At 40.5% G+C, this 288358-nt stretch overlaps 14 protein-coding genes across 24 annotated transcripts in view; 10 read left to right on the top strand and 4 right to left on the bottom strand.

Annotated features, from left to right (window-relative positions):
* The window catches only part of vipr2 (vasoactive intestinal peptide receptor 2), a 28116-nt gene extending 26672 nt beyond the window's left edge, over positions 1 to 1444 (top strand). The window contains exon 13 of the mRNA XM_026374928.1: positions 1 to 1444. This exon is cut by the window's left edge and continues 535 nt beyond it. The gene's annotated coding sequence lies outside the window, so the exon portion shown is untranslated.
* Positions 1445 to 9707: 8263 nt separating this feature from the next.
* On the top strand, positions 9708 to 14553 carry LOC113172029 (tripartite motif-containing protein 16-like). Of its 2 annotated transcripts, none has more exons than XM_026374831.2 (2): positions 9708 to 11421; positions 13706 to 14553. In XM_026374831.2, the coding sequence occupies exons 1-2, from the start codon at positions 9749 to 9751 to the stop codon at positions 13854 to 13856; spliced, it is 1824 nt and encodes a 607-aa protein (XP_026230616.1). In that variant the 5' UTR covers positions 9708 to 9748; the 3' UTR covers positions 13857 to 14553. The 2 variants fall into 2 exon arrangements, with proteins under 2 accessions (XP_026230616.1, XP_026230617.1); XM_026374832.2 differs by lacking the exon at positions 13706 to 14553 and having other exon boundaries at positions 9709 to 11162; positions 11236 to 11308.
* A 5130-nt stretch (positions 14554 to 19683) lies between these two features.
* Positions 19684 to 29361, top strand: LOC113171894. Its single transcript, XM_026374632.2, has 2 exons — positions 19684 to 21435; positions 27685 to 29361. The coding sequence occupies exons 1-2, from the start codon at positions 19762 to 19764 to the stop codon at positions 29359 to 29361; spliced, it is 3351 nt and encodes a 1116-aa protein (XP_026230417.1). The 5' UTR covers positions 19684 to 19761.
* A 10803-nt stretch (positions 29362 to 40164) lies between these two features.
* On the top strand, positions 40165 to 42968 carry LOC113171895 (tripartite motif-containing protein 16-like). Of its 2 annotated transcripts, XM_033326482.1 has the most exons (2): positions 40165 to 41937; positions 42696 to 42968. In XM_033326482.1, the coding sequence occupies exons 1-2, from the start codon at positions 40425 to 40427 to the stop codon at positions 42821 to 42823; spliced, it is 1641 nt and encodes a 546-aa protein (XP_033182373.1). In that variant the 5' UTR covers positions 40165 to 40424; the 3' UTR covers positions 42824 to 42968. The 2 variants fall into 2 exon arrangements, with proteins under 2 accessions (XP_033182373.1, XP_033182372.1); XM_033326481.1 differs by having other exon boundaries at positions 40165 to 42771.
* A 5822-nt stretch (positions 42969 to 48790) lies between these two features.
* Positions 48791 to 50502, top strand: LOC117152985 (tripartite motif-containing protein 16-like). The gene has a single exon (XM_033326485.1). It carries the CDS (start codon positions 48806 to 48808, stop codon positions 50480 to 50482), a length of 1677 nt encoding a protein of 558 aa, XP_033182376.1. The 5' UTR covers positions 48791 to 48805; the 3' UTR covers positions 50483 to 50502.
* Positions 50503 to 56904: 6402 nt separating this feature from the next.
* Positions 56905 to 59245, top strand: LOC113172045 (tripartite motif-containing protein 16-like). The gene has a single exon (XM_026374849.1). The coding sequence runs from the start codon at positions 57474 to 57476 to the stop codon at positions 59142 to 59144; it is 1671 nt and encodes a 556-aa protein (XP_026230634.1). The 5' UTR covers positions 56905 to 57473; the 3' UTR covers positions 59145 to 59245.
* A 6192-nt stretch (positions 59246 to 65437) lies between these two features.
* Positions 65438 to 67545, top strand: LOC113172064 (tripartite motif-containing protein 16-like). The gene has a single exon (XM_026374875.1). It carries the CDS (start codon positions 65453 to 65455, stop codon positions 67121 to 67123), a length of 1671 nt encoding a protein of 556 aa, XP_026230660.1. The 5' UTR covers positions 65438 to 65452; the 3' UTR covers positions 67124 to 67545.
* Positions 67546 to 68107: 562 nt separating this feature from the next.
* zmynd11 (zinc finger, MYND-type containing 11) lies at positions 68108 to 89588 on the top strand. Its single transcript, XM_026374833.2, is given in 18 exon segments — positions 68108 to 68291; positions 69192 to 69391; positions 72504 to 72639; positions 75341 to 75500; positions 76622 to 76645; positions 80617 to 80778; positions 81188 to 81265; positions 81714 to 81806; positions 82790 to 82877; positions 83313 to 83368; positions 83508 to 83585; positions 83821 to 83939; positions 84226 to 84435; positions 84437 to 84518; positions 85454 to 85528; positions 85624 to 85902; positions 86003 to 86188; positions 86515 to 89588. Coding segments are annotated over 17 exon segments (1962 nt in total). The 5' UTR covers positions 68108 to 68291; positions 69192 to 69378; the 3' UTR covers positions 86638 to 89588.
* A 1808-nt stretch (positions 89589 to 91396) lies between these two features.
* LOC113171999 (disco-interacting protein 2 homolog C) lies at positions 91397 to 219460 on the bottom strand. 5 transcript variants are annotated; one of them, XM_026374761.1, is made up of 37 exons: positions 219254 to 219460; positions 146509 to 146580; positions 139088 to 139198; positions 136933 to 137058; positions 133508 to 133831; positions 126204 to 126365; positions 124513 to 124632; positions 123655 to 123852; positions 120224 to 120315; positions 117370 to 117480; positions 116584 to 116707; positions 114592 to 114701; positions 113120 to 113222; positions 112948 to 113012; positions 112623 to 112716; positions 112410 to 112529; positions 112174 to 112288; positions 111499 to 111638; positions 110884 to 111020; positions 110586 to 110794; positions 110218 to 110332; positions 108917 to 109118; positions 108602 to 108711; positions 105045 to 105125; positions 104335 to 104458; positions 103485 to 103606; positions 102596 to 102707; positions 102315 to 102424; positions 101296 to 101426; positions 100819 to 100987; positions 100540 to 100710; positions 97124 to 97185; positions 94880 to 94937; positions 94715 to 94789; positions 94371 to 94545; positions 94018 to 94141; positions 91397 to 93541 (listed from the first exon to the last, which is right to left on the bottom strand). In XM_026374761.1, exons 1-37 carry the CDS (start codon positions 219330 to 219332, stop codon positions 93289 to 93291), a joined length of 4806 nt encoding a protein of 1601 aa, XP_026230546.1. In that variant the 5' UTR covers positions 219333 to 219460; the 3' UTR covers positions 91397 to 93288. The 5 variants fall into 5 exon arrangements, with proteins under 5 accessions (XP_026230546.1, XP_026230545.1, XP_026230543.1 ...); XM_026374760.1 differs by lacking the exon at positions 219254 to 219460 and adding an exon at positions 152961 to 153162; XM_026374758.1 differs by lacking the exon at positions 219254 to 219460 and adding an exon at positions 152331 to 152364.
* On the bottom strand, positions 141864 to 144850 carry LOC113172050 (tripartite motif-containing protein 16-like). Its single transcript, XM_026374855.1, has one exon. The coding sequence runs from the start codon at positions 144091 to 144093 to the stop codon at positions 142483 to 142485; it is 1611 nt and encodes a 536-aa protein (XP_026230640.1). The 5' UTR covers positions 144094 to 144850; the 3' UTR covers positions 141864 to 142482.
* A 2992-nt stretch (positions 219461 to 222452) lies between the features above and the next one.
* Positions 222453 to 256005, bottom strand: larp4b (La ribonucleoprotein 4B). Of its 4 annotated transcripts, none has more exons than XM_026374819.1 (18): positions 255440 to 256005; positions 251708 to 251840; positions 242248 to 242401; positions 241246 to 241290; positions 239312 to 239494; positions 238251 to 238329; positions 236405 to 236541; positions 235820 to 235923; positions 234290 to 234400; positions 234001 to 234054; positions 233148 to 233351; positions 232717 to 232823; positions 232295 to 232558; positions 231867 to 231912; positions 231561 to 231731; positions 230704 to 230888; positions 230157 to 230268; positions 222453 to 229342 (listed from the first exon to the last, which is right to left on the bottom strand). In XM_026374819.1, the coding sequence occupies exons 2-18, from the start codon at positions 251786 to 251788 to the stop codon at positions 229013 to 229015; spliced, it is 2367 nt and encodes a 788-aa protein (XP_026230604.1). In that variant the 5' UTR covers positions 251789 to 251840; positions 255440 to 256005; the 3' UTR covers positions 222453 to 229012. The 4 variants fall into 4 exon arrangements, with proteins under 4 accessions (XP_026230604.1, XP_026230605.1, XP_026230606.1 ...); XM_026374820.1 differs by having other exon boundaries at positions 231867 to 231891; XM_026374821.1 differs by lacking the exon at positions 241246 to 241290.
* A 1846-nt stretch (positions 256006 to 257851) lies between these two features.
* Positions 257852 to 265574, top strand: gtpbp4 (GTP binding protein 4). Its single transcript, XM_026374834.1, has 17 exons — positions 257852 to 257899; positions 258987 to 259157; positions 259253 to 259356; positions 259557 to 259693; positions 260088 to 260188; positions 260329 to 260421; positions 260928 to 261119; positions 261852 to 261917; positions 262173 to 262262; positions 262351 to 262461; positions 262584 to 262661; positions 263062 to 263113; positions 263208 to 263308; positions 263517 to 263714; positions 264119 to 264184; positions 264650 to 264793; positions 264947 to 265574. Exons 1-17 carry the CDS (start codon positions 257852 to 257854, stop codon positions 265097 to 265099), a joined length of 1905 nt encoding a protein of 634 aa, XP_026230619.1. The 3' UTR covers positions 265100 to 265574.
* A 520-nt stretch (positions 265575 to 266094) lies between these two features.
* LOC113172053 (WD repeat-containing protein 37) lies at positions 266095 to 280809 on the top strand. 2 transcript variants are annotated; one of them, XM_026374860.2, is made up of 14 exons: positions 266095 to 266261; positions 267836 to 268003; positions 271174 to 271270; positions 271656 to 271751; positions 272105 to 272169; positions 274738 to 274873; positions 274993 to 275064; positions 275316 to 275360; positions 275572 to 275648; positions 275723 to 275960; positions 276240 to 276381; positions 276960 to 277094; positions 277305 to 277419; positions 277660 to 280809. In XM_026374860.2, the coding sequence occupies exons 2-14, from the start codon at positions 267866 to 267868 to the stop codon at positions 277789 to 277791; spliced, it is 1488 nt and encodes a 495-aa protein (XP_026230645.1). In that variant the 5' UTR covers positions 266095 to 266261; positions 267836 to 267865; the 3' UTR covers positions 277792 to 280809. The 2 variants fall into 2 exon arrangements, with proteins under 2 accessions (XP_026230645.1, XP_026230644.1); XM_026374859.2 differs by having other exon boundaries at positions 275720 to 275960.
* A 2273-nt stretch (positions 280810 to 283082) lies between these two features.
* The window catches only part of LOC113172028 (adenosine deaminase RNA specific B2 (inactive)), a 10864-nt gene continuing 5588 nt past the window's right edge, over positions 283083 to 288358 (bottom strand). Inside the window, exons 4-9 of the mRNA XM_026374830.1 lie at positions 287437 to 287605; positions 286910 to 287061; positions 286416 to 286569; positions 285642 to 285823; positions 284987 to 285168; positions 283083 to 283259 (exon numbers count right to left, since the gene is read on the bottom strand). Coding sequence (XP_026230615.1) covers positions 283083 to 283259; positions 284987 to 285168; positions 285642 to 285823; positions 286416 to 286569; positions 286910 to 287061; positions 287437 to 287605 — 1016 coding nt within the window. The remainder of the gene's footprint in view (positions 283260 to 284986; positions 285169 to 285641; positions 285824 to 286415; positions 286570 to 286909; positions 287062 to 287436; positions 287606 to 288358) is intronic.

Raw genomic sequence — 288358 nt, 5'->3', positions numbered from 1 at the left:
CTTCTCTTCAGGATTAGTTAGAGAGTTTAGATTGGACACATGTTGCAATAAACAGGACTTTTTGTCTCTGACACTTCTCATTGTTAAATGAAACCCACATTGCAAACATTACTGTATCTAATATACCAATGCATACACCTATCAGTGTCACTTATGACTCTCCTACAGGTGTGAGACTCAGTGTTTTTTGGCAGCTATGGCCTCTACACCCACAACGTAGCTGTGACTCTGTATTTGGGAATCATAATATTGTGAGAATGTGGTTGGTGAAAAATCTGAGAGGAAATCACTGTTTTATGAAGCCTGTGCATTAGTTCCAGCAGGAAATCTTCTCTAAATGACAACTTTACATTCCAGAGACAACTCGCTACAGTGAACATAGGAATTAATGATCATCAGGCAGAAATAAGGAAGTAGGGTGTTCCTTACTTTCTCCATGGTAAAATCAGAAAAATTCCAAGTATGCAGAAAAAAAAAGATGTTTTTGTTGTTTGTTTTATTAAGAAATATTTTGTGTCACCTTGTATAATTTGCCCTATAGTGGCCACCCTCACCCATCTGATACTAAAATCACTGCTTTGAATAAGTCACAGTTGCATTTTGACCCAGATGAGCACATGAGCTCTGGCTGTCTGGGTTTCAGATAAACCACTGGCATCTACAGGATTGTTCCCTCAAACTGTTCTGAAAAACTTCACCATATAATGTACATTTATTGAGCTGTCATCTTTAAGAAGTGCTGTGCATGCTCCAGACCTCTTACCTGTGCAGTGAGCTCACTATTCCATCATCATGAAACAATGCAGCTGCTCAGACAGAAGATGTAATTTAACTAAAAGGGAAACTTTAGTCCATTACCAACTTCTGTTGAGATCGATGGCAGAGATTAGTGGCATAACCATCTGTCACTTGGCTGAACCACACAAAACAGTTTCAGTTTCACAAAGCCTGAAAATCCCTGTCTCAAGAGGAAAGAAAACATGTTACAAACTTCTAATGAGGTTCAGTGGGAAATGAGTGAGAGAACACATCCTGTCTTTGCACTTTGTTCATTTGAACCCACACCCATCCACTGTTGCAAGATTACCATCAACTCCCACTTGCTAATGCAGATTTTTTATTGTACTGATCCACATCTGATGATCTGATCTGTGCTGAAAAATCCTTTCTGCACCACCACACAGGGAAAATAAAACCCTCGAGGATTTGTTTAATCTGAAGAAATGCAAATACTCAACTGTTCAGTAAGCCCTTTGTTAAACTGAAAAACAAGCACTAGTAAAAGTCCTGAAGCAAATAGAATATTATAGATGACAAACAGTTGTTTTAGTAATTAAACGTATCACCTTGCAGATGTGATGCAGAAGTGTCAGTCCACTGCTACATCACTGTTTGCTAAGACATTGAAGACATTGCTATGGGTACATAGCAATGTCTTCAATGTCTTAGAGAGAAATCTGCTGACAGTCACCAATTAAAACAGAAGTACCAAATGGACGCAGGAAACTAAAAGAAAAGAATAATTATTTGCTAATTAATTGAAATAATGTTAGCAGTTGCATGATATTCTCAGCCCTTTTTCTTTGCTGTTGGTTTTATGGCCGTCAATGTGTCATTCGTAGAACATAGTGTAAATTGTGTGAAGAGATGAAAAGGAAAAAATGAACTGTTATTTGTTTGCAAAGTACTAAATTTGTCTTTTACATGTTCTATTTAATTTTTGGCACCAGATTAAAACGTCTGGTGACACTTTATTTAAGGCATACAGAAGAACCTTTTCTCTGTTGGAATGTGGAAACCAGTACTATGGAACAAAGGACAATTTGAACCAAAACAGTATTCCAGTGGACAGTAACTGGAGCCAGACTATATTGTGCCTTACTAGGTATTACCCAGATCTTTTAAAACTGAAGCAATTAAACTCTATGAATAAAAATGTTGTAGGTTACTTGTCCAGAATCTCGAAAATATTGCTTATTATGATTCCTATTGTGCTCACATATAATGACACTGTGTCAAGTCAGTTCAGTCATATAGAACTTTTCATGAATTAAAGCAAATTGATTAATATTATAAAACCAAATTAACTGACTAACTTTGCACCATTGGACTTTACAAACCATAGACCTCTCTGTGTAATAGAGGTCCTTGGATTGAACCTTGTGGAACACCACATTTTAGATAGGCAGTGATAGACCCCAGTGTTGTACGATGTACATCAACAAAGGTTCACAAAATGAACTTCCACAAATCTTGGTTTCAGTGCCTGGAATGTGGATTTACAGCTGTCCATCATTTGTGTCAGTTACTGATGCCAGAAAATCAAAATATTGGCAGCAGAGATGGAAAAAAGATGTGTGACAAGAAAACAAGAGAAATATTTTAGCTTGCCTCAGCAGTTTTAGTTGCAGATACTGGCATATGGTAAACATCTGCTGAACATTTATTCTTTATGCTGTATTTGGTCTATACAATTGTGACAAAAGGTATTTTTCCACAAATGTATTAATACAAGAAATAAAAACATATACAAAGTATATGACAAAATAAAAAATAAAACCAGTTAACAGAAAGGTTCAATAAACAGTTCTGATCATTCAAATAGTCGTATGCCTTAAGAGAAGTGTCACCAAATATGTTACAAACAGGATTTCACCATGTTACTCAGTGTATTAGAAGATGTCTGCATTATTGTGAATCCATGGGATGAAGCAAAAAATTGAAGACCATATACAACACTTAGTGTTGGCTTGTGATTTCATATTTAATGTTGACTGACATGATGCTGATCATCATGTCTTTATTGAACACATGTATTTGTATTGAGACAACATGAATGTCATACAGATGATTGATAAAGGTTATATTTGTTAACATTGTAATGAGTGAATGTAACTTTCATTTTATTGTTGTTTGTCCTTTAATAGGCCAAAACTGCTCAATGAGAGTAACAGGAGGTCAAAATATCCAACTCCCACACAAAGTTAAAACCTGTTGACTCTCATTTCAGTTGGCTTCTAGGAATATTTGTCCTTCAGCAGGTGAATTTCAACTGTTGCTTAGAGTTGCTGACATTTCTTATTTATTTCAATCAGTGATTCTCACGAACTGAACTCAGTGCACCTCGTAACAGCAAGTTAAGTTCTTATCGCATCAATGATGAGTAATGATCCAACAGACTGGGTGGCGGGTGGAGGGGGGGGGGGGGGGGGAGGATGGTTCAGGTAAAGTCAGAAGAACCGCTGGTGTTTCAAGAGGTGTTCCATTTACAGTTTTTCAGGATCCCAAGCACACATACCACAGTCAGTCCAACTGTTCGGCTGAACCCAACAGATATGGAACCGCATTAATAAAAACGAAATTATATCAAGGCATCTGGATTTTTCAGTTTTCTTCTGCCTCCATGCCTGAAGGTGGCGAGCTGCATGTTCGGTCATCTCCGAGAAGACGGGCTGACTTGATTGGAGCTGACAGAATGACTTGAAGCCACTATGCTAATTGGTAGAGAAGACAGTGGGCTGGGTGGGGGGTCGGTGTTAGGGCGATCACCAAGCTCTTGGCTTCACATTGCTGGTTGTAGTGAATGGAAACCACAGCCCTCCGGAGGTGGAAACAGATTCTTTACCACAGTTTCTTTAACAGCCAGCAGTAAATAGACTGGGAAAGTAAATAATGTTGAGTAAAACCGCAGCTACTCTAGTATATATGACACTAAATTAATGAGTTAGATTAAAGATTTGAAAGAGCTGCCAGTGCATCAGTAGCATATTTTTATTAAAGAAAGAAATACATTTTTGTATTTAAATTTTTTTTTTCAGTTCTGGTGAAAGCCATACCAGTCAACCACCACTGGGCCTTCCTCCAATGGCACTGAACTGATTTCCTTTACTGTTACACGGGACTTGGTTACGTCCTTACAGACAAACACAATCCCTTTTTTCATCCATAGTTTGCTTCAAGGCTCCACTAGCTGCTACTAAACACTTCAGCACTTGATTCTGTCTTCAGGGGTATTGCCCTTGAGCCAGACTTGCTAAACACCCTGACAGGATGTGTCAAAGTGAAGCTACACTACAAAGAATATTTCCAGGTCCTCATCTGTCCATCTACTCAGACTTTGGAGAGACAGAAGCCATTAAACTTAAACATTAAACATTAAACTTCTACCTGCCTCAATGTCCAACATTTTCCTATAAGAAGTGTCTCCAAAATATGATTTCTGTTTATTATTATGGACATTTTCTGTACTAGAATACAGATTTTATTTTATTATTTTTTATTTTTTTATTGTTTTCATCACTGCCGCAGCACTCAGTTAGTTTCCTTTATCTATCTTCTTTATATGTCCTCTACCTGTCACTTGAATGTGGTGAGATTATGTCTGGGAGCTCTGAGAGGACGTGTGATGCCATGTGTTTATATGTCTGTGTATTCATGGAGGGTAAATGGTTGATAAGACCGCCAGCCAGGCGTGGGCAGTTGGTGGCTGATGGAGGTTTGACGTCTGTGGGGTTCAGGGGTCACCGACAGAACACGTCATTGCGGTAACAACCGGAGGGGTCGGCAGGGTGAGCTGTCACTCCGCTTCAGCCAAGACGTGTGTTGGAGACTGCGGCCAAACCTGCAACTATCAAGCCGCTATCAATCATCCGAGCCAACGCGTCACCTCAACACCTTGGAGGAAGTTCAAACAAATCGATTCAAATGAAAGTCAAATTTCTTTCCTGCACTTTTAAGGTTTATCTGACCTTCGCCCTTTTCTTTCTGTCAGAAAATGGTCATATCCCACCGTATCCTTTCTTCTAACTACAGGGGAGTGAACATTGAAAAGGTGTGAAAGAATTATAAAGTATAAAGACAGTACAACTGTTTAAGTTAATTTGCTGCAAACTTTAGGACACGGGTAGAAGTAATGATGGCATGTTTGGAAATTTACTGACAACTCAGTCGACTGATATTGACTGTGACATTGGACCAGTTGAAGATGACTTTGTGTGTCTTCTACTTCAGATTAATTATAACATAAAAACACAGAACATATGGTAAAACAGTCCAAACACTATACAGTACTATTGTTAGTCAGGTTTCCATCCATCCATCAGTCAAAGCAAATATTAGAATTCAAATTTCTCTGCACTGGTGCATCCAGATATAAATAAGCAGCGGAGCCAATTCTCCAGTCAGGTAACATTATCATCAGCCCAAACCCAGAGGATTAGAATGGGATTAACCCAGAATGAAGCCATGTTTAAATACACTTAGGTGGGTGAAGGCAGCCTTATTTGTTCAATGTCATCTCAGTGGGGACATAAGAGGAATGTGCAGAGAAGTCATCTATTCATTGTTTGGCTGGATGCATTGAATCATGCAGGATACAGGAGCAGCGAGCGCTGCAGCTGCAACTCTAAGCACAGTTTGTCAAAGGTCCTTCATTTAACACACAATCAAGCAAAAACAAAGAAGAATAATCAAGTGTGACTCTCAGAAAGATTCATTTTCTCTGAGGTGTCATACAATTTTAATATGGGATTAAAGAAACTGCTTCAGACACTCTAAACCAATCTGCTATTATGCTTTCAGTGCTACATGTGAAATCTGTGCTGTAACAGCAGTGATGGCTGCTGGATTCTCTTGTCAGTCAGTGTTAAAGTCAAGATGTCTTCAGATTACACACACACACACACACACACACACACACACAGGCCTGGCTGACATCCTCAGGATAACGTCGCCGCTCGCTGTCGCTGTCATACATGAAAGGATCTTTTTTGTCTGATTATGAACGCTGCTCAGAGCGGCCTGATGGCACGGTCTCAGACATGAAGGAAACTCTGTTCTCTGTGGAGGGATGTGCCCGATTAAGTTCATGAGAGTGTCTGTGTTTCATAATTCGCAGACACTTTTTATTGAGCTGATGCTCAATTTATGCTCAAGCAAAAATGTTTTTTTCTTGGATGCACAGTTATTTTCTATTTATGGAATAAGAAAGCAGATTATTCATAATTTCAAGGTACACAGATACAATTTCTGTATTTTTACATGTGCTGTAAATGACTTATAAGGCAATAAATGTCAGTAGATGACATGAACACACATCGTAATCGTCATTGAAAATCTAAATTAGTCATTAGTAATAAATGTGTTCTGTCACCCATTAAAATTCAACTTGCCTATTTAGAGAAAACTCCATTAAACAGTTTCTTCTAACAGGAACATGCTGTGAGAAACTTTGATGTGCAGCTTACTGTCAGCAGATAAACAAAATCTGGAATAAAATCATGATAAATTACTGGAAATGTGTTCATTTCTGGTCATTTTAGAGAGAACACTTTATCCCTTATATTGAATTTTAATGACCTAGATGACGTTTTGAAAGTTTTCCTACCACTTATCTTACAGTTTAGAGCTCCTGTTTCAGGTTTTCTTGTTCCTGCGCAGATAAATGTAATAAATGTCATTGCAACAAGTCAAAGCAGGCAGCATCCACCCTGAGCCTGGTTCTGTTGGAGGTTTCATCCATTGAGGCAGTTTCTTCCTCACCACTGTCACCTTCTGTTGCTCTTAAGGGATGTTTGGTTTTCTCGATAATTCTCCAAGGTCTTAAAATGCATTGAGATGATTTTTGTAGCATTACACAAATAAATACAGTTGAACTGATAAGAACGATCACCCAGAGGTTCTGACATGTTTACTGCAGAAAGGAACAAGAGAGGACACCTGTCAAAAAGCCAAGAATTACAGCTGTCACAGACTATGAACTCAAAAAGACTGAAAATGTTAACTGTCAGAGAAAATGAGTCCAGTGACTTTAACGACCTGACAGGACTGAGTGTGACAGACACAGATCAACAAACACGTTTTCAGTGTTAGAGAATTTTCTGTGGTAATGTCACATTTCCCGATGTATATTTTTAAAGGATTAAGGATCAGGCACTTTCTTATTGTCAGCAAATCCCCTGGTTCTCATTCCAGTAGGACTGGATCTGGAGCTTCTTCCCGTCTCTCTTGTTGCTCGCCGTCTTGCCTTCAGGATCATATTCTTCATGTATGTTTATCATCTGTGTTGTCATTCTCATAACTGCACATCTTCTCTGTCGCTTTGTTCTGTTCACACATCATCTCTTGAATGTCTGTCCTTGCTGGAAGAGGGATTACTCCTTTGTTGCTCTTCTGGATCCCACCAGAGGAGCTGGAAAACGTTGCTGGGGAGGGAGACACAGTTGGATAAGTGCAAAATAATGAGCAGATGGATGGATGATGCTCAGACCTCTGTGACTGATACCTTAATTACTAAAACAGAATGGTCCCCACTTGTTACCTCACTCAGTTCTGTGTGCACCACATTTTAAAGTGTTGCCGTCCTGTACTTATTTAGGGCTTCACAGCTGAATAATTGATCACAGCAGAGGGAATGAGACACGCACCACATGGTTTCACTTTCACAGGAATAAGAGAGTCCGTGGTCTCCTAATGGGGGAAAACTGTAGTTGTCAAGATAATTACAACACAGACTTTTCTTTCATGTGTCAGTTCTGTGTAAAGGAACTCTACGTCTTTCTCTCCCTGGGGTTTCTTACGTCCTGTGAATATTGAATTGAAAAACCCTCCTTCTGTGGAAATAAGAGTGCTTTCTTCATGCACAATTAAAGAGTTTGTGTGATATAATGTGAGCTGACAGCACACTGAAACACTCATACAGTAAGTGTATATGTAGAGGACTAGAAAGGTCCACTTCTTTACTTCACTACATGTCCGCAGGACCTGCAGTCAGACTCAATCCAAATGATTTCTCTTCTTTCTGTATATTTTAGTCTAGTACCCCAATGCATCTGTGCAGAGTCAGTGTCATGAAGCAAAATATTTGAAGAATTCCCCAGTTCTGCGCCCAGTGAATAACATGGCCGTACCACACTTCAGTGTGTTAAAGCCTCCATAGCTCCACCGTGGTCATCTCTCACCACAGTCACTGCATCCATACTGAGTGATGTAAACACGCTCAGAGCATTCCAGTGCCTCATGAAGCTCACAGGTCACTGACCTTGACAACGCTATTCTGGGAGAAAGACACTATATAATTACCGGGTCCCACGCAGATCCTATACAATCATTCAGTGCTTTGTGTGTTCAGCCGATGAGCTGATTAAAGGGCCGTGCTGCGGAGCCACGGAGCCAAGTGTTGAACCTCTTGTGGGAATATTTTGTGCACTCGTGTGGGTGTCACGTTTGTTCACTCACAGATCGATGTAGAACAATAGCAAGTGAAGAATTCCCACTGTTTCACTCTCATTCCACGGTTCTGACAACACGAGGTCAAACCAGTGGGCGGCAGGAAACCTCCAACCAGGATATAGTGAATATGTTCTACTGATTTTATGCTGCTGACAACAAAACTGCTTTTCTGAGTGAACATCTGTAAAAATGAAGTGTAAAGAAAAGAGATGAGATGTTTTGAGCAGCATTACTTTGTTAGATAATTGTATAGTAGAAAACAACCAGTGTAAAGTGATTTTAGCAGGTTGACGAAACCCTGTCAACACTAACCCGAAGGTTTAATAATTAATGACAGGACTTTGTGAGGTGTTAATTACCACTGACAGATGGTGTGCAGGTCTTTATTTAGTTTTATTTCTTCTAACTTCCATTTTTATTTTGTAAATAACATTGTTATAGAATTCATTAGTTATTATAAAGAGGTTAGTTTTGATATTTCAATCTGTGAATCAGCTCATTCTCATTCTCACAGCAGCAGATAATGCTGCTTTGTCTGGTTCTTTAGTTTTCATGCAGGACTTTCCCACAGGAGACTGATGTTTGACTCAGATATATTTTTTTCACTTAACCTCGTAGTAGATTCCAACATTTGACCCACTGCACCTTTGAATTGGCTTCAAAACGAATTAAAATCAGTTTGTTTTGTTGTTGAACTCAGACCTTGTTCTTTCTAAGACTAATTAATATTTAAGTAAACTTTTCAACAGTTTAGGACTTTGTTGAGGAAAAAGAGACGTCACCTTTAGATGCCTCTCAACAACCAACAGTTTTGATTGTGAACAGTATGTCTACAATGTTAAATATAGAATATTAAAGAGCTGCAGTGCTAAATGAAAGTTGCTGAGAAATGTCTTTACCACCATAATTTCAACACACACGTCCCCACAGTGATAATATTTCAGTGGAGCTCTGTCTCCTCCTAGTGACAGAGACGTTTATTTCCTGCTTTTACAGCAGCCTCAACATTTATCAACATTTAATAAATGGGAAACAGAATTTATCACTGTTGAGTTTATTCCAGCTAGATATTATTAACTCCATGTTTTATTACGTGTTCTTGGCTGAGTGGCAAAAGAAAAAGACATGTGAGACATACGTGGACCCTGAAACACGCCTGCTGAGAAACTCCTCCTCCTCACAGTGAGCTGGACTCTGAAGAGAGATTTTCTTGTTTCCTCCTCTTTTTAATCTTCAAGTACAAAGATGGGTGGAACCAACATGTGACAGAGGAAGAGATGAGAAGAACCCTGAACTCTTGGATCCTAAAATGCTCTTGAGCTCCACTCTGTTAATTTATTCCCTTGTTCCCTCCTCTTCAGATCTACAGTTTGAGGATGGGTGGAACCAACATGTGGTGAAGTGTAAGAGCTGACAGACTCCATTCACTGCACAAACACATGTTGTTGAGATTAGAGTTCAAGTTTCACTTCTAACAGTGAAGAAACTCTGACACTTGTTGTTGACACTGAGAGGTGAAATGGCGCAGAAAGGAGTTCAGCTGGACCGAGAAACCTTCTCTTGTTCCATCTGTCTGGATCTACTGAAGGATCCTGTGACTATTCCCTGTGGACACAGTTACTGTATGAACTGTATTAACAGTTTCTGGGATGAAGAGGATGGTAAGAAACTCTACAGCTGCCCTCAGTGTAGACAGACCTTCACACCGAGACCTGTGCTGGTTAAAAACACCATGTTAGCAGTTTTAGTGGAGGAGCTGAAGAAGACTGGACTCCAAGCTGCTCCTGCTGATCACTGCTATGCTGGACCTGAAGATGTGGCCTGTGATGTCTGCACTGGGAGAAAACTGAAAGCTCTCAAGTCCTGTCTTCAATGTCTGGTTTCTTACTGTGAGAAACACCTTCAGCCTCATTATGAATCACCTTCATTTGACAAACACAAACTGGTGGAGCCCTCCAAGAAGCTCCAGGAAAACATCTGCTCTCGTCACGATGAGGTGATGAAGATGTTCTGTCGTACTGATCAGCAGTGTATCTGTTATCTCTGCTCTGTGGATCAACATCAAGGTCACGACACAGTCTCAGCTGCAGCAGAAAGGACTGAGAGGCAGAGAGAGCTGGAGGGGAGTCGACAAAAACTCCAGCAGAGAATCCAGGACAGAGAGAAAGAGGTGAAGCTGCTTCAACAGGAGGTGGAGGCTATCAATCACTCTGCTGGTAAAACAGTGGAGCACAGTGAGAAGATCTTCACTCAGCTGATTGGTCTCATTGACAAAAGAAGGTCTGATGTGAAGCAGCAGATCAGATCCCAGCAGGAAACTGAAGTGAGTCGAGTCAAAGAGCTTCAGGAGAAGCTGGAGCAGGAGATCATTGAGCTGAAGAGGAAAGACGCTGAGCTGGAGCAGCTCTCACACACAGAGGATCACACCCAGTTTCTACACAACTACCCCTCAGTGTCAGCACTCAGTCAATCTACACACTCATCCAGCATCAATATCCGTCCTCTGAGATACTTTGAGGATGTGACAGCAGCTGTGTCAGAGCTCAGAGACAAACTACAGGACATTCTGAGGGAGACATGGACAAATATCTCACAGACAGAGACTGAAGTGGATGTTTTACTGTCAAATCCAGAACCAAAGACCAGAGCTGGATTCTTAAAATACTCACAAGAAATCACACTGGATCCAAACACAGCAAACAGATATCTGTTATTATCTGAGGGAAACAGAAAAGTTACAGTAATGAGTGAACATCAGTCTTATTCTAGTCACACAGACAGATTCACTAAATGTTGTCAGGTCCTGAGTAGAGAGAGTCTGACTGGACGTTGTTACTGGGAGGTGGAGTGGAGCGGGAGAGAAGGAGTTGATGTAGCAGTCGCATACAAGAATATCAGGAGAACAGGGAACTGGAAGGAATGTTGTTTTGGATTCAATGATAAATCTTGGTCATTCAGATATTACAACAGAAAATATAGATTTCTATACAACAATATCAGAACTCCAGTCTCAGGTCCTCCGTCCTCCAGAATAGGAGTTTACCTGGATCACAGAGCAGGTGTTCTGTCCTTCTACAGCGTCTCTCAAACCATGACTCTCCTCCACAGAGTCCAGACCACATTCACTCAGCCTCTCTATGCTGGACTTTGGCTTCCTTATACTGAAGACACTGCAGAGTTCAGTAAACTGAAATAGACAGAAGTAATGTATTTAATGTTTAATCTTATTTCTTCCTCATGTTTTTGTGACATTACTTCTCAGAAATCAGTCAAATCAAACAAGAATTGTCAGAACGTCTTTATTATCTCATCATTTCTTGATTCTTGTTGAATTCATTGAGTTGGAGCTGTTTCCTGTGTTTAGTCATGAAGGATATCACTGCTCATGACAACTTTTCTTTCCTCAAACTGACATTACTCCACATGACAATAACTTCTCTCTGCTCATAACGTTTGTTGAATATTTCTTTGAATGGATTTGTCTGCTGATGTTTTTCTTCCACTGCATATGTACAGAAATCACAACAGATTTCTTAGAAATCCAACCTAGAAATTGATGGTTCTTTATCAAAGGGATGTTGTTCTGAACATTGTGTAAATTGAAATGGAGTAAATTTGACAGATCTAATAAAACAGTAAATACTGTGATGACAAGAAGTAAAGATGCTGTTTATCTTTTGTTCCCATAACTGAGAGTCTTCATTAAACCAACTCTATGAATGAATTAAACCTATTTCTACATTGTTATCAGCATATTACACTCTGTTTGTCATGATTCCAGCCTTGTTGCTGCTGGTGCTTCCCCAGTGCTCTTATTTTGGCAGCCTTCTGTTTTCTCTTCCCAGTCTGATCACATGCCCTCACCTGATTGGTTACACCTGGTTGTCCCCCACAGTATAAATACCGGCCTGCTCACCTGTTTCCGCTGCCAGATAGTTTGTTCTCCACTCCCGGACACTATCCAGCGTTACCTTGGACTGTTTTGTTTGGATGTTTCGGGCTCTGCCTGTTCTGGACCCCATCTCTTGCCTGACCCCTTGGTACTGTGAGTTCTTTTTCTCCCCTGTCTTTTCCCCTGCTCACGGTACCAGACCTTTCCCTGTATCTACCGGACTCCCCTTCTCTGACCTGCACCCCTCTTACCCTGGATTCCCCCTCTCTGGACCAGCCTGACCTGACCCTGCTTCCTGGCTATCCCTCTGGTTCAGGGAGTTTCCCCTCTGATCTGTGTTCTCCCTCGTGGTTCCCCCTCTACTCTACCTTCTGTCTGTTGTGGATTTTGCCTGTCGGATTTATCTTTAAACTGCCTTCTTGTGTATGACCTGGATTCCCCTAGACCTCCGAGTTCAGCCCTGTTGCTGATAATTGCTTGGACTACGTTCTCGTGGTGCTTGTGTGACTCCTGTGTTTCTGTCCATGTGCTCTCCGTTGGTCGGCCATCTTGGTTGTAACGTCACTTCCGGTTTTCACCCAGGTCACCATACTCACCCTGCCTCATCTCCTCCCATCTCGATTGTTTGATCCAATTCATTGATTGACTGTTGTTCTGCCATTTTAAATAAAAGATTGATTACTCAGTTCTGTCTTGTCATATATCTGGCCATGGAGTCCTTCATCCAGCTCGTGACACTGTTAGGTTTTCATAATACACATCAAGTATTCACTTCTCTATCAGGAGGCTTGGAACTTATTCAATGCAGGTACATGTTCCTAAACGTATCCTAACAGGTCAGCGGGGTACTGTACACAGAGAAGTTTCTAGTCTCCCACCCACGATTCTAGGAGACCACCAACTCAGACAGGTGTGTGAGCAGGAAAAACCTGGTTGACAGTTATAAAAGTGAAGTGGGACATTGTTGACTGGACATTTGCTGCACTAGAGTCAACAGAGCTGGAGCTGCCAGAGAGGAGTTACTGAATGAAAGTGATTTGATAGAGACAAGAGGAAAAACTCTTAATGAAGTGGATTATCCAGGTGAGTTAGCTTCCAAACTAGCTGGTTAGCACAGGTAACTCTATTCTGGGAGAGCTGAAGTGTGTGTGTTTTGTTCCTTTGAGTACATTTCAGAGTTAAACCAGTCTGGATATGAAGATTTTATGTTGGACAAAGTGTTTGTATTGTTTAAATAAACTCATTAGCTGCTAGGTTCTGCCGGCTAATTGAGGCCTACAGCTAAGTGACTGCTACATGTAGAGCAGCTACTGGAACTCTGCTAAGACATGTAACACAGCTTTTAGAATTATTAGTTGTATGTAATGGAAAAATGTTTAGACTAGTAAAGAAAAGGAAACATGACAGCTGTGTTTTATGTGTATATATATTTTATTGTAGTGTAAATGTTATTGGAGGCTGAAGTGAGGTTTTGGACTCTAGGTTACTGAACCTAGTGATTGATGAACCCAGAGAACCTGGAATCTGAGTAACTGACTAGAACTGAATCACATTGGGCCTAAGACTTAGTAGAAAACACAGGACAGATACTTCAGATACTCAGCCCAGGTTCAGCAGTATAGATTCTACTGTACAGTTTAGTTTTAATGCCCCTGGTCCCCTCCCTCCCAGGTCTTATCCTCAGAGAAGTCACGTTTGTGGAGTCAGTGTCCATCACGGGTTTCAATGCTGGTAACATACCACAATATAGGAAATACCACCACCAATGCTGTTATAATAAATATTATCAGAGCTCCTCTTTGTCCAATAGGCCCAAAATAATCTTCCCATTTCACCTGTTTCTTGAAATAATGCCACTTCTTTCCTGATTAGAGGATGGTAGGAGCAGTGATTTTTAAACTCAATGTCTAGATTTGTCATGATTAAGATCATGAGATTATTGACAAAATGTGTTCTACTGTTGCTGTAAATTCTTTCTGGGACTCTGTGCCTGGGCACAATGTCTTTTACAATAGCCTTTCTAATGTTAACACATCCAGGTGTGCGCATGGGAACACTATCCATTTAGTAAGCATATATATTAATACTAGAAAGTATATTTTTTTCTTTTCTTTTTTTTTGTTTATTTTAATGATTATACAACAGTTTTTTTGGTCTTTCATAGACTGAATTATCTCAGTCCTGCTTTCAGTTGCAGCACACACCACATCCTGCTACACCGGTATAACCACTCTGTTGTATTTCCTTGTTCACTCAGTTGTTTGAACATGGGTGTAACACAACGTTACCTAAGAAAACCAGTTCTCTGCTGGAAAACAGTGTTTAGATCAGTTAAAACTTGTTTCTGTGAGAAAGTCACACTTATACAGTCACTGGCAGAAAATGGCGCTGAAAGGAGTTCAGCTAGACCAGGAAACAACGTCTTGTTGTACCTGTCTGGATCTGAATCCAGTGACTCTGCAGAGTTCAGTAAACTGAAATAGACAAAAGTGAAGTATTTAATGTTTAATCATATTTAATCCTCATGTTCCTCCCCACTGCGTAAGGGAACTTGACAATATCTATATCTATCATATATCTGTTGTCATTCCACCCTGAACTAGAATTATTGACCTATTTTCATCCATCTTATTCTATGTACATACCGAGTTCTTTGTATTGATGTTATTCTGTGTTTGTGTTGATGTGGATCTTTGTAGTTTCTTTTCTTTCTTTCTGTGTTGAGAACAACTGTAACAAGACAAAACAATTTCCTTCTGGGATTAATAAAATTTTTTAAACTTGAATCTTGAATTCATTCTAGTTTTTATCTGGGTTTGTTTCCTGTTTGTGTCTTTGGTCCCACTGCTGTATTTCTGATGGATTTAGTTTTAATCAAAGCTTCAACATGTGTCAGCTGTTTTTCCTGGCTTCCACTAACATGAGAATGTAACCACAGTAGTTTTTTACAGTGCTGGATCGTCTTCTTCAACACTGCATCATAGGACTGTTTAGTATTTGAACTCTGTGGACACTTTCTGTTCTAGTTCTTATATTTACTTTCTTAACATTTCTTCTTCAGAATGAGTCACTATGTTGGTTCAGACAGTACTGGGTTATAAAGTTTGAAAACAGACTTGATTCAAACCTTGTGACTAATTTTGTCAAAGTAAAATGAATTCATATTTTTTCTATTTATTTTCATGTCACGGTTCCAGCTCCTCCGTCCTGTCTGTCCCTCACTCCATTTGATTTCCTTCCTGCCTAATTATCTGCTGGCTCTGATTGGCAGCACCTGTGTTTCTCCCTCCCTTTTAAGAAGGTTGGGGGCCCCTTGTATTTCAAACAGTCTCACATTGACCTGAGAAGACCACTATCTAGCGTTATCTTTTGGGCTGCCTTTGTTCCCTGATCTGACCCTGCCCCCACCTGTTCCTCCAGAACTGAGACTTTGTTTGCCCTCCTGTTCTGTGGATCCTGTGGCCTTCCTCGTACTCTGCTCCCCCCTCACAGTACTGGACCTGTTTGAGAGCCTGATATTAGCCAAACATATTTTTTGGTTTGTTTTCTCCCTGAACTACTTACAGTAGTACTACTACTGTATAATCTGGATTACGGATTCTTGTCTCAAGACTTTATTGTATTCAGACTCATATTTGTGGTGCTTCTGCATACTCTGTTTTAAAAAGCCTCACCTGAATTCCTCAGCTCCATGTGCTCGCTGCCATGTCTGCCATATTGGTAGTGATGTCACACTCACCTTCTCGCCCACGACATCCGCTTCTGGAGCATCGGCCATCCCGTCTTCACTGTTCCTCAGGTTCACTGCTTCATCCTGCCCTAATCTCCGACCGTCTTTGTGGAGTTTGCTTGTCCAGCTGTTATTCCAACATTCTCTGTGATTACTCCTCCTTGCTTAAACATTACTTCAGCGAACCCAGAACTCTCTCTAACCCTGTTTCCTCTCTGGACTGTTACTATTACTGGATCCAATCACACTGCGACTAGCACTTGTACATTTTGTAAATAAAGATTATTTTTATCCTATTCTGTCTCAGCATAATCTCTGGCTATGTCAATACCCAGCCCTGTGACAAGTCACAGAAATTTGAACCTGTAAATAAAAAGTGTTTTAGTTATCTTGTCTCAGGTCCTCCGTCCTCCAGAATAGGAGTTTACCTGGATCACAGAGCAGGTGTTCTGTCCTTCTACAGCGTCTCTGAAACCATGACTCTCCTCCACAGAGTCCAGACCACATTCACTCAGCCTCTCTATGCTGGACTTTGGCTTTTTTACTCAGATGGAGTTACTGCAGAGTTCTGTAAACTGAAATAAACAGAAGTAATGTATTTAATTAATTAACTAATTAGTTTGAAGCAACTAGTGAAGCAGTTAGATCTGCCAGGATGGAGGGAAACTCAACAGAATAATGGAGACATGAGCTCAGGTGATATTCTGAGTATTTCTTTGTGTTTGTTCCTGTAAAACAGGAGAATAAGAGTCACTGGACTGATCAGATAAGGGACAGGAGGACGGTACACAACAACAAACAGGACTCATTTTTCCAGTTTGGATCACAGAGGCTAAGAGTGAGGCTCTCAAATGAATTCAAACTATGTTTAGGTCTGGAATTGATTAAAAATCTTGAGTGGAAGATTGCTGCTGCTCCTCCACCCCGACCTGTGCTTCTAGGAACATGATAATTAACATGACTAGGGGGGGTCGACTCATTCAGAGAGACTTATTCATCCTGCTGCAGCCAGGTTTCAGTAAGACAGAATAAGTCTATTTGATGGTCAGTTATCAAATCATTTACTAACAGAGAATTAGAGGAGAGAGATCTGATGTTTTTCTTCCACTTTAAATCACTGTTCATTTTACAGTAAAATAATGGAGACTGTGCTGCCAGTTCTTCACTGTTTTTAACAGGAAACAGTTTAAGAGTGAACAAAGCAGGAACTAACAGCTGCTACAAGCTGACTGAACTAACTAATGATCTGACTGGAAAGACAAAAGAACTGACTATTATCAATAACAACACTCATTAACCATGGAGCAAACGAGAGCTAGAGGTCGGGGAAAAGGTCAGTGGAGGGAACAAGACATCGAACGAGACTGACAGGTGACACACTAGACAAAGACAAACTGAAAGAGGACTAACTAAAATACAGAGACAGTAAAGACAGAAGACGAAACACCTGCTAACAACAACACACCTTTACTACTTGGACCAGCTGAGACACGCCCCTGGAAAGGAGAACCACAAAACCAGGAAACAAGAAACAAGACACTGCCCCTGCTGGTCGGAGGTCTGAACTGTAACAGTGTTATTTAGCTAGGTACAATATTGTCTAAAAATGGACTCTGACTGAACGACCATTGTTACAAGGAACACCGTCTGGGTCGAGGGCACAGAATGAATGAAATACTCCTGGAGAATATGTTTGTAAAATCCTTACTAGGTGTTGAACGTAACTGTCTAACTGAATTTCTCATGATGAACTTACTGATCACATTTTTGTGAATCTTACTTGACTATGTCATCTAGTTGATATTAAAAGATCAAAGGGTGAAACAGATGTGATCATCTGTGCTCTTTGTATTTAATTCATGTTTGGTTACGTACAAGGGTTTACCTTTAATTTGACTACATAGATTGACAGATCAAGTTCAGCTAATAATAATAATAATAATAAATGTATTTAAAGAGCACTTTTCTAAACATATGTTACAAAGTGCTTCACAAGAGAGACAAAAACACATGTAGCCCAACAAGATCAACTTGAGCAAGCACTAGGCAAACAGTGGAGAGGAAAATCTCCCCAAGAGGAAGAAAACTCCAGCAGAACCAGGCTCAAGTTAAACGACCATCTGCCTCGACCGGTTGGGGAGCAGGAAACAGTTATACAAACAAAACAATAATACAAACACAACTCACAACAAATACCGCATCAGTTCTTGGGAAGACCAGTTCCAGCGTAAAGACATTGTAATCTAAAGGAGAGTCTTCCCAAGGACAGATATTTTAATTTACAGACGATCGCAAAAGGCTCGCCAGTAGAGGTATTTTTTAGGGAGGGATTTAAAAGATGTTACTGAGTCAGCTGATCTTATTTCCTCGGGTAAGTTGTTCCAGAGTTTGGGGGTCTAACTGAAAAGGGTCTGTCACCTGTAGTTGTCATTCTGACATCAGGGACATACAGAAGATTTCTACCCGAGGATCTCAGGCTTCGTGCATGCTCATAAGTATGTATCAAAAGCAGCACCAAGATCAAGGAAGACAAGAATAGAGCACATACCAGCGTCAGAGGCCAATAGAATGTCATTAGTTACCTTCAGTAGGACGGTCTCTGTACTGTGGTGTTTGCGAAAACCAGATTGCAATTCGTCAAAGATGTTATAGTTGTCTGCAGCTAGAAATAAGTGTTTAGACACGTACTTTTCTAAAATCTTTGAAATGAAGGGTAGTTTGGAGATTGGTCTGTAGTTTTCAGGGGATGAGGGATCTAGACCAGGTTTTTTTATCGCTTCATAATGAACTTGAAGTCCAGTTTCCTTCCATCTCCGCTCAGCTTTCCTACACTCAGTTTTACAGCTACAAATGTTGACATCTATCCAAGGCTGTTTGTTGGTGTATTCACGGGACACATTTGCAGTCTTTAAGGGAGCAGCAGCCTCTAGCGCAGAGGCACAAATATTATCGAAAATGCGGACGATATAATCAACATGTGCTGTGCAAGAAATACCCTGCTGCAACATTGAAAAGGTGCTAGTGAATTTTGCTGCTGACTGGCTGTTAAACAGACGGCGGTTAACTGTGGATTTCTGAGGTACAGTGATTGGATGAAGACAAGTATCAAATACGACACATTTATTATCAGAGATGGAGTCCTTTAAGTCAATGGAATTTAGAGTCAAACTTAAAGTGAATATCAAGTCAAGGGTGTGGCCCTGGTTATGAGTGGGACCTTTGACGTGTTGAAAGATTCAGTAAGACTGATAAAATCATTATCAAAATCTTATCAACATAAGGTCATTTAGGAGAGATGCTTTGTTAGAGAGGGAACTTCTCAGGACCACAGATGAGATTCAATGAGGCAGTGGTTTATGTTTTCTTGTGCAAAGGAGCATGTACTCCTCAGCACAGCAGCTGACAGAGGCACACTCGAAGCATCTAACACATAAAACTCCTTTTTATTATGGGCAGGAAAGGATTTTTCTGTGGAAGTAACGAATGTCAGTGTGACACTACAGTTGGTTCTCGTCTCAAAGTGAATTCCATGCTGTAACATCCTATTCAACTTGCTGACATATAAATCTGGTGCACTATCTCTGAAGGGCAAAGGGATGTGTATATATAATATTTTTCTAACACTGATCATGTCAGAAATGTCTTGACATGGTGGTACATGGTGAGTCGGACACACTGATGACACATGTTATGACTGAATTATATCAGTCCTGCTTTCAAATGCAGCATGCACCACATCCTGCTATACCAGTATAACCACTGTTATATTTGCTTGTTCCCTCCCTTGTTTGGAGATGGGTGTAACTAGCGTTATCTAAGAGAACCAATTCTCTGCAAGTAAACGCTGTTTATACCAGAGTTAAAACTAGTTTCTGTGAGAAAGTCACACGTATACAGTCATTAGCAGACAATGGCGCAAAAAGGACTTCAGCTAGACCAGGAAACAATTTCTTGTTCCATCTGTCTGGATCTGCTGAAGGATCCTGTGGCTATTCCCTGTGGACACAGTTACTGTATGAACTGTATTAACAGTTTCTGGGATGAAGAGGATGGTAAGAAACTCTACAGCTGCCCTCAGTGTAGACAGACCTTCACACCGAGACCTGTGCTGGTTAAAAACACCATGTTAGCAGTTTTAGTGGAGGAGCTGAAGAAGACTGGACTCCAAGCTGCTCCTGCTGATCACTGCTATGCTGGACCTGAAGATGTGGCCTGTGATGTCTGCACTGGGAGAAAACTGAAAGCTCTCAAGTCCTGTCAGGTTTGTCTGGCCTCATTTTGTAAGAGACATCTCCAACCTCATTATGATGCAGCTCCATTAAAGAAACACAAACTGGTGGAGCCCTCCAAGAAGCTCCAGGAGAACATCTGCTCTCGTCACGATGAGGTGATGAAGATGTTCTGTCGTACTGATCAGCAGTGCATCTGTTATCTCTGCTCTGTGGATCAACATCAAGGTCACGACACAGTCTCAGCTGCAGCAGAAAGGACTGAGAGGCAGAGAGAGCTGGAGGGGAGTCGACAACAACTCCAGCAGAGAATCCAGGACAGAGAGAAAGAGGTGAAGCTGCTTCAACAGGAGGTGGAGGCTATCAATCACTCTGCTGGTCAAACAGTGGAGCACAGTGAGAAGATCTTCACTCAGCTGATTGGTCTCATTGACAAAAGAAGGTCTGATGTGAAGCAGCAGATCAGATCCCAGCAGGAAACTGAAGTGAGTCGAGTCAAAGAGCTTCAGGAGAAGCTGCAGCAGGAGATCACTGAGCTGAAGAGGAAAGACGCTGAGCTGGAGCAGCTCTCACACACAGAGGATCACACCCAGTTTCTACACAACTACCCCTCAGTGTCAGCACTCAGTCAATCTACACACTCATCCAGCATCAATATCCGTCCTCTGAGATACTTTGAGGATGTGACAGCAGCTGTGTCAGAGCTCAGAGACAAACTACAGGACATTCTGAGGGAGACATGGACAAATATCTCACAGACAGTGACTGAAGTGGATGTTTTACTGTCAAATCCAGGACCAAAGACCAGAGCTGGATTCTTAAAATACTCACAAGAAATCACACTGGATCCAAACACAGCACACACAAAACAGTTTTTATCTGAGGGAAACAGAAAAATTACATTAATGACTGAACAACAGTCTTATTCTAGTCACACAGACAGATTCACTGGAATTTGTTGGCAGGTCCTGAGTAGAGAGAGTCTGACTGGACGTTGTTACTGGGAGGTGAAGTGGAGCGGGAGAGGAGTTTATGTTGCAGTCGCATACAAGAATATCAGGAGAACAGGGAGCTTGGAGGAATGTGGATTTGGATACAATGATAAATCTTGGTCATTAATATGTAAAAGCAGTTACCTATTTAGGTACAACAATATCATAACTCCAGTCTCAGGTCCTCTGTCCTCCAGAATAGGAGTTTACCTGGATCACAGAGCAGGTGTTCTGTCCTTCTACAGCGTCTCTGAAACCATGACTCTCCTCCACAGAGTCCAGACCACATTCACTCAGCCTCTCTATGCTGGACTTTGCCTTGATGTCTCTTATGGAGACACTGCAGAGTTCAGTAAACTGAAATAGACAGAAGTAATGTATTTAATGTTTAATCTTATTCCTTCCTCTTGTTTTTGTGACATTACTTCACAGAAATCAGTCAAATCAAAGAAGAATTGTCAGAACGTCTTTATTATCTCATCATTTCTTGATTCTTGTTGAATTCATTGAGTTGGAGCTGTTTCCTGTGTTTAGTCATGAAGGATATCACTGCTCATGACAACTTTTCTTTCCTCAAACTGACATTACTCCACATGACAATAACTTCTCTCTGCTCATAACGTTTGTTGAATATTTCTTTGAATGGATTTGTCTGCTGATGTTTTTCTTCCACTGCATATGAACAGAAATCACAACAGATTTCTTAGAAATCCAACCTAGAAATTGATGGTTCTTTATCAAAGGGATGTTGTTCTGAACATTGTGTAATTGAAATTGAGTAAATTTGACAGATCTAATAAAACAGTAAATACTGTGATGACAAGAAGTAAAGATGCTGTTTATCTTTTGTTCCCATAACTGAGAGTCTTCATTAAACCAACTCTATGAATGAAGTCAATCTACTTCTACATTGTTGTCAGCATATTACACTCTGTTAGGTTTTCATAATACACATCATCAAGTATTCACTTCAATGCAGGTTTCAGTGTAGTCGTCATCTTTAAGGCTTCATCCTCATCAGCGACCTGCTGGTACATAGTCTCAGTTAGATCAGTATCTATCCATCTCTGCATTAGTCCCTTTTTTTTTTCTTTTTTTTTTATTTTAATGATTATACAATAGTTTTTTTAGTCTTTCTTCTTCATAGACTGAATTATCTCAGTCCTGCTTTCAGTTGCAGCACACACCACATCCTGCTACACCGGTATAACCACTCTGTTGTATTTCCTTGTTCACTCAGTTGTTTGAACATGGGTGTAACACAACGTTACCTAAGAAAACCAGTTCTCTGCTGGAAAACAGTGTTTAGATCAGTTAAAACTTGTTTCTGTGAGAAAGTCACACTTATACAGTCACTGGCAGAAAATGGCGCTGAAAGGAGTTCAGCTAGACCAGGAAACAACGTCTTGTTGTACCTGTCTGGATCTGAATCCAGTGACTCTGCAGAGTTCAGTAAACTGAAATAGACAAAAGTGAAGTATTTAATGTTTAATCATATTTAATCCTCATGTTCCTCCCCACTGCGTAAGGGAACCTGACAATATCTATATCTATCATATATCTGTTGTCATTCCACCCTGAACTAGAATTATTGACCTATTTTCATCCATCTTATTCTATGTACATACTGAGTTCTTTGTATTGATGTTATTCTGTGTTTGTGTTGATGTGGATCTTTGTAGTTTCTTTTCTTTCTTTCTGTGTTGAGAACAACTGTAACAAGACAAAACAATTTCCTTCTGGGATTAAGTTTTTTAAACTTGAATCTTGAATTCATTCTAGTTTTTATCTGGGTTTGTTTCCTGTTTGTAACTCTGGTCCCACTGCTGTATTTCTGATGGATTTAGTTTTAATCAAAGCTTCAACATGTGTCAGCTGTTTTTCCTGGCTTCCACTAACATGAGAATGTAACCACAGTAGTTTTTTACAGTGCTGGATCGTCTTCTTCAACACTGCATCATAGGACTGTTTAGTATTTGAACTCTGTGGACACTTTCTGTTCTGGTTCTTATATTTACTTTCTTAACATTTCTTCTTCAGAATGAGTCACTATGTTGGTTCAGACAGTACTGGGTTATAAAGTTTGAAAACAGACTTGATTCAAACCTTGTGACTAATTTTGTCAAAGTAAAATGAATTCATATTTTTTCTATTTATTTTCATGTCACGGTTCCAGCTCCTCCGTCCTGTCTGTCCCTCACTCCATTTGCTTTCCTTCCTGCCTAATTATCTGCTGGCTCTGATTGGCAGCACCTGTGTTTCTCCCTCCCTTTTAAGAAGGTTGGGGGCCCCTTGTATTTCAAACAGTCTCACATTGACCTGAGAAGACCACTATCTAGCGTTATCTTTTGGACTGCCTTTGTTCCCTGATCAGACCCTGCCCCCACCTGTTCCTCCAGAACTGAGATTTTGTTTGCCCTCCTGTTCTGTGGATCCTGTGGCCTTCCTCGTACTCTGCTCCCCCCTCACAGTACTGGACCTGTTTGAGAGCCTGATATTAGCCAAACATATTTTTTGGTTTGTTTTCTCCCTGAACTACTTACAGTAGTACTACTACTGTATAATCTGGATTACGGATTCTTGTCTCAAGACTTTATTGTATTCAGACTCATATTTGTGGTGCTTCTGCATACTCTGTTTTAAAAAGCCTCACCTGAATTCCTCAGCTCCATGTGCTCGCTGCCATGTCTGCCATATTGGTAGTGATGTCACACTCACCTTCTCGCCCACGACATCCGCTTCTGGAGCATCGGCCATCCCGTCTTCACTGTTCCTCAGGTTCACTGCTTCATCCTGCCCTAATCTCCGACCGTCTTTGTGGAGTTTGCTTGTCCAGCTGTTATTCCAACATTCTCTGTGATTACTCCTCCTTGCTTAAACATTACTTCAGCGAACCCAGAACTCTCTCTAACCCTGTTTCCTCTCTGGACTGTTACTATTACTGGATCCAATCACACTGCGACTAGCACTTGTACATTTTGTAAATAAAGATTATTTTTATCCTATTCTGTCTCAGCATAATCTCTGGCTATGTCAATACCCAGCCCTGTGACAAGTCACAGAAATTTGAACCTGTAAATAAAAAGTGTTTTAGTTATCTTGTCTCAGGTCCTCCGTCCTCCAGAATAGGAGTTTACCTGGATCACAGAGCAGGTGTTCTGTCCTTCTACAGCGTCTCTGAAACCATGACTCTCCTCCACAGAGTCCAGACCACATTCACTCAGCCTCTCTATGCTGGACTTTGGCTTTTTTACTCAGATGGAGTTACTGCAGAGTTCTGTAAACTGAAATAAACAGAAGTAATGTATTTAATTAATTAACTAATTAGTTTGAAGCATCTAGTGAAGCAGTTAGATCTGCCAGGATGGAGGGAAACTCAACAGAATAATGGAGACATGAGCTCAGGTGATATTCTGAGTATTTCTTTGTGTTTGTTCCTGTAAAACAGGAGAATAAGAGTCACTGGACTGATCAGATAAGGGACAGGAGGACGGTACACAACAACAAACAGGACTCATTTTTGATTTTTCCAGTTTGGATCACAGAGGCTAAGAGTGAGGCTCTCAAATGAATTCAAACTATGTTTAGGTCTGGAATTGATTAAAAATCTTGAGTGGAAGATTGCTGCTACTCCTCCACCCCGACCTGTGCTTCTAGGAACATGATAATTAATATGACTTGGGGGGGTCGACTCATTCAGAGAGACATATTCATCCTGCTGCAGCCAGGTTTCAGTAAGACAGAATAAGTCTATTTGATGGTCAGTTATCAAATCATTTACTAACAGAGAATTAGAGGAGAGAGATCTGATGTTTTTCTTCCACTTTAAATCACTGTTCATTTTACAGTAAAATAATGGAGACTGTGCTGCCAGTTCTTCACTGTTTTTAACAGGAAACAGTTTAAGAGTGAACAAAGCAGGAACTAACAGCTGCTACAAGCTGACTGAACTAACTAATGATCTGACTGGAAAGACAAAAGAACTGACTATTATCAATAACAACACTCATTAACCATGGAGCAAACGAGAGCTAGAGGTCGGGGAAAAGGTCAGTGGAGGGAACAAGACATCGAACGAGACTGACAGGTGACACACTAGACAAAGACAAACTGAAAGAGGACTAACTAAAATACAGAGACAGTAAAGACAGAAGACGAAACACCTGCTAACAACAACACACCTTTACTACTTGGACCAGCTGAGACACGCCCCTGGAAAGGAGAACCACAAAACCAGGAAACAAGAAACAAGACACTGCCCCTGCTGGTCGGAGGTCTGAACTGTAACAGTGTTATTTAGCTAGGTACAATATTGTCTAAAAATGGACTCTGACTGAACGACCATTGTTACAAGGAACACCGTCTGGGTCGAGGGCACAGAATGAATGAAATACTCCTGGAGAATATGTTTGTAAAATCCTTACTAGGTGTTGAACGTAACTGTCTAACTGAATTTCTCATGATGAACTTACTGATCACATTTTTGTGAATCTTACTTGACTATGTCATCTAGTTGATATTAAAAGATCAAAGGGTGAAACAGATGTGATCATCTGTGCTCTTTGTATTTAATTCATGTTTGGTTACGTACAAGGGTTTACCTTTAATTTGACTACATAGATTGACAGATCAAGTTCAGCTAATAATAATAATAATAATAAATGTATTTAAAGAGCACTTTTCTAAACATATGTTACAAAGTGCTTCACAAGAGAGACAAAAACACATGTAGCCCAACAAGATCAACTTGAGCAAGCACTAGGCAAACAGTGGAGAGGAAAATCTCCCCAAGAGGAAGAAACCTCCAGCAGAACCAGGCTCAAGTTAAACGACCATCTGCCTCGACCGGTTGGGGAGCAGGAAACAGTTATACAAACAAAACAATAATACAAACACAACTCACAACAAATACCGCATCAGTTCTTGGGAAGACCAGTTCCAGCGTAAAGACATTGTAATCTAAAGGAGAGTCTTCCCAAGGACAGATATTTTAATTTACAGACGATCGCAAAAGGCTCGCCAGTAGAGGTATTTTTTAGGGAGGGATTTAAAAGATGTTACTGAGTCAGCTGATCTTATTTCCTCGGGTAAGTTGTTCCAGAGTTTGGGGGTCTAACTGAAAAGGGTCTGTCACCTGTAGTTGTCATTCTGACATCAGGGACATACAGAAGATTTCTACCCGAGGATCTCAGGCTTCGTGCATGCTCATAAGTATGTATCAAAAGCAGCACCAAGATCAAGGAAGACAAGAATAGAGCACATACCAGCGTCAGAGGCCAATAGAATGTCATTAGTTACCTTCAGTAGGACGGTCTCTGTACTGTGGTGTTTGCGAAAACCAGATTGCAATGTTATAGTTGTCTGCAGCTAGAAATAAGTGTTTAGACACGTACTTTTCTAAAATCTTTGAAATGAAGGGTAGTTTGGAGATTGGTCTGTAGTTTTCAGGGGATGAGGGATCTAGACCAGGTTTTTTTATCGCTTCATAATGAACTTGAAGTCCAGTTTCCTTCCATCTCCGCTCAGCTTTCCTACACTCAGTTTTACAGCTACAAATGCTGACATCTATCCAAGGCTGTTTGTTGGTGTATTCACGGGACACATTTGCAGTCTTTAAGGGAGCAGCAGCCTCTAGCGCAGAGGCACAAATATTATCGAAAAGGCGGACGATATAATCAACATGTGCTGTGCAAGAAATACCCTGCTGCAACATTGAAAAGGTGCTAGTGAATTTTGCTGCTGACTGGCTGTTAAACAGACGGCGGTTAACTGTGGATTTCTGAGGTACAGTGATTGGATGAAGACAAGTATCAAATACGACACATTTATTATCAGAGATGGAGTCCTTTAAGTCAATGGAATTTAGAGTCAAACTTAAAGTGAATATCAAGTCAAGGGTGTGGCCCTGGTTATGAGTGGGACCTTTGACGTGTTGAAAGATTCAGTAAGACTGATAAAATCATTATCAAAATCTTATCAACATAAGGTCATTTAGGAGAGATGCTTTGTTAGAGAGGGAACTTCTCAGGACCACAGATGAGATTCAATGAGGCAGTGGTTTATGTTTTCTTGTGCAAAGGAGCATGTACTCCTCAGCACAGCAGCTGACAGAGGCACACTCGAAGCATCTAACACATAAAACTCCTTTTTATTATGGGAAGGAAAGGATTTTTCTGTGGAAGTAACGAATGTCAGTGTGACACTACAGTTGGTTCTCGTCTCAAAGTGAATTCCATGCTGTAACATCCTATTCAACTTGCTGACATATAAATCTGGTGCACTATCTCTGAAGGGCAAAGGGATGTGTATATATAATATTTTTCTAACACTGATCATGTCAGAAATGTCTTGACATGGTGGTACATGGTGAGTCGGACACACTGATGACACATGTTATGACTGAATTATATCAGTCCTGCTTTCAAATGCAGCATGCACCACATCCTGCTATACCAGTATAACCACTGTTATATTTGCTTGTTCCCTCCCTTGTTTGGAGATGGGTGTAACTAGCGTTATCTAAGAGAACCAATTCTCTGGAAGTAAACGCTGTTTATACCAGAGTTAAAACTAGTTTCTGTGAGAAAGTCACACGTATACAGTCATTAGCAGACAATGGCGCAAAAAGGACTTCAGCTAGACCAGGAAACAATTTCTTGTTCCATCTGTCTGGATCTACTGAAGGATCCTGTGACTATTCCCTGTGGACACAGTTACTGTATGAACTGTATTAAAACCCACTGGGATGAAGAGGATGGTAAGAAACTCTACAGCTGCCCTCAGTGTAGACAGACCTTCACACCGAGACCTGTGCTGGTTAAAAACACCATGTTAGCAGTTTTAGTGGAGGAGCTGAAGAAGACTGGACTCCAAGCTGCTCCTGCTGATCACTGCTATGCTGGACCTGAAGATGTGGCCTGTGATGTCTGCACTGGGAGAAAACTGAAAGCTCTCAAGTCCTGTCGTCAATGTCGGGTTTCATACTGTGAGAAACACCTTCAGCCTCATTATGAATCACCTTCATTTGACAAACACAAACTGGTGGAGCCCTCCAAGAAGCTCCAGGAGAACATCTGCTCTCGTCACGATGAGGTGATGAAGATGTTCTGTCGTACTGATCAGCAGTGTATCTGTTATCTCTGCTCTGTGGATCAACATCAAGGTCACGACACAGTCTCAGCTGCAGCAGAAAGGACTGAGAGGCAGAGAGAGCTGGAGGGGAGTCGACAAAAACTCCAGCAGAGAATCCAGGACAGAGAGAAAGAGGTGAAGCTGCTTCAACAGGAGGTGGAGGCTATCAATCACTCTGCTGGTCAAACAGTGGAGCACAGTGAGAAGATCTTCACTCAGCTGATTGGTCTCATTGACAAAAGAAGGTCTGATGTGAAGCAGCAGATCAGATCCAAGCAGGAAACTGAAGTGAGTCGAGTCAAAGAGCTTCAGGAGAAGCTGGAGCAGGAGATCACTGAGCTGAAGAGGAAAGACGCTGAGCTGGAGCAGCTCTCACACACAGAGGATCACAACCAGTTTCTACACAACTACCCCTCAGTGTCAGCACTCAGTCAATCTACACACTCATCCAGCATCAATATCCGTCCTCTGAGATACTTTGAGGATGTGACAGCAGCTGTGTCAGAGCTCAGAGACAAACTACAGGACGTTCTGAGGGAGACATGGACAAATATCTCACAGACAGAGACTGAAGTGGATGTTTTACTGTCAAATCCAGAACCAAAGACCAGAGCTGGATTCTTAAAATACTCACAAGAAATCACACTGGATCCAAACACAGCAAACAGAAACCTATTATTATCTGAGGGAAACAGAAAAGTTACATTAATGAGTGAACAACAGTCTTATTCTAGTCACACAGACAGATTCACTGAATGTTGTCAGGTCCTGAGTAGAGAGAGTCTGACTGGACGTTGTTACTGGGAGGTGGAGTGGAGCGGGAGAGGAGTTGCTGTAGCAGTCGCATACAAGAATATCAGGAGAACAGGGAACTGGACTGAAAGTTGTTTTGGATTCAATGATAAATCTTGGTCATTAATATGTAACAACAGCAGTTACCTATTTAAGTACAACAATATCCAAACTCCAGTCTCAGGTCCTCCGTCCTCCAGAATAGGAGTTTTCCTGGATCACAGAGCAGGTGTTCTGTCCTTCTACAGCGTCTCTGAAACCATGACTCTCCTCCACAGAGTCCAGACCACATTCACTCAGCCTCTCTATGCTGGAGTTCGGCTTCTTTCTTTTGGAGACACTGCAGAGTTCAGTAAACTGAAATAGACAGAAGTAATGTATTTAATGTTTAATTTTATTTCTTCTTCATGTTTTTGTGACATTACTTCACAGAAATCAGTCAAATCAAACAAGAATTGTCAGAACGTCTTTATTATCTCATCATTTCTTGATTCTTGTTGAATTCATTGAGTTGGAGCTGTTTCCTGTGTTTAGTCATGAAGGATATCACTGCTCATGACAACTTTTCTTTCCTCAAACTGACATTACTCCACATGACAATAACTTCTCTCTGCTCATAACCTTTGTTGAATATTTCTTTGAATGGATTTGTCTGCTGGTGTTTTTCTTCCACTGCATATGAACAGAAATCACAACAGATTTCTTAGAAATCCAACCTAGAAATTGATGGTTCTTTATCAAAGGGATGTTGTTCTGAACATTGTGTAAATTGAAATGGAGTAAATTTGACAGATCTAATAAAACAGTAAATACTGTGATGACAAGAAGTAAAGATGCTGTTTATCTTTTGTTCCCATAACTGAGAGTCTTCATTAAACCAACTCTATGAATGACGTCAATCTTTACATGAAACCTGAAATACATGTTAACATTAAATGTAGACAATGAATCAAACTACCAGCTTTAATGAACAGCGTCAGTAAAATACATTGTGTAGATGAATTAGTGACGTTGTACTTCAGAAACAGTTTAGTAACAAGAGTATTAATTGAGTTTATTAGTTTTTCTACATTCCTGCAGCATTTGAAGGCAGCAGGACATGTGTTGATAAATCTACAGCCAGATGTTCCACAGAGCAGTGTCATTACGTTCAACCATATCCTCATATTTAGTTGTGTCAGACGTGGGATAGGCAGCGATTCTAGGATCAGACCTTTATGGAGGCTCAGTCCCTAATGAGAACAACACATGCAGACAGTGCTCTGCTAAAGTGCTCAACACACCTGCTGAAATCATTTTACTGGGAACAATTACTACATTCACATTTTTCTGTCCAGGATATTTTCATTTACAACAATCAGCAGTTTAATTAATAGAAGTTAATTGAATTCATTAACTTGAATTTTAAATATATTAAACCTTTTTTATTGAGAGTTGTCAGTTTGTTCAGCTTCTCTCTTCTGAACACATCAGACATGATATCGTCCACGTCAACTATTTAACTACAGGACCAGGACAACACCAAGAACTTGGAGAAAACTTATTCTAATGTTGATCCACACAGTCATCACTTAGTTTCCAAAGGTCGTGGGATTATGCTCACTGAGCTGCCAGTGATCCAGACACCCTCTGACCTCTGGACCTGTCTGACTCGTCCTGGTGTCCCTCTTCTGGTTGGAGATCTCGTCTCTTGGATGAAATTGTGAGAGGTGTCATAGATAATGAAGCTAAAAACAATAAAATAAAAACAATATAGTTAAAATCGGAATAAGTTTGGATGAAGAGAATAGTGGAGAGTTTACAGAATTCATTGAAGTGGATCATCCTCTGAAATCCTAGTTAGTATGAATGGAAATCAGAGTGTGCAGAGATGTGAGCGCCCAGGTTATAGTCAGTGTCAACGTGCATGATTAGCTCTACACGTGGTTTGAATGGGGACATTCAAAATGTCATGTGTGTGTTTATTGAAACATGTTACTGTTACCTACTGTATGTTTACTGACAGTGGGAAAGAAACATGTTGGTTTCTAATTAGTTTGAAGCAACTAGTGAAGCAGTTAGATCTGTCAGGATGGAGGGAAACTCAACAGGATAATGGAGACATGAGCTCAGGTGATATTCGGAGTATTTCTTTGTGTTTGTTCCTGTAAAACAGGAGAATAAGAGTCACTGGACTGATCAGATCACATGTTGTGTCTAAGGAACATGTAAAGGAATTTTAGGAACTGACACAGATGGACTGGGACTGAAGTAGAACGTAATGTCAACAGACACATATTGTGGAACACGGCTGCTTCTATGTTGGTGATGTTTAGTGAAACCATTCTTCATAAAGATGCCACAGAGTGAAGTCCGTGTCCACATCTTTATTGATTTTCTCCTTTTCGGGGTGGAACATGGTCTTTGGATGCGTGTGCTGACTGGGGTTGGTTCCACTCTACATGAAGACGGTCCTGGCCTCGGCTGATGTTCACAGCTGTTTCTCTGAGGTCTCGACTTAACGTCAGTCGCTCCATAGTCCAGGACTGGAATTTCCTACAAGTCTACCTGAGCCTCCAACAATGAACTGGACTCCATATTAACTTAAAGACATCAGCTGTTATACTGAACTGCCTGCTGCCTAACACACAGTATGAACGTTTAATTCCTGCTTTCTGTTCTCACCCAGATGAGGATGGGTTCTCTGTTGAGTCCGGTTCCTCTCAAGGTTTCTTCCTGTCGCCTTCTCAGGGAGTTTTTTCTTGCCACTGTCGCCATCAACTTGTTCATCTGGGACAATCTGATTCATACACATTCACTGTTCATATAAACTTCCATAGTTTCTTTGGTTGTGTGAAGCTGCTTTGTGACAATGACAATTGTTAAAAACTCTGTACAAATAAAATTGAATTGAATTGAATTGAATTGAATTGAATTGAATTGAATTGAATTGAATTGAATTGAATTGAATTGAATTGAATTGAATTGAATTGAATTGAATTGAATTGAATTATTCTCACTGCTCAATAAATGAACATTAGGAGAAAGTCACTTTCTTCATGTCAAATTCTAATTTAATGACATGTAAGCTGCCTTGTTCTTCTCACTGTGATTGACTGAAACCATTTGACCACTTTTCCACCTGGTTCTTCTCTCTCTTTGTGCTGACTCTTCTCTTTCCCTTCTAATGTTCTTACCACCCAACTACATCACTGTGCATAAGACTCTAACCCGACTATTATATGTTGTCAATAAGGAAGCGAACAGGACTTTAATGGACTTGTTGCTCTGTTTTACAGCAGCTGAGTTGTTCACTCTCTGGAAGTCCCACAGATACTCACATGAAGGAAGAGGCTGTAGGTTCAAACCTTTGAGCTGCAAAACACAAATACTGAGATTAAAGGAGCAAATATATCTCTTGAAGTAATGAATTCAACAATAGAAGAAGGAGGCCCATCATCCAGTACAGGAAGATTGGATGTTATTGGTTCGTCCACATTCAGAATTCATTCTAGTTTTTATCTGGGTTTGTTTCCTGTTTGTGTCTTTGGTCCCACTGCTGTATTTCTGATGGATTTAGTTTTAATCAAAGCTTCAACATGCGTCAGCTGATTTTCCTGGTTTCCACTAACATGAGAATGTAACCACAGTAGTTTTTTTACAGTGCTGGATCGTCTTCTTCAACACTGCATCATAGGACTGTTTAGTATTTGAACTCTGTGGACACTTTCTGTTCTGGTTCTTATATTTACTCTCTTGTAATGAACTCCTGTAGCGTTACCTGTGCTCCTATCAGGCCTCACCTGGTGACGTCATATCCTCCTTATTATCCTTCTTATGTCTCTGCACATCGTCTCCCCCTGTGGAGGCAGCAGGAGGTGGAGGTTAAGCTCAGTACTGTGTCCGGTGCAGAAGGTTGGCAGTCTGCTGTTAGAAATGTGCCGGGCCTGGTTCTGGATCTGCTGTCATTGACCCAGTTTGTTTATTTCTCAGGAGACGTCTGCTGCTGGTTGTTTTTCATTAGGTTCTTATTGATTCTCTCTGATTCTGTTCCGTCCTGTTCTTACTGCTGATTTCAGTCCTGGTTCTACTTTGTGCTGCTGTATCTGGGAGTAATGATCCGGGGGGGGTTGACTTCATGCTGGTGAACTTCTTGTTCACAGTGTGTCTATGACGTGGGAGTAGTACAGAGGAAACCAGCAGTTTGATGGTTAATTATTTTTGTGTTTTTCATTTTCTACGTTGTTATATTCAGTGTATTTGAACTATTTGTTACTGGGTTTTATTTCTATTGACTTTGCTCCAGTGATGCTGTTCTTCTTTAGTTGTTAGTGTTTTTTCTGGGTGTGTTAACAAAGTGCTGCTAAAATCATTTTTCTCCGTCGTTGACCTTTAGTAGGAGGGGGGTCAGTGGGTTTCTAACACGGTGTGTTGGTCCAGTTTGTTCCAGGTGAACGTGTGGAGGTTGCTGTGATGATCTGTCCCCTCTCCCATGAACGCTCTCATTTATTGTTTTCTTAAACTTTGGTGTTAAACTCTTCTGGAGGAGAAGCTCGTCCAGTAGTAGCAGCTTTGAATTATATGGTGTAAAGATCATTTTTAGGACAATTGTTGTATTGTTATGAGAGTCCTTGTTTGGAGAACAAGATGGCGCCGGTGTTTGTGGCTGCTCGTCCCCTGTTTCCGACATTTTGGAACTCTACAGACTGAGTCTCAGCTGGTTTATAATCGCCAGTTCCTTCTGGATCTTCAACAAAATGTTAAGGATCTCCGTATATTTGATCCTTGTGGACAAAAACTCTGCCACCACTCCTGTTGGGAATTCCGACTCACCTGTTTCGGGCCTTGGCTCTTCTCTCTCTGCGAAAATGTCGTCGCAGTAAACGCAGTGGTCAGTTGGTGAAGCTGAAGACCTGCCTGGCTCGCTCCCCTTGTTTCTCCCGAGCAGGACACTGATTGCACCGTCCCTTCGTTGTACCCTTGTGTTTCCTGGACCCCATCGGAGCCTCCCTGACACCTGTTGCAGGTAGTGATGAGATCTTCCAGCCTCCTCGTCCCTGCTCTCCTCGGCCCGCCAGCGCGGAGTAAACCCCCGTAACCTGAGGGCACTTCCTCGGCTCTCCTGCTCTAAACCACAAACCCCAGTCAGAATCGGCCTGGTGAACACCAGATCGATGACCAACAAAACTTTCCAGCTTTGAGGAGACTCTATTTGAGGTGGGTCGCTCTGATCCAGTTCTGTTTGCTGTCATCTACCGACCTCCCAGATACAACAAGGATTTTTTAAATGATTTCTCTGAATTCTTGGCTGAAATGATGCCAAACTATGATCGTCTCTTTATTGTTGGTGATTTTAATACATGTGTTGCCTTGAAAAAACGCTGGTGAGAGACTTTTTAGCCATTATTGACTCTTTTAATCTGGTACAATCTTTGGCTGGTCCCACACACAATCAGAGACATACATTAGATCTGGTTCTCTCTCATGATTTGTCTCTATCAAACTTAAAGACCTGCATTAATGTGTTCTCTGATCACCTGTCCATTTTATTTGATGCTGACTTTTCCTGTGCAGCAGTTAAATCGTCTGCTCCTACTCGCCTGTGCCGGATTTTTAATTCTTCCACCACTGGTCAGTTTTCTGCTGACTTTAACCAGCTATGACCTCCTTCTGGCTCGACTGTTGATGTTACAACAGAGGAACTCAGCTCCTGGTTTCACTCCTCCTGTTGCGCCCTACTAGACACTGTGGCCCCATTAAAAACTGTGCTGCCTAAAGTTAAATCTGAGCCTTGGCTCAGCAGCAGGACTCGAGAAGTTCGGCAAAAGTGTCGACAAGCTGAGCGCAGGTGGAAGAAGGATGGTCTGCAGGTCTCCTTTCAAATTCTAAAGGGTTGTTGGCGTCAGCATCAAAATACTGTTTAAGATGCTAAAAAAGAATCCCCTTCAAACATTATTGCATCAAATAGCCAAAATCCATGTGTGTTATTTAAGACAATTGACTTTGTTTTAAATCCTTCAACAAGATTGTGCTGCCTGGAATTTTCTGCTGATATGTGCAATAATTTCCTGCACTTTTTTACTGAGAAGGTTGTTGCCACAAGGGCCTCCATCTCAGCTCCTGCTGTTGACCCATCTGATTGTGCTCCTTGTTTGGCTGTGTTCGATACGCTTGAGCCGGTAACACTCTCACTTTTGGAGGAAGTGATGAGCCACATCAAACCATCGGGCTCCCCTCGAGATGCTCTCCCTCCTCATTTTCTTAAAGAGGTTTTCCACAGTATAGGGCAGTTGGTTTTGTCCATTATAAACGGCAGCCTGACTTCAGGTGGTGTCCCGGCAAATTTCAAACATGCAGTGATACAACCCCTGCTTAAGAAACCAGGTCTGGACCACACGGAGTTGGCTAATTTTAGGCCCATCTCCAAGTTGCCTTTTATCTCTAAAATCCTAGAGAAAATTGTTTATGCGCATGTAACCCAGGTTATTATTTAGTGCTCTGATTTACACAGTCACTTTCTACACTCCCATCATGACTCTAGTAGAACACACAACTAGGACAGGTGTGTGAACAGAGGAGGAAAGAACAGTTGAAAGTCATAAAAGTTAAGTAGAACATTTTGACTAGATGTTTGCTGGATTAGAGTCCATAGAGCTGGAGCTGCCAGTGAGAAGAGTTACTGAAGGTAACTGAATTGAAAGAGACGAGAGGACAAATCCTGGTTGGTTTTTGTTTTTGAGGAACAATTCTTCTGCTGTCGAGGAGCTGAAGTCTTCTCATCAGGACTCCAAGGTCATCACTCCAAGGCGGTGGTAGGAACCAGATTAAAGGAGACACTCTTCGAGGGAAATTCACCTTTTCATTCTCGGATACAATTTTGACTGAATATTGAAACAAATGAAACTGAGACCGTTAAAGGAATCATTCAACAAGGAACATAAGAAAAGAACAATAAGAACTGATAACTGAATATTTGGTTGACTTGACAAGAATTCTATTTATTTATGTTGTGTTGATTATTTTCTTATCATTTTGTCTGAACATCTGATTTTTAGTTATTGATCTAAAATAAGTTTTATTTGTTTTGTCACTTTATAATTGTTACATTTTATAAATACATTCCTTTTGCTATTTTTATAAGTTTGTATGTGTTTCTAGTAGGATGGAGGTGTTTTCACTCTCTTTGTAGAGTTGCTACTGCCAATCTCCTTAACGAACCCAGTGATAAATGAACACAGAGAACCTTAAATCTGAGTTACTGACAGAACTGAATCACACTGTGCCTAAAACTCAGTAGGAACCATAGAACAGATCATCTTAGATACTCAGCCAGGTTCAGAAGTGTAGATTATAGATACTGTAGCCATGGTAGGGCACAAGCCTACTAGGGGCTACACACAGTTGAAATCTTTTTTAAAGGGCGTTATAAATAAAGTTGAGTTGAGTTGAATTATTATTGTAATTAAAACTGAATTTGTATCTTTTAGTGGGAATTTATTTGTTTTATCTGGACTTTTCCTATTTTGTAATCAAATTGAGTTTCTTTGGTTGAAGCCACGCCTCTGACCTTTTTATATATCTGTGTGTGAGTAGATCATGAAGGGAAGTTGAGAATTCACATCAGCCTCGTCTGGTCACATGTAGCATCAAATTTCACTTCCTCTACTTTTATTTACACCCTAAATCTACTGTGAATAATCAGTCCCACTCTTTCCATGAGACCTGAATGCAGCATCCGTGTTACAGACTGACACCTGTAAACAAACGGACACAGTGTGAAATCTGAAAACTGATGCACAACACAAGAAGGTGTCTTCATCCTAGTAACCAGGGATGCAGTGGAGGACTTAGAGTCCATAGTTTTCTGTTGTCTTTACATCTGTGATGGTCAATGGTGTCCAACTGGTTTAGGTCAAAGGTCAGTAAAATATCCTAAATCTAGTTGTTTCACGGTGGTAGTTTGACGTGTGGCCGTTTTAAATGGGATTTTATTGTAGTTGCAGCATTGTCTATAGAATTATAGAATTCAAATATCACCATGGTTTATGTTTTGACCTACTAACATTCAGGCTGCTAACGGCATCTGTCACAGCTCTTTGTTTGATTCTGTTTGGTTTTTTCTCTCACTCCCCTTGTTCACACTCCTCCTCAGCTTTCACCGCTCACACCCTAACCATGTCCAGCTGGAGACACTTTACCAATCAAGGTCCACAGTGGAAGTTCTCCTCTCCCACGTCGTCCTGTTCCTCTGTTGCTTCAGCGTGTTTGGACTTCACTCTTCCTGCCTGTTACCACCTCTGCTGTAGTTGGACTGTGTTCTCGCCTCGCCCCTGTTGTAAGTTGGTTCATGGACTGAGTTTTGATCTTATGGTTGCTTCATGTTTGTTAGTGCTTCAGTTTCATGAGTCTGTCCTGTTTCTGCCACTTCTTAGTTCCTGTGTTTCTCCATGTCAGGTTGCCTCTGCTCTTGTTCGGTCCCTCTTTCATGCTCCGTTCTGTTTGGTTCCTGTTCTAGTTTCACTTAGTTTGGTCTCATCAGACCTCTTCTCCTGCTCTTTGTCTCTGGTGCCTTGATTTAGTCTTTTCCCTCATTGTGGACTGATTTTCTTTGATTCCCTTTGTTCTTTCTGTCTTGTTTCAATCTATCTTCTGAAAGTCGTGACAGTGTCATGATGTTTTATACAGAATCGTCTTGACTCTGACCAAAACTTAAATCCTTCAGATATAATGAGAACTGTTCTCAGATTTTATGGGGAATTATGGGGATCATTTTTTACATAACTATGATTCTACATTAAACTATAAAGTAAATATGGACATGAACTCACTGAATGGGACTAATTTAATAAAGTAGAATCATTGAATTAGTTGCCAAACTGCAGGTTAATGTAATAAAGTACATTTGTTTAGAAAGATGGAGAAAGTCTTATCACCTGTCTTCATGTCAGGATCTGGTTCAAAGCTGTTGGAGACATTTTGAGCCTAATATGAGAATAAAACTGAGACAGTTTTTCTCCTGAAACTCCACACAGCACACGAAGTTCACGTTAAGAGCACAGGAACATTTGTCAGTGTCTATCTTCAACTTTCTTCTCTATTATATGTTGTCACAGAGAAATTAGCTGAGTTCTCTGTCATTTGTTTTGTGACTCCACTAAATTTGTGACTTCAGTCACTGACACTGAGACCAGAGTCCTACAAATGGACACGAGATCAAGAACTGAACAGATTCTGTCATAAAACAACAGACTTTGTGTCAGACTCCATATTTTAATCAAGATTAAACCTCACACTGAGGTTTTTACAGAGGTTCAGTGTTTAGCTCTGTTACCTCACAGACAAACACCCCTGGGTTATAATGTTTTAATCCAGATGTTATTAAAACTTTGACTCAGTTTTTCAAAGGTTAAATTAAATCTGTCTTTACTGTTTCTACATTAACAATGTTTCAGAGAACTTAATTATAATTCATCATGTGAATAAGAAAATAAACTTAAAATATATATTAAATCATCAAGAATAACCCAGAATGACATTATATTGATTTTGTTTAATATATTTTATTATATATTTAGTTCTTTTGTAACCTCTTTGTTTACAGTCTGGTTTCTCTGTCCCTGTTTTTATTTTCATATAACAGATTTATCGTAACTGTTTACAGACCCCTCCACAGAAAGTTAAATCTAATGATGCTGAACCCTGTTTCTAATTTCCCATTTTTAATGTAGGTTAACAAACCTTAATTATCTATTTTCAAGATTGTTTCTGTCTTATACCAACGACATTTTGGCAAAATTAAGACAAATACATTGAAATTAGTTGATTTTAAATATTTTGAGATGCTGAATATGTCAAATTATTTTTCATATTATAACAGAGATTAAACATCAAAACACAATTGCACCATTATTCTGTACTTAGTGATCAACAGGTTTGTGGTCTTGTGGTTTAAATATCAGCAGGTGAAGTTCACACACCAAGGAGAAAAAACAGTATGAGAGACCAGGATATTTCCACGATCAGCCTGGTTCTTCATTCTTCAAAGTTCCTCATTTTATCATCTTGTTGGTTAAATTTTAAAAGCTGCTAACAGTTTATTTATCTTGCAGCTCCAGAAATGCTGATCTCAGTCTTATGAATATAGGTCCACTGAGGAGCTTGAAGTTTGCAGTAAAACACCATCAGTGTTGTTTATGATGGTTTCACTCAAAAACTTGTAAGAACTTAAAAATTCAGCTTTATTACAGTTAATTCTTTACTTTAATTCCTGTCTGTGGATTTTATGGGAAGTACTTTTTGTCATTTTTAGAGAACCTCTAAACTTAGAAATGAAGAATTTACAACTTAAAATCTGAGCTGATCATCTGGAATGAATCAAAGCCTGATTAACCCCTTTTCTTCCTGCTCTCTCTCATGTCGTCCATATGAAAATCAAACAGGTTATGATTTTCTGATTAAGTAAAGACTGTTAAACCAAATATACATGATATATAAATTCAAGCTTTATTGGAAAAACACATTTTAGGATTTTGTTGCAATCATAGACAACTCATGTTTGATTCAAACGATGACACATAAAGTCTGAGTTCATTCAATTTACAGTATTTAGCATCATTTAACCTGTAAAGTGATGGAAATTAAAAAGATTATACTTAAAGGAACAATATGTAGCACTGACACCAAGTGTTTCAAAGTGGTACTGCAGAACAAATTCAACATATTTGACAGAGCTGAAGCTGAAAATTTGGTGTAAATATCTTCTGACAAGTTTTTTTCTTTGAGCTACAGTAATGTTAATGTGAAACTTATTAATTATGACGCACTAAAAACATTAAAGGAGAAAAACAGCTGTCAGTTTAGTTTGATGGTTTACGGTTGGTTCTGTCAGTACAGTTTGTCAGTGAATCCACACTGGTCTATATTTGTATAGAAATAATAAAGTGCTGCTGGTTTCTGTGCTATTTTATCTTGACCTCCTGGAATGAAATGAGCAGCTGACTTGTTGTTTTAGGTTCAGAGATCATGTTGTTTCCTAATGTGTAGTTCATGGTACCTTTATTTAAAGTGGAATGAATTTACTGAGTCATTAGACTTTAATGAAATAAACTAATTAAAGTTAATAAAATGCTAAGAAACATGTAAGTACACAACAAAGGGTTAAACACAGTTTCTCTCTAAAACTGCTCCTGTTCCTGGAATGAACCAAAGCCTGATGACCCTCCCTTTACTTCCTGCTCTCAAACACAGTGAGCTCCACTCTGTCCATTTATTTCCTTGTTCCCTCCTCTTCAGATCTACAGTTTGAGGATGGGTGGAACCAACATGTGCTGAAGTGTAAGAGCTGACAGACTCCATTCACTGCACAAACACATGTTGTTGAGATCAGAGCTCAAACTAGTTTCACTTCTAACAAAGTGAAACTCAGACAGTTGTTGACACTGAGAGGTGAAATGGCGCAGAAAGGAGTTCAGCTGGACCGAGAAACCTTCTCTTGTTCGATCTGTCTGGATCTACTGAAGGATCCTGTGACTATTCACTGTGGACACAGTTACTGTATGAACTGTATTAACAGTTTCTGGGATGAAGAGGATGGTAAGAAACTCTACAGCTGCCCTCAGTGTAGACAGACCTTCACACCGAGACCTGTGCTGGTTAAAAACACCATGTTAGCAGTTTTAGTGGAGGAGCTGAAGAAGACTGGACTCCAAGCTGCTCCTGCTGATCACTGCTATGCTGGACCTGAAGATGTGGCCTGTGATGTCTGCACTGGGAGAAAACTGAAAGCTCTCAAGTCCTGTCTTCAATGTCTGGTTTCATACTGTGAGAAACACCTGCACTCTCATAATTCTGCTGCTCCATTCAGAAAACACAAACTGGTGGAGCCCTCCAAGAAGCTCCAGGAGAACATCTGCTCTCGTCACGATGTGGTGATGAAGATGTTCTGTCGTACTGATCAGCAGTGTATCTGTTATCTCTGCTCTGTGGATCAACATAAAGGTCACGACACAGTCTCAGCTGCAGCAGAAAGGACTGAGAGGCAGAGAGAGCTGGAGGGGAGTCGACAAAAACTCCAGCAGAGAATCCAGGACAGAGAGAAAGAGGTGAAGCTGCTTCAACAGGAGGTGGAGGCTATCAATCACTCTGCTGGTAAAACAGTGGAGCACAGTGAGAAGATCTTCACTCAGCTGATTGGTCTCATTGACAAAAGAAGGTCTGATGTGAAGCAGCAGATCAGATCCCAGCAGGAAACTGAAGTGAGTCGAGTCAAAGAGCTTCAGGAGAAGCTGGAGCAGGAGATCACTGAGCTGAAGAGGAAAGACGCTGAGCTGGAGCAGCTCTCACACACAGAGGATCACACCCAGTTTCTACACAACTACCCCTCAGTGTCAGCACTCAGTCAATCTACACACTCATCCAGCATCAATATCCGTCCTCTGAGATACTTTGAGGATGTGACAGCAGCTGTGTCAGAGCTCAGAGACAAACTACAGGACATTCTGAGGGAGACATGGACAAATATCTCACAGACAGAGACTGAAGTGGATGTTTTACTGTCAAATCCAGAACCAAAGACCAGAGCTGGATTCTTAAAATACTCACAAGAAATCACACTGGATCCAAACACAGCAAACACAAACCTGTTATTATCTCAGGGAAAAAGAAGAGCAACATTATTAAGTCAAGAACTCCCCTATTCTTGTCATCCAGACAGATTTGTTTCTTGGAAAGAGGTCCTGAGTAGAGAGAGTCTGACTGGACGTTGTTACTGGGAGGTGGAGTGGAGCGGGAGAGGAGTTAATATAGCTGTCACATACAAAAATATCAGCAGAGCAGGACAAAGGAGTGAATGTGGGTTTGGACTTAATAACAAATCATGGGCATTAGATTGTAATGAAAACAGCTATGAATTCTGGCACAACGATATCGAAACTCCAGTCTCAGGTCCTCCGTCCTCCAGAATAGGAGTTTACCTGGATCACAGAGCAGGTGTTCTGTCCTTCTACAGCGTCTCTGAAACCATGACTCTCCTCCACAGAGTCCAGACCACATTCACTCAGCCTCTCTATGCTGGACTTTGGCTACGTTACCTTCCTACTTCTTATGTTCCTGAAGTCACTGCTGAGTTCTGTAAACTTAAATGAATACAGGTTTTCTATTTTCCTCTTTACTTTGCTTTGAATGTTTGATGAATAATTGTATTTGACGTTAACAGAGAAATTCGTTGGAGTGCTCCTTATTCGTTATTATAGATGTTTTACTCTCAACACTTCTCTAATTATTGTGATCAGTACAATGCTTTATTTCCACTCTGGATTCCTCCTGACAACATTTCAAAGTGTCTCTGGACAAGACACTGAACCCCAAACCTTTGGAGACTTAAATAGATCTGTCTGTTCATAAGGATTTTACCATACAGATTAAAAATGTTTATTTTAAATAATAATCTTCATTGTGTTGTACACATCTGAATGAAATTAATCTGTGCATGAAAATATATACCAGGACTAATTTGTCATATTTGACTTTCACATGTTGTGTTTGTGAACAAACTGAAGGATTAAATGATTAATAAACGTTTTACAATGAACAAAGTATTTTCTTGTTTTTCTATCACAGGATCTCATTTCAAGCTGAGGAGAATATAACTGAAGCTACTTACATCCAAAAATGGTATATCTGAATAACAACATCCAAACTCCGTCCTCCGTCCTCCAGAATAGGAGTTTACCTGGATCACAGAGCAGGTGTTCTGTCCTTCTACAGCGTCTCTGAAACCATGACTCTCCTCCACAGAGTCCAGACCACATTCACTCAGCCTCTCTATGCTGGACTGGCTTTTTTACTCTGATAAACACACTGCTCAAGTTCTATAAAGTAAAATAGACAGAAGTAATGTATTTAATGTTTAATCTTATTTATTCCTTGTGTTTTTGTGACATTACTTCACAGAAATCAGTTAAATCAAACAAGAATTGTCAGAACGTCTTTATTATCTCATCATTTCTTGATTATTTTATCAAAGGGATGTTGTTCTGAACATTGTGTACATTGAAATGGAGTTGGAGGAATTTGACAGATCTAATAAAACAGTAAATACTGTGATGACAAGAAGTAAAGATGCTGTTTATCTTTTGTTCCTATAACTGAGAGTCTTCATTGAACCAACTTAGTAAGTAAAAACATCTCAACCAAAAATACATGATATATAAAATTACATACATTCCACCTAGCGCTAATGCTAAGGAAGAGCCCTGTGTACTTTGTCGGACCATCAACAAACTGCAGAACACAAACGTGATGAACTGTTTAGTGTTGACGGAGATTTCAATGCAAATGTCAGAACTGTGCTCCCTAAATTTCATCAAATTGTGGACTTTGCAACCAAAGGGGAAACCACACTGGATGTTGTTTATACAAACATCCTCAGAGAATGTGCAGACCATCTGGCAGATGTTTTCACTGACATCTTCAACATATCTCTGAGCACCACTGTTGTCCCCAAGTGCTTCAAGACCATCGTCCCTGTGCCGAAGAAACCATCTGTGTCCTGCCTCAATGATTACCGTCCCATTGCACTCACTCCCATCATCATGAAGTTTTTCAAGAGGCTCGTCATGATTGCACATGCACATAAAGACCCTGCTGCCTGTAACACTGGATCCACTGCAGTTTGTAGACCGTTCGAACCGTTCCACCGGCGACGCCATCTCCACCACACTCCACTTAGCCCTCACTCACTGTTGTGGAAATTTTCATCTGCTGGTGAAGAATGAAATAGAGACTTCTGCCGGCCGACAAAGTTTTATTCTTTGCAAAGAAGGTCAGTCAACACGCGAGCGGTCAGAGTGAAGAAAGACCCTGAACAAAGGGAAATCAGGGTTTTTATACCTGGGGAACACCCCCCAGATATGTGTCACAACCTTTTGTCTGCTGTAGGTGTTGCCACTGATTTCCTGGGATGTGGGTTTTCAGAGTTTCCCGCAGGATTTCACACCCAGGTGACAGTTCCTGAGAGGCTTAGACAGCATGATCAAAAGACAAAATTTGTTTCATACTTTGGTGAGAAAACAGAAGGTTGGGTGTCTGAGGAAGTTAGATACCAGGAGATACAAAGGGGTTAAATTCCCATTACACTCACCTAGAAAACAAGAACTCCTATGTACAAACTTATTGGACTTTAGTTCAGCATTTAACACTATCATTCACCAACACATGATAGAGCACCTCCCTTTGTAACTGGATCCTGGACTTCTTGACTGGAAGACCAAAAAACTTGCTAAAAATGACATATGTTCTTAGTCAGGCAGAAACAAACAAAGCCCCAGCTGACATTTTAGGTTATCCTTTGGAATAGGGAAGATTATTAGCGAGTTACCGTCTATGCCAGTTCGTGGTGCAAATTACTTAGACTCACCAATTTTCTGTTCCACTCGTATACATGCAGCTCCTGGTTTTAGGCATGGTGATCCACCATCAGACATTTCGGCCACAACTGATCAGTCACTCAATGACTTAATAACACATATTGCTCAGCAAGTGGGACAGACTATAAGAGAAGAGTTAAAGGGGGATTGTGGGGTGGGAAATATCGGCAGCACACAAGCTCAGAGTAGTGAAAGCCAGTTGCCCAGTGAACCCACCTACCTTAACTTGACTGGTACAAAGTTAGTCCTACAGTCTGATATGAGAGAGCCTCCTGTCTTCAGAGGAGATGGATCAGATAAGAACACAGTGTCCGAATGGAAAGAGTTGGTGGAAGTGTATCTGAGGAAACGAGCGACACCTGTTAAAGAACAGTACTTAGAAATTATGTCTAAGTTAATGGGCAAAGCTAAGGATGTTGTGAGGATAACCTTGAGGAGCAGCCCATCCTTGAAGCCTCAAGAGAACCCAAAAGTCATCTTTGACATCCTTATGCAGCACTTTGGTGAAGTGACTTATTCATGTATGCCTATGGCCGATTTCTATAGCACAGTTCCAGTGGCAGGAGAGACCCCTGTGGAGTATTGGGTTAGACTCAATAAGGCAGTTGACGCAGCAGGGGAGGACTTAAAGAGGCTAAGACGCCACCTAGAGGACCCATATCAAGAGGCTGCAATGATGTTTGTCAAGTAATGTCCAGATCCCACACTTGCTGCCATTTTTAAGTTTAAGGCACCGGATAAATGGGCAGCCAGTGAAATTCAGGAGCATGTTGATCGCTATCAAATTGAAATGAAAGAGCAGGTGACTTAGATCAAAAAGCATCAGACCAGCTACAGTTCAAGCCCAGAGTCCTGCACCTGATGATTCTGATATGACACACCACACAGTTGAGGCACCCACACAGACGGAGACAAATGCAACAGTCAAACCCCCTTGTAACGATGACTGCATGAAGATGCTTAGTAACCTCTTTGACCGTGGAGTGTCGCACAACAATCAGGCTGTAGGCAACCTGATCCCCCCTGCTCAATTCCGCATTAGACCGTGTAGAGTGTGCCAGTCTTCAGAGCATTCCACCCATGCACACTGCAGGCAGAAACACCTATGCCTGGAGTGCTTTAAGCCAAACCTCATCAAAAGAAACTGTCCCAACCGCCAGCTTTCTCAAAGTCAGCATGTTTCCCATCCTTTAAACTAGCTGGCCCGCATTGGCTGAGGGGATGTGTGGGCACAGATGGAAAAACCCTCAGCAGAGATGATATGAAGAAGCACTATGTGAAGGCGTGTGCAGCAGCACCAGGAGATTGTGTTGGTAGGCTGTGGTGGCACACAGAGTAAAGCCAAGTGTATTTATGAGGTGGAGATGAAAATATATGGTGAAACCTGTGTTGTTCCCATCCTTGTAGTGCCTGGGCAGCGTGATGATTTGATTGTAGGCACAAATGTTATCAGATTTCTCATGCACCAGCTGATGATAACCAGTGAATGCTGGTGTCTCATCTCCAGTGGCAGTCTTCCTTCAGAGTGTGAGCAGTTTCTCAACCTCATGGCAAACTCATGCCAGTGGGGAGATGTGGAACCCCCAGACAAGATTGGCACAGTGAAGCTCCACCAGTCTGTTACCCTGCTGGCAAAACAAGAGCATCTGGTCTGGGGTAAGCTACCAAATAATGTTCCCATGTCACCAGGCAGCACAGTAATTGTTGAGCCCACCTCATCAAAGTCCATGCCACGCAACATTATGGTCGGACGGGTCATAACTCCATTGTGGGGTGATAGATGGGTTCCCATGAAAATCGCTAACCTGTCAGATAAGCCCATTATCCTAGGGAAAAACTGTAAATTGGCAGCTGTGTCTCCTTGTCTGGCTGTGGAGGAATTTGAGGTTTTTCAAGGCATCAACCAACCTGAGGGCCTCAAACAGGAGATGCAGCATGAACATGTCAAACCTGTAGACCTCAAACAGCGGCTGCAACAGGTTGGACTCCAAGATGTGGACATTGATCTTTGTTGTGCTAACATGGCAGGGAAGGAAAAGTTGGTTGGTTTGCTTGAGAAGTACATCGATATATTTTCCAAAAGTGCCCTGGACTGCGGCGAGGCAAAAGGTTTCATGCACCGCATTCACCTTACTGATGAGAAGCCATTTCGCCTCCCTTACCGCAGAGTACCACCAGCACATTACCAGAAACTGCGACAGGTGTTGTCTGAAATGGAAGAGCAGGAAATAATAAGGAAGTCTGTGAGTGACTATGCATCTCCACTCGTACTAGTGTGGAAAAAGAATTGCAGTTTGAGGATCTGCACTGACTTCAGGTGGCTTAATGCGAGGACTGTCAAGGATGCACACCCACTGCCTCCTCAGTCAGACTGTTTGGCCGCCCTGGGTGGAAACACCTACTTCCGCACCATGGACTGGACATCAGGATTCTATAATATCCCAATGGCAGAGGAAGACAAGAGATACAATGCATTCACGACTCCCATGGGATTGTATGAGTACAATGGGATGCCACAAGGTCTATGCAACAGTCCTGCCGCATTCATGCGAATGATGCTCAGCATATTTGGGGATTTGAATTTCAGCAGCTTCTTGTGCTACCTTGATGACCTGCTTGTATTTGCCTCCTCTGAAGAGGAAGCTTTGGAGAGGCTGGAGATCATGTTCCACCGACTGCGGTTACATAATCTCAACCTCAGCCCCAAAAAGTGTCATCTGATGCGATCCTCAGTCAAGTTTCTAGGTCATGTTATCGATAGCAATGGAGTGGCTGTGGACCCAGCGAAAATTGAAGTGATATCGAAGATGTCAAAGACTGATTTGATGGAGGATGATGGTTGTACACCATCAGTAAGGAGGATAAAATCTTTCTTGGGGATGGTATTTAACTACCAACACTCTTAATCCCACATTGTTCCTCCATAGCCAAGCCACGGTTCGCTCTCACTGCTGGACAAAAGAGGAGGGGGAGGATCAAGATAAATTCCAATACTGGCTCATACAGGAAACTCAAGCCTTCTGATTGGAGAGACGAATGTGATACTGCCCTATCTAACCTGAAAGACAGGCTCTTGAACTGTGTTGTCCTCAAACAACCAGATTTCTCTCAGCCTCTGATACTGTCCGTTGATGGGCTTGGCGCTGTACTATCTCAGATACCAGCTGGAGAACAAAAAGCATGACCCATTGCTCTCGCTAGTAAGACCTTGAGCAAACTCTCAAAAAAGATACCCAGCCTACCTACTTGAGTTTCTAGCCCTGAAATGGAGCGTGTGTGAGAAATTTAGCCATAGGTTAAAAGGCCATCCTTTCACAGTATGGACACTCAACAACCCTCTCACATATATTATGACAAAACCCAAGCTTGATGCATGCGAGCAGCGCTGGGAAAAGGCACTGGGTCCACCGACTCATCATAGAGCAGTATAGTCACCTTCTTGCTGAAGCCGAGGGTGTTAGTCATGGTGGGATCCAAGACTCATTCCGCTTAAAGGTCCAGTATCATCGAGTGAAGAAATCAAACTCTCAACCTGCTAAGTCTCAGTCTGATCATGTCAGGTATTGCTGTGATCCTGTGGATATTAAGGCAGTCCTTCATGCTCATGACCTGTGGGATGTAGCTGCTGAAAAGAGAGCTGTGGACTTAATCCAGTCTGTCCAGGACCTGTTGCAACCAGGGCAAGACTCCCTCCCTATATTCACTATAGAAGAACTCCAGCGAAGCCAAGAACTTGACCCAGTCATTTCTAGAATCTTGCCTCATGTGATCCGAAGGAGGCGGCCTTCCAGTCGTGAGAAAACGGGATTTGATGGAAAGGTCATGGTGCTAGTTAAACAATGGGAGAGGCTCAAGATCCAGAATAGAGTTCTCTATCAGATCATCAAAGAGCCTTTTAGTAGACAAAAGAGGCACCAGTTTGTTCTGCCAGAGAGTCTAAGGGAAAAGGAACTGCACAGCATCCATGACATTGCTGGACATCAGGGGCAGGCGAGCACCTTGCATCTAGCGAGGCAATTTTTTTGGCCTAAGAAAAAACACAACGCAGATTATCTTTTTGGCCCAGAGACTAAGAGTCAGGACAGGCCGGCTACATAAGTACACAACAAAGGGTTAAACACAGTTTCTCTCTAAAACCGCTGCTGTTCCTGGAATCAATCAAAGCCTGATGACCCTCCCTTTACTTCCTGCTCTCAAACACAGTGAGCTCCACTCTGTTCATTTACTTCCTTGTTCCCTCCTCTTCAGATCTACAGTTTGAGGATGGGTGGAACCAACATGTGGTGAAGTGTAAGAGCTGACAGACTCCATTCACTGCACAAACACATGTTGTTGAGATCAGAGCTCAAACTAGTTTCACTTCTAACAAAGTGAAACTCAGACATTTGTTGACACTGAGAGGTGAAATGGCGCAGAAAGGAGTTCAGCTGGACCGAGAAACCTTCTCTTGTTCCATCTGTCTGGATCTACTGAAGGATCCTGTGGCTATTCCCTGTGGACACAGTTACTGTATGAACTGTATTAACAGTTTCTGGGATGAAGAGGATGCTAAGAAACTCTACAGCTGCCCTCAGTGTAGACAGACCTTCACACCGAGACCTGTGCTGGTTAAAAGCACCATGTTAGCAGTTTTAGTGGAGGAGCTGAAGAAGACTGGACTCCAAGCTGCTCCTGCTGATCACTGCTATGCTGGACCTGAAGATGTGGCCTGTGATGTCTGCACTGGGAGAAAACTGAAAGCTCTCAAGTCCTGTCTTCAATGTCTGGTTTCTTACTGTGAGAAACACCTTCAGCCTCATTATGATGTAGCTCCTTTAAAGAAACACAAACTGGTGGAGGCCTCCAAGAAGCTCCAGGAGAACATCTGCTCTCGTCACGATGAGGTGATGAAGATGTTCTGTCGTACTGATCAGCAGTGTATCTGTTACCTCTGCTCTGTGGATCAACATAAAGGTCACGACACAGTCTCAGCTGCAGCAGAAAGGACTGAGAGGCAGAGAGAGCTGGAGGGGAGTCGACAAAAACTCCAGCAGAGAATCCAGGACAGAGAGAAAGAGGTGAAGCTGCTTCAACAGGAGGTGGAGGCTATCAATCACTCTGCTGGTAAAACAGTGGAGCACAGTGAGAAGATCTTCACTCAGCTGATTGGTCTCATTGACAAAAGAAGGTCTGATGTGAAGCAGCAGATCAGATCCCAGCAGGAAACTGAAGTGAGTCGAGTCAAAGAGCTTCAGGAGAAGCTGGAGCAGGAGATCACTGAGCTGAAGAGGAAAGACGCTGAGCTGGAGCAGCTCTCACACACAGAGGATCACAACCAGTTTCTACACAACTACCCCTCAGTGTCAGCACTCAGTCAATCTACACACTCATCCAGCATCAATATCCGTCCTCTGAGATACTTTGAGTATGTGACAGCAGCTGTGTCAGAGCTCAGAGACAAACTACAGGACATTCTGAGGGAGACATGGACAAATATCTCACAGACAGTGACTGAAGTGGATGTTTTACTGTCAAATCCAGAACCAAAGACCAGAGCTGGATTCTTAAAATACTCACAAGAAATCACACTGGATCCAAACACAGCAAACACAAACCTGTTATTATCTGAGGGAAACAGAAAAGTTACAGTAATGAGTGAACAACAGTCTTATTCTAGTCACACAGACAGATTCACTGTATATTATCAGGTCCTGAGTAGAGAGAGTCTGACTGGACGTTGTTACTGGGAGGTGGAGTGGAGCAGGACAGAAGGAGTTGATGTAGCAGTCGCATACAAGAATATCAACAGAACAGGGAACTGGAAGGAATGTAGATTTGGATTCAATGATAAATCTTGGTCATTAATATGTAACATCAGTTACCTATTTATATACAACAATATCCAAACTCCAGTCTCAGGTCCTCCGTCCTCCAGAATAGGAGTTTACCTGGATCACAGAGCAGGTGTTCTGTCCTTCTACAGCGTCTCTGAAACCATGACTCTCCTCCACAGAGTCCAGACCACATTCACTCAGCCTCTCTATGCTGGACTTTGCCTTGATTTCTCTTATAGAGACACTGTGGAGTTCTGTAAACTGAAATAGACAGAAGTAATGTATTTAATGTTTATTTCTTCCTCATGTTTTTGTGACATTACTTCACAGAAATCAGTCAAATCAAACAAGAATTGTCAGAACGTCTTTATTATCTCATTATTTCTTGATTCTTGTTGAATTAATTGAGTTGGAGCTGTTTCCTGTGTTTAGTCATGAAGGATATCACTGCTCATGACAACTTTTCTTTCCTCAAACTGACATTACTCCACATGACAATAACTTCTCTCTGCTCATAACGTTTGTTGAATATTTCTTTGAATGGATTTGTCTTCCACTGCATATGAACAGAAATCACAACAGATTTCTTAGAAATCAAAGCTAGAAATTGATGGTTCTTTATCAAAGGGATGTTGTTCTGAACATTGTGTAAATTGAAATGGAGTAAATTTGACAGATCTAATAAAACAGTAAATACTGTGATGACAAGAAGTAAAGATGCTGTTTATCTTTTGTTCCCATAACTGAGAGTCTTCATTAAACCGACTCTATGAATGAAGTCAATCTTTACATGAAACCTGAAATACATGTTAACATTAAATGTAGACAATGAATCAAACTACCAGCTTTAATGAACAGTGTCAGTAAAATACATTGTGTAGATGAATTAGTGACGTTGTACTTCAGAAACAGTTTAGTAACAAGAGTATTAATTGAGTTAATTAGTTTTCTACATTCCTGCAGCATTTGAAGGCAGCAGGACATGTGTTGATAAATCTACAGCCAGATGTTCCACAGAGCAGTGTCATTACGTTCAACCATATCCTCATATTTAGTTGTGTCAGACGTGGGATAGGCAGCGATTCTAGGATCAGACCTTTATGGAGGCTCAGCCCCTAATGAGAACAACACATGCAGACAGTGCTCTGCTAAAGTGCTCAACACACCTGCTGAAATCACTCATTTTACTGGGAACAATTACTACATTCACATTTTTCTGTCCAGGATATTTTCATTTACAACAATCAGCAGTTTAATTAATAGAAGTGAATTGAATTCATTAACTTGAATTTTAAATATGTTAAACCTTTTTTATTGAGAGTTGTCAGTTTGTTCAGCTTCTCTCTTCTGACCACATCAGACATGATATCGTCCACATCAACTATTTAACTACAGGACCAGAACAACACCACGAACTTGGAGAAAACTTATTCTAATGTTGATCCACACAGTCGTCACTTAGTTTCCAAAGGTCGTGGGATTATGCTCACTCAGTCCTGGTGTCCCACTTCTCGTTGGAGGTCTCGTCTCTTGGATGCCCCGTGTGGTTGTGGTAGATGGAAATTCTGACAGGTGTCATAGATAATGAAGCTAAAAACAATATAGTTAAAATCAGAATAAGTTTGGATGAAGAGAAAAGTGGAGAGTTTACAGAATTCATTGGTGAAGTGGATCATCCTTTGAAATCCTAGAAATGTGCCGGGCCTGGTTCTGGATCTGCTGTCATTGACCCAGTTTGTTTATTTCTCAGGAGACGTCTGCTGCTGGTTGTTTTTCATTAGGTTCTTATCGATTCTCTCTGATTCTGTTCCGTCCTGTTCTTACTGCTGATTTCAGTCCTGGTTCTACTTTGTGCTGCTGTATCTGGGAGTAATGATCCGGGGGGGGTTGACTTCATGCTGGTGAACTTCTTGTTCACAGTGTGTCTATGACGTGGGAGTAGTACAGAGGAAACCAGCAGTTTGATGGTTAATTATTTTTGTGTGTTTCATTTTCTACGTTGTTATTTTCAGTGTATTTGAACTATTTGTTGCTGGGTTTTATTTCTATTGACTTTGCTCCAGTGATGCTGTTCTTCTTTAGTTGTTACTGTTTTTTCTGGGTGTGTTAACAAAGTGCTGCTAAAATCCTTTTTCTCCATCGTTGACCTTTAGTAGGACGAGGGGTCAGTGGGTTTCTAACACGGTGTGTTGGTTCAGTTTGTTCCAGGTGAACGTGTGGAGGTTGCTGTGATGATCTGTCCCCTCTCCCATGAACGCTCTCATTTATTGTTTTCTTAAACTTTGGTGTTAAACCCTCCTGGAGGAGAAGCTCGTCCAGTAGTAGAACCTTTGAATTATACGGTGTAAAGATCATTTTTAGGACAATTGTTGTATTATTATTGTAATTAAAACTGAATCTGTAGCTTTTAGTGGGAATTTATTTGTTTTATCTGGACTTTTCCTATTTTGTAATCAAATTGAGTTTCTTTGGTTGAAGCCACGCCTCTGACCTTTTTATATATCTGTGTGTGAGTAGATCACGGTGGGAAGTTGAGAATTCACATCAGCCTCGTCTGGTCACATGTAGCATCAAATTTTACTTCCTCTACTTTTATGTACACCCTAAATCTACTGTGAATAATCAGTCCCATCCTTTCCATGAGACCTGAATGCAGCATCCGTGTTACAGACTGACACCTGTAAACAAACGGACACAGTGTGAAATCTGAAAACTGATGCACAACACAAGAAGGTGTCTTCATCCTAGTAACCAGGGATGCAGTGGAGGACTTAGTGTCCATAGTTTTCTGTTGTCTTTACATCTGTGATGGTCAACGGTGTCCAACTGGTTTAGGTCAAAGGTCAGTAAAACATCCTAAATCTAGTTGTTTCATGGTGGTAGTTTGACGTGTGGCCGTTTTAAATGGGATTTTATTGTAGTTGCAGCATTGTCTATAGAATTATAGAATTCAAATATCATCATGGTTTATGTTTTGAGCTACTAACATTCAGGCTGCTAACGGCATCTGTCACAGCTCTTTGTTTGATTCTGTTTTGGTTTTTTCTCTCACTCCCCTTGTTCACACTCCTCCTCAGCTTTCACCGCTCACACCCTAACCATGTCCAGCTGGAGACACTTTACCAGTCAAGGTCAGAATCGTCTTGACTCTGAACAAAACTTAAATCCTTCAGATATAATGAGAACTGTTCTCAGAGTTTATGGGGAAACATTTGGTAAACTTGGATTATATTAGATTTCATTTGATCCACATTTTAAAATTGTCATTTGATGATTAGTTTTATTTTTTCAGGGTATCTTCACTGAGAGTTTCGCTTTCATTTACATTTATTTCTAATAATATTTCTACATACTCCTACATGGGGGTGTCGCTAATCACAGCTCAACTAGAAGATTGAGCTGTGCTGTAAATATAGGATAAGGTAAAAGTCCCTTTCAGAGAAATGTCCTATCCAAGGTATATTGTTCTCAACACTTTGTAAAGTTGAAGTTAATGAATTTGACACATCTAATAAAAGTGTTGATTAAAATTATAATAGATCATTTTTCCATAACTATGATTCTACATTAAATTATAAAGTAAATATGGACAAGAACTCACTGAATGGGACTAATTTAATGAACTAGAATCATTGAATTAGTTGCCAAACTGCAGGTTAATGTAATAAAGTACATTTGTTTAGAAAGATGGAGAAAGTCTTATCACCTGTCTTCATGTCAGGATCTGGTTCAAAGCTGATGGAGACATTTTGAGCCTAATATGAGAATAAAACTGAGACAGTTTTTCTCCTGAAACTCCACACATCACACGAAGTTCACGTTAAGAGCACAGGAACATTTGTCAGTGTCTCTTTTCAACTTTCTTCTCTATTATATGTTGTCACAGAGAAATTAGCTGAGTTCTCTGTCATTTGTTTTGTGACTCCACTAAATTTGTGACTTCAGTCACTGACACTGAGACCAGAGTCCTACAAATGGACACGAGATCAAGAACTGAACAGATTCTGTCATAAAACAACAGACTTTGTGTCAGACTCCATATTTTCATGAAGATTAAACCTCACACTGAGGTTTTTACAGAGTTTCAGTGTTTAGCTCTGTTACCTCACAGACAAACACCCCTGGGTTGTAATGTTTTAATCCAGATGTTATTAAAACTTTGACTCAGTTTCTCAAAGGTTAAATTAAATCTGTCTTTACTTTTTCTACATTAACAATGTTTCAGAGAACTTAATTATAATTCATCATGTGAATAAGAAAATAAACTTAAAATATATATTAAATCATCAAGAATAACCCAGAATGACATTATATTGATTTTGTTCAATATATTTTATTATATAATTAGTACTTTTGTAACTTCTTAGTTTACAGTCTGGTTTCTCTGTCCCTGTTTTTATTTTCATATAACAGATTTATCGTAACTGTTTACAGACCCCTCCACAGAAAGTTAAATCTAATGATGCTGAACCCTGGTTCTAATTTCCCATTTTTAATGTAGGTTAACAAACCTTAATTATCTGTTTTCAAGACTGTTTCTGTCTAATTTCTGACCAATAAAATTTTGGGGCAAAATTAAGAAAAAAATACAATTAAATAAATGAGTTGATTTAAATTTTTTGAGATGCTGCTCATGTCAAATTATTATTATTTTCTATATTATAACAGAGATTAAACATCAAAACACAATTGCACCATTATTCTGTACTTAGTGATCAACAGGTTTGTGGTCTTGTGGTTTAAATAGCAGCAGGTGAAGTTCACACACCAAGGAGAAAAAACTGTATGAGAGACCAGGATATTTCCACGATCAGCCTGGTTCTTCATTCTTCAAAGTTCCTCATTTTATCATCTTGTTGGTTAAATTTGAAAAGCTGCTAACAGTTTATTTATCTTGCAGCTCCAGAAATGCTGATCTCAGTCTTATGAATATAGGTCCACTGAGGAGCTTGAAGTTTGCAGTAAAACACCATCAGTGTTGTTTATGATGGTTTCACTCAAAAACTTGTAAGAACTTAAAAATTCAGCTTTGTTCCAGTTAATTCTTTACTTTAATTCCTGTCTGTGGATTTTATGGGAAGTACTTTTTGTCATTTTAAGAGAACCTCTAAACTTAGAAATGAAGAATTTACAACTTAAAATCTGAGCTGCTCATCTGGAATGAATCAAAGCCTGATTAACTCCTTTTCTTCCTGCTCTCTCTCATGTCGTCCATATGAATATTAAACAGGTTATGATTTTCTAATTAAGTAAAAACTCTTAAATCAAATATACATTAATTGAGCTTTATTACAAAACGCATTTTATGATTTTGTTGTAATCATAGACAACTCATTTTTGATTCAAACGATGACAAAAAGTCTGAGTTTCTTCAATTTACAGTATTTAGTATCATTTAACATGTAAAGTGATGGAAATTACAAAGATTATACTTAAAGGAACAATATGTAGCACTGACACCAAGTGTTTCAAAGCGGTACTGCAGAACAAATTCAAACTATTTGGCAGAGCTGAAGCTCAAAATTTGGTGTAAATATCTTCTGACGAGTTTTTTTCTTTCAGCTACAGTAATGTTAATGTGAAACTTATCAATTATGACGCACTAAAAACATTCAAGGAGAAAAACAGCTGTCAGTTTAGTTTGATGGTTTACAGTTGGTTCTGTCAGTACAGTTTGTCAGTGAATCCACACTGGTCTATATTTGTATAGAAATAATAAAGTGCTGCTGGTTTCTGTGCTATTTTATCTTGACCTCCTGGAATGAAATGAGCAGCTGACTTGTTGTTTTAGGTTCAGAGATCATGTCGTTTCCTAGTGTGTAGTTCATGGTACCTTTATTTAAAGTGGAATGAATTTACTGAGTCATTAGACTTTAATGAATTAAAACAAAGTCAAATAATTTTGGAAAAATTCTAGTTTTTAATAAAATGCTCAGAAACATGTAAGTGTAACAGATTAGAAAAGGCACTTTATTTTAGAATTATTATTTTTAAGTATGTTGTGAATTTTATTTATTGTTATGAAGATTTTATTTAGTATTTGTGAATTTCTCTTTTTATTTGCACTTTGTTTGTCCCTCCTGGGGATCTGTAATGCTGCACTTCGCCTTTTCTGTTCCTCCTGAGGTTCCGTACCTCTGGAGTCTCCGCCCCCTCCCCTCACTCTGTCTCTAGTCCTCTCTGAGGTCGGTGCTGTGGAGGAACACGGGCGGCGCTATTATGCTAATTTCTTTATAGCATGACTTGTTTATTATGTTGTTTTGACTGTATAACTTTTGCTTTTAAAGTTACTGTCACATTGAGCCATTTTTGTTGAGTTTTGACCGCTAGTATACGTTTTATATCCGTTTTTGTTTTACTCTTTAGCAGCAGCCGCCATGTGGTTTGTTAAAGTAGCTGTGTAGAGTTTTCATTGTATTTCTCATTGAAACTTTATTTTTGTACATACAGGGATCAGATGTGCAGGACAGGACAGAAAACAATATGTATTATTGTCTTCTGCAGGTACGTTTCTTTCCATTTTGTTTTCATGTCTGTTGTTTATATCCCGTCATCCAGCCACATGCAATAGTTTAGTTTATCTGAGTGTATTTTCATGGTTTATATTCAATTGTGAAGAAAATTGTTAATATTTGTTATTGTGGTTTGCAACATGTAAAGAAAAAAAAAAGTTTTTTTTTGTAATTAGCTGCTCTTGATTATAAAAATACTATGTAAAGTATAGATTGCAGCATTGTATACAGGTCTAAATATTGTATAGAGCCTCTGTAATAATTGTTGTAAGTCTATGTTATGAGAGAAGACCCCCTTTTCCCTCACACTGCCGCTAGTCATCGCTGAGGGGGTCAGATGTGCAGGACAGGCCATAAAACAATATGTATTATTGTCTTCTGCAGGCATTGTGAAGAGCGAATAGAGCAAAGGAAAACAGTATTCAGCGTGACTATCATGTGTGTCGTTCTACACCCGTTACATAAGAACACAACAAAGGGTTAAACACACAGTTTCTCTCTAAAACCGCTCCTGTTTCTGGAATCAATCAAAGCCTGATGACCCTCCCTTTACTTCCTGCTCTCAAACACAGTGAGCTCCACTCTGTCCATTTATTTCCTTGTTCCCTCCTCTTCAGATCTACAGTTTGAGGATGGGTGGAACCAACATCTGGTGAAGTGTAAGAGCTGACAGACTCCATTCACTGCACAAACACATGTTGTTGATCAGAGCTCAAACTAGTTCAGTTCTAAGAAAGTAAAACTTTGAAATGGCGCAGAAAGGAGTTCAGCTGGACCAAGAAACCTTCTCTTGTTCGATCTGTCTGGATCTACTGAAGGATCCTGTGACTATTCCCTGTGGACACAGTTACTGTATGAACTGTATTAACAGTTTCTGGGATAAAGAGGATGGTAAGAAACTCTACAGCTGCCCTCAGTGTAGACGGACCTTCACACCGAGACCTGTGCTGGTTAAAAACACCATGTTAGCAGTTTTAGTGGAGGAGCTGAAGAAGACTGGACTCCAAGCTGCTCCTGCTGATCACTGCTATGCTGGACCTGAAGATGTGGCCTGTGATGTCTGCACTGGGAGAAAACTGAAAGCTCTCAAGTCATGTCTTCAATGTTTGGCCTCTTACTGTGAGAAACACCTTGAGCCTCACTATGAATCACCCACTTTTGAAAAACACAAACTGGTGGAGCCCTCAAAGAAGCTCCAGGAGAACATCTGCTCTCGTCACGATGAGGTGATGAAGATGTTCCGTCCTACTGATCAGCAGTGTATCTGTTATATCTGCTCTGTGGATCAACATAAAGGTCACGACACAGTCTCAGCTGCAGCAGAAAGGACTGCGAGGCAGAGAAAGCTGGAGTGGAGTCGACAAAAACTCCAGCAGAGAATCCAGGACAGAGAGAAAGAGGTGAAGCGGCTTCAACAGGAGGTGGAGGCTATCAATCACTCTGCTGGTAAAACAGTGGAGCACAGTGAGAAGATCTTCACTCAGCTGATTGGTCTCATTGACAAAAGAAGGTCTGATGTGAAGCAGCAGATCAGATCCCAGCAGGAAACTGAAGTGAGTCGAGTCAAAGAGCTTCAGGAGAAGCTGGAGCAGGAGATCACTGAGCTGAAGAGGAAAGACGCTGAGCTGGAGCAGCTCTCACACACAGAGGATCACAACCAGTTTCTACACAACTACCCCTCAGTGTCAGCACTCAGTCAATCTACACACTCATCCAGCATCAATATCCGTCCTCTGAGATACTTTGAGTATGTGACAGCAGCTGTGTCAGAGCTCAGAGACAAACTACAGGACATTCTGAGGGAGACATGGACAAATATCTCACAGACAGAGACTGAAGTGGATGTTTTACTGTCAAATCCAAGACCAAAGACCAGAGCTGAATTCTTAAAATACTCACAAGAAATCACACTGGATCCAAACACAGCAAACAAATATCTGTTATTATCTGATGGAAACAGAACAGTTACAGTAATGAAGAACCCACTGTCTTATTCTAGTCACACAGACAGATTTACGTCACATAAGCAGGTCCTAAGTAGAGAGAGTCTGACTGGACGTTGTTACTGGGAGGTGGAGTGGAGAGGGAGAGAAGGAGTTAAAGTAGCAGTCGCATACAAGAATATCAAGAGAACAGGAAATGAAACTTGGTTTGGATACAATGATAAATCTTGGTCATTAGGTTGTTGTCAACAGGGCTATACATTTATGCACGACAGTGTCGAAACTCCAGTCTCAGGTCCTCTGTCCTCCAGAATAGGAGTTTACCTGGATCACAGAGCAGGTGTTCTGTCCTTCTACAGCGTCTCTCAAAACATGACTCGCCTCCACAGAGTCCAGACCACATTCACTCAGCCTCTCCATGCTGGACTTTGGCTTTCTTATTATGAAGACACTGCAGAGTTCTGTAAACCGAAATAGACAGAAGTAATGTATTTAATGTTTAATCTTATTTCTTTCTCATGTTTTTGTGACATTACTTCACAGAAATCAGTCAAATCAAACAAGAATTGTCAGAACGTCTTTATTATCTCATCATTTCTTGATTCTTGTTGAATTCATTGAGTTGGAGCTGTTTCCTGTGTTTAGTCATGAAGGATATCACTGCTCATGACAACTTTTCTTTCCTCAGACTGACATTACTCCACATGACAATAACTTCTCTCTGCTCATATCGTTTGTTGAATATTTCTTTGAATGGATTTGTCTGCTGATGTTTTTCTTCCACTGCATATGAACAGAAATCACAACAGATTTCTTAGAAGTCAAACCTAGAAATTGATGGTTCTTTATCAAAGGGATGTTGTTCTGAACATTGTGTAAATTGAAATGGAGTAAATTTGACAGATCTAATAAAACAGTAAAAACTGTGATGACAAGAAGTAAAGATGCTGTTTATCTTTTGTTCCCATAACTGAGAGTCTTCATTAAACCAACTCTATGAATGAAGTCGATCTTTACATGAAACCTGAAATACATGTTAAGATTAAATGTAGACAATGAATCAAACTACCAGCTTTAATGAACAGTGTCAGTAAAATACATTGTGTAGATGAATTAGTGACGTTGTACTTCAGAAACAATTTAGTAACAAGATTATTAATTGAGTTAGTTTTTCTACATTCCTGCAGCATTTGAAGGCAGCAGGACATGTGTTGATAAATCTACAGCCAGATGTTCCACAGAGCAGTGTCATTACGTTCAACCATATCCTCATATTTAGTTGTGTCAGACGTGGGATAGGCAGCGATTCTAGGATCAGACCTTTATGGAGGCTCAGCCCCTAATGAGAACAACACATGCAGACAGTGCTCTGCTAAAGTGCTCAACACACCTGCTGAAATCATTTTACTGGGAACAATTACTACATTCACATTTTTCTGTCCATAGTATTTTTGTAGTCCCTAGACTAATACCTTAGGAAACTGAATAACAATACTTGTTAAGTTTAGGAAACTATTCATAACCAGTTCTTTATTTTTGTAAAATTATTACAGATGTGTTCAGTTTCTTTATTAATTAATTTGATGTTTAGGTCAATAGTAATAATAATAATGTAGTTTGGTTGCAGTGTACTATGGTCAACGTGCTTTGAACAACCAATGAGGTTTAATCCTGTTATGGTGATTGACGTGTCGTGACGGTGGTTCAGTGGTGTGATTGGCTAATGGGCGGGAGTTAGAGAGGTCAGGAGGTCAACTTGGATAAGAAAAATGTAAACAGAGACATTAAGAAGTAAAATTACAGTTTTTAGTGTGAATATTGTTCTTGTTCCTCCAGTTGTTGAACCAGCTACAGCACAGTGGACTACAGTACGTTAAGTAGCCGTTTAACGTCCTGTGTTGTTTGATTAGCATGTCGGGCTAACAACCAGCTAGCTGAGAAGAGACGTCTCCAGAGCAGATATCGCTCCAGGTGAACAGGAGAAAGTCCGACAGCTCCTCTGGAAACAGGAGAGACGTTTTAGTTCACCACGTTCACAAGAGTCGACCAGGAACAGGGGGTTTGTTCTATTTTTATTTTACTCATTTATTTTTCTATTTGGTGGCCGGATGGTGTGTGTGTGTGTGTGTGTGTGTGTGTGTTAAAGTGAGAAGGTCACATACAAATATTCAAAGGTTGAACACAGTAGTAAACTGTATCAGTGAATTATGTGACAACTATCAGGTGATATTTTATTTGACTCAACAAAAGTACTTTTATTTATTTTCCCTTTGAATTAATACATTTGATGATAATTTGTGGACATAGTTGTTTTTGTGATCTGGTTTATAGGTTGAGACAGAACAGTAAACAACTTATAAGGAGAAGTGGGAGTATTTTACTGACTGATTTCATTCTGTCTTAAACTTAAAGCGGTGTTTATAACTTAACTTGTGGAAGTAAAGTTTATGAGTTCGTAAGTATGATTTTGTTGTAAACACAGAAAACTCGCGTTTGATTCAAATATTGCCACATAAAATCTGAGTTTCTTCAAATTACAGTATTCATTTATATTTATTTAACACCGAACAAGTAGGTAAAGTGACTTGACTGGAGTAAATCTTTCTTATGCTACAGACTGAAGACTTCAAATTAACTCTTGTACTCTTGTAGTGAAGATTAAAGTTTTATCAGTTTGTTTTATCATAGAAATACATGTTATGTAGGAGTCATATTTTAACGTGAAACATGTTTTAATTAAAAAATATAAAACATAGTTTCAAAGAAAGTTAATCACTGAGTATAGGAATATTATTTACCTCATCATAAGTAGTCAGGTGGGTCGTAACGCGTTACTTTTACTCTGTTACATGTACTTGAGTAACTTTTTTAAACTGTACTTCTATGAGTAGTTTTACTGCAGCATACTTTTTACTTTTACTTGAGTATTTTTGTGTAGAACAAACTTTATTCTTACTCAGCTACTTTCGTCAAAGCGGGAATAAGTCGTCAGTCCTGGTCGGAACAAAGATGGCGGAGCTACAGACGTAACAATGAAGAGGATGAACAACATGTTAAAAACATGTTTAGTTTACACACAGTGAAAATGAACAGCTTCGTCATGTGGTGTCTTCTCTGTCTGCAAAAACAAACACAGACATTTAGAGTATAAAAACTAATCTGAGGAAACATGTCGTGGTAAGTTTAGCTGTTTCATTTAATGTTACAATGTTAGCATGTTTAATTAGCAAGTAAGCTAGAGGCTAAAAATATAAGTTTTTTAAATTTGTTCTACTGGATAAGTAAATGCAGACATGTGGTAGAGTTACTGTGTCCTGTGTAAAACGATTTGTTTATTATATCGTTAATAACCTTTAAATTCCTCTTCAGTTTCGGTTCTGTAGCGTTTGTGTCTGTGTGGTGGATTTTGTTATTTCAATTTCAAACCACAGGGTGACAAGAGTCAAACATCAGCAGTGTGGCAGCCTGTACATTAGAAAAGTAAGAATAAAGCACTGACCTACATTCTTATGAAAACCACTCCAAGAACATTGAAAGCCAAATATTATTGAAGTAGTTCAATAATCTGAAAATACTAAACATGCAGACACAGTTTATTGTAAAGTGAATCCTCTGTTGTTTGCTGCCATTTGGAGGACAACTTAATATACACGGGAAAAGTTTAGTTGTTCAGAAATTTATGTTATGATACGTTTTATTCATCTTATTTTATTATTTGAAATGTCTGCGTTATCATTTTAACTGGCTGCAGTGTTTACATAGTTTCTAAGAAAATAACTACATAAATCGGACATTACGATGAAACAGTTACTCAGTACTTGAGTAGTCTTTTCACCGAATACTTTTTTACTCTTACTTGAGTAATATTTTGGATGACTACTTTTTACCTCTACTTGAGTAATGTTATTTTGAAGTACAACTATTCTTACTTGAGTACAATTTTTGGCTACTCTACCCACCTCTGCGGACACCTACACTTATTAATGTATAGTTACTTGCTCCCTGTGAACATTTCCACTGTCGTTTTGTATTTGGTTGTGTTTTCTCTTCATGCAGTTGTTTTTCTAAATCTTGCTCCTATTTCATCAGGTTGATGAAGCTGTTTTCTTACGTTGGTTGTGTTTTGTTCTTTTGTTAACTTTAACTATTCTGTAAGTGAATTTTAAAAGAAATGTTGACACCCATGAATAAAAGCTACACGAGTATTTGTACATTTGGGTTACTGTCAGTCTGAGTTCATAAATGGTTCAAGATTTCCTTTTCATGCTTCTTTTGTTATGTTACAATGGTAAATTAAAGGGAGAAATAAGACTTTCATACAATCAATACCGTTTTCAGGTGAAACACCAAACAGCTGTGTTCACATCATTTGTGAGGGGATCCAGCTTTGATTTACCTGCGCCTGCTGTTGTCTTGTCTTTACACTACATCTTCAATCTTTAGGACCAAGATAAATCTGCATGTACATTGGAATTCATTCAAAACTAAGTGACCTACATTCATCTAAATATTTTGTCTGCTTCTTTGTGCTCACAGCTCAAAGCACAGTCACAGCTTGTGATTACAGAAATCCATGTCCATTGACTGAATATGGCTGTTAGTGGTACATTTATTTCTTGGCTCTATCATTACATCATGTTCATGTAGACATTTAAGCAGCATAAGTATTTACAGTATCAGTAATAAAGCAGCCTATTGGGCTGTATGCCATTTGTGATTGTTTAGTTTTTCATGCCGTCTTTTTATGTTGTGCAAAGAGGTTTGAAGGTGAAAATTAAGCTTTTAAATATTATGTAATGCTATTACAATGGCACAAACTATTAATAATATGCTAATATGAAGGTTTAGTCTGTTTTTTATTTTAAAGCTTTAAAACGTCTGTGTTTTTAATAACATTAATAACTTTGAGTTGTAAATCTCAGTTTTAGCTGCACAAAAAAAGTGATTTAAACTTGCAACGAGTAACATGATATATTTGTTTTAATGTCTACAGCAAAGGTTCATTTCTCTAATAAATTGTTAAATCTGTGTGTATTTAGATATATGAGGCATTGATGAATACTATATATATACTGTACATATATAGTTTGAGGTGACAGTTGGTGTTAGTGACTGTTTCTCTCACTAATCACTGACTGGAGGTTTTTAGAGTTTGTTCTTCTCCTATTGAAACTCAGAATCCTCCATGTTTCACGTGTGTTCTGGTTTGTTTTGCACTAATTTTAGTTTGTGTCACCATCTACTGGAGTTAATGTGCAGCACAGGATGTTTGAAGTTTATATTTTATAGCATATGTGTCAAACCGGCGTGTAATTATATCCAGCCTGCGAGATAATTTTATATATTATTGTTATTAAACTACAGATCCCATAATGCAGCGCTTCAGCTGCCTTGCCGAACACTTCCCGCGTTAATCAAGTCTAGTTTATGATGCTCCACCAATTTTAGGGATCAAAAGTGGAAATGCGAGTTGGCATTTCTGGCTGACATACAGTAAAAGCTCATCTCAACACCTTAAACCTCCAGCTCCAGGGACGTGACCGCATGATCACTGACATGTACGACGCAGTGAAGGCATTTTAAGTGAAGCTGCTTTTATGGGAGACACAAATGCACCAGTGCAACTTGCCCCACTTTCCCTGGTGCCAAGTAATGTTGAACCAAGTCGGCACAACGGTGTTCCCAAATACACACTTTGCTGATAAACTGAGTTCTCACAGCGCTTTGGGCACTTTGAAGAACAAAACATGAATTTTGAGTTGCTTCACAACCCATTTGCCGTCGATGTGGAAACTGCACCTGTGCAGATTCAGATGGAGCTGATTGAGCTGCAGTGTAATGGCTGAAGGTAAAGTAGGACACTGCAGGGCCTGCACAGTTCATTCACTCCTTTCCGCAGAAATGCCCCAGCTCCGGCAAAATGGTGTAGGAAGGACTTCAGCCAGACCAGAAAACAACGTCTTGTTGTCTCTGTCTGGATCTAAATCCAGTGACTATTCCCTGTAGATACAACTACTGCATGAACGGCATTAAAACCACTGGTAGAACATGAAAACTCTACATCGTGTTGGTGGATTCAATCCTAAGCCCTTCTGGCTGAGAGGCAACTGTGCTAAACAATACATCACTCTGATGACCTCATTCTGTGAAATGTGTAATGAATAAAATGGAATGACTAAATCATTCTGTACAACAATCTGAAGTATTTAAATTTAGGTCAGATAAATTTTAGCCTATAATTTTAAATTTGATTTACAACCTTCAACCTGATGTGAATCATATTAAACTGGAAACTTTTCCCTTTCATGTTACACTAATGCTGAAGTTTGGATACTTAAATATTCCTTCACTGGAATATTGTTTTAAGCTGCCAAAGGCCCAGCGGAGACTGAAAACTACAACAACAAGAGGACGACTTCAACCTACTAATCAGATAACAAGAGGTTAAAGTGCAGATAGATCTCTGCAGGAAATAGATTGATCTGAGTCAAAGTCAACAACAAAGACTGTAAAATGGGTTAAACAGTAACTCAACTGAACCAAAACCTAATGACTCCTCCTGTTTCTCCTCCCAAACACAGTGAGCTCCACTGTGTCCATTTATTTCCTTGTTCCCTCCTCTTCAGATCTACAGTTTCAGGATGGGTGGAACCAACATGTGGTGAAGTGTAAGAGCTGACAGACTCCATTCACTGCACAAACACATGTTGTTGAGATCAGAGCTCAAACTAGTTTCACTTCTACAGAAAGTGAAACTCAGACAGTTGTTGACACTGAGAGGTGAAATGGCGCAGAAAGGAGTTCAGCTGGACCGAGAAACCTTCTCTTGTTCCATCTGTCTGGATCTACTGAAGGATCCTGTGACTATTCCCTGTGGACACAGTTACTGTATGAACTGTATTAACAGTTTCTGGGATGAAGAGGATGGTAAGAAACTCTACAGCTGCCCTCAGTGTAGACAGACCTTCACACCGAGACCTGTGCTGGTTAAAAACACCATGTTAGCAGTTTTAGTGGAGGAGCTGAAGAAGACTGGACTCCAAGCTGCTCCTGCTGATCACTGCTATGCTGGACCTGAAGATGTGGCCTGTGATTTCTGCACTGGGAGAAAACTGAAAGCTCTCAAGTCCTGTCTTCAATGTCTGGCCTCTTACTGTGAGAAACACCTTCAGCCTCATTATGATGTAGCTCCATTAAAGAAACACAAACTGGTGGAGCCCTCCAAGAAGCTCCAGGAGAACATCTGCTCTCGTCACGATGAGGTGATGAAGATGTTCTGTCGTACTGATCAGCAGTGTATCTGTTACCTCTGCTCTGTGGATCAACATAAAGGTCACGACACAGTCTCAGCTGCAGCAGAAAGGACTGAGAGGCAGAGAGAGCTGGAGGGGAGTCGACAAAAACTCCAGCAGAGAATCCAGGACAGAGAGAAAGAGGTGAAGCTGGTTCAACAGGAGGTGGAGGCTATCAATCACTCTGCTGGTAAAACTGTGGAGCACAGTGAGAAGATCTTCACTCAGCTGATTGGTCTCATTGACAAAAGAAGGTCTGATGTGAAGCAGCAGATCAGATCCCAGCAGGAAACTGAAGTGAGTCGAGTCAAAGAGCTTCAGGAGAAGCTGGAGCAGGAGATCACTGAGCTGAAGAGGAAAGACGCTGAGCTGGAGCAGCTCTCACACACAGAGGATCACAACCAGTTTCTACACAACTACACCTCAGTGTCAGCACTCAGTCAATCTACACACTCATCCAGCATCAATATCCGTCCTCTGAGATACTTTGAGGATGTGACAGCAGCTGTGTCAGAGCTCAGAGACAAACTACAGGACATTCTGAGGGAGACATGGACAAATATCTCACAGACAGTGACTGAAGTGGATGTTTTACTGTCAAATCCAGAACCAAAGACCAGAGCTGAATTCTTAAAATACTCACAAGAAATCACACTGGATCCAAACACAGCACATTCAAATCTGTTATTATCTGATGGAAACAGAAGAGCAACGGTAACTAAGCAACATTATTCTAGTCACACAGACAGATTCACTTCATATTATCAGGTCCTGAGTAGAGAGAGTCTGACTGGACGTTGTTACTGGGAGGTGAAGTGGAGCGGGACAGGAGGAGTTTATATAGCAGTCGCATACAAGAATATCAGCAGAACAGGGAGCTTGAATGAATGCGGATTTGGATTCAATGATAAATCTTGGGCTTTAAATTGTCACCAAAACAATTTTTATTTTCAGGGCAATGGCCTTAGTTTTCACATCTCAGGTCCTCCGTCCTCCAGAATAGGAGTTTACCTGGATCACAGAGCAGGTGTTCTGTCCTTCTACAGCATCTCTAAAATCATGACTCTCCTCCACAGAGTCCAGACCACATTCACTCAGCCTCTCTATGCTGGACTTTGCTTTTACCAGTCTACAGACACAGCTGTGTTTTGTAAACTCCAATAAGCAGCTGTCACTGCTTTGTATCTTACTTATAAGTTTCCTGGCTGAAAGTTTCTGCCAAATGACTAAATGTCATTTAAGGTACACTTAAGAAACAATTCTATGACCAGAACAGATTTCAGGGCTGTATTGCGACATTTCCATATCTGTTGATATTCGAGTTTCTTAAGTTGAACATATCCTTGTCTTGTTATTGCCAGTGTATTGACATTTCTCAATGTGAACGTTTCAATTTCTGTAAATATTTGTGTTGCCCACTGGACCTTAACAGAGAAATCATCAGACCTTCTTTCACAGTATCAACGATTCTTATTCTCACAACTTTTTGAATTTGTTTTGTTTTTATTTTAGTTTTTTGTGTGAACTTGAGGCCATTACTTGTTGTTTTTCATAAAGATTTAGAATAAAGCTGTCGTGATGGTTTATTATGTTTGTCAGAGACATTTTCTACTTATATTTTGAAAACTTATGTGATAAATATTTCTGGAAAAAAAACTAAAAAAAAAAAAAAGTTCAACCACATTTCTAGTGCGACCTGAATGAATATACTGTATAATGTGTATTTCTGTATAGAAATATTTAAAATCATATAGTAAAAAACAAACTAGCATATATAAAGAAAACTAAAAAGTATATGATCATCAAAAGCAGCTGGTTAATTAATTAATTTCTTTATGTAAATAAAGCCTATCATAGTTTATTAGCTGATCATATTATGAACTGAGCTCTTTAAATGAATTAAAAACTAAAGTGAAGTCAAATAACTTTAGTGGAGTGAAATAGTTAATTAACTGTTAACATGGGACCCTGTGGAATAACAAAACTACCATGTACAGGTCATGTTAATGAGGTCCAGCAGCCTGCAGGTGGTTTGTTTAACATCGTGATTGAGGATTTGATTTGTCAAATCAGCGGAGTGTCCCTTTAACATCCCGCTCGATGAGTCCGGTGCTGGGTGCAGTTCGTCGGATTCCACCACTAGAGTTCTCCGCTCGTCTGTGTTGGCGCTGTCTGTGTTTACCTCGTCCCAGCGCTGCTGTACTGTGGCCAGCTGGACACAAACCACCATCCACAGCCTCAGCTACCCCGAAACATACTAATGTAAGCTGCCTCGCCTTCAATCCTATGCGGATTTTCTGCAGCGCTGTGTGTTAGTGACCCTGTAGAAGAGGTGAGTTTGATTTATATCTTGAAATATTTAAAAAATACACAGGCTAAATGACACTGCGGCTAGCTAGCCAGCGGTAAGAGGCGCTAGCAGCGTTAGCTTAGCACAGGCTGTCTTGCCTGTCCGTGATGGAGGATTGTGAACATGGCGCCCTCCAAAACAAACTACTAGCGATTAAGCTGACACTGTTTCGCTATTTTATGGCGGCTGTGCCAGTTTCAAGAGCACTAGAAATAGTACTAGCTCGTCGTTGAGAAGTTAAATCTTGTCTAGCCTCGCTGACAAGTTGGCTAGGTCTAACAGACAGCTAGCTAGGGTTAACGTTAGCTACGTAACAGTTCACTAGCACCGCTAACTGAAATCAACTCCCCACGATAGCCTGTTTGCCAGTCCACCGTTATGTTAGATGCTTGTTCTGGTCTTTATGTTGTATTTTCATGTCTGTGTGATGTATCTTTCCTAATGTAGGTTGTTTAGAGAAGCTTAAATCGCCTCCTTTGTCTTGACAAGCCTTAGTTTGAACGTTAGCTAACATAGCCAGTTAACTTAGTAGCTAAATTGAGCTCCTTGAATGGCCGTGGCCTTGCACGACTGTCTCTTTGTTGCCAGAGGTACAGTTTCTGTCTAGTGTGTTATATTATATTTAATTAGCGTTTGTTGTCAAGTTTTGTATCGCAGTGTGATAATGTAGGCATCTTGTCTCACAACACCCCGTTTGGTCCCATGATATCGGTGTCAACCATGGCGCTATTAGCTGGCTAATGGTGAATGACAGTGCCACGCTGAACCCTCCGGGCAGCGCTGCACTCTGCCAACCTGTGTGTCAGATGAAATGGAAAGAGTTTCTAAAAGAGCTGGTGGACACACACGTGGATTAGAAGTAATGTTCAGTCCGACTGTCAGTTGTTTTAAAGATAGATCCACGGCGGCGTGCAGGTTCTTTGTTTACCCTGGGAGCTGCTAAACCTCTCAGCCTGTGTTGGCTGTTTCCTAATTGGCCTCCGGTGTGATCCACCTTGCCTAATTGATTGTGGAGCAGAACCGGTCGTCCTGTCATCATGTAGTGGGAGTCCTCTGGAGACCGAGGTGGATGTTGGCAGCAGGTGAGTGTGTCGTGCACACACCAGCTCAGCAGGTAGAGGAGGGTAAGCTGAGTGGCTTTGCTGCCTTGGCATCATGGCACAAGTGGTGTTTGTTCACCCTTACTTAAATATCACAATAATTAAATCAGGTTGCTGACATTGGTTGATTTAATCCACCATACTGTACCCAAAATGAATACTATATATTTGAAACCCTTTAAATTCAAATCATATTGCATTTAGTGTGGCAGGGATTATTGTTGTTGTAAAAATCTTGCAACTTCTGTGAAATGTGAGCAAAGTATTCCTGTTTGTTATAATACACTTTCTTTTTGCTGTTGTAAACACACTACAAATCTATTAGATTAGTCACACTGAGATGAATCCAGGCGGTGATAAAGATGTTTTTTGTGAGACTGACTTGTAATGTATGTATCATACACATGACTATAGTGCCTACACTGAGAAGTTTCTTCTTTACTAATTTTCAACAACAACATTATATCACACAGCATCTCAAATTCAGAAACCATTGATCAGACCATAACCAATCCATAGGTTTTGCTTGATTGCTGTAGCTGACCACATGCTTGGTGTGGACTTCAGTTCAATTTGCATTTACTCTTTAGACATTTGCTCATTTACTCTCAACACTAGACATTTGACTTTTCTAAGTTTCTTTCTTCTACCATTAACCACAGATCTGTACTTTGTTGAGGTAAGGATTTGTGGTTTATAGTGTGAAGATGAACATCCTCTCTTGACATTTCTCACATCTCCTCTACTACTACAGTGCACTAAAGCCAAGCATCTTCCTTTGTATGAAAATGCTAAGCATTATTATGGTTAGCTTTTGGCAGCGATTTATGAAAGTGACAGCTTATGTTTCATGGATGGTTTAGAGAAGGACTGCATAAAATTGGATTAGAATTTCTAACATATTCAGTGAAGACCAAGCCTGTGCAAAGAGGGAAACAAGTATTATTCCAAACCTTTGAAGGTCTGTAAGAGTTTCCTTGTCAAATCTTATCTGGCATTTTCTTAGCCAGAGCCACCACATTGTTTGTTCTGATGTCCACATGGCACAGTAGGATATAGTCGGAGGTGTTAAAAATTCACTTCTAATGACAACAAAGCAGGCTATAAGCATCTCCACTCCACCACTGATGTTTTTTTTTTTTTTTTATTCTTTTAGGAGGAATAAGGCTTATATTTACCAGTTGAAATAATGTTCTTATTTTATTTGTTGGGGCAGGAGTCTTCTACTATGCTTCTTTTGCTGCTTTGAGTCAACAGGAAAAATAGTTAGAGCTGACGGAAGTTTCACCTTTGATTTTAGGATGATGAGTTGAGGATCTTTAGGCAGATATCTGGTTCTACATTAGAAGACATGACTTAATTAATAATGTAAGGTTCCTTAAAAGGTTAAAAAAATAAATCACATAGGTGTGTTTCAGAAGCCATGAGCTGAAGGGTAGGAGTCTTTCTTTGTAAATATGGACTGACACTCATGTTGTTATGGACCAGTACATAAACAATGGAACTGTGTCAGATGGTCCAAAAGACGGCTGATTTATTTCTCTTACATTTTTAGTCCTTGATTTTCGTAATTGTTATTTAGTGTACTAAATCTTTGATATTACGTCAGTAATAATTACATTTTAACCCTGCTATTAAAATACAGAGACCAGGTCTTAGTTTGGGCGACTGACATCCTTCTTGCTCACCTCTAATTCGATGGTGGTGTATTTAGACTAGCAACAGCGGTGATTAAGAATGAACACCGTCTCCCCTTAATCTTCTTCTCAGATGAAAAAAGGGGAAAACTAAGTATATGCTTTAATGCAATAAAACATGGAAGGAACCTGAGGAAGGACAACAGAGCAGGGATCCAGGTGTGCTATAGACATTGGGTATACAGAACAAAGCACATAGTAGAATTACATTTTGGACATTATTATAAATGACAGTATTTTATAGTATAGTTATAAGTTAGATAATAAGCTAGTGAAATTTTCTGTTAAAATAATTTTTTTAGCATGACCCCCTAAAGACATAGCTGGGACAGACCTGAAAACAAAATGCAACAATCAAGTCTGGATAACACAAAAGCATGACCGCGGTCTAATCTCTGCTTATGATGATCCTGAGCTAAACAGCAGAAGAATGGTGTTCATATTTGCACGCTTGGCCGAAGCGCAAGTGTGTTGTTGGATGATTTCATATTGTGTTGCAGAAAGAGTTGAACAAGCTCCAGTTTATTTTCTCTGCATCAGGCTGCGTCATTTTGGTGGAGTCCCTTGAAGTCTCAGTCCCAACTTCAAAGTAATGGGATGACTAGCAGTCTTTCTTTTTTTTTTTTTTTTTTTTTTGTGCTCGCTGCCTGAACTGGGCCACTTTAGGGTTTAAGGATGGGTCGATAATTAATATTCAGACAATGTGCATCAAGGTGTAGTTTCGTAAATAGAGGTTTAACCATGACAATTGTAAAGTTAGTAAGTATAGTAAAACTATTCAGCATTGTATGTTCCAAGAGTGGCCAGAGGGACATAGTAGTTTTACATTTTGCCTTGATGATTAAACATTCTGTGTAATATCAGCTGAAATTAAATAAAATGGTCTTGACAATGAATGGTTCACTTGATAAACATTGATGGTGTCAGACATTTAAGTGAGAATACCACCTAAACGTGTGTCTTTAGAACACTGTGGTTAAACATGTTAAACCAGGAAATAACAGTGCTGTGCCTTGAAGACCTTGTTTTTGTTCCATTAAAATACTTATGACCATTATTTTTTTTGTGGATTAAACGGCTTTTGGCAGAATTTCAAATATTGAGCACAGTTGATTTCTTCTTGCTGATGACAACACAATAGAGTAACTTATAACAAGCCTAATAGAGAAATTAGTTTAATTGACATCTTTGTTATACTGATTAAGTTCTCAGACTGATTACTACATTTTATTTTATTATAAGTTAGATTGTATTTTATTTTTCTACAGGATATTTTGGAAGGACAGCAAACTTAATATTAGGATTATTTCCTATAAATGTGTTGAGCTGTTTGTTGTCTTTGTTTAGAAGAAAAGCAAAGACATCTGCTGATTTGTTTTTTCACTGTTTCTCCACAGTTGTGATGAATAAGGAAATCATGTCACGTGTGGTGAAGAAGAGGCAGGCGGACCCCAAGGTGGTCCAGTATGTGTGGGAGGCCATTGAGGTCATTCGCAACCAGAAACAAATTGCAAACATGGACAGGATCTCTAAGTAAGTTCACTGCAGATTGGACAGATATAATAAGATAGGAATAAGCTATCTTTCATGAAAGGTTTGACCCTAAGCACTTGGTACATAACAGTTTCCTACTGTGTTTAAAGGGTTTTAAGTGATTTAAAGCACCATGGCGATGACCAGTTTTGAGAAACTGGTTTCACACAAAAGCTTACTCTAAAAACTGAAAGGTATTTCTTTGTCTTTTCAACAACTTCAGTGATTAATGAATAGTTGCTTTATGGATTCATTACACATTAACTGCAGTATTTCACTTCTGCAGCTCTGCTTTAAGCTCTGCTTGGCATAGCTGTGAGGTTGTTTTGATTGTGGTTTTATATTAATACATTGTCGGTGAAAGCCACAGAGTTATGGGTATCTGTTTGGACTCAAGGTTATAAACGACAGTGATCAATAGGTAGCTATTAGAGTTTTGACACTCTCCAACTGATAGTCGCTCATAGCCATTTTTGGCATGAAGGCAGCCACCCTGTACCGAATCTCGCTTTGTAGAAACCAGGCCTTGATATAGAATCTTCAACAGCTTGGCTTTGTGATGCGTAAACCATGGAGATTTTTATCTGTGGAGTGGATCCCACGTTGTTCAAACCGATGACAGATCATCCATGACAGACCTCGCTGATCAGTCATTCCTTTCACTCAGCAGATGGAGCAGAGACTAAATGAAACACTTAGCACATCTTATACGGCAAGTTGGCGTGCACCTTGGGAGCTGGATCTTTGCCAAATGAAAACTGGCGGCGAGTGGCTGTTGTCATGGCAACAGTAAGCAGCGGCGTGCAACTGATAGATCTCCCATCCACACCCCTCATGCTTTCACCCAATCTAGTCCCACTGTAGCTTAATTTCACCAAGCTGGCTTTGTGGCTGAGAGGGTGATGACTATGGTTCTGTGGAAGTGGAGGAGACTAAAGTCGGCGAATAATTAACCAGCTTCTCTCCCTCAGAGGCAAAAGTGATCTCAGACAGCAGGGTCAAAGCCACAGCAGTCAGGCTGCTTAAATCAATTGGTTAATAATTTACAAAATCAGTTGGTCATTTGCAAAGATCTCTTGTCTTTAGCCAACTCGTACATTCATGCAGTATTTGTCTCTGACATTTACATGATTCTTTTTTCAGTTAATGAAAAACTGCATTAGAATAAAGAAAATGTCTAATCACTCAAGACATACCACAAAATAACTAGTGATAAGTGCAATATCCATTAAAATTCAACCTTAATAGGCAAAACAAATGGCGACATAACAACATGCATAAATGTTTCTCATTTTGCTTATCAGTTCTGTCCTCGAAATGCTTTTTGAATGCAAATAAAATGATGTTGTAAACTGGAATGAGTTGCCAGTTAAAGCTTTAGCTCGTGTCTTTTTCCATATTTGTGAATGTAGTTTCTCAAAGTGAGGTGCTGTCACAGGTTTCTGTTTCAGCAGTACAGAGATGACTGCTATAACTGTTGATGGATTAGTAAATGAACACAATATGAATACATATCTTTATTGTTAATTCTGAAACCAAGACTCGAACTGCAATACAAACGTCTCCATTCTCAAACGGTGATTCCAGAAGACGGAACAGTCTCTACGTTTACATGCACTCAAGTACTCGGGTTACTCAGAGAAACGAGGTTCCTCTGGTAATCGGGGATTGACTTTACATGCACTCAACAAACCTGGTTACTGGAAATCCACATACACATGCAGCAGATGAGTAATTGGGTTTCTACTCTGCCTTGGGTTGATTTTTGGATGCATGGTTTAAAGATTTTAAACAGACCACTTCCTGACCAAGCTGACAGAGCTTTCTTTTTACAGCACAAACCATCTGAATTAAAGAAATACACCGTGAATAGTGACTTATTTAGACATTGATGGGGCTTTTTGTTTGTTTTTAGTTGGATTTTAAGACTTGATGTAAAACCGAGGAAGCATTGTTCCATGATCTCCCCTTTCATCTAGCTCCAGCTGTATATATATATATATATATATATATAGGAAAGAATCAGTTCAGTCCTACTTCATTTATACATTTTATAGAAATTAAGTTAAATCAAGTTGTGGAGATTTAGTTGGTAGTTAAATCCAGATTTTTCACGCTGCAGATAAATAAAGTAAAAAAGATATTGTTAAAAGAAATGTCTCCCACATTAAAAAGGTAATCCTTTGAGAGACATACCTCTTATTTGTAACTTATGAGTAACTACAGACTCTCACCTGTTTCCCTACTGACTTAGTTTGTTTGTTGGATGTTTGCCACAGCAGAGGATACATGACCTTGCTCAGGGAGGTTCACTGCCAGTCAGCAGGCAGCTGCGGGAATCAACAGAGCCTTTATTTATAGTGTAGCAGTATGAGAAGAAATATAAATATGTTTTTTAATTGTAAATGCAAATACCACATTCCCTCATCTGTTTTCATTGCACTATAAATATGGAGATGTGAGGCAGAATTGGTTGAATATTAACAATCTGGGAAGCAAGTGTTTTTAAAAGCTTAATAAAATAATGCAATAATCATGTGTACAGGTATTAAAGTTAATTCAACTATCTCTGGGGTCTTGAATGGTAATTTACCGTTTAAACATTTACATTTTATTACAGTTGCACTAAGGAAAAGTGGTTATCATCAAGACAGCTGCCATTGTGTATTGCTCACTGACCTCTCTGCTCCCATCTGCCCAGGTACCTGAGCCGTGTGTTTGGCATGCACCCTAAGGAGACTGCCAGACAGCTGAGCTTGGCTGTGAAGGATGGCCTGGTTGTGGAGACCCTGACGGTGGGCTGCAAAGGCTCCAAGGCTGGAATCGAACAGGAAGGATACTGGCTGCCGGGGGATGAGATGGTAAGTTCAGTGACTGTTCATCAGGTTCTTGGCGCAGACAAGAGTGAACCCCGACTCCTTTTTCTAGATTCACTGTTATTGATCAATAAAAGCGAGCTAAGTAATCCTTCTCAAAGTACACAAACAAATTTAGTCTAATAAAACATCGGTAATCATAATTAGAAATAAAATTAATCAATTTATTTGTGAAAGTAGTCATGTCTTCATGATTAAATTATTATTAAGAACCCATATGCTTTGTGACTTGAGCTAATGTGACACAGGCAATGACAAAGTTACCACAGGAGCCCTTACAAAGACCCCAGCACAGATTCTCTCTTGTGATATAGCTGCCCATCTGTCAAGTTGCTCCCTGTGTGAACACTGTTAACAGAGTCTCAGCACACAGTCATTATGTAAAGCCAATGTTGAACAGAAATAAAGAATTAAGAGGCAGATAAGATAAATGGAAAAGTTGGACAAATGAAGCTTTTCTGTAATTAGTTCTGTTTTCATTAAAACGTTAAGGTGTTTAATCGTAAAATAATAGCTGATCTTTTTTGGACTTGCTCAGGCAGTCTTCTGCTTTGTAGCGTCTTGCTATCAGTGTTTCACTCTTATCATTTGAAGTCCTTGTTTTTATTTCCCCTGTGTAGCTGTGCTTTTAGTTGTCTTTTCCACAGTAGAGCTGCACTGAGTGCGTCATTTCACAGTATCGGCACTACCTCGGGAGAATCCTCGTGTCTTTTACCATCTGCAAAGAATGTTTTATAGATTACTTTGCAAGTGGCATCAACATGTATATGGTGGCTGTTCCAGTACTAATACCCTGGCAGATTTAGTTTTTAATCTACAGGAGCACAAAGCTTCTTTTCTTAGTTCTAACATGAACTACTACAGTTCTGTGCACATGTGCAAACAGGTACATATTTGTCATAATACCAGAGAGTCACATTGATGCTAGATTTGTGAGTTTAGTTGTAGTGGGGCTTGTCTGAACTGTGTGGAGTCATCACAAAATATTTGTATGAATGGAAAAAGGTGTTAGTCTTTCAGGACATGACACTGTTGTCCAGTGGAGCTCAGAACATTTTAGCAGCAGGACTTTTAAACACTGCTCTCTGAATCACTTGCAATCACAGGACCCGAAAGCCGAGGGAAGCAAGGTAAGGGCTGCATTGTTATTTGCAAACTCAAGGTTTGTTCTTCATTTGATCCCTTCATTTCCCCTCTCGACTAACATCATTCTGTGAGAAATCAGTTCTGCCACATGCAGTGCAGTCAGGGATTTGAGTGAATCTTTTTTAAGCAAACTGCAAAGAAACTTAACAGCATACAGTGTGTTCTGGTTAGTGCAAAAGCTTGGCTGTAGAATTGAAATTGTGCTAGTGTCAAGAAGTAGTCCTCTTGCACTTTTTAATGCTTGAGATTGAGTCTTCTCACTGCAATCTTAAATGCAATTATAAGACAATGTGAAAGCTGAAAATGTTATCAGGTTTCCATTTCTATTTGGAAACCACACTGCATGCCGGCTTACAGTTCAGTAGTAATCGCACTGCCAGAGACAGCTACTCGCACTAATTTAGTTATGCTGTAAAAAGCTTCACAAAAGTCCATTGCAGCGCTGTGTCTACGTGGCCAAATTTCTTGCGGAAGTGATCAGTGATCTTGATGAAAATATGTGCTCGCTACTTATCTACAGATGTGCCGTTGCTTGATTTTAAAAACACAAAGTCTCACCTAGTACTGCTCAAAGATGTATGCAGTCATTGGCATTTAGACACTGCCAACCAATCAAACATCAACTGTAAATAATAGCTTGGCATCACTCAGTAATTAACAGTAATTGGTGTTTGCTGAATGTGAGATGACAAGCAATGCTAGCATAGCCGCAGGTTGGTAGCAAGCATCTGTGCGTTTGTAGTACTTTGGTCTTGGTAGTTGTAGTTCTCCTCAGGAGCAGTGTGTTCTGCTGTGTTCTTAACTCTGTCTGGCATGCTTATTTTCTGTTTTACTTAAATGAAACACCTCGGCTGGGAGGAGGGAGGGAGGTGGGTCGTTGTGGGTTGTGTGGTTGTGCTCTTCAAATTTCTCAGTGACTGCTGCTAGTAACACAGCTGACTTGGTTCTTTCAGGTTAGCAGCCACTCGATGGACAGACTAGAGTCAGAATGTGAGAAGCACTGTAAATCAGTTGCTAGTTGGAGGTCAATTCTCCCTCTGTAGGTGCCTGGATTCAGTCCAACTGGCATGTGCTGTGTCCTTGTGTTGACCTCAGAAATATTTACTCCTCAAACTATGTAACCACAGCATTTGCACACCTATCGTAACTTTTAAAAATAGCCCAGTAAACTTTTTAAAAACATTTTTTTTTTTTTTTTTTTTTTAAATGGACTGCCTCAAATCAGATTGGGTTGAATCCAGGTTTGCCTAAAATGATTGTCTCTGAATTCATATTGTAAATGTTGCATTTTTTAGGTTTTTGTTTTTTATAAAACCGTTGGATGCTTTGCTGATAATTTAAAAGTTTGGTGGTTGAACTAATTTGAATCTGTGCACCTGTGATGCATGATACTGAACATGATGTGTTGATGCTTTTTCTTACTGTAAAAGAGTGAGTGCAATAACTGTATTCATATTTTACACCCTTCTAAGTGGTTTTACCTTTTACATGGTTGTAAATTCATTATGTCCTTAGATTAGTTTGTTTTAACTGTGTGAAAACACAGTGACACGCATGTTTTTCCTTTTGCACAAGCACATAGTCAGTTTATCTGGATATTTAGAATATGTCAGAGACTACAAGTAAAGCAGTTTATTTCTAAAAGAGGTCCAGATAAGGCCTGGACTTTTATGTAGGTCATCAGAAGGCATGCTGGTCCCGCTGTTCAACCTCACTTGGCTCTCTGGCGTCTCCCAGCATGACACTGACAGTGTAGAGCTGTTAACCAAAGTCAGGAAGGCTAAAGGCACTGAGCCGTCTGCCTGTCTCAGCTCCTGCCCTATCACTATCCTAGTCCCTGCCTTTGTTGGCAGCTTGTATTCAGGGCACATTTCTCCATCCAAAAAAAGCAGAGTGTTGTTCACGGTTGTTTAGAGAAGTTTGCTATTTGAACCAAAAACAGATTTCCTCTCTTTGTTCAGTTTTTTTCAGTTAGCTTTTGGTTTTGCTGTTAAATTTGAAAGCTGCAGTCTTTAAGACTTCATCAAGCTCATACACAAACATCACATTGTTGTAATAATATCTGGGCCAAATTGCCCACAGTACTGTTGAAACAACCATGTGTCCTTAGCGCAGAGAGTTCCAGGCTTTTGAAGGCAGCTACTTGTCTTTCATCAGACAGTCCAACAATAGTGAAGTGGCTTTTGATACTCGACAGAACACAAGGACCATCTCTGTGTTGTAAAGTGTTTTGTCAGTGGAGAGTCTCTCACACTTTAAAAAAAAAACAGCTCATTAGAGGAGTCAGTGGATTGACTTTTGTTGAAGAGTTTGTTCCCACTGGTTGTAAGCAGAGAAAAGTCGGGAATATGTGAGTGGATGTTTGTTCCCAGATGATCCATGAGTGAGAATATGAAGGGATGGGCCATGCTTACACATCCTTTAACGGTGTGGTCCATTATTCTGACAAAAGATTGTTGATATTTGAACTCAGCAGCCAAACAAATACAGACAGCTGAGAAATCAGATGTTTGCTGGATTTGATGAAATGTGTAATACTCTGGAATCATGGACTAAACCTTTTAAAAGAAAGAAAATTTGAGAGTGTAGTGTGCTTCCTGGATCAGGATCTGTGGGTGCAACAATGGCCTATTAATGTCAAAGTTGTCTTCACGCTTTTTGTCCTATGGTTGTTGTCCTGTTTTTATCCCTGCATTTCTCACGGAGGTACTCTAGTTAAAAGTAATTTAAATCTGCATGTGGGTCTTCAGCCTTCTGTTCAGTTACCATGTTTAGGAAAATGCATTCCTGGTAAGATGTTGTCAGCCAGACTTCCTCAGAATCTTCTACACCTGATCAAGAAACAGATTAAAGTGCTTTTTTTTCCTCTAGCTTTTATTGAGTCAGTCAGTCGAGACTTTCCTGCTCACCACCACTGAGTCGATCCAGACTGTGAGAGGGAGAAGTTGGACTTTTAACAGGTTGATAAGTAGTTGAGTTTTTAGTGGTTCATACTTCAGTCTTGACGCCTTTTCCTTAAATTCCTTATTGAAAGTTATTATAAGCAAACACTGCTGCAGCAAGATAAAGGTTGTTAGAATGAAAGACAGTAAAGACCTTTCCGCCACAACTATTGAGATTAATTTGTAATTATTACAGAATTAAGGCAGGTTATTTTGGGTTTTGGTACCAAAACTTTATTGGTAGTATTTCAGTTTCTTATTTTGAGAAATATCAACATATTTGTATTTAAAGTGACTTAATAAATAGGTCTGTGTATAGGTGTAAGTACTTCAGGACTATAAGTCTGACCAGGTATTTATTGGACGTTCAGTATTGGGCAGATTTCTATATTTGGTGCTTCAGACACAGTTTGAATTGGTGACCTTTTTAGGCATGATGATCTGAACTCCATGTTATCACCACCTGCTGCTGGTAAGGTGGCACAGGTGAGTCTGAAAAGTCTGTTTTTGCTACTAATATACCACAATTAGATTCACTAGAAAAGAAAGTTGGTAAAACTACACAGTGGAATGAGGGTGTGCCTTTATATAGATGATTAGAATTATTCAGTTATTGTCAACTTAATTGTACATGTGTGTGTGTTTTCTCTGCATCGCTGTGTGTTGGATTAGAGAAGCATAACGATTAAAAAGAAGTGAGATCAATTTCAGAAATCTCAGTGAATATTAAGGCCACTTGCAAACACATGCAGAGTTCAAAATAAAGGTCATCGTCAGGAAGATCAATAGAACAAATCAGCAGGTGTTTTAGTGTTTGTTTCACTCAGTGAGGAGACAGATGCCTGTAATAAAATGGTCTTCTCTATTTAGGAGTACATTGATCATAAATTGGTAAGTCTTGCAGCAGTTCTAAGTGACAGCTGGATGGAGAAGGTTGTTTCCTCCCCTGCTGTGGTTGGCGGGTTGGAGGGGGGGGTCACCCAGACTTGTGCTCTGCTATGTCTTCTCTACAGGACTGGGAGACGGAGAGCCACGACTGGTACTGCTTTGAGTGTCACCTGCCGGGCGACGTCCTCACGTGTGACAACTGCTTTCGGGTCTACCATCTCAAATGTCTGTCGGAGGAGTGCAAGCCCAGAGATGGAGGATCGCACTGGCAGTGTGTTGTCTGCAGGGTAGGTGACTAAACTTTGGAGTGTGCTTACTCCATTATATGTCTGTTTTTAAATGACTAATGGGTACATATTAAAAAAGTAGAGACATTTTGTCCACCTGTCATTACTTCACTGGAGTTACTACTTATTATGTAGCTACTGTGGAATGCTAGTCATTTAGCTGGTTAGTGTGATATTTTAACCCACAGTTGGCGTCTTTTAAATGATATTAAATAAAACATGAAAATAAACATGGTTATATGTGAAGCTGCAACAGAACAATCTTCTCTTATCTATGCTTTCGATTTAGTTATTTTCATATTTAGTAACTTTGCATCTGCATTATTAATGACTTGAATGAATTGGAGCTTTTGAGTTACAGGGTTGTGTTAGAAACGTTCCTTATCTCCTCCACCTGTCATTCCTGCAGGGCAGTAAAAAGAAGAACCTGAGCAAACAGGAGATGAGTAAATACCTGCGCTTCATTGTCCAGCGGATGAAGGAGAGGGTAAGAACAACTATTTATTTGGTATTTTCCACTGTTTTCCACCAAATACCAACTCTACTCTGATTGTTCACCTATTTGTGCTTGTTTTGTAAATGATGATTGGTTCTGCTGCAGCAGTGTTATGTTTTTCTTACTCTTGCCAATAAAAAATATTTAAAATAAAATACTTCTGCTCTCCTCCGTCCTTGAGTTTGTCCTCTCAGTCCCTCCTTTAAGCTCTACTCAGTAAAAGGGGTGTTATATCACCTCTACCTGTCTTGTTCTCCCCTCCCCGTCTCCCTTCATCTAACTTCCCCTATTACAGGGGAATCAAATCTCATCATTTACCCTACATGTTGCCTTCATCTTTTTAGCCCACCTATTCTGCTTTATTACTCCATCTATTCTCTCTTACACCACTTCTCCCCTCTGTAATGTGGCATTAAATCATTATCCCTCTACATTACAGGCAGTGGACCTGAACAAGAAAGGCAAAGACACTAAACATCCCATGTACCGACGGCTGATCCACACTGCACTCGATGTCTCCAATATCCAAGAGGTAACGGTCAAACCCATTGTCATCCTGTGAAACTTCTGTGTTCATTTCATGTTTTATAATTTTTTTTTCTTAGTATTTTTTGTTCTTTACTTATGCCAACATCCTCACAGACCGAGGATACTGTCACATACAGAAATGAATAAATACTATAAACACTAATAACATGGCCTGTTACCAAACTCACTGTATGACAAATACTAACTAGAACTCACTCTAAGAAATGGCCATGGTTTAACACCAGTAAATCCACTAAACTTGTAAGAGTAACATACTGTCTAAACACTCGGTGCTTGTTTTTAGTCATCATGACTTGGCAACATAATACATTACACCAGCTTTCAGCAACTATTAAGATTAAACTGTGCTAATGCAACATTTTTAAAATATAAACACACTGAAAACACTCCAGCCTAGCAACACTAGGTGTACTGTTTCTATTCAAAATGAATATCTGATGTTGTAAGCTGCTAACAGATTATTTGTGCTTGAATATAAGACTACCCCAGTTCTTCAAACCCGTTTTTCTGAAATAAATATTGTCTTATATTTGGGCCCATTAAGTGTGAATCTCTTTAACGTTTCATCAAAGTCAAGTTTGTTCAGCAGAGGAAAGTAAGAAAAGTTTGAGAACCTTCAGTGACAGGGCAAATTAAAGAATTAGAAGTAATGATTTAGTCATAGTTTGTGTTTTCAGTCTTTTCTACCGGCTCTAGTTTTAGTGTGAAAAGATTTCCTCTGGAAGTCTGAGTTTCTGCGTGTGTGCTGGGTCAGTGGTGCATCACATCCAGCCTCTGCCAAGCACACTGGATCTCTGCCCAGGCCGCCACGGTGTATGTATGTTAATAAGTGCACTGTCCTCTCCTTGACCTCTTGCATGTCGGTCACCAAACCCACATACCATCAGTGAGTGAATAGACCCCTTTGTAATTGTTCCCTCGTTCGGAACGACTTTATTTCTTCATATTTTCATTTTTCTCTCTCAGAACCTGTCTGAAGGGAAGTATAAGACCTTTGAGGAGTTTAAGGCAGATGCTCAGCTGATTGTTCACAACACTGCCATCTTGTATGGAGGTGGGTCAGATTTGAATCTGTTACCTTTTTTGTTTCATTTAGTCTAAAGGTTGATATTGTTGATGATAGTTCTACCTGTACCTGTATAGAGTTTGGTACTTACACAAAAGTGTAGTTTCTGTCATATCAGGAATATAAACATTTTATACAAATTTCATTTCATGCATTCAACAGAAATCTAAATTCTCAAGTCAAAGTGTTGTTTAAACACAAGCAGCGCTACGAGAACTATTAGAAAAAACTTTGAATTAAATCAGCATCTCTGATTAAAGTCATTTATTAGTACTTCGTTCATGGTTTTTGATCCTTTGAATCATAGTGACAGACATGTTTATATTACTGAATCTGTTAAGACGTCTTTTTTTTTTTATTATTTAATCCATAACCCTTGATTTTAAGGTGGCTCTTTCATGTTGACCTTTTTGTTGTTTGCAGTTAACAGCGACCAGGCAGAAATCTCAAGATTGCTCTTCAGTGACACGTGCCATGAGGTATTGTGTTTTGTTTTTGTTTTGTCACTTAAATCATGACAGCGGGACGTAGTTTGCAGCGTAGGCGCTTATACAAGTCTGTATCTGTTGATTTTCATCTTGGTGTGCAAACAATGGTCATGGTGTCTTTCTCTTCCAGTTGAATGAATTGTTGTTGTGTAAGAACTGTTTCTACCTGTCGAACGCCCGACCAGACAACTGGTTCTGTTACCCCTGTGTGAGTACAACCAAACTAAACTGTGTTTCTGAACACATGAGCATACAACCAACAGTCTTAATATGATTATCTGGGAAACGTTTTTTATGATAATAATCAAACTAAAATTAATGAATAACTATTTCTATTATATTATTGTAATAACAATGAATTATTACAATTTATGTGACATATATGTTAATAATAGAACACTAGGCTGGATGTTCTAATAGGTTTCCTTTGTGTTACCATGCAGAACCCCAGCCATGACTTGGTTTGGGCCAAGATGAAAGGGTTTGGCTACTGGCCAGCTAAAGTCCTTCAGAGGGAGGACAACCAGGTGGATGTACGCTTCTTTGGACACCAGCACCAGAGGTTAGCTCAGCTGAAGAGGACAGAGCATCACTTTTCTGTTTGATTGGTCTTTGTAGTTTATTTGCCACAAATTGGGTCTGGTGATGTGCACATCATGCTTAATCTCTGTCCCTGCATGTACAGTACAAAGTAACTCTGAAGTTAAAGAAACAAAATGTTGTTTCTTGATTAAAATAAAAATAATACTGTAAGAAAAAAGCTAGTCTCTGAGAACTAATTTGAAATAGACTAAAACAAAACAAAGAAAAGTTGCAGTGCTGTTTTATAAATCTGTTGTCTTCCTCAGAGCGTGGATCCCTTCAGACAACATCCAGGACATCAAGGTCAGTGTCCAGCAGCTGCAGGTGAAGCGCAGCAACGGCTGGAAGAAGGCATGTGAGGAACTGGAGGTGTACCAGCGATTCCTGAGAGAGGGGCGCATGTGGAAAACAAAGATGGAGGAGGGCAGCCCGCCACACCAACAGAGCCAGGGCCAGAGGCCGCAGCAAGAGGAGGGACAGCGGGAGGACAGACAGACTGGAGCGGACAGATGAAGCAGAATCGAGCATCTCCTCCACGAGCAACGAGCAGGTCCGACATGTAAGTGTGGTCATAACAGTTTTGGCTCATTTAAAAAAACATCTCTTCCAATTTGTGTTTTACTCATTTGTCAAACTCTTTCTCAGTGTCGGAAATACAACCCCCAGAGTAGAAAATGTGCTTCTCTTCTAAAATCCGTTGACTTTTTCAGGAACAGAAAGATGAGGGGGAAAAAGTAGAAAAATAAACTAGACCCAAGTTTCAAATTTTACTTAAACTTAATTGTGCCACCTCTGCACCTTCACTCTGCCTGTCAGTAAATATCTGTTTATAAGACAAACAGCTGAACCTTTGAGTGTAGTTGACACCATTTTAGACTTCCTCTGAGGTTTTCTGTTCTGTTGTACGCCTCGTCAGGTCTCCAAATATAAACATTAATCGACCACAAGTTAGTGCAAATTCACACTAAAACACCAGGCAGCTCATTTGTTTGTTACGAAGGTTATTTAGACTAAAGTTAGTGCATTACAAAAAATTAATCAATAAAAGAACTGAAACAGCCACACGTGAATCCACAAGACAGTAAAATTAAACAAAACTCAGTAGACAACCCAGCAGTTTAGAGAAATGGAACATGAATACTACAAATAGCACCATCTGGTGGCAGGACGACTCAAAAGTATTTTTCTAAGGGACGTCTAAACATCTTGATGATTATTCATTTTAAGACACCAAATTGCACAAATACAACCAAACACTACATAAATTAATTAAATAAATCTTAAAAATCGACTAAATATAGCATAAGGAAAAAGAAAAGATGTTCACTTTCTTGATGCTTAGTCGTAAAGTTATGGTGTAATGAGGAGGATCTTAAATTGGATGTGACTGGGGTGAAGATGGATGCTGTTGACAGTGTAATAGGAACGCCACATCCACTTGGGACACCAAAATATGACATATTTTATATTTACTTTTTTTTAAATTATGTTCAGCTCAAATCCAGCCAGGAGCCCAAGGCGAAGAAAAGTCGTCGGACTCAGATGGTCGAACCCAAAGAGGAAGTCAGTGTAAGTTGGGTTGTCTGAAATTCGCCTGTGAAGGTACAGACTTTATTGGTGGTAGTGGTTAAATTTCACACTCTCCATTCTCTTCACTCCCTCAGGACCCAGAGCCAGAGGTGGAGGCGGTCAGCTCCAGCCAGGAGATCCCCATATCCTCAGCACCTCAGCAGCCCGAGAAGCTGTCGGTGTCCACGCAGACCAAGAAGGCCAGTGGAGGGTCACCGCGCACTCTGCACCGCGGCACCCAGACCAACAGCGACGGTGCCTGTCAGAATATGTGCCACGAGAAGTACACCAAGGTCTTCAACGACGTCAAGGAGATGATGAAGGCCGACAACAAGAGGGAGACGGAAAGGGTCGTCCGAGAAGCATTGGAGAAGGTGTGTGTACCTGGACTTGTATAGAAGAATACATTACTCTTCAGTCCTTGGATGTTGAGTATTGAAGCACATGTTGAACTTATTGTCTCTACACCCGCAGCTCCGTGCAGAGATGGAGGAGGAGAAACGTCAAGCGGTGAGTAAGGCGGTGGCTGGAGCTCAGGCGGAGATGGAGAGGAAGTGTAAGCAGGTGAAGGAGAAGTGCAAAGAGGAGCTGGTGGAAGAGGTGAAGAAACTGGTGACCCAACACAAACAGCTCATCTCACAGACCAAGAAGAAGCAGTGGGTGAGTTCTGAATCTCTGGACACGTCATTTGTAAAGAAAAGAGGAAAAACACCAGCATCAAATCTGCCCACTGATTTGTTGCAGTAACCGTTTAGATCTTCATCATGTCAGATGCCAGATTTTTAACTACATACACAAGAGATTCACATTGAATTTGATCTTAGTTCAGTCTTGCTCTATTCATCATTAGTGGTTGTTGTAGTTCAGGTTGTCCTCTGTACTCTGTTCCTTTTTCAAATACTGCTGTATCTTGTGTTAACTTTGTGCTGTTCTCAGTTGTCTATTATGTTTTCAGCTGTATCTGAAGTTATTTGTGTTGTTTCCAGTGTTATAACTGTGAGGAAGAGGCCATGTACCACTGCTGCTGGAACACCTCATACTGCTCCATCAAGTGTCAGCAGGAGCACTGGCACGCCGACCACAAACGAACCTGCCGCAGGAAGAGATGAACAAGCCCTGCCCCCCGCTGACCTTACACAGCATGCCATTGGCTCTTGCTCTCTCCTCCTTCTGTCAGTCAGTGTCTACAACACACACACACACACACACACACACACACACACACACACACACACACACACACACCCCTGCCCATCCTGCTTCTCTACTTGCCTTCCTGAAAACTTTGTGGATCTGATGTTTTCCGCGTGAAAAGAGCAATTTGTTCCCTTTTATTCTGTTATTTAATATTCCCATTGTATTGATTTGTCCTTCTATATATTTTAGTCTTTCTCTGAACAGTGAACAGAATGCTGATGATTTTTTTATTCCGTCTCTTTGGATTTTTGTTTTTATTTTCCTCTTTACTGAAGTGCTAACTTGTCAGAGAATGTGTTATTTATGTGTGTAGTAACAAATGAGCATTAACAGAATACATTTTATTACCTGAATTTTTAAAAGAATCACTTTTCTTACTGTAAATGCAACAAATACACACCGTCATACGTACAAGTACTATTGCAGCGTTGAACTAGCTCTTGCTTTCGTAGAGAAAACCTATTTTAAAAAAAACACAAAAAACTGTATAAGATATTGAATCGTGGATGACGTGGCTCATGGATGTTGATGCTTTTTTTTTTTTCCTTTTCATTAATCTATTATGGTAGAAGGCACCTTTTATCATTTCTACCTAAAATCTTATTGTCCTCAAGTCACTTACTGGAAACAGGGTCATGACGTCGGCCTTAAAAGATGCCGACAAATTAAATCTTCCATGTACTAGTATTATTATTACACTTAATGTTATTATGCACATATTGGGTTCTTTTTGAATGAACTGTAATTTCTATGAATCGGAAATTTAAAAAAAAGGAATAGTACGTTTTAAAATTTGTTTTAAATTGGAGAATTGTAGAGCAATCTTTCTCGAGCCAGATCTTACAGAGGTTCTACTATCCACAGTCTCACTCACTCTTTTGCACATTTTATTTTATCAACAGTACAAATGCTTGTAATATTGCCAAAAAAAAAAATCCTGCATTTTCTTGAACCTTCCTGAGAAGATCTGGTGAGTTCTCCCATCCCGTTTTCCTACAACCTAAAAAAAGAAAAAACATGTATATCTTTCTGAGCGTCGTCAGTGTCATTTTTCTAGTGATGATTTCCTTTTCTTTTTTTAATCCTGAAGTGACTAGCTATGAGACTCTTTCACTGCTTTTGCTGTAGTTGGTGGTCAGTGCCTGTTATTCTTTTTTTTTTTTTTTTTACTCATCGTCTTACTCCCAGTGAGGCGACATGCATGTTGATAGTTTTTTTTTCAGTCATTACGGTAAAATAAAAAGACCAGAAGCCCGCTGGTGTCTAATAAGCAGTAACGACGGATGGACCAATATAAAACATTATGCAAATGTGAATGATCAAATTATTTTTTATCCCCTGCACTGGATGTTGATGGTGCTTTTTTTTTCTTCTCCTTTTTTAAAGGGGCAATGAAATTGCCGGTGTTTGTTTTTTTTGAGAGGTGTGACATTTCTTACATTTTGTTGATTGTTTCCTCAGTTATGAAGATTGACTGAACAGAGGAAAATAATTAGGACACTGTACAGATGCATCCTTTTTTTTTTTTGAATACACAGATTGCTGTAAATCACTTAATGCTTCTGTTAATGTGGAAAATAATGTACCGTAAATTCTCATATAGTGGGCAAGGCCTTTCTGTGATGGAGAATTCAGCACTCAGTTAACCATAGCACATAAAGCTGGAATCAAAGATGAATAAATGGAAGGTGCTAATAATTTTCTTGATAACTAATCAGTAAATTGACAAATCTTGTTAGCACTAGCACTAATTAGCACAAATTCAAGTATTTCTTGCCTTATTTCACATAGATTACTGGTTAATTGATTAATGTGTGTTGTTCACCTGTTTTTTTATGACTGTATTTAATTTCTTTACATTTCCAGTGTGAACACACTACAGACTCAAACCTGCTTGAACCTGAATTACAGATACGATTTCTTCCTTTTACCTGGAGACTTTTCACATAAATCTTTTTTAAAACAAAAAGGCTAATTCATTCAGCACATGTGGGACTGAAAACAGACCACAGTATGTGTTCACGCTAATGTAGGAACATGAGGAAAAAGACCAGTCAGGTTTTGGCTCATGTGACGAGAACCGTCTGCTATCAGAGAATTTACGGTCGTTTTCTACTCGCCCATCGGAGTCTTTCTTTGGCAACTCATTTAAGTGTATCACTTTAAGATGTAACATGTTATTGTACAGTTCAGCTCCTGATTGACTCGATTCGTTTTTCCTGTTCTCATTAATGGTTGATTTCTCTCGTTGCTCTCATGTTGTATTTGATTACAGTTCTCCTCTGCAGGCTTTAAGGTCGAACAAAAAACACAATCATTGCACTACATGTAAATAAAATATCTCATCCTTTCATATTATGTGTACATTGTAAATGAATTCACAGATATTAGAGTTGGGCTGTTTTCTCCTGTGTTCGAGCAGCGATCTGGATGACTGTTAGTTCTAGTTTTGTACAATGTACAGCCATTATCGTACGAGCTCCGACTTCGTCCTCACCGTGAGCTTTGCATAATATTCATCTGGTACTGTATGTGTCACAGTAGTTTTATTTACACACCCCGAACCACACTGCACCTTTAAAGTATTGTGTTGTCTTCGACGCCGTGTTGAAAACCAGCCCATAGATGCATGTTTTCCGCATTAGGGTGAAGATGACGCGTTTTGTTTCATGCACGTGACCTGTGAGGCCGCTGCTTCCCTTTCGTTACCTGTTTTTATATTCGTCCATCCAGCCCTGAAGGTTTCAGTGTGAAAACGTTTTCTTTCCTTTTTTTATTTTTCCTCTGTGGAAGAAAATGTTGATGTCATTCCAGTTTGTATCTCTGGTTTTTAATTGCATGAGTAAAGTGTATCTCAAGCTCCCGTTCTCGTTTTGGATTGTTTTTATTTTCCCTCTATGTAAACGGACATGGTTGCACTCCCTCAGAGTAATGCAATATGACAACGACGTTTCTTTTTTACCTTTTGGAACTTCAGTCAACTTAATCACTGATCTCATTCTGGAGTATTTTAGTATATTTGGTAATACTATGTGAGTACCATTTGAAGTTCTGCTTGTACTTACAGAGTATTTATTTACTTTTAACTATAGTTAAACCACTGCGATATTTTCAGTTCTCACCTCCTGTAGCTCATGTTCTTCTGTTCTGTCCATATGTAAACTATTAATCGTGGCTTAACAGTTTTTATTTTCTGCTCCCAACTTTATTTTGTTTTTTTTATTTTTTTGACGCTTTAGCTAGCAATATGTATATAAATATATTCTGTGTGCTAACATGGAGAAATAAATGTATCAACAAGTTAACCTGTTTCCTTTTATTTTAATTTTTAATGATGTTTGGTGTAAAAATGGAAATAGTTGAACAGGTCTCTGATCTCCTGAGTTTAGTTTTACTTGTCCAGTCTAATTTGTGCCAGTTCTGGACTCAATGGGCTCAAAGCAATGACACATTTAAGAGCATCACGTCTTCCCAGTAACAGTAGTCCACTTACTCTGGATGACGAATAAATGGAACTAGTTTGTCAGAGTAATACAGTAGTTCCTTTAAAAACTGACAGCGGTAACTGGGAGACTGTTTCTGGAAAGACGGGAATCTCAAAACTGCTGCATCTGCATGAGAAGACGTGAATAAAGGTAAGACAGAATTCCTCTCTGAATCTGTGAATCTATTTTTTGAGGGTTCAGCCACACTTTACTGGCAGCAGTAGTTAATGCTGATGAGATGTTGATTTCGTGAATTGGCTTCATGTTCAAATGTCGACCAGGTTAAAACAGTTTCTTATTTAACAGACTCTTTGTAATTGTATTGTGTAACTAATAGTTATTAGCTACTGTAGTAGGATCCGTGTTTTTTTTTTTTTTTATCCTCGTCTCATTCAGGTGAGTTTACGTCATGAAACGATTGAGTCCAGTTGCTTCCACATAATCTCACCTGCACGACTGAGAATCTCGAGACAAAACCACAGTAATTCAATCTGTTATCAACTGAGCAGAAAATCCTCATCAGCTCATCTGATCAGTTCTAGATCTAAATTATTCAAGTTACGATCAAAGCTTAAATATCCCTCGTGAACTATTTTCAGTTCCCTGGTTTTCTGCATAGATCATGAAATATGTTTTGATTTCCATCAAAGATCAACAAACCCCGTATTTCTATGTGATCTTCACTGTTGTGATGATGTTTTCATGTCAGTTCAACGTTTGCTCCTCACCTAGTGCTGCATGTTCTTCTCTGGACATCTGTTCATGAGACATCCAGCAGTGTTGTGGCGTGTCAGGTTCATCTGCAGCGTTTTGCCCCTATTTAGAAATTATAACGCTGTGTGAAATGTTTTTGGAAGTGGGGTTGTAGAAGCCATAGAGTATCTATCTAAATAGTTTCTAACACAGTAATGGAGTATTTACATATACTGAAAATTATCATTATGACATTTGATCTTATCACTACTGTGGTTAGCTATAATGTAATTCTCTTTTTATACACCAACCTCCAAATTCTAAATAAATGTTCAAACTAATTCATAAAAAATTTACATTTTATTTTCAAATATAATATTAGTCAATAATAAATGAAATTTAATTAATACTATGATTCTAACCAACAACTGGACGAACCATTAAACCGCAGGCTGATTTTTACATACAACATATTACAGATCATTTCCCAAACTGTAATGAGACAAAACCTCTTTTTATTGTCAAAACTGTTCCGACTTACGTCAACTCAAAAAAAAAGGACATTTTTTAAACCTTAAAAAAAAAAATACCAGGAGACAAACGTTTAACTGGTAAAAGAAACAAATCAAACAGTGAAGAAAGTGCTTTTTCTTTAAAAGATGTTTGTGTTGAAGTTGAAACTAGAACATTCTCAAGAAGCTCTGCTGACTTCTAATCACCTTTCACAGACTGAAAGTCATTCTTCCGACCTTTGACCTCTCCATAGCTCTGCAATGAGTTAAAGGGTAAAAAAAAAAAACCTCTTCACCTTCTTCTTCCCGTTTCAGTCTTAACTCGTTTCCTGACATCGCTGTAAATGAGCCCTGATTGATCTGTCCATGTAAAAATATGAAGGATTTCAGACTCTGATATTTACAATAGAAGCTGCTGCTCATGAGTGTTGAAGGTGTTAAAACAAGTCCAAGTGCTGCTGCTCTGTTTGAACTGACAGTTTCATTCCAGTAAAACATGATATAAGAAGAGTTCTGAGCCTCACAGGTTTTAGAAAAGTAGCACAAAGTCCAATTTACAACAAACTGATCGAGGCTCGTGTTGTTGGAACTCCCCCCAGTCGCCACTAGAGGTCAACACATGCTCTGAACAGCAAAGGATTGAAGCTTAGTTAGAAATGATCCACTGAGTCGATCCTAAAGTACAATTTATACATTCAAATTACACAAATAGTGCAATTAATGTACTTAGTGTTCCTCTAGTCACCAATTCATGTGGTTAAATGTAGAATCAGATGAACAGTGATTTAGATTTGACTATGAAAAAATTATTTTATGTAAATAATTGTTATGTAGATCTCAGATGACATTTGGTGAAAATAAATGGAGAAAACAACATTAATCCAGTAATAAAAAGGATGTTTATGCCTAAAACTGGACAGTTTTGGTTGAGAACTCTTCAAACTTCACAGGAATGAAACTGTTCAGTTCTTTAACAGACTGAAACGTTTCAGGCCAACACGTCGATATAAAGCACTTGAATCCTTGAACTCACCTTCTAATAGAATCTACAATCATATATTTCTATTTTCCATAATGAGTCGGAGTCTTTCACTCGACGTAATACAATGCTTTTTTGGGTTTTTTTATATTAGCAAATATTCAAGAGCAAAACATTCTTGAACGTCTCGTCATATACTTCTAAAAGAGAAACAAAATAAATTAAATCAGTTTTATTTTTTTGTACATACTTACATGATATGAATTTACGTATTATTGAGCTTTAGCCGTGTTGAAGGCTGCAGCTGCAGGTTGATGATGAGGATGAGGACATGGATTTCCTGCTGAGATGTGATGGAGTTCAGTACCTTAATGTAAATCTGACAGACGGCTGCAACTTGCCCCCCCCCCACACCGATCCTGTATCAAAACATATCTCACGCTTTCTAATGGGTGATATCGTAAAAACTATTTTGTTTATGTGTAAATGTCCCATTTAAAACTTTAAAACTTTTTAGATGACACATGAAAAAAAAAATAAAGCGACTTCAGCAAATACACAACAGAAAAATAACAGAGGGGGCAACACTTAGTTTTAAAAGCCAGAATTTAGGTTCGATTGTCCTTTTCTGCCACTTTTTCGTGTTCAGTCGGCACAAATGAGCGTTATTTTCTTGTCCTGGACGACGGGGGCTGTACGTCCTCTCAGACTGGAGCTCGACCCAAACATAAACGTTGCATGTTGTGGTTATTAGCCTGCGAGGCACAATTCGGGGCAAAATAAAAGTCCTCACCCCTGTGCCTTAAACTCAGACTCTGTTTTTTCTTTTCAGTACAGGCAGCAGTCTTTAAGTCTGCGTAAATAATCCACCTCCACGTCAGCCACCGGGGGGCGCTACATGTTGTAAGCCACGTAGATGGGGTCCAGCTGGTCGGCCAGGAAGCCGTCCCGCAGGTGCATGCGCTGCTTCTCGCCGCGGGAGTTGATGGGGATAACCCCGATGTCAACCACCACCACCACACCCACTATCAGGTAGTGCTCCTCCAGGACCACGTTAGTAACCAGGGGAACCAGGTCCAGGGCCTCCTGCTCCGAGCCATCCAGCTCCACCACCACCACCAGCAGGTTGGTCCATGTGAACACCGCGCTGCGGGCAAAACGAGTGGTGATCATTTTGTATGCTGTGACTCATCAACTCATCTGGGACTTATTAATTTATCACATTGATTAAATGTTACTGTCATTTCTAAACTGTTAACAAGGTGTCGGCAGGTTTCATAGCAAAACAAACTGGACTGTGGACCTCGAGGACCAGGATTGAACCCCCTGCACCACAACAGTCAAACACGGGTCCAAAGACGAGTGTCGGACCAACTGGTTTGATTAGAACAACTGAAACGAGCTACTGGATTTTTAAAAGGCTGCTGATCTTAGTCAACGTACAGAAGTTTATGTCTCCACGGTTTCATGTTGTAGTGAGAAACTAAATATTTTCAAGGTGTCGCTGTCGAACTGCATCATGTGACTCGACTTACATTAAAGTTTTTCTACAGCAGAACAGGTTTTGTGCTGATTGAGTCTAAAACTATCGAACGTGCACGTGATGTGTGTCCCACTTCTCACCACTCTGTGATGCTCTTGTGCGTCCTGATCACGGAGGTCTCGATGTCGATGGGGTGGTAGCGCATCCCTCTCAGCTCCATGGCTTCCTCCAGAGCACCGACCACGTACAGGGCGTCATGTCGCTCTACAAACGTGCACACACACACACACACACACACACAGCAGTAACTTCATTATAAACTTATCTTTGTTTAGTTTGTTTTGGTTCAAACACAAACCCTGGTTTAAAATCAGATCATTAAAATGAACGAGGTCACATCTCATTTAGTTTCATTTCTTTGTGGTTGATGGAACTTTAAAAATCGGCCCTGAAGCTGTTTAGTGTTTATTGAAACTGTGGATCGTGTCTTTACCTCCGCTGGCATCGGTGAGTTCGGTCCTGCGGAGGAAGCCGAGGTATCCGGTTCGAGCCCAGACGGTTTGCGTGTCTCCGAAGCTGAGTCTGGAGTTGAAATGATCCGACTGCAGCGCCTCGTCTCCATAGACAGTGAAGTACCCGCTGGCATTGTGGCCGCTGTGAACCCAGATCTAGAGACATATAGAAGTTTAGTTGTTTAAAGTAGTTTTTAATTATTAGTTTTTAAGTACAGTGAAGAGGAATTACATGTATAATTATTGTTTAATGCAACAAACATATTTCCTTAATTAACCTATTTTAAGATATATGTATGTTCATGTCTTTAAAGCTCAGACTAACCTCTCCCAGATGTGATTCTCCCATTGGTCCTTTGGTCTCTGGGTTTGCAATGATGATTCTGACACCCGGCAGGATCTAAAAAAGCAAAAGTCAAGTGAAACAGAAGCGAAATATTGAGCATCAGTGTGTAAATTTAACATTTCAGCCACATAAACACAAACTTACCTTCCCAGACTCCATCAGTGGCAGACTGTGTGGTGACCCCCTCTCTACTAATCTGACTCTGAAAACACAAAACATTAGACAATGAAAAATACTTATCTGTGCATGTGCTGTCTGTATCAGCAGCAGATTAGAACCAGGTCACAGTGTAAATAGCTGTTACAACCAGCGGCGACCCACAGTATCATACAGAACTACATTCAGACTGCGTCAAAGAGGTGTTGGTTCACCTGTATGATCGTTTTGGATGTCAAACATTACATATGATGATACAGAGCATATTTCAGTGTACTGTAGTAGGGTGCTAAATTAATTTTATGTATGAACTAAACACTGAAGCATAAAATCAGAGTAAATAAAAGTGACTTTTTATCCAACACTGCCATCTAGTGGTTGGGACGACATAATGAACCACTGTTCATCACCAAACATGAAAACTAAATATCACAAGTCTTCAAGTGTACTGAATTCTTCTTAAACAACAAGTAGCTCTTCTGATCGACAGCACTACTACACGAAGCAGACAGTGGACCTCGAGGACCAGGACTGGCCACCACTGCTTTATACCTGCTGTTGTACTGTGCTCAAAGTTTAATGACCTGAAATAAAGGATGCTGGGAAATAATAATTATACTCAAACCGCTAACACTCCAAACAATAATTGATCCCAAAAGAGAAGCAGGAGTGGCTGGTTGGTTAGATTATAAATGGGAAACTGAGTGTGTCTGGTAGGAACGGGCCTGTTTAAATCAACAGTGATTACATGTAATCATGCAGCCTGACCGTTATATTTATCCACAGCAGGACTGAACAGCTTCACTGCTTTGTGTACTTTGACTGCTCTGGATGAAAATGACATCAGAGCAGTTGCAGACACAGACTCGACACCATAATGATGGTCTGGATCAGAAAACTGGAAGTTGGTAGACACACTGGGAACGTTTTGGGTCTGGCAGCTGCTCCTGGCATGTTCAAATTTACATTTTTCACTTTGGGCTGTGAGCTGGTGTCTAGCTGAGCCGAAGTCGTCTCACTATCCCTCGTTTAGTCCCAACAGGGCATCTTGTCAGCAGGTGTTATAATACATTTCAGTTGTGCTTGTTATCCAGGAGCAGTTGTCCGTCTCTGCTCCTCGAAACAACCTGTTCATTACTTGAAGACATGAATATTAACATTAATGTTGAGCCCCTCCAGCTATTTTCAAAAAGTCAGGTTCCTGCGTTGCTATTTATAGCATCACCCAGCAAGAAATGTGACTCAGACTGGGTTTGATGGGACGACTGGGTGAATTTTCAGTGCATTTCTCTCTGACGGGAACCGTTGTAGAGGAAGTGGAGCTGCTCCGAGTGTGACAGCTGGGGCGTCGAGCTGACATGCCTGAAATCATCATATTGTCTTGAAGAAACTTCCAGCATCTCGTTATGTTCCAACTTTTTACTCTCAGCCTAGAATGATGATTCTTATCTGCACACCTATTAGAATAAGATTTATTCTGGTGGTGTTTGCTGAGCTGCCGGCTCTTATTCACAAACAGTCTCCTGCTTCACATTCATAAACTCCACATTCACACAGGAGCTGACGGCTGCACTAGAATCCAGATCCCACAGGACTAAACACGAATCGCCTGGGACAGAACAGATTTAATGTCTGTGTGTAAAAACATTACTTCTTATATTTAGTCTGTTTTGCAACGTTTTTGATCAAATGACTCTTTTTCCTAATTATCTATAAACATATTAGTAAAATAAGGAGCAGCAACGTTAGGCCTCTCCTCCTGAGTTAAATAAGCTACTCGAGCCTCCAGTAAACAAACCGTCTCATGTTTCTAGTCATGAAACACTTGTTAGTGTGACTATTAAGATCAGAGTTAGATGTTTAGTATTTTAGCAGGACACTTATTTGGTCGTTCACGTTAGTGATGCTACAGGAGAAGATTCTGCCATCTAACAATATACTGTAGATTTTAAGGAAAAGTCTTTCTGCACAGTGAGGGTCAGTATTTCTGCACCACATCATTAACCGTGTACAAACTTTCAGGAAACTCTGTGCAATAGTTGTCGAGATATTTCATTCTGGATCAAAGTGTTGCACCAACAGAGCAGCCAACCTCAAACTGCAGGTGATGAATAAAGATGAAGAGTAAAGCTCATGTTCGACTGAGTGTTGAGGATAAGGACGTTTTACACCATCCTGTTGTTGGGGGCCGAATTCTCAAAGAAATCAATAAGTAATATTTGTTTAACTCACCTGTCGTGTCGCAACGCTCTCATATCCACATACACAGTTGTGGGATCGGGTCCTGAGGTGCCCTGAGGAACATCAGAACAACACACGTTAATCCTACAGGAAACACAACGTCCTTTAGTAGAACTACCATATTACAACAATACTACAAAACAAATCCTGCTGCTGCTGCTACTGCTACTACTACTACTACTACTACTACTACTACTACTACGCCTACCAGGATGCTGGAGCTGCTACTGTTCGTGCATTAGTGCTCACAGAAACAAGCTTTTCCCTTCACAGCAGAATGAAAAGCTTTGACAGCAAAGGTCCAACAAAACCTTTCTAACATTGACAAAGTTGTGGGGAGAACAACGTGAGCAGGAGGGGTACGATTTTTGGAGCAAAGAAGCAAAACATAATATTAAAATAAAGATTTTTTCAACCGGATTCTTTTTAATAAACATGCAAACAAACGGCAGAACAAAAGTATTTAAGGTAAAGAAAAGAGGGGAAAGTGAAACCATGCCGAGGAAGAAGAAAGAGAACGGGTGATGAAGTAGTGGAGTAATTAAATGCTGGTGTTACTATTTACACAAAAGTCTGATGTATCCTGCAAACAGTCAGCTAGAAATCTGAGGTCTGTTCACTGATTCTACACAGAAGTAAAGAAAATTAAATTTTAAAGTAAAGTCAAGAGAATAACATGAGACCCCCCGACCTCTGTCTTCCTCCACCGTCCCTGGATACAAGAGAAATTGTCTGCTTTTGTAGAACCTCTAAAATAATCTAACAGAACCGACCTCCAGCTGCAGAACAACATGCCGGGTCCACAAACCCAAGCTACAAATTTTTCAAGGCCAGTGTTTAAGCCTGCAGGTGGTGTTCAGAGCTGAAAATCTGATTTTTAGTGGACTATCGTTAAAAAGCCGATGAGTGATGTGCTGACAAGCAGAGGGGTGGAGGTGGTGTTTATAGGGGGGTTAATGGTGGTACCCTACCTGGTCGGCAAGCTTCCCCAGCCTGTGAGGCTACAGCAGCAGAGGGACGAAGGAGGAGGAGGAGAAAAGTAAAAGGGGAGAGGAGGAAGTAGGAGGGAGGGCAGAGACAAAACCAAGTATGAGATATGTGGGTGGGGTTTAGCTTAAAGCAAATGAAGGAGGAGGAAGGACTCAAAATGAAAAATGGAAAACTCAAAGAAACAAAACAAAACATGCAGTCAGAACGGAAAAGATGTCTCAGCCAAATGTTAGTTTGGTCATTTGCAGCTGTAGAAAAGGTTTTTAGTAAAACTACCACAGCTGAGTGTTGGATTAGTTATTAATCTGATCGAGTTCAGGTTAGGAGTCAAATCGCTGTTCAGTAAGTAGCAGAACTGACAAAGAGCCACGTTCAAAACCTGTAATAATCTTTAAATGTGTCTTTATACAGTGTCATATCTTTTCAATTCTGTCTTTAACATGATGTGATTGTTTGGACCATAACTAGAACTGGTGCAGATGATAAATCTTTTCATTCCTTTTTTTAAGAACAGATGAAGTTCTGAGATTTGAAATAGATTTGATCTCCTGAACAAACATCAGCTGAAATGTGAGAGCAATGATCAGCTTGAAATGGAAGGATGAGAGACATCCACACCGGACTCTGCAAGTCTCAGGAATAAAAAAAGAAGATATGACTGTGTCATCCTCTAACTCGGGGGGGGGGGGGGGGGGGGCTGTCATCTCTATCGTCCCCACAGACGTCTTACCTTTGCTAGAATCTGGACTGAATACATCAGACAGTATCCTGAGATGAAACTGATATCCAGTGTACCACACGTCAAAACTAGATGCACAAGTAGAAGTGCTCTCACACACCTTCACCAGGATAATCTACATTATAATCTATACTGATAATCTACATTATAATCTATACTGATAATCTACATTATAATCTATACTGATAATCTACATTATAATCTATACTGATAATCTTCATTATAATACTGATAATCTAAATTATAATCTATACTGATAATCTACACTATAATCTATACTGATAATCTACATTATAATCTATACTGATAATCTACACAATAATCTATACTGATAATCTACACAATAATCTATACTGATAATCTACATTATAATCTATACTGATAATCTACATTATAATCTATACTGATAATCTACATTATAATCTGTACTGATAATCTACACAATAATCTATACTGATAATCTACACAATAATCTATACTGATAATCTACATTATAATCTATACTGATAATCTACACTATAATCTATACTGATAATCTACACTATAATCTATACTGATAATCTACATTATAATCTATACTGATAATCTACATTATAATCTATACTGATAATCTTCATTATAATACTGATAATCTAAATTATAATCTATACTGATAATCTACACTATAATCTATACTGATAATCTACATTATAATCTATACTGATAATCTACACTATAATCTATACTGATAATCTTCATTATAATACTGATAATCTAAATTATAATCTATACTGATAATCTACACTGATAATCTACATTATAATCTATACTGATAATCTACATTATAATCTATACTGATAATCTAGATTATAATACTGATAATCTACATTATAATACTGATAATCTACATTATAATACTGATAATCTACACAATAATCTATACTGATAATCTTCATTATAATCTATACTGATAATCTACATTATAATCTATACTGATAATCTACACTATAATCTATACTGATAATCTTCATTATAATACTGATAATCTAAATTATAATCTATACTGATAATCTACACTATAATCTATACTGATAATCTAAATTATAATCTATACTGATAATCTACATTATAATACTGATAATCTACATTATAATACTGATAATCTACACAATAATCTATACTGATAATCTACACAATAATCTATACTGATAATCTACATTATAATCTATACTGATAATCTACATTATAATCTATACTGATAATCTACACTATAATCTATACTGATAATCTACATTATAATACTGATAATCTACATTATAATACTGATAATCTACACAATAATCTATACTGATAATCTACACAATAATCTATACTGATAATCTACATTATAATCTATACTGATAATCTACATTATAATCTATACTGATAATCTACATTATAATCTATACTGATAATCTACACTATAATACTGATAATCTACATTATAATACTGATAATCTACCAGAATAAGTAAATAAATATCCATAAATCAAAGAGTTAATTTCTATGTCAAATCAAAAGAGAAGCCACTGAGTTCAACATCAATGTTTTCACCATTATTATTTCCCATAATTAATAATGAGCCACTTCCAGAAGCACCTAGTTTGTCAAAGGTGACTAAGAAAAGCAAAATAAAAGCAGGAGCTAAACTCTGACTGACCTGCAGACAGATCGCCAGGTTCACTCTGCAGCCGAAGGAAGTGCTGACGGCTCGAGGGTGGAGTCCCAGGTCCTTGAAGAGTTTAGAGAAGGACTGTGTCAAGGCTATCCTGGGACGCTCCTCTGCTACGACCACACAGGTCCTCACCCGAGACAGGTCCAACCCCCGAGACTAAAGGAAACCAGACAGATGAAGATTTGTCAAACAGCATATTTCTGATCCTCAAAGGATTTCTTGTTAGTTCAATTGATGAAATGTCACTTTGCGAGATCCCTTCACCTTCAGAGAGTCCGTCTGCAGGCCCAGGCCCTTGGTGCAGAGCTCCATGACGCTGTAGGAGCAGAACGTGTCACGAACTTTGTACTGACTGACGGCCGACAGCCACAGAGCCGGGTTCACCTCCAGCTCGGACGGAGGAATCAGGATGGACTGGTGACCTGAGTACACACTGCAGAGAGAAACCAGATCAGGGTGCTGAGTCTGAACTGACTGATGGTAACAACCCTTCAGAAGTGTACGTGATGTTGAGAACGCAAAGCCGAACATCACGTTATCTCTCACTTTGATTCCGTGGCTTTCATTAGGTTGTGTTAGTACCTACCTAGTGTTAGTCAGGCCTTTATCTACCATATTTAAAACAGAGTTCAACGTTTAATTTGGATTTTTGCTCTGGTGCTTTTAGCGTCCTGCCTCCTCCTGAATCAAACAAATTAACAAGTAAAACTAAGCAGCTTGTGTGAACCACATATGTCTCACCTGCAAAGGCACCAGAGGACGAAGCCCAGGCCGCAGTAGGGGTCCAGGCAGATGGCGACCTCTCTGGACGGGTAAAGCTCACACTGCAGCTTGATGGAGCGACAGAAGGCACTGGTGGCTGTGTGGGACATCTGCAGCAGACGGATGCATTTATAGTTCACACGTAAACAGAGAAACACAACATGCAGATTCTGCTCTGGTGAAGGTAAAATGATTAACTAGAAACACAGAGCAGAGATGACTCTAACTGAACTTCTAGTGAGGAGCCCGCGGAGAAGCAGTGACCGGATGAATCGATCACCTTTTATTGTTTTTCCTCTTTGTGTTTTGGCCCCAGCGCCCGTTGGAGTGTTCATATTCCAGCACTGACTGATTTCCTCATTAAACACAGTGATTGAACATAATGGACAAGAAATTAAGCAGCACATGAGAATATCTGCGGCCATTGTTTCCTCCTGTCCTGTTGATTACTGTGTTTCTCAAAGCGTTCATTAGCGAGGCTTCTGAGCTGCTTTGTTCCCACTGTGATAACAGCTCATGGTTATGGGAAAAAGGTGAGGAGGGGTTTTTCATGGCACAGGTACGACGGCCAGTGATGGTTTTACACCTGTCTGCTTAACAACAATGTATTGGATCAGTCACTTGTTAGTTCTATAGCGCGGTGTGTGAGGTCACTTCATTACCACAGATTTGAAACACCACAAGTCCGATGTTAGGGCAACTGAGATGAATGGTTTCTGTGGCCACGCTGGGCCGTGTGTTGGACGTGTCCGATGATCCATCTTCACACATATTAGACTAACAGGACTTAGGCCATGACTGATGTGTATAATTGAGAAATGAACACAAAGACATATAAAATCTTCACCTCTCCTCCACAGTTACAGTTATAAATTTATAATGTTATAATGAAATGCTGCTTTTTTTGAATGAATTAAAAGATTTAATTTGCATCGTGCAGGGTTTGATGTAACAAACGTTTAATGAGCTGATCAATAGACTCCGCTCAGTGCGTTTACCTTGACTCCAGCGAGCATGCCAGTGGTGGAGACACTGAAGTCCAGGTAGGCCAGAGTGTCGGAGTTGGACGGTTTATACAGCAGAGGAGGTTTCTTCTTTGGCAAATCATCTAAAAAGAAAATCAACATAGTAGCATCACAACAAACTGAATCTTCTATTAAAATCTTTAATGTGCTTTGCTATTTGATTATATATTACATATTACATTTACAGTGTTTAGAGTTGGCAACAGACTGACAGAGAGAATACACATCATACATGTTCCAGTTTGTGTTTGTACCTGTGTCCATGACGGGGGGCCAGGTCCGGAAGTCCACAGCGGTGCAGGCTTCTTTCGACCTCAGCAGTTTAGAGATGAGCTGTGTGGTCATCACACACACCGACCGGCTCACCTGCACCACACAGTGCAGACAATAAATGAATAAATGCTCACGACCTGAGCAGGTCACCCCTTTGCCTCTCCCCACCCACTGACAGGTTTGTTCCTGTTGAACGTATCCAGAATCAGATTTATACAGCTGTGTATATAAATTATAACCAAACCTTCACCTTATTTAAAACTGCTGCCAGCTCCTACTGACAGAATCAGGATCCTCAAAAGCGAGACGATCATCAAAGTTGAAACCTTAATATTCACTATATGTTTAGTAAAACCGTTAAATTCAGCTTCCTGTTAGATTTACAGCAGACTAACAGAAGCTCCGACCTCCTACACGCCGTCTGCCAGCTCTCGAAGAAGATGAATGAGGCTTGTTACCCACAACTCACATTTATTCACTCATTTCTGCAGGATGCTGACTGGTTTCCAGGTTTCTACAAGCTGTCAGCTCCTTTTGCCCTTTCACTCCGTCTTTCTCAGGTTTTTGATTTCACAGCTCTGTGAATGATTTGTAACACGACTGTTTGGCAAAGTGGATTCAACAGGAAGTGTTGAGTCTGCCCACACACGGCAAAACAGTGGCAGGGATGATTCCACATATGCCTGGTTTTGTCAATCTATTCTCAGATGCCAGTTTAACTTGAATATACAGGCGGGAAAATGAAGGAGGAAAGGAAGATGACATCCTCTTAAAACATCAACGTCACAGGGACACCCCAGTTCTAGTTTCTGTGAGGACAACAGAATAAATATGAATAATACGTGAAGGTGCGGCCGGGTTAGTTTTTACCTCTACGATCATCTTGACAGTGGGCAGCGTGGTGGCAATGTTCTGCGGGTGAGGCGGTCGCACCGTGATCGGCACACAGCCAGCGTAAAGGCAGCCGTAAAATGCAACGATGAGGTCGATACCTGCAGGAGGAGAGGAAACAAAGGAGAGTAAGAGGTGTAGATATGGAAAGAGGAGGGAGGAGAAGTGAAACAGAAAGGGGAAAGATGGAGAGAGCGGTGAAGGGGAAACAGAGAGATGTGAGGGAAAGACGTCAAAATTCAGAGAGAGGGAGCATTAAAGTGGAGAGAAATGCACCAACAGGAGAAGAAGGAGGGGAGATAAAACAAGGAGGACGAAAGAGACAGAGGTGAGAAGGTTAAATATTGAGTGGGAGACTCTGGAGGTAATTAATTGAATTCTACTTTAAAACACGCTCCTCATGTCTGGGAATTTGTCCTGCACGGCTGCATCCGTCCTGCTGTGATGGACGCCGGGCTCCGTGTCCGTCTCAGAGGGAAATTACAATTCTTTCCGTTCTCCCTAATTCTCCCTGCGGCACTCTCTCGTCAATCTGAACGCCTGACTGAACTCTCTGAACGCGTTTGTCTCGTCCTTCCTCATTTAAAACCTTCCAGAGTGTGTCCTTGTTTACATGTCAGCACACAAGTTAAAGGATGATTACAAAGTTTGAGCACATCTTCACCTTAATGATGAACACAGTGGCTCAGCGGTGGAGTAGAGCACTAACGTGATGGGCCAGAAAAAAAAAGGTGTACACTTGAAATACTACTATTATTATATGTACCATATGTAGACTAGATCATCTACCACGAGCACACTGAGGTGCTGCTTCTTCACTGTTTGGTACCTGGAGGGTAGACAAGTGCGACGTGGTCTCCATCCTGCAGGTGGCCCCGTTCACCCAGCATGGCGGCAATCTTCTCTGCTCTCTTATGCAGCTGAACACAAGTCAGAGAGCTGGCTATCGTACCCTGGAGGACAGACAGAGACACAGAAAGATGACTGACACATTCAATCAGGACACGTGTGTATCAGCACACGTCATGTCTTATTTTCTACCAGTGGATCATAGTGACAATATTCAAACTAACATATTACATCAGAACCAGTTCACATAAACAAACTCCATCATAACAGTGATTTCTAGTCTTTCTTTTTGTTTACAAAGATAAAAAAATGTCATAAATATGGAATAAATCAGTTTATTGCTTTCGTTCTGTCATTTCACAAACACAACAAAAGAAAATCAAGCACAGTATCATTTAAAGCAAACAAAAGAAGTGGCTTGTATTGTGATAAACATAAGAAGGTTTAATATTAGTGGCACAAAATGGGATTCATGATGTTACACTGATGTTAATTAATGTCTCTTGCTGTACCTCTATTTCAATAAATTCTACTGTACTACAAGTGCAGGGTGTCTGAGTACAAACCATGATGTGTAATAAACCGAACATTGGAATTAATTTCAGGATATCTCTGAACCTAACGACCTGATCAGCAAACTGACATAAAATATGAAACGATGCACATTCTGTTTGTGATGTGAGTTCTTACTCTGGAGTTGAGCAGTGTGTACAGGATGTGGTCTGGAGTGGTCTGGGCTCTCCACTGTAACACCTCGGACAGGAAGAGGAACTGGAAAACACAAACAACAAACAGGAACAGTGAGACAGGGAGACGAGACATAGACGTAAAATCCAACACATCCGTCCAAAACCTGTTGTACAGCTTACTTATGATTGTTGAGTGTTGAATTGATTGTTAATAAAAGTTGATGAGTATATTCACAAAAACATCCTTCAGACATTTATACTTTATGCATTACCATGGACGTTCCATCCAGCACCATCATCTGGTCTAAATTTAAATTCATCGACACACTGATTCATGATTAAACACTGTGTATTTATTTATTACTCGTGTGCAAATAACAAAAACTATCACACTAAAAAATAAGAATATCAGCAAATACCAACAAGTTATCGTGAACATTTAGAGCTGCAGCAGGTGAACGAGCTCTACAGCATATTTAACAGTTTAAGAGCTCATATTGAGAGGGAATACTGACAACGCATGCCCATAAAATGTTGGTAGCTTTAGTTTTAAAGTTTTAAACGGTGTAAATCACGTAGAAGACAGGAAACAGTAAAGAGAAGAGAGAGGTGGTGAGAACAAATCAAAAGAGGGAGAGATGTTTTTGGCTTCATGATTTTTTGGATTGCTCAGGTAATTCATGTTCTGCCAAACTAAAGTCTGTTTTATGTGTGTGTTCATGCTGCCAGTCCGTCAGACAGATTCATCTCTCAGTCTTAACCTGTCGATCGTGAAGCAAACGGACCTCCGCTCTGTGCTGCACCATGTTAGTCACGACTATTACATCTAATACATCGAATGAGCCTAGCTGGTAAAAAAAAAAGGGAATTATTACACCAGAGGAAACTTTAAATGAACCTTTGTTCCTCCAGTTAAGGATTAAAATAAGAGTTTTTTTGACTGATGCAAGTTGCAGAAATAAAAACACTGAGTGACAGCTGTGATTCAGATCAAAACCTCTACTGTACGAGGTTTTTTATGAGCTTAAGGCACTTTGGAAGGAAGCTGGAATCAAATTCCAATTCCCTTATACCACTTGCGTAGTATAAAGTAAATTGTTAATATAAAAGCAGTTTAAGTGCAGCTTGAAGTGGTCGTTTAATATCCGAGTTTGCCCTCCACACACAGAATGAAGCCCATACTACAGCACGTCTGATTTACACGGTGCGTCTGTACGATCATCGCACAGAACTGTATGTTTTATATGAGCTGTCACAAATACAAATGCTTCTGTTGCCATAATTGTTAATTTCATTGATTCTCTTGCACAGGAACTCTTTAATTGTCGTATATATAACCTGCTGAAAATATCACTCTGCTTCTTTCAGCCCTGAAGTTTCTGTTTGAATGTTTAAAGTCGCGCAGTTGATCCGAGTTTAGCTGACGAAACACTCTCTCGTCTGCTCTACACCAGCTTCATGCATCGCAAATCTCGGGGGGTGAAATAATTTAAAGGAAGTTTCTCCCCTCCTGATGAAAATATCACTCAGCTGCTTGTCAGTGCGACTCTGAGGTTTCATTAAACTTTCATAACAGCAAATTAAAGTCTGCTTCTTTTCCACTTCTCTGCCTCATATATTAACATCCACCACTTGGTGAGGGCGTTTATCCAAATCACCTCGCAGCCTCCAACGTGTCTGTGATTTCAAGCCAGTGAGCTACAGGATCCTCTAGAGCTCGACTGAAGCTGGAACCCGCCTAAAGATAAAATGTTATCTTGCTGAGAGAGGACTGGCAGCGGTAAACACCGACACAATGAACCCCTGTTTGCAGGTGGAGTGTGTGTTCTTGTTAGATTCCAGGTTGTAGATAGAAATCTGGTCTTGAATAGTAGAGTAAATGTGTTTGTGAGCTGGTTTTGACTTAGTTGATATAGTAAAGTCTGCAGCGTCACTATCAGATGGAATGATCTCACAGCATCTTCCAACACTTAAAGTCATCTGAGTTTACATTAAAACAATGATTCAAACTCAGAATCATTCTGATCAACTGCTTTAATAAGAGTCTAATGTGAACTCCTGACCGCTGACGCTGACCTGGTGCCAGAGACTGCTCAACAGTGTAAATGTGAATCAGTCCACCTCCTCTGGATAAATAAATGTTATGAGAAGAAAAAATCAGCTTTCACAAGATCACACAGAACAAAAGTACAGCTCCGGTGAAAGAGGAGCTCATTCATACAGAGGGCTTGGTTTTCACATTGATAGACGTGGGGGGGGGGGGGGTGGCATTACTCAGGAATGAGGGGTTTTGCAGGCAGTGATGGATGAATGAACAGACAGATGAAGAATGAGTTAAAGGACATGATAATCACAAGCAGCCGTAGGAGTCAAACTGTATTTCTACAATACAGAGTATGTAAACATGCTGCTGTGCACAAACAGTTCACGTCCATTTCAATTCAAATGTGAAAACAGCAGAGCACGTCTGTCCAGTTCTGTGATGCTGAGGCTGTTGTCCAGAGCGATCAGCGTGTTTCTAGTTACAGCAGCACATACGTTCATTTACTGGAGGAAACAACTTGTCATCAAGGACGTGTGTGTTTCTTTATATCAACACTTCTTGATGCTAAACAAGAAGCTTGTTGCTCCGTCTATTTGAAGTCTCTCTTCAACCAGAGTCTGATTTCTTCCTTCACTTCATCAAAACAGACTTCAGCAGCCATGATTTGATGGATTCCAGTATAATGACGACTTTAATTCAATCACTGTAATAGAAGGTAACAGAAAGTGACTGAGCTTGTTTGTTGTTGAAATTGAAACGTCTGGAGGTCGGGGGAGTTTTCAAAAGCCCGCAGAACACAAGGTTCATCGACATGTGTTTGGTGACATCCCAACAAGCCACCGAGCTGGCAGCGTGTTAATGCAGAGTGTGGCTGATGACACGGGCTGCTGCAGCCTCCCGGCGCGCTGCGGTGGAGGTGGTGGTTGTTATTATTTGGGGCCTGTCTCTTCTCATTAGCGTCTGCAGACTGTGTGCAGCCGCCGGCTGCCTGGAGCTGTAACTCAGAATCACTCCTGTCACTAACACAGCCTGCCTGTTGCTCTCCATCACGTCTGGTCTCGCTTCTCGAATTACTCCGTGTTGTTTTCTCTTTATTTATAATTTTCTCTGACCCAGTTCTTTCTTGCTCTCATCTTGATTTCTTATTTTCAGATCTCACTTTATTTCTTCATTGACTTTTCTTTGTTGTCTTAACTTTGAATTCAGTTCTGAGACTGATCTACTGTAAACACACTCCGTTTCTCCCTCTAACTTCACCTACTGGTATCACATTTGACTTGTTTTGTTCACTTTCCATCTTTGAACAGAATAAATAATCAACCCCCCCCCCCAGACTTCCTGTTTCTTTCTGTATCTCATACTAAACCGTTTCTGACCAGCAAAGGAAATTTAACATAGAATTAAGGCAAAATGAGCAAACACAAAACAAGTTTATCCAGTTTGTAAATGTAAAAAAAACTAAACATGTTTATGATGATGACGATGAAAACCAGCTGACCCCCTCTCACACACACCTTCCTTGCCTGGTCATTGTCTTCGATCTGACCCAGATCCCTGCCGCTGGCCTGAGCGATCCTCTTCCCCGACACCAGATTCCCGACCATCACAGACGCAGGACCGATCTCTGAGGAGGACGAGGAGGAAGATGAATAATAAAAAAGGTATGAGGAAGAGAAATAAGTGAGAAAGAAATATCATCTCTTGTATAAATGCTCTTAAATACATGTTTCCAGTTGTTAGTGACACATATTTAACCTGTGGTTGTTTAATGTGATGATCCCAAACCTCAAAAACTGAGTCCACCCCCACATTCATCAACACATTAGTACCTGGCTGTTTCTGCCTGGGTTTCGGCAGATTGGTGACACAGGTGTGTGGACACATCAGCACGTTGCAGGGGTGCAGCGCCCCCTCCAGGAAGAGCTGCTTGGTCTCCGACAGGTGGATGCCACCCAGGGGAGTTTTGGGCAGAGTGTTGGAGGGCACCAGAGCCAGGCAATACACCCCCACTTGGTGGATGCTGTCTATCGCCTACAAATGTGTTGGAAAAAAAACAAGTCACAATTAAATTGTTTAATGTAAATCAACACACTGATTTGAAAGGACACACAGAACACGGGGGATGCTGGGCAATGTTATGAAGATGAACATATGCAGCACAGTGTGCAGGAGCTTCTTCACGTCAGCTTTTTCTCCAATGCACCTGTCGCACAGGTGTGCAGCAATTTTCTCTGTTATTGTACAGTTCAGTCAAATGATGGTCACTTTTTCTTATAATTTGTCTATATAAATGTTATCATACAGTATTTCATATAGCGAAGCGCCGCACATCCTGTCAGTGCTGTCACCGTGACATCACATCATGAAAACACTGAGTGCTTCTACAACCAGACGAGCTGAATGGAAAAACAGCCCGACAGTATCCATGATGGTAAAAGAATAAAGAGATCTGGTTTTATTGCAGCCATAAAAATGCAGACAGCTTTTAGAGTTCCACCGCAGTCTCCACGCCGGCTTAAACGGATCTGGAGTTTGAGATTTTATCTATGGACAGTATGAATGTACAGCACAGCATCATATACTGTACATGTGTCTGTGTGGGTGTGAGAGCCAGACGTGCGGTGTGAAGGAATGTGAGCGGGTCGTTTCTTCTTTTTATGAAGTGGTCTGTTAAAATGTGCTGTTTTCCTCGGCTGGTGTGTGTTAATGGATATGTCTGGTTTTATTAGATTATTTTCTAATTGTCAACAAATGCAGTGAAAGAACCAACAATGTGTTCGTTCATGTCTCAATACTTTGACTATTTCAAGCACATCACTTCCTACTGAGGATGCAAATCTTTAAAAATAGGTCAAACTGCAAAGAAAGTTAAAAAGCAGAGATTGAATCCACATTCAGGGTCTAGTGAGTATATGTGGGAGCAGGATGATGCTGCTCCTGATATCCAAAGTTAGCTAAGAAGGGTGAACAGCTAAGTTAGTTATTGAGTCACATGAGCTACATATTAGTGTATCCATCAGTTCTAGGAGCTATAAACTGGATTTTATTTTGAAACCTGTTATGCCGGCACTCCCACTGTTTCATTTCTATTATATTATTGTATTTTTAATATATTATTTTAGCAGTTTACCTGCAGAACTCGGCTCATCCACTGGAAGCTGTCCTCTTCTGTGGAGTCTGGCCGCTGCTCGGCCACGACCACGATCCTCTCATCGTGGAGCACCGTGATGGAGAACACTGCTATCCTGCAAAACACACAGAGTCAGAGCTGTTCTCTGCTAAATTAAATGATGAACCACAAATGTGTCAGTCATGGTAAAGCTCCCCAAACTGCAGTTTAATCTCTACGAAACCGTATCACCTTCAAATGATGAGGATTTACTTCAGGACCATCAGGTTAGACTGTGTTAGTTTTAACTGATTTACCAAATAAACAGATGACGTGTAAATACATTAAACTTATGATTATATGTACTATTGTAAATTAAAACCTCTAACCTGCCCCTGTACACAAACTTCATTGGCTCCACAGCGAGCGCTGTGGCTACAATGTCGTCGGCGTTGTGCCGACGTCCCCCAACCACCATCAGACCGTCCATCTTCCCTGCCACAAAGATCAGACCTGCAGGTCCGATGAACCCAAGCAGACCGGTTCTGGTGAAGGGAAACTCACTGACTGGGACTCCACTGTTGGACACTGGGAAGACCTGAGAGGAAGCACGGTGCAGATTTGAATGGAAGGAAAGAAAATGCAAAACACAAGTGCAGGACAAAGTAAAAGCCTCCACAGACTCACCTCGAAGGTGTTCTTAGTCATGCCCGCCAGGCCGTAATAGGAGGATCCGGTGGCAACAGTACAAACACAGAGCTCTCCGATCTCGTCGGTTTTACAGAGCTGAGGGACACCTTCAGGCTTCACCACGCACATCATTCCTACAGACACAGGGAGAGAAAGAAGAACGGCATGAAAAATCAGCAGCTGGTTTCTTCTCACGCTGCAGTTAATGTGATAAAATCTGATGGAGGCAGGAGGAGTTTCGCTTTCCTGCAGAGTTTAGATCGGTGGGAATAATTTTATTCCCATCTAAGCAAAAAGGAAAACAGCTAAACTCCCTTATGTACAGTAAACAAATCCTACTTCCGAGGAGTAAATCTAAAATGATACCAGTGAAGTGAGATGAGTTTGAAGGATTTCAGATGAGTTGACAACAGAAAGGACAGAAAAGAAAGAACGGAGAGGGGAAACAATGAAATGTCCGAGGTGAAATAAAAACAGTAAAAGAAAAGTGGAAAACTGAAAAAAAGCACAGTACAGTAGGAAACGGTGTAAAAAAAGTTTCCAATGTGAAGAAGAGGTTTAAACTTGTGGCGGTGATTTTATCATTTTAGGATCAGATCAGGTCTGTCTCACCTCCGGGCATGACGGAGCCGACATCCTGCAACGTGAGCACCGACAGCTTCTCCTCCGAGTCGACCCGGATCACACCGTGACTCAAACCCTGCATGGACAAAATGCCGCGACCAGGGGGGGTGGTGCCCTCCTCCAGCGGCCTGCAGAAGAATAGGAGACAGAGAGACGCTGTTAATGACAACAGTTGAGGAAGACGTGGACAATTTTACTAAGCAGGAAGATTCATTTTATAAGTTTTAGCAATAATATGACATCAAGTTGAGGACAATTTGAAAAACGAAGACATTCTTGGTAAAGTGAGAAGTAACTTTTTAAATTGCAGTTCAGGTTAGGATTAGAGGCTAGAGGTGTGTGTGTGTCCCGTTATGTGATTTTTATGAGTGTTGAAGCCGCTCTCCTCCAAATAAAGTAAGTTCATTACTGCCACACCCGCTGAGGCCAAGCTCCATTTATTAGCCTGTGTGTGGCACAAACTCAAACCCGCTGAGCTTTTACAGCGTCGTAATTTAGATCATGAAGCAAAAATTACAGCCGACATGTGAATGACAGCTGCCCTAACGTGGAGTTTACATGATGAACTGCAGCACAGATAATGAAAGAGGTGGAAAAGGTTCATGTCGTAAAATCCACAACACCATAAAGTCAGGACTTTAAAAATAGAAACAGGATGTGCACCTTCTTATAGCTACTGTCAGAGCCTCAGGGGAGCTGGCACAGGGACAGATGACCTCCGGCCTCAAACCTTTAGTCTGGAAGACGTTGAGGAAGGCGTCACAGGAGGAGATCGACCCTGAGAGACAGACACTTTGTTTATGTGCAGTTCAACATCACTGGCCTTATTTTTAAGTTTCAGTTAGATACTCGTGGTCCCCTGAGGTTAAACCTTTGTGTAACTTTACACATGTGCTTACAGGGATTTGAACCGTCGGCCACCACCAGCATGCGCAGGGAGCTCAGGTTGATGTCTCGCTGGTCCCGGTGGGCCACAAGAGCCCAGTGCATGTCCCGCGACTTCACACACGCCACTTTGGCTACACACACACACACACACACAAATTACTTTATGAACTTCTTAGAAGTTGATGAAATAAGAGGTGAAATAGATTAAACTGTGGTTAAATTACCTTTGTACTGACAGACTTTTTGGATCCAGGACAGAGGATTGACTTTCATGAGGGCATAGGGAATACTGATGACATGCATCATGTTCATCACACTCTGACCGAGAGAGGGGGGAGGAGAACAGAGAGGGAAACTTTTGAAAAGCACTTCTATTTTAAAGACTGAAAGTTCACAATTGTTGTTTTAATACTTAGTTGTCACCAACACAAGTATTACTGAGTTTTAGATGGAAGTAAAGTTACAGGAAGCTGAAGGAACATACAGTAATAATGGTTAATTTAACACAGTCATAGACATGAGTAAGACTTTTGAAGTGGTTTTTCTTACAGTCAGGACGGCGTGCCATAGTCCTACATCCTTCTTGAAGTCTAATACATTCACTATGGTCTCAGCTGGAGAGAGACAGAGGGGGGGCTCATTACAGGGCGCTGATATAAACGACTTCTGCTTCGACATCACATTTCAAACTACAAAACTTCAAGACCAATGTGCACGTTACCTTCTGTGTATGAGCAGGACTGTGTGATGGCCTGGCAGTGTGTCAGCATAGCTATCCTCATCACGGTCACGCCAAGGACGCTGCCGTCCTTACAGGTCTTATACTGTGCAGACAGACAGAGATGAATGAGACAATATTGAAGGTACAGTAGGTATACAGGAGCAATGTGTGCTCGGATTCTGTCCAATGCTTCAGAACTCATTGGACAGCTACAGAGCTTTCCAGGGGGGGAAATGATGGACACAGTCCTGATCACCTGATCTCAGACCGACTGAGCGAAGTGCTGAAAACTGGACTAATGACAAAAACGCTGTAACAAGCTGAAAATGGTTCTGGGAGCATCACACGGGTAAAAAAAGTATCTGACCATGTCTGTGAGTTAAAGATTTACCGGCCACTTTTCTAAAAAAAATAATATTTAAAGTTTAGCACTGGGCAAAAACATAATCACTGTATTTTTACAAACCAATAATTGTGGATATACTATCAACAGTTTAGTATTATACAGAACCAGTGAACGTGGCACCAACTTTACTTTGTTTGCATCTGTCAATCTACATTTACAGTATAAACTTTGTGCACTATGTTAAAATAGCCGTATCTTACAAAAAGTATGTCATATCCATTAGAACATTTAATTCACACATGTGCTGATGCCTAACAAACTTCCAGATATAAAATATAACCAGCTCCTTCTGTGTTTGCCTATTTTATTTGTGTAGGATATAAAACAATATAACAAAATACAAACTGTATTAGAGCAAACTTTGTCCATGTGACAAATATCTTTGTTGTCAGTTAACTGTGCAAATCTAGAAAAACATGAGACACTTTGACAATATTAATAATTTGGAGGCTTCACTCAGCTGTAGAAACGTTGACTGATTAATTTAAGGTACTTTCTTTATTGAGCTGCCAAAAGCAAAGTTATGTCCGAGAGCTGTGAAGTCGACAGTAATCCTTCAAAAATAAGATCTCTGTCTGAGAAGTTGGGCACCTATGTGACAAAATGACTGCTGGCATGAAATTGAAACACATTATGAGCGACTATTAAAGTTATGAATCACATCAAGGCTGTCTTTCAAAATATATTAGTGTTGCTGAGAAATGGAATAAAAAAAAAAAGCTCATTTCTTTGAGGAGATAAAAAAAGAGCCCGGGTAATTTTATCTGTCTGTGACGTGACTTCTGTTAAAAACAAAAAGGTCAATAGTTTTTCAATCATCCCGCTTGTTTCATAATCTCCCTTCAGTCCCTTCAGTGTCCAGCTGCTTAAAGGGACATTAGGTAAATTCAGATCAATCAGGGAGGATGATAGCATTGACCGGCCGTCGGAAGAGAAACGGTCAAACATCCATTCTGCTCTTGTGTGACTCTAATCCAAAAGACATGAGGCACCATTGATTTCCATTCTTACGGTAATAACTGGAACTGCAGAGGACGACGCTTCAGTGTTTGTGAATGTTTGTTACCTCAATGTAGGCATTGTCCTGGTTGGCGTCCTTGATATGTGGAAACCAGTCTCGGGGAGGTTTGGAGAGGTGTTTGGACTCCGTGACGAACCACAGAACTTTGGGCCAGCCTGGACACAAGAGGACACAAAACATCCATGTTTCCAATGTCTAAAGAAAAAGTCTCTAACATTGTATTAGGTAAGAACTAACGAAGTGTTGTTTTATTGTGAAGTGTCTTACACTCTGTATAATCAAGAACCTGAAGAACTACAGCAGAAATAATAAATGAATGTATGTTCGTCATAAAATGTACACTGAAAACAAAACAGTTTGTAGAAAGAAGGCTAAAATACACAAAGATCTTATACTGTGCAAACTTTCCTGGATGAATTATAAACATGAACATAATAAACTTCTCTTTAACTACTACTGATGCATGTGTTTAGTTGTTGATTCAGATATTTAAAATATATAGTATTTAAAAAGGAGACGGGCCATAAAATAAACACAGTTTCTATGTTTTACAGTAAATGATCAGAATGTGTATTGAGTTGTTCAATGCATGTAATCTAACAGGAATGAGGCATCTCATTTACTGTTCACTAGACAAGTCAACCTGTTTTTTATTAATAATGTTTGAATAGGTGACAAAAAAAACCAAAGAATCTTCTTTGAACAGGTTTAAATGGAAAGCACAGAAAAGATAAAAGTTTTCTGACAAATTAAGTATAAAAAAGAAAGTTGGCACAGAAAGTGATCCAGGTTTTATTAACATTAGGTTGAGTGTCATCAGCATATCGGTGAAACTACATTTCAAATTGGGCATTATTTGGTCAGTTTATACATGTGTTGTTGTATTTCTACTGTTTTAAATGTACATTTTTACACTGACAAGCACAGGTTGGTTAGTGCTGACTGTTTATACAGCAGAAAATTACTGAATGTAAAAAGTAGTGATGACTGTTAATGTCTGAATTAATGCTGATGGTCCTGCCGGGCAGAGAGAGACAGGAGAAACAATCAAGCATGTGAATGAGACGAGTTTAAAGCCTGCTGATCAATAAGGGGAGCACTCCACCTTAATGAGCCACACACACACACACACACACACACACTTCTAAATCCATGCTGAGTGAGGAGCAGTAAATCTGGCGGCATCATGTTGCTATTTATACGTCCATTACTGAAAAGCAAACAGACGTTATTAATCACTAGGAGATTCTCTCTCTCTCTCTGTTCATGGCTAATGTCTCTCTGCTCTTAATCTACCATGTGTCTCCTTCCATCAGTTTCTTCTTCTCCTCCATCCTGTCAGTTGTTTTCTATCGATTTGCATTCCCACTTCACTAACTCTCTCTCTCTCTCTCTCTCCCTCTGAGCTGTATTACTCTGTGTCTCTCTATCATCCTGTCCCTCATTACTCAGCCAGCTGTCTGCTGACATCAGTCTTTCCATTCATCCAACTGAGAGACAGAGGAAAGCTGCACTGAAACCTGAGGAGCGTGGCCACATTATGACCTCTGAACGCTGAGTGTTTGCATCACTTTACAGTATCTAATCACATTCTGTTATAACCAACACTTGTTTGTGTTTGTAAATGCATTTATTTGCTTTACAGTATGTGAAACACTGCATTGACTGTGTTTGCAGGGTGTTCTACCAATAAACCAACCTCGTCTGCTTTATTATAACAGGACTACTTTATTATCATTATTATTATGTATTACTATTAGCTGGGAAGTCTTACGCAGTATAAATAAAGTTGGCTTTAAATACAGGACTGCAGACAACAACATTGAACAGCTTTGACAGCTGCTTGATGGTGATAATCAGTGTTTTTTTAGTTATATCATCATCTTCATGCTACAAAAAGTCAGGTTCTGTCTTCATTAAGATCTTGATTCTTGATATGTGCTTATGTGACTGTATTACTAAGAATACACTGCATGCTGGTCCACGCACAGGTGTGACGATAGATCATTTGGGAGTGTTTGTGTATTTATATGCCACCTTTGAACTGTGGTATCTCTCCGGTTGGACTCTTGGGTAACCCTTTATGGCACGCATCACTGGTCAGAGCCACCGTCACTCCACAGCTCCCCAACAGAAACCCGATCTGCTGACTGCCAGCATCCTGAAGAGAGACAGAAGATGAAATGTGATCAATCAACTCTTCTTCTAATCAATCAGGGCTTTAATTAGACCTTAATTCTTACTGAAACTGACAAACCCTCACTGAGACCTCCACTGTCTCTGAGACACGCCCTCCTGATGCTTCCCAGAGCACATTACTGTGCACGGTGACAATCCAAACTCAGAGAAACCCACAACAACACCGGTAGAGATGTTTCTTCAGAGACATGTGGCTCTGATTACACCTCGGCAGAGCTCAGTGTGCTCTGTGCCGCACCATGACTCACCACAACAGCTTGGGATGACTCATGTTTTTAATACAATCCCCTGGTGAAGACTGGTGTGAATTAGCGCTGCAAGTTCTCTGCTCAACTAACTAATGATGTTTGATGTGAAGAAAAAAAATCAAAGAAACTGAAACTGACTGCTGGAAAGTCACGAGCATTTAACCTCTGAAGTAATTTACACGTTGAGGGTCGCTGAGGTCACATGTGGGTTGTTGTTTTATGTACTGTAACTGTGAAATGGAGACTTTATCATATCAGACACATGTACCTGGTAATTCACATGCTTTTCTTCATCCTCATCATTCAGCATCTCACAGTTCAGTAATTAAACACAGAAGATGAAACGCAACACATCCATTACATCATGAACACCTACCTTCCGGGTCAGCGGTACTTCTATTGGCACAGGGACGACCTCGGCGAGCAGGCAGCCGTAGAAAGCAGTCATGAAGGCAGCAGGGTCATTGTTTGGGAAGACCAGCGCCACCTAAAGGAAGGAAGATGAATAAAGCTTTACACCTTTAAATGTGAAAAGCATCACCCTGGTGTGTTTAGTGGGAAAAAAGTCAGAACAAAGATAAAATATGTATTTGGAGACTTTAGCATGTTTGTAAAAGATAACTTCTGTTTTCTTTTTCTGCTTTCATTATGTCATTCATCATCTTTCATTGTTTTCAGTGTGAACATCACTGTTTCCTCTCACTCCTTTTCTTTCCAGCATCTCTCTCCGTGTCCTTGCATAGTATCTCCGTTATAGTTCAGACAGTTCAACTGGACACTAAGGTCAATGTGAAGCAGGTAAAACTGATGGATAACAGCAGAAAATATGGAAACGTGGATAAAAAAATAGAGACCATAGAAAAAGCCTAAATGAAAAAAAAACAAAATTATTATTGTTGTAAATAAACAAGTATATTTGTTCTCTTTCTCTGTCATCACATGGAGGTTTGGTGTTGAGAGTGAATTTGATAAGAAACTTCCTATCAAAGTGAAACTACTGCAGAAAAAAATGTGTCATCATCATAATGAAAGGTAGTGCTTTCAGCAGCAGGACAATGCAGCATCTTCTATCGAAGCAGATTTCACCGACACAGCTAAACCAAGTTTAAATCCTGATACAGAATATGTTCATTTTCCATTTGAGCCCCATTGGTGAATGATTCTAAGGTCATATCTAGTCTGTGAAATCTACTCTGAAACTGTTTTTTATCTCTCATATTACACACTAACAACGACCATAACTAGATCCAACATGTTTCTGACGTCACGACTGACTCTTTATCTCCTCCACAGCCATGTTGGATCCAGTTGCATGTTGTGATGATAACTGTGAACTGCAGCTTAAGTGCTGCTTAATAGCTTCCATATACAGTACTGTGTGTGTGTGTGTGTGTGTGTGTGTGTGTGTGTGTGTGTGTGTGTGTGTGTGTGTGTGTGTGTAGGGCATGAGGTTGAAACTATATGCTAAGTGCACTTGAATGAATGAGGGCAGTGTAATGATACTAATGTTGATATGTGCAGGTCTCATTTGAAACGTTCAGGTTTCATCTGTAGATGATGCCAGTGAGAGGAGAAGAGAAACTACTGTGTTACTGTGTGTGTGAGGCTGTAGAGTTTAAACAAAGCTATATACAAATTTAAATTAGTTAAGGTTAAGGTTGAACTTTAAGTTTCCTGAACCAGTGTTCACTGGAAAATAGCAGGATTATTTCCAGGGGTTCAGAGTGATTCACCTGAATGAATTGAAGACACACAGTTCCACCTCTAGGTGGAATATGCATTTTATCAAGTTTAAAAGACTTGTGCAACTCACTAAGTAAGACATTAATGCAAAGATCTAATTTTGGAAATACATTCTGAAATATTTATGATTCAATAATTACAAAGTCAAACTTAGAACATTATCATATGCTAAGCTATGGAAACAGGTTGACTAAGACATAGCCAGAGGGGGTGCATGTGAGAACACAAATGTCCTGCTGGACCAGATATTCAATTTTTTTTGAGTCATGAGTCGTCTCCTGCACCCTCCACAGGTCACCTCAAAGTGGAATCACATCTACAAACCACTTTTGATTCCTTACTTGGCTCATTTCCTGAAATTGTCCTGAGCCAGCTCCTGCATGATGTCAATTCAAAGCTTCCTGTATTTTTCCTAACACCTTCATCTGATGAAATAAAAACACAACTCAGTAATTTCTAAGTAAAAATAATGTAATTTGTACTGAGTAAGAAAAAGGAGTTACAAAGAACCATCCACAAAAATACATAAAAACACACACGGGCACTGAGCCAGTCTCCAGGCTACAGGGAAATGGATCTTAAAATAAAGATGAAAGAGGGACGTGAAGAAGGGGACGGGGTGTCACATGGCAGCAGAACTATTACTGAACCTTTTCCACTTCATGTGTGGAGGCTGCGTGAAGAGGCCCTGCGTGCGATGTAATGATTATAATGACAGAAGGAAAGAGAGAAGGACAACACGCGGACATTTTTGAAAGTATTGAATAACGGCCTTGTGTCGGGTCACCAAGAATATTTGGGCCAGAACTCAGGAATCCTGAGAACTGCTCGGCTTTTTCTTTTTTTTTTGACCTAGTTGCTCTGTGAAGTTTTAATAACAAATGAAACCAAAAGAGAAGAAAAGAAAAAGAACTGATGTTCAAGAGTCCGGTCGACTATAAGAGCTGTAGCGACACACTGGTCGCAAAAAATGAGCGTGAAGATGTCGACAAGTGCAGATGCCACAGCTGGAACAGTTCATCCTGTTAAAAAACTACTTTTAAATCAATATATTTCCTTTTGATTATTGGGAAAACGTCTAGTCAATGTAAATGATGTTAGTAGGATAGTATAAACTATAGTTAATAAAAATAATGACGTGAAATAAATGGAAATTCAGGATTATGAGGCAACAGAAACGTGCAGGTGATAAAACTGAGGTATGAGGTGGCACTGTCTTGTCTTTTAAAGGTTTTACTTAATCCTCTTTATCCCCAGTGTGACATAAACCACAATGAGCTCTCACTAATACCCACTGTCTTTTTCAATGTCTTTATTTTGTCCATCACTGTTGCAAAGTTAAGTCTTTGTGCACGTCCCTCAAAATTGCTCTTAACTGCAGTACATGACTAGGTGTTCCATAGCACACCTGCTCAGGAGTCATGTCTTGATTCAAATTCTTTTGTTCATCCCTCCGTCTCCTCACTCTGTGTTTTATTTTTACTCACCCGGTCTCCAGGTCTGACGAGAGGCTCCTGTTTGGTTCCCAGTTTGTGCAGCAGATTGTAGGCCACCTTCACACTTCTGGACCACAGTTTCCCTACAAGCACATTCAGTGCATCGTTACACACAACATGAAATACGTGACCAGGAGGTCAAAGGGTGGATTGTCAGGAACTTTTCTCTATAAACTCTATAAAACATAAAAGAAAAGATGACATCACGAGTCTGCAGATAGAAAACAGTGCAGCTCTGACCGGTATACAAATAATCACGCTGATTTTATAACATACAGCAAATCAAACCCACCTCATTACTGTGGTGTAATTGGATCCATGGACAGTGATACTTCACACACACAGACACGACCACAGCACATCAGAGGAAGTCATAAAGGCCACATCAGTATTTAATTACACAGACAGAGGGTTCTGGTGTCTTTGCTCATGTATTTAGTCAGACGTTCACTGTTCTTTACGTAACATGGAGCAAAGCTTCACCTGCTGTAAAATATAAACCTGCTTTAAACGTGTGTCTTTACCTAAAGTTGACTATTATCATCTAATCTTTCAGTTTCATTTTCCTGCCAAGTGGAGCTGACGCTCTTCATTAATGAGGCAACTCATAACAACAGAATCGATTTCCTCCCTTTTCTTTTCTCCTAATTCAGACTGGCAGATGCAAACATTATGCATGAGCGATCCGCCGTGAATTTCTCATTGTTTTTCACGCTAAATGAGGATTTTCTGATGTTTGTCAGGACTAATGAATTGAAGAAAAGCAGCGTGGTGGGATTTCCATGTGGAAAATAGACAAAAACAAAGGCAGAGGCTGCAGTTTAGAGAAAGTGTGATTAAAATAATTGAATGAATTTAGAATTGAAAAACAGTCATCTGCATTCTCAAAGGTGACAATAGATAAAGTGGCTTATTTATTTTTATTAAGGATGTCAGAAGAGAAATCATACAGGTTACAGGCTTTGATGTGACGTTTGGAGGAATCATCACAACTAAAACAACTAAAACAAACCATAATGATCTTATATAAACTGTACTTACATGACACGGTTATATAATATGTAAATGTTTATTTTGGCCACTCAATTATTAGAATTAATTAATTTACAGCACTTTCACAAAAGTGTGATCATTGTGTGAACCAGAACCAGCTCTTTTTCTCTTTTGTAAAAGTTTAGTGTGAAAATTTACTGAGTAAAGGGTAAATTTTACACAACACACCAAACAAAAGCAGATGTACACAAAGATAATGAGGGAAAGATCTCACAGCACACAGAACCTGAACATCTGTCCTCCACATGCTGAACAGAATCCAAGCATCTCTATCGATAACGTGACTGACGGTAAATAACGTTTCCAGTTCTCTGTACAGAAGATCAAAGAACTCTTGGCCTGCTTGAAACCTAGTTTACTAATAGAAATCTGCCAATTTAGTGGGGTTATCTGCAGTGCAGAGAGCCCAGGGTTGAGTTTAAGGACAGTGGGATTCCTCAGTTATTCTGAATCCTCTGTTCTCCGGGGGAGAAGGACGACTCGACAGGAAGAAACAAAACAAGTTTGTCCTTGGTGGCCGACATCAAAGGGACGACACCACAGGAATGAAAGATAAGGGAAGATAAAGATAAAGAGATGTAAATTCAGCACTGCACACACACACACACACACACACACACACACACACACACACACACACACACACACACACACACACAGTCTCACCAAGTCGCTGTCTCTCTGGTGGAGGACTCCTGAGTGCTGGCTGAAGACATTTCACAGTCTGGTGAGCGCTCATATCACCTCATCACCAGCTGCAAGCTCAGTCCTCTCTCACACACACACACACACACACACACACACACACACACACACACACACACACACACACTGTACGCCTATTTAAAGACAGTCGATGCTCCTGTGATAATGCTGCTGCCTGTTCACATCGCTCCTCTGAGTTGATGATCGTGTGTACTCAGGTGTACAAATGTACATTCATGTAATTAACAGAGGTGGGAGATGGTGAAACACTCTACAAGTAGTCTGCTGTAGAAACGTGGACGAGGACTTCCTACATCTTTAGTATCTGACACTCAGTTTGCAGCAGATTCTTTTATATTAGTAACAAAAAGTCAAAAAACGATTTTAACAATCGAAGTGTTAAAAACAGAACAGATCGACTTTCTCTCTGACCTTCTTTCATTTTCTTTGTTTTCCTTCCTTTTATTTCACCTTTCCTGTCTTTTGACAGCTTTATTTTCCTTTATTTGAGGTTTAACACCTGTTTTAACAACCAATCAACCTTCAGCTGACACACAGATACAACACAGATGTGTGTGTCAGTAAATACTTTGTACTTTTAATTCATACATTTACCTTTAATCAGTCAGTTTCCACTCTTGTTCTGGGACATACTATAGTTTCCAGCAAAATGTGTGACTGCTTCTTTGAACTTTGACCCTCAAATCACCTGATGTTCTGTATTCTTCTCAGTATGACTTCACTCTCCTCGCTGCACAGATGGAACGTCAGACTCTAAATTCATGCAAACCCCAGAGAGGCGGCTCTGTTCACAGCAGCTAAATCTCTTTACACTCTCTGGAGCTGGAGCCATTTTCTCCGCTGCTGTTCAGGAGATGGATAACTCGGATCTGTAGCCTTCAGAACAAAGAAGCTCATTCCAGTTTGGAAATAGACTTAAACTGTGGCCCTGAACCGGAGGGTGAGGACGTGCTGTGATTCAGCTACGGTGAATGTGTTCTTGGAGGCAGTGCTGCAGGCGAGACCGTGTTTTGTGTTCCTTCATATTACTTTCTACAAAATTGTGTGTTTGTCTTTGACAGAGGCAAAATACTGAAAGACTGAAATATTCAAGTAACACGAGTCTGGATGATTCTAAAATTAGCAAGTTAACTGGTAACAGATGAGGGGATCATGACGGGGTGTAAAACGAGCATCCACCAAAGACTCGGAAGGCAAAGAATGATCTTATTTCACTGCTACTACTACTACTACTACTACTACTACTACTACTGCTACTACTACTACTACTACTACTACTACTACTACTACTACTACTACTACTACTACTACTACTACTACTACTACTACTACTACTACTACTACTACTACTACTACTACTAATATGAAATAAAAAGCAACAAATCAAAAACTTTCACTGTCACTGTAGCGGAGCAGCTATTTCGAGAGCATCTCCTTCACACTTTGCTAATAAACTTCGCACTCTGTCTGGCTGCTGCCATTAGTGAAATTAAGCTCACCCAGCAGGTGTTAAATATTGTTTGGTGCCTCTGTTAATCAGCCTGGGAAAGTCACCATACGGGCTGAAGAAACAGGAGGGAAAACTCCTATATCAGCTTTAACTATATCAGTGGCCCCTCGGTCCTACATGAAGACTTTCTTACCATAAGTGAGGACGTAGAGCGGTTTCCCATTGGTGTCCATGGTGGTAAGACAGGGCGCCTTCGGGGAGATTGTGCCCCACCTCTGCAGGGCCGCCTCCAGGGACGGGGGCCAGTTGGTTACCACGCCCAGCTGCTCACCCCGCATGACCACCATCTGTGCCCCCTCGGCCTTGGGCTGATTCGGGTCCGGCTGCTGGACTGGAGAAGGTCGGAAGAAAAGAGGAGGAGGAGGAGAAAGATGAAGATTTTATATAGATTTGTGATTTGAATCATTCTCTTTCTTCTCTGTACCTCAGCAGAGCTACACCGCTGTTAAAACATCACTGTGTGATAAAGAGATGTTCACTGCACAACATTTTTACCTGTATAAACCTGTTGACAAAAATACTCACAAAAGCACCAAATGGTGATTAATCCACTACTGAAAATTGTCCCCAACTATTCCTTCCTTCCTGTTTGAGTAAAGTTTGTTTGATATACAATAGCCTGAGCCTTTTTTAATAAAGATTAAAGCCTCATGGACTTGGTGCTGAGAGCCACTCAGAGAGTACAGAAGCCAGAACTGAGAGGTGGAATAATACACGGTTTAGGATCTGACATGAATTTGACTTGTGTTTTGCAGCTCTTAAAGAAAACAAGAAAATTAAATATAACAAAAGAAATGTGGAATGAATTGTTTAAATGCTTTTAAAAAAGAAACTGAACAGAAAATATGAAGTTTGTGTTGGTCTTTCTTTTCCAGATGCCTTTTCATACATGTTCACTCATATGTGATCCATAATAACATTATGCTGAAGTAAGAAAGGGCTTTTTACTTTGTTGTGAAACCTCAACACATAAGCCCAGTGAACCAGTTACCTTCTAGCAGCTCCTCAAAGTCGTCCACAAAAAACTCTCTTAGCGGCGGCCGTTTGGGTCTCTTCAGGGTGTTGACTAGTTGTTGAATTTTGGCTGAAACTCTGCTGCTGACTGGAACACCTGCAGAGGACAAACACATTTTAATGCAAGTCCTGCATTAAACTTTCCACAGGTGCTCATCTGTAAAGTAGTTGCTGCTTAAACGTTCCACTGAGCAATGAGCTTCATCTCTGATACATAAAAAAAAACCCCAAGTTTTCAAAGTCCCAAGTTTTCCTCAAGTGAGCAATCAACAAAACAGCAACTGAACGAGACACTGAGAAAGAGAAGTGGCTTCAGAGATGAGGTGTGAGTACGAATAGATCTTTCATTAATGCTGATTTTACTGTCAGAGTGCAGCTCTGAGATGGAAAAGAAGTAGGTGCTGAGGTCTGGATGTGAATAAATGTTTTGGCAGACTTAGCAGGGACAGGTGGGAGAGCTAAATGGACATGGGGTCTGCACAGCAAGAAAAATAACACATGCGATCGTCACATTTGCTGCAGGTTTTTGAAAAGGCAGAAGAAAGTTCAAGGAGAGGAAGGGACAAGGTGCTGCGACTAGATCTGAACCATCAGAAAGGAGCAGAGACACCTATTAGTAATAGCTACGACTGTTTTACCAAACTACAATCGCTTAGAGCGATATAAAATCCTTACAACAAAACCTTTGAATGTATAATCTACTCGAGACAAAAAGCAAAGGGAAACGGCTCAAAGTGAAATCTCTGCTCCCACACCGTGAATCAAAGGTTGAATCCTCAAACATCCAGAGACAAACACTTCATGATATCACTGGTTTAACTAAAGCTCATCTCTGGAAACAAAAGGACACACGACCCATTGTAAGCAAGACAATAAAAGATTTTAAATTTCTGACGAGATCCCCCGAGTGCTTTGAAAGAGAGCCTCAGCTTTAGTAGTGTCTCTTTCAGCCAAACACTGTAATAAGCTCCCATCTGTAAACTCTGGCACCTGATCTGTCGGGCTGCTTCACTGTGAGCTGTGTTCAGCATCTCCGTCCACCACGGCATCAATCACACCGTCTGATGAATAACTCCGTCTGCTGCAGCTTCATGTCCCTCCAGAGACGGAATTATGAAACTATAAAACCAGCAATCTGGTGTCTGGCCTCGTTCATCTCTGAGGAGTCTGCACAAATCTCTGGATCCACCTTTTCAGAAGCTAAAACGCGTTTCAAACCTGACCCAGAACTGCTTCTAATTTAGTCAACAAAGGGGGAGGTCAAACGTTTGCTGCTTTGATTTGCTGTTTAGTACAAACCTAATTGATGAAACAGCCACTTGTGCAGTTACATTATGAAAATGAACACGATGGTCACAATAACACAAATCAACAGGTTTCCTACAGTATAATTATTTTTGTTCCATCTGATCTGCAGCAGTTTGAACTAAAATCTATGTGATTTGTTTCTTCCTGGACTTTGACTCTGGTCAAATCCACCTTTCGTCTACGCTGACGTAAACAGGGTCAGGATTCAGGGTCATACAGACAGTTTACCTTGGTGAAAAAATTATTTCCATGGTTTCATTATTAAATTAATACACGTTAACGGCCTGAGAAACTCATCAATAGCCAGGTAACAAATTAATATAGTTCCCAAAATGACCCCAGTTCCCAGCCGTCACTCACCGTCTCCGGTCTCCATCAGCTCAGCGTTGCCGTACTTGGGCGTCTGCCTCTGGGCAGCGGTGCCGGCGCCCGGGGCTCGCTCCACCTGGATCCCATCGGTAGCAGTGGTGTTGGAGGTGTTGTTGGTGTAACCGGTGACATCTGGAGGGGCAGAGTGGTTCTCTAGGATGAGACAAAATTGGGGTGTGGGTGTTCACAAGGAGGCAGGGAAGGCCTGGTTAGTAACACTTTGACACAGCAGTAATTTTTTCATTCTCAAACGAAGCTTTGGTAAAAACAGAACAGAATAAAATAATAATTTTTACTCTCCTCTAACGTCTGTCAGTAATTCCAGATTTCCATTTGCATCTGCTCCATCACCTTTTTCCCTCTGCTGACAAAATCCATCTCACTCCCTTTGAATTGTTGATCTGACACATCACAAACAAAGACCACAAATCCCCTCCTGAAATCTGTCAGTTATTTCCTCACTGATCGCTGCACATTTGGAAACCTCCCATCTCAAACTACCCCCCTCCCCCGCCCACCACCACCCTTTAAACGCCTGCCTTTCGTTTCCATCAACACCTTAACGTGCCTTTTTAGGCCACTTCTCCCACTTATTTGTGCCACATTTAGATTGTGTTTCAGTCTGTCTGCTGCACCTGATGTTTCAAAGCTCCCATCATGCCTCAAATTCTTCACATTTAGCTCTTTCATGAAGCTTGGCTGCTTTTCAGTAACATCAAACGGTGTTTACTGTTCTGCCCGCGGGATACTTTATTTTGAGTGGTCGGAGCATGAAATGATGCAGGGAGAAGGATGTGTGGTGAATCTAAATAGGGACGTGTGTAGGAACAGCCTGCTGTGTCGTTTACTGTCCCTTAACATTCAGTTTAATTTAAAAATGCTCTTTAGGGGCAAAAGTTTCTCCTGTTTACAGTTGTTTGTTCTACGGTTGTTGCATTAGAAAGTATGGATGCCTGCATCTTGAATCTCTGGTTGCAACATTTTCTACAGTTTGGCAGATCTAGTATAAAGTAGTTTCCACTGATACAAAAATAATAATTAAAAAATAAAAGTGAAAGAACAAAGATGTATTTCTGACCCATGTTTCAGTTTCCATCTTACTTAGTATTTCATCATTTATTGTTCTCTCTGGGAGATGCAGTGCTGTAAATACTGTATATGGATTCACTTCATAAGTACCTTTAGGCCACACACACTGAGCCGGGTTCTGCTGGATGTTTCTTATTTTCTTTCCACTGCTGCCTAGTTCCTGCTCATGAGGGAATGGTTGGCTTGTCTGTGTACAATAAATCTATATAGTGGTATTGTTATATTGTGTAAGGTCTGAAACTTTACTTTGTAAAGTGCCTTCAGATGACTTTTGTTGTGAATTGACACTATACACATAAACTGAACTCAATATTCAGTGTGTGCATGTTTGTGCACAGTTCTGTGACTCAGCTTTTATCCTAAATTCAACAATCTAACAGCTTCCTGATCCACTGAGATGCTTTTGGATAAGCTGGTCTCTTTCATTCATTCATGCCAATAAAGATAACAGGAGCTGGACTGCATGAGAAACTCTGTATGTATACTGTATATATAGTGAAAGGAAAAAGGAGACAAGAAGAAACCAGGAGGCAGAGAGGGAGATAATTCCCTGAGAAGGACCAAGGCAAAGCCGACGAGACCAAACAGAATTCTTCATCCAGACACGGACTGCATATCAATACTGCAGCGCACAGCACAGGCATGCTAATTACTTTAGCACGCAGTAGATTCTCTCTGCAACATCTGGGCTGTCTGTTTGAGCTAACTGAACTGGACGTGCACTAGACGTGTGTGTGTCCAGTGACCTAATCAGAATGTATTTATGATTATGATGTGTGACGGGATAAATATCAGTCATGGCTGAGGAGGAGGAGGATGAAGACTCTATGACTGCTGCAGTGCCAATAACACCACCTGAAGGAACAGATACAAGTACAGGACATGTTGCTCTCCCATATAAAAAGTAGCTTGATGGTAGAGATGCTGAAGGTCACACGATCAAGCCCTGATTTCTCCATCAACTTGTCAGGAATCTTGTTGATGCATCACTGTGCATCAAAACTCACAAACGACTTTCACACTTGTGCATTCAATGATTAATATTCAGAACGATTCCTTTTATTTTATATTTGATTCTGTGAGTGTGACACCTTCACCCACCACAGACGGTAGAATGTAGGAGAACTGTTCATCAGACTGGACTCTGTCTGGAGACTCAGGTCCTAAGTTGCCCTTTCACACATGTAACATACAACAGGAGGTTATCCAGGTCAGGTGCATTCTCACCTACATGAAGTATTCTATTTAATTTAGTGGAGGCGTCGGCAGAGAGTGTGCAAGAGGCAGGATATGAAGCAGAGAGGACACTGCAGTAATCAGTGTTTTGTTTAATGACAGGCACATCAACTCATCACCCACTTGCTTGCTGTGAATTCTTCAGTGAATGACCGGCCGTATTCACATGAGCTCAATCGGACATATACAGACTTATACAGACTTATAAAGACTTATATAAAGACATAACATGATATTTTCCAGAAAAACAGAAATGTTGAAACTGAGACATCTGCTTTGTTTACTGTCTTTGCACAGAGAGTCTGTCTACTTCCAAGTAAACACTGGTGCAGGTGCAAAGCAGATCACCCACAGCATTGTGATGTACTGGGTATACATCATTAGTATTTTAAACTTATAAAATATTAACTTTACAGGATCCAACTGCTGATCTCTCTGTCAGAATGTGAGTACAGCATTTTTCCTAACACGTCAAAACACGGTTAAAACACAACTGAGTTCTGTCTGTGAGGATTCTCAGTCATTCAGGTCATAGTTTTGCCAATACAACAGGACTTGCTTTTAAAAGCAACACAAGTTTGTTGTGCTTTTCATTAATAATTTAAAAATGAAGCTGACATGTCAGATATGGAGGCCTGATCTGTTATGTAAGGTAAAATGACCAACTGTAGCAGGTACGATCACCTGTTGCCAATGGATTTATGTTGTAAAGACTGCATATTCTATCCTTAAACCTTCAATTATATGAAAACACTCTCTGCATCATGTTATTTTGGATGTTGTACTTAATGTTCACAAGCACATGCAGCTGTCCTCCTGTCTCTGTGTGCTTTCTGGAAATATTCCAGTGATGCTGCATCAATATTTGAGTTATTTCATTCATATTTTTAAATACAGGACTTCATACTGTGAGTCAGGAAATGTGTTCATATCCTTGTAAAACAACACTAGTTGCAGTCGCAGTATCCCCAGCAGTTATAAATTAAAGTTGTGAATAATAGAACAACTGTTCCAGGATCTGTCCGACACCATCTCTACAGTCTGGTTCTCAGCAGCTGAGCTTCAATACAAGCAGATGGTTTTTTACTGAAAATATTCATCTATAGAACGGCAGGAAGTATCTTTAGAAAACCTTCTGGTCTCAAACACCACCAGTAAATTCTGTTTAAGTAAAATCATTGATTCGGTCACTGCACAGGGCTGTGAATTTCCTCCTGTCTTATGTAAAGTGCTTCATAAGAATGTCAATGCACCTTCAGCTGCTTTTTAATCAGACTTTATTCAGCAATCGTTAAAGAAGCAGTTGTATTGTCACAAATTGTATCACAAAAAGAGAGAATACTGCATTTTTGTGCCAAATACACGTCTCATTTATGACGACCCTGCAGCAAAAGCATCTGAGCAGCACTCCGGCATTACAAGACACTTGATGAATGACATCCAGGAACACTCTGCTAAACTGTTATTCCTCAGAGAGCAGAGTTTGCCCCTGGCAGATACACAGCACTGACTGATGGAGCCCAACATACAGTACAAACCTGCACCTCAGGGCTTCAACCTGATGACTTAATTACACTGAATACGTCAATGTTAATGGAGTTCATGATATATGTTCTCTGACAATGATTAATGGTTGTTTAAAAGTTTTTTATATTTTCTTTAGGTGAAATTAAATGAATGGAGCTACTTCAAAAAATGAGACATCAGCTGGACATGTAGCTGTGCTAATAATAAATTAGTTGGCTTATAGAGTCTATATTACCCAAAGAGTCACATTAAAGCCTCTACTACACAGATAAAAGCAGGGGTTAATGTCTTTGAAACAGTATTTGTGATTTCAGAAAGAAGATATTTTAGAATATGGCATAAAAGTAAAGACCAACACAAAACGAGGAAGCCGGCAGACAGCCTACATTCCTCTACCATCTGCTTTCTGGCTTCGATGAAAAGCTGTTTTGAAAGCAGATTGCCTCTAGCTGAGCAAACAACTAAAACATGCTGCATAATTAGCCAAATCAATAAACAACAGCAAACAGAGTAACCTTGAAAAGAGGGAGGACTCTTTCAAACAAGACGCTCTGTAGCCTCTTTTAAAGCATTGTTGATTTTTCTCATCAACAATTCTCACTGTAAAAAGCTAAAAAAGCTGCGAGCACCAGCTTTTTCTTTAAAATACACACAACCAAACTACTTTTAATGCTTCTACGCTCAATGCTATTCCCAGAAAGGTCAGCATTGAAAACTCTTCTGCACTCTCACAACACGGCCGAGCAGAAATTTAATTAGCACAGACGGGGCACAAATTGTTCAGCAAGCATATGACACAAGACACCGGGGGAGTGAGTCACTTCAAATGATGAAGGGGAAAAAAATCCAACATCCCTGTGTCGTGTCAAGGGATGGCAGAGAGTGACCCAGCTCTCCGGCCCTCCACCAGTCATGCTCCGATCTCGAACTTACCGGAGCGTCGTGGCCCAGACTTTCCATTCTTTACCAGGCCAGCTGGCACTGGCGTCCTCCTCCTCAAAGAGAGGTGGTTTAAAAGGCCTGCATGTGAGGAACAAGAAGGGAGGGGGGCAACTTGAAAAGTGGAGTAATGTTGGGTGTCAGTCAGGAACCTCTGATGCTCTTTAGATTGATGCAGCCACCAAAGCTCAATCGAACTTAACTACTGTATAATTGGCCCATATGGAGATTCACCACAGAGCACTACAAGAAGAATCTGTCTACGTACATATAACAGCAAACTGCAGGTCGTGGATCTGTGACATTAAAGATGTTTAGCTCCAGTTTTAGTGTTGAACGAAGTCAATCCAACTGTTGCTACCTTCTTCTCCATCATCTCTGCAGTATTCTAGATCTAAATCATTCTAATTAGACTATAACATGCTCACATTTTTAGCTGTTATTTGATGATTTCCTCTGCTCCCTTTACTTTCACACAGTGATTCACATATTTTCTGTGATTTAAAAGGTTAAATATCTCACATAACTCAACAGGCAACATTTTCCCTTTAAAGACAGATTCTATATGTTTGTTGTACTTTGTGAAAGAATTAGAAAACTTACTTTGATACAGACATTTAGTTGTTTTTTTATGTTTAACATGTGAAGATTTAAATGTCTGAACATCATCTGACCGTTCGTCTTCAAACAGTTTCCAGTAACTACGCAGCAACAGCAGCAGCTAAAACAAACACTGCTGCTATCTGAAACAAAGGAGGTTAACCTAAACTCAAACTCAGCAAAAACTGAACCATAACAACCAGATTGTTGGCAACGATCCTGTAAAAAGGATCAGCAGAGGGAGACGCTGGGGGGGAAGGTTGTGGAGATACGGGGGAACAGAAAGTTATTAACTCCGGGATAAACAAGGACTCAGTACAACATCATGTGATGTAATGGAGATTTGGAGCAGTCAGAGTCTAACATTGAGTCTATGAACCTGGATATTGTGGTTTATAAAACTACCACCACATATTTAGTACAAACAAACATTCACTGGATTGTGAGTCAGCTAATTCACAGCCTGTCATGGTGGATCTTCATCTGCATCTTTCCAGAGTTAGGGTCGCTTGTGGAGACTCGACTGTGAAGCCGTGGGATGACGCAGTTCCGGACCAGAACCATTAGACCTCTATTTTTTAAAGCTATGCATCAAAGTAGTCAGAAAGTACTTTCCTGAGTTATTTTAGTCTTTAGTCGTAACTACAGCCAGATACAGACAGTTGCTTTTAACTGTACCTAAAATAAAACAGGGTTTCTTCCTGTGATCTTCACATTTGCCTCGGCTCATTCTCCTGATTGAGACTGAGTGCCTACATGCTTTCAGCAGCTGCTTCGCTGGAAACATCCTTCTGACTTCACTAATTTGAAACCGCAGAGAACGGTGACACAGGAAATCGGTGGAAACGAACCCAAACAAACACAGCAGCAAACAGCACCGAGCGCAGAAGCTTTGCTGTCACATCTGAGCGGTGAAGGAGCTGGATGCTGGCTGGGCGGCACTGGCAGGGGCTCTCTCTGTGTCTGTCTATGCATTATCTTCAGAGCTGGAAACCAACAGTGCCAGCATGAAAACAAACCCGTCGCCGCCAGGAAATTTAGTCACGACAGTACCTCAGCAAATAGTGGTGGCACAAATCGGATTCTGTGGCAGCAGCAGGACAGTTTTTCCACTTTTATGTGTCTACTGTACGTGTTGAGCATGGGCTGAAGCAGTTGGAAAGGAACTTGCTGTAGTGTTGGTGCCACGTTCTGCCTTTTGAACATGCAGGAAAATAGTGTTAAAATCCACAGTCTGTTCTTTGATTAGTCTGTCTGTGGTTATTCTGTGCTTGAAAATGTTCCAGACTTTGTTCTTACAAATGTAAAACTGCAGGTTAAATATTGAAAGATGTCTTTTTACAAGAGGAATTTCTGTTTCTTTGAGTAAATGCATTGTTTTTTTATTTTTATGTTCTTCATATTGAAGAGTTTGCTATTGTAGCAACACAGGCACAGCAGGACTCTAAAGGTCAGAGCAATATGAATAAGAAAACAGAAAATCCTAATGTCTGAACAGCAGCGAGAAGCTTGGGGAGAGTAAAGAAGAAGAAGTAGTTTGACCTCGTTCTTCCCAAACTGGGATTCGGGGACCTCCACCAGGTCTCCTGAGAATTCAATCCGTTTCAGATTTGAAAGAACTAAAGTAAATTGATTATTAGTCTGTTATTAAAAGAATAATCGGCTTTAATGAAGTTGGTTTTAATACAGTGTTTTAACACATTCTTATTTGTCTTGGTCACTACAGATGCCACTTCTCACTAAACACCATCAATGTGTAAACATGGTCTAATAAGAAGTGAGGAGATGATGAGTTTGGTTTCTGGCTGGAGGAGTTTGTGTTTTGCTGTAAGTCTGAATGTTAAGATTAGTCTGGATGAGTCAGGATCAGCTGTAGCATTAGTGCGTCCATCCTAATCCCTCACCTGTCTTGTTGTGGTGATGATGATGGTGGTGGCGGTGAGCAGAGATGTGGACGTGTTGGGCCAGGACGTCAGCCAGCCTCCCGGCAGCAGCCCCGCTGCCCCCGCTCCGTGTAGAGGAAGAGGAGGAGGAGGCTGTGGAGGAGGTGGTGGTCGTAGTGGAGGAGGTGCCGTGGATAGCCCGGCCGATCCAGTGCTCCATGCTGATGCTTCCCTCCCGGCTGGATGACGTTCCTCCGCCGCCGCCTCCATCCTCTTCTTCACAATCTCCTCCCTCCTCTTCATCGCCGTATCCCTGACCCTCGCCCTCTGAGCCTGAGGAAGTGTCTGAGAAGGAAAACAGAATAAGATGGATGACGTATGTGCAAAGACAAGAAATAGATGTGGTCTCTTGCCAGAGATTTAAAATAATAATAAATTAAATAAAACCATAGAAAGTCATCCATGTTATATTTAGAGATGGAAAAACATATGTTCCGGTCTAACGTGAGTGCCATGGAAAGGTTTCAGCTTCCATCTGTTCGAGTCGCCACAGGGAAGCAATGGAGTCATGTTTGTCTTTAAAAAGCGCCACTGTGTGTTTGGGTGTGGATTTATGTGCACATATTTTGCATGTAATTTCCATAATGCCCGCGGCAAAACTGATAGTGGTGATATGAATAACAACAGAAGCTGACCCAGTTCTCAGACACACAGGTGCTGAACGTGCACGTGCGTCTTTTTCTGCAGGGCGGTGGAAGACAAGAGGAAAGACCTACAGTCAACCAAACAAAAACAACTTAAACTATTTTAGTCGAGTTAAAAGGACGACCACCCGGTGTTCAGCAGCACTCGGCTTATTACAATAAAAATCGAACTAATGAGGTCGTATTTCTGAGATGAGAAGATGCATATGCTGAATATTAATTAAATCCACACACTGCACTTGTACATTCACTGAGCAGCTTTAAATTCAGTACTATTTAATAAACATTCTTAGTGAAACACTTTTGTCCTTTGATTTTAGAGCATGTACTCTTAATTTAAAGTGGTATTTTACTGTGTATTGAAGTCAATATTCTCTGTTTTTCCCAATAAGACTCTCAGTTTCGTTAACACCTACAGTAAATGAGCAGGTTGTGTAGAGAACAGCTGCCTGTTCCTGCTTAAAACAAAACTAAAAGATCACTGGCAGTGTTTAATTTCTTGTCCCTGATGAATTACAGCTCATATATGTGGTTTAAAAGGCCATGGGACGAGGTGTGATCTCCCATGATGCTTTGCTGAACCGCTCGATTGACAAATCTGTGTGTTGCTAGCGGCAGCGGCAGCAGAGACTCCGAGAGATTAAGCACAAACATGCTGATACGAATAAGATGCTGCCAGGCAACCCGGCATCGTCATGAAACAAACACATGAAGAGAAAAGTGAGAGTGAGACAGTGGCTCCTTAAAAAGGGTTAGGGTTCAAACACATTTAATTTACACACTGATAAAGTTCAGCTGTGAAAGAACCTGTTGCTTGTCTCTGCTACACGATGCTGCTTAGGAACAAACCACTGTGCTGACCTCGTATGACCCTCACCAGCAGACAGAAAGAGGTGTGTGTTGGTCTGTGTGTGTTGGTCGGTGTGTGTTGGTCGGTGTGTGTTGGTCGGTGTGTGTTGGTCGGTGTGTGTTGGTCGGTGTGTGTTGGTCGGTGTGTGTTGGTCTGTGTGTGTTGGTCGGTGTGTGTTGGTCATGTGTGTTGGTCGGTGTGTGTTGGTCGGTGTGTGTTGGTCGGTGTGTGTTGGTCTGTGTGTGTTGGTCGGTGTGTGTTGGTCGTGTGTGTTGGTCGGTGTGTGTTGGTCGGTGTGTGTTGGTCATGTGTGTTGGTCGGTGTGTGTTGGTCGGTGTGTGTTGGTCGGTGTGTGTTGGTCTGTGTGTGTTGGTCGGTGTGTGTTGGTCTGTGTGTGTTGGTCTGTGTGTGTTGGTCGGTGTGTGTTGGTCGGTGTGTGTTGGTCGTGTGTGTTGGTCGGTGTGTGTGTGAGTGCTGCTGCTGCTCCCTCAGGACATGAGCTTTCTAAATGAGCAAAATGGATTTGTGTGTATGGTGACTCCTCACAGCTCGTTTACCTTGTTTCGAGTCAGAGCAACTTGAAAGTCGTTGCCTTTTCAGTCCAGAGAGCTGAATATACATGAGTTTATTGTATTTATTGTGTACAGATTTACAGTGTGAGATTTATAAGCTAGATTTCAGTCCATCCAGGATTTTTAAAGTTCAACCAAACACTATGAATTCAATTCTGTCCAGTCATTTAACACTACGTGGCCACGACAACAGCAAAAACAGAGAAACAATCCAATTTCTAGAATATTATTTACAAATTGCAGCATTCAAAGAGCTGCTACTAATATGCAGGAAGCTCCGGGAATATCTGGGAGAGGTGGGGTGTCTGCAGACAAACTGTGCAAAGCAATTCCCCAATGTTCTGCACAAAAGACAAGAGAAGTCACAGTGACAGAGGCTGATGCATTCAGACCTACTGTGAGTGCTGAAAGAACCAAGGTGAGTTACATTAAATAATAATAATAATAATATGTGGCATGTGGAGGTGTGTGTGTGTCTGCACGTGAGAAAGAAAACAGTTTCCTCCTACACAGTTAACATTTGAGTTAAATTCATATTTGGTTGTTAATTCACATGTTAACATATAAAAAAAACAGATATTCAATTTTATTTACTGAAAACAGTTCAAGTATCTAAACAAGTATTGTGATTGTTGGCACACCCTCTATCACTGAGCTTTGTTGTTGTCCAGCAATAATTAAAACACATCAGTGACATGTTCTATATCAAGATGAACACACACTGTAGTTTATGTCGACTCATACCTGCACCCTGCTGCCACAATACTGAGGTTATTTGACTTAATTCAGGTGTTACAGTTAATCTGATGGTATAATTATTATGGGACACTGGACCAGCCTGAGGTGAAGCGGTTCTTATTTTCCATATCTGGCTTCTGTCCAGTTCCTCTTAGTGTCGCTCAATTATACCTACTTCAGTGATGGTCTGTGAAGCTCGGCCCTGCAGCCAGAGAGATAATGGCCTCATTAACACCCTCATTAAACAACACCAGCACCATAAAACCATGACTGACTGCCAGTTCCACCCGTCCTGGTTGGATACTGCTTCTCATGTTACAGAGTTAAACTGTGTGATGGGTCCCATACGCATTTAAAGACGTGGTTCTTAAGCTCAAGGAGCAGGTGCCAGGTTTAGTTCAGGATAGAGGATCAAATCTGTGACCACAGAGTTCCCTGAAAGGCTTCACGAGCTTCAAAAATGTCGACTGTTGGTTGTGTCCCTAACTGTTACCATGAGATACTTGAAGTAACGTTCTGGAGATCATTAGTGATATTATTGTTACTAAATTGTGAATGCATAGTTTGGCGTTTGCTCCTTACCTGGTGGTGTGTAGGCGTCCATGGAGGTCTGGACCACCAGCGACCGCCGCTTCGAAGGCATTGGCACCGCCATCTTCCTCTCTTTGTGCTTGGCGAGGGCTGCCTGCACCGCCTCGGTGTGCACATCTGGAGACACATTCACACATTCACAACTCATTTCACCTAAGTTTTAAAACTCCTGCAGTACAACACAATTTACTTTAAATGAGTTTAAATGGAGTTTTCCACCTTCACATTAACCCCTGTATCTGTAGCCAATGTGTAGTTTATCGCATCAGATGAAATACAAACAATGAGAGATAAACACGCTGGACCTAAATGAGCACAAATGCTACATATTGTAGTGTCCCTGAACGCCTCACTGGTGCACCCAAACAATTTTGCACATTTCACACGCAGTAATTTACCGGCGCATGTCTGCTCCCACTGCTGCTGCAGACACTTTATTAATCGATCAGCATTAGCGAAGACACCAGCCGATGTTGATTCATTTAAAATGCCAAACAGCAATATACGATGATACTGTGGTACTGGCACCTTTACTTAAAGGTTTTTAATACTTCTTCAATCACTAACTCTCCATAATTATGACAGATCTAACAAAAGAACTAACAGAAAGAAGGTTTACAGGCTTTTCAACAATGGCTGTGACATCCTATGTAAACACTGGTCGAGGGTGTTAAATAACAGAGAGTGAGACACAGTCCATCGAAACAAAGAGGGAAAAACAAAAAAAACTGCAGTAGTATTTTCAGCTGGCTGCTGTATTTGAAGTGTTCTCGCTACAGTGAGTGTTCCCATTTATTCACTTTCAGTTTACGTACACAAACATTCCCACTTTGAGCGGCTCCCATGAGGCCATGTGGTTTCCGACTGGATTAAGTTAAGGGAGTGTTTTGTAAATGAGCGTTTCTAAGCAAGAGATAAAGAAGTGTGATACAGCCACAGCTGACTTTGTTTGAAGGGTGTCTATTGGTGGCAGAAGGAAAACACACAGCGCCTGACGGTGCAGAGACGGCAGACTGTTGGCCCAATAACGACATAAGTGAGACATTTGTCAGAATGAATGGGGCTCACAGACAAACGTTTGTTTAGCTTGTGTGTGCTTATGTAGGGAACTGGAGGCAATTTAAATCTCAAGTGCACATTTATTGTCCTATGGTTGACTGAGTGTGACTGCACAGTGTGTGTTTGGCATTTAAAGGTGTTCATACAGCTTTTCCTTTTCAGTAGAACGAGTTAAAAGGTTTTTAAAGGATTTATTTTCTGTCAGATCCAAACTCAAACAATCTCAAACTCTCCAAAACAATAATTCAGTGTGCCGTGTTTTCCCAATTGGCCTGAGTACAGGCTCGTTTCTGTTCTTATGGGATGGCCGCGTTCTTTATTGCTAACCCCAAATGTGATCAGAGCAAATTCCTGCAGATTAATTCTGAATGCGATGCCAAAGAAAATAATTTACCAAAGTTAAAATCCTCAGTTAATACGACATGAATCTTTAGTTGACACCAGATGGGACAAAACCAAACAATGTGGGCTTCAGGAGCTGTGACAGATTTACCAGAAGCTTTTTCCACTGATCTTTGCCAAACACTGGACTGGCTGCAGCCCAAACTATCGACTACTGCTTCATGTCATAATACTGGTGCCGCTGCTGCAGACAAATCCATGATCTGAATTCACATCATGAAGTGCCACCACATCCTTTATGCTGCTTGGTCCCTAGCAGCCACACAACATAGCGATGGTCCATAGATGAGAGTGTAGTCGCCTAACTGCTAAATGTTCCTGGTGCTTTAAAGAGGTAACTTTGTTTGTGCCTAAAATTGGTGTGAAGCTCCTTAATTAAATAATCCTCCGAGTTCCAATGAAAAAAATGGTTTCATGCCTTTAGTTATCACACATAACCCACTACACTGATGAGGGGATTAAAGGAACGGTGCAGGTATTTGACTTCCTGACACAGCAGTATCTGCGGATACTGAGATATTATCACCTTTATATCATATAAATATGTGTTCTATGTTAGTTCTTCTCGTCTGTTTGACTGGAAACAGGAGTAAAATGTTTGAGAGACAAATAGAAATTCAGACGCTGCCATAAAAACAAAATGTTACACAGAGAAAAGGGGAGCGGTGTTGGAGGACAGCCCCACCTGATCTGTAACGTTCGTCTCTGGATCCAGACGACCGCCGGCGGTGGTAGCGGGATGACGAAGACGGGGTGACAGGTGTTCTCCTCTCCTGGCCAATGGACGGATCCATACCTGAGAGAGAGAGAGGTTCAAATGTATAATATAGCATTCATACATCTCCTTAGTTAAACTCCATGACACAAAAAAAGCTAATTCTGTGTTTTTGTAGAATTTAAGTGTAGTTTCATTTTAATGAATCCTGTATTTACAGCACAGGTTCCATTAAAAGTCAGGTATAATAGTTTGGACCGCTTTGTTTCAGGAGGCTGTGATGCAACTAATGGAGGCACTTCAGGTGCTTTAAAAACCCTGAGCAGCTGACTATCACCATTTACATTAAAATGTTCTCATTGCATGTGTTCTTCACTTTTTAAATTAATAATTTTAGCTTGTTTTATCTTTTTATAATTGTCTTTTTGTTAATATAAGTATCTGTGGATCAACTCAGACACATACACTGTTCTAGGATTCAGTGCTTTGATTATTCAGGCACTAAAATCATTCAGATCATTGTAAAACAGAAGTGAACCATCATGTTTTCTTTAGTATTTAAGTCATGGGTACACTACAAACAAGAGCTACTGTTATTCCTACTTTAGCAGATTTGTAAGAGGGCCCTCTGAGTCACACTTGAAAAACCAGATATATCACATAAATCAACACGACAACATGACGAAGCAAAAATCTGGCACGATACCAAGAAGAATTAGAAACAAACACGCACGTGCACACACACAATCACATAACTCATTTAGGTGGATAATTAGCTTCCTTGACGGTAATTACAGCATGTGTCTTCACCAGAATACTTTTATACAGTCACTAAAATAACCAGGTTACTCTGAGAAATCACATAATGCAGATAACTGAGGAACGAGTTTACATAAATAACCTCGTTACTGAAAATCCAGGTATACGTGCACCAGGCGAATAACTCTACCTTTTCACCTAATTTGGAAGCCGAGCTTAGAGATTTTAACTGTTCAGTGTTTAGATGGTTAAACCCGGTCACTGGATATCCACATGTTTACACAGCATGGTTAAGACCATAGAGAATTACATGGAGTGAGGATAGACCGTTCCTCCAGTCCCCTACTCTGATAACCAGGTATCTCGTTACAGCTGACCGTTAAGAAATCAGCTTACTCGAGAAAGACGCTGTAGCCTGTAGCTAAATGACTATTGCAGGAGGACTCTAAAGTCCGCAACACAATGTGTCCTCTTGAGAACAATCAGTTATACAGTGCAACTTTATTTTCAAAAACACAACAGTTAATAACATTAAAAACAATAAAACCTTATTTATTTCATTCTTAAAAGCTGCATGTTAAATATAATTCAGTAAATAACTATAAACACCTAAAGAGTCTCACATAAACACACACTGGAGCCTGCACAAAGACACACAGAGAAAACAACCGATCAATAAGTCTGATGATAATAACCACCCTGTTACTGACAGCTACGACCACTCCAGAGCTGCTGATCTATGAGCATCCATCTCAGCCTCACACTCGCTCCCTCGTCTATCTTCATTAGAGCTCTCAGCGCGGCTCAGAGTTTCGCTGCTGGTCAGAAAAAAGAGCTAAAAGTTGATTAGACGACCATATAACAAGTAGCAGCCAGCCCAGGAATATATGACGGGTCTGGGAAATACTTTGCCTTCACGTTTCCTCTGGGGAGTCTGGATGGATGGATTCCCCCATCCTGCATCATTCTGCCTATTCTTCCTCCTCTCTTCTTTCCCCACTTCTTTTTCCTGCCGACTGCTCCATTTGTTTTCGTTGTATATCCTGTTCAATAAAGCGAGTAGCTACTAGTAGTATTTATATGTATTTATAGCTGATTTGTTCTATAATATTAGAGAAACACTTATTAAAGCACACTTGATGTGTGTGTGTGTGTGCTTGATTACAGAATATCTGCAGCTCTACCAGTCACTTTATGTATATTTTTAGTTAGTGTAACCTTAACTTGACAGACTATCAATAAAAGCTGCAAAACTCTATTGCATGCATTTTAATTTAATTTATTAATCTAAAAAAAAATTGACTGGATAAGATGGATCAGGATTTCTGAACAAGTTTAAATATTTTAATATATTAATATTAACATTTTTAGCCTGACCTGGCACATCCGATGCTCCAAATACTAAAGTTCCTTATTCAGAACTTACTGTTGATCTAAATGATTTAGTGACATGATATGAATAAAACTTTAATTTATTTTGATTCTGTTTCACTGTAGTCCACTGATTCTTCATCAGTCTTACAGAGTCATTACTTCTTACACCATCTTTGGGGTCACAGACAGTTACGCAGTGTTTATCCAAAGATTTTAAGTTTATTTGTTAACAAATAAAGTCAAATTCAAATCATTTGTCACATTCACGCACTCAGATCCATAAATTAACAGTGTGAAGCAGTAAAGCCAGGATGCAAAATAAATCAAATTCAATCCACTGCTTTGTTTTTCATAATATTTATGTGTATGCAAATATTTATTATTAATTATTATTATTCTGGACAAGGCATCCCAGGTGTCAGATGGGTGAGGTGTGTCACATACCTGTGCAGTGACTTCTAGTAAAATACGAGGAAGTAGCAACACAACATACCGTAACGTGCCATAAACTATATGAAGTCCAATTAAGTCCAATTTAATCTGGTACTTTATACAACAAAAACTCCAAAACCAACCTCACACAGAGTGAAACCTTAAAGGAAATCAATGCCGGCCTCTTTCTTTCATTCCTCTTCTGTCAACTACTGTAACTAGAAAGACATTAAATCCAATAAAGACACGAGATGGATGAAGTGGACACTGACACAGATCAAAGAACTCCCACACACTGTATTATTTACATGTATTTATATACACACACACAATCAAGAATAATATAAGAGTGTACTGATTCCAAAATGTCTGTATATCCATTAAATTACACCTTCATAAAACATTCATATTAAAGAAGTTAATACATTCAATTTATAGACAACTACATCTGTGTATATGTGAAATATGTGTAATGACAAGTCAAAATCTGTGTAAATATGATTTTGGAAACATGAAACACTAAACTAGAGATAAGATTTACAGTCCTGGCTCTTCTGATCTGTAATTTAAAGTCTGTAGTGCGTTCCCACTTTCAAGCCTGAAGAAAATCTAACAAAGACCTGAATTAATCATTTGAAAGTTTCTCACTATGAGGCTCACAGCCTGTTCTGAATAAGAGATGAATGGTCAGTGTTCTCAGGGGGAAAGTAAACAATACAAGGGAGTGGTGGATCTCTTTTCTCTCTTTCAAACTATGTAATCTGGGTCCCTTTGGGTTGACATCTACGTGTAGCACCCATCTACCTAGGCTTGCAGAACTCGGCAGCAGCACCATCTGAGAGCCAAAGTCCAGCATAGAGAGGCTGAGTGAATGTGGTCTGGACTCTGTGGAGGAGAGTCATGGTTTCAGAGACGCCGTAGAAGGACAGAACACCTGCTCTGTGATCCAGGTAAACTCCTATTCTGGAGGACCATGTGCCTGGGATGGGAGTTTTCCGGCTGTTATGTCTGAATTCATAGCTATTTTTGAAACAGTCCAACGCCCAGGACTTCACATTATTCCCAAACACACAATCATTGAAGGCTCCGGCTCTGCTGATATCCTTGTATGCAAGTGCTACTAAAACTCCTCTCCCGCTCTTTTCCACCTCCCAGTAGCATCGTCCAGTCAAACTCTCTCTACTCAGGACCTGCCATGAATACACGAACCTCTCTGGATGGACAGAATATATCTGTTCTTCTCTCGTGAACGTTGCCTTTCTGTTCTCCTTAGATAGCGACAGATGTATGTTTGCTGTGTTAGGATTCAATGTGACTTGGCATGCGTAACGCTGGAAGTCAGCTCTGGTCTGAGGCTGTGCTGGCAACATACATGCATCTGGCAGAACCATTGTGATCTTTACATATTCTTCAAGTAGCTCCTGCAGTTTGTCTCCAGCTACTGACAGTGCCGCTGTCACCTTTTCAAAGTACTGCAGGTGACGGACTTTGGCTGTAGGTGGGTTTTCAGATACACTGGAATTCGACAATGAGGCAAACTTTAAAAGGAAGTAGGTGTGATCTTCTGCATGTGACAGTTTGTCCAGTTCGACATCTTTTCTCTTCAGCTCGATGATCTCCTGCTCCACCTTCCGCCGATTGTTTTGTAACCGACCCAGTTCACTGTCCTGCTGAGATTTAATCTTATTCTTCACATCAGAGAATCTTTTCTCAAATATATGGATCAGTTCGTAGAGGACCTTCTCAGCGTTCCTCAGCGCTTTGTTGGCAGACTGATTAATAGCCGCCTCGTCCTTTAGAAACAAATTCACCTCTTTCTCTCTGTCCTGGATTCTCTGCTGGAGTTTTTGTCGACTCCCCTCCAGCTCTCTCTGCCTCTCAGTCCTTTCTGCTGCAGCTGAGACTGTGTCGTGACCTTTATGTTCATCCACGTGGCAGAGATAACAGATACACTGCTGATCAGTACGACAGAACATCTTCATCACTTCCTTATGTTGAGCACAGATACTGTCCTGACACCTTGCTGCTGGTTCAACTAGCTTGTGGATCTGAAATGGACCAACACTATAGTGATGTTGGAGATGTTTCTCACAGTAAAAAACCAAACACTGGAGACAGAATTTAAAGGCTTTCTGCTTTTTTTCAGTGCAGACATCACAGGCCACATCTTCAGGTCCAGCATAGCCGTGATCAGTAGGAGGAGATTGGCCTGCAGCCTTCTTCAGCTCCTCCACTGTGATGATCTCTCTGCACTGGGGGCACCTGTAGAGCTTCCTGTGATCCTGGTTATCCAAGTGGTTCTTGATGCAGCTCCTACAGCAGCTGTGTCTACAAGGAATTGTCACCGGATCCTTCAGTAGTTTCTTACAGATTAAGCAGTTGAATAGGTCTTGTTGACTTCCTAGTGCCATGTTACTGGTACTGAGTATCTCTGATAACTAAGAGAAGGGCAGTGACTGGTTCAGATTATATATGAGAGAGAAGCTGCAGGTTATGCATCATTCCACAAGGAGGAGTGGCTTTGGCTGGGAAAGCTGTGCTAGTTTCTAGGAAAGTCTAAACAGCGTTGTGTCGATTAGACACAGACAAAATAGTTGAGGTGGACAACAACATTATTTTTAGCTTAGGATTTTTTGTTTGCAGATCACTACAGCTATGCTGCCAGTAAATGTTGTAATACTGCAAGACCGGTATTTCAACATTATTTTGCTCTTGAGGGGAATTACTGATATTGACTGGAGAAACTGAATATTAAAAATACCATTTGGGGGATTTTCTGAACTGAACAATGACAAAGAAAGGTCAGGGAGGTCAAACAGTCAAAGGTAAAGTACCTGTTTACTACTGCAATGACAAGAAAAGATTTTTACTTTCTCCCTTTTATTGGCACTTGATGTTCGAGCTCTCCAAGTAAATAATAATCAACTGTGTAGCAGGAAGTGAAGAGAAGTGAAAGACACCATAGAGAAGCGAACAGTGTCAGTAGCGTGCGTGTGTGCTTGTGTTTCACATCATATGTTGTTGGTGTATGAGTGGGTCTGTAACACAGCACAGGTGTGTCTCTGTGTGCACCACTGTGTTACTTGTGTATGGGAATAAAAACGTACACTAGAGAACTGAGAAAGAGTGAACTGTGGTGAATTAAGATGCTGCAGAAGCTCGCAAAGACCCCCCACTGGGCCTGGATATGAATACCACACATTCCCTCCATCCCACACCCTTCATTCCATCCCACAATGCACTTCCTGGCATTTCCCCACCCAATCAACACACACACATACACACACACACACACACACACACACACAAAATGTATTCCAGTAATAGATTTGGCAGTGCCAGTGTGTGCTGGTCTCCAGTGACACTACAGCCTCATCTTCAGCGGTGTGATCCGGTGTGTTAGCTGCTCTCCTTTACAAGTCTCACTGCAAAATGGACTCACTGTTTGCACCATATCACCAAAACAACTCAACTTGTAGACTGGAATCAATCGTTTGATTCTGCAACTTCAAACACATCCAAACACATAATTAAATGAAATAAACTGTAACACAGCCAAGACCACTACATGCTCTACAAGAGTAATTTTCCCTGAGTAAAAGCACCAGTTACATGTTGATGATAAAGGTAGCGTGTCTTTTCACAGAGTCCTGGTTTAACATTGTTGGCACGCAGACAAAATGCCAGTGGGATGTTCAACTTTCAAGTACAAGGTGGAAAAATGCTTCAGACTTAACACAAAAAGAGGCAGATTTCATATAAAGCAAGCTCAGCAGGTACATAAAGAGGACGCTGTCTAAGATTTATGACAATGCTGTTTTCATTCTATTCCTTTAGTTTGTGTTGGACGGAGATTTCCTTGGTGCGTCACATTCCTAGAACACACACAGCTCAAACATCTGTTCACTTTACTGCACTGTGCTGATTATTCAGACACAACGAACACACTCAAAAGAATTTGTTGCAGCTCAACTGGAATAAAGTCAGCGTTTATCTACTGTACGTCATCATAGTTGAAATAAAATGCCATCAGTTGTGATCATTCAACTACTCTATCAAATATCTAATCAGCCCATCTCTTGGCAGCAACGTCATGCATTTAGGCATGCAGACAATTTGCTGCCGTTCAAACACAGGAACAGAATGTGGGAAAAAAGATCTAAGTGACGTCGAATGAATGAAGCTTGGACGGGCTGGTCTGACAACTTCTGATTTACTGTTGACTAACATACTGATTTACTGGGATTTTCAAAACACTTCTCTAGATTTTACAGAGAATGGTCTTAAAAAGGTAAGTGAGGTTATATGAGAACGGCCAGACTGATACGAGCTGATAGAAAGTCAACAGTAACTCTAATAAGAAGAACATCTCAGAACGACATGTTGAACCCTGAAGCAGTAGAAGTCCCCACTGGCTCCTGTCAGCTAAGAACAGGAAGCTCGGCTACGATTCACCTGTGGTCACTAAATCGGACAAAAACATTTGGAAAGTGTCTCGTCTGATGAGTCTCAACTGCTTTTTCAACATTTGGATATAAACAACATGACAGTGTGGCTCCATGCCTGTATGGTTGTGGTGTAATGGTGTTGGGGATATGTTTTGGCACCCATTGACCCCTTAGTACCAGCTGAGCCCTGTTTCCTGTTGTTGACTATTGGCTACTTGCAGCAGGATAACATGACTAGTTCAGTGTTACCTAATAAAGTGGCCAGTGACGGCATATTTACTGTCAGTGATGCATGATATTTATGCATTTTATATTAATATTTCTTATTTTAGGTTGCTGTGATTATATATGACTGCTCAATGATTCAAGTCGTTTTACCTGGTGCTTGAGGGAAATAGGCTCCAATCAGCTTGGTTCGCTTCTTCTCATAGCCCTTTTGTGTGATATCACCTAAAAAAGACAGAAGGAAAGACGGTTACTTTTTAAATTATTTTATGTAAAGTTTTCAAAGCTCTTAAAGATAAAAACTAATATTTAATCATAACAAAATGCTTTAAATGTTTGGCTGTGTGTTTGTGTGCAGCACCGAAATATTTCTATTCTACAAAAGATGCAATCGAAGATTAATAACATTGAGCAGTCATGACAGAAAGTTGTTTGACGTTTCCCACTATGCTTAGTCATTCTCTCTGCTCAACTGAGACCAGATGGTGCCGTTTGGCTGCATGTGTGTGTGAGCATGAATAAATTTGGAGCCCAAGGTACTGCAGGTGCACTTAATTCACCTTTCATGGTGCGATGAACCACCTCAAAACCTGCTGACCGAGTTCCTGTGGGAACTGATAAATCAAGCCAACAAAAAGAACCATCAGCAGATTTCCACAAAGCACAAGTGAAACAAAAAGCTTTTTTTTTTTTTTTTTTAACTGGTTCTTGGCACTGGGTTTTAGCTTCAGGGGAAAACCAGGCAGGAAGACTGTGCCACATTTTCAAAACTACTTCCCAGAAACAAGAGCCAGATTTTTATTTTTGGAAACTCAGTGAGTGATTGACAGTGTATGAACGTGTTTAACCATACGTGTATTAACATCAGTGCACAGAGCTGCAGGACAGAGTAGCAGGGCGAATTGGGGAACTGAAGACTCTCTGATGATGTCAAATTAAAAGAAGTCAAAACAAGAGGAGAAAGGAGCAGGATATCTGTTGAGTGGTGGTGAAAGGAAGTAAAGATGAAACTCCTAAACATACATATTACTAGTATTCTAGCATTCGACTAGTATCTAGTAAATATTCATTTTCCAACAGTGACACAGTCAGAAATGTAGTGACAGCTGTGAGCCTGCAGACAGTGACTGATGAGGTGCAGAACAATTGCAGTATTTTTCTAACTGGAGCATGACTAAGCAGAAAAAAACTGAAAATCAGAGTGAGGAGCGCTGCCCGAGTCGAGCAGTGAGAGATGCATGAAACAGACCTGAGTGACGTTAAATCTGCAGCGGATTTGTCGAACATGGAAAAAGCTGTTTGCGCGGCTGACTTGACAAATCCTTCTTAAACACACAAACATGTGACTAACCGGCTCGGATCAAGAAACCAACTGTGGGCACAGACGTCATCGGTGTCAGTGTCAGCTCCTTGTGTGTGTGTGTGTGTGTGTGTGTGTGTGTGTGTGTGTGTGTGTGTGTGTGTGTGTGTGTGTGTGTGTGTGTTTGATAGCATAAAGGCGACGCACATGGCAATAATTAACATCTCTGGTAGGGGATCCATCCACCCCGCAGAGAGAAAGAGAAGCTGGCGAATGCTTCAGTTTGTGTTTTAGCCTTTGAAGGAGGCTAAAACACATGGGATGAACAGAGGGAGGTCACACACAGACACTCTTATGTGAAGACACTGACATCATGCACTTCCAGGCCTTTAATCCAACCACCACACATACAGTACCTGCAGAACCGCAGCTCTTAGACAATAGGGATTTGCCTGAGAGCTACAGAGTTGTCGGACAGCTATTAGTTTATTTGTTATAAAAACACAGGTTTACCTGTAAACAGCGTCACCAGCTAACACCAGTCATCATAAAACGTCTGAAGGTGTGAACTAAATGTCCTCACAACAAGGATACTGAGCTAAAACACGTGTCCACACAACCACAGAAAGACACACCAACACAGCAACCATCTTCTTGACTTAATTTTCATCAGAAACACGGCGTCTGAGTGAAATGAACGTGTCAGTCAAAGAGAAAATTCAGTTAAATACAGTAACAGCTCCGTGTTCGCAACCGCGATCCAATCAGACAGCCTGACAGGCGGGCCGTCAGCCTGTCAGTCAGTGAGACAGAGACACTCAATCAGGCTGGTGACGAGACACTGTATAGAAAAACCAACACTTCTCCAAATGAAAAAGTTGTCAATTATTTGTCCTGACGATCAACAATCATTCTAGTCTCTAATATTAACTTGAAAACATCCTGCTAGTTTCTCAGACCTCAGAATGAGGAGACACTTGATGACGACGGAGGAATAAATATCTAAAAATAGACATGGGAGACGGAGGGATGACTCAGGCTCTGCCATTCCTCCAAACTCATTCCCTCCATGTGACTTCGTCTCTTAGTAAAAAACCTGGGTGATGCTGTCACAGACCATTACCCACAGACCAGGAGCAGGAAGGAGCCTCCTGTTCCTCCAAACACACACAGACTAACGCTGCCTCACAACATGTTTCATGCCACATTACTTTAGCTGGAGAGACTAAGAAGAAGCCTCTGGCATTAAACTAACTAAATCACCATGACAAAGTTAATATCGTTCTCAGTTTGATAGCTGACAAATTAATATCACAACTAGAAATCTAAACCTCTGACGACATGAGCTACATCGACTGTTTTGCTTTTTAGTGAAATAAGATGCACTCGACATGCCACAAACTGTGACTCAGAGTGATTCAGAAAAGCCCCTCCGCTCCCAACTATGATATCAGATGGATGGGGAAGTGTCAAACTTTTACGGATACAAATATTTTATAGCTAAACATCAAACTGTGCAGCGCTGCTTTTTCACTTTCCTCATTCAAACTGAAGGGAAAAGTCTGAGAAACACTTGTTTTTCTAAGTAGAAGCACCGTAAATTCAGTAGACAGTAAATTAAAGTAACAAAACTACGAGAACCGTGCAGGATTTAGTGCACAGCTCTCTTAGAGGCAGCCCACACCATGTAAGGCTCATTTCCAACTCCAGCCCAGCGCTCGTCTCCGAGCGCGGTGCTTTACATCATTGTGAAATGTGCACTCAGCAGCCTGATGACAGCTGTGTAACCTCACTATAAGCTGCCTATGAATTATTGACAATCAGACATATACATATCGCAGGCCGCACCGCCTGTGACTCTCTGCACTGACGTCACGCTCGTCCGCTCTTACTCTTGACCTCGAAGTCAAGCACCATGAGTAGCTGATGTATAAATACCAGCATCTGTGTGTGATCCAGACGTCACTATAGCAACTGATGATGAGACGACTAACAGATGATGTAATAACACAAAAAGGTGTAAATGAGCAAGAACCTGACGCTGAACTTACTTTTTACATTAGACACCTGCAGATTTTGTTGTAATGCGTTCACATGGACCCTTTGTTAAAGTGAAAAATCTTAATTTGTCACCATATAATCTTTTTTACAGTGTGCCTCCATGAACATGGTCATGAACAACATTCAGCACAACAACCTGACCGGCGCTGTACACAACTTAACAATTTAACTGGATCAATCAACCTTGGATCTCACCAACGCTCTCGTCACTGAATGGAAGGAGATTCCTGCAACCTGCAAGGTCAAAAGACTAAATAATCCATAAGAGTGGGAGCTGTTAGAGCAGCAGCTCTGCAGCCTTGGTGTTGTAACAAGATAGTAAACGAATCATGTATCAGTAAAATATGAATGTGTCCACATCCAAACGGTGCTCTGCTCTTCAAATCATCTCCCGTAGAGGGACAGTCGGTGTGAGCAGAGCCAGTTAGTACTGAAACAGCAGGGCTGAGCTTCCTTGACCATATACAGTATGAGAGAGAACAACAGAGAGCCAAGCGAGAGGCGAACTGAAAAACAACCATGACAAAGAAAGAATCAAATAGAAAAAAAAAAAGACAAATAAAAGAGGGAAAGTAGACAGCATAAAGAAAGAACAACGGAAAAAGTGACAATAATAAAAAAAGAAACCATGAGAGAGGAAGAGAGGAGTGTTGGAGCTAACTAACACCTAAAAAGGAAACAGAGTTGACTTTACTGTTTCCACACTGCAACAGTAGAGATGGAGAGAGGACAGAGACGGGGATTTAAAGTAGGACGGTTTGTGAGAAGAATGAAATGAACAGGACGGAAGAGAAACAGAGAGAGTGATAGAGAAAAGAGGGTGAAACAGGAGAGGAGATTTCCACCATGTGACTCTGGACCACTCAAATCTAAACATGCTACTGCACAGAGTCAGAGTGCACACATTATTTTCCCCATTGATTTAGTCCAAATAAAAATAATAGTATGCAGCACAGCAAAGTACCACAAAAGCAATAAGACGCACAAGACCACAAGAAGCGGCTGCAGGCTCTCATTAGTTTTACAGTTGTTTAGAGGATAATTAAAGTCACTAGAAATCAGTCATTACACACATGCATGATGCTACCCAGTAAAAAACGAGGGCACTTTATCTATAGTAGCAATAATCTGTATGATAAAAAACAATATGTGAAAACTACAGAGTCTGACTCCTCACACAGACTCACACTGAGCCTTGTATTCATAAAAACAAACAGACAGTTGAGCCAAGAGGAAACGCCCCAGGACTCCCCCTGGGAATGAGGGTAAGGAGAAAACACACACACACACACACACACACAAAATCCCAAGTGCAGGTGCTGTGTGCAGTTGGAGGCAGCAGGTGTTTACAGTAGCAACACGCTGAGTCAGGACAGAAACACACACACACACACACACACACACACACACACACACACACACACACACACACACACACACACACACACACACACTCACACACACACAGGAGAAGCTCACGTACACGACATCAAACCTGATTCTGTGCACTGTGTCACTGTTGTCCGGTGGAAATGTGGAAAAGCTCCAACACACTTACGTTGGTGCTTTTATTTTTTCACTGTGCTCAGAAACGAAAGCTACAAACCAAAAACCTGAACGCTGCCAGACTGAAAATGGTTGTTATACTTTGATTCCTGTGAGGAGGACATGTTGGAGTCAGTTTTTTGGCCTCTTTCTGGCTCCTTGATGTTTAGCAGTTCGTCTTCTTTTTATTTCCTAATAAACATTTACCAACTGTAGAAACTGAGCAGGAAAAACTGAAAACCACCAACGCTAACGTAATGTCAGGCGAGCAAGGAGCACACTGCTTGTCAAAGGTGTTATAATAACACTTTTCCCTTTGGGAGAGCAGCACGTAACACGTTTCTCCTCCTGGCATATCCAGCACAGTCTCATTATATATGTTGGATTGTAAGACGCGGTTTAAATGATTTATGGTCCATCCTGTGCACTCCTGGAAAAACAGCTCTAACTGCTGGATTTAGCTCCAGTAAAACCATTACACACTCTAAGAAGGTCTGGTTGGAAAGGTCTCGTCACGGTTTACACTCAACCACATGAAACGAGCAGGGAAATGAAATCTGTCTGCAACACGTGGCTTCATTAGTGAAGTCAGTTCATTAAAGTCAAAAATGAAGAAGTTCATTTAGTTCATCTTAGTAAACGAAGCAACAAGATCAACTGTTTATTACCTCCACTACTGAGAATTCCTCAATATTACTACTACTGTGACTATTACCACAAGTACCTCAGCTGTTATTTCTTAAAACACTGTTTCATCCTGTTCTTCATATAGTTTCTATTTTACTCAATTACTACTACAGATGCTACAACTGACTAAAACCAGGCCTGAAAGAAAAACTCATCTTATTTACTTACATAAAAGCGTTTCAATATTAGAAAAAACAAAAGTAAAAGTACTCCCTATGCAAAATGTGGAGCTAATTCAAAACGCTTTATGCAGAATACAATCAACTATTATAATTTTATCTCTTATTTCAGTTTAATCGTATAAATCTGCAAAGTAAAGGTGCAAAATAAATGTAACACAGTCCAACAGTCATTCATTAAAGTATCTTAAATTCATACTTACGTACAGAATTTGTCGACATGTACTTGACTCCCCCCCCCCACCGGTGACTAATGCTGCTACTGTTCCTCCCCCCTCCCACAGTAATGAAGGTGAACATCCTGTCGTGTGACTGGTTCCATCATCACTGCTGCACCTGCAGCCTCCTGCTGCTTAGTATTCAAACTGTATGTGTGGAGCTCTCACCAACATTATCATGGACACACACCAGAGGCAGAACAAGAAAACTTCAAAAGCAAGATTAGCATCAAGAACGGATGGAGGAAAAACACCAGGTCCAATTAAAGATCAGGATGTGAGGACACAAATACTGTGGACTGGATATTTATTAATGGAGGAGTCCTTTCTAAGATGAAAACTCATAATTACAGCAAATAATAGAAACAATAACTGACCTCAACGTGTTTTGAACGGATGAGTCACATTTAGCATTAACTTAATAAGTAAAGAATGAAAACACGTGTTGCTGTGTTGGGACACGGGACATAATGGACTCTCTGAGGGGAACACCTGTTCATCCTGAACACTGCATGAGCCTCAATGCTGTGACATCAGCACACAACTAATGTACAACATGGTCTTTGTTTGAACTGAAGCAGCTGCAGATAACATTAGAACAAAGCTGTCACTTACTGGAAGTCACAGTTTGACCTGAATGTCCACAGAACCTGGCACCAGATCCCAAACTGAACTCCACACACACAAAGAGGAGATAATTAAAGTACATCAACAAGTAGCTGGCAGCTTCTCCTGGTACACAGCTGCACTAATATTTCCAATAAACGCGCTTTTAAAACTCATTTAAGTTGTTGAACTCCGACTAAAAAGCTTCTTCAGCAAATACATCAACAATTAGGCCAATTACACCAAGACGCGCATGCGCGCGCACACACTCACACCTGGTTTCCGGCACCGAGGAGAGCGCAGAGAGACCTGGACCCGGACCCGGACCCGGACCCGGCTTCATGCTGCGCTCAGACCAGCCTCCATCCTCCTCTGTGGTCTGTCCGCCGCTCAGCGTCTGGAGACACTGGCTGCGCGCACACGCACACGCACACTCCTTCTGCTCGCTCTCAATTAACGCGCGCACACACGGAGCAGCACCTGGTCCACCGGCAGCACCTGGTCCACCTGCAGCACCTGGTCCACCTGCAGCACCTGGTCCACCGGCAGCACCTGGTCCACCTGCAGCACCTGGTCCACCTGCAACACCTGGTCCACCTGCAGCACCTGGTCCACCTGCAGCACCTGGTCCACCTGCAACACCTGGTCCACCTGCAGCACCTGGTCCACCGGCAGCACCTGGTCCACCTGCAGCACTCACACACAGGGATGAAGGAGTCTCTGACATTTAGCTGCTGAATCCTGTTGACACTCGTTCATCAGTTGGTTCAGTCCAGGAAGGAAAACACAACTTATATCGAGCCCCCCCCCCCCACATGTCTCCTCAGTTGGTGCAGTCCAACTTGCTGCCAGAACACCTGCCAGGTGACATCAGCACAACAAACACATTGGTTTGTTGGAGAACTTCACAGAGAGGTCACTCACACACACACACACACACACACACACACACACACACACTATAAATTAAATTAATTTAATTGAAGTGTCTGTTAACGATTATATACTGAACTATAACACACGACTCCCCAGTATCTAATGATCTACGTTATGGACACTTACAGTGTAATGTAAACATACACGTCCCAAGGGGGGGGTTACCTTTACACTACACTACGATTCCCCTGAGGTGTTACTACGGAGATAAATACCAACAAAACAGCAGAACTTACACAGTAATTTACACAATTCAATAGTAAACATAGAGTAAAGATGAGACGGTCGCCCAGACTGTGGAATGACGTAAAGACGTCCTAAGGATCCGGTCCAGTGGTTCCTCCTGGACGTTGTGCAGGTCTGAGCCACAGGAAGCACATGTTAAGCTTATTGCTGGCAAAGGCGGCTCAACTAGTTACTAAAAAAATGCTCCTGTCAATTAAGACACGAGAGATCAGGACTGTTTCATCATATTAGAAATGGTTTGTTGATATTTGGTGATCATCAGTTTTTCCACTGTCTGTTTTCTTCTATATTAAACAATGAGAATTTGTTTTGTGTTTGCAGGGTTCATGTTTAGAGATCAGGAGACAGCAGATGTCAAAGATGAACTAAAAATAAACTCATGTAACTTCAGTGGATTCTGGCAAAATTTAAAAATACAATAAATATATTAAAACCTGCATCACTGGAACATTCAAATGAACCAACGAGCACCACATCCTTCAACATTAAGGGGCAAACGCAGTTTTCTGTTCATAGAAGAAGAAAAACCTCCACGACATGTTGCATATTTCTTTAAATTCCTTTCTACCCAGTGGAAGTTGTGCCACCGGCTGTAATGACATTCATTTCCTAAGAAGTCCAACTTATCAGAACATTCCCACGCTTAAAATAAAAACAGAGACAATAACTCTGCCCACAGTTCTTCTAAGACTGGAGGTCATCATGTCTAATTATCCAGCATCTGATGCCCATCTCAAAACAGATCAGGAGCACTGTGAAACGATGTCTTATTAAAACTAACTAATGTGACAAGTAGAGATCCAAACATTTCCAGATTATTAATGTGATCCCTCAGAAAACAAATCCTCCAGAGTGATTTCATTTCCTGTAGCTGAATTAAAAACAGACAGACAGCGGTACGTGCAGAGTGAGATAGTGAGAGATGGAGGTTTCCTCCGCTGGTTCGGTCATCTCTGCGGTCAGGAGAGTCTGTCTTCTCACGACGCCGAGCTTCAACAAACTGACCTACATGTCAGGGAAAGTCCCGGTTTAGTAGAACGGCTTGTGATGCAGACTGGGTGGTGGTCAAGGATTTGGGTCACAGGGTCACTTTACAGCAGATCACCCAGGCTGAGCGTCTTTTGTCTGTTACAGTAGATTAAGATTTGGTTTATGGAGCCTACATGCTTGGTTACAGTGGCCTACGGCGTTAGGAGCATTTATACCCGTGTGTCTATGTCGCTCTGCCGTCACATCACCAAAATGTGATTTGGAGACGCGGTTTCTACGGCACCGTGTTCAGGTTCTTAGTCACAGAGTTTTTGTACTACAAACAAGAGGGAAGGCATCAGAGGACGAGGTCTGTACGACCACTACATGGCTCCACAGGACCTACTCCACACCTATGGTGTAGAATTAACTTGGATTGGAAGAGTCAGTAAGTGTAGAAAGACGTCCTGAACTGATGAAGGTGGTGTAACAGTATTTGTGCATCTCTGAGACATCTAACAGCTGTACAAATGTTAGCTATGGTGAAAGTCACTCCCATCATGTAGATAAGACTTCTATCTTATATGGAACCAGTAAAACTAGTGTTTGCTGTGGGACGACCGGGGAAACCTGTTTCATGTTTATCCAATAACGTTTCCTGTGGAAGGCTGCGCTCTTTGATGAAAGGAAACATGGGTCAGACTTTAGTTTTTAAATATGTACAACACGATGGTTCTCCAAAGAAGCCTGGAAGCTCCACAATTGGAGTGTACTTGAATTCCTAACTTCCCCTGATTTTGTATCACACAATCTAAATTGATGAGTTAGCCCATCTCTCAGAGTTTCCCAGTCCATCCATGCACATTTGATGCTCTAGTGAACACTTTGAATCAAAAATGACAGTGTCACCCCGTGCTGCAGTGCACTTTAATAGTTCCTGGACAACAGTACGTCTCTATGGCTCATGGAGTAGGATGAATCAGGTCCTGGAAACATGCACAGTAGACCTACTTCTCTTTTTTCTCGCTTTTCAAACCTGGTATTTACAGTGTGATCAGAACCTGCTCTGTGTTAGGGTCGTGTCAGTCACAAACAGATTAGATCCTGTAGCCAGTAAAAATTTGCCAACTGAAAATGGATTCTCAGATATTTTTAATACAACACCAGACACAGAGACGATTAGAAAATGTTTTGAATGAAACGTGACTGTGTGCGTGTGTGATTTTGTGTTTGACCCACAGACCAGTATCCTGCAGCCAGTAAGAATTTGCCTAGAGGAAAGAATCCTAAACACACCTGAATAACCTTTAATGCTCAACACTGCTGAGTGTTCGTGCTAACGCACACGATCACACGTAAAACCTGCACCTGTGCTTCAGGTACTGGCTCTCATTTATTAGCCTGAGGGCTGAGACAGTCACACACACACACACACACTGTTGTTTACTGTACCTCTCTCATCTTTAAATAGACAGTTTGTCTGCAAAAATATTAACTCGCTTGTTGCAAAATAAATTGACATTTGACCTCCTTGTGAAGAGGTGTGGGTCAATGAAAACTACAAGTGCATCTAAAAAAAAGAATCATAAAAATGTCTTTTTGTAATTTAATTGAAAAAGTGAAACCAACAGATGACATGAGTAAAACGTACTCATTAGAAAAGGCTGAACTCCCCTGTCACGTTCAGGTAGTGTTTGATGACTCGTCTTTTAACTACAGTCAAGCTTCAGCCTATGAAACACCGGCTTGTCACTTGTTATATCGTCTTTGAACATGCACAGTTCTGTACATCTAGATAATTAGTGTCCAACGCAACAACATGCATGGGAAATTGGCTACAGACCTGTCTCTAGTGGTGGTAACTATCTCCACCAGATGTTACCTGGTGGTAAACTTATCATCACCTGAAAGAACTCTGATTTTGCTCACTCGTTTTCCTTTAACCCAAATGGTGACAAATAATCTCTGAATCCATCATCAGCCGTCTACATCGAAGAAAGGAACCACTTGAAAGCTCTTTAGGTGAAACAAAGATCAAAGATATAACCCAGTACGAGCTGGCATGAGAGGAAGCGTGCACCCCATCACAGTAAAGATCCAATAGATCACTGCAGTCGATAACCTACAGAAGTGCTGCATTATCAAGGGAGCCGTGTGCGTTTCACACTCCTTCAAACAAAAGCTGCTTTAGAGAAAATGAAAATGGGACTTTAATGCCCTGTAAGGCTATTGGCTGTGTGTGTGTGTGTGTGTGTGTGTGTTTAAGTCTTATCAAACCCTGCTAAAAGCTACTTAGAGGGAACCCACAAGAGCGACCGCACAGACTCGAAATAGAAGCACACTTCCCAAAATGCACATGTTTAAATGGAGCCCACGTGCCCTCGTCTGGGTCGTTCGAGGTCTACAGAACTTTATGATGCTGCATCATAAGTCAGAGCAATCTCCTCCTTAAAGAGCAGGAGGTCAAAACAGAAAAACGTTTCTGCTGCGGAGGTGAGGTGTGTTTATTTCTTACCTGCACTGTGGATAAAAGAAGGAGGTTCTTTAGTTATATGGGCAAAACTCAATTAATACTGTTGACACAACTTTTACTGTGGCATTTACCTGGAAAGGTAAAAAATTCTGTATTAAGGTTCCTCGCTGTACTGAGGGGAGAAGATGAAAACAGCAGCTGTGTCACTTTACCAACCTTTAAAAACCACCTCTCAAACGGGAGCGAATGATAAAACTGAAGTGAACGGAGTGAAGTCTCTGTGTGTTAGCAGATGTTTCTTCTGCTCTGATGATTAAGAGTTTGGCCTTGATGTTAGAGACTGATTCAGACAGCGGAAGTGAAAAAGAAGCGCTCTCTCCTGCCTAAAAGAACTAAAATCTTCTTTGAGAAAAACACTGGAGGTCCTGATTGCTTTGGCAGACATGCTGCGTTGGCTGACAGACAGCTGTTGCACTGGGCTGCTCCCCGCTGTGCACGTCTACGTTAAACAAACAACAACACTGATATTCAGCACATCGCTTCCAAGAATAAATGAAGATGTGAGAAAAAAAGCATTTTGGGAAATTTTACAACCTCCGTTACCAAAACCACTAACTAATTAAAAACACCTACAGGCACCTCTGCGCCTATATCACATCAATCATGACCTCGCATCAACAGCCAAAAGAAAAGGGCTTCCTCCTTAATTCAATTACATCCGCCAGCTGCAATCCGGAGAAAAGGAGGAGGAGGAAGAGGAGGAGGGGGAGAAGGAAGTGTTGACCTGCACTTTGGCTGTCAGTGTAGCTGACTGTGATCTCAGGGGGGAACAGAGCGGCTAAGGAGCTGTGTTAGCCAGGAAATGTACAGCGCAGCACAGAGAGGTGCAGGGCTGAGCAACAGCATCCCTTCAATGGGTATTCAGTATAACTCACAGTGAAGCTGCATCAGAATTAAGAAGTAACCTGCCAAAGGTTCTCTGTTTGTACCCAACAGGTTTGTGACTACTGTTAGGATATGTTGCGCTATTCCTAAATATCATAATTTCACATGTGAGTGGTAAAATGCAAGTGTTACTGGAATATTCTATATATATATATATATATATGAATAGATAGATAAAGGTTTGGAGGATCTACCAAAAGAACTGATGGGAAACCTACACAGAGCTGTCGTTCATGAATTCAATTTTAGAAATAAAGACAGTGAAGAAATGTCTGTTAGAAGAGTTCCAATACAAACCAAGTGGCTCTTAAATATATATTGACAATCAAATCCGAGGCCCATGGCAACAGGATGGATTCTGCACAGACCAGATGTGTTCACGTGTTCAAATTAAAGGGCTAGTTCAAATATTTAGAATAAGTCTGAATGTCTGAATGGGGGAGAGGGACTATTGAGACTCTCGGCAGCACCATGCCTTAATGCAGTCCTTCAACAATAAACAGAAGTCCAGCTCAGAGGCCACCAGCAGGTGACTGGTCGTGTACAGTACATGTTCCAGCTATGAAGCGCTCAGTTAGGTTTCCCTGGATAAATACAGCTTCAATAAGTACAGGTTAAACCCCTCTAAAGCCCTGTGGACGGACGGCTGCGCTGTGGTCAGTGAGTAACTTGTTGCCAGTTTTTCTGCTCAGTTCTGGATTACTTTGCTATTTTGGGTTTGAAAAACATCACTGTCCAAAAAGCACAGATGCACAAACTCTCTGTGCTGTGGACACATTGTAGTGATCCAGCAGATTCTGCACACACACAGTAGAAAAGTAAATAATCCAGTGACTTTGTAAAACCACCACGCTGCATTAGCTTCTTACACCCAGATTCCAGATTTGACTGATTTCCAAACAAAGTCCTCGAGCCAGAAATCGCCTCTTCCTGCCAAATGGCATTCTGGGTAGCAATATAAGCCACGAGACATCTACGAGGACGTTTGTGTTTTCTCTCATCACTATGCACACAGTATGCAGCTTTTCTGAAACTGTTTTAGTAGAACTGTATCAGCCACGTTTTTAATCATGCATCACACCATGGATCAGTGTGTCCACACGACCCGTCTGTTAGTTTGAGGGTCACATGAACTAAACACGACCCGAAGTGTATTTTTATGCTTCAGGACTATTTTTGTTTGCTTCCATTGCAACAATATGTCATAGAGCTAGGGTTACAACACGTAACCAACATTGTGTATGTTGTATATTTTTATTATATATTATTATATTCTCACGATTAAACCGATAAAAACTAAAATGTAAGGTTGTGAATGGTAGTTATTTGTCTAGTTGGCTTCTATTGGCTGATGGTAAACAGCACTTTCAGTGTACAAGTGAACACTTTCTTCATCAGTTTAGAGTTCAAACATTATTACAGGCTTTACAGTCGTGATGCCACTGAAGCCACATTAAAAGCAGTGCCACAAACTGTGCCTGTGTTTCAGGGCTCTTCACAAACCTAAAGTTGCCAAAACTTTACTCGCATTTTAAACTAAGTGACAGATGAAGCATGAGACTGTCGACCAGTGCACCACTTCAACCCTCCAGGACCTAACCGCTAGTGACAACTTCTCCTTTAAAACATTCAGGCTCTGTCTGGCCTGGCATGGAGCGAGCTGCGGAGGTATTTCCATGTGCTGCCAAGAGTCAGCTGCAGAGCTGCTTGGCGAGGCCTGTGCGTTCCCCCGGTGCTCCACCCAGCGGCCCCGAGCATGCCGACCAAGAGGAAATGCCAGCGTGCGCTGCTAAAACAATGTGGTTTTAATCTGAGAGGAGTTCAGGACTTTAAAACTACAACTCAGTTTCTCCCTCAGTCTTTTTTTTTTTTTGGTAGCTCTCTCTCATGGCTTTGTCAAAAACACACTTTCTCTCCTGAGGTTCAGTCAGCAAAGACCTCTTTTTCCTCTCCCCGTTCCCCTTTTGTTCTCCTGCTTTGATCATCTCCTTTCCTCCCTGCCATTTCAGCTCTTTTGATAGTCCTGACGTGACTGTCACTTCTGGACTCCCACACAGTGTGGCGTGTGGAAGAGTGCTGAAGTGTGGAAACACAGAGACTCCCTTAACCCCGACGCCTCGCTAGTCATATTCCAGGCCTCGTCCCAAATCAAACATGTCTGCAAACATTAATAATAGGTGGAGAGAAATAAAGAAAGCTTGTAACAATGCTGAGTGAGAGGAGATCAAAGTGGGATGGTTAAAAAACACAACTGAAGGACACGTTAGACGTCTTTTCCTGTCAGATGTGAATGAGTTTGTGTAGCTGAGATGTCCCACTGGCCTTCCCAGAGAAATGTGAGCTTTAGCTTGAGAAGCACAGTTTTGTTTTGCACTCTTCATCGCAGGATGATGAGTGAGGGTGATGTCAGAGCGAGCTGGGTTTCTTTCTTTCTTTCTTTCTTTCTTTCTTTCTACATGTCATCTTCTCATAAACAGAAATCACAATTAAGAGAAGCAGTAAAACTTACTGTGACTCCCACATACAGTATTTCCCTTCAGCAACTCATCCTACACTATCCCATCCCACTTAATACTGAGGTTATGAAAGAAAAACACTCTCATTCCCTACAGAGCGGAGCAGATTTAAAGCTGTGTGGCAGCAGAAATATGAAATCCGAGGGCGTAACAACTAAAACAGCCTAATGTGACCACAGGAACTGGGTGTGAAATACTGGCTCTAAAAACTGGTTGAAATGTTGCCAGCAGGGTGAACTGATGGTAAAATATGTAGGTTAAGAAAGGTCACAGCTGCCAGTCTGCTGCAGGAAAGGTGTCATATTGTCCTTGAATAGGACAGGGTTCAGTCTCAGCATTGGTAAAGACATGTCTTCTGCTATAAGTCCACAACAGTCTAATCCAATCTTCAGGATACTGTAAATGATTTGTGGTCTTTGAACTTTCAGGAGAGGTGTGATGCCCTAAAGGCTAGTGGAATTTGTTTTTCAGTTGATAATGATGCTCTCAAATCATAAACAAAGACAAAAAACAATAAAAAACATTTAGTAAATGGATCACCAGTAGTCTTTCAGGGCTTCTGTACTGAGGTCATCTGAAAGACTAAATATTTGGACCAACAGCCCTAATAACGTCTATTGTGATCACACTGACAACATCCGCTATGTGCGAAAGCCCTCGTTCCTTCAGCCAGACATCATCCACATACAAATCTACACACTCGCTTCAAGCAAAGATCAACGTGAAGCCCTTTGAGACAACCGATATGAAACGGATATAAACTCATCACACTCAAGATGAGATAATAAGACAAGAGAATAATTGTTTATTGTCATTATGCAGAAACATAATGAAATGTCCCTGGGTGGATCTCGTCAAAGAGAATTAAACACAAACACACACAATAACAACAGTAATAAATAATGTGTGCAAATAATATTCACAATAGTAGCAGCAGTAGAGATGTAGTGGGATCATAGGTCATGTCAAGTGTGTTCAGGAGAGGAGGTGTGTCTGTGTGCATGAAGGGAGGGAGGACATGGATTAATTAACTGAGAGGTTTATTAAAAAAACTGATGAATAGCAGTTGTCATGATATTAAACATTAATGATTAAAGTTTTTCTCAGCTGTGACTTCAAACTGAATTCATCCAGGTTCTGGACACTTTTCCATTGATAATGAACATAATAATTTCTGCAGCCTGAATTCAACATTAACTTCATAAAAGCAGCACCTCCTGAAGGAGGATCTTTCTTCTGAAGGTTTGAGCCACTATAAGTGGATTTTGTATTTCTATATGAATGTTCTACTTCACTGCAGCGTTTCCAACAGAAAACAATGATGCTTCTTATAAAATGCAGTTGCTGTTATATATGCTGTAATCATTAGTTTTACCTTGACACGGTCTGTTTACCTGCACAGACAGCACTCAGTCTGTTGTGTCCAGTCAACGCTCAAATCACAGCTCCACCTTGTCCATAAAACCTTTTGTGTCACTACTTATCTCTTCAAACTTAAATAATGCTCACAGCACCTTTGGGTGAACGCTGTTCCTCCGTCTTGATTTGATTCACTTACTTTCTCAGCACTAGAGCACACTGAGCTGAGTTTATCCTTCTAAATGCACAAACAGAATTTGCCTCTTTTGCAACATTTTCCTTCCTCAGCAGCAGCAGCAGACGGACGGACACCCTGTCTCTACCTCGGGCTCATTTACATTTAGATGAGCCCATTAAGATCCATAAACTACCAAAACCACCACTATTACCCCCTCCACCACACAGGATTTCCACAACCTTCTCATTCGTCTCAGGTTTCTTTTTAAAGGTAAAAAATAATAAAGTCCAGCTGGACGATTTGGGGGATTGTGGTGCGCTGAAGTGAATCTGTGTCGAAGAGAAGAGGTGACGGAGGGCAGCGTGTTGTGCAGATAGAAAAATAAATGTCTTCTCTTTCCTCCTCATCCACTTTGCCCTTCCTCTCTCCATCTCCTCCTCCTTTTTCAGAGGGTGGCAGCTGGAATCCCACCTCCACTAACATGAACTGATGATGGTGGAACAAAACTAATAAGGTGTTAATTGAGATGGACGGCGATCAAAGACAGATGGAGAATCAGACTACAAATGCATTGCGGGGCTTTTTTATATTAGTACATGAGAGCTCATGAAAACAGTTCCCTTTAAGCACTTTTCCACTCCATGGTATCGGCTCAACTTGACTCTATGGAGCTAGAGGAAAAAGTATGTGAACCACCAACCATACGGTACAAATGTCCAACAAGTTCTGTGCCGACAGTTTACATAACAGCCTCAGCGCCCTCACCAGCCACAGTTCTGTCCCTGTTGCTTCTCTCCTTTTGACGCCATATGTATGGTACATGGAGACGAGGGGAACAGGGGAGGAGGAGGACGAGAGTGGAGGAAGAGCGGCTCCGATATCATTACATTCTCTACATGAGCAAAATGCCCGGGAGGCTCCTGCCTGCTTCTCCCTCTGTCCCCTGCTGAGAGAGCATATGGGTGTTTGAGTACATGCACACACTCTGTATTTTTCTTCCTCCCTCTCTCCTGCTCTCTATCTCTCAAGATTTCAGGTTTCTAAAATGGATTTATCCCACAGGGTCGCTCAGGGCTGCTCCCATAAGCCACTGCTGCACTGAGAGATGGAGAGAAGTAGAAGGAAGACAAGACAGAGAGCAGAGCAGGGGAGGGGAGAGGCTGTGCAGCACATTTGGAAGATATTTACAGTCATTTATTTGTGTTTTTTTCTTGATAAACTGCTGCTATGCTCAGGCTCTTCTGGCAGCTCGGCTCATGTAACATTCATGCCAATAAACGCTAATGAATTCAATTCAATCGAGAGGGGAGGCAGAGAGTGATGCAGCAAAAGACAGCGAGACACACACACACAAACACACACTGAAGGACTCACACACCGTGACTCCCCACCTTTACAACTTGCCTCACAGCAGCTGCTCCATTTCATGCTCAAACAAAAATCAGACCGATCGATGGAGAAAAGAAGAAAAGTAAAAAGAAGAGAGAGAGAGAGTCATGAGTCGTGATGCGTTCACCACAGCAAATGTTCCAGCCCCGTCGACCGAACCAAGACACACACTGAGCCGCGCCTGCAAACTGTTTCCATCTCAGAGGCAAAAGCTTTCCATTGCAAACACACAGCAGTGCAGGTGAAGAAGCAGCCGACGCCATCGTGGCTGCTGCGGCAGCAACAGGTGGTGCTTTGACAGTTTTACCTCTTGTGCTTGTTTTCTGTTAATTCATCGATGAAAGATATGAGATTCAGGAGAGTGTGAGTTCAGAAAGACGAGCTTCAATCTGCCACGAAACTAAATCACGTCATTTATTTCACTGTGTCCTAATCAGCTTCTGTTGTTCGAGCTAATTCGGAGACCAATCTCTGAACAAAAGGCTCGATCTAGAGGGACTATCACTGCTGAAACATCAACACAACTGCTCCTTTTGTGCAGCTCACTGTTGTGTCTGATGTTTTTTTGTGCTGGAAAATCTCGACAGACGTCTGCTCACGTGCATCAGTCCAACACTATATACGTAGTATCTGCAGCAGGTGACCCACAGCGAAGCCAAACCGCGCCCCTGTATGAGGATGGTTTGGACTGTCAGGAATGAATTTCTGCTGTTGTTGTTTCTGGTGGTTTATGGGCACTGAAAAGAGGAGAGTCTTTTAATTCATGTTGCATCAGACTTTGCCCCAGGCCAGAGTGTAGCAGTACTGGCATCAGTAGTAGTACAAGTACGCTTCATGTAGTTTGGAGCTCAGTGTTTTTTTTTTACAGAAGGGAGAAAATGAGAACAAGTAAAAGCACAAGGTTGAATCTGAGTGAGGACACAAAGTGAGTAAACACACCAAACAAAGTAGAATAAGAACGAGTCTGATGTTTTCCAACAGCGTCGGCCAACCAGCGCCAGAGCTCCAACAATTACTACGACTACCACTCCCTCTACTGAACACACACACACACACACACACAAATACAGAAAGACGTTAAATAAAAATGACATCACGCTGAATGTAACTGGATTAGAAACAGACTGTTCTGCATTACAGTTCACACTTCACTGCACAGTAACAAGACGTCGCTGCTCTAAACATGTGATGATCCAGGTGTGTGTTGTGTGTGTGTGTGTGTGATACATATTGATGTATGTGTGAAAACAGGATGTTAGAAACAAGCAGAGGGAAACTGAGCAGCTGACCCAGTCAGGATACAGACATCCTGATGAGTTACAAGCCACACACACACACACACACACACACACACACACACACACACACACACACACACACTCATGCTAAGACAAATAGTCACTGTTCTCCATCAAGGCGATGACATGTTAACACAGAGAAGCACAAACCAAGACACACATACCGCTCACTGACCTCAGTCCTCCTGGGGAGATAAGTGCTAGTCGAACAGCTTTAACAATAGGCCTTCAATTCCCATAATCCCACAGGGAGACAGGCTATTTTAAACCATTGGACATTGCAGCGCTGTAGAACAGTTTTCTTATTTTGCACTGAAGCACAATAAAAACTTTAATTAGACGCTGTAGCTGAAACTAGGACGTCAAAATAAAGCATCAAATTAAAATCAGTCACCGGTTATTTTAAATTTAAATTCAAGTTGTCACAACAACACAAAGACGAAGGACCTGTGACAGAGCAGGTTATTATGGGTTGGTGGATTTACATCTACTTCTTTCTTTTCTCTTTTTTAGATTGTTTCTGCTTTTTTGATGCTTCTTTGGTCTTAAATTGAAAGTTTGACATTTCTTTGTTCTGGTTTCTTATTTTACATGTTTGATTCTTCTGCTGTGAAATTAAATATAAAAATAAAATGAATAAAAGAGGGGATATTCAAATGTAGGTTTATTCCCAGCCAGTGTATTGATCATTTGTTATGTTATCAGCAATTTCAAGACCCTTAGTTCTTCAATAAAGTCAAAGCCGTGGTCCCCTGCAGCAGGATTAATTTAAGGATAAAAAATAAGCAATAAAACGCTGAAAACACTTGAGTGGAGATTTGAAACCTTCTGCATTAAAGTACAGATCAAAACCGCTGTTTAAGTCTCCGCTGTGGTGGGATTAGGTGGTTTGTTTAGAACATTAGCAGCTGCATTTAATCGTTTTAACCTTCACGCTGAACTCTACATGTCGACAGGTGACACTGGGGAACATAAGTAGTGAGTATCTACTCTAGGTGAGACGTACAGTTCTGTACACAAACAGATGTATGGATCTCACACACACACACACACACACACACACACACACACACACACACACACACACACACACGCGCAGCATCTCTTCTCCAGTTTATTGGGAACAAGAGGCTAAAAGAGCTGAGACGGGGAGATCCCAGCTGAGCTCAGCCTGAACAGTAATCCATCCATCACTCTGTTCCTCCAAGACAAACCTCAGCCCTGTATCTCCCACTTCATCTGCTGCCACACACAGAGCACAGGTACTGTACTGAGGTGAGTGTTACATGGGGAAGTGACCTGGTGCAGCTGCAGGGAACAGCTGGGGATGAGGAAAATTAACTTTCTAATATCTTTGTGTTGACACAGTGACAGGAAGTCTTTATGGTGAGAGGTAAGTGCAGTTTCAGGTGGGATTCAGATTAAACGACTTTAGAGAGTCCTGAACTCTTCTTCCACCTTCCCTGTCAGAAAATAGCTACTTTCATTAGATTTCCTGGTTTCTAAAGGTCCAGTTTGATAATTCCAGTCTATGTGTTTTGAAATAAATCTAAATTAGTGCTGAAAACTGAAATAGCTGACGTGCATGTACAACACTGTTTTAGCTGCACCAGCTTCACATTTTGCATTTTGATTGTTCCTGTGCTGTGACGCCTCTGTGTCGAATTGCAATGATCTCGATATAAACACACTCCGCTGCCTTCTGCTCCCACAAAACCGTTTCAGATCCAACAGTTTATTGTCCGAGAGGCACCGTAAAGAGTGTTATCTGCTCCTGAAAAGCCGCCTGTTTGGCATCAGAACAGAGACGAAGGCTTTCTACGTCCTCTCAGCATATCTGAAACCGGAGCTCGAGGGGTTTGCCCCTCAACCCCCTGAGGCAATGAGAGAAACACAGCAAAGTAAAACGGTGTTCAGCCACATCTGCAGCTCCGGTTGGTTGTTTGTCGCAGGACTCCAGGGGGACTGAGGAAGTGGTACACTGTGCAATGAAAGTGGAAGAATCCACGTATTAAATTACCTCTATCCATTACACTGCACCAAATCCCTGCAGTACTTAAACATGAGGGCAGATATGGTTGTTCTACTTGGAGGAGACGTGCAGAGATGATACCAGTTAGGGTTATGACTATAAAAAAGAAATAAGGATCATTATTACCTCAGCACTACAGTGCTCTACAGCTGCAGCCCCAGAACATGCAAAGAAGCCTGGATGACAGATATAAACATATAAGAGAGAGACGTTTAAAGAAGCTTTTTTATTAAAGGTAAAGTGTCTGAATCTCAGCAGGAATTAAATTAACTCGTGTTCTCAGGCTCGATCCATTGTCCTCATCTGCCATTATAGCTGAACAACCCAGTAACCCCTCTGCTCCCGCTCATCTCCTCTAATTACACTCTCTCATTTAAGCCCTACATGCTTCGGAGAGGACGACACATCGGTGGTTCCTTCGCAGCAAAAGTCGTAATGAGTCCTGTAAAATCATGTGCTGTAATATGAGGCGACGCTGTCAGAGAACAATTTAAGCACTTAATTTGTCCTGAATTAACTTTGCACTGCAAAGTACATCAGACACAGCAGTTCCATACAAAGTTGGACATGTTGTCCTATAATTTCATGACATATTAACCATTATTAAGCCTGGATGACCCATTCCAGTTTCTGACTCGAAAAAAACTCAGAGGAAAGCAGAAAGATCCCTCCTGTTTTAAAGCAGGAGATAATGTGTGAACTGTTTGTTAAATCACACAGCTCACTATTTGGTTGGGTAGATAAAAGCTAGATTTCATAGACATCTGATGAACAAGTTAAGCTTTTTAGATCCTTTGACTCTCAGATGATGGATGTTTGGGTGAATTTGACTGAACTACCAGGTTGAGTTTAGTCCACAGCAACAGAACATGAAGGAGAAATAACTCAAACTGTATTCGAACTGAGTCCTTTAAAGCTATTCAGCCATCACCATGTAATTTATAAATACTTCATACACTAGTAGTCACATCAATTAGACAAGTGAAGCTAATTTTCCAACAACAAACTAGGAGCTCGATAATTAGCCTTTAAACTTTGTTTAAATCTTTGCTTGTTATTCTCCTTGTGAAGCCGTTGGGGACAGTTTTTTCTAGGTTAGGCATAAAATCAACAATTTAAAATGCCTCTTTTGGATATATAGGATATATAGGACTCCAGCCGTCTGCTTATTGCGTAACAGTTGGGAACGTCTGGTGATGCTGATCCTGAAAGAGTTCGATCTTTGATGTCTCAGCTTGAGAGGAGGCCAGAGGTGAAGGTGTCGTACCTCCTCTCCTCTCTGTCAGCTGCCAGCGCTCCGTCACACCAGACAAGATTAGTAACTACTGCAGCTGAAGCCAACAGAGATAACAGCGAGAGCTTAAGAGGCAGAAGAAGAACTAGATGGTCACCGACAGCATCAGTTATTCTACAACCTTAAATAGGAACTGAGGGACTAAATGAAAAGAGAAATAATCAGTCCTCCTGTTCACTTCCTGTCTCCCTGCACTTGTCATGTTGAACTAATGTTGATCATAACAGCAACAACGACACGATGCGTTCCTCTGAAAGATGAGTGGATGTAAGCGTAGATGGAAGAGTCAAGTTGTGGTCAGCAGGTGGTCGTCTGAAGGGAATGTGATGACAGACTCACAGAGGAACGCGTGCTATGCTCTTAATGCAGCGCTCTGCTTACAGTTGTAAAACACTGGGTGACGTGCACCTCGAGGAGCAGCTGAGCCTGTTCTCTCCAACACACATCAACACACATTGAAAGGGTTGAGCCCCTCACCGGCTCCCTGTCCATGTCGGACTTCAAGGTGCTTCTAATAACATATCAAATCAAACATGGGCTTCCCCCTTCACACCTGATCTGATCTCCTTCAACCTTATATTCAATCACATCCTATCGGCTCCAGTCCAGATTCACCTCCCTGCTCATGTCACACGATCTGACACAGTTCACGTCTTTGAATCTAATGTTATAACAACCTTCTGATCGTTGAATATAGTCCATGCAGCCCTACTCTAATTTCTCTTGAGCTTCTTCCTTTCTGTGCATCCATCAGCTGTCCTCTCTCTCTCCCCTTGTTGTCTCTTTGCAGATGGGTTGGATTTAGATCGTAGTCCCCCAGGACCCCGAGCATTCCTTGTCTCACTCTCTCACCCTTGTGTTGCTCTTCCTCAAGTTTTTTTAGTTCTTTTTACCCATTAAGGTTTATGTTGTTTCTGCTCAACCGATTGTGAAGCACTTTGAGGCAAATTTGTGTTTTTGACACTGAGTTATATAAATAAGATCGTTTTCAGCTTCATTTAAGTGATGATACATAGCTGCAACCAAACCAGTACAAATACAGTTCATAGCTGTGAACCATCTGAACCCGTATCAAATTTAAGCTGAAATATAGCAAGACAGTCCTCAACAGGGGGAAAAATAATTAAATAATTAAAGCTACAAGGAAAAAAGAAACTGTTGTATTGGCAGGACGGGGTACTCTGAGCTTTTCCAAAAAATCCTGGATACTTTCAACAATTCTTCTAAAAATACTCAAATTAAATAAATAAATCAGTGCTAAACATTTTTTTACATGGTTTCCATCTGTGTTGCTAACTAACAAGTGACAAGAGATACAAACAAAGCTGAGCCCCCAGGGCTCCTTGAACAGACTTAAATCAGTACTTTCTTACTAATATAAGAATCCCCACTGCATTAGTTAGGGTTAAACAGTGAAGCTAAACCACTGCAGCAGCCAGACAGGACAGATGAAATAACTTTACCTTCCTGAACATGCCGTATATCTGTCACTCTGTGGGACGTGAACCGCTTCAGCACCTCCCGGCTCTTTCCTGCACCACCAACGTCTCCGCCGGTGTCCGACCGAGACGACCAGACGCCTTTTCACCTCTATCAATCTTTAATCCCCACGAAAACAGCACCAACAAATCGCGCTGACAGACTCTTCTCTTCGTCTCCCACTGGGGAAACAGGCTCACCGTGGTCTCTTCCTCCCTCGCTCTCTGACAGCCTGACCTACTGTCTGATTCCCTCTCCGACTGCCTTTCTGCTGCTGTCTCTTTCATCCTTTATTTGATCTCCAGAGTATTCCCTTCTCTGTCTGACCTGGATATCTGACAGATACTGTCCACACCCGTTTAGACCACACACACACACACACACACACACACAGGCAACAAGCTGCAGGAGAATTCAGGCACTTGTTGTTTTAACACAATAACACAACACAACATAGTAACACACATATTTCGTTTCATCTTTAATTCTTTACTAGTGGATATTAATTTATCCATGTGTTTACACACTTTCTTAATAACTCTGAACCCAGCTGAACGTGTGTTCCTAATGCTTTTTCCAATTAATCCGCCCTTTATTGAACCACCTGCCTAACGATGGATTCAAGGTGCACAGGTGGAAACCAACATGACACCGAACATGACCTCAAAACCCAGAACTGCAGCTGAGGAAGTCGGCACTTGTCAAATCAGGTGTCGGCTGAAAGGAGTCAGTCTGGACTATGCAGTCACACACACTCAGGAGACCTTTAAGAGTTCTTATCTGTGAGTGTCAGTTTCTGAAAGTGTGAACGAAGGAAAGAACAGCGGATACGCTGCAGGTGCTGCATGTTGCATGATCTGCAATCTACACTGTAAATACGAGCCATTACTGTGAAGGAGCAAACACACACAAACATCAGCGTCATTTTATTCCTACATTTAACTTTTAATTTGTGATTCACATGTTTGAAATCATCCTAAAACTGCTCATTTTGTACTAAAATCACTTCCTGGGAAAAACACAGAGTGATTTTTACTTCATGTGTTGACAGATCCAAATATTAGTCACTAATAACAACAACTTCTGAGCTGCTACATTATGAAAACTAAAGACTCGATTCATGACTAGATTCATTATCCAGTACGGTCTTGTTATTCTTATTATTGTGATGTTTGTTTTTATAATATATTAAAATCAGTTTATTATTTTAGTTTGATTCATTTACCTGCTGTGAGCCAGGAGCCAGCACGTTGTTTAAGGTCTCTGTCAGCGCGTCGCCTCTCTCAGACCGACCTCCAGACTGCCTGAAGGGCTGCTGTCTCAGCCGGGCGTCTGGCCCAAAGTCCCTGAGACACAAACTGTGTCAAAAGAAAAACCCTCCCTAGAAACACGGTCACTCCGTTTCCATAATTCAGGTGCATGAATTAGATCTGCTGCATTATTTAACCGTGGCACAGTTACAGCGGCCGGTCTCCCTGCTGATCCAAATCTGTCACTTCACCTCGCACTCCGCTCAGGGTGACAGGGCCCTTCTGGCTGGACACACACACACACACACACACACACACACACACACACACACACACACACACACACAATGCAAGAAATGTCCTCAAGCAGAAATATGTGCCCACGCGTCTAAAAACACACAACCATATGGCGTGGACAATCATTTATCAGCACATACACACACAGAGAAGGACCCTATAGCTTATAATGTATGCATACACACACAGGACTATAAAAGCTAAACACACATCCTCACTGCTTTCTAGAACACCAGTTCAGGTTTGGGCTGAAACAGGATGAAACAGGAGTCAATAATTCACAAGACTGTAATAAAAAACTAATTCAGGTTGATTGAACAGCTTTCAGCAGCACATGAGACAGTATCAATGTTTTCAGTAAATGCTCCACATCTTTATAAAGCCCCCTAGTGGCTGGGGAGGAAGTCAGGTTGTTTTAGTGCCTAACCCGAACCAACCCTGTGTCATAGTTTGATACTGGATCTCAGTCCTGTCTCTCAATACGGTCCAGGTGATGGAGTGGGAACCAACAAGTGTATATTCTAGTTCTGACCTTCAACCTCTGCAGAACAGGACAAAATGTCCCCTCAGTTCACTCGAGGACACCGTTCGCAGGCGGGCAGCGTCTGCCAACGAGTCAGTGAATGTCAATTCATTCTCTGTCGCTCTTTTTTTCGACTGTGCCATTTCCTGTGTTTGGCTTGGCTAATACATCACTTCCCCTCGTTCATTTTCTTCTTCTTTTTCGTTTCTTTTGGCTTGTCCTCCCGTCCTATTTTTGTCTGTCCATCTGACCTCCCTCCCGTTCATTCTTTCCGTCCACATTTCACGTCTTTCTCTACCTTGTTCTCCCTGTTGCACTCTCTATATGCTTCTTTCTTATCTGCTCCCCTCCCCTCCCACATTCTCTCTCTTCACTGTGCACCGTGGCCATTTATGGGCAGTGTGCTCAGAGCTAAATCTCCTTCAGGCAGAGCAGCACTGAGTCGTTTCCCTGGATTTAAGGTGGAATGCACTGCTGCTGGCTTTCTCACTGGTGAGCAACAGGTTTGACCCTAAATACAGACACATTTTGTCAGGAAGTCTTCAAACAAAGCAACTAAGAATTACAAATGACATGTTTTTAGGGAAATTTCAGCTTTTAACACAGAAAAGACAGATAGAAACTCTACATGATTTGGTGCTCTCAGTTTTTTAGACCACAGACGCTTAGATTTAGTGTTTGAACTCCTAAATTTAGCTTTAGCAGAGTTTAACATGTTTGTGTGCTGTTCCTATGGTCAAAAGAGTTCTTGTGGTCACATAATCACAGCATCCCTACTTCATCCATGGACCTTTGTTGCATGACATCCTGCACTTTCTCTGAAAAACTGTTTTCAGGCTTGTACCCTGAAATTACTCAGAGGAGCTCTGTGTGGGAACACAAACGTCCCAATCAGTTTGGCCAGACATGAAACGAGTTAGCATTAACGAGTCCATTAGGCGAGTGGGCACGGTAATGATGTTTCTATTTTGTGAGTGTTCAGCTGAAACTGGAAGAAACAAACATTCGACGGTGAAGAAGTAAAACAGGAATTTACTGGAGAGACAAAGAGAGCATCAATAGGAGGTGAACAGTGTCTGTTCTGCTAGAAATGATTCTAAAAATGCTGGAGGTGTGAACCTGAAGTGCAGGGCTGCAGGGGCAGGTTAAGATGTTCTTTCCTGTGTATCAGGCGACAGTTAGGAGGTAAATGCTGTTGACAGCATGCAATAACATTTTTTTAAGCTCTCTCATATTTCTGATATGTGTTCCAGCATGAGCACAACAACATGTGCAGCTGACTGCTTCAGGAATCTTTAACACTAATGTGTTAAAGTCTGTGGGACGTTAAAGGTGTAGAAATCTGCTCAGTAGAAATTCAACCACAACTTGCCGTTAATTAGCTAAATTTGCAGGCCTCAACATTTCCTTTGAGCCATTTAGCAGATGTGTTCTCCCATAACAATTTACAACAGCTGAGCAGTTACAAAGGTGTTTATTTCCTGGGTCAAGGGAGCGCCATCAGCTACGAGGATCTGTTGGCTAGAATACAAAGACAATAAAAACTATTTTACAGAAACACATCACGGTATATTTAATCTACATTTACTCACTTTTACAATTTACTTTATTCTCATTATTCTTTTGTTTCTTACAAAAACACAGCCGCTCCACCAAAGTATTCTGACTGTTTAGAATTATAATTCATATCAAAAACAAATGATGGACTTGAACACCAGCTTCCCACCTCCCACATATAATTAGTGGTTCTGCTGATGCCTGCAAATTTGATATAATGTCCCAGAAATCTGTCACAGTAAGAACTATCACTTCACGTTTTACATTAACAAAGAAACAGCCACAGCATGAGCAGTCTGTGAGCGTCAGCTCTGGTGAGGCATTCAGGGACAGTTCAGAGTGTAGGTTATCCTTATTGAGAGGCGTACACAGACAGAAACGAGGTATGAACCTTAGATTGGATTTGGAGAATTGTTGCAGCCCCTCCAATGCAAATTTATACCCTATCATTTCTCATCGTATCGCATTAGTCTTGCAGCTTCCTTTAGTCCTCCCTTCACCACCAGTACAAAGTGATGCCATCAGTGCTGCTCAAAGGGAAGCTGAATACACAAGGACCAGTTGTAATTAAGTCCAGTGTCTCAGGGCTCTTCTCACCTGCTGCTTCACTAAGCAGTGCTGACACTCACTGAGGCTGACCAATACTTCATTATGGCTAAAGTGAAAAGAATCAATAGCAACAAGCAGAGTAGTCGAGTCTGTACAGCCTCCGTCTGGCTTCTCTGTCAGGCATCAATCACAGATGGAGGGAGACAGAAGATCCAGAGGAAAAAAAAAACAGCTGAACGGCAAAGAGAAGGCGAACGCTGCAGAGTGCTGATAGGAGTAATGTGCAGCTGGCAGTTTTTTGTGATGACATTAACAAAAGCTGGGTTTCATTGCGAGATGAGATATCCAGCATGTGAAAAAGTGACGCCAAGCACTTGGATGCTTTATGTGGTTAGAGATAAGATCATAAATCTTTATAAGACATCAAAATATCAGGAAGAAGAAAGAGGTGCAGAAAAAAACGAAGTATCACACCAGGTCACAAGTATTTAGAAACACAAGGAGTTCCAATCATTGTTCACCCATTGTAAAATGTGTGTCTCAAGTTTCCAGTGAACATTGAGGACAAAGTAGGAATAGAAATGTTTATTTGAAGCAAAGAAGGTGGTTTCTCTGCATCAAATCATAGAAAGACTGACGTTTTCTAAAGTAGAAGAAACTCACTGTGCAGAAACTTGATCGGATGTATCTGAAGCTCAATCAGGCAGAACGAAAGTGACCACACCATCAGAAAATCAATAAATCAAGCTATTTGTTCCTCTGAGAGACAGAAAAGCAACTTCAACACACATACAGAATTATCTAAATAAAGAACACAAGTCTCCAATCAGCTAAAGTATTGATGATGAGTAGAGGTCCCTAAAAGCCCAATGCAGCATAATACACAAGTGCAATAACACTATATGTGGACAACAGGGCAAGTAAACTGTAAAATCTCTATAACTTAACTAGGAATTTTAAAAAAGCAGGTTTACAGTATATGATTTACAGCAGGAGGAATCAAGCAAGCAAGATACAAGATGACTGCACCCAACTATGTCTTCAGATTTCTGTTGAAAAGGAAACATCCTACTTTACTAACCTCGAGTGAGACGCAGCAGCACCACTGCAAAACCAAGAGTAAAACACTTCCAGCAGGAAAACGGAGTCTCCATCACTGCAGGAACCGGGGCCACTCCTTGTTCATTGTCGGCAACATAATAAGTCTCTTTACTGACGACACCATCCTTTCACGCACTAAGTTCCTCTGTTAAAGAGCTGAGGTCATGAATGGAAAGAAGCACAAAGCAGAGAATAAAGAGCAGTTTACTATAAGTTTCCTGGTGTGGTCAGAGGATGGTGTATGACAGGTGATCAGTGTGACTCCACCCTCCACAGAATAACACCGTTGGGTGGATCAGAGGGGAAGTAAAAGTAGACAGCGGATGGTGGGGGGCCTGTGGTTTTAGACAAGACAAAACAGTTCCCACAGAAGGTGCTGAAGTTTCAACAGGAACAGAATGAAAAGGCGAAAAGATCCTTAAACATGGCTAGTTATTTAAAAGTTATAAAAGCTTTACGTTGAAGATATCTGGAAATAATCACCTGTCAACATGTTTCATTTAATATCAGACACAACTGAAATAACATCAAGCCACCATCTTTGTCTAAGTGCTCTTAATTTGTCTGGAAGTACACAAAGGAGGAGGCCAGTGCAACCAAAGGCAATCAAATATATGATGAACAGAAACGAGCAGCTGTTCTGAATGCAACACGTTTCAAGTTACCTGCTCTTCCTCCAACAACGTGCTGGTAATGCACAATGCAAGGAGTCTAATGTTTTCAAAACCTATTCTTGTTTTCTTGTGAGTAGCATGAAACCAACCCCAGAGAATCACCTCTCAAATCAAACTGCAACTACATCTACTACGTCCACCTCCTCATGGTGTTTATTATAAACCTGTACCTGCAGAGATTTTCTGGTTCACTTGGGTTTTGGATCTGTTAAAATAAGTCTTTGTGATTCTGAAGAGGGTTTTGTCTTTGCACAAACAGGCCACCAGGTTCAAAGTGGTACTCCAGGTATTAACCTCCTCCACATTCCTGCCATGACACAAGTTCAATAATATTTCCGCCAGACTCTGGTAAAATCCTCCAAAACAAATCTCTGGGCAAAGAGGACTGAAATAAAAACCCTCACTGGAGAGATCAGCGGGTCCCAGAAATACTGAAAAACACTGATTAATACTAGAAACGTCATCTTTTGAAAGTCAGAAACTGAGAATTGAGGTCAGTTTCCAAATATTAAATTCCTCATTTTTAATTGACTGTGAATTTCCCAGAGCCTCCGACCTTGTTCAGCTGCTATGTGTAAGTAACACAATCTAACCTCTTCAACTTCCCGTGTAATTACCTGAGCCGACACTGAGGCCACCGAGGTTTTTATATGAATGAGTCCCCGCCATGCTTAAACCATGCTAATCCAGATTAACGCCTGATTGGAGCTTTCTCATTCACTCTGATGGAAATCCTATTAATAAAATAGCTCAGTTCAGCCATGAAATTGTGGTCAAAAAAAGGTAATGAAGACTTATTTTGGTGGAGCTCCCTGAGGGAGAAGCTTGGTCACCTGTTGCATGTCTTCTACTGTGTCCCGGAGCTGCTTCTGAGCTCTTTTTGCCAAACGAGATGACTGCAAGTTTCCTTTTTACTCTAGTTTGGTCTCCACCAACTCCTGAGAGAAAGAACTAGTTTGTGAACCATTACAACCCTACTGTTTGTCAGCACAGACACCTTTCAGCAACAGATCTTCATCAATTTGACTACAGTAGTTGAAGTTTAACTTCCAGAGCAGTACAGTACAGTAAGTAAGTTACACAACAGGCAGGACAGACTCTCAAGACCCAGCTTTAACCCAGATGACTCTAGTCCAAAAACTGCTACCCTGTAATGGAGAAAAGAAGCATTCCTTAGTACACTTGGCACAATAATGCATCATCCAAACATAGCCCTGCAGCAGCTGCCCTCGCAATCCACTTGGTTCGGACCAGACTGTTACTGCTGTTGGTTTATGTAAGAGCATTCAGAAAGAAAAATGCGAATCACATAGATGCAAACAAACTGTGTCGTTGTTGACTCGGTGATGCCCGGTAGTGGCAGAAGTGGTTGAATAATTTCTCTCTGTGGTGATTTATGACCGTTACGCATCCCTATAAGCAATCACACATCAATCATAGCAGCAGGAGAGGTAGCATTAATTAAAAATATGAATCTGAAATAAATTACCACTGCTCTGGGTCATAGTATTACCCATATAACACACACGAAGGACACCAGAGAGGGAATTAGAGCTCAGTTAATTATGATACACTGATATGCATGTTTCCTGTGGGGGAGTAAAATCAACAAAGTGCACATTGAAAAATCCCTCGAGGTCTACGGGTTTTACACGGTTACTTTAAAAGGCCAACAATGTTCTGGTATTAGCAACAAGCATACTTAATAACGACATATTTCTCATCTATTTACATTCTGGTAGTTTGATTTTTAACCCTAATTTAACACACCTCATGAAATGTGTGTTATAGGTGCAGATGTGTAGATGAATCATCATGTCGTGTTAAATGAGTTGATTTCAGTTCAGTCTGTGCATATTTAAAAACCTTCATGTAAAACAACATATGGCAGTGATTATGATCAGTCTGACATATGATTATGGTGGTGAAGAAGCATTTTTCCCTTTACTGGAGACGATCCTGAGTAAATATGACAAACTATATATTAAAGAATCAGCGTCTGACTGTGAACACTGTTCATTAAAAGTAAATTCCACTGAACAAACAGCCCCTTTAAAAAATGTAAAACTGAGGTCTGTGGCTTTCTGATGAATTTGTGGCGACGGGCACACTGTGTTCGTACCGAGATGTTACTGCTGATTTAAAAAAAAAAATACTTTCCAAATCCTTGACAATAAATAAAAGTCAGTCTATGACCGACTCATCCTGCAGTGACGGCACTGGGAGACATTATTTCCTTGTTATGGTATCTTAGCAAAACATGTAACATGGGCCATTGGAAACAAATGTCAAACTGATCTAAATCTTCACGTTTGGGAGCTGACGAATGCTCTAATCACACTTGTCAGCAAAAAACTACAGTTACCGCATTGAGGCTGGATGTCTCCACCAAGTACTGAGGCTGTCGTTCACAGACGCATCAGGTTTCTCCATGAGTCCAAGTGGGTTTATGTATTTATATCAGATGTAATGATACAGTGCAGGGACACACATGAGCTTACAGTGACCTTGTCCTTTGACCTTTTAGCACCAAAATCTAATCCATTCACCTCCGAGTTCAAGTGGACACTTTGAAATGTGAAGATGCTCCATCACAGCATTAATAAGTAAAATACAAACACTGAAGAGATTGTGAATTGTTGATTTTAGTGTAAATGTTGGATTCTTTTCTGATCTAATTCCCAGTAGTGGTGGATTTGAAACCATTCTGTACCCCACATGTTAATATCTGGGATTTTCTTTATTATTTTCTTATTAAAACCAACACCAAATGGAGGTTTTCTAGAGTGTGACGTCAGAGAAATCAACATGATAGACTAAAAACAACATATTTACAATGCAACACAAGAGCCAGTGACTGTTCCCCTCAAAGAATATTTGCTTTGCTGTTGCAATGACGTGAACATTTGACCATTAAATGTAAAAAGAATAGATGTTACTTTCAAGCCAACAGTAACAGCAGTATGCACACACACAGCAGTGTGCAGGTTGTGGCTTTGTGCTCCCTCTGGCTCCACCTAAGTGCAGCCAGCTACACACACACATACACACACTCGGGATCTAACCATGCCAACTGACAACTGGTCCTCTCTGCAGTGCACACATGGTCGGGTACAGAAAGAGAAGCCTGTTAGTAGAAGGCATGAAGAGAGTGTGATTTACAACGTGTTCTGAACTAGATCCTAGTCAACTGAACTGGTGCCAGGAAAAGAAATATAAATCATTCAGTGTCACTCAGAGTAAAAGACAAAGCTGATAAATCTGTCAGGCAGGTCAGGTGTAAGACACACAGCAGCTTCATTTGCATTTAAAGGAGACGTCTAGTAGTCAATACTAAAGACTCCTGTATTTATCAACCTCAACAACAGTCTCAGAATAGTTGGTGGTTTTAGGTCGGTGTCCGTCTTTTGGACTGAACCCTTGTGTGTGTTACTTAGGTCTTGGCTGTAAAATGTGTTGCTCCCCGAAGCTGCTGCTGGGAGAACAGAGCTCCGGCTCTGACGAGTCGCTGAGTCACATGTTTCCGTCTGTGCCAGCGTCCAGAGGGTCGCCAGAACCCTGCAGTTACAAACTGTGTCGGCCCCAAGAACAGTCAGAAGTCCTATGCCTCGAATTCACCGAGTGTGTGTGTACATCTGTGTGTGTTTTGAAGATCACAGCTTGGCGTCCCAGCTGAACAGCTTCACTGACTAGCCTGACGTGGTCTAACGATCAACTCATGAACGTGCAGTGTGATCAGCCAGCCGACAAAACACCGGGACTGTAGACCAGTAAAGGAGTCAAAGCATCAGCCGTGAAAGTTAGACAGTAGGCAGATACTTAATATAAGTACACATCTGACTCCTACACAGACAATGTTAGGTGATGTGAATAAATGTGTGATCAAATAAATTATGTTGTTCTTTGATTAAAAAGCCAGAAAACTGGAGTTAAAATGTGATTTAGTAGAGTTTAACATTCTGTTGCATGCTCCACTGACAGCATCTGATGTCTTATAGAAACCGGATCAAATATTCAACAGCTGAAATGATTTTAATTTCATATTCTGGGTCAATTCTGAACCAACTCAGAAGCTGTAGTTTAGAATTTGTGAACTTCCTCATAATAAAATAGTTCTGCTGCAGAACTCCAGCTCAGGTAATAAAAATGTTGTGATTTTCATTAGAATCACCTTTAATTATTACTCAGAACAAATCACTTGGATCAGACTGAAGTGGATTTTTATAAGTGTTCTGTAGTAAAGCCAAATAAAAGTTAATATAAAAAAGTCAGTGAACCCACCATCGAGTTCAGTCAGTCGATACAAGTAAAGAATCAGAAAGGCAATCAGTAAACCAGACAGCATCTAATAAACATAAACAGACTGTGAGGACACACAGTCTTTATGACTTTTCAGAAAGCTTTCTGACCCCGACCACGTATAGTCAAGTAGTGAGGATGCTTGTTGCCATGGACACAAATGGAGCAAACAAAGAGGTTTCATCCTCAGCTACAGGTGCCGGTGATGCGTTCACTGCCTGTTTTATTTACATGTTGAAATCATTAATCTCTGGTCCCAGATATAAACCAAGTTCATACCAACTAAAATTCAATAAATTAATTAATTTCTTAAACAGATGAAATCAAAGTATCTTCAATAGACCCAACACACGCACACAGGTAAGCAGTGTAAACTGCTGAGTTGACCGTGTGTGTGCTGATACCAAGAGAAGTAATGCCTCTGCCATGCAGGATTACTGTGTCACCCCGACACTTCTATTAATAACACAGCATTTGACCTGTGTGTATGTGTGTGAGTGTGTGTGTGTGTGTGTGTGTGTGTGTGTGTGTGTGTGTGTCTACAACTGGACCACAAAAAACTTGTACCACCAAGTTGACTCAGTGGGTTTTGTGAGAGTTTTCTCCTCCATCAAACCCCATCGTTGAGCTCCGGTCTTTACTGGAAGAAGATCAGTGTATTTTATTCTAAACATTGAAGTTAAATGTCTGAGGTGTTTGAATGATTATGCAAAAACTGAAGAGCAGAAAGTGTGTGTGAATCTGAGCACACTGATTGTTTCCCCTTGACTGACTGTGTCCCAAACCAACGACTGCAGTGTCGCCACATGCACACGGAAAAGTGATGTGATCCGATTCACCTCTGCTTAGATGCTGCAAAGTCAGATACATGGAACTTGTACTGAAAGAGACTCAGAGTTTGCAGCTTCAGTTCAAACTACAACTAGTCACTTTGACTTTGACACCTGCCCTTGAGCAAGGTTTTTAACCCATTACATGAACAGACAACAGATGAAGATAAAAAGGAGAATGAATGATGTGTGGGAAGTAAAAGGGGGCAAAGATGGAGGGGGGGGGGGGGGGGGGATTAGACGACAGAAGACAGAAAGTTTAGGCACAGGAAGGACGGGCAGTTCCTTGCTAGGGACAAAATCACTGAAGTGAGGGGTAAAGGTAGGACTTTTCAACCCCACACTGATGGTATTAATCCATTCAATGAGCTGTATCAATACCAAGGATAAGATAAGATAAGATAAGATAAGATAAGATAAGATAAGATAAGATAAGATAAGATAAGATGCACGCACCAAAAGGACCTCAGTCGCCTCCACTGAATCCTTCTTGTAATGGCTGCATTTATAATATCCACACACTAGTTAGGTTTAGGTAAAGATCCTAGTTTGGACTAGAGTAGGGTCATACTAACATCTATGTTTCCAAAAACAGTGGCTAACACTCACTGAAGGACGTTTCCCCCTACGTCTCTTTATATTTAAACTTTTTTAAACATCTTCTTCTTTTCATCCGATGAATTTGTAAAAAGTCTTTCATTATATTTCCTCCCCTTAGTTCCTTGCTAGCTCCCTTCCTCCCTCCTTGTGAGGTTAACCAGGTCGCTCTGCCAGACCAAATGATCATTATAGCTCTGTTACAGCAGCAGCGCTCTTCATGCCAAAATGTCACATCTGATTATGCTGCTCAGCCTTTAATGTGGCATCCACAGTCTCTGACACACACACTGACATTTCCAGTATCATCTGAGCTGGTGGAGAGCTGCACAGCCTGTAAACAAGCAGGAAGGAGAGGAATACTGGGCTGGGAGGTGTGAGAGAGGGTTAATCTGCAGTTCAATAATTAATGGAGATAATTAGGTTAAGTGTGAAGACGAGTGCTCGACGTGCTGCAGAGGAGGAAAAAATAAAAGCTGTAATTAGCAAATGTGTCGGTCGGTATGAATCCTGCTAATAACCAAACAGTTGTGTCTGTTTTCACCAAGCGTCTCAGTGTGTGAATGATTTGTCAGCACAAAATAATATGTGCAGAAGGATTAGAGGTTGTTGGTTTAAAGCCCTATAAAGTTATTTTACTTTACTTTACAATATTAAATTGTTTTGGTTTTTTTTCACTGGCAGAAATTAGCTTCAATACTTTTAGGAAATAAAACTCTGCGTATTCCCTTCCTGAGCATTTGTGTTTGGTAGGTTGATAAACAGTTCTAATTTCTATTTCAGGCTGTTTATTTGTGGCCTCCCAAATAAAAGTACAACAAATATACCAAAGAAAAAAGAAACAACATTTCATAATAATGGAGACTTAGGTGAGTATCCGTTTTATCTAATACAGGATTGTGGTTTTTATTTTCCAGCCCAGAAACAACGTGTAGCTGTAAAACTGGACCACAATCTGTTGACTAATGGCGACACAGCATAAGACTGGTTCAACCGGACCTACTGGATAGATTTCTTGGCAAAAGTCGAAGCATGAAGTGCACGTTTAGTTTCCTTTAACATGAATCCAATCAAACAAAATTTTTATTCAACAAGATTTAATTTAACCTGAAGACACAACCGCTCACTTTAATTGTTTTCTGCAGCACTGCCAGCACAGAAAAGCTAAATCTTCCAGTCATCTGCTGCAGAACTGATTAACATATGCGCTTTCTGGGCAATTAGCCAGTGCCCTTACCCAGCCCGACTGGAAATGAATGAGGCTGGAAGGGTTTAGTATATTGGGGATTGAACTGCAGACCCTTCCCTTTCGCAGTGCAGCTTCACTAAGCTCAAAGCAATCCTACCATCCAAAACCGGCCTCGTGGATGAGGCTGGGTGTCTGAACGTGCTTCCTTACTACAGCCCAGTGAGAGGGATTTACACAGAGCACGTCTTAATGACGGCGTCTGTCAAGCGTCTCTTGAGATCTCTTCACCCTGAAGCTACACGTTCAGTTACACAACGAGAAGTCAAAGCAGAGCTGTCAGTGTCAGGACGCTATAGAAATACTTCTCACTTGCAGAGTCTCATTTCTGTCGCCTGCAGGGAAACCGTCTCACTTTCACTTTGACCTTGTTAACTGGCAGCACAGGTGACACCAGGATTCCTGTTTGAAACGCGGCTGCTGTTTGAATGTTGAGGAAATGGATGAGTTGAAATCTTGCAGCAGGAGAACACTGAGCTGAAACCTGGCGTTAGCATGTGCACACTGCACAAATCATTGAGGAAGGATTCAGGGGTACAAAGACTCGGGGTTGCTGCTGATTTACCACTAAGATAAGATAGTTATCAGTGACAAAGAGAACAGAGCCGCTTCATTAATCTCGAGTCATCCGCCTCATTATGAGTGTGATTACATGTATTAAATAGCCTTTAAGTCAACGACTAAAAATGTCAAATGACTTTGATGTTGATATGAGGACATTTGCTCATTGAGAAGTAATTAAATGAATGTTTAACACTGTGAGATTAATCACAATGTAATAAAACTGCCCCGGACTTAATTTAGTGAGAGATTTTAAAGCCTATTAGCTCTGCTTTGTTAAAGAAGAGAACTATTATTATTATTATTAAATAATATTATTGTGGGGTAAACACAAAGATAAACATGATGAACAGTCAGATTAGATAAATATAAATATAAATATAAATATAAATATAAATATAAATATAAATATAAATATAAATATAAATAGTGTCCACTCACACATCACAAACCTGAGCAGTGACCTTACAAAGCAACCACACACTCACACCCTGTATTCATGCTCTCTGTGTCCGAAATGCAGGCGTAAAGTGGTAAAAAACAAAAACATGTTTTCTGCTAATGAACTCCACGAAGCACTCAGACCGAACCGGCCGGTTTTCCTAAAACAAGAGCAACACAAATGTCAAATGAAGTCTGCAAAAGCATTTATGGAGCCGATGAAGACAAAGCTAGCAATAACATTCAGCAGCCAAGGATGTAATGAGGGCTGGACGCAGGGCTGCTGTGGTACTGAGGCTGGAGTGCATCTACGTGTATATTAACAATAGGTTTGTTTCTTTTTTAATCATCTGCTTCATGTACTTCGTTAATAACTTTTACTATAAGTGGTGTGAGGCTGTATACTGTGTTTACAACATACTGTGTATGAGTTTAAGCTACATAATTCTACACTTTTACCACTTCCAGTCCTGTGAATGTGATGTAATGGTGTAATATTACTACTACACTCATATTATAAACAGGCTTGGATGAAACCATCGCCATGACAGCAGAAATATTCAGTGTTAATCTGATGTATTAGTCTCTGTCATATTACCAGACACTCTGATTGGTCTAATTGTCCAGATTTATGGGGTCAACAAGGCTTTTGACCTGCAAGACAAGAGCGAGAGCCCTCGAGCCCGCTTGACCCTACAAGAATGTTTTAGTTAATCCTCTTGAAAGTTGTGTATCTGTGTCAAATCCTGCTCACTTTGTTTCAGTATTTTAATAACATGGTGTGTGTGAGAAGGTTTAATCATCTTATTAAGCCTGATGTGGTTTTTGCTAGTTACAGTTTGACAGTTACAGTCTGTGGGCCTGGAGAGGTAAATCTATCGTACTGGTGCTGGTACTGCTGCATAACTAGAGACAATCAATGCAGATTTGTCTCTTGTCAAATCACCATTGTAAGTGAGGAAATTTGATCCTGTTGAAGTTTCACAAGGTACTTGGCAGCTAAACAGCGGAGCGACAAAGAGGAGAGAGATTGGTTACACCTGTCAGCTGTAAAGTAATATTACCTTCACTAGTATTTGTTGTTGGTTAAATTAGTAAAGTGTGAAAAGTGAAATCCCACCTTCAACTTCACACTTTATTCATTTATTTTGTAGGATTTGGATAAAAATATGCAAAGAAAGTGTCTGGACCTGTTTCAGAAACAGACAAAAGATGAAGACGCAGAGCCTGATGGAAAGGCAGCTCTGGTGAAGCCTCAGGACAAACGCTGGCGTTCATCCAGCCTATGAGACGAGCAGCGATTGGAAAATCGCTCTTAATTGTCAAATTGAATCAAGAGCTAACAAACCGTATTATGGGATTAAAGACCTCGACAGCCCCAGTTAAAGTCAGTCAGAAGAGACACTGTCTAAACCAGAAGGGCTTGTCTCCTTTTTTTCTGTTCATGTTAAATCGTTAAAGTCACGTATTGAGGTGCCGTCTGTCTGCTTCAAAACCTTCTACAATATCTTCATGTTAAAGACGGAGTACACAGACCGTCTGTCTGTCTGAATATATTCCTGAATGGGCAAAACAAACGAGATCACTTTCTACTTGTTATTACAAGAAAGCCATGAGCAGCCTGGAGACCAATCTGCAGCCAGAAGGTCTCAGGTTCAACTCCAGCAGCCAGCTGCTGTCCATCATCTTCCAGTTTTCCTGCTCAGTAAAAGACATTGGGGATCAAACTGCCAGCTAAAAGCCTAAAATATAAATGAGCCATGAGCTCCAACACTTCCAAGTCCAATCCAACCTGTGTATCATGTCATCTCCTCTTATAAATACTTCATTGGCACGAGTGCAACACAGCCAAGCAAGCATGTCAACCCAAAGGTTCAGCAACAGTTTAAGATGTAAGACCACAAACATTTCAAAGTAAATGTTTTGTTACATCCTTCTGTTTTTTCACTCTACATGATTTTATTCACAGACTGAGGTTTAAAGAAATAACACAAATCTGAAGAAGTAGGAATAAATTATACATATTATATAAAAACACAGCATCAGAACGTTTCCCTCCTCACACTCTTATGCACCAGTGCAGGTGATATAAGCTGAGTTAAAGCTCAATGTGTTAGTTTTAGACAAATACGGTGTGGACAAATATTCTTACTGCGATGAAGAAAGACAAAAAGAAAACAGAAGATGTGATGGGCAAAGAATTTGAGTCTGACAGCAGTGAGCAGTGGTGGTTTCATTATACACTGTCACCACCTGGATTTAACTAAGCAAACAGCTAATTAGTGCATGGATGATTGTGTTTCAGCTGGGAACAAGTTATTGAACCCTAAGAGGCCTAGATCAGGTCTACTGTACAGGTCTGTGGGGTCAGTGCTATGATCTGGAGTTCCTTAAAGGTGATAAACACCACAGTCACTGACTCAAAGCTTCCAAGTAGTCATTTGATTTTTTGTGCTTTTATTTCCTGTCTAATTTTCTTATTTAATAAATAGTGTATTTATTTTTTATTTTTTATTTATTTAAAACATTTCATGTTGTAAAATCTGCCTCTCTTAACCTCATACCTTATTAAAAACTCACTGACTTCAAGAGAAGCTAACTTGTTTCCAGGCTTTAGGATTTATAGATACCTGGGTGGATCATGTTTGGGGCTTTAGCATAAATAAATAAAACAAAGATGTTCTCAACATGTGCAAATTACTATGTGGGACGTCCAACAGCAAGATGTAAAAAAGGAGCTGAGCTACACGTCCTGTCATGTCCCCCATTTATCAGCACACTACATCCTGTTAGATCATAACCTCAATCACAATGTGTGACGTGGATTCACTACAGCGACGGCACAAAGACTGAGATAAAACTGATCATTTGAGAATCTAGTCGATTATAAGTGGACTGAAGGATCTGGCTCCTGCAGCACTGAGTGTATTTAATGTGTCAGAGGTCAACGGGGGGGTCAACTCCCAGGAGTTTACGCTGACCTGCCTTAAAAAAGACCAAAGAGTTGGAAGAGGAGGAGGTGAAGCTGGGGTCAAGTACACAAACCCAGAACATCTGAAAATAAAAAGAATAAATATATCCACCACTACCGACTATGAGCAAATGAGGATGAATATTTCCCCATATTTAAACACCAGGCTGTAACAGGTCACCTATCTGAGGCGTCTGGAGGTCATGGGAAGCAGCTACATAAACAGCTGGTCGCCCTGACTCCTGCTCATGTTCCTCAGCATCACCGAGAAGCCAAAACATGTTAAGCACTTCTATCCTGAAGATGAACATTATGAATAAACTGAGCCACGTAAAGGATCGTGAAGGACGTGGAATCAAACAAGTGGCTCCGATGCTCAGTTACAGTCTGGGTTAATGTCGTGCACGTCCTTCACAGTGTTTCAGTACTATGCACTGTAAATAACTACATGTGTACTCAAAGGGAATCAGACCCGATCCAACCTGGACGATGTAATTAAATTTAACGAAGGTTCAACTGATCCTTCTGGGTGTAATCTGATCTACAAATCATTACATCTCACTGGGACCTGGAGGCTGGCGTTTGAACGTCCAGGACGACAGGCTCCACCAACAACTTCTTAACATCCTATTATATCTCTTTCAGGGATCTAACACCCAGCATGTCTAGTCAGCAGGTGGTGGGTGGCGGCTGTAGTTACGTGTTATGACACGAATATTTATCAAACTACTTTGGCAGAATCTCTGTCTGGTACTTGTGGAGATACGTAGCCATCATCTGTGTGCACATCGATTTGCAGAGAAACTAATTATTTTCATAATAGAACAGCGGCACTAACACTGTGAAGGTGGTTTTGTCGACACTTTAGTGCTCGTTTTTCTGATGTATTTCGCTTTAAGCACCAACCCTGCTCCCAGCAAACAACACAATAAGAGCAAAGATGAGCTGCAGTGAGGACACGGCTCAAATATTTGGGTTGGACACATTAGAAGGCCAGTTCTATTCAATATGATGTGGAGACAGTGTGTGAATATTCCACACAGACACACACAATAGCCTGTTTCACGTGGTTTTACTCCGACGCCCCCGAACAAACACATTAAATATGAATCAATATGCAGAGGAACGTGAACAGTGGCCCAGTTACATTAACGAAACCAACTGTGACCGTGAGAGAGTTTTCTATGGGAGAGGTGTGTGTCTGTGTGTGTGTGTCTCTCAATGATTGTGTGTGTGTGTGTGTGTGTGTGAGAGAGTTTGTTTGTGTTCACCGTGACTTTCAGGGACAGCTGAGGGTCTGACTCCCAGCACTGCTGTTCATATAACTGGAATGCATGTCACTGTGTGTGTGTTTGCTACTATACGTTGCGTGTCCTGTCTGCTATGTGATAGACAATGCCTGCTCTGTGTGTGTGTGTGTGTGTGTGTGTGTGTGTGTGTGTGTGTGTGTGTGTGTGTGTGTGTGTGTGTGTCTATCTATTCACCCACACAGACACACACACTAACTGTTGCTGCCTTGTGATCTCACCTCATACATCATTTAGGAAATCCATCCTCCAAAACACAAGGAAAGACCATCGTGCACACACACAGCTCCGTACTCTATATAAACCTTCTAACTATGTGCACAGTGGATGATTCTGCATCTCACGATTTTAATTCACTGCAAACAAAGTCCATATGTTAAATTATTATCATTATGTGTTAATGGAGCAGAAAGTACAGGTGGAGATCAGGGTTCACACAGCAGAGCTGTTATTACCTGTGGATCCAGTCTTTCCCCAGGTTACCTTGACTCTGACCAGAGATTATAGTTTAATAACCAACCAGCAGGCAGCAATGGAATAATATTGTAGAAAGCAGCACTTTCAGATTCGATCGCACTGAACCTGACCCAGTGTTTTACCCCATCCAGTATTGACCTTCTTGTTTGCTGACAGCCATGGTTGACTTGATGTCTCTAAGTTTCTCAGGTGAAAACGAGAGATTTAAAGGTCAAGTCAGATTTTACTGTGCATTTAAAGAGCGCAGAGGGAGAGTTTGGTGGGAAAAAATGTGACTAAGACACTGAAATACAAACTAAGAAGTCAGTTCTGAGTGTAAATGCTTGTGACACACTGCAAAATGCTTTGTCAAAACAATAAGCATGCCAGCAATCATTCAGTTTCCAACACGTAAACAGTAGAAACACACTGTTCACCTCATAAACTACCAGGAATGTACACTCGCATTGTTTGATGAGTGTATCTGAACACAGAGCAGCTTGAGATGATCAGATACTGTGCTGCAGTCGAGGCCGTCGCTGGTGGATAAAGTAAAGACAGTAAAATCTTGAGGTCCAAAGCAAATTAAATGACTTCTTCTCTCACTTCTACAAGTGGAGCTGCACCGTGGAGCAGTTCACTGCGGGCTGGACAGATAAGAACAAACAGCTCCGTCGACTTTTACTAAAAGATACTAAATGGAGAGTTTTCATGTAATTTCCCCATCAATCAATTCCATCCAGCATGAAAAGGGGCTGAGCTTTGTGTTTCATCCCACAGTCTAGTCACCACAGCACATTTTCATTCATAATTGGCCTGGCATTCAGCCTGAACAGACGGCGATAGAATTACACAGAAAGGTCGTCCATCTCGGCGCCTCAAATCAGACTCTCGAGGGCCACACGGGGCGGATGCGTGATAACTGTGAAATAAAAGACGAGAGCTGGAAATAGCCTGAGTAGAGAGTGAACGGGAGGACGGCTGAGAGCGAGAGGAGGACCAGGGAGGACAGGACGTCTTCATACGTCATGAGGAATTAAATAAAACAAAGGTGTAGAGACAGAAATGAAATCATGACTCAGAATACATTCAAATCCAAAAACATCCACAAAGGTTCAGTCTGTAACAAAATGAGACATCACCTTGATCATTGTTGACATTTTTCATTATTTTCAGACACTTTATGGACAAAAATCATGATGAACTACATCAGTAATCAATAATCATTAGTTGCACCACAGCTTCTTTTTGAGCACTTCCTCCACATTTAAAGAGAGAGACTCCACCGCTCACTCACCCGTTTCTACTTTTACGAGCGCTGCCCCAGCTCCCATCCATCCCACAATCCTTTGTGGCCATGTCGACACACAAACATAGAAGCCCCTTTGTACTGCCTGTTAAAGGGTAGCAGCACACACACACACACACACACACACACACACACACACACACACACACACACACACACTCTTTGTGTCACTGTTAGTCCGTCCTACTCACTAAACTAACAACATAATCCACATTCCTTCCTTAAAAAACTGAAAACTGTCTCTCTCCCTGTCTCTCTCTCTCTCTCTCTCTCTCCCCCGTCTCTCTCTCTCTCTCTCTCTCTCTCTCTCTCTCCCTGTCTCTCTCTCTCTCTCTCTGTCTCTCTCTCTCTCCCTGTCTCTCTCTCTGTCTCTCTCTCCCCGTCTCCCTGTCTCTCTCTCCCTGTCTCCCTGTCTCTCTCTCCCCGTCTCCCTGTCTCTCTCCCTGTCTCTCTCTCTGTCTCTCTCTCCCTGTCTCCCTGTCTCTCTCTCCCCGTCTCCCTGTCTCTCTCTCCCTGTCTCTCTCCCTGTCTCTCTCTCTCTGTCTCTCTCTCTGTCTCTCTCTCTGTCTCCCCTGTCTCTCTCTCTCTCTCTCTCCCCCCGTCTCTCCCTCTCTCTCTCTCTGTCTCTCTCTCTCTCCCTCTGTCTCTCTCCCTGTCTCTCTCTCCCTGTCTCCCTGTCTCTCTCTCCCCGTCTCCCTGTCTCTCTCTCCCTGTCTCTCTCTCTGTCTCTCTCTCTCTCTCTCTCTCTCTCTCTCTCTCTCTCTCTCTCTCTCCCTCTGTCTCTCTCCCTGTCTCTCTCTCCCTGTCTCTCTCTCTGTCTCTCCCCGTCTCTCTCTCTCTGACACACACAGCACAATGAAAATTGAAAACAGTCCTGATGCCAGATGTTGTGTTACTTTCTTTTTTTCAACCATTGGAATTTCTGAAAGTTTCTTTTACTGAGTGAAAACAGAACAAAGTTTATCTCTGAGGTGAGAGACGATCTGAACTCCAGCTTCACTGATTCCTCAGGTTTCTGACATGAAATCAGTGAAGTTTGAACGTTTTTCTGAGGATCTTCAGAAAATAAAGTTGTTTTAGTTGTTTTCTTTGAACACCTAGTTAAACCTAGTTAAACTTTCTAACACTTCATTTACACCTTTAATTCTTCATTTCTTGTGTTTAAGGAAGTAGATGTTTCAGTGTTTTATTCATATTTCTGGCTTCACCTGTAAACATGTAACCTTTCACTGTCCCTGTGTGTGTTTTGTGGTTCAGAACACATTAATTAGTCTAACATATTTAAATTAATTAAAGGCCCACCTCTACATGTTTTATTTATTCATGTTTACACTGTGTCCTGGTGCAGACTGCACTCATTCAACCTCCCAGATGTTAAAACATGTTGATGGTGTGAAACATCCGGATTTCCAATCACATTTCCTTCTCAGTCCACAGAAGGAAATGACCTGGACGACACCTTGAGCTCCACACGCAGAGTGTGTTCATTCCTTTAACTTTGTGTTTTTATATAATACTGTATTTAAACTGGCACAAATATCTGTGTACACAGAGTCCACAAATAACACATATTGAACTGCAAATGTGTCCAAAATGAAATGTGTTGATACATCATCAACTCATATTTATGAAAACAAACCATTACATTAATTTAATTCTATTACAAAATGAGTGTGTTCACAAGTGAATTTAACCTGTATCAACTTCTTTTATATATTTATTTATCATTTTATCCTTTATAATAAATTGTGATGACCACAATGACTCCTCCTGGGTTTTTTACAAGCTGAAACACTGTCTGGAGGTTAAACTCAAATGTCAGTCAGAATCCCTCATTGCACAAGAAAGTTGGTCTGCAAATGAATGGATGGTTGCAACACATAATTTGGGTAATAATCCTACAGTTCAACCTCATTTATGTGTCTAAGTTCAGTGTGACACAGATAAAAACTATACTTTAGCACATATTTCAGTTTTTTCTAACTGTGAAAACATGAATAATGTGCGGCTAAAGAAACTACTGACACTATAATAAAACATTTCTTCCTCCCTCTGGAAATAATTCCTTACTTTCTTTGTCCTTCATGAACAAAAGAGGCTCTGTATATTTTCAGTTCACCAAACAAGGTTCCTCTTATTGCAGCAGAGCTACAAAAACTTCAGTACAATGAGCACGAGATTCAGGAAAAGTCAGATCATTAACTATCACGTAAACAGAGCTGCTTCTATCTTTTAGAGGCTGATGCTGTGTGTTTTCTAAGACTAACTGCAGAATCCAGCAGCTACGCCCTATTTTTCCATCGGAGAGGTAAACACCACGTGTGGAGACGAGCGTGTGTTTGTGTTACTGCATGTGCGAGACAGCAACAAAGAGTGTGCGTCTGTTTCAGAGCGAAAGAATGTGTGTGTTTGGTTGGAAGAGTCCAGAGCACATGACCGCATTCCTGAAGAGAGAGGGAGGAAAGGCGAGGAGAGAGAAGGAGGTGAGGAAAGGAGAGAGGAGGCAGGAAAGACGGAGGAATAGGAATGAGGATGGATGGAGAAAAGTAGAAGTGGAAGAGAGAAGAAAAGAAGAAGCAAGGAGTGATGGAGCAGAGAAGGTGGAGCTACAAAAAGAAGAAGCAGACGATTGGGTGAGACGAGGGAGCTAAAGAGGTATCGAACAAGGGAGGAAAGAAGGAAGGAAGATCTGAAGGTACAGAGAAAGGAGGGAGAGGAACAGAGTGAGGAAGAAAATAAGGAAAAAAATGATAGAGGAGAGAAAACTGTGGAGGAATCAGAACAAAAAGGAGAGAATGAAACGAGAGGAGAGAGAAGGAGAACAACAGGCTTAGTTAAATGGACTACAGCTCCCAGAATGCACTCCTGCTGTAACACAATCTCAGAAGTGTTTCAGGAAACGGACCCAAACTTTTGACCTGTACTTTAACAACACCATAAAATGAAAACTTCTGGCCGAAGCAGCATGTGAAACTAATTAAAATAATGACGCACCAAAGCCAATCTGCATGGAAACCAGCCACAAGCCTGGCGATGAACTTTATTTAGGCGTTGATCAGTTATCGTCCTTATTTCAGGACAGAGAAATTAAATCAGAAGTGCAACAATAAAAGAACTGACTGACGGGAAATTAAACAACTATTCAGATTTTGAACACAGGTGATGTAAAATGTTCTGAAACATTAAAGCTGAGTTGGTTCTGATGAAGTCAGTTTTGTTTGAGTCCACAACAGTGGTGTTTCATCAGTGAGTCAGAAGCCTACGTATAGTCATGCAGGATCTTAATCAACCACCTGCTGACAGCGGATATAAAGAGCTTTTTTTTTTTCTCTTTGCACATAAAGGCCTCTTCAGTTAATCATAGTGTTCATTTGTGCATTTGTACCAGAACTGCAATTCCAAATTTTTAAACTGTCAATCAAGAAAGTGAAAACAGTACAAATAGTAGGACGGACATTTCACATGTATCAAACTAACCAGTTAATCCTCATCCTCAAAGTCAATTTGCTTGTAAAATGTAAGAATACTTTTTATAAACAGTTACAATAAAGCATAAATCTCACCAGTTCAACCTTAAAACTCACTGACCTCAGTAATTATTGATGTTTTACAGCAGAACTTGTGTTAAATGGGTACAAATTATGCACAATGCATGTAGAATATCTACATCTACTGAAATGGATCAGCTATAAAACTTCATTCTTGAGTCTGGATATGTGACTTGATGGAAAATAAAAGAGCCATGTTATGTAACCCCACTACACATCACATATTTGAAGCTTTTTGCTTGAGAAAATCGATATTATTTATGTTCCATTAAATTCACAACAAGAAACCAGACATTGAGAAGTAACAGTGCAGCACAGAGCTCCTTTGTGTTACATTATCTTGTATAGTTTCTTACAAGTGGTTTTGGGTTCTGCAGAATTTTGAGGGTGCAGCTCCCACTTTTTTTTCCTTTAAGCGTAGAGGATCTTAATCAACCACCCGTTGGTGGAGAATTTCAAAGAGTCTCTAAGTGTTCTGTCGGCTGCTGAGTGTTGCAGCTAATGAAGAAGTAGAGAGCACAGAGAAGCGAGAGCCGCAGTCTACCTGCTGACAGTAGCAGGAAAAACATGGGTGAAAAAATTATTGTATGAAGAAATTAAGAAACATGACTGAGAGAACATGTGATGATAGAATGATACACAACTGTATCGTCTGCAAAGAAAATCACTGTGAAAACTACAATCAACCGAATATTTGATACATACATATACACACATGCCTATGGTGCCTCAAAGTGGACATATAGAAGTTGTTTAAAGTGAATGGGCTCAACAAGCATGGTAGACTGCAGAGCGAGCATGACAGTCATAAGATGTTAGTGCATGAGTGTGTTGACTTAAGTACTGGAGCCAAATCAAAAGGAGAAATTAGAAACAAAGATGTGCAGCCGGTGGCAGCACACAACATATTTTTCTATCTTATAGTTCAATCTTGGCCGAAATCTTATCAGCTGTTGTCTTCCTTTGTTTTACTCTTGCCAATGTGCATTCTCATATTACATGAAGGGAAGGACAACGCAACATGAAGTGTAAGGACAAAGGACCCCTACTGAAGGAAGGCCACAGCCAGGATTCAAACCCTAGTCTCCCGCATAATTAACATTATCATACAGTAAGTACAAGACAGCATTGCCAAATATTTAGTACCAAACCAAGGTACAGCGTTTGTAACTTTTTCCATATGGAAGTTGGTAAAAAAGAATTTAATACTTGTGTCAGATCTAATCAGTTATGGGTCTTTTGTTTGCTGTTGTTAAATCTACAGTTTCCACAAATTCAGAAACACCAATGCTCTAATGTAAAAAAAACAGTTTGATTAATAATAATAGGCAAGGAAAAATCTAAATAGGTGTAAAATAATCCATGATTATAAGACACTTGGAACAAAAACTCCTCACTTAATACCCCTAGTATTACTTACAAAATTGTGGAAATGTTGAAAGAATCTGCTGTTGTGTCCATGATGTGTCATCACATTTTAACCTCAGTTATTCTCATTCCCAGAAACAAAATCCAAGATTTATTGCCACAGAGTGTGTGTTTTTTTTAATGTGAGTAGATTTACTTAATAATCCTCAATTGTACTGACAATGAATGGAGAAGCTCAGTGTGTGTGTGTTGGGGCTGATGAACAGCCCGTAGTGCTTCCACTGTTTCAAACAAACATTTCTGGGTTTGGGCTCTGTTCAAAAATTCATTAGGAGGAAAATTAGCATAGTAAAGCTGGAGCTTGACTGAATTCTCCCCTGCAAACCCTGAGGTGAACCAGTGAGCTGTGATGGTTTTAACAAACACACCAAATACAAATAACGATGGAAACATCTCAGTTGGACAATGAGAAAGTGCAGAAAGCAGCAACAGTCAATGTCCTGGATGTTGATTCTTTTTGTTTGTTGTGTATGTTGTATGTTGATTTGCTCTGGTCCAAATCAGTGGACCAGGCTCTTCATTTGGTTTGTTGTCTCCTTGGTTTGATTTCACACACAGAAGAATCCAAGTCTTGTTTGAGGCCACATCCAGTAAAAGATCTGAGGGCAGATATTCTGACCAACCTAAACATACCAGGCAAATAACCAATGACTGGTCAGAGGTACAGGAAGCCTACTAACCTATAGCACAGTAGACATTTAAAGAGGAAGTTTGAGTTGATTCACTGACAAATAAAAGATTTCTCCATCACCAGCAGCACTATTATCATTTCGACTGTCGCTGTGTGAGACTGCACACAAACGACTTCTCCCAATAGCTTCTTTAATAAATGCACTCTTTTTGCAATTGAAACAACTCTCAACTAACTCATTTCTTCCTCAAGTCGTCTCATTATCTTTTCTGTCTTTATTTGTCATCTTGATTTCCTCCCCTGCAGTTTGCACCCACTTACTCTCTGCAGACGTCCTCACAAATTAAGCAGAAAAAACTATATTAAAGGCTGAGTCAAGGCTGAACGTTTCGTTTTTCACTTCTGTTGGAATGAGAAAGAAAACAATATGGACACTGGTGTAAATGTGCACCATGCTGGTAGTGGTAGCAAATGTTCTTCATCCCAGATGATTATTAGATTAAATTAGATCTCTTCTCTAAAAAATACTCCAGTGCATGTACCAGTTCAAATTCTTTTCTCATGTAAGTACTACCTCCTAAAAGTATAAATACTCCACTAAGAAAGGAGTCTATTTTAAACACTATACTGAATGTGGAAGGTTCAAGTCCAGATTTGTTCATCATGTGCTTCTTAAACAGGGATTCTGCAGAAATCTAAAATGTCCAGACCTTGTTAAATCTACAATAATCTACAATATGCTCGTTAGGTTATCACTTGTAAATGAATTTTAATCAGCGTTTGACCAGATATGAATCGATTGTACTGATTAAAACAGCCAACTGTCTGTTTAATGCACGTTCTGCTCAGTGGTGCTTTAACCTGATTGTTAGCAAGTAATCAGCTGCTAATGTAATATTTATCATGTCCGCACATTCAAACAGTCACGTTTAGTAAATAATGTCTAACACAGATTCTCAACATTAATTAATATCTATAAACACGCACTAGTGATATAATTAGCTGAGACTGACAGGAAGTCAATCAGTGCATATTGTGAAGGTTGATTAGAGTCCAGTGATCATCAGGATTCATATAGAAGAGGTTCAAGTTAAATATAGATACATCAAGAAACAAGTGCTGGATCAATAATCACTGGATCTACGTCACCTCTGTGGCTGAAGACAACCTGATCACCAGGCTGTGTGCTGGGGAAACGACGGCTTTCACCTCATCAGCAGACCGGAAACAGAAACCATAAATATAGTATATATAATATATATAATATAACAAATATAACTGCAAACTGTGTGTGTACGAATCAAGGCCACATTTCCTACCACTGCTGAACTGTATCATCCCACCAGACAAAGAGGCTGGTTGTGTAACAGCAGTTTAATCCCCAGTGATCTTGGATCAGCTTGTCTTAGTCAGGCATCGTTTCTGGACTCAGCCCAGTAAGAAGCACTAACTGGGTTTCTAGACCAAGTCTTAGGCAACCTGCTACTAGAGAGCCAATCCCTCAGCAGGCTCAGTTCACTGTTATCACTCTATTATGCAACCTGCCCTCATGCTTTTTCTTTTTGTTTCCTATTTTTCCATTTTCCTGTGTCTGCATGTGTGCGTCTGCCTCACTCCTCGTTTTAATTTGTGCAACTGGTGCAGACGAGGGCTGGTTGGTGAACGGTTTGGGAGTTAAAGGGAAGGAAAGACGTGCCTCAGCAGGGTTGGGGTTTGGAAACGTCACCTCATTGAACCCCTGTCGACCTCCATCACCTCACTGTCTGAACTGGAGAGACTCAGGCTGACATGTCACGAAGCTGACACCGTCATGGCAAGAGTGGGGACATGCACATGGAGCACATGTCTTGTTCTGTCTCTCTAGCATTCAGATTGAGAATAGTTTCCTTATATTTCAAGTTTAAAAGCTCTTAATAAACCAATTTTAGAATGGAAAATCACATTCTTAACACATAATGAATTTATCAGAGTATTTAGTTGAAATTTCATGGCCAAACATTAGATATGGGTCAACACCAGGCTGTTAAAAATCACACAGAAGAACAGGGATGAATTGGTTTTACTGTAAATAACACATAAACAAGCTAATGAACAGTAACTGTCCAAAGATTATTCTGCTCCCTCCTTCCCCCTGATGTGTACATCATGAGGATGGAGGATGTTTTAGGTAAATATCTAGGTCAAAGCCCACGCGCCTCATCCTTCTGCCTTAACAATCATGATTAAACTTGAGGATATATGGTGGTAGTCGGGAGATTGTGTGCATGTGTCGTGTTTGGATCATGCCAACCCTGCCTGCTCTTCTCCGTGTCCTCCCCTCCGTTCACATGCTGCCCCCAAAATGAGGGTTTGGACAGAAGGGCAGAACATACGGACCTCTCCAGCCTGCAGCTGAGAGAAAGGGATTATGGGAGGTGCCTGCATATGGACCACAAAGAGAGGGAAAGGGGAAAAGAAAGAGTGTGTCACCACCTGTCTACCAACAGGGAATCGGTCTAAATTCCCCTTTTATCTCAAATCTATTTGCATCTATTAAAAAATAAATAAATAAATGAGCACATGCAAACGTAATGTGCTGCATGTTAAGAACAGCATGTTCACAATGATTTATTTTTCAATTAAACGTCATCTTTGGAGAATATTCATTCGAGGCCATCAGTCTTTGTATGCTTGTGTACTTAAATCATAAAACAGATTCAGATTTTCTAAACTAACAGGGGAAAACTGGAGACCAAGACTTCATGACAACTGTAACCACTGATGTTCCAGTGACAAACTTTTACTCTAAGGACTGAAATATTCACACTGAGCTCACATGATGGTTAAAGCAGATGATGCCATGTTGTTCTGTGACCTAGCAACAAGAACAACAACAATAACAGCAACATACAGTAGGCCTGGTGATGACCTAATTCATAAGCCAACCTCCATCCCTAAAGGGCAAAGCTACAGTTTGCAGAACAATAAGACACATACACACTGCACAGATCAGTGTCTAGTGGCTGGCAGCAAAATGTCACATCATGTGGACTCGTAACTGACACGAATATGGACCAAAGTCCTGGTAATTCTAGTATGTGATTAGCTTTAATTCTACTACTTTGACCAAAACAGTAACTAAATGTTTAGAATAACAAGAATCGAGAGTGAAAATTTAATTCTGAGGTTGAAACAATAGCAAATATTTGAGTGAATTAAAACTATAATAATGATTTATTAGCTAATATCCAGTTTTTCAGATTGGTGCAGAATCAGCAGATGTGGTGAAGACGAAGCTGAACCAGAGAATGTAAATACAACAGGCTTCACATGGTGACATGTTCATGCTGGTCCATTTGGAACGAGTTTAGATTAGAGCTGCTGCTACTTCACATCAAAAGGAGCCTGTCGAGGTGGCTCAGGGATACCACCAGGATGCCTCCTGGGCACCTTCTGTTGAAGATCTTCTGAGTAGTAGAGCTCGAGGTGGAGCATGACCAATTATATATATATAAAAAAAAAAGTCACCACCTGGGTTTAACTGAGCAGATAGGTAAAAGCCTCCCTTTGGACAATTACTGCATGGATGATTATTTTTCAGCTGGGAACAAGTTATTTAATCCTAACTGATGCAGCGAGTAGCTTGTCATTTCTTAAACAACCATCTAAGGAGACTGGTGAAACTACTAAAACACTGTCCAATGGAAGAAGGTCATGTGGTCTGATGAGTCCAGATTGACCCTGTTTCAGAGTGATGGAGCATCAGGGGAAGAAAAGAGGCTACTGTACAAGCCTGTGGTGCAGTTCTATGGGACATATAGGGCAGTGGTCCAACTCTCTCATCATCAGTACAAGATCTTAGTGAACAATTAATGGAAATAAAGGGTCTGACTTTTTTTTGGACGGTGCACATCTCATCTAGCCAGAGAACACCTTATGATCCCCCAGGAGGAGCTGGAACCTGCTGCCACCACAACCTGACTCTGAGTAAAGGTATGAATGGACAGATTCAGTTATTTAATACTGTTAATTAACGTCATGTGTAATTAAATCCTTAACAGTTATTACAGCTGAATGTTCTGAATACTAGAGATACATAAATACTTATACACTGTATATCCCTTCTTTTTAACAGTCCCTAATAATTCACTAGTTTATGTTCCAACTTTACGTCCAGATGTTGACTCAGGGGTCAGGCAGGCTGCAGGCACAGATTATGGCCCCCTTTTAAAACTAGTTGGTGACGCCTGCTAAAATCAGATTGGCTCTTATGAAATGCGACTAATCTACACTTTTTATAGTTCCTGAATTGAAACAGAGTGTGTAGATGGAAATAAGTAAATAAATCCTTAGCCGCTGACATTCACCCTGTAGATGAACTGAACCTTTTTCCCACACTGGTCTAATATTTGTGTACATTACACCCTGAACTAGTCTTTAGCACCAGTGCTGATATAAGAATTAAAAAAGGCTGAAAAGGACAAACAGCTATTTGTGACAGCATTATTTCCTGATGATTACTGCCATACCTGACACCTTCATGCTAATAAATTACAGATTTTTACATGAACATTAGCAACATATGGTACAAGGGCAATGGGACATCACATTTTGTGCTAAAGGGACAATGTGCCACATACAGCACAGTCCACATGATTTGAGGATGGCCCTGACTTCCATCCAAAGCCACAGCGGCCATCTGCTCAGGAGTATTTTCCACTCTGGTTGAAAGCAGCGAGTGGAGCAGTGAGTTTTCACTTCTTAAACAAGAAGAGGCACTTTCACAGACGTGGAAAAGTGAAGTATTTCTGCCTTCTGACCTCAAAGCAACACAGTGAAGCAGAGAGCCGCAGCCTGCTGCGTCAGAAACATTAAATATTTAGTAAAAACTGGCTGGATTAAGACACAAGTTTTAAAAAGGTCAGATGGATTTGGAGGAGAGATGTGGATAAAGGAGTGTCGGATTATAAATAATATTATCTCCAATTTCTAAATCTCTAAATCAATCGAGAAAAAGAACCAACAGAAGAAAACTTGGATTTCCGTTCTTAAGAAATCAGAGGAAACAGCTGCTGGTTCGGCATAAAGAAAATTAAGAAAAAATTAAAGACCAGAAGAGTCACATGGGATTAATGAATCAGAAGAAGAGAGGAAAAATCTGTGGGAGGTGGAAACAGAAAGTAGAAGATAGCAAGAAAAACACTGGAGAGAGAAAGAACAGAGGTGTAATTGTTCAAGGCCGTCAGAGAGAACGACTCGTTTCGTTACTGACCTTTATAAAGGTCAGTGATCAGCGTCCCTCTTCATCTTCCTTAGATCCAAAAGCACTCTGAATAATCAGGTAAACACACTCAAACACAGGCTGTTTTATTCCCAAGAGACACGTCAGAAAGCTTCATATTTAGAGAATCACCAAACGTTCTAATTATAGTTCACTTTACAGGAAGAGTTGGGTTTTATAAGTCTAAGAGCGTCAAACACTGTTGGTATTCTAACCTGAAACCAAATTATGGTCGATTCTATTATAAGAGAAAATTAAATTAGATTAAATTACATAATCTCAGTCACCACCATTCTGCAGTTTAAGTCAAGACAGGTAGTGTTTAAAAGAGTCTGAATCAGCAGCCGCCATATTCAAGTTTGGAGTGACAACTTCACCGTGAGAGGTTTTAACAGAAGCTCAGAAAACATAATAAGTCATTTGTCATCCCTGATTTTAAAAGATCACAGCATATCATAGCAGCTAATATCATCCCCAACTTCAATTAACTCCACTCTGCCTACAGAAATGCTATTTTACCAGAGATCTCCAGGCTGGAGGTAAACTACCTTAAAGTTGGTCGAGTCCTCAACATGTGTGTTCTGGCAGATGTCAGGACACATGTGAGGAGCCTGTTCTTGGACTACAGTTCAGCATTTTCTCTCTCAGCTGGTCTTTAAGCTCTGGGACTCTGGTCTGAGCAGTGCTTCATGGAGCTTATGGACCTTAAACTTTCTAACAAACAGACTTGGTGACAATCATCCCCACAGTTCCATAGAGTTGTGCACTAAACTGAGCAGGTGCATGGTTTTCGTGCAGCATGTTCAGCACGCAAGCTTCCTCTTCTCCAGTGTGACCGGACCGCTAGCTGGGTAATCCGCTCATCTCTGCCTGGCATCTCAGTACATCCTGGATTTACACAAATGCCTCCTGTGTCTGTATGTATACCATCCTGTCTGTTGTACTGCAAGTTTACATGTCACTGCATTTCCAATATGTTCAAATACGGAGTATAACGATATTTATTAACTTTATTAACTGCTCTTTATTCACTACATTAAGGATTTCGATAATAAAATGCTGTATTGTCCTTGAGAGTGTGATGTCATGCCAAAAGGCAGTTTTCATCTAGTAACTAAAACGTTACAAAACTCTCTTTTAAAAATCAGCATTTTTATTTTTTCTTCCAATCTGCAAACAACATATGCATATATATACATATATAACACCGCCGCCACCTAATACCAGTTGTTCATGTCTTTATTTACCTGAGTTGTGCATGTCTCACATATATGAATATTAAAAACCTTACAGAATAAAACAGTACAGCTAAACAGAAATATATAGAAAATCCAACAAATCCCTGACTTGACCAGATCCGTAATGTGCAAAACAAAACTCCCCTAAAGAAAACCAAGTATTGTCAGTTTGAAGCTCTACTGAAGAATTTGGCTTAGTTGCAAAAACTCTGTGGGTAAAACTAGAAAAACATAAATATAGCACAAAATTCATCTGTCTGAAAACGGTTAAATTGGCGAAAGCACAATGTGCTCTACTGGAATGTGTTTGTATGTGAGGAAAGGCATATAAACAGTACGCTAGAGGCTCCACAGCGTCCTCACAGTGTTTTAAAATGTTTATGTGTTTTCTATTGGCCACGGCCCAAAATGAAACGCCACGTGATGAATAAACTCATTTTCAACGAGCTGCAAACACAAACATACTGAGTTTGACTCTTCTTCACTCTGTTGGTTTGTACGTCTCCTTTAGTCTCTAATGTTTCATCACTAGGGTGTTCATTTTGTTCCAATTAGAACAAATATGATTACATGTTTGAGTTTGTAGGAGAAAGACGATGACAAGCTGCTAAATTACCATCAATTTCCTGCCCATAATCACATTTTCCAGTGTTTACCACATTCATAAGTTGCATTTCCCTCAAGAATGTTCACAATATTTTAGTTGCATGAGAATGTGTATTTGAGGGAAGGACAATGGTTCAGTGGTTAGAGCTGCTGCCTCACAGCTACAATGACCTGGGACTAAATCCACCGGTTTGCTCTGGGTCCCTCCCACAGTTCAAATACATGCACTTTATTAAATAATGACTCTACATGTTAAATTACCAGCACTATTCTACCCTACAGGTACTCAAAGTGCTTTACGCTGCTTATCATTATCATCAGCCTAAGATTGGTGAACAACCACTGAACTACAGTCGTCCTGAAGAATTAATCATTTTATTATCAAACAACTAATCATTAAATAGAGAAAATCATCAAACAGATGATATTATGATCTCATTTAGGGACAATTATGTGCACATTATGGACAGAGAAGACAAGAGGGTGAGATATGGTGCAGGACTACGTTTACATTTAGTCATTTTATCCAAAGCGATGGACAAATGATACAAGGCAAAATATCTCTAAATATACTAGGAAGACCACAGTTAACAACCCACTTCAATCGGAGTAAGAGGGGTTGGTAGACCTGTGACTATTACATCTATCTCACGTCCCCTTCTTTTGTCCACATAATGAGCCTGTTCAAGTGAAACCGACCTGAAGACTAAATTTGTCTCTAACTGAACTTCTTCTGAATGATGAAGATACTTGGATGAGTAGTGAGGACGGAGACTGACCATGAATCAACCTGACTGAGAATCTTCACAGACGTACTTACACTGCTGTGTTAGAGCATTCATTTATCATCATTACATTCTGCACACATTTACAGGCATCAAACTCACCTGTGAGTCCGACCATCAAAGCTACCAAAACACGTTATCTATCCAGGTAACTTGATGCTAAATCAATGGGGAGCTGAACGCCAACACCTTCTCGACTGGTCGACCGTTCTCTCAACCAGCTACTGCCAATTCATCTGTATCTGTATGTGCAGGCAAACTTTACAACAGTGACACATACAGCAGGACAGGACAATAGGACACAGCAGCACAAGTGGTTTAAATGCTGATATAAATTCATTCTTAAGTAAATAAAAACACGTAAACACAATGGACTGACTGAAGACACGTCCATAAGATAAGTTGATGATAGATTTCGGGACAGTCATACTCAACTTTCACTGCGTTGACCTATTAGTTTGCTTTTATTCATTTATTTAGTCTGGTTTTCAAAAGGCAGACAAGCGATGTCTAATTCCACACTGGGTGCCAAAAATATTTGAGCTGATCAGATGATTAAACCACTCATTCATACCGACAAACAAATACCTCTATGTAAAGCAAGCTTGGATTCACCCACACAGACAAACAGAGAGTTTTTATTCTACCTGTCTAACGGAAATATGCACATATTCACACAGCGAATACACACACACACACACACACACACACACTCCTCCACGCTTCAGTGCCTCTGCTGCCCACAGACTGTTTTGTCTGGGAGATAAAAAAAATAAAAATCTGGAGCCGGCTAAAGAACATGTTAATATCCCTGAAGCAGAGAGTGGGAGTCATTATCTGGATGAGACGCTATCAGACGAAAACACGACCACTGCAGATAGATAAAATACACACACACACACACACACACACACACACACACACAGAAAGCTCCCACCACTCACAGATCACACGCAGCCAAATGCTTAGATAACACTAACAACACTGGGCCAAAAACAGACTCATTACTGGAGCGATGCCACAGTGAGGCCGGAGCAGAGCAGAGCAGAGCAGAGCAGAGCAGAGCAGAGCATCCTGTAACTGAACGATCGTTGGTTTGATCTCTGCAACATTTTGAAATGTGCTTAACACCAACACTCAGCCTCCTCCTCTGAGTATTGTAAATATCTCGAAGCCCAAGGTGTCAGCCAAATGTCAGATGCTCTATTTGGTAAATGACACTTGTGGTTTTGCAATGTTACGGGAGTTTGGAAAGAATCCGCTTCAGTGTTGCACAAGGCAGCATTTCCCCCGTCTTGTAATAACACCTCTAAATCAGGCTATCGCAGGAAAGTAAACAGTAAAGAGAAGATTTGCAGTTCGATAAATCTGTTTCTATTAAAACGGGTCGTAGTTTTGTAGACATTAATATTTGTTTGAATTCACCTAGATAACATATATGGTTGTTACTGTCAATATCATCGATCAACATGTGGCTACCAGGGATGTCCTGATCAATCCTGATCCAGGTCCTTGTACCATCAGTTATCACAAGCTATTTCCAAATATTCAAGGACCAAACAATCACATTAAAAACTTTCAAACGTACTTATCCAAGTCAAGCGTCTAAGAACAGAGAGTGGCACTGTTGGAGATCGTGAATCCTCTTGAGACTAATTTGAAATATGTAAAACCGCAGCTACACAAACCAAATCTGATTTGATGTGATTGGACTCGTTTCCCTGTAAGAAAACAAGCTTATTACTCAAAAAGCAGGACTTTTCCTTTTAGCCTTTAGCTGCTGCAGTAAAATAAGTTTACAGATCATCAGTATTAAAAGCAGATGTCAAAGGTCTAAGTCACATACAGTATCTGGGATGACAGATGCAACAGTACCACAGCTGGATCCCTCCAGAGCTTTCTGTGAATGACATAATACTTCGAGTTTGTGGCCCTCACTATGCAGAAAGTAGGTCAGCGTTGTGTAACTTTAAAAGCATGTTTGTTATTAGCTCAAACTAGTAAAATTCTCTGTCATGTAACAGTCTGAGGTCGTTTGGACACTTTTATCTTCACACCGTATTCTCAGTGTGGGAATAAACCTGGACCACATGTACCTGTAAATACACCAGGACACAGTCTCTCTGACACGAAGCTCACCCAGTTGCCTGGTTATGTGAGAAAACAAACCAGAGGGGCCTGTGTAACACGAGACACCTTCTACTTTCTTCCCAAACTCGTACAATGGCTCATTTAAGGCAGAACAGAAAAGTCAGATTGTTGAAGATTATACAACGACTTCGGAGCGAGGGGGAGGTCAGTTGGGGATGTGGGTGAGCTCCAGTTTGCTAAACTGAATATGGAAAGTGTTTTTGTTTTTTGCCTGAAAGGAGCGAATGATGAAATCCCAGCTTTTTCTTTCCTGCAGCTCAGAATGAAGCAGAACATCCGATATGAGCTGGAAGCTTTTGCCTCTGGGCGCTCGTGAGGGAGGGAGGGGAGGACGTCTACAATTCATCCATCTCCATCATGACCCAGTTAGCTGGACTCAGATAATGATTTCAGCACTTACCAGGAAAGACACTGACACCCCCCCACACACACACTCACTGTCTCACTTACACATATCTATCTTTTTATTGTGCATTTAGACACGACGTGCACACTATGGGATGACATGGGTCAAAAAGGTTTCTCCCACGTTCTTTAAGGGTCAAAAGCTGCAGTGCTCAGAGTAGAATGGTTGTCACTCAATGAATGTGAGAGCGTCCCATTCACACAAGTGCTGCAGATCTTACTGTAATCAACTGATTTCTTTGTGAAGCCTTTAAACCAACTTTTAAACAAGTCTACGGAAGCCTAACTTCACCAGAAATAAGTGGATGAACGCATGAATAATAAAAATGTTGTCAAATAAAACATTCTAAGTACTCCTTATGTGAGCCGTAAGAAAATTAGTCGTCTGCAATTAGGAAACTTAACTGACATGAAAAATGTAAAATCTTTGCTGCTTCCACCCTTTGACATATGATTATTATCAGCTGTTCTTTGTTTTATCAGTATAAGAAATATATTTAGATTGTGAACGGCTGGTCAGACACGAAAAGTGGAGAATTAGCTCCTGATATTCTGAAAATGATAGTGATCGTCTTCTTTTCTGTTTACTGACCAATATTTAAAACAAGAATTAATAATGCCTTTATAATAAAATTGTCTACCCAGGTCATATTTTCTCCATTGTTATTCTTTACGTGGCATAAAAGAGCTTCCATACATTTAAAACACCAGGAACTAGACTCTACAGACACAAAATAATACAATTCAATTACAACAAACAGCATTAACCAAACAGCAAACTCCAAATAAACTCATGATCTACTATTAAGACAAAATCAAGGAATTCCCAGCCTCCCTTTTAAATGTGAATCACTGTGGCAACAAGCAAACTTAATTTACAAAGACATAACGAAAGAGGAAGAAACAGTCCATCGATATAACATAAGTGGTGAAACAACAAGTGTTTGTTTTTTAATGTGAGGGATGTGTGAAGGGGGCAATTCATTTACATCTTTATCTTAAGTACTTCAGCAGGTTCAGCCATTTTTCACTTTGACAGGACATGGAGCTGAACTTTGACCTTTCCTTTCCCCCAAACCTTCCTCACATAGAACTGCCACTGTTCTACCAGGTTTAGGCTGAATTGTAAACTAGCAGCTTTTCCACATGAGCAGTTGATGCAGAGTCATTTTCATGACTCCATAATCATCCAGAGACGGCTTCTCTTTGTTCACGTCGAGGTTGATTACACGAAGATAAATCCGCCCCTTGGTCATGGAGACCAGCCAACAGCATAAAAATGCAAATGAGGTCCATTCTCTGCTCAAAAACCATCAACAGCTAAAACGTGTCAGTGCTTTTCTACACAGTGAGATTTCAAAATTACAACCCTGAAATGAAAATTGCACAAAGAGGAGAAGGAGAGGAAAGAAACTGCTGCAAACCATTAATGCATGACATCAACACAGAGCAACAAATCTAAGTGCTAACAGCTTGTAGCACTGCTGGTAGAAACTCAGCCTTGTACATATATCTGTTGTTTGAAATCAAAAGAACCAGTTATTTCTGGCTGTGATGCATTTCGTTCTTCAGATTTCAGTGATGAACTCTGACCAGCACTTTCCCGTGGTTTGTAATCTACCTGATTTTTTATGGCTCAATCTACTGTATTTATTAGTAATCAAGTAAAAACGGTGCATCTTATTTGACAAAGTCATCACCAACATCAATTTATCTGTTCTAAGCCAATAATAATATCCCATATAAATGGCATTCAGGCACTACTTGGAATTGAACCTCTCACCCTGTAGGTATTAGTGCCACTGAGCAACATACCACCAGGGTAAAGGGGAGCAGGGATCACATTCCCAACGGTTGAGTATGATCCGCACCTGGCAGGAGGAAGTCACTGCACAGCGAGCGAGGAGGGGTTATATTTGTCATGGGCAGAGGCAATTTTATTTACATATGTAAAAGACACCATCTGGACTACTGTAAACCTCCAACTCCCTGCCGAGCCACACTTGGCTGCACTCCAGATTCCCAACAGTCGGGTCCAAGGTTGGAGCCCATCGATTAGAGGGAAGTGACACGGTTTGTATACAAAGAAGGAGGCGGAGGTCGAAGTTCTCCCGAGGTTCCTCCTCCGTTAGCTTGGGAAGAGGCTGCTAACGTCTCTCTCTTCTGTGCTTTTCAGATTCTAGTTCAAGTCTCGTCCCCAGGATGAGACGGAGTCTGGACTGTGTTGGGCAGCTTTTAATGCCACCAGCTTTAGGATTAGTGGAGCCACAGCTCATACAGGGGGGCGTAGAGTTAAGAGATTCCTGTTAATCAGACGCAGCATTTCACTCTGTGCTTCTCCAGTTTACTGAATGATCAGATCAGTCAGTTTATGCTGTGACTGTGGTCTTGTGCACCACAGTGTATTTGGTCAATTCCCAGATTCCTAAGCATTAGAGGTTCAAAGAGGGAGAGGTGACGCTGATGCATTCAGTTTCCTGTCAGTCTTCCAATATGGTGGCATGTGTCGTAACCACTCTCAGATTTTCCAGGACAGTTGCTGTGCAGATCACTCCAGCTGTTTGAGGATTAGCCTCTCGCCGTCCGTGCTGCTCTGGAAACAAGTGCTATTGTAGAGTTTTCTTTATTTTTGCAGATTTCCAGCCTGAATCCACCACTGTATGGCCCTGCTACAATAATCCGTTCATGCACAGCGTGTGAGTGTGGTCTTGTTTTGGAAGGTGCTCAGTGAAACATTATCCACATTGGACTGCAAACGATCTCCGGGCAGCTTTTCCTGGCAAGCTCTCTGGATCTGCGTTGCTCAAAAGTTTATCACACGACATACCGAGAGACAAACAAGCAGCCAAAACTCCAACTGGCCGAGCTTCAGCTCCAGCAGGCCGTGGCATTGTTAACGTTCACAGCACAATGCCTCTCTCTTATCCGCCCTCTGCTCTTTTTTCTTCTCGTGTCTCTTAAAGCCAACAACAGTCTAATCTCCTGAGTGGTTTCAACCAGTTTGCAGAATGTCTTCAATGATAAGGGCAATTTCAGGCAGATTACTGGGATAAGAACAAAGATTTGTTTTATGTAGTGACACAGATGGACTCCATCTGAGACGGCCTCCAACTGTTACCCACAGGACGGAGTGTTAAAAAATCTGTTTCAGGGTGTTAATGGGATCTTTGAGTCTGATGGTTTCCTTGATCTTTGCACTGTGGCAGCAGCTAACTCCACACACCTCTGTCCAATGGGCTTCCTTTGATGCATTTAACAAGCCATTAGCTCACAGCAACCAGAATATATTTCTATGGTCAAAAACAGTGGCCAGGGCTGTTTTTACGTCTTCCAGAGCAGGACAGCAGTTGCTCTTGTGCCTCTTTACTCATATGGTTTTGGTTCACTGATGGTAGATCATGCATTAAAAGTCCAAGGTGTGACTGATATTTGCTTGGACCAATAGTGAGATCTCTCAAACAGGGGAGCACGGTGGTTAGCACTGTCATCTCACAGCTCGAGAGACCCGGTTTCAAACCTGGCTGGGTCCCTTTCTGTCCAGAGACATGCAGTTCAGTTAACCGGTGACTCTAAATTCCACAAAGTTGTAAATGTTTGTTTGCCAGACCTGAGATAGACTGGCGACCTGTTCAGGGTTCACCCCGCCTCTCACCCAGTGACAGCTGGGATTGGTTCCAGCAGCCAGAAAACATGGTTAGGATGATGGACGGCTAGATGAAAGGAACTTATTTTAACTTGTCACTGATGGAGGATTATGTTAAAAGTGAGCAACAGGTGTCAAGGTTTAGCTTCACAAGCAAAAAGGCCTCGATTCTGAGATAATGACTGAAAGTCAGTTACAGAGTAATACAGCTCAGCTGCCAGCTGACTGCAAAAACACAGTTATAGTGACTGAAAGGAGTGTGATGTATTTATGTTGGACGAGCCGTACCACAGACCTGCTTTTGGCTCCTTATCACATGTTGAAGTGCTGTTTTAAATTCTATTTGACTCACGGTTTTAGATTCAGTTTGCAGAAAGAGTTTCTCAAGGACGCAAAAAACAAAACACATTGATGACTGAAGAGTTGAACGAGCTCTCCTGCTTTAAACAGACGTGTGTTCACACAGAGTTTATGTTCTTTTTTTCATTAGCTACTCTGCAAAATATGTCAGCTGGCAGCGGGTGAGTCACAGGGCAGCAGTGTTTGATGAAGAGTGTGTTCACACGGTGACAGGAAAAGGATGAAGACACAGGACAGAGTGGCATGACAGAAACCAGTCAACAAAGGTTCAGTGTTCACTGGTACAGACGAGCATGTCAAACACAAAGCCTCCATTGACCTGGTGACGCTACAAGAGGAGGAGGTGGTTTCGGCTTGTTTTCATTTAACTGCAGAAATAATTAAAACAGACTCTGCAGTTAAAAAATAAACTTATAAAAGACCCAGAAAAGAGGAAAGAAAGTCCACGAAGGACACATCAAACTAAAAGATGCATATAAACAAGACAAAGTGCAGCATCGCTGCTGCTGCCAAGGCCGAAAAACAAAACGGGAATCGTCCGACCCCGAGTCGACCACATCAATCACACAGGAGCTCCACATCTCCTCCGCCTGCAGTGGATCGAACAGAGCTGCACTATTTAAACGGATTAAACGGCTTCATTGTCCGTCTCAGGCTGAAAACCGTCTGTGCAGACAAAAACCCAACAGCCTGACTTTGGCCAAGTTCAGCAGCAACCCCCCCCCCCCCCCCTCCCCCCTCCCCCCCTCCGACCACCTCCCAGCGTCTGGTGGAGCAACTCCGTCACCCCCGGCATCATTAATCGTGTGTATTGTTCTCGAAGGAGCTCCAGACACAAGAGTTGGTTAAAATCTGATGAGTTAGAGACGAAAGGAAGTAAATTAAAAACCAAACTTAACGAGTTTGGTGAAGGAGGTGGAGCTAATTAACCACCATCAGAAAATATTCATCACAGCACGGGGGGGGGGGTCACAGACTCGGAGAGCAGCGAGGAAACCCATCGTCTGAGGGAACCTATTTGTGGCGTGTTTGACAAGAAAAGAAAAAGGGGGGGTTTGTTTACCTATCAGTTTCATTTATTTTCCTAGTGAGAGGGCAGCGGAGTTGTTGCTTTCGTTTTTCTTGCTCCCTTCGCCCCCCCGAGACCTCACTTTCTGAGCAGCAGCCCCCCCACGCAGCTTCCACGACAGGCGGGAAGAAAACAGGCAGCAGAGGGCTGGAAGTGTCTGTTTGAGGGGCTTAATGATGCAATCTGGCAGAAACACCACCCGACTCTGCCCCCCCGCTCTGCCACCTCCCCAAATCTCCCTCCCTGCACGCTCCAGCTATGACATCACCTAGCTGAGAAGCAACATGGCAACAGGGCTGCATGCGGTCACTGGAAATGTTTTCCGACAGCAGCAGTTGTGTCGCTTCAAGCTGTCGAGTGGATCAACGACGAGTGACTTCATGAAACTGTTGGAGGTGGAGGAGGATTAAAATCTGTTCTGTATCTGCAGCAGACCTTTAGGAAAAGACAGATAATTAATATTTGTTAAAAGCAACATACATTAATTATCCACTCACTAAGTTATTTCTTTCTACAGCGTCCTGAATCTCTCAGTTTTACTACAGCAAGTGGAAGAACTGCTTTTCCACTCACCAATTGTTTGGCACAGTAAAATATATAAAAGGAATATTTTACCAAGAATCCCTACATAATAAATTAGCTGCCAACAAAAAAACAGGCATGAACTCCAAATAAACTCAGCTGCAGTCGTTCCGCAGCTCAACTCGTTCACTCACCGCAGTCTGGGAATAAACTCAGCTCATTAACTGTTGATTCTGGGAGAAAACGCGACTTTTTACGATCAGAAGCCAATTAGGTGATTGAGGGGCTTTTGCATCAGGCGCTGCCGCCCTCGAAAACAGAAAACAGAAATCTGACATTGATCAGATGGAGCCTGAGCAAATGAAAATGCTGATTGGGGGTCTTCTGATTGCTCTAATGGCAGATGGAGCAGCCGAAGCCCATTAAACGGAGCATCCGAAGGGGTTTTCCGAATCGCCTGAGCAAGCACAAATGCCATCTCGGCTCAGATCATGAAGTGGGGAAGGATAAATACACCGGCCTCATGTCTAATCTCAGACAGGCTGAGAAGAGTGTTGCTGAAAGGTTAAGTGCTTTTTTTATGTTGGAGTAAAGATGAATTTTCTTAAAACAAGCGAACACGTCAGCAGCAGCTTGAAGAGCCGGTGGATCGGTCATTAACGCTCACCCCGAGGCCGTGGGCTGTTTTCTCCACCACTGTCAGCACTGTTAAACTGCAAAAGGGAACTGACAGTGTATTCCAGCTCAAAGCAAACAAATTACCTGACGGTGACCTCCAGACACAACCACACCTACATCTGTTCCTGCAGAGAGCTTCTTCCACACTCGCAGCCGCAGACGTGTGACTGGATGTCAACCTGTCTTCTGTTTGCCTGCTGTGAAGTGACAACCTACAGCCGGCTGAAACAAACGCCTGTTCGACCCACTGACATTTCCAGCTCTCAGATTTGTTGTGCTGCGAGGCTGCCTGAGAGGGCAGATGAATATTTATGCTGCCGCCTCCAGCGAGAAGCCACATGGCTCTGAGACAGGATGACAGCTGATGACAAACATGTGGACTGAATGCTTGGTTTGGAGTCCTGTCAGTTTTTCCATGCAGCTTCTATTTCAACCTTACGCTGTGTTTACACTTAAATTCTCACTTTTTCAGCTTCATTACTCCACTGACTGGTGAAGTATTGAGTGTGTAGCTGCACGAGGCAACAGATGATTCCACAAACGAATCATCAACACAAACGCAGAGGATCAGTTTGGAGCGATCATTTCTAGCTCCACAACTATTAGCAGACGGGCGGCTGGCAGACAGTGGGTGACTCTCACATCACAGAGTCCTGTGTGTGGCCATGTTCAGCCAACAAAAACACGTTAGTTAAGGTCTTTTTTGAACCTTCACTAAACACTCTGAGAGCCTAAACGACTGCAAAACATTTTCCTGATCCTGTCAAAATGTTTGCAAGACAAAACCAGTGCGTTCATCAAATTGGTATTTATAGTGTGGAAGGCTACTAGTTAGATCACCTGAGCTGTATAAACTTTAGTTAGTCTCTCTGTGGCCTTGTTCTGCAACAGGAAAGTGTTTAATAAGGAGGAAGAAGCCACTCAGGGACGATGAGAAGAGCTGCAGCAGGATGATGTATCTGTGGATGAAGGCGGCGTTGGTGCTCCGGGGACTCGGTAGAGCAGCCGTTTCTTCATGATAACAGAACTAACTAAAAAGTTTTACATCCTCTTCTGTGAGATTGTGGTTTGTGATGCTGCGTTATTGAAACGTTCTCTATTCTTCAAACTCAGAGGAGGTTTTCTCAGCTCCAGAGGCTGATGTCACCTCTGTGGATCTGAAGTGTTGCTCACCTTGGTTTTGTTTTTTCTACAACATCCGTGTCGGCAATAAAGCGACAATTTCAGCAGCTATATCTCCAGCGGGAGTCAAACGAGGACAGCGGTCAGATTTACGTCAAGTAACTGCACGTCTGGAGTCCTGAATCAGTCTTCGTATCGCTCGAGGGAGCCAACAAAGACACCAAATATGAATTTATGGCCCTGCTGTGTGACACACGCTCTGAGCCACTAAAGTAGAGCAAGCCTGTCCTCATCCCCACGGGTCATAATCTCCCAGGAAGGAGCAGAGAAAATAACATCTCTATGGCAACTGCCAGTCTAAAGGTGAGACATCACATTGCAGGAGACGTCACGCTGACCACAGGCTGCAGGACAGCGAAACACACATAACCTGACATTTATTCTAAATCTCATCAAGTCCAACACGTCTTCCTGCTGCAGTGACGCCTTTAACTGGTCTTTAAATATAAAACTCAACTACTCCCAGAGGGAAAATGATTCACAAGCAACAGTAGGGGAATAAGCCAGAATCTCCCGTTCTGTCGCACAATTATGAATGAAACTTGAATTAATGAGAGTTTCAGCAGCTAAAATTAGAAAGAACAACTTCTCAGCTGCAGAGTTGGACTCAGTCCCCGCTGACGACACACACCGACGTCCTTTCTATTTATATCACTGAGTCACAGAAAGTCCTCAGGTGTGTGTGTTCGTTAAGATAACTAAGTCGTAACCATCCAAAGGTCTGAGCGCACCCAGGTTCAGTCACCTGGAAGCTGAAACATCACAATGACCCATGTGCAGCTCTCTATACGCTGCTGCATTGACCTATAACTTTTGTATCTATAACCTTTGTGCACAGGCTTTAAATGATGAAAGGAACACAGAAGGTGCACTCTCTGTTGCGTTCAGGGACAGTACAGAGTGTAGGTCAACTGTGTTCTGAAATCCCCCAACCTCAAAAAATAAAAAACAAAACAAACCTGCTTGGAAACGATTCTTCTGTGATATACGACTCCGTTTTCCTACGTGTAAGTAAGAGGAAGTGACTGGATGTTTTATATTTTATAAACCAAACAATTGATAAATTAGCCAAGAAAACAACTGACATATTCATTGATAATTTTTCAGCTTCTTGTTGGCAATAAATGATTTGCTGCATTTTTCTAACTCAAATTAATGATGTCTGAGTTTTCAATTAGGCCGATGTCAAAATCTGTCAAATTAACTTGAGACGTTAGTTGCATTTGTTGAAGTAAGAAATATATATATATATATATATATATATATATATATATATGAAGATGTCCGTTTTTAGCCCATAACTTGTAACTGACTCAGTGAAATGTCACTGGCTGAATACATTAAACTCTGAAGCAGGAGGTTTAGTGAGTTTGGCCTTTTATTAGCAGTAAGAAATACCACGGTTTAGTTCAGGGGGCTGGGACGGAGTAAATGAAAAATTAATCTGCTCATTTTTGAAGAATCTCCATGAACTGTGGACAGTGTTTCTGCTGTTTGCTCCCAGGTGCCTCTTCCTAAAGAGAGTTCATAATCTCAAAGATATTTCCTGATTAAACAAAGTTTCACTAACTAACAACGTAACTAGCACGAGGCAAAGGTCAAACAGACACAGATGTAGATTACTTAGTTACTAACTCAACACAACCTAAATAAATCTGGGAGAATTCTGACTATTAGAAGTCGGTCAAACTTCTGCAGCATGTGGACTTTGTCTGACTCTAAACTGAATCTCCATGTGTTGAACTGTGGATCAGATGAAACAAGGACAACTGGAGACAACAACTATGACCCTTTTACATTTTATTTTTGATTGGATTTGATGTTTGCATCCACAGAACGGCTGCAGACTTCCACAACCTGTGGTAGTTGATGGATTTAAACCATTAACCATCCTTCATTCTGACATCTGAGGTCAGCAAACATTCATCCCTGCAGCTTTGATTTACTGTAGCGTGAGTAAAACTGTTCTGTCGGTCACGCATCAATCTGACAGTTTTTCTCAACACACACAAACATCCGAGTTTACACCATAATCTCCTCTGGAGATAAACAAACAAACAAAAAACAAGAGGAATAATAAAAAATAAAGTGTTTGTCTGCCATCCTCTCAGTATGTACCGGGAGTCTGAGTTTCCACCTGTACCTGAATGCAGCATGGATTTAAAACTAAGTTAGGTCCCTGTGTCAGGTAATCAGTGAACACACGTGATACCAAACAAATACCAGAGAAATTCCAGATTCACACAATGTATTAACAGACGATTATGTTGTTTCACTTAACTTTTTATTTGTGGTTCATGAAAAACAAATGTTTCAAATTCCAGTGATGAAGGTTTTTTCATCAGACGGCTGCAAATCCACAATCAACCACTAACGAACTAAAATCTCCTGAATAAAACCAGCTACTGTCAAAAATGTCTAATTACAAATGTCACTTAGTTGATATATAATCAACTGTTTAACTATTTTATTCTAATCCTTCTTTCATTCAAACAGCGAAACAAACAGCAAACAGTTCTCTGCAAATGAACCCGTTTCCAAAAAGACTCTCTCCAAACTGGAAAACCAGCTGAGAACCCAGTGAACCGAGACAACCTCAGTTTGGTGAAGTACACCGTGGGAGGCGACCCTACAGATCCAGGAGGCCGCTCAGGCCTCGCTTCACATTTGCAGCTATTCTCGGAGCAAAAACACAGAATCCGTGGTCCGGAACACGGCGGACTAATCAAACACGGACACGGCTGCTCGGCCACGGACACAGAGATCTTTTCAGGATCTTATCAAATATAATCATATAGAAATTAGTTATAATAATTAATCAGAAACTTAATTATTTCATCTCCACCTGTGCTGTTTGACTGACAGGCTGGTGAAGAGAGAGGTGCATCAGACACAACACGGCACAGACGCTGCAGGTCAGATGGGGAAAGCCTGGGGTGTGTTTCACTGTGTGTGTGTGTGTAATCTGCAGGGTGTTGAGGTGGACAGCTTGTTATCTGGGCTGAACTGCAGAGCTTAATATTCAGCCAGCAGCCAGATTAGTTGAGGACAACCTGTCAGTCTGTCAGTCTGCAGCTGCAGAGCAACACAATGAGGGCGACTGGTGTAGCTGTGCCTGTTCCTCCATCTATGTGAGGACCAACCAGGAGCCTTGAGAGTGAAGATACAGCATCTTAAAGAGCTGAACGAAGAGTTTAATCACTACCAACAATAATCACAAGCTACAGTCTTTAACTTTGCAACAAGCATCAGAAACCTTTGTGTTTACAACGTCCTATATGAGATAAGACTTGATTTACAAAGCAACAAATGTCCCTGAATGCAGTGCAGAAATGAGCCGGATGACACAGCTGACGTTTCCCTCTTTCTCCTGCCATCACTGTCTTGACCTACACATGTGAGCAACAGCTGGATGCTGCAAATTCCACTCTCATGTTCACATCTGTGCTCTGAGGGCTGTTGAAAGGCATTCTGGGAAATGTAGGAAGTCTCTGGGTTGAGAGAAAAAGAGCTCATCACAAAAAAAAAAAGTGGAGCTTGTGAGTGAAACGTGTGGTTTCAGATCCCAAACCAAACATCTTTACACATCTGTAACGAGACAGTCAACGCACAGCAGCTTCTGTGGAGCTTTAGAGAGGAATTACATTACTTTAAGTAAACATTTGATCTTAAAATAACTCCTGGAATGCACCGAGGTATCCGGTTTATTGTTTCCCCCCCACCTCTCGTGCTCCAAAGGAGATTTCATTTCTGTTTGAAGACGCAGCTGACACATCCTGTCCCATCATCCCCTCTCCCTGTGAAATGAACCCACGATTTCAAATGCGACTACCTCAAAGGAGTCGACACGTGCAGCCCAGTGAGGAGGATGTTTTCCACCTCCTGACGGTGATTCAGCATGAAATAGAGGGGTTCCTGTCTGCAGGACACATGCGCCCTGTGAAGCTGTAGTGACACCTGATTGCTGATAATGCCATTTTCTGCCACTGCTTCCCCTGCGGCGCGGGGCTTCAGAAAAAAGGAGGGACGGTGCTCGGAAATTGAAAAATTAGGTCAAAGTCTGCGGGATGCGGGGAAGCATTCGCTGCCACCGTGCATTTACAGCGTCAGCTAAGCATGTAAATAATGCAACGGGGCATCTGACCCCATTTCCCTCAGACAAACTTGTTTACATTGGAGCAACTCTGAGCTGACAGATCACATGAATAAGACGAATAAGGACGTGTGCCACCTTTTTTCATCATTCTCTACTGTATATGTCTGCATTTCTCTCAGTTGCATCTGCAAACCTGCCTTTGCAGCAGCAGCAGCAGCAGCATTAGAAACATTAAAATGCAACGTGCGCATTTGCAGTGAGCTGTTCAAATCACTCTGTGCCTTTCTCTTCTTTCTCCATACATGGCTGAGCCCAGCAAAGCCTCCAGACTCCATGAGAAACAGGGAAAACACTGCTCACAGGCAGCTGAAATATGACACTATGATACTCTCCAGGCTGAGAGTGAGTCTGCAGCAATGTGACATATCAATCTGCAAAAGAAGGGGAGGCGGAGGAGGCGGAGGGAGCTAATGAGAAAATCAATAGCAAGGCTGCATTTCAGCATCTTGCAAAAGAAGTCAATATGTGATCTGCTGTTGTGGAAAAAAAAAAAGCTGGAATATAATAGAAAGCCTTCATCCTCTTGAAAACGCTGCCTGGCTGCAGGATGTCATGTGAAAACTGTGTCTGGCAACAGCTGCACGCTCTGTGCACATAATCTAAGCAGCACGCAGGGCTCTGCTGAACGGGGTTTTCCAATATGACAGCGAGAAAAAACTCTCCCACAACAACTTGGTATTGACAAACCCAAAGACACAGCACTGCAGCGCTCCCGTGATGGTCCCACCGGGGGCTTTAATGTCCCTCTGGAGCTCAATGAAGACTTCAGAGTGCACTTTATATGTAGTGTTTATCTCATATGACGTCTAATAATAGAAAGATCAGTCAAATAATGCACATCGATTGGCCATAGAAATAATGTAAATGTTGTTTGGTTTCTGTGGAGACGTCACTTCCAGCTTCATAAACGTTTGTTCTCTCAGTGTGTCACTAGATGGGAGACATATGAAGACTTCAGCACAGATGGTGAATTATTATTCATGATTATTGGGGTTACGTCTGTGCTTTGAGTTTAAAAAGGCTCTGGACACTTGTTGATGTCATTTTGTTGATCAGAAAATAACAAGAGCTGCAGATGATGATGATGATGATGATGATGATGATGATGATGATGATGGGGTTCACATGGGGCTTCATGCTGTTTCAAACCTGCTGCTCAGTGATGACAGTACATGTTGTTGTGTTCTTAGAGCTGAGTTGAGCAGTTTCAGTCACTTTGAGCTCCTCTAATGTCCAAACAGCTTTAAATAGTGTATTTGTACATGAGAACATCATGAGAACATCATGAGAACATCATGAGAACACAGTCACCAAAACACCACCAACATCTCCTGCATCCGAATCACCTGCACATAAACCAGGACAGTCATTATGGCTGCGTGTGCGTGTGCATGTGCGTGTGCGTGTGCGCGCTGGATAAATATGGACTTGAACTTCAACACTTCTCCAACTCTGGACCTGTGGGTCCTCTCTGCAGCAGCAGCAGCAGGAGGTGGAGGAGGTGGAGGCGCGGAGCCCGGCGCAGCCGCCGAGCTCCGCGGCGGATTCAACTACTCACCCTCCGATAACTCCAGCTCCAGCTCGGCCAGCTTGGCCCGCACCTCCGCAGGAAGCGGCAGCGGGTCCCGGTCCGCCATTCCGCCGCTAGAAAGCGATTTAAATCTCTGTTTCCCGGATCTTGAGCCCTGTTTTCAGTCTCCAGGCTTCTCTCCAAACCCCCAAAATATCCAAAGTCAGTCAGAGCGGGTCTGCGAGTGTCGCTGTCTGTGCAGCAGCAGCCGGAGTCAAGTGGGACGGAACCGGACCGCTCTGCATCCGGGGCCGGATTTCAGAGTAAAGGTCCAACTGCACCCAGACAGCAAGCAGCAAAGCAGCAAAGCAGCAAAGCAGAGCTACTGTTTCAGTAAATGACTTAATTAACTAATTAACTAACTAATTAACTCTTTAAAACCAAAGATTCACTAGTACAAACTTCTTAAATGAGACATTAGCGAGTTATTTACTGTTTTCTATAATACTGTAAATCACTTTGTATTTATTTCATAATAATAATAATTATATTATTATTATTATTATTATTATTATTATTATTATTATTGTTATGACTTTTCTGACCAATCATACATCAGATACTATTCAAAGGTTTGTCTGAGAGATGCACTTGTTTTTAACAAGTATGTTTTATGACATCAGACTGATACCACATATGAACATTTTAATGTTCTATTATTTGTTTTATCTTTGAAAAAGATAAAAGAATTACATTTAGCGTTCTGTAAAATTATAACACAACTAGTTTCCTAAGGTGTGTCCTTTTATTTTGAAAGCAGAACTCGTTGCACTTCCGGTCTGATCTTTGTTGGTTGTATCCAAATTCATGCTCCTCACAGGTAAAATCCTCTGGAGGTGACTTTGAATATGTATATATACATTTTTATTGAACTGCTTCTGGTTTATGTTGCAGAAGCTTTAAGACCCAGACAGACAGAAAACCTTTGGAGCTGTGGAAGCAGTGAATTTCTTTCTAAATACTGTGGTAACAAAAAGTAAGTGAACTAGTTTCAGGTTCCTTCAAATTAGCAAACAGACAAAAGATTAAATGATCATATTAAAGATAAGTGTTATAAGAACTGTTTAAGCACCTTCAGCAGTAATAACCTGAAGCAAACTGTGGTTTAAAGCTGCAGCAGCTTTGGACCGTTCTTCCACCCAGAACCGCTTCAGCTCAGACTTGTTCCAGTCACCAACAATCTGCTGTGAACTTCTCCCTTTAGGTCATTTTGTGTCTGTGAAGTCACTGTGTGGTAGATTTACTTTAATATTCAGGCTCATAGTCCTGTGGATGGTTCAGAAATCACAGGAAATGTTTGCACCTTGGAGTAAACACTCAGCTGTACATATTATTTCTATATAATATCAATTATAACAATAATAATTATTATTATGATTATTTGACGTTGTATTGGAACAGCAGTGGTGCAAATAGTAGTAAGTTCCTAAGTTACCAGTACAACAGTGTAGAAATACATAAAATACTAGTAACAAGTGGAACTTTTAAAAGTGTGACTAACGTGAGGTGGAATATCATCTTCAGAGGAATGTGGCTGTTTAGGATAACTGGAGACGATACTGGAAAAACACATAGCGAAGATTTAGTAATAGCTCACTACAACCACCATCATCATCATCATCATCATCATTGTGGTGATAATATCCAGAGTGTGAACACGCTGCCATCTTGTGGTTTTCATCAGTACTGGCTGAAGCAGAAGAGATCTTAAGTTTCCCACACAGCTTTGATTCAGATGAACACATTTAATAATATATTCTACCTTTATCCTGGTCTTTTTTCAGATTTCCAAACAGCAGACACACGTGACTCTGCACTTTTAAACCCATATTTCATTATTTGTCTTTATTCAGACAACAGAAGAGTCATGTTCAAACCAGAACATGAAAAACACTAATTGTTCACACAAATCTGGAAAAATAAACCCGTCTAAAGTACAACTGAACACAGATTTAACTTAAAGGACCAGTTTGTGGGTATGTGTGACCAAACATCATCCTCTCGTATTTTATATGTGTTTTGATTTAATTCCACAGTGATGTCAATTATCTATTTCAGTAATTGAACTATTTGTATTCAGAACAGCTTGAGGACGGATCTCAGGTGATCTGCATCTCATTTACCTCAGTTTAGCTTCAAGTCGATGACTTTCAGCGTCCGACTCCTGCAGAGGATTAAAAACGCTTCAAAACAGAAAGATCTCAAAAAGTCCGAACCTCCAAACAGCTGGGTGTTAGTGTGGGTTAGAATAAAAAGAAGTTACAACCTAAAAGCAAGTGTTAGCATGCTAACATGCTAAATTAAAATGGTAAAAATGTAAACATTAGCTTGCAGGTATCCATAATCACTCATAATGCACATATATGCATTAATATATAGATGATTACTGGGTTTTTATAAGCTCACAGTACTGCACAAAGGTTTTAGGCACTAAAGTAAAGTGTTTTCAGAAAGGTTTTAAATTGCTGGTCAATTAGCCTTATTTAAAAGACACCAAACAGAATTAACCTAAATTCATTGGCCTTTAAAAGAGGAACAATTCTCCAAGATTAATATAAACACAGTTTTTCCTGATACTGTGCAGAGTTCATCATGTTGCAGAACGAATCGAGGATCAATCAGACAAACGAGGATCTAAAAAAGTACTTACAGCCACTCAGAGTTCTTACTTCGCCTCTGGATTCATGTAAACAGATCCAAGTTTCAAGAGGCATTAATATGCATCTTGTGTTCAGATGTTGCATATAAACTTTTATGAAACTGCTCATGTTAAACAGTAAAAAGCCCAAAGCTTGAGCTGAATGTGTGTTTTAGTCTGATAAAAACAGCTGTGGAGGAAAATTAACTGTACTTTTCCCAAATATAAAACCATAAACACACCTACATTAATTAGGTTTAGTACTGGAGGATAAGTCTGCAACCTTTATATAAGTTTTTCACTGTATTATTAATTATTTTCCTTTCATATATAACTTGACAGTTGCCGTTGTGTATTTATCATAATTATTTTTGCAGTATTTTATGTTATGTCAAGTGTGAACATGGACAAATTGAATCTGAAACTTCTCCTGTAAAGAAATGTGATTAGAAGGCGAGAGGTAATTAGGTATTAATTTAAATAATATACAAATAAAAGTAAAAAAGTGCACATTTTTCACAGAACAGATTAGAAAAAAAGTGGCTCCTCAACAGTGCCTAAATCTTTATTTTTCAGTAAGCTACATCTTTTTCTCCAAATTAGACAGTTTACATCATGACACAAGAGTAACTTAAATTATCTATAGATGACATGTACGCTTGATTCCAGTCTCAGTGGAAGATAGACCCAAAAAAAGAAAATTAAAAAGGAAAAGAAAACGAAAAAGCCCTCTTGAACGCAACCTCTATTCCACATCTGTTAAAGGTGTTGTTAGGCAAAGTTATCTGTCCAAACCCCAACGCGATGGAGTCGTCGATTGTCCACAGCTGTTAGCGTAGCATGGTAAGAGTGTTAATGAGTTAAACCACAGTGAGTTGATAAAGAGTTCGAGTCTATTTCCAGTCAGTTGGTGTGCATTCATTATTATATCTTTGGAAAAAAAACAAAACAAAACAAAACAAAAAGGGGTCCATTTTTACAACAAGATGCAACCTTTGAGGAAAACAAAACGATGGCACTGTCGAAACGGGCGAACAGGAAGGAGGAGACTGAGAGCTGAGGCAACTGACAGGCTGATAAGAAGAGTGACGCTCCACGAAGAAGTCCATGAGAAAAAGGAGCTCCTTTAAAACGCCACGGTTGAGTATTTGTGTTGATGCCAGTGAGACAGGAGAGGCGTGCAGAACCTGCGACTGTTTCACCACCAAAATAAGAGCTTCCCTCGAAAGTGGTACCATCCAGTCCTCGGTACCACACTTTGGAAGAGTCACATTTGCTTCCGTGTGGATGTCTCGGTGGTACATCTATTTATTTACTTATTCCACACATGCACACATTCACAGTTCAGGGATGCCCAGTTTGTAATCAGCGTCTGTGTTTACATCTCAAAGTTTGAGGTCAAACGTGCCTCGACCTTGACAAGGATCGACCGCAAGTTACAATACACAAAAACCGCTCCTACAGTAAGTGTAAGTCTTTGATGGACTTGCATTAACAGGAATTTTAAAGTAAAAAACAAAAAAACATAACAACAAAAAAGCCAGAGATGTAAGAGCTCAGCTATGTACAGGTTAAACTGCCCAGTCAAGACAAAGACAACAGTTGTATAATGGCACAGTTATTGGTTTTCTTAGCCACATCAAAAATGCAGTCCACATGTGATCAAATGGTTTAAAGACATCTCAATTTGCGCATGTATGTGCCAGAAAAGTCGCTCTGAAATATGTAAAAACTGATTCCAGTTGAGCCTCTGCTTTTGCCCCCAACTCCCTAAATTAACTAAAAAAAACAAAATCCAAAAGAAAATTATTTGTACATTTATTTCTCAGGAGGGGAAGTCATGAAAGCCGACGAACATTAACAAGAAACATCAAACAGGTGAATCAAAAGGACAAAAGGCTGAATTTCTAACTTTTTGGCTGATTGGATGTCTCGTCTGGTACCTACATCGACACTCGGGTGGGAAACGTTAAGTTGCCAGTGACAACAAATCCAATATTTTGCTTTAGTTCTGAAAAAGTGTCTGACTGTGGTGAAATGAGACTCACCGTTTTGATAAAAATGTGCAATCCACAGGCTCAAAATTTATCATCACTTTGCAGGCAACCACCGCTGACTTCCCACCTCGAGTGCTGTGTGCTGTACAAGCTGAAAATGTGCTTCACATGTGCTTTACTGTGCTCCATTTGGATACCGTCCACGGGCGTCACGGATCGAATCGCCTTGAAGCACAGCGTGTCTGAAGACAGAAGACAAAACTGAGACGTGTCCATCAGCCATCGCTCTCATCGGCCGGCAACAGACTGGGCTGTGTGACGGTGAGGACATGTCGAGACTGACGGTGAGCTACTGCATTATGGTGCTTTGAAAGCTGAAGTCCGGCACAGATGTGACATGTTTCAATCCTCATACAAAATGTTTAACTACTCCTTCACTGTCATGTTAGAATCCCGTACAGCAGTAGATCGTCAGATATCTTCAAATACAGACAGAAAACCATGACGTTTCAGGGAAACAATTACTCATATTAAATATTCTGACAGTAGATATTGTTCAGTCGTGTTGTCCAACTCAATGTGGACAAATGCAGTTTGATTATTTACTACAGAGTTGCATATGCACAAAAATAAAAATGACATATACTGACGCTGAGTTTTAGTGTCATGTCTACAAGGCTGCCGTCTCACTCTACATTTAATGCCTGTGGATTTTAATTGACTTGTATTTATTGCAGCAATTTAATGATGGGAAAAATACCCAACATTAGCGGCTCCTGCTGTTGCAGCGACATCTAAAAACCTGTAGTGCTTTTTCTTGTTAAATCATTTCAGACTTTTCTCTGTTTGGGGAAAAAAATATTTCTGACATAAAAAGTTGAAGGAAAAGAAGCCGGAGCTTTGAAGAGGACGCTGGTGGACACGCAGCTTTGTAAAGGTTCATGAATAAGATGCTTGTCAGCACAACAGACTCTTTCCAAATTGTGCACATTGAGGAGGGACTGAGGGGGAAGGGCGGGGTTACAGATGCACCTGTACATCCAGGTGCAACCGACCGCACAGGTATAAAAATGGAATGAAAGACAACAAACAAAAGAAATGTACAATCAGACAACCTGCCCACGCTACACAGTGGAGCAGAATTCAAAAGCCGCACACCCAAACTAAAACAAAAAAAAAAAAAAACAGTTAAAGAAAAATATTTCCAAAAGCACAACATTAATTTTTTTTATATCCTACATCCAGCTCGATAGCGACATTAATAGTTCAACAAGATCAATATATTTTTATAATCATTTTAAGGTACCTCTTATATTTTTCTGAGTATTTACAACTGTACAAGCAAAGCACACACTTCAAAGTGCACATATTTAATACAGTATTGACTAGTTTTGCATTTACAAGGTTTGTATTTTTCCCCAAAAAAACAACCAGAAACTATGAAACAAAAAGATCAAAATTATTCTTTTTCGTACATTTTACAAAATCAAAAAGGAAAAACAAAGAAAATGCTGCTAAGTTTGTCTCTCTCTCTCTCTCTCTCTCTCTCAGTAAGACTTGTGACGTCTGGTACGACTAAATATTTTTCACGCTTCTTTAACATTTTGGGGATTTTTTTTGAAAAGAAATAAACTCTATGCTTGTCTTGTATAAAAGTTAAGGCAAAGTCATTTTTCAAGTTTAAATAAAATTCAAGTTTCTCAAACACTGGATGGATTTTTTTACATTTTGCTTATATAGAGAGCTCGATGCATCTCTATTTTTTTTTCCTCTCCCTAAAAAGAAAACTTAACATTTCTTATGGAATAAACAGCATCGGTTTATAAATAAGTGGATATGGTGCGTTTTCTTTTACCATATTCCACAAATGAGAAAAAAAAACAGAAGACAAAATAATCAAGCCATCCAAGTGCATCTCAGTCCTTCAAAAACAAAACAAAAAAAGGAAAAACAACTTCTTGGCAAACTCAAGATTTAGCGTCCAAATCAAAAGCAGCTATGACCAGGAGATCAGACTTTTTAATGAAGGGCTCCTGTTGTCCGTCCGTTAGTGGGATTACCCAGAATGATTCTTGATGCAGGAAGACTTTGGCGAGACATGCAAGGTCCATGTCGTGTATGTCTGCTTTCCCCCAAACTGACATTATGAGCAGTACAGTGGGTGCTTTTTAAGGGTGTTTTGCATCTGAAGTGGCGACTTCGAAAGATTAACTCAAGCACACAACTGATGAGCAGGGAGGGGATCTCACATTCAGCCTGTTATGTCCCAAAAAATAGAATTAGAGTTTCATCTTTCAGTTATTTATCATTTCGTCCTGTGTTGGTCATCTGCCAAAGTGGCTGCTACAAGAGACAGACAAACCAACCAAAGCTTAAATGTAACAAATCAAGTTCAGATCTACTTCAACAATTTGCCTCCCTGAATCAATCTTCTTGCCACTTAACTTTGATAGGAGTTAAACTCTCCCACCAGCTCTCACACCCTGGTTACTAGCTTTTACGCCTCCATGCTGAACCACGCTGTGTAGGCCTAAAGAGAGTCAAGGAGATGAAAGGTTGTGTTCCTTTACTCTAAAAACTCTTCAAATTTAAACTTGTGAGCTGCCATTTATCCCAGAAAACAGGAGTGAAGTAGCAAGAAGAGTTGTGTGCTCTGGCCAATCTCTTCAGATTATTTTTCAAGAAACAGTTATAAACTCAGAACAAAGTGAAAACAACTGAACAAGAGGAAACTGTCAAGGAAGCATGCTGACAGAAAAACAACAACCCTAGTGGTAAAAAGACTTGATGCTGAGGAAAAAGGAGGAGCTGATCATCATCACCCCGAGGATGTTTCAGAATTCCCTGATGACACTCCTGCTGTAAAGCCACCTGCTGTTGTCTGCCTCTTAACGGTTTCTTAAATGTTTAGATTTTTAAAGGATGTTTGGTTCATGGCCACACGAGTCCCCACGGGACCCCCGACAATCTTTTTCACACTCCAACATTGTAAACTACCTTCCAAAAAAAAAATCCAGTTAACATTTTCCTTCATTGATTAAGTGTCATTAAAAATATTTTAAGTCCAGCCAACCGTCTCACTTTCCTTATTCATCAATATCACAAAGCACTCTTTCACTGAAAATCGTAACTGATACAGTATTAGAAGCCAAAATCCAAACCACTGCATGTCTACACAAGCACCTTCAGGAAAAAATTAAAATTAACATTAGCTTCAGTAAAGAACTCTCAAAAATAAAACATACTGGACAACTCTGTAAAGTCATGAGCGCTGCACAAAGATCCCTCCACCACCACAGTGTGTTCTCGCATCCATAAGGCAGAACAACGAAAACAAAAGGCTTCAGCATCAGTGTCTACAGAGATGGTGTTGCAAGGTTTAGTAGTTTATTTGCTCCTGGAAAACTGAATTTGCACCTGGTTTTATTTCTTGACTCTCAGGATCGATTCCCTTTTTTGCTTCAGGTAGTATAATCTAATAAATTTGCCTGCTGTCTGAGAAAACACTAACAGTGTAAACAAAGGTCTGCAGATGTAAATCAAGTATTATCTACATACAGTATCACATGAGCTGTAACAGATTCCGGGATTTAACATCTAGCACCATATCTAGGAGAAAGAAGTAGAAACATGCCACTATTTGAATGGTTTAAACACAAAAACATCCAACTGTCACCTTTCTATACCAAACACTGAGCTCTGAATTTGTACCCCTTCTGAAGCATTTCAAGAAGGAAACTAGCGCTCTGTCCACTAAAGAGTCATGTGGTCTCATCAGATATGCAGAACAAGTGCACCTAGTCGTGACCGGTTGGTTCACTCTGTTTCAGGAGCATCTGAACGGTAACTAGTGTTACTTTTCACCTCACTAGTGATTCCTCCCCTCCAGTGTGACAAGAAGCAGCTGTTCCATTGTCACAACTGGATTTTAAATTTAAATCTGTCAGTGTGAAAACTTTGACAGTATGTGCCTGTTGATAGTTTTAGTCCACAGTATTTAATAGGAAACGACGACAGAGGAGTGTTGCAGCTGTGAAGGCATGCTCTGCTGAAAATTTAGCTTCCCCTGATTAGTTACACTTCACCAACACACACAGAGCGACTGGAAAAACCACCTCAACAGACTACAGATCACTTCCAATTGAACATATCTTTTCCAGTAACAGGTGCATTAATTGTTAATTTGTCTTCTAGCAAAGTTTGGATTGCAAATATCCACATGCCCTTCCTGTCTGATGCTAAAAACGACGGCACTCACCACGCACAGGCTGTAAGACACAAGCTATACAACACAAATAAAGGTTAATTAGCAGTGTTAGCGCACAGTAACACAATGAAACAGCAGAGGGAGGCATGTCTTTACAGAGAAAGTGAGCAGAGGAAGATTACCTGCAGTAACTGTACCGATAGTGGAACAGTCTGCAAACAAAGATGAACTTGAGAAAAAGAAACATCAACATACAAAAGTTGTCTAGTGTAAATAAATCAGCAAAAACAATATCACTGAGGTGATGTAAACCAAAGAGTCTCGTTGTGATTGTGATGTTAAGTTGCATATCGATGTGAATATGTATTTAAAAACACACATCTGCTAATTATGACCCATAATTAAGCTCCATAAAGTTGCAACATGCAAACGAACCCCTCACTTCGAGAGCCAGACAAGGTGGAGTCTGTTGTACGCACTCTTTTTCCATTATCCACTGGGGTGGCTTCCAACAATGCACTGCTGCTTTGCACACAAGACTAATTTAATCCCAGAAGGCTGTTTGGACAGAATGAATGAGTATCAGTGTTGTCTGTGCCAACTTACAGGCTGACACAACTACGTAATGCAGAAAGAGAAAATCAGAATTAAAACTGAAAAAAAAAAAGAAAAGCAAATAAATAGAAATAAAAGAATGAAGCGGTGCTCTACATGCACAGTAAAGTGCTTTTTGTCTGCAAGCCCTGATCCAGAAAAGAAGGCGTCCTCTATGTTTGTGACTGGTGGTTCTGGGATATAAGTATTGAGTAGCCCTGACTTATATTTCCTTTTTTTTTTTTTTTTTTAACACATCTGTGGAGCGTAGTGGGGAGGCTGGAGGACTTAAGGAGGGGCAGGGGGTCTCCTTACTGCGGGGATTTAGGTGGGGTGTGGTGGGGATCTTTACTTGGGATTTTCCCTGGGTGTGGGGGCGGGGAGGACCACCGCCCGGCCGGCCTTCGGGCCTCCCTCGGCGGTCTGCCCGAGTTGCTAACTGCCAAGCCGGGTTTGGAGGGAGCATATGTCTCTCTGGACTTGGCCTCCCCTGCTTGGGTGGAGGCGTCAGGGCACTTCCTCTCCTCGCCTGCAGGGGCAGCGCAGGCTGGCTTGGCTTCCTTTGGGGTCAGTGGTTGCTGTAATGTTGGGGCATCCTTCACCCGCTGGCAGATCTCAGCGTAGGAGGGCTTCCTCAGCTCCTAGGACAACAACAGAATCTTAAAGATCCTGCTCATTTACTGGCCTCCACACATCTATCATCTAACGCTGCTGCGGCTAAAACCAGTTTATAGACATACATTTTTATGGTTATGTATATTTATATTTGTTATGTGATTGAAAAAGTACATTTGGTTTATTCAGCCCTTATACATTGTTACCAGATTGCAAAACAGTCACTTTGTCACAATAAATTGTAATATCAGGACATCTACAATTTCATATTCACAATTTTTGATCACTCATCACGACCGTTTCCACCTGGTAATTTTCACACTGTCGATATTTTATTTAAGACTCTTAAAAGTAAAACCAGCCCAGTGTGAGTGAGGTCGATCTGTGTCAGATCACAAGGATGGTAGTGTCTATATATTTGTATCCTGGCACTATTTGTCCTTTCATATTTAACGTGAGACATGCATTTTTAGGCAACTACACTAGTTTATGTACTAATCTACAGTGACTGTGTGAACCCTCAAAGTGTTTTTTGCAAAGTGAGTGAGATACTTAGTGTCAGCTTGCACTGTTGCATAGCCCTACTGTCTCATTTCTATTATTAATTTACATTAACAAAAAAACACATTGTTGTACATCTTACAATACCTGTGTCTGTACAACTTTTTTCTATCCATGAGGTGAGAAACTGCTTCATCTAATGACAAATCTGGCACAGCTAATATTTTGATCATGCTGATATTGATTTTACTTTGACTTTGAGATGTCTGAGAAGGAGCAACCATTAAGAGAGGACTGAGATGAGGGAGGAATAAAAGAAAAGGAGAAATCAATACTGACTGTGGCAGCACCGTTGACTTGCACCGATTTGCTTGCAGTAGACAAAGTCCCGGGAACTCGCTCGACAGACAATTGCACCTCCTTCGGCCTCACCTCTGTCACCTTAACCTCTCTGAAATAAACACAAACAGGAGGCAACAGCATTGAAACAAGGGCGGAAATGGTATCTGAACATTATGTGATTGTGTGAACAACATGATTGCAGGAAGTCGGTTTGTCAGAGCTGTACAATGTTTGAAAAGCTCCATATTCAGGAATGCACAAATATTCTTAAGGAGCTAGAAAAGCCAGTTCTTACTGGAGTAATACAAATTGAAGAAGCAGCAATCAAGGTACAGTAGTCAGGGTGTAGAAATTCAGAGAGCAAATATGATCAAATCGCTGCTTTCAAGTGTCACATCATGTGGCAACTCACTCACTCATGTGTTAGTGAGTGAGTGAGTGAGTGAGTGAGTGAGTGAGTGAGTTTGCATAGAAACAATAAAAATTAAATCTTCAGAGACCGTACTCTACAGCTAAGATTCAACACTATCAGTGTGGTTCTTACGCTGCTGGCAGGGAGGGAGCAGGGCTGTGTGGCGGGCCGGCGGTTGGGGTCAGTGTTGAGGGTAAGGTCGGCGTTGTCGGTGAGGGCTGGAAGCTTGTAGGCATTGGGGAGGTGGGCGACCGTAGAGGCTCTTTGGGACCCGCTGGGGAGAGAGCTCCTCCAGTACTGGACTCAGCACTTACATTCTGCGAGGACAACACAGAAGAAAAAACATGCACCTTCAAGAATCGAAGAGCTGTAGCATATGTTTAATTATCATGAGTATGCTTTGTTGGGGATTTCCCACTCATCCATGCAGATACTGGTCCATTGGAAGTTTTAACAGTTTAGTTTTAATAGCACGATTCATGGGACAGCAGTATACTGTCGGGTGAGCAGAGACTTATAGAATAAAGGATACAGTGATAGTCAGCCTGCTGAACAATGATTAATCATCTCATGGTCCTGTGGTGGATCAATTTTTAAAATGGTAAAATGCTCTGAATCCTTCCTTTAGTTGAATGTAACCAGAACTAAGAATATGTGGATTGATTTTACAGTAGGTGCCGCACAACAGGTTATGTCAGGGGAGTAATGAATGGTTTGGCTACACAAACAGTCAGTTCTTTTAAATACTTGGGCACCATAATTGACAAACTGTCATTTGAGCAAACACACACATGCTGTGCATGAAAAGCTAACAGTGTCTTTTCAGTCTATGACGACTCTTTGACCTGCACAACTACTTTACTTTAGACCGTCTTGTTTTCTATGCTGCTGTGCTGCTACAGAAATTATTTCCTCTGGGAACAAAAAGATTTTTACTGATTGATGTCGATTAAATCTGTAACACAATGATCCCTAACATCAGTTCTTACCCGTTCCTTGGTGGTGCCAACAACTACGCTGCTGGGCAGCCGGTTGTCGAACGCGTCGTCAGTCTTGAGCTGTCCGGCTGCTCCGGGAAGGGGAGGGAAGCTGGAGAGACCCAGCTCGAAGCTTGGTGATGGGGGTTTGGGAGGAGGTGGCGGTGACTGAGGCGTCACTCTCTGCATGACGGGAACAAATTTAAAGTCAGAAGGAGTGCTAATAGCTTTTGACTCAGCATGGCAGTAAAGAAATTAAAGAAAACTAATAGTACAGCTGCATTAGAATGTGGAAGACAAAATAAATAAAATACTTACTGTAAACTTTTCATCCCTCTTTTTCCTAGAAGCAGAAACATTTTTCCTTTAAGAAAGAGAACATCTCAATTTATAAACAACCAATCTATACTGGTCCCACGCTACACTTAATTTGCTGTACGACGTCTTTTATTACTATTCCTTTAACCCAGATTTGCTTTTGCAAGTGAACAAGTGCCATTGTAACTTTGGAAAGTGGGGTGAGAGCTTTGGAAGGTGGTGAATCACACGATCTACAGTACCCACTAACTAGCGCACCATGCTGTACTGTATGGTCTTATGTTTTATGAATTCAAGCAGATATTTTATTTTAACTGTGTAAATGTGTGTAAATTTCACCTGTCATGCAACATGTATGGAGTATCATCCCAGCTCAAAGAAAAAGGCAGCTGTTATAATTACACTTCGACAGGAGAGCACTGACGTACCTTCCTCGCCCGATACCCAGGGAGTAGTCCGTGGCGGTAGGCTCGGTTACTCGCCCTGTGCCCACGGTATCCCTGCGGGGGAATGCAGCGGTGGAGGGTAACCTAGTTCTGGGCTGGGACGTTGGGAGTCGTGTCGGCGGACTGCTGCGAACTCCACTGAGCCTCTCACTGGGAAAGGTGGGAAAGAGGCCTGGGTTGTCCAGCAGCCCAGTGCTGCGGTCCACTGTGGGGATGGTCGGCCTCAAGTGAGGTTTGCTGTGATTCCTGCAGGGAAAAGACACTTTGATCAACACTTAGTCCAAAAATCTCTTCACTGTTAAGAAACCAAAGCTCAAATAGAGTTTCACATTTTCCTTCAGATGTATTTAGTTGTGCTTATTTTATACTTCCCTTAATTAATGACAGATATTAGAGACACAAACCTGTTCCTGGGCGAGTAGTGTCTGACAGTTAGGGGCGACGTTGTTGGCTTGAAACTGTGTGATGTGGTAAAGCCGTTGATGAACTGGTTGTTGTGAAATGGGGCAACCTGGTAATAAACAGAAGATTCATTAGATCCATTCACAAGAATTTAACAAGATGTAGAAACAATGAGTACTGAGGCACTGTAGAAGGAAAGTTGGACATTAAAAAAACAAAACAAAACTATAATTCAGAAGTTTAACAAAGGTCACATTGGATTTTATTGTTCACAGTGTTCATTTGATAAAGATGCCATGGAAACAAAACACACTAGGAATGTTGTATTCTCTGCATCCAAGTGTATGTAAAATGTAAATAATGAGCTTTCTGAAAAGCCTTGTAATTGTCACGGTGGGTGTTTTCTAGTACAAATCTACCAGCTAATTCTTACCAGTGCAGGGTCGATGAAGCTGGGTGTTGTCCAGGTCTGCGGCGTGATGAGGTTGTAGAGGGGGAAGTGCTGCTGGGGGTAAACGTGCGGGATGTAGTAGGATGTGGTGTAGCGATGCTGGGCATAGGGGTGAACCTCCACTGGCCGGTAACCGTTCTTTGGCATAAAAGTGTTGATAGCGATTGCCTTCGCCTTTATCCTCGCCTAGTATAGAGAGAAAGACAGCGATATAGTGCAATTAGCATCAGCCAGCAACCTGGATATAACAACCACTCCTCTCAGAGTCAACTTAAAAGTTTAAATAGCATTAGAGATTTGTGACTACACACAGCTCTACTTCTCCCCTAGTAAGAACAATTCTATTGTGTAAAATCTCAGTAAGAAGTTTTTTTATCGATATATTTCATATACACATATACATGTAGCACATATATGCACAAACTTTGGTTTAGTGCTTTTTGTTTTATATTTTTATATTATAATGTTTATAGATAAGTGTCCTGGGCTGTGTCCAGTCCAACAGCAAAATACTGTATAACTGAGGAGGGTTGGGGGGAGAAAGATCTGAAGCAGCAGCTTCCTAGCAAGGTTTTTCTTCTGTAGCGTTAATGGAGATTTTCATACATTAGTGGAACTACTTAAAAGTGTCATGTCACCTCTGAATGAACCACTTAAGTAAAGATTAGTGAGGTCTCTGCCTTAAAACCCTGATGTGTTTTGTGACATTAATGATTCACAAGGAAGGACCTTTGTTCTCTTCAATACCAAAACTGCAACACGGGTAAATCAATTAAAAGCTAATGATTTGACATCTTTTAGTTTGTTTGTATATTTATTTTTCTATACAACCTACCTTAATTGGCTTTCCCTGGAAGGTCTTCACCTCCTCACGCAGATACTGATATGCCTTTATCAAAAGACAAGTGTGCAGGACAGCATTAGGTAACAATTTGATTAAAATGATGACAAACAGAAACACGACTGACAATTTTATTACTTGAACACCGGTTTGAAACAATTAGAAGACTAAGTAAATTACTAACAGCACAAAATGGACAGTACGTCAGTCTAAAGAAAGGTTAATTTAAAAAAACAAACAAAATGTGATAAATAAATAATTAACTCTTCAGGTGTGCTGTTACCTGTTGTGCGTCTGCTTCTGATTCAAAGGTAATGAACCAGTTGTCGTTGTAGGCAAATTCACAGTTGATGAACTTGGGTAAGTTGTCTCCTTTAAATAGAGCCTCAACTTCCTGCGAAAGAAAACAGGAAGGAGGTCACTTCATTTTACTATTGTCCTTGTTGCAAACTAAAACTACCTCTTCAGGAAACACTACTACAGTATATTGAGTAGCAGCGCATAAACGTTTTACACAACACATTTCATCCAGAATCATACAGAAAAGAGACTCTTATCCATTAGTTATCTTAATTAACTATCCTAATGGATAAGATATAAACAATAATTTCACGCTTTTAGACTTCAAACCCAAATCTTTGTTCAAAGCAAACATGTTAACTTGTTACAGCTAATAAACATCAAAGTTAAATGACTAAAAGCAAAAAGCCACACCTTGGCTTGGGAACATTACACCAAATGTATTCACTGCAATAGGCTCATTATTCAATGAAGGTGGCAAACAGAAACTTTGTTTGCAACAGTGCTCTAGGGTCAATTATCACATCTACTATAAATAATTTAGTTGATTCCGAGTAATGCATGTGGCTGAGGAAGTTAAGTTTGTGCCAGATACTGTTGCTGCACACGATAAAAAGACAATAAGTCTTTTCTCCTATGACTTAGACCTCATCATTGGCTCTAAATAAAGCTGCCAGCCCCACCTGTTTTTAATGTTAAGGACAGACTAACGCAAAGCAGCAAAGTACATGTTAGAGCATCTTATGAAGACTCAGACCAAATGTCCAGGTCCTACTACAGTAGCTCCACTGATGTTCTTTTGCCATCAGTGCAGTCAAAATAAATATTGACACTGAAAAATGAAGTGATAAAAAAAAAATTGCACAAGAAGATTTGTTTGATGTGAACACACTGCAGAGCTGAAGATGTACTACTGTGACAACCATCTTCAGCTCTGAACTGAAAATGTTCACTCACGCTGAGACAAGTAAGTGTGTAACTGATATCACAGGCCTTGTGTAAATATTCTACATTCACAGTTTGACTGCTGCAGCATGAAAAAGAGCTGAATAATGTTAACCCTACTAAAACTGTACATGTACTTTGTACAACTTGTATATGAGACATCGATATAATGGTCTTCAGATTCCATGTTTGTTACTAAGACAGGATCGTGCAAGGTACTCATATTTACTGCATTAGTAATATGTTTGCAATAGTCTCAGTTGTTTTTAAACCCATAATCAATAAACTATATATTGACATGCTTTCATAAGTGCAACACAAAAATAAAAAAAGACATTCTGATCACAAGCCATGTGAGTAAACCACAAACTGTTATTCATACATCTGATGTGTGATTATGTCTGACTAACTTATTCTTATATTTAGAGTCTGTCAAAGTCTATGGAATAATCATAATTATTGTTGACTCATGCTGGGGAGCTGCTGAGAGTATCAAATGACTAACAACCATTCACATAAACAATTAACAATCTTTGTATCTACATGTAAATCAAGCACAGGCACTAACCTCTATGGGCGTGCTCTCTGGAACTTCTCTGAGGATCACGATACAGCGGTTCTGATTAGGTCGCACCTTCTCCCCCTTCTCATCCACCTGGACCAGTGGCAGAGCTAGAGAAAGCCAAAACAGTAAGTAATAGGATAATATGTTCTTAATAATAAGTTTTCATACAAGCTGTCCCTTAAAAACTGTTTTGAGTGATCACTTGAATAAAAAAGGTTAAATACTAACACACAAAGCTCAATGTAATAGCAGCAGAAATGAGCTTGTTTGTTTATCATACCTGTTGCAATTTACTATAATAAATCTTGACAGTGCTTGAATCTCTCTTGAATCTCAAGTCAGAAAGGATTAATTTATGAAGTAAATTAGGTAAATTAAGTGTATGTATAAATCAAACACAAGCAGGTAAGACTCTGCTGGGTGCACTTTAACAACCTCTCCTGGGAAATCAACTTCATCTACACACTGATAGAAATTTCCCGTGCATGGTTAAGTTTGTCTTGTACATCGGCTTTAGTAGGTAATTAGCCATCATCAATCACCTTACGTCATCTAGTCAATTTTGATTGGCTCTGACATTTAACTCACATCGTAAAATGTCCACTATCAGCTCCACATCAGTGCTGAGTTTTTTGACGTGGTCCAGATTGGCCACAGTCACAATTGGCACATATTGGTCGCTGTCCATCTGGGAGATGAGGTACATGTCACTCGCCAAATTCTCCCTGAGAGACAGAAAAAGTTGCAGAGGTGGTTAGTGACATGGCGAGATGCAGTTCAGGTAGCAAAATGTTCCCTTGAGTAACTGTGCACATTCAGCTGCTTATGCAACTGTGATTTTAAAGGAAATGTAACAGTAGATGATTCACTTTCCTCCAAAGATTTAGAGAATCCGATCTATTGCCTCTAGGTTTCTCAATTTCTGGACAAGCTGAAAGTGCAAATTAAAACTACACTCACTGACATTTTCAAGCTGATTAACAGGAGAAGCAAAAAAAGACTAAATCAATTTTGTGAGGTCTAGCTTCCCTCCAAACCAGCAGCAAAACCATCGCCACAGCAGAGACATTCAATAGCATGAAATAAGGCTTTCATTCAGACCACACTAACAACAAACAGTCCCACTGCACATTGGTAACATCAACTTCCAGACCTAATTAGTGACTGATAATAATAACCACTGATTTCAAAGTAAGAATACTGTTTAAAAAGTTTAATCAAAATTAAACTGCCTGTTTTGCCTGGACAACAGTCCAAGGGTTACTATTACTTATAAAGAAAACAAAACCTTAACTACTGTTCATTTTAGCCCTGTTACTGTTCTCTACCTAATTCAACATTCAAATTAATTTTATTAATCCCAGTGTGGGAAGATCTTTGTCCGTCTAGTTTATTAGCTGCTTTCAGCACCAAAGTAAACCATCCCACTTGTAAGTGCCCACTGGAAGTGCAGTTTATGTCTAGCAACCAGAAAGTTATTAAACTCAGCTCATAAAAATATTTGCACCAGTTCAAATTGTTTGCACCGTTTTCTCAGAGCAGCAAAGTCCTGAATCTTCTACTACAGATAGTTGGAAATTAACTGCTGGGTGTTAAGGTCATGCTGTAACACACAATAGCAGTGGACATGACTGCCAAAGTGACTACACATTTGAAGTCAGGATGCACTGTATGCACATGCAGTCCACGCAGTGATACCATGTGTGCATGGAGTACCTTGAGGACATGAGCAGAAAGCAACACATCATCACAGGGAATGCTGTGCATCATTAAAGGTTTGCTGACACAGAAAATTGTCATTTGAGCTCAACAGAAATGCAACACGTTGCTGCTGACAACAACTAGGATCAATAGTATTCAGGCAGAATAATGAGAGAAGGGTTTCCATCGAATGATCCACAAGAGCTTTCTATTCTGGTCTTTGTGTTCATTAGTGAACACTTAAGAGCAGCTATCTTTCTTGTTGTGGCTCAATTTAAGGGCTTCTCTTCACTGACAAGTGAGAAACAGCAGCTGAGTAATGAGAGACGTAGACAGGACTGAGATGTTAGCATGCTTATCCTGTTGTTGTTGTACTTAGGAATTCCTCAACATATTGTGGTTTAGTAAGCCATTTGTTTTGTCCTTCCGGTGTCAGGTTAAGAGGAAAATGCTTATTTTTAGTTTCTTTAAAAAAGAAAACTGACCATCCAAAGAAAAGTACTACTAATTATACACAATGGCTGATGACTGTATGACTTCAGAGAACTGAGTCTATAATTTAGAGGACTGGAATGACTAGCTATACCATTGTGTGGCTTTGTTAGCAAGGAAAACTCTATTTGAAAGCTCTGTAATCCCACTCACAGTCTAGTCTAAAACACACTCGGTATACCTCAGTGTGATGTAATGTAATGTAAAACAATCCAAAGTTAAATTATTTAGATCAACACACCGGGAAAGACAGAACTCCAGGGTTTTCTTCAGGTGCTCCCTCAAGCCCTCCTGGGGATTCTCAGTCTGAGCATCAGTGCCTGTTGAGACACAGGGAAAAGGTTTTGGCAAATTAAAGAACTGATCCTGGTGAGCAAAAACCAAAACAACACATGAAACATTAAATGAAAAGCTGAATAAAATAAACCGATTTCCCCAAGGTTGAGGGTGGGAAGGAGCAGAAATGGTTGTCAAACATGTTAATGCTAATTAAATACAGACAAAAGCACCAAAAGTTGTATTTTAATACTCAAACATTTATTAGTAGTTCAACAAAACCCAATCAGCATGATTTCCCTGACAGTCAGCAAGGACTTAAAGGTAGTTAAACATCCATCACTGTAAAATTCAGCCTACAATGCTTGCTGAAAATGTCAAGAAATAAATCAATGACGAAACAATTGAGGAAATCGATCCTACACTTTAAACTGGTCTTGACCTTTATGTTTAAAGACCATTAAGATGAGCAAGTTGTATTGTATGTTAAATTACTTGAATTGGCACCTGTTGCAGGTCAATTAAATTTTGATGGTGTGGTGATTAAAACAAAACAACAAATAGCGGCCATCCCAGAAACTAAATTCTGGTTCTTGACGTTGAGAATATGATCTTCTTTTTATTGCAAATTAAAGAGACAATTATGCTATAAGTTAAAAAAAATAATAATAAAGAAATAAAAAAGTGGCGAAGGAAACTCAAAAAGTTTAAGTGTTTTTTATTAGAGCAGAAAATAATTTTCTTAACAAGAAGTCATTATTCACATACTCTTTCCACTAGCACTATGAGGGTTTTATGGTTTTTCTCAATCAGACATAAAATATCTGATTTTTTTGTTTTATTATTTTACAGTATCACATTATATTTGTTAATACTCTTGCCTTAGTTAAAGATCAGATCATAATTTATGACAAATTATTGCACAAAACAACGTAGTTCAAAAAGGTTCACATACGTTTTCTTGTCACTATAATTAGCTTCTAACCATCTCCAGCCTGACTAACAACCAATAACTAACCAGCCCACCTGTGTGCCCAGTCTGGGCTGGCTGCCCAGACTCGGTGTATTCTGTGTAGGCAGGCTCAGAGCACTCCAGGGTGACGGATGCCACAGGTGCCGGATCGGCCAGCATTACTGGTACCGGTGGAGGTTCATCTGGGTCAGTTAATAGGGGCTCCTTGTAAGTCTTGTCTTCACTGGCTTCATAGTCTGTGGCGATCAGAAGAAGGACATATAATTAGGAAAGGTGGTGGGAATAGGAACTTCTTTCACACATGTCACAAACGTGACACAGACGTGTTCTCACTTGGGAAAATAGTTGATAGTGGATGGGAAAGGAGTCAGTGAGGGCTGGTCCCTGGTTACAGCATGCAAGAGGCACAATGTGACACAGAAAGTATACTATGGAAACCAGTGTTTAGTTTACAACACACTGAAGAGGAGTCAGTCGCAAGATTAGAGCCTCACTTTCAATAAAGCAACACAAACACTGATTACAAAGCAAATGGTCAAATTTAATTAAAACATCTGCAGCTTGTTTTAGACACAGACACTATTCCTTAGAAAGGTTAAAAGTAAAAAACTGAAAAGTAAAACACTTATTTTTATTTTGCAATAATAAAACATTACATCTACTACCCATATTTTTAAAGATTTTGTCAAATGTTCCAGAACTTGTGTAACGAGTCCGCTGTAAATTAGGACTAAAATAAATCACCTTCATGTCGGTCAGCTCACCCGTCTTAAAATAGTTTTTGGTAACATTGAACAATAGCTAATATTTTATCATGCGATCATATGAACAGCTCCATAACTGCACAGACTAAAATAAAATGTTGTTCTTCTATGAAAGCAGGTTGAAAAGATATGGTACTGAGGCTGAATGACTGAATGAAACTAACTACTATTAAATGTATTATTCTTTTTTTCCAGCTCCAGCTCCAGGCTTTTTTAAGCTATTAAGAGTAAGTGTATGTTAATAGTTAATAGTTTTTTCATTGTTTGATTTTCACGATTAGATCAATCCTTACTATGGGAAGTCTTTCGTCAGTAACAGATTTCATGTAAATCAGATTTCATGTAAATGTCCTCACAGAAGTAGAAGATGAAACAGGCTGAGACGTCAATCAGTGTCAAATACGAACTAATCAATCATTTCTGTTTCACCACCATATCCTTGTTGCCTCTGCATTGGCTATACTTGGCTCAGCACATTAAAGTGAGTGATTATGGTCATTTGTGTAGAGGGAATGGTTCTCTGGTTGGAATATTCATAGCTAATGCTAAATTGAGTATGAATGATTAAAGAGGCGTCTTAGCTTGACGAGAACAGTGACAAGAATGTACGAAAGTAGGCTGGAGAGTAAAATAAGGGTTTGTGAGTAGAGCTCATGTGTCATTCCAACAATATCACACTGTCGCTTTGCATTCACATACATGGATACAAAAAAAGCCGTCTGTAGTTCAGTAATCTGTAGTTCTGAAGGTGCCTTTTTCTCATCTAAACTACAAAACTGGATCTCAATCACAATAAACGAACACTCTAAAAATTTGAATACAACTTACATTTCAGCTGCTCTCAGTGTTTTAACTAGAGATGGGTGATACATCAAATTAATTTGATTTACGAAAGCTGTTGTTTTTGCACATGGTAAAAAAATGTCTAAAGATACAAAACAAACCTGTTTCAGGACCTGATACAAAAGCAAACAGTGGAATGTGAGAACTGTGCATCTCTTTATGATTCAGGTGCTACTTCCTGTCCTAAAAGGTCCAGGTGAAAGATGATTACAGAAGGAACGACACGGTAAAGTATTTTGTTTAAATGTTTTTGGGGTTTTTTTTAACTAACAAAGCACAGTGACATTCTTGCAAGTGCTGCAACCTTGCTTTTGTTGCACAGCTGCTCCTAGTGTTTTTCTTTACAATATTTACAATAGGTACAATGATAACAGTCTTACTATTGGTGCTTTTCTTTTCTTCTCTTGCACACCTTGTTCCAGTTTCTGGGAAAGAGTGAATCATTTTAACAAAGAGCTAAGAGCTATTTTTGAGTCAGGCTTTCACTTGAGTTTATGTAAAGAAGAACAAAAAAGATTGAAATTGTGAATTCTTCTAAGACTCAGAAGAGAAAAAACAAGTTCAACATTTATGAGCACATCTTCCCGTCGTGGTTTAAACTCACACTAACACTTTACTGCTTTAATTGTTGAACTTCGTCTTCTTAAGTACATGACAGTAACACACCACACCTGTTATTATCATGCCAATCTAACCACGAAAGAAATTAATAATAAATTCATTATCTTATTACTTCACCAACACAGATTTCACTAGGTACAACATCAATAACTCCTCTACTCTGTTCAGTTTTAACTCAACAAGTTGTTTTGAGCAATTTAACTGCAACCAGTTAAGTTCCTTTCAGTGTTTTAACTTCTTCCACTTCAGTACCTTTACCTGCTGCAATCACACGATTTACTGCAGTTCCAGGAAATCAGCTTTACAAAAATAAACAAATACAGCTGTTTCCAATGTGCAACACAAACTATACACGTAATACACGTGATACACGTAATATGTACCAAGCTGGATTTAGTGCATATTATATAGACTAAATTTTAACATTAAAACTCTTTTCAGTGCCTAAACTACGTCTGACCATTATATTTTACACTTTTGAGTGTTTATATCCTCAGTGTACCGATTCGACTCTTTTCAATAATTTAACTACAACTGCATCTTGCACTTCGCTCAATGCAGTCAATTCAATTCCTTTCACTGTCCCAGGCACCCATGCACATGCCAACACGTTCTGTGTCCTTACACTTAACCCAGACTTTATCTGTCATATCTGATGACATGGATTTACATGTTGCTACAACTTGGTTCATTTGCTAATAAGAACAAAACGTTTAAGTAGGCAGGGTTAGCATATTTTCTATCAAAAATAGTTGCCTGACCTTCTGGGCCAGGGTCGACTGAACTATCGCAGCCTTCCTTCCATGGCTGCAGGGCAGCAGTTGTGGTGTCAGCACTCCCGCTGGGGTCCAGGCTAAACATGTGGTTGGCCCATGCTTTCGCATTGGGGTTGAGGTCTGAAACCTTGGCGGATTCCTATGAACAAAACACAGAATTTAATCAGAATTTAATCAATGCTAGCTGATGCATATCTGCACAACGATATTAAAATTGGCGAACAAGACATTTAAATATTAATAAACCATTTGTTTTTTTAATGTGATGCTGACTCAGTAGAAAAATGTTACGATAACTCGTCAGTAAAATACAATTTTGTAATTATGTGTTTATTGGTAATTCTGTAGCTGAAAAGTAAAATCTTAATATAGTCAACACAAAGCACACAAACAACTTTTGACATGTAACTGTAGAAAGAAGAAAACAAAAAGCAACAGCTACAAATCGAAAAAGGAAATTCACAAGAGCTTTGCAAATAAACTGCATCACAAAGAGCATCGACATAAAAACAAGAAAGGAACAAGACTGTAACTAACTGACATCTTCATTAAGCACATTTCACATTCAAAATCTGATAATATATTATGTTCCGGCTGGTGTGTGAAAGCTATAATGGGTTATAAGAGATGATTGATGAACCTTTCGGATTTTAGGAGTATGACAGATGTAAAGAAATGTTTGAGTTATACATTCAGATACAAACACAGTAACTGTAGAAGTTGTTTTACAAATATCATTCTCCCATAAAAACACACACACTGTTTCTGCTACAAGCTGACAGGGACCAGGCTCATAAAACCCTGCTGCCTGCTGGACGTACTCACAGGATCAAAGCAGCAGTGTAGCCTGTTAGCCTGTGTCTCACAGACTAGCAGGCTGTAACCCAGAGCCGTTGTCAGAGCCAGTGTTTCATTGAAGTCCTGAGGCATAGCGGGCCAGGTGCTTCCTGTTGGTGGTGATATAAGGCTCCACTGCATCCAATCCATGATTAACACACATAAACAGAGTCTAAGTATCTCCACAGGCAGGCAGAGAAAGACTCCCGACTAACATTGTATCCTTTAAGTCACAACCAGAGCTCCTTCAAATGAAACGGGCACCACACCTGTCATAAGTCATCCCTGTCAAATCACATCTACTGCCACACACTGTCTGGCCCCACCGATCTGAGCTGCTGGGTTGGTTCAACAAATCTGATGACAACACTGAGGCTCTGCTGCCCTGGTGGGCTAGGCTGACGTCGCAGAAGCTGACTGGCTGTCTTGTTCTTGTTAAGCATCCGTCTATGCTTTTGTTTTGTCGTTGCTGCACTGACTCATTCTCCAGTGAAATACTGGAGCTGCAGAGAGTGTGTTGAGTTGCACACCTGAGCTCAAACAAAGCCTGCTCCAGTGATCCATGTGCTAAATCAACCCTGAGGCATCGCTTAAATTAAATCAACCCTCCCGAGCATAGGTTTTAATAGATTACTCTGCTAACGAGCTGAGTTGCTGAGGCCAAAGAAAAGCTGGGAAAACCTGCTTCTAATTCGAGAAGCAGCAGGTTAACAGAGAGAATGAATTAGTAACAGAATTAAAGGAAGAGACATTAAATAAGAGTACGAAGGAGTAGGGAGTGAGAGAGGGAGAGAGATAAGCCTGACTTGATACAAGATGAGCAGCAAGAGACCGCATTCCCAGGTCATATTTCACAGACGCTGCACTACAAAATCAATCTGGATGCGTCTAGCCAGACAGACAGAGAACCCCACCTCTGCTGTTAATCCATCCCTGCATTAATGTAAAACTCCCACTCCTGTCCAAGCTGGCTGCCATAGAAACTGCTGCTGAAATCACCGGAAGTGTACGTTCTGGGCAACGTTTGACCTTTCTTCACAGACAAGGAAAAGGTTAGCCGTTTCCCTGATTGAGGGTGCATTTTGGGATGAGACGAAAGGATGTGATTCATCATGAACCGTGGACAGGGATGAGTTATTGTTGGTGACATCGGAGTGCAGCCCTCGTTTATTGCCACGTCTTGTTGATAGAGGCAAGCTTGCAGCAGAAGAAAGAATAGCAGAGAGCAGACTGAAGAGTCTTTCAGAGGAGAAAATAAAAAACAGCTGAACTTGGACTTAAAGGTTTGTTTTCAGACCTGAGGCTCACTTTCCTTCTCTGATGGCTGCAATGCTGGAGGAGACAGTAGGCCTGATGAGTGCTGAAAAACCAGGACCGGGGCCGGTATGGTGTCAGGGACAGTTCCTGATGTTTGCCTGTTCAGATTTTCTCTAAGATTGCAGACAATACTAAACAACAATCTGTTGTTTCATGCACAGAATTTGATCTAGGGTATATAGAGTATACTGTGTATTACTGAAAAGGTCAGAATATGCTCTCACAGGTTATGTTCTCATTGTGATGCTTTGTAGGTACAATTCACAACAGCAATCTCGCCTTTTTATAAAGTTAGTCACCATATTGTTTGCATTTATAAACACAGCAATGTGCTATAAAAGTTGCAACAGGCATGTCTGACATTAACTTCACTGTGCAGGCTGATTAATAGCAAAAGAGTCTATGTAGTGTCAAAATTTTAAGTCAGCTTCTACCAACAGATACCACGACTTCTCTGTAGTAAAAATGAGTCAGCAATGAATCAGCAGGAAATTGCAATTCAGACTGTATCTTTCAGTACATTCTGCAAATCCATATTAGGCTTTCGAGACAAACTGTTGTTAAAAACCTCAAAAAAATTATTGAATGTTTGTTTGCAAAGAGTGGCAGGTATTTTACATCACAAAAAATAACATTGGAACACAGTTCATGTTCATATTAGCCCAATGCTACCCTACCCTATAGTTGTAATTGCAGATGCTAATGCTTTGCTTTGTAACGTATCAGGCAGGGGAGGAAGTCAAACAACTAGTTGTGAACAGTAACTTTTTACTGTGTAGGTTTTATGTGAAAACTGCTGTTTCTGCTCCCATATTTTTCCATTACTTCTACAGTCATGCACAAACAAATCATTTCATACCTGAAATTGCACTTTAATCTGCAATGGGGCTAACTGTGACATTCTCAAGCAAGACAAGGATTTGACCCCAGTTGAAAACATTTTCTCTTTTCTGCTTGGTTCCATAACCAATTTTATTCAACACACTAGGCTATAAATAGGTCATGTTCATTTTCTGGTCCGTTTCAAACACATATGTGCAAGGCATATGGTGTGTATCACTCTGTCTCCCTGTGTGTATGCATGTGTGTGAATAAGGAATGAGATGGAAGACACAAGGGTTTGGTAGCACCACATGGCTGATTTGGATAACTATGAACCAGCTCTTTTGGAACTAAATCAGATTTTTATTGCTCAAATAAAATAAACAAAAACCTAAATTTCTATATAACTGGATCTTGTGAATTGTAATAGTGGAAAAAAAAAAAGATCAGTTGGTAATTTCTTATTGTATAATTCCTGTTTTAAGATCTAGTAGACACATTTAGTCAAATGAAATTAACAAATAATGCCAACGCAAACACATGATTAATGGCAAAACATAATTCTACAATTATCTACAAATAAATTCAGCTCTTCTGTCTAAATTCTGAGGGTGAGCTTTCATCTTTACTGCCTGTGGTAATATGCTGAGCTTTCTATGTTTCATAAATGTTTGCACACCTTTAAACAGGAATCATTTCTCCCATCACTAATGTTCTGACAATTAAAGTGTTTACTCAAAGCAGCAAAAACCAAATACACAAACATGAAGAGCTCTTTTCAACAGTAGCCTGTTGTGTCAACCTACTGTTTCTCGTTATCACACAGTGCTCGGATGGATTTTCACTGAAATGCTTGTTAATGCGTAAAGACACGTCAGTTCTAGAGTCAACATCGTTCGGCAGGGACATGTCCTTCTAAATGAAATAATGTGAGCATTCATTAGTTATTCTGTTCATTGGTTTTACATTCATTATAATATATGTTGCCTAAATGGCTTTGAGATAAACCTGTATTTACAAAGACAACCTAGACTTACAAGCATTTTGTACTTCTTAAAATTGCAAACACTATGAAGAAAGACTAAGAAGACTTGGTTCACAAACCCTGAGATACAAAAATATCTGTATTAGACCATGGCAGCAGTATTTTGGTTCCCTGACCGCTTTTCTCCATCACTTATCCCAGCTTGTAATGAGACCTACAGCCTGAAGCATTAGTCCACCGGACTCCATCAGGGGAAGTTTCCCCTTCCTTTTCACACTCAATCTTCTTTCCAATCTCGAGCATGTGTAAATGACAGTGGAAAAAGACAGCAGGCTCTTTCCATTTCCTAATTTCGGAGCTCTCAGGAAAAATAACTTTCTTTGCCTGAAGGCCATCCACTGCCTTTTTACCCATTTCCTTAGTTGCACATTCTTTCCCATTTGAAGAAGTTGAGTGAAAACCGTCAGGGGGAAACATCAAGACACATCTCTGTGTTTGCTTTGATTAAATTTGTCAATTCAATTCCATGTGTTTTCGCTGTACTGAAGCAGCAGCCATCCATCAACACAGTGAGGGAATCACAATTTCAGCTTGAAAGGGTGTTAAGTTTAAGAAACAGTATGGCCGTGAAAGAATTACTCTATAAACACAAAGAACCATGATGTGTGATTCAAAGAAGAGTGATTTAAAGTGCTTGTGAAAGTGAACACTTTTCTCCTCAGGCCACAGCACTGGTGCCAAACACTACAAAAAGTAAATCTGATTTTCAGTCCAAACCCAAGAGTCCTGTGACGCCACCCGCCACCACAGCAGAACAGTGGCACAAACACTGTTCAAGGAAACAGCAGCTGAGGGAGGAATAATAAATGTATGTTTTTAATCTAGCCTGGACAGCTACTACAATTCACCACCCACATTCAGTCTAACCAGCAGTGTCTTTACTCAGGGAACAACCACAAATCTAAACAACAGAACATTAGGTGGCTAGTAGAGGATGCAGCTTTACTCATCACAGCTAGAATTCACCAGAATCTGGCTGGAGGCTGGTGTAATATCCCACCCCGCTGACCACATTTAGCCCAGACAGTGTCTGTGAAAGTGTCACATGTGTTACCATCAATCAAACCTGCAGGGCTGCATTGCACACTGGGAAAAATTATACACCATAAAAACTGTTCAAAGGAATTGAGGAGTCTGTGGAGGATTTCAAGCAGAACTACCCACACCAGGAGATATGTAAGAGAGAAACACAGGCACAGGCCGCTCAGGACAATTAGTGTTTCCCCTTACGGTAGTTTATGAATGCAAGGACATGTTGATGTTCTTACATTTTCAATTTTAAGACTTTTGAGACAGTGCCCACAGTTAATAGCTGGACATGTTGTTTCTTTGGTCCGAACAGTGGTACTATGTAAGCTCCAGGACTTTATACGAAATACAAATTTCAATATGTGCTTACATATTATTTGTTTTGCAGTTATCATAAAGCTCTGGGTGATGCAAACTAGATGTATAATGTTGCCATGGTGGCATTTAGCTGTGGGCTAACTGTGAGTGGTTTTATGGCCTAAAAGTGTTTTTTAGTAATTGCTCTTCAGTAATTGGGAGCCATGATGCGGTCATGATGCATAACCTACTAACAATTCCTGCTCACACTTCAAACATGAATGTACTAATTCTTAAGTCCATATTTACCACAGACAGTACACTGTAATACACATATTGAACTGAAATTTTGTAAAAATAAATAAATAAATACAATAAATATAATAATACAGTAACATTTGAATTAGTCAATTAAAATGTCATCAAATCTTGGTTCCTGTTTACCGCCATACACTCTTTCTGAACCCAGGGTAATCAAATCAAAGGAAATGATGGCTGTATATCAAACATGCTTCCGATTGACCGCACTGCTCACTACTCCATGCACTCTTCTGTACCACATCTGTTCTTCTGCAGTGCAGATGGTGAACTAGCCCAATGCTGTAATTAAATATTGGTTGCGCCTGAATTTCAACAGGTGTAAGGCGACCACAACATAAAAGCAAAAATAATAATAAAAAATATAATAAAAATATAATAAAAATATAATATAATATAATATAATATAATATAATATAATATAATATAATATAATATAATATAATATAATATAGCTGGAATGAAAGACTACTAAAACACTACCATATTTTTTACACAGCAGCACCACATGCCCTACTGAGAATCAGTAGCTTGGTTTCAGTCAGACTAGCCAGGTACACTGTATGAACCTTCTGTTTCCTCTCAAGCTGTCAAATCTAATAACATGACAAGAAAAAAGTTCAGTCCCGTCACTGAATCAACAGGTTTTAATCTGCAGGTGTAAATCCATATTTAAATCTAGACACAAAACAGTTACACCACCATTCAGGTTACTGTTGTATTAATTCATTTAGCCAGTCAAAAACAGACACTATGCACCTTGCAAGACTTTCTACGGGAACCTGCCTCTGTTGGCCCATTTATAATCATATCAACGTCTGAGGACAGAGTGGAACAATGACTGATGACTGCAACGAGATAATGCTTGGTCTGCTTGATGAATGATGACAGTCTGAGCACTAAACTATCAACCCAGAGAACACAGGGAACAGAGCCTGATGCAACCTTTCTAAAAATAGTTTCCAAAATATTTACAATGTTTCCTCTTTATTACTATCATAAAAAATAATGACTTGGGTTTAAGTTATGGCAAATATATAAACAAACACCTCTGACAACTTGAGACTCTCCCATCACAAACAGTAAAGATGGATTAGAGTTAAAGGTGATTCAGATGTTACACATTCATTTAATCAATCATCAACAGGTCAATGTCAGAGTCAGATGATCAGGGACAACTTACCGACTACCAGAAGCAGGTATGCAAGTAGTGTTTACTGACAACGCTGGTCATCTCTGTATATTATGTGACCCTCTCCTTGCACACAGCAGCCCGTTGGGAGTCTCCCATGTGTCATAACCTGCCCCTGATGTTTTGTTGCCTACTAAAGTGTTGAAACATAAGAACGTACATATGCAGGTGTTTTTGTCTGTTTGCTGGTGTCAAGTTCCACAGTCAGTGCATTTAACCTCAAAAAGCCAAAAACATAAAACATTCTCTGCTTACCACACACACACACACACACACACACACACACACTGTTTCACAGACAACCTGCAATTAACCTCTGCAGCTAACCTTCTATTAAGAGGTAAACACACTAATAAAGGTAGAGGTGGAGACAGGTGGAGACAGACAGGTGTGTTTAGCCAATCAGAAGCTGTGAGCGCAGGGATAGTTGGGAAAACAAGTAGGACAGTGTGTCTTGAGGACCAGGGTTGGGAACCACTGCCTTAGTGTGATGACAGTAACTAAACATCTCATTTCTCATATCCAACACTGCAACAGGGCCTCAGTTTAAGCTCTAGTTTGTTTAGTAGATAGTGCATTACGTTATGTTTTCACATCCATTCAAGGCATGGGAATCAAACCTCAACAGCTGCCCTGCACTGCTCCATTTTCAGTCCTGGACTTCATAAGGACTAAAACATCATACTTATGATTAAAAAATCCACTGTAGGGGTAATTAAAAAAAATAAATAAAAACAAACACTTGATGGTTATTTAATTATAAGAGGTGCCTCTTTCTCTGCATCCTGTTTTAATAACTTCTCCCTTGCACATAACTGTTTAAAATGCACCATTTCATTATTGTATGTCAATTGGACTGGTGGCACTGGTAGGAAGAGAAAACCTTCGCTAATTATGCATGTTTAACACCAATCCAAGTGGGTTCACGGGATGAGTTTCACAGTTAAAATGTATACACAATAAAAAAAATGAATTATAAAAAATAATGTTAATAACAATGATTATATGGTAATGATGGTAGAGGATTCACTCAAAGCCATCTAAAAAAAGAGTCCCATTTGGAAATACTTCAGACTTTGATGAGTTGACTATAATTTATTATTATATGTCAAGAAAAAAAAGTTTGTCTTATTAAAATAAAATCACAGCACAGATCACTTGGAGTAAAAAGTAGTAACATCTCTTAGAACAAATAATAATAATGATAATCTATTTCGGTCAATGATGACGGAGCTAATAGTAATAATATTTGCTTAAAGCAAATAATCGTTTAATATCTGACACATTAAAATAACACATTTCTCTTCAATGTGAAAAGCTGACTCGTGATATTGATATGTTACGGAAACAAAGCAGTGTGAATTGTCAAATTAGCATAGAAGATTCCCCGGCTACTTTTAAATAGTCTGCGTGGCAGCATTTTGGTTATCGAGTGAAAAACAAACGGCAACAGTAAAACACAAAGTGTAAGTACTGTAAGAACATAGTGTTGTAGACTGTGGGTAACACAAGGACAATGTAAAGACATCTGTAGAATCACCACAGGAAAGAAGCCAGTGAGATGAGGTTGTGGCAAAACCTTTCGCAGTGCTAGCTTTTGTTCTTTTACTGCATATGATAATTCATACTCACAGAGTAGAACTAAAGTCATTACAAGGTTAAATACTTCAAAATGCACATGTATTATTTTGCAAGTTTCAACTGAATGAAAAAATCGATTGATAAAAACACTATTTGTAGCCAGTCTAAAACAAAACTAGTGTTAAAATATTATCTTGTCTCATGTGTTTAATGTATCATAACAACCCTAACAACAGGTGTATTTGAATAAATAAAAGAATTAGAGGGAGGATTAAAAATAACACGACAGGTTCCATTAGAGTGATGACATACCATTCTAGTGATCTAGGATTCTGGAGTTGTAATTATCCTTTAATTGAACAATTCCTCTTTAGTTAATAAAAGATATGAAATGAATGAAATGGAGTGATGTCTTTCAAGTACTTCCAAAGACACACAGATACAGCAAAGAATAGCTGATATTCACATGTGAGAAGCAGGAACTAACAGATATTTTGCATGTTTCTCTGAAAAATTGATGTTTCATTAATAGTTTGAACTCTAGATAAGGCCTTCAAGTTTGGCAAGACTGACAGACAAAAGCAAACCTACTACTATGCTGCAACAAGCAGACAATGACTATTCATAAAAAGGTCAAACAGCAGATGTGTATGTCGTGTTTAAGTTTCAGTTGTTTCAGTTCAAAATCAAAGCCTGTTTTGACGTTAAACTTGTTAAACTTGATTCGGTCTATGGTTAAAAGTATAACTGTGTGACTATGATCTTAATGCAACCCTTGTAAGCTCTAATCACACTAGGAAATACATTGCACCCAACACCACCTAAGTAAATACCTCAAACTCATTAATCTTCTGGTGCAACACATACAAACACAGCAACTTGTTGCAACAGAAATACAGTAAATCCGGAGGAAGCATCTGTAAAAATCCGAACCACTGAATCTTCACACCAGTATATGGTGAATGAAACATAAACCATAAGCATAAGTAGAGTATCTGTACACTCACCAAATGAGAGTTCTCTTTTGCCTCTTGTACTTGCTGCACCTGTGGTTCAGCTACAACTTTTGTGTCCTGGTCAGAAGTCATGAGCCGTCTGCTTCTTGGCTCCTCAGGGAGAAGTCTCTGTGTCACCAAGTAGCTACAGGGGGGCGGGGGGAACAAACAAGTTAGACTCAAGAATGGATGTTTACCCACACAACTGCAGCATAATAGTTAATAGCCCGAGTGTCCGATAGTTACTAGAAACCGGTGTTTATAGACATTTGTACAAATATTGTTTTGTTATTTACACACAGAAATAATACTATAATATGGTCCGTTTGTCTTTTTGTATGTATGTCTACATATTCATAATTCACTGTGAAATTTCTAAAAAGATCAACTGGTTTCTTGTAAGATTGATTTTGTGACATACAAGCAAACCAGCATGAACATATGTAACATTGTACAGACGGAAGGGTGAATGCAAACACTGGAATCAACCCACGCTACTACTAAATGCTGCATGTTTTGAGAAAATAAAGCTATCTAACTCACTTCTCAGGTGTTACAAAAGCTGTCCAATTTGCTTTCATTAACTTCCTGTCAGTCATTCAATTCACTGCTTCAGCACAACTGACTATCAACCTCCACAGCTTGGTTGGCTTTTTCTTTTTACAGTGACATTTTTCTGCACACTATTTTTATGATGGATGTTGCTGTGCTGGTGCGTGGATCACATTTTCAGCATCATACTTTCATCCCCAGAACTGGTGAGCAGTTACAACGGTTCATCACTTCCACTGGACCTGACCTTAACATTACACAGAAAAAGCAAAGAGGACCCCAGTGAAGCCAAACATCAGTGGAAACACCTTCTTTTCTGTCCTGCTGTGGCCGTTTGTAAAGATAATCCACCACAACAATTGGGTGCCTGTCTCTGACACGGCCCTCGCTGTGTTTGCATACAAAGCAGAAAAAGAATGGCATGGCTGTAATGCTGGTGACCTTTGAGCCACATATGATTCCCATACACGGCGTGCGTGTATATACGTGTTGTGCCACTGCAACAAAAGGGGTTAAACACAACTCCCCATCAATCCTAGTCAGCTGCCAAATAAGCCAGGGCTGCAGACTGCATCCACTTGGTCGCATTATGTGACCTTTTTAGGAGAAGGTTTGACTAAATATTACAACTAGGTGCACCAGTGCAACTTGCAAACATGGCCCATAATGTTTTTTCCAATGTATATCACTTGAAACACTATGAAGAAGCGAATGAACACACTTGACTAGACCAGTGAGATTAGTGGATCCATTTCTGGTTCTTCATCTTCTGTAGATGAAGTTTTCAGACAGGCACTGAAAACCTAAACTTCTCTAGATGTAACCCAGAGTAGCTGGATGTAGGTACGCAAATGTCAGAATAAACAAACATTACACGACCAGCTCCCCAGTACAAAGTCTGAGCAGTGTCAGATGAAAAATATTTTTCATGTTTTCTAGTGTTGTACTGCATTTTTCTCAGGACAGTTTATACACATGGTATAATTTCTAATCGGTCAATCTACCCAGAGATTACCCCGCTTCCAAATTGACTACTTCCTCATGTGAGAACACGTCTGACTTGAGCAATCTCCTATTGTGTGCTACAAGTTTGAATGTGTAACTGCGGATAATGTTCATGGAAATCAGGTAAAGTCACACGTAATACTAGAATTGACAGTACCTGTGCTTGTTACTGTGCATAAAAGCCCCACAAATAAAAAGCAAATATGAGTAATTTATAAACAATCATTAATGTGCAGAAAAGTGATGATTTCAGCTCCCATCAAGCTAATTTGCCAATTCATTGGTTCCTATTAACACGCTAAAGTGAAAGTCACAGTATGAATTGGCCTAATTTACCACACAGCATGTTAAAACTATGCAACTTCTGGACTTTGTGTCTGAGACAGCATGACCCGCACTCCCAAACCAACCAGAAACCAGCTACAGTAGAAAGAGGATTGTGTTATTTATCTAAATGTAACCGTTAAAACGTGATAGACTAAAGATTAAGATGTAGGCCCAACAGAGTAAAAAAGTGATAAAGAAATCTAGTTATCTATTTAAAAATAATTTCAAACAGATGAATTTATGAATTTTTTAAGATACTTTTTTAGCTGTCAAGATGTTTAAACTTATGTAAAATTATCAGTTTACCGTTTGTTTTATTTATTTACATACACAGAAACTGAGTGCGTCTATCACCATATGTCAGTCAGAAGGTTTAATTTTACAGCGTAATTTTGTGGTGGTACATTTATTTAGTAAATTAAAGTACAAGTGTACATTTTTGTAACAGTGTGTTGTTATTTATGTAAAATGTCAATTTCCAACCAGGGCATTTTTCAGAAATACTGTTAGGTTGTGTGCAAGTACTCCAATGCTACTTGTGGAAAAGGTTTGGTTTGGAGCCTTGTAAAATAAACCTTTCTGAACAGTAGACTTAAAACCTGTTTGTCAACTTGGATGCAATTGACTTGTGTGATGGCAAGAGGTGAGTGGCAAGATCATGCCATTCAAAGCAATAACAATAATGTCATCTGCAAGCTGTGTAAATTCATAGCTATGCTTATCTTAAAACATGTCTGTTATGAATTTAATCAACAAAATATCACTTCAGAGATCCATAACTTTACCTTGAGTGCAACAGTATATATTACATTGTTATAACATTATAATTTGACCATCCCAGTCAGCACCTTTCACAAACATCATCTACCATGTAATATAAGTTTGGAAAAATTACCTGTACTGTAAGTTACCCAGTCTTTGTGTAATATATGACTTTGTATTTGGGTGATCACAAGACTCCTGACAGCAGCCAGCAATGCAGTTTGACTGTACCCAATAAAAAATCTGACCCCTGTCACACTTCGTGCAGCTACCTCTACAAATGCACATAGCGTCTAGACATGGCATGAACCAAAACACAGGCTACACTCATTCCTCCTCCTCGATTCCGCTGCCTTGTTTCCACCCTGCATAATCCCAGGATATGATTTATGACCCAAATGCTGCTCTGTTGTTCCAAACTAAGCGACGTTCAACCCCCACCGGTGAAAAATGCAACAGTGGGCCAATAAGTTTATTTTTAGTTGGTGGGTTACCGCTGGTGGAGGATTGTTACCAGGCATCTTGCACGTCTCTGTGGTAAAGGGAAGGTTGAACATGTGTCTCCATCCGGACAGGCTACAGCACACATGATGCGCGTTTGTTTGAGTTAACTTTGGTGGTCAAACACTTCAACTTCTACTAAATACGCAATGCAGGCGTATTTAGTAGCTGACACAGCCGAGGAACACTGCAGCTAACATGCCATGCCCATGCCAAGGGCCAAGCCAGCGACAGTCCGTCTCCGGGCAGCATGTAGTCTTAACGAGAGCAAAGTACAGGCTGAAACTGGGTAATAAATAAACCAAAAGACACCCGTAAACACGCCGAAGCGTTCTGCTCAAGTTGACACAGGCTAGAAAGTAGCAGCCATGTCTAGTTAGCAAGCTTGCAGCAGCACCCAATGAAAGATGGCGACCTCCGGTGTGATTTCGCGGATTCCCCAACCCCCATCGTTGTGAATCAAGCTAATATTCAGTTAACAAACACGCTAACTTAACATGACTTTACACAGCAGCAGAACGACTTAGTCCAGTCGTGTGTTTTCTAGTCCATGTCCAACTTGACAAACAATAAGTGTGGAGACAGTTTCTTACTCACCTGTCAACTCTCACTGCACGGCGATGCAAATACTGTTGTGGTAGCGGCAGCTGATGGTGGTGATGGACTGAGGCCTTGGATTGGCTTCTAGGCTAAATACGCAGGGTATTAGCTAGCAGGCTATATCGAGCACGCTAGCTAGGAACAACCGGCTTACGGATCTAAACCTGACCGCAAACAGTCTTCAAATGTCAGGTAAAATTGTTACGGACAGGTGCAGTGCAATGACGACGCCCCCAAGTATGTTTTGCAAAACTCAGCCCCCGACCAGCACTGCAAGCTAGTTAGCGAGTAAGCTAGCTAAGACTTAGCTAGGTGGCTAGCTAGCTAGCTTGCCTATAAACGGGCTCGGTAAATCTGGCGCCTGGAAATTCACTCGAAGCAAATTCCTCACGATCAACAGTAGGCTCTACGGCAGGGAAAAGTGAAAAACCATCCAAGAAACCCTGAAACCGAGTTATAAACGTAACGCGTCTCAAAGCTTCCGATCGATTAGACACTCGTTACGGCTAAAGATGAGAGAGAGAGGGGGGATTTTGGAATGGAGAAGTCTCCGTTTCATTTCCCTTTCGTGTTCAGCACAAAGATCGTCTATGTCGGGTTGACGCGTCACTCATAAAACAGAAGAATCATGTTCCCAAATTCAGAAGATATTAAAGGAAAAAGGAAATTAAAGTAAAGTTTTATGTCGCAAATGAGAAATGTCTCTGAAAAGGTACAAATAAAACACTTTCTATAAAATAAAGAATTATTTTAAGAGCATTCAATAAAATACAACATTATTACCTAAACAAAGTTGATGACAAGAAATGTTTTTTAAAACACAATACTGCTAAATGAAGTAAGTTTAATTGGTAATGATCATAAAAGCCTAAAACAGACTCTGTGAGCACTCCTACAAATATTAATGAAAACATTTTTTTTTATGTTATTTTTTCCTAAACTCAAAAATAGAAAAACTAAAAATAATTGTGGCACATAAAAAAATGTGGTCACACCACTAAGTTGTACTAACTTAGTACCCTCTTTTTTAGCAGATGTCAGTGCTTGAAAGCTCCTTTGTAACTAGCAAACTGACAATGAATTACTGTTCTTATTTTAGTCACTGGGCAGCTTGTTTGTTTTTTTACTCTGAGTGAGACCTCTTCTTGTTTTTCTCCTCTCTGGTGCAGTAGTGAACCCCGAGCTGTCATACTGAGCTCGAGCTCACGCCCCTCCTTCTCCCGCTCCTCCCTCGAGCTCACAGCGGGCCGCTCTGATTGGTCGAGCCTGACCGTCGGCGCATGCGAACACAGTGGTGGTGGGCGTGGTCGACATTCATTAACGCCATCTGATTGGCTGTTTCCACATCACCGCGGATCACAACAAATATGGAGAAATCAGCCAAAACAGAGGTAACATCAATAAAATAATCATAATAATCATAATAATAATAATAAATCCTTCCTGAGCCAATCAACAACAATCAACTGACAAATATATTAAAGATGAAAAATAATACAAATAAATTACACCCTGGTAGAGTGATAGAAGACCATACCATAGACCAGCAAGCTGGCTCCAGCATCCCCACAACCCTTAATAGGATAAGTGTTATAGACAGAAGCCACAGTCACAGCTTTTAAAAGACTCTGAGGACATAAGGAAAAAGATTCTCTGGTCTGATAATACAAAGTTTAACTCTTTGGGCAGAACTCAAAGCACTCTGTCTGACAACATTCATTGCCAATAGTATCTCTCCAGAAGCATGGTCATGGCAGATACATCTCAGTAGCAGAGGCAGAGAAGGATAAAATTAGATAACTACACGGAGGCGCTAGAAGAAATCTTGTAGAGACTTAGCCAAGAAGGCTTGAAGCTGCACTGCAGGGGCTTTCCTGAGTCAAGGGTTTACGAACAGAGAATGTCATTGTCGAGTGGTGAAAAAGTCCTCTTAGGCAAGGTTGAATATGAATGTACATGTTGTGTATGAATAAAACGCATCTTAAAAAAAACTTGTCTGTTTATATAGATTAGTTTAAACATTTTAAAGATGTATTTACATAAAAAAAGAATACTGTTATTTGTGTAGTTTATATTTTGAACGAAAGCTGAGTACAGTACAGAATTATGTCACTGGGAAATTAATTTGCAAATAAGAGAAGAACGAAGAATAACGAAGAAAACATTAAATAAAATAAAAAAAAACGTAAGCATAGTGCACCATTATCTGTGATTTTACAGATAAGAAATACAAAATAAAAAGATATTTTATGTTTTATAGTTATTGTTGTTGTTGTGTGTGCTCCCGGACACCAGGGGGCGATGTGCAGAAAACCCCCTCGAAGTGTCTTCAGCGTCTTTTCCGGTTTAGGCGGAACACCGAGCTTCCTTTCCCCGTGCCGTCACCGGACCACAACGTGTCCTGACAAAATGGCACTTTATAACTTCAAGAAGATTATGGTGGTTCCCACCGCCAAGGTAAGTTTTATTTCACGTTTCAAGTCTTTAAACCGCTGTTGTTTTACCCGTTTTGTTGTTGAGCTGTGAGAGACGGTAGAAGACAGAAACAACTCGATGGGATTCTGCTGGGAAGGAAAACACGTGTTGTGCTACTGAAAAGAGACATGATCGTGCTTTATGACTTTCTCTGTTAAGAAAAACAGTGGTAACATAAATAACTAGTCCTTAAAGTCTGACATGTAATGATTGATAAAAAGGTTTTCTTGTCTTGTAAATATTCGCCGACACAGTTGACAGAAGACCAGATATGTCACGCACCAAACTACGTTCGTAAATATTGAAGTTTAAGACGACAGTCTGTCCGGTAATCACACAGGACAGATGTCCGAATGATTTAAATATCTATATAGTTATATAATATCTGTATAGATATAGATATTCATCATATCAAAACAAACATCGTGCTCGTGTTTTATGTAGTACTTCATCAGTGCTTGGCCCTTTAAATATCAAGTATCATGTACCATCCATGGGAAAAGTAAAAGTTCTCGTCTCTTAAGAAAATGTTCTACTATCTTTGGTGTTTATTTGCCGAATTGACAAGAAAACGTTGCTCGTTTTGAGGGCGTCATCAAAACATGATTAAAACGTGTCTTGTCTTGCCGACCTGCGATTATAAATTAAACGAACTGTTGTTTTAATAGGAGTTTGACAGGACTCTAATAAAATGGGGGAAATATAGGAACACAGCATGTTTTTGTTAATAAATGTCAAGTAGCAGTTCCAATGTGCCATAATATTGTTGCATGTAATATGTAGACAACATGATGTTCTGGTATGCATGGAGTATTTGCACTATCTTCAGGTGCAATTGATTGCCTCTTAGTTTTAAGATAAGTAAAACGTAAACACAAGCAACACCCCCTCCAAGTCATAATTCAAAACATTTTATTTTGAGGTTTTCTATAAACAAATCAACACTTCATTATCAATGTTTCAAAAACTTTACAGTAAAAATAAGCATGATCATAAAATACCTGTCAGTTCTTTTTTTATTGTCCGCTGCTTCACCACCCTGATCAGTTTTCTGTTCCCCTTCCTGCAGGAATTCATCGACATCACTTTATCCAAAACACAAAGGAAGACGCCTACGGTGATACACAAGCACTACCAGATTCACCGTATCCGACACTTTTACATGCGAAAGGTGAAGTTCACCCAGCAGAACTACCATGACCGCCTCACGCAGATCCTCACCGACTTCCCTAAGCTTGATGTAAGTCAAAACCTCCCTCTGCAAAAATGTCACTTCTGTCACTGTTAACAGGTCATTTTAAGAACAGCTGGTGAATTGTGGTTATGTTTCCTCAGGACATCCATCCGTTCTATGCAGACCTCATGAACGTGTTGTATGACAAAGACCATTACAAGTTGGCTTTGGGACAAATAAACATCGCCAAGAATCTGATTGATAAGTAAGTTTGTCTAAAGTCCTGTGCTGATTGTCTCTCATATTGCTTTATATTATTGTGATTGGCTGCAGCTTTTACTGTGGCATGCCTTTGGTCTTCCTAATGAGCCCTAAAACGATGAAACAGATACAAAGCTAGAATTTTAACAATCAAGGGAGTGAACAAACGTCCTCTTTTTTTTTTTTTTTTATTAATCTTTCCAGTGTTGCCAAAGACTATGTGCGTCTGATGAAGTATGGAGATTCTCTGTACCGGTGTAAACAGTTGAAGAGAGCCGCCCTCGGTCGTATGTGCACCATTCTGAAACGGCAGAAGTCGAGTCTGGAGTATCTGGAACAAGGTAGCTGAGAGATTCATTGTGTTGTTGCTGAAATATTTATTTCAGGGACCTTTGCAGAAAACAGAAGTGAGATTTATTAGCTTACTGTTGTTATCAGTTGGACTGATCAAATGTGTCTCAGATTCTTAGCAGGTTCAGTTTTTGTACTTTTCTCTTCCACTGAAGTTTCTGTGATTCTGTTTTAATAGTTTTATGCATCATTTCTTCTTTAATATATGGAGGAAAACTGCATTGTATTGAATTCAACTAAAGACAAAAACATAGTGAGGGTCCAGGGTGCACACAGCCAAACTTCATTCATTCATACTGCATTTATTTTAAGCTTGCATGTCAACACAAGTCACCTAGATTTAAATACATTGAAATAAATCATCTTCCTGTTCATCTTCAACAGTGCGTCAGCATCTGTCCCGTTTGCCAACCATCGACCCCAACACAAGGACCCTGCTTCTGTGTGGTTACCCCAATGTTGGCAAGTCCAGTTTCATCAACAAGGTAGATGACACCATACAGCAAACGCAGAGTGCGACGACAGTGTCTAAAGTTTATGTTTTGTCGTGGAGTTTTTTGGTCTTTCAAGAGTTAACTGTCCTGATTCCCCTTTTACATAGTTAACTTGGTGTTTTGTTGTTCAGGTGACCAGAGCAGATGTGGATGTTCAACCTTATGCTTTCACCACCAAGTCTCTGTTTGTGGGTCACATGGACTACAGATACCTCCGCTGGCAGGTAAAATGCTGCAGCTCTTACTGCTGCACAGCACTCGTGGTTCTCTGGAGTTACCTGCAAACACATTCTGCTGTCTCTCGTGTGTTTTAAATTCCTAGCTAACTTAACTATCGTGTTGATATACCATTAATATTTCCTGAAACCATTTCTTATTTGGAATATAGGGAATTTATTTGTTTTTAAATAGAATTCCTTTGTATTATCTTTATCTCGGTTAAATCAAGAACTTCGTCCTCTTGAAAAGCTAAAGCGGTGACGATGACCTGTTATGTAGGGCTATTTTAAGTGTTTCCTGATTTGTACTGAAATTGAGTTACTGCTAAACACTGCCTTTAGTTAATTATTGCCTAAAGGCAGAGATACTAACATAGATTCACCTACTGTAAAACCATTATAAAGTTAATTACATTATTTATTATTTTAAATGAGAGCCACATTTCTCTTATGTTTCCACATTCTCATCCTGTCATCCTCATCTTTCTTATGTTAATGCTGTGTGCACAAAGGTGGTGGACACCCCCGGTATCCTGGACCACCCTTTGGAGGAGAGGAACACCATCGAGATGCAGGCGATTACAGCTCTGGCTCACCTGCGAGCGGCCGTTCTTTATGTCATGGATGTTTCCGAGCAGTGTGGTCACACCCTCCAGGAGCAGCTGGAGCTCTTTAACAACATCAGGCCTCTTTTTGCCAACAAGGTCAGAGACCGGTGTTTTACAGCTGTTTTGCTGCCTGAGATAACTGTTAGGGAGAGAGTATATCATTTTACAGTTTGTCTTTGCTGTTTTTTCTTTGGGCCATGGTGCTAATTTTTGGTTGTATTTATTACTTTTTGCCAAACTGTGACCGAAAAGCAAACGAATCTGCTGAAATTAGCAGCTACATGTTCAAAATGTGCTGCTATATTTTAGGTGACTGTATTTCTCTGTGTCATTACTATATTTTCTGAAGCTTTGAATCATAACAGATGGAAGTTAGAACGAGTTTAAAGTTCACTGATGAATTTAACATTTCTTAAGAAATTTCTTGCCCTTGAAAATATGAGAAATAGAATTGATCTTGATCTTTTATTGCACTGACGCATGACTTTGCACGTCAGTGTGCTCAAATGGACTAAGATCAAAATCACAAAGCCACAACATCCTTTTCTTTAATCTGACCAAGGATCTTTGTTGTATGTTCCCCTCCTCTGTGTCTGCTCTGACCTTTTCTTCAATTCTTTCAAATTAAGGCCTCAGAGACCCAAAATTAATAATATACATAAATAATGCAGATGTTTATTTATTAGTTCTAAACATATTGACTCTACAATGTCTGCTTATAGAAAATATTTAGCTTCTTTATCAGGAAGATGAATCTGAGAAATGTTTTTGTGATGGTGTAAAATCTTTAAGATCAAATGTTTAAAGTAAGTTTGTTTTCCCTTGTAGCCGCTTATTATTGTGGCCAACAAATGTGATGTGAAGAAGATCAACGAGCTGTCTGAGGAGAACCAGGTGGGTGAAACTATATTTATTAAAAAAAGCTGATGGCAGTGAAAATAATTCAGCCACTGTTGCTAAATAAACAATTAATTTTCTCTGTAAAGATGATGAAAAATGTTATCTTTTTTATTTTGGACCTAGATAAAAAAACTAGTGGCTAGTCCCTTACACTAAGACCTGCTGTTTTGTTTCAGAAAGGTTTTACTCAGTGTGTTAGAGGATCATCTTAACCTCATGGCTGCTTCATTGATGGTTTTCTCTTTACAGAAAATCTTTGCAGACCTCACTGCTGATGGTATCTCTGTGATTGAGACCAGCACCCTCACTGAGGAGGGAGTCATGCAGGTTAAAACTGAGGTGAGACACAGAGAATATCAGGCTGATAAAGAGTCAGTGAAGTGTGGAGTATTGCAGTGATTGTGATCCATGGTCTTATGTTTCCCAGGCCTGTGACCGGCTCCTGGCCCATCGTGTTGACACCAAGATGAAGGGCAAGAAGGTCCATGATGTTCTCAACCGGCTCCACCTGGCCATGCCCTCAAAGAGAGATGAGAAGGTGAGTCGTTATTTGAGCTCTGATCATCATCAACTCCGTGTGCTGCTGCTCCTTGTGTCAGCTGTCTAATGATGGTCGTTAAATCTTACTTTTGTATTTTTCTCTCCTGTTGTCATTTCCAGGAGAGACCTCCGTTCATTCCAGAGGGAGCTTTGATGCGCAAGAAAGCGATGGAGGTGGACGCCCCCAAACGTAAACTGGTACGAATGGTGTTAACTTTAAGAATAAGGCAAAAAAAATACATTTTTTAAATCCAATACTGTACTGAAGTGTTTGAGTACTTCAGATGTGTCCTACTTGTGTACAATAACCAAATATCATAGATTTTACTTCAGTAATACTTTAGTTCCTCTACTGCCTGAGAATATCAACACAAACTATCAGCACTTGTTAAAGTAGCTCAATTTACTTTACATTTACATTAATGCACCAATATTATTAAAACTTTCTAATGTGAAACCTTCAGTTTAGAGTATTTACATTGTGGTATTAATACTTTTATTTAAAAAAGAGAGTATTTCTTTCACCACAGGATTCGATTAAAATAAGATGTGACACACGTGAGTGCTCTGTAAAACATGTTCACTGTTCATCTTACAGGAGAGAGATCTGGAGATGGAGCTTGGTGACGACTACATTCTTGACCTCCAGAGTAAGATTTCTCATTTGAACTGTGATAGTGAATGTTTGTAAAGGAGTTGCTTATTTCGGCAGCACTGATACGATTTTAATTATCTATTTTAAAGAATATTGGGATCTGATGAACGAGGATGAGAAGCAGGATAAGATCCCTGAAGTCTGGGAGGGCCACAATATAGCTGATTACATTGACCCTGACATCATGAAGGTGAGTGTATGCTATCATAGCTATGTCTTTCATTGTCTTTCATTCTGGGGACTTATTTCTTTTTGCATTCTTCAAATCCTCCACTCAGTAGAATGAAGGAGCTCCTAGTTCCTCTCCAAACCAATTTAAAATAGAGTGATGGAGAAGTTTATTAGTTTTATTTTCAATCTTTCAGTCAATCTTCTAAACATATTGAGTTCTTTCTCAGAAACTGGAGGATCTGGAGAAGGAGGAGGAGCTGAAGGAGCGAGCCGGAGAGTACGACTCGGATGAGGAGAGCGAAGACGAAGAGATGCAAGAGATTCGCACTCTGGCAAAACAGATCCGAGAGAAGAAGCACCTCATGGTCATGGAGTCTAAAGAAAAGGATGTGCACGGGCCTCGCATGCCCAGGACTGCCAACAAGGTGAGAGGCGTCGAGTTTCTGTTATTGATTAGTTCAGTCTCATCACTGTTGGATTGGTATTGGTGTGTAAATGTCAGAAGGTCAGTAACGAGTAATTGAACATGCAGCTCTGTGCAAAGGTCTTAGTCCACCATTCAATTTTTATGGTTGGGCAATGCAATTATAACCATTTACATATTTACTACTTAGTCTCTTTATTATAGAATACAACTACAGCACTACAGCATATAAAGATATCTGGAGAGGTCATTGTAGCATCAGTTTAAAAAAAAAAAAGTTAATGGTTCCCAAGACCTTTTCACAGTACTGTACACATTAACATACATCTGACAACATTAAGTTTAGTACAGCATATGATCTATTGATTGTGATTGTGCTTCTGTTTGTGTGTTTGATGTGCGCAGGTTGAAAGGAAGAAGCTTGAGAAGGAGATGGGTAACCTTGGTCTGGACATGAACGACAAGGATGATGTGAGTTCTTTATTTAGATCAGAACCTACAGGATACATTGACTTCTATAGTATGATATAGATTAATTAATAATGTGGCCTATACCCAGTTTTATAACTTACTGGTAACATGTTACAGCTTTTTAGAGAGCTAAAAATCTTCAGCAACAACTTCAGCAATGTCCTCACAACAGTTACTACAATAGTACAATACAGTAGTAATGTCCTTTGCTATTCTGGATCTTTTTTAGCACTTTCAGTGGTGGTCAGGGCTCACTCCTTGTTGCACTCACTAAAATATTAAATTCACTTTTGTATAAATAAATAAAATGTCTGTACTTTGTTTACTTTTGCTAAAATGAATTAACTTTATAACTTTAAAAGTTATGAAGAAGCCTTTGAGAATGTGTGAAAGCTGCTGTATACGGGCAAGAACTCAAATATTTTTCTCCACATGTTCATCCACATCTTCCTCTTGTAATTTCAGAGTCACTATGCACAGCAGGCCCGTCGGTCCCGCAGCGTCGCTAAGAAACGTAAGCGTGAAGCTTCAGCCCCTCCAACCTCCAGAACCCGCAGTCAGAGTGCCTCCCGTCCACCACGAGACCAGTCTGGTTTAAGAGATCCAAAGGTACAACATGTCGTTATTTTTTATTTGAGTTATGCTGCCAATGATTTTGTTGCTGAGACTTTCAGGTTATGAAGACAAAGCTTTGGGGAATACCATATGACCTCATTCTTACTCAGGAACTCATGCGTTTTTGTGTTTATGGTTTTTCCTCAGATGGTCAAAAAGGCAAAGAAGATGATGAAGAACTCTCAGAAAGGCATGAACCGCCAAGGCAAGAAGGGAGAGTCCGACAGACACGTGTTTGATCTCAAACCCAAACATCTCCTGGCCGGGAAGAGGAAGTCGGGCACCACAGATCGCAGATAAAACAGCTTTTTCTGGACTCTTGAAACCTGGACTCTCTTTTGAGAAAGAGAAGCTACTTGTGGAGATGTCTATGTGCTGTTGTCTCTGTACATTGTACACGTGGCATCATAGAAAACTGTAACACCGCTGGTGAACTGCTCCGACCCATTTAAATGATTAGTTATTATAATATCAGTGTCTTTTGTAAGCTCTAAAGCTTGCTGAACCTTTCATCTGGAACCAGTTGATGTCTCATCAGAATCCCCTGATTCTGATTAACGGTGGAAATGTCACATTGTACAGTTGTTAAACTGATTTGTGTATAATTACACAAGTTTTCCTCTTGCCAGAAGAAGTTAAGTGAACTTCTGTGCCATAATGTGGCACAGGCAGTGCTGGCATAACTTTGGATAAAGTGATGATCCTTCCATAACAAGCCTCCTCTTACAAATTATTCATTAACTAGGAAGCTTAATAAATATACATAATAACTAAACACAGGTTGTCCTGCATTTAATAAAACTCTTCTGTAAGATTTCTTTTTAAATTTATGAAAACCTGAGGTCTTGCTCCATCTTTTCCATTATTTATGTCTTGATTTAGCCCCTTTGGCACAGGGATGGGGGGCCAAGTCAAAACTGAATAATATACACATCTAGGAATTTATAGGTCAACATGTTTTACAAGCCAAGAGCAACACTTTTATTCGACATGTATTGCCGTTAAGAATTGCTTTTGCAGCATCATCATTTCACAGCATGAAAAAGTACAGATAAACTTATGCAGATGAATGAGCAATTTGTTTACAGATGTTTAATTATTTCCTAATTTTGAACGCTTTGCTACTTTCCTAATTGGCCGAAGAATACAGAATACTGTCTTGTATTTGTTGAATATTTAACCGTTAGTTGTTGACGTGTTTGGCTTTGGTAACAATCACGAAAGCAAGAAACGAGTACGTTTTGACTGGAGTTTGGTGGGAAGCCATTCTTGTCTTTTATTGCGAAAATCCCCGTCCCGGAATTGGCTTCGTTATCTTTTGTCACGGAGCGGAGCTCGTCAACTGTCAACACGGATTCCGGACAAACCCAACGCAGCTTTATGTCACATCAAAGAAAATGTTAGAAAGGGTGACATTTCCTTTAACATCTCGGAATAAAACCCAGTATTTCTAGGCTTTCTGGTAAGTTGGAGAGCATGTTTGGACAGGTTGTCTTACCGTTAGCCCGTTAGCATGTTTGGTGGCACCAGCTAACGGGGATAACGTTAGCTAGCTTTGCTTCGCGCTGCAACGGCTAACATTGTCTGGACTTGCTAATGTTCACTTTTACTTATAATCAGAGAATTATATTAATGCTCACATTTGATTTGTATTTTTTGCTCTTGAGGTACTGTAACACGGTGAAGCTTAAAGGGATTTCAAGCTGACATTTTAGGTGACATCAGTGACAGTCTGCAAGAGGAACTAACCAGCAGTCAGGGCGTCTGACAGCTAAACCAGGCTGTTTTTATTTAGTCTGGGACGTGTTACACATCACCACATAAAGTCATGTCTTCTCTGGGAACGCCCTGGCTAAAGAAATGAACATAGCTACCTGCTTTATTTAAATGGTTTGGCTTCAGAGGCATCCTTATTAAAGTTCAAGGGCAAACATAGCATTGATAGCAGGAGCCAGATTTGTGTTGTGATTACTGTGACATGAGCATAAGAATGAACCCCCCTCACCCAGATACACAGAGGAACATCTAACAACATCTTATGAATCTAAAGGAACTGATCAACAAAGCTGACAGCCTACAGGCTTCTGAAAAAAGGGTTTATCTACAGGAGTGGGTAGCTTTGTTCATCTATGACTAATAGTGTAGGACTTAAGAATGATATGAATCATGATAAACAAGTTTGCAAAGAGAATTAAAAACACAGTTGTCCTTGAATGATATGTGCAATACAGTAATCAGTAATCAGTTAATCCAATCCAACTGAGTTTTGCAGATTTTTGCCTGTTTGTCATTCAAAAGTAAGGAACTCACATTGCTAATATATTATTATGTTATAGTTGATTCATTTAGAAATAATTTGCAATTAATTGGTTAACAGATAAGTAATCATTCATTTGTCAAGTTAAAACAGACATAAACTTTAAATTGAATGCTTTTCATTTAAACAAAGCATGAGGTAACAACCGAACTTTATAATCTGAAGATGGAAACTTGTGATAATAATAATATTTCACATTCTACCTGACAGCCCAAATTGTAAAGTGATTTTGTTGTCCTGTAACTAAACATCTAAGTTATCTTAAGATGGTCTTGTAATGATTTTTTTCTCCCTATGTCCCTAATTAGTTTTACTCTAAGCATGTCCTCTTTCTCCAGCAAAACAATATTCAGAATCATTTTTAGATTCATTTCCTGTTTTCAGCAACAAGAAGAAAAGATGCTGCCATCACTGCACGCTTCGCAGTTTCTGTCTCAGTAATCCCACTTGTTACACCTTAAAGTACCCACTGAGGGTTTGTTGAGCCTATACAGTCAGCAACACTCTGTTTCACACTGATTTACTTTGTCACTTCACACTTTCGCTCATCGAGGCTGCCAAATACAACCGCTGCCAAGTACAGCACAGTCATCTTAGGTTTCCATGAGTGTAGATTTGGAGTGAGGGACTTGCATGGCCCCGCACAACACTTCAACCACTATTTGTTCTCTTGACCTTGTGTCTGATTGTGTTTCTTTTGTGTGATTGTGAACTTTCAGACTGTGGTTACATCAGGTTAGGAAGCAGGGATGCCGGTGGAGAGTGGAAGCAGTGCTGCTGCGCGCCAGGCTAAACAGAAGAGGAAGTCCCACAGCCTGTCCATCCGCAGGACCAACAGCACCGAGCAGGACCGGTCTGGCCTTCAGAGAGACATGATAGAGGGACAGGTGAGGACTCACTAATTGACACAGTGGACATAAACAAACAGTTAAACTGTCAAAATGTCTAGATAACAATCACTTGAATCATCACAGTGAATTTCCAGCTGCTCCACTTGTGTCATCCTCTGTCTGTTGTAATTAACTTGCTGTACTGCTGTTGCTGTCAGCACCGGCAAGCTGTTTAATTTTAAGCCTAAGCCAATTAGGTTTTAATGCACCCGTTTGGAGGGAACACAATGGTTTATTTTGTTGCTGGCTTAACCTTTAAGGTTATTTATAGTTAGTGGTTAAAACAGATGGATTTAAAATAGACTAACATTTTAGCAGTTTACTTGGTTTTACAGTTGACTTAGGTGGATTAATTGGAAAACTTGTGGCATTTCACTCTGACTAGAAGCAGCTTTGAAGAAATTCATTTATTCCTGGGATGCTGAATAAACAAATTGACCTGGAGTTAATAATTGGCTAGATTACATATGTGCTTGATTTATGTGTTTTAACTAAACAAATGTAATTACATATTGCTGTGACACAGACTGCAACAGCTGTGATCGGATTGATTGTGATTGATTTTTTTTAGTACACTGGAAAAACAGTTTAGACTGTGTTGATTCAAGGCAGAAGTATAAATCAAGCCTTAAGCGCAAGCTCAGATACAATGAGGATAACATAAAGCAAAGCTGCATGGTTTGCTATGTCTAACTGGAGACCAAGTAGAGAGTATGGGTATGAGGTACAAGGAGCTGGTGTAATCCTTTCCTCATGACATGTTATTTTGCTCTGGCTCCTTTGGTCCCAGTCTTCTGATAACCTGGAATCCTTCATGAGAATGGAGGTAAGTTTCAGGTTTCTAGACCTCTGTGTTTCAGACTGTAGCGGATCTCCCCGTATACAGTAGGTTTTAGAGCTGACTTTAGTTGTGTAGGTTTGGTGTAGATTTGATTTAGACGAGGTGTGATTTATTTTTCTCTCTCTCTCTCCCTTTGTTCTGTTTTGATATTCTGTTAAATTCAATTTTATTTGTATAGCGCCAGTGTTTTATCACAAAATAAGTCTTTACAGTGTTTAAGTCCTTACAGAATATAATTGTATACAGAATTATATAAAAACCAAACAATCCGACTTGAGCAGCACTAGAACCCAGTGCAGAGAAAAAACTCCCTTTAGAGGAAGAAACCTCCAGCAGAACCAGGCTCATGGTGGGCGGCCATCAGCCTTGACCAGTTAGGGTGAGTGGAAAGAGAAGAGAGAAAAGAACAGAAGGCAATAAAGACAACAACAAGCAGCAAGAACATTGGACAGGTCGGTAGAACCAGTAACTGGACCCTGGAGATATACAGCTCCAAGGAGGAGGATGCCTGCAGAAAAGGAGGGAGAGGAGGAAACACAACTACAGAAGAGAGAAGACACAAAGTTAATGACACGAAATGGTGGGATTTTAATTGATATAGGAGAAAGGAGAGAGGAGAGGAGCTCAGTTTATCAGTAGAGGTCCCCCAGCAGACTAACCTATATCAGCAGAACTAAGAGATGGTTCAGAGTCACCTGATCCATCTCTAACTATAAGCTTTATAAAAAAGGAAAGTTTGAAGTCCAGTCTTAAATGTAGAGAGGGTGTCTGCCTCCCGAACCTGAACTGGAAGCTGGTTCCAAAGGAGAGGGGCTTGATAGCTAAAGGCTCTGCCTCCCATTCTACATGTGGAAACTCTAGGAACCACAAGTAAACCTGCAGTCTGAGAACGTTCTTATTCTTATTTTAGATATTCCAGAATATTTCTTACAGGAGGTTTTTGTTCTGTTAGACGTTCTGTAAGTGGAAGTTACATCCACATTTTCCAGTTAGTTAGGAGAGTTTAACGCTTGGTTGACCAAATGCACTGGAAGAGAAATAATAATGTACAAGCAAACTTAACATCACTTCACTTCTAGCTGAGAGATACCTGTTAGGTCACACTGTGACTATGGACTGTACTAGCATGTTGCTGTTGTTGATCAATGCAAACAGTGTCACTTATCTTCTGTGGAAAGTTAAGATTAAGATTAAGATTTTATAGCATTTAGGACTTGGATAAGCATACGTTATGTATATTTCCCCCATGTTGCAACCCGTCCTTCAGCCCCATCTTCTTCTTTTCAGTTATTCTGATGTTCTGCACCGTATTCAGCTGCTCACATGAGCCTATGAATGCTAACAACACACTTGAATGATTTCTTTAGAAAACATAGCCGCAAGCAGCAATTCGGCCCAAGCAAGAGTGCATTATGCAAAACACACAGCATTCACATACAAAAAGGCCCCACTGAGCCGCTTCACCGGGATTGGACAAAAGCTTTGTGGAAGTACAGTCTATTTTGCTTGAATGTGCTTCTGACTACTATAAATGTTGAGTGTTAACAACTATAAGAAGTGTAATTCATGAGCAGGGTTTATAATTTAGGTTTTTATTTGGGATTTTTGCTGCAGATTGGTAAAAACTGAACTCTCATTACATGAATTAGTACTATCTATAATTTATCTATAAATTTGTACAGATAACAGATCACAGAGCATGTAACATACACAGTGTGTGTTTGAAATACTTCTTTTTCTTGATTATGGTTATGTTACATTTTAGCTTCTTCAATAAAACAAGCCAAAGTTCTAGACCTGTTTATAAGATGACAGCCCAGTAACTGTTTCCCATTTATAGAATATGTTATTGATTGTTTCCAGTTTTAGCCTGAAACTGCAGTTCACTCTCATTTCCTTCCTCAACATGTTTTGTACTCTTGCTGCCAAATACAGGATTTCATACACTCATATTTCATCCTTCGTTCACAATATATTACTTATTGCATCGTTAGATTTCATTTTACAGTCCGTGATTATAGGGGTGCTCAGTCTTCCATTTTCTTTGGCTTTTATGCAGCATTTTATATGACTGCCAAGAGACTCACATTCCAGCCGTGCACTTACATGCACTTACATGCTTTGCCCGTCACTTCGCTCTATACTTCACATCAGTTCCTCTTTTTCCAGCCTGTACCTACTCCATGTTAATACCTATGTACCCATAGAACGTCATCCACTTCTCTACACGGTATTGAACTGAAACACCTGCACACACTTCAGGCACTTCAGTGATAATCGGTGATGTTTCCAGGTTGTTTAGTGTTCTCCTTTTCTCTCCCTGCAGGACTCCAAACTGCCTCTGTCTCTGAGGAGCAATCTGCTGGACCTGTTCAGTCAGATCGAGAGGGAGTTTGAAAACCTCTACATAGAAAACCTGGAATGTATGTCATCATGAAAGCAGAAACCGTTGCTTTGGTTTTATCACGTGGGATTTTTGGAGGAAATAGACTAAGTCGCCAGTTTACTTCTGTAAATAAACGTTAGATATAAAAAACTTCAATAGTCCCAGAGGAAAATAGTCCTGTTAAAGCTGCTCTGTGTTAAAAATAAAAGGGAAATACCATAAATACACCACACACACAGACTATATTAATTTATGTCTTAGTATTCTTAGTATTCCGTTGCATGTCAACTAATCTGCTCTGAACATGGGGGCACTGATGGCAGGGAAACACGTGCCATGTTGAATAAAATGTTTGTGCATTTATGATGCAGTACAGTCTTATCTTTGTCAGTGTTTGAATAACATCACTTGTTTGACATCAGTACGCAGAGAAATTGACACGCTGAACGATCGTTTGGCTGCAGAGGGACAGACTTTCGAAGGAGCGGATTTAGCCAAAGGAGCACTTAAAACAAAAGGTGAGTCATACTCTATATCCATCTACATTTAAATTGTAGGCATATTATTTTGAAAGGAATGCATACAGTGACATATGAAATGTTTTAAAGTGGCTACAGGGAAGTTCTTCAGATTTGTAGGATGAACTACATAGATTTTGGTGGTCATATAGTTGCAAGACAAAGTATGTGAACCTGAATAGGGATTTCATGGAATTTCACTGTAACCTAAGTAGGGACATTTCATTACATCTGATACAACATCCCAGACTCATGTATAAACCTATTACACTTAAACTGTGAGTCTGCACAGACTTTATCATTAGAATTATCATAATCAATTCACTGTTGTTTGGATTTCTCTGTATTTCCAGCGAGTCATAGCACCAGCCAGCTGTCACAAAAACTGAAGACGACCTACAAGGCTTCCACAAGCAAGGTAAATATCCATAACCCTTTAGCCAGTGCAGAAGAATTGAAGAGCTATTCAGAAATGTGATTCAAATTTGATCATCAATGTACATGTTGTAGGTTGATGTGCTTGTGTTTTTTCTGTATCTGAATCACTTTAATAAGCACATTATTGAACATGTAGTGGTTTGAGAAATGTTGATTTGTTGAATTGACTTTTGTGTTCAGGGGAAGTTACTTTTTTCACTTGTCAGTGTAAAATCATGTTAAAGAGAAGAACTGTCTTTTTCACCTTTTTGCTCGTAGCCGCGTTCAAATTCTTGCCATGCCAGAGTAGGTGGATCCCGCAACTTCAGCGTAACCAGTTGGGAGTTGTGGGGTGGAGACTCATGGGTAACTTGTTGATTTTTCCCCCTTGTGTGCCAATATGCATGAACAGCCCAGCCAGGGGGTCGACACTCCCTCCCCAAGAGACTTGGTCATTCAAATGTAGGGGTTTGAGCTTTTTCTGAGTGTCTGTGTGAGATAAAACACGACTTCATGATCTCACTAACAGGCTTTTTCAGTTGCACCTCTTCAGTTTTGATTCAGCTACTTGTTGGCATTCACATAATGGTACACTCCGGAGACATGTTTAACATGAGGTACAACATGCTTTCTGTGCCTTGACTAATAAAATATTCAAGGTGGGGGAGCATTTTTTGGCTGCTTTAGATAATTGCTACAATAATGTCAGAGTGTGTGGTCTGCCGTAAAGTGCTCGGCCATATCAGACTTAGATTTTATAGCCTTTTAAAATCAACACTACCAAATAACTAAATGTAAATGTAGTGATTTAGTGTCTTAACCCCATAAATTCAAATGTACAGAGTACATTCACTTAATTCACTTTATATGAATAAATTGTGAGATATCTCAACTCTACAAAACCCAGATAATCAGCTCAGCCATCACTAGATTTGAAGTTGATTTTGTGTTCTTCCACTACACAGTACAGAGAGGGGCATGTTACATACAGCCAGTGTACTGAATCTGTTAATTATTATTTTATAACAGTTGATCATTTTAGCTTCCGTCACAGATATTGATTTAATTGTCCACACTAATACCTAAACCTTGATGTGGCTATGGCAGACTGCACGCTGAAGCACCACACTGTAGAGCAATAACTGCTGGCTGTGTTAAATTCACTGCGCAGCCAGTTAATTAAAGCTTATTTTGCAGTGCTTCATGTTTCTCTAAGCGTCCCAGTCCCCATTGCTTATTTTTCTTTTTTTTTTTTAAATGTGACATGCATCAAGTATCACATTTGACCATTTTCTGGACTCATCATCATTGTCAGTGCAGTCCGAGACACACAATTGACACACACATTTTCACATTGTCACAACTTTAACTTAAAACAAACCTTAATGTTAAGAAAAAAATCTGCTTTCATGCTAACAAATAGCAACCACTGGTTCCCATCATGCTCAGCAGTGGTACTTCACTTTGACCAATAATTTGTTAATTTAATCTTTAACAGATGAGATTTCGAACAACATGCTGTGTTCTGTGTGTCATGAGATTCATTTTTCAGATGAATGATGTGATTCTCTACCCTTTTCCTTTCAGTTGGAACTTATTTAGTGGTCTTTGTCCAAAACGAACCAAGAGTCCAGTTTGTATCATCCCCATCTTTAATGTAAACATCTTGACCAAACCTTGATCTGACTGAAAATAATTCCTAATCAGTTTCTGTCTCACCATAACTCAATATTTTTGCCCCTTGCCCCCTTTTTTATATATATATTTTTTTTTCTTTTTTTATTTCATGCAGTTTAGCATTTACAGTAATCCTCTTATGATAAATGCAATATACGGTACTGACACTTAATATTTTCTGCATTATGTTGATACCAGGTCTGGGTTGATTGGCTCTTGATATTGTTTGTTTTATAGCACTTGGAGCTTCAGATTGGTGGGGTGTATGTCAGCCCCACCTGATGTGCATAGACGTGCTTAAAACAAATAATTCTGACAGATATTTTGATAAAGTCTCTTGAACCCAGGGCTGATATGAATAATGCTTTTGTCAACCAAAGCTTCTTAGCCAAGGCTTATTACAAGGACCCTGCTGAGCAGCTTCTCAGTGAACCTCAGTTCTGCTGACCTGGTTCCTCCCTTAGTCATAGCAGGGTTCCCACACAGTTCCAGACAAGTCTCAAAAATAACAACTGACCATTTTCAGGCTTTAAAACATTTTGTAAATGTTTAAAACCAAATACATTGATGTAGCATTTCAAATCTGTGATATGACTCAGAAATGCTTGACTTGCTAAACAGGCCTGAATCATATCTAGTGATAACCCGTGTTAGGCTCTGATGTCCCAAAGTGCTAATTTCTCTAAAAGCCTGTCAATGCCTTTATTGAAGTAGGTGTGGGAATGCTGAAGCATATCACATGCATCACCAACAAATCAGTCTTCATACCCACACAACATGAACATGTGGATGATTCCATTTTGAGAGGTACATTGTGTGGGAGCCCTGTTAGGTACATAGCTGGGATTTTTTCCACTTCTCTGTGTTAACTTGAGTTTGGTGTCGCTGTCAGATTGTGTCCAGTTTCAAAGCGACCACGTCCAGAGCCGTGTGCCAGCTGATCAGGGAGTATGTCGGCCACAGAGACGGCATCTGGGACATCAGCGTCACCAGGAGCCAGCCAGTGGTGCTGGGTACAGCATCTGCAGGTATTACACTGATCCACTCTCTTTCTAGTCAGAACCGTTCATATACAGCATGCATCATAAAATGTTCAATCGAGTCTGTGGTGAAGTGCTGTAAATCTCCTTCCTGTGTGCACCAACAGATCACACTGCGATGCTGTGGAGCATTGAGACGGGAAAGTGCCTTCTCAAATATATGGGCCATCAAGGATCAGGTAAAGTTATTAATGTATACGGCCTTTAGTACTTGTACTAGTACCTAAAGCGTGTTAACACAAACTAAACTATTGTCACATAGAAACCAGCTTTTAAAGTGTTTTGTTTCTGTTGTTGCTCTGAATGTTCTTGAACTTCATGTTGACTTCAGTCATTTAAATACTTTAATTAGCAAAGATCTATAATTGTTTTGTAAAGAAGCTGCATTTGAGAGGAAAACCTCCTAATTAGGATGTTTCTGTCTCCACAGTCAACTCCATCAAGTTCCATCCAACTGAACAAGTGGCTCTAACAGGTGATGATTCAAAACTAAAACATCACAAACACAGAAGTAAAAAAGCATTTTGATTCCTGAGTTTGTAATAAACTCTGTTACCACAAGAAAACCGTTTTTTTTTTTTCAGGAAATGTATATTTTTGTTCAACAAAACATTAACAGATCTGAGAGGGATGTGGCTTTACGTTGTCTCATGGTCTCCTTCTGAACCCTTCTCTCTCACTGACAGCCTCTGGAGACCAGACAGCTCACATCTGGAGATACCTGGTGCAGCTGCCGACTCCACAGCCCGTTGCAGATATCAGTGTAAGTATCATCAACAGTACCACCACCTGTTGTGTGCGTTACTGGTTTATAACTCTCTTCTCCTACGACAGCAGCAGACACCCTGCGAAGACGACGTGGACTTCTCCGATAAAGATGAGGCTGATGGCGAGGTTGAGGGCCCGAACGACTGCCCTTCTGTCCGCGTGCCGACCACAACTCTGCGCAGCCATCAGGGTGTGGTGATCGCTGCGGATTGGCTGGTGGGGGGCAAACAGGTGGTGACGGCCTCCTGGGATCGCGCTGCCAACCTGTATGACGTGGAGACCTCAGAGCTGGTCCACTCACTTACAGGTGGGATGATCAGAATATGAAACTAATGCTGTTCATAATGAAACTGTAAGCACTGGTATAACCTATACAGTGTTTTTAAAGAGGGAGGTGTGTGTTGTACATACTTCTCAACAAACTATTCGTATTGTATTTAAGTGAAGCTGTTCATTATCAAAAACACATTATTAACATAACATAATGATAAAGACAAAGTGATGAAAGTGTGTGAGGAAGAGTTTTCTGGGAGGGTTTTCATCTTTCTGCTTATCCGTGTGCATATTTCTGTGTGTGTGTTTTCAGGCCATGACCAGGAGCTGACGCACTGCTGCACACACCCCACCCAGCGTCTAGTGGTCACCTCCTCCAGAGACACCACCTTCAGGCTGTGGGACTTCAGAGACCCGTCCATCCACTCTGTCAACGTGTTCCAGGGACACACAGAGTCAGTCACACACACACACACACACACACTTTTTATCTATTTTGATAAAACAGTAAATCTGAAAAGCAATTTAATGAATTGAAACCATTATGTGTTTGTGTCTCTACATTGTTAATTTATCATTGTTGGAATTGTAGACGTAATTAACTCCAGCTTCACCCTTTATTTCATAAGTTTGTGCTATAATCTCTTTTAATATTGATTCATACATTTTTATACCCCAAATACTTCAATTAAAGCACTTTTAATACAACAGATGTTGCACAGTGTTTTACAGAGAGATAAAATGATGAGGTAATTTATTCAATAAAAACACAGAGAAGATCATATAAACACAATGTAAATAAGAGAACAAAATAAAATAGTAAAAGATTTGAATAAAACCATAAAAAATACACCACTGAGCAGATAAACATCAAAACATGATTAGTCACAATGTAGTTTTAATTTGTATCATCGGGGGGTGATAAGGCGTTAGATATAACGGCCACACAAGAGAAACTTGAAGCCATTTCCAACTGTATAAAACATATTCTACAAGTGAAAAGTTACTGAAACTAATTTGGAGTCTTTTGCAGCACGGTGACGTCTGCTGTGTTCACGGTGGGAGACAATGTGGTGTCTGGGAGTGACGACCGAACTGTCAAAGTGTGGGACCTGAAGAACATGAGGTCGCCCATAGCAACCATCCGCACCGACTCTGCTGTGAACAGGTGTGTGTGTGTGTGTGTGTGTGTGTGTGTGTTACCTGTAAACCTGCTGAGATGCAAACAAACAGATGAGGCAGAAGCACAATTGAAATAAACAAGTTGATTATTATGGTTGTAATTCATAAATACATGTAACATGATTCTACTTCTTCTTATTATTATTATTTGGTGACGTCCTGTCTTTCATACTGTTGTTTTGTTTGTTCTGTTCAGGATCAGCGTGTCAGTGAACCAGAAAATCATCGCTCTTCCTCACGACAATCGGCAAGTCCGGCTGTTCGACATGTCCGGGGTGCGACTAGCTCGACTCCCACGAAGCAACAGACAGGTCAGTCAGTGGACAAACACCTCTCCTTTCATTGTAAATGTTGTATTTAGTGTATTTACAGAAGAATGTTTGAGATATTTCTAATTCCTTTTGTTTTTAAATGTCAAAACATTTGACTAGTTTGACTACTCTAAATGCAGCAACTTGTATTTTGTAACATTAAGTAATGTAACACTGTAAATTATGATTAGCGTCTTTCTTGTCTTCAGTGTTTGACTGTTGCTCATTGTTCTGGTACAGGGTCACCGCCGCATGGTGTGCTGCTCCGCCTGGTGTGAAGACAACACCTCCTGCAACCTTTTCACCTGCGGCTTCGACCGACAGGCCATCGGCTGGAACATCAACATCCCTGCTCTGCTGCAGGAGAAATGACCTCCACGCCCTCGTCCTCCTCCTGCTACTGTAACCTTACAGTGATACTCCACCAATCGTTTGTGTTGGGAGTATTAAACACAAATCACCTGTGGACTTAAAAGCAGCTGGATAAAGTAAAGTTTCATTTTTCTTTTTGGATGTGAAATCTTGTTCATGTTGTACCTGTTAAGATGACTGACAGTCGTCTTTTGAGCCTACAGGAGGTCAGTTTTTCATACTCCTCCAACAAACTAAAGGACAAGAGCTTGAATATACAGAAAACAGCGATTTGTCACTAATAAAATAAAAACACAGGAAAAAGCACACAGACATAACACGAGGTTCAAATTTGTTAAAATAAGAAAAGCAGAACGCATTTAGAAGGAGGATTTAGCTATATGATGATCTGCACATATCTGCTTGATGCTGGTTTAAGATACATTACAGCAAATCCAGTTTGTGCCACCAACAGCAAGGACAACAGTCTAATGTGTATTTGAGGCTGTTCTTTAATTTCCTGATTCGTGTTTTTGCTGTTGTGGCCAAACCAAATGTGGCCAATTAAAACGGTGCAAATGGCAGCTCAAGAAAGACGTTCTTCCTCTTCTATTTTGAGGAACTAAATCTTTTTCTGGTTTGGCAAATAACATGAGAAGGTAAATTATGTTGGCCAGGAAAAATATTTTTATTTCATTTTTTTCAGCGTTAAAATTGATTTTTCAGGAGTTTCATTCCAGAAAGTTTTGTTTGGCCGCTGAGATACAAAACTCAACATGGTCGGACATGGAGACTGAAATCACGACACGTCTTCAGGATCCCCGACCTTCCAAACTCAACCAAACTTCCAAAATATCCAGAAAATCTGATGTTTCTTGTTGTAAGAGGACCTCACTTATTTCTACGATGGCTTTATGCTAACAAAGTAATTCTGGGTCTGGTTTAGTCTGGTTCGCTGCATTCAGGCACAGAACAAAGTGTAGGTAATAAGTGTTGTGAGGCGTTTAGGACAGTACAGAGTGTAGGTTATCACTGTTTTGAAAGCCCCTAAAACCAAACCCCAAAAATCAAGTGTGAACTAAATTATAGGTTTGGAGAATTGTACCTTCCTTACCTAATATTTATGAAACTACAATTAACAGAATACTAAAACTTAACATGATTAATTTGCTCTAAAGCCAGAAATCATGATTATAAAAGCAGTTTTTTTTTGTCAGTTGACAGACAATCACGTTTTGGAATGAAACTTTCCTTTTATTTGCCGTTTGTTTCTGCAGATTCAGAAGTCCTGGATTCTCTGTGTGAGCAAATAATGCACCTTTTAAAAAATGACGCCAATAGCTGTTAGACTTGTTGTTTTCGCCTTTAAGCTTCTGTATATAGTCGACACAGTCAGAGTGGAGAAGTTGGACACGAGTCAACAACAGAATCTGTCAGGAATAACATGGTTCTGCTGTGTTGTGTGGAAAAAAGCTGATTGTTTCCACATGTTGCACAAAAATAACTCACTGGATCCTGTGATGAAATCTAATTTCAGTCGACATAAAAAGGGATGAATTCAATACTGGCACTAAATTTGACGTATTGGAACTGATGCTGAAACATTTCCCCTGACACTCAGCACAGGTGTTGAACTAATACCTGACATAGTTGTTAAAAGAAGAAGAAGAAGAAGAAGAAGAAAGCTTTTGATTGAGTTTATCGCAGCGCCCTTTAGTCATTAGTGTAGAAACACTGTTGTGGGGATTCCGTCTGTGTCATGTTAGTAATGGTACTTTAAAAACAAGTTAAACCACTGAGGAGTGTTGTGATGCGTTCGCTGTTACCCGCTTTGCTTTCCCACTGCCACTAAAACACACAGCCAAAGCTGCATTGTGTGTGTGTGTGTGTGTGTGTGTGTGTGTGTGTGTGTGTGTGTGTGTGTCTGTGTCTGTGTGTGTGTGTCTGTGTGTGTGTGTGTGTGTGTTTCAGATGACTTAGGACGAAGTCTGTGAATCTGTCTGCTGACACCAATCAAAGGCTATAAACGTGTTTAATGTAGTGAGAAGGGCAGTTGAGGTTTCGACTGCAGTATAGCGTCATACTACTGTTGTACTTTGTCGTACTCGACAGCCTCATTAGTCACAGCGACACGTTAGCACAGTTCTTTTCAAAATGATTGTACGTTTAACTTTTGTAGTGTTTTTGCTGGTTTGTGTCCATTCGCACGTTCGGTGGACACCCACAGTTTTGTGTTTTATTTACAGTTAACAGCTGCCTGTTGCGAACTTGTTGAGTATTAGTATTTCTAACAACAGAATAGCTTTAGAAATACAGTGTTTAAGATCACTTTGGACTTCAGCACTTGTCGATACGCCTGCATCAATGTCCCAAATAAAGGGAGAGTTTCAACAAACTAAAGGGACGGCAGCACTTGTCAAAGGCAAATGTTACATGTTAACCTCCTGTTACTTTAAAACCATAACGTCTGTATTATATGAATTGTAATATATAAAGGAAAGTCGCCAGTTCGGCTGTATAGTGTATAATTTGAGCTGCAGCTGTTTTATTAGCCTTCTTAACTTGATGACACGTGGCTGCGTGTTTTGTTTTTATTGTGTCCATTTAATGGCTGATGAATGTTGAATATAGTTTATCCAGTATTGTTTTTTTCTGTTTTCACTGTTTAGGCAGGTTTCTGTTCACTGCAGCTGCATTTTTTTTACCAGCACACTCACACGTTACCATGTTCATGATTCACCAGTTTAAACTGTTTAAACTCTGTCAATCAGATCACGTCACCACCGAGCATCGGCTGTCTCACAGCTGCCTTCTCGAGGCCTTGTAAAGTTGTGGCTCCTTGGTGTTAGCAGTGTTACGTGTGATCAAAGTGGTTGATGTAGAACAATAAACACCACAGCTCAGTTCTCAGAAAATAAAAAAAAAGAAGAGTTGAAAACCTGTTGGATCGACTTGACCGCAGTTTTGTGGGTGATAGCTGTGTAATGATGGAACAAGCACCTGCTTGTGAAATTCAAATAAACCATTTGTGCTGTTTAAGTGTTTTCTACTTGACTGTTTTTTAATTACGTGTGTTGTTGTCTTTGTAAAGGTGATGGACAAAATGTAGTTTTTGATAATCTAGTTTTTCTAATACTAGTGAGTCTCACATGACCCACCTGAGTCCTAACAACCCCTGTCAGTCATGTTTTAATACTTTACCTAAAATGTGGGGGGTCTCTCTTTTTTTTTTTAAAATGTCTTCTGTGATCAGCAAAACAAGTTGATCCATGGGATAAAAGGTGGAATTAGAATTAGATAAAGGATGAACAAACACAAAACCTAACACAAATAGTTTATTTGCAGTGATAAAAATAGTCATGACCAATATAGACTACGTACTGAATAATAAAAGTTTACGTAGCGTTTAACACCAGTGGCTTTCAGTAGTAGTATTCATTTACATTTCCTAACAGTCTTTAAGATATTTGTAAAGGAAAAATGAGGGAAATAACCAATAAATTACAAATACATCTTTCTTTAGTAAATCTGGACTCCACATCTCGTAACACACACAGTCTCCCTGTAGGTGGCGCCATGTCTTCACATTCTTGAGCCTCATCTGCACGCTGATGTTTTACAAAACACGTTTCACATGTATGAAGGTGAAAAACTTAAACAAATAGACGTTAATGGAGTTTCTAATAAAAAACAAAAACACAGATTAACAGGAGCTTCAGTTCGGGTCCAGACACAGATTTTGCTTCCTGTCCGACACGGGGACATAAATCTGACAACACAGTTACTTTGAGGGGACTCAGACCTCGTATGTGGACAAAAAACTGGTCTTTACAAAGTAAATGGTTCAGCTGCAGACTCAGGACTTGGGTTTAGGTAAAGTTTAGGGTAGGGATCACCGATTAGTTCTCAGAGACGCTTTAACACAGCATGAAACTCAGGGTTAAAACAGGAATATGACATTAAATGGGTGATTAACACATTACAACGTCTCGCTTATGTCTCAAGGACAAATCAGTCTGAGCCACTAATCATTAATATGAAGACTAAAATGAGAATCTGTGTGTGAAACGTAAAATCCTGGAAATAACGAGTTAAAGAGTGAAAACTAAGACAAGTCCTCACAAACACAAACATAGTGTCCAACTGCATGATCTTTACCTGATGCTACATTTCTAACACATGAACATGACGCTTCTTCTTCTTTCCAGTGTTTCCTGCATCATTCACCTGATGTTTCAAAAGATAAAATGACTGTTCTAACATGACTCAGTGTGTAGTCTTGAAATTAGAGCAGATGATTTGAAATTTCTTTTTTTATCCGTTTTCTTTGAGCGTACAGCCTGTGTGCCTCTCTCTCCCCTTCTCTCTCTCTTCCTTATATATTATCTCCTTCTGCTCATGTTCCATGTCGGTGTCTGTTCTCCTTTTCTCTCTCTCCACTTTCACTCACCTGTACCGGTCGAGGCCAATGGCCGCCTGCCCTGAGAGGTTCCTTCTGTTAAAGGGAGTTATTGTCTCTCCATCGTCTCCTAGTGCTGCTCAAGTGGGATGTTTGTCACTGTGTAACTCTATAAGTGTCTATCTGTAATACATGAAGTGCCTTCAGATGATTCTGTTGTGATTTGGTGCTGAACATGATGTGGAGTCTAGCTCCATCAACTACCTGTGGCCTAAGAGAGTTCTTAGAGATTAAAGGACAAGACAGTGATTTTCTATATTTCTTTTACTGCCAACAAATTCAACAATGAATTAAAAATACTGAATCTAAAGAGTCCAGGCTCTAAAGGTTAGGATTCTATTGTAGAAATCAATGGAAGTCTGTGGCACAGAAAAAAGTCAGGTTCTAACGTTACACACGTTACAGTGAGTTGATGCGAATCGTGGTTGGTTTCAGTGTTATTATGGGATTTATTGACAGTAACAGAAATATAGAAGATCACATTAGGCCTCATCCTTTTCCTGATGTCACATTTACACATGCAGCTCGAACTGTGCACCAAACAGTGTCTTTCAAGTTTTAGATGAAACTTATTCATAAGTTAAATGTCACTCAAACACTCTATATTGCTTAGTTATATTTTTTTAGTGTTACTCCAGTGAGATAGTGGACTAGTGAAGTGGTTACAGTGACACGTTTGTCAGGTTTAAAGTAGACGAGTCAGAACTGGAGTCACCATCCTTTAGGCTACTTATGCTAAAATTACACACATTTGCATAACTAGTCATCATTTAATTGTCTGTCTGATGTTTGATGTCCTTCGAATCAGTCACATATAAATGGTCCACAGTGCCCTCTGTACTCAGCGTGGGTTTTACACACTAGCACTGAAGTGACCTGGCTCTGGAGGTTTTCTGATCCATGTTCCCAGACCTCCAACCTGCAGGGCAGCAACGAACTGATGCATCGCCCTCTGGTAGCGTCCTGCAGCCATCTTGGAATCAGAATAAGTCGCTGCTGGAGCTTCTGCACCTGATACCGGACTTTTAAACTGAGAAAAAAGGCAGAAATGTGATTTTTATCAAACATATAATAAACAAAAAGCTGAAATAAATTGATACTTGGATCTAATTAGGGAAACATGGTGAACAGGCTACTGAATGATCTCTGTACGTGGAACTCATCCATGTGTGTTTGGGTAATTTGGATTGTGAGCTATACATAGCACTTGTCCATCATCTGTACGTCCTCCTCAGAATGACACCTGTCCCATGAAAATGGAAATTTTACACAGCAGACATTTTGACTTGTCAATGCAGAAAAAACCCAGGTGTATCTAATAACATTAGTCACGGCTCGGCTCCATTTCAGTTCCCCAGAAAGAAGCGGGGGTAATTCAGCAGCAGGAACCTGGAACTGACACATCTGAATCGCAGATAATGTTACTGGTCACACCTGAGTTTGACAAGTCAGGATGTCATGAGAAAGTCATTAAGCCTCTCCAGTGTGCAGAGCGAAATAAAAACACGGCATGTCTCCAATTTACAGTCGTCTCCACTTTAAAATATATTTTGCTTTAGCTGGAGCTTCGCTGTGCAGTTGGATGTTTGTGCAGAGTTTTAACTTGTTTCACCTGCATCTAAAATTAAACCTGAGATCAGGACGTGTGCAGGCCGGAGTTTAAGTTAATGCAGAGTGGCTCATTTCACACCAGTGAATATGATGTTATTGAGTATAACTACTGACGTGATACTGTATTCTGAATATAATAATTATAATTTAAATTCATTTATATTCTGCTGATTGTGTCACAGCTGACGTTAATAAATTATAAAGATACTGTTTTCTGAAAATGATTAAATCCTTGTAATGGAGTAAAAAAAACAACATTTGCCTCTGAAAAGTAGTAAAGTCAAAGTATGAAGTAGCAGAAAATAGAAATCCTCAAACAGTAACAAGGTACTTAGTTACTTTCCACCACAGATGCGACTACAGACATCTGAGCGGTGTGATTATCGTCTCACTGACATGGTGCTAAATATGCTGCAGCTTCAGGTGATAAATCTGTGAAGATTCATCTTTACTGTTATTTGATATGTTATTATAAGACGTTTGCTTCATGGCTCAGTCAATCAGACCTGTTCAGCTGCAGCTCAGGTTTTTTTTCCTGCTATCTGACAAACACAGCTCTGAGTGTGTTAAATTCAAACCCATTAACGTGTCTATTTCCATCTTTATTGTTCCTTTTTAGTTGATTTAATTCTTCATCAGATCATTGGGTCTTTAAAATACTTCCCCACTCGTTGTTTCTCTGTCTCCCTCTGTGCACGTCGTTATATCCCAAACGGTCTGTGTCTCCTCTTACATGTGACATTAAGAGGAGCCGGTCTTACAGTGATCCCAGTTGTTCCTGTAAATAATTAGGAGTCTGTCTGCCAACATCAAATTTTTAAACCAAGGCCATTTGGTCCGGCACAAGTCTCTCAACATACATACTTTAATTACACAGTGAAAACTGAGCCACTGCTTATAAAAATATTATCATAATGTGGCAGAGGCCAAAGTCAGAGTAGTCTATTTAAGAGGAGGGGATGCTGCCGGGTACTAATGAAGCCGGAAACTCCACTTATTTATTTAACAAATTAATCAAACTAGTACAGTATGTTTTATTAATTAATACCACTTTATGTTCATTTACGTAACTCCTAATGCTGCTGTTTTATTAATCTGCTGTGAAACCACCTGAGACAATGAGTAAAAACTTCATCTCCGACCCACCTGCTGCTGCAGTCGGTTCCAGCAGGCAAACAGGGAGCACCTGCAGAGGCGTGACGGACTTCCTGAGTCCTTCCTCCTTCCTGTAGAAGTGTTGATCTCCTCCAGGCCTTCGTCCCCACAGCTCCAGTTCACACTGACGTTTGGGGATCTCCCTGTTGGCCGAACCTCGCCGCTATTCAGACCTGTGGATGCACAGAGAGAAGTCTAAGAGGTCTCATTCAGTGTGCTTGGTCCAGGGTTTCTGACCAATGCACCCAGCCTCAGTTGTGCCTTCGTTATGTGTTAAAGTTCCTTTTTCAAACTAAGACATGTTTTATCTGTGTTATTACTGATGCATTATCATGTAAACAGTTTGTTAATGTTGCATATGATCTAGCTGCATAATGAGACGTCCTTCATGTGTCACCACTGATAATAAGAATCTGCAACGATCATTTTCTTCTAAATATCTGATGTATGCTGAAGCTCGTTGTTGGTTGTTGTGGTTGAGTTTCAGTGAGTAGAGCAGCCATCACTGCTCATGCACGTTGCTTTTGTTTATCCCACATGACTGAACAAATCCATCGTGACAGGGTCGACCCGTCAGACTCTCAGTGTTCACAGCAGCACATCTATAAAGCAGTGGGCAAATCTGGCTGTTCGGGACTCTGCTTACAGCCGAGCAGCAGCTGCTGCCGTCGGTACGGGAAGGGCAGGTGCCTGATGGGCGCGAGGCGGCGAGTCAAGGCTCTGTCCAGGTGACCTGTGTGACTCAGCGTCCCCACTGTGAGGCTGTGCAGGTAAACCGGCTCCACTAGGTGGGACAGGAGAGCCCCCTGGAGGCCCACAACGCTCCACCTGTTGCAAAAAAGAGCCATGATGGCAGTTTGACAGTTTTTCAGCTGTGCAGATTTTCACTCAGGGACAATTAAAGTTTGACTGTCTAGACTGAAGCAAGCTGTTCCTCTGCAGCCTGAACTGAGCACACCCCGGAAGTACGGAAAACTGAATGAGAGAGCGTTTTATTAGTTGGTTCATTAGCAGCTCAAACTGTTTGGGTGGATGTGAGATCCTGCATCTGGCGTAAATATAGTTCAACAGGTGCGTGGAACTTCGTCTGTCTTGTTTTGCTCAAAATGTTTCAGATATTTGTCAAAATAAATTAGGGTAAAATCTGAAATGGCAGATTTTTAATTGCAGCGAGAAACATTAACATTATTAAGGGACAATTACACTTTCTTCAAGCTTCAGTTTTATCATCAGGGCATTCAGGGTTTGTTTGGTTTGAAACCAGTTTATTTGTGGCCAAAATGTTGCTTATAAAAGTTATATTATTAAGTTTTGACATTAAAATGAGTCTAAAAGAATAGAAAGACTTTTACATAATAAAAACTCTGACTCATCATTGAGGATGATTCTGTTTATACAGTACGACACCAGTTGAACTCACTTTGCCATTTTGTCGGTGCAGGACATGGTGACGAAAGGTTTCTGTGTCGACACGTCATCCCATTTCTGATTGGCTCTCCGTGCCGTGACCGGCAGTGTCCCCTCACCTCCGTTTACCTTCACCCTGAGGTGACAGCGAAACCTCCTGCTGTGATCTGACAGGAGAAGAATCAGATTAGACATTTAACGACAGCTTAACTCTGGATTTAGTTTTATTACTTGTTTCCAGACGTTTGAATGATTCATTAAGAGCCAATCAGTGGATGAAACCTTTCTGAGCTGCAGTCAGGAAATCAGAGGCAGAAAAATGCTTAATTGGACTTAATTAGCTCATTAAGGAGCAGCCAATCAGGTGAGGAGACCAATGACCTCTTCAGGAACAGGAAGTTTTCTTTCTAGTTTTATCGGTTCTGATTTAAATAATAAAATTTAGTTTTGTCACAATTTCAGACACAATCATTCAAACAGTTTTCACACTCAATGTGTTTCCCTCACGTGCAGCTGTGGTCTCGTAGGGACAGTTGAGTCGAGCGTCTCCACACGGCGAGGAACTGACGTACATGTGGAAGAAGACGTCGTCCCTCAGCTGGAACCCATCGCTGCCTTTGCTTGGTATGAAAATCGATTCCTCAGCATCTGCCGACCTACTTCAGAGAGGAACGACAACAAAAGACAAGAAATAAGTAACTTTGAAAGATTTATTTCATTTATTATTTCACTGGTAACATCCACCTGAAAGCTGAACAAAATTAGATTTCACGGTCTTAATTCTCCTGAAAACTAAACAGAATTTTAAATTTTAAGAGCTAGACTGAAGCAAAATCCACATAAACTGGATAAATGAACATTTTATGGACACATTACAGCACAAACTGGACTATATAATGTTTTGCAGGTATAATCCTCATGAAATCTGAACATTTTAGAGCAAAACTGCACAAGCCAGACTGAAATACATATATGTGTTTGAAGACCAGGAAGAAAATAACAGATCAAGATTAATTAAAGATCAGTGTTTGTACCAGAGCAGCAGCTCCAGCTGAGCGTACAGGAATCGAACCAGCGCCCTCCTGCTGACGACTTCAGCGTGGCAGTCGCTGAGTGTTAACTCGCAGTCGCTTGTGTTGTCTGAGTCTAGACACTTGGTCCCTGTGGCCAGAGACACAACCTGGGCTGTTCGGAGGTCAAACCCTGCAGCGAGAGGAGGTGGTGGAAGAACAGGTTAACAGAACCACAGATCTCTGTTACATCCAGAGTTCTGATCACACGTTGAACAAAGTGATTAACTCTCTGATGGATCAAGACATTTGACATTTGATACAGTTCAAACTAGAAGCCTCATCTGACTCTCATAGCAGAAAAACTAGACATTCCCCCTGTGCTCTTGTCACAAGCTGAATGTTAACAAGCTGGGACGGCTAATGAAAAGTGCATAACTGGAGAATCACTCCATCGCCTGAAAAACATAAATAAGGGTGTTGTGTTGCAAGCTGGCCTCATCAAAGAGCCACAGGACGGTAAAGATGACAGTCTGCCCTCTGGATCTGCAGGGTAACGTGAGGCAATCGCTTGTTGGAGTTGCGGTGATGCGTTTTAATGTAAGAAGGACTCAGATGCTCCTCTGCTGCTCTGATTGCTTCGAATGTTAAGTTCATACAAGTAGAAAACACATTTTGACCCTAGTTTTTAAAGTGATGAGTCACAAGATCTGTTCACGATTCATCCTGACGAACTCCAAACTCAGGAGTTTAGTCATCTGAAGTCGACAGTTGTAGACTTGATGTGTTACGTGGACTGAACAGGATAAAATGTTGATGTTGTTGCTAATTTACACTTTTAGCTGCAGGTAGGAAACAGTGTGTTGATTCATTTGGAGTCTTGTCTGTGTCCCTCTGACATGTGCCCAATATTCCCTCTCTTTAAGCTCCCTTTTGGTCTCCACCA

This window comes from Anabas testudineus, chromosome 17 (assembly GCF_900324465.2).
Source record: "Anabas testudineus chromosome 17, fAnaTes1.2, whole genome shotgun sequence".
NCBI lineage: Eukaryota > Metazoa > Chordata > Actinopteri > Anabantiformes > Anabantidae > Anabas > Anabas testudineus.
The sequence above is the reverse complement of the archived record's forward strand: the minus strand, read 5'-3'. Positions and strand labels throughout refer to the sequence as shown.

Coding starts and splice junctions, on each gene's coding strand:
- LOC113172029 (XM_026374831.2), top strand. CDS start 9,749: ATGGCGCAGAAAGGAGTTCAGCTGGACCGAGAAACCTTCTCTTGTTCC. Junction 11,422..13,705: donor GCAGAGTTCAGTAAACTGAA/ATAGACAGAAGT, acceptor AAAACACAGGAC/AGATACTTCAGATACTCAGC.
- LOC113171894 (XM_026374632.2), top strand. CDS start 19,762: ATGGCGCAAAAAGGACTTCAGCTAGACCAGGAAACAATTTCTTGTTCC. Junction 21,436..27,684: donor CAGAGTTCAGTAAACTGAAA/TAGACAGAAGTA, acceptor AGTCATTAGCAG/ACAATGGCGCAAAAAGGACT.
- LOC113171895 (XM_033326481.1), top strand. CDS start 40,425: ATGGCGCAGAAAGGAGTTCAGCTGGACCGAGAAACCTTCTCTTGTTCG.
- LOC117152985 (XM_033326485.1), top strand. CDS start 48,806: ATGGCGCAGAAAGGAGTTCAGCTGGACCGAGAAACCTTCTCTTGTTCC.
- LOC113172045 (XM_026374849.1), top strand. CDS start 57,474: ATGGCGCAGAAAGGAGTTCAGCTGGACCAAGAAACCTTCTCTTGTTCG.
- LOC113172064 (XM_026374875.1), top strand. CDS start 65,453: ATGGCGCAGAAAGGAGTTCAGCTGGACCGAGAAACCTTCTCTTGTTCC.
- LOC113172050 (XM_026374855.1), bottom strand. CDS start 144,093: ATGGCACTAGGAAGTCAACAAGACCTATTCAACTGCTTAATCTGTAAG.
- LOC113171999 (XM_026374756.1), bottom strand. CDS start 147,117: ATGTGGCACAGTCTTCCTGCCTGGTTTTCCCCTGAAGCTAAAACCCAG. Junction 94,938..97,123: donor AGAGCGTTGCGACACGACAG/GTGAGTTAAACA, acceptor TTGTGTTTTCAG/AGTCAGATTAGTAGAGAGGG. Junction 94,142..94,370: donor ACTCACCGATGCCAGCGGAG/GTAAAGACACGA, acceptor GCACGTTTGTAG/AGCGACATGACGCCCTGTAC.
- larp4b (XM_026374819.1), bottom strand. CDS start 251,788: ATGACTTCTGACCAGGACACAAAAGTTGTAGCTGAACCACAGGTGCAG. Junction 241,291..242,247: donor AGTCGACCCTGGCCCAGAAG/GTCAGGCAACTA, acceptor ACTCTTTCCCAG/AAACTGGAACAAGGTGTGCA. Junction 238,330..239,311: donor AGCCCAGACTGGGCACACAG/GTGGGCTGGTTA, acceptor GTGTCTCAACAG/GCACTGATGCTCAGACTGAG.
- gtpbp4 (XM_026374834.1), top strand. CDS start 257,852: ATGGCACTTTATAACTTCAAGAAGATTATGGTGGTTCCCACCGCCAAG. Junction 257,900..258,986: donor TGGTGGTTCCCACCGCCAAG/GTAAGTTTTATT, acceptor CCCTTCCTGCAG/GAATTCATCGACATCACTTT. Junction 263,309..263,516: donor TTGACCCTGACATCATGAAG/GTGAGTGTATGC, acceptor GTTCTTTCTCAG/AAACTGGAGGATCTGGAGAA.
- LOC113172053 (XM_026374859.2), top strand. CDS start 267,866: ATGCCGGTGGAGAGTGGAAGCAGTGCTGCTGCGCGCCAGGCTAAACAG. Junction 268,004..271,173: donor GAGACATGATAGAGGGACAG/GTGAGGACTCAC, acceptor CTCTCCCTGCAG/GACTCCAAACTGCCTCTGTC. Junction 276,382..276,959: donor GTGTTCCAGGGACACACAGA/GTCAGTCACACA, acceptor AGTCTTTTGCAG/CACGGTGACGTCTGCTGTGT.